This window comes from Ochlerotatus camptorhynchus, unplaced genomic scaffold (genome assembly GCF_037179485.1).
Source record: "Ochlerotatus camptorhynchus isolate MF236.1 unplaced genomic scaffold, CSIRO-AGI_Acam_v1.1 ptg000291l, whole genome shotgun sequence".
NCBI lineage: Eukaryota > Metazoa > Arthropoda > Insecta > Diptera > Culicidae > Ochlerotatus > Ochlerotatus camptorhynchus.
In genome coordinates this window covers 892,165-1,180,522 of record NW_027040780.1, presented here as the reverse complement: position 1 = coordinate 1,180,522, position 288,358 = coordinate 892,165, and the positions used below count along the sequence as shown (strand labels likewise).

The window sequence follows — 288,358 nt, the reverse complement described above, 5'->3', positions numbered from 1 at the left end:
TACTGAAGAATTGGTCAATTAAACTCACAAAACCACGAGGAATTACAATTTCCTGCTGGGGATTGTGAAATCTTTTCGGTTTCTGGTCCGGTTTTGCTGATGAAGCGCTTTTGACATTTTTTTTTTTAAATATGATAAGGGATTCAGCATCAAGCGTCGAAACACATGGCACTATAATCCATGACTGAAATTGTTTAATGCATACACGGTGTTTCGCGAAAACTCATTAATGGGTAAAAAATACCCATTTTTCAAACCATGTACACAACAAAAAACAGACTCTGCAGTTATAACATGTTATGGACGTACTGGACGTACTATAATATTTATGAATTTACGCGAAACCATAGAGAACAGACATGGAGGCTCGAACAAAATTTCTCTAAAAACTTGTGTAAAGATTCCTATTCGACTTAAGCGCCACTAACGGTGACTTCCCCACTTAAAAACCCTCTTTGACAACATGATGGCGCTGGCGTTGCACAAATTACACTAGACACTAAGGGGCGATTTCTTCACCTCCCCTTAAGCCTTAATCCAGGTTTAACTATATGGGTAAGCCTGGTTTAAGATTTATGCGGGAGTGAAGAAAACGGCCCTAAGTGCTAGTAGCGCCAAGTGGCAATTTTCAACAGAAAATTTATCGATACTAGCGCCAAATTGGTCGAAAGTGGAAAATTTATAGAGAAAATCAGGAGATGCTAACACCACGTAACGGCGACGTTCCCACTTATTTTACACAAGTTTCTGACCGAGCTTCAACGTCTGTTCTCTGTGATGACAGGTAGCAAAACGTCGTTATCATTTTCACATCATTTCCATCTGCTGGTCGACCGTAACGTAAATTCATCAATAATTGTATTGAAGAATCAGAGTGACGATTGATTCACAGATGGAAAGTGGGTGAAAATGGTTTTTTTTTATTTCTGTCAAATTGCATTTATTTTTAGTACACGCTATTTATAAACCACCCAAATTTGGGTAGAATCCATCCATATCTGTCAAAACTGAACCTACCCAAAAATGGGTAAACTATGTAGGGAGTGACAAGTTACCAAATTAACAATGTCGATCGCATTCATGTCGATGTTGTTCACTTGTCAACTTGTAACTCCCAGCAAAGTTTACCAATTTTTGGGTAGGTTCAGTTTTGACCGATCTGGGTGGATTATACCCAAATTTGGGTAGTTTTGAAATAGCGTACACTGTAACTGGTGAGTACTCATTAATGAGTGAAAAATTACCCATTTTGTGGTAGTGTATGGAGCTGTAAAAAAACTCGTAAATGAAAATTTCAAATAGTGGGTACTTTTTCACCCATTCCCGAAACCTGTTTTCCGGTTAAAAAATGGGCACATTTTTACCCATTATTGGGTGAAAAATATCTTTGTTGCACCGTAACGTTGCTGACATACTTGGTGTGCCTTGTCGAGTGCCTTTATTTCGTTTTAAAAAAGTACAAAAAGTGATAAATATGGATAGTTTAAAGAAAAAGTTAGATGGTGATAACTTCAAAAAGCTTCAAGTTATGAAATACTATATAATTTGAATGATTTCTTAGCTTGATGGTATATTTAACCTCGTGTTTAACCTTCGAAATCTATTTGTATACTGTCATATAATTAATCTTATAATTATAACATTACACTGTTACCGGTTCGTAACATTTGATTGAGGTGGTGTAAGAGTAGGGTCAGTTTTGCTAATTTAGATAGCTCCATAACGTCACTTTTAAAGGGACCGATAAGGTAGGGCACAGCGATGATGGAGGTGTTTTGCTGCATGGGCGAAGTGACCACTGTCCACTGAACCACCACCGACTTGTCACTCCTCTATGGGAGACGGAAACCAGCTACGAGATTAACGGGGGAAGCTGAGAGTCGAGGAGGAGGTGAGCGATCGTTCGGCCGAGAGAGAGGATAGGCAGTAAGTTGCAGGCGGTGATAAGAGAAAGGTCGGTTTTTTCTACGAGGTGCGAGTGAGTGTTGGAGTTTTTTTGTACTTGGGGTGATTGCTCGTCGATCACGGTGCAAGAGCGTTGGCCACGTGTTTCGGGATCGCTACCTGGCTATCGCAATTTGGCCATCGCCATCCGGCCCCTGCCATACAGACACTGCCATCTGGTTATTGCCATCCGGCCATCGCCATCCAGCCATCGCTATCCGGCCGTTGCCATCCGGCCATCGCCATCCGGCCGTCGCCATCCAGCCATTGCCATCTTCCCATCGCCTTTTGACCACCGCTTTCGGCCACCGCCTTCGGCCCAGCCATACGGCCCAGCCATACAGCCACCACCATCCGGCCCCTGCTATCTGGCCACCACCCTTTGGCCACCGCTATCCGGCCACCGTCAGCTGGCCACTGTCATTCGGCCACCGCCATCCGGCCACCGCCATCTGGCCGCCGCCACCCGGCCATTGCCATCCGGCCACTGCCAACCGGCCACTACCATCTGGTCACTACCATCCGGCTGTTCCATTCCGTCGTCGTGACAGTCAACGTCGCCTCGCACACCAGTCCCCATCGATCCGCCCAATAAAAATTGTGAAGGTAAATTCATATACTGTGTTAGTTAGGAAATCTCAGAACCGAAAATTCCCCCTCACCTACCAATCCTGAGACCCGGGAGCAAAAGAGGCCTTTGGTACCCACCCCAGTGGCTGCCGACAGGCTTAGACCAGCAGCCAGGGGTTTAGGCACGTCCCCTTCTGGGACGGCGCAGTATCTCCCGGGGACCAACAAAAAGAGTTTCATTGGCGCCCAACGAAAAAAATCCATACGTGGTTCTCAGGATAGAAAAAATATCTTCGGATATTTTTTCTGCATGAGTGTTGGGGGAGTTTTCAAAAAAAAAAAAAAAAAAGTAGTTTTTGAAAAGTAGTTTTCCTATCTGGTCGCACTATAGTGGGTTAATAACGAATTCTTTAGTGTTCGCGGTGGGAAAGCCACGTGGCAAAGGCCGACTTTGTAGTCTGGGATCTCGTGGGTCGTTGCCTAGGTGATCACCTTCAGTTGACCTTACTCTCTATAAACCGCTTTCAAATTCAATAGACTTAGGGGCGTTTGAAGCTTAGTAGTTCTTTCGTTTAGTAAAAGTTTGAGCAGTACCTTCCACATCGTGTTTATTCGTCCTCGATTTCGAGTTTGGCAACAAAATGCCTCCGCGCGTATCCGTTTCCGGCCCCGATTTCAGCACTCTATATCGCGGAATGCGGGTACATCATCTGAGTCCAGGCGAACTTGATTATGAGCTTCTCCTCCGTAACGTCGTCATTGCGGACGACGAATCGCGGTGCAAACGTCGTAGAAGATTAAAACACATCCTAAAAGAGGAACGAGAAGGTCAGGAATGTATTATTCACTACGGGATGGACCCAGAAATAGATCTGGACAGTTGTAAATATTTGCGTCGCGAAATTGAACGTATTCTTAGCACCGGGTCACGAGCAGAAGCAGTAATTTGCAAAGCTCGTTTGTTGCACTTAGGGCATCGGCTTGGGGTTATTAAAAACCACTCTCTTGGCGAGCTTCGAACTCAAGCTTTGGAAGAGTTTCGAGCGATACTGGGTGTCTTTTCTGAACATTTTTGGTCCGAGGACGCATTCTTTGCAGAGTCGGATCGTGAAGCCGACTTGGAGGAAAATTTGTTGGACGAAGCTGCAGGTGGGACAGACCACTCGTCGACCCCTGCACCTAGAAGAACGGGAGCCATTCCCCGATCTACTCCGCAACAAACTGAATTTGTTACAAAGGAAACCTTTAGCACAGCCCTCACCGAAATTGGTACTCTGATAAAAGCGCTAGCCACTCAGGTCAACGGATTGCGAGATGAGTTGAAGAACAACCCTCCAAGCACCAGGCAACTTGATGCAAATAACACTAATCCATTTCGGGATAATACAGCTCCAAGGGTGAACTGGGCGGATATTGAGAGGGAAACGGGGCCCCACCTAGGATCTCGAAATCCCACTAGAGAAAGGGTACCTCGCATAGAATCAACGGGGGTTGGCGAAGATAGGCTAAACAGCTCTTTTCATCAAAGAATAAATGACCTATCGTTTACATCGTCGGTGTCGGGTATCTCGACAAATCCTTTTCTCCCTGTCCTTCCCCCTGTTCCGGACAGGCAGTCGTTTCAACCAGCCCCGATATTTACCCCGCAGCGGAAGGTGATACCCGTATCACAGTGGAAGATAAAAAAATATTCAGGAACCGATCAAGGTTTGGAATTAAACAGTTTTCTATCGCATGTCCAACAGTTAGCTATCTCGGAACATGCCACCGAGGCGGACTTGTTCGATTCGGCTATTCATTTGTTCGACGGGGCTGTGTTGAGCTGGTATTCGGCCCGACGAAATCAAAATTCTTTATTTGGGTGGGATCACTTGATCCACGAACTCAAGAATGAGTTTCGACATCCCGACCTCGATTCAGTACTCCGTACTAAAATTTATCAGACTCGCCAGCAGAGAGGTGAGTCATTCCAGCATTATTATATGCAAATAGATAGGTTGTTCCAGGCTATGAACAATCCGATATCAGACGGAGAAAAAGTCGAGATTCTTAAAACGAATTTGCGCTACGATTGTCGGAAGGCTCTCATAGGCAGAAATGTACGAACTTTAAGGGATTTAACCCATATTGGGAAGGAGTTAGATGCAACCGATTTCTCAGCTTTTTCCAAAGTTTTCGAACCTAACAAGCGGGAAGCTTGTGCCATCAATGTGGGTACGAGGGGTTCAGGGGATTCGAGGGTACAATCGCGAAATCAATCGTGTCATCAATCCAATTCGGCCCAATGTTCGAAGTCTCAGAAACCCAACACCAACAATGCAAAGGGAAAACAATTTCCTCTAACTAACCAACCGAACCTTAAAGCTGATCAGAAAACATCCCGAAAGGGTGAACAAAACTACTCAACGCCTAAGGAACCACAGCCAAGTACGAGTAAGCCCAGTGCGTTGTTGAAGATGGTGGCTAATTATTCCCCTCCCCACAATGATGAATGCTACAATTGTGGAGAAGAACACCAACTGGCACAGTGCCCAATTCCTCGCAGGGTTTTCTGTGACGTGTGTGCCTTCAAAGGGTTCACGTCGGATAATTGTCCATATTGTTTAAAAAACTCGATGAGGAAGTCCTAAAGTCGCAGAAACTTCCCGCAGCGCAAGGTGAGTCAGATTTTTTCACCTGGCTCTCCGAAATCAGTAAATTCTATGACTCAAGATCTGAGGAGGGTGAGGAGAATACCTCTTCTTGCCATGTACATAAAATTACGCTAAATAACGTTTTTGATGATCGACCACATGTGTCAATCAAAATATTTGATGTAGAGGTATCCGCTCTTTTAGATTGTGGAAGCAACCTCACCTTTATCAATAAAACCATGTTCGACAAATTTCGGAGAATTCAAATAAAACCGCCATCTATCCCTATTGAACTCCAAACCGCTGATGGTTCACCACTAGCAGTCATCGGTGAAGTTCTCATACCGTACACGTTCAACGGAAAGACTCGCGTACTGTCAACTTTGGTCGCTCCAGCCCTAAATAAAGAGTGCATATGTGGGATGGACTTTTGGAAAAGTTTCGGGATCTATCCAGCAATTGCGTCAATCGCCACTCACCCGTCTTATTCCACTCCGGTTTTAGAACCTACGAAAGTAGTTCTCAATGAGAGACAAAATCAGATTCTGGATCAGACCAAACTTAAGTTCAAAATAGCTACATCCGAATCGCTGGACACCACCCACTTACATGAACATACAATCACTCTGAAAGAAGAGTTTAAGGACTCCAAACCCGTACGGCTGTATCCTTATCCAATAGCTCCGAAAATACAAGAAGGGTTGTTCGCCGAGCTGGACCGGTTGTTACACCGAGGAATTATTGAAGAGTCCAATTCGGACTGGTCACTCAACATAGTCCCGATCAAAAAACCATCTGGGGCAATTCGACTTTGTCTCGACGCTCGTAAACTAAACGAGAGAACCGTACGAGACGCCTACCCCCTTCCGCACCCTGGACGAATACTCGGTCGCCTTCCTCGAGCTCGATTCCTCTCTACGATCGATCTCTCAGAGGCGTTCTTACAAATACCGTTAGCACGGAGTTCTCGCAAGTATTGTTCGTTCAGTGTGCAAGGAAGGGGGATGTTCCAGTTCACCCGCCTTCCATTCGGGTTGATCAACAGCCCAGCGACGTTGGCAAGGTTGATGAACCGAGTGCTAGGACATGGTGTACTGGAACCGAATGTCTTTGTCTACTTAGACGATATCGTCATAGTGACAGAGACATTCGAGGAGCATGTACGGTTACTCGAGGAGGTTGCGCGCCGGTTACGCGAGGCAAATTTGTCCATTAAACTCGAAAAATCACACTTTTGCTTGGACGAAATTCCGTTTCTCGGCTATATTCTTTCTTCTCAAGGGTTACGAGCGAATCCCGAGAAAATTCAACCTATAGTCGAATACGAACGGCCTACCACCATCACTAAACTTCGACGATTTTTGGGGATGTCTAATTATTATCATAGAGGTAACTCTAAGACCACTGGGTCCCGAAGAAAATCATTATTATTTTTGGCTCACTCAGTACCAGAACAACGGTCCCAAGCAGTCCCAAGCTATTTCACTCACCCCTGCATGTTCTGCATGAATCCACACACCCCTGATGTTATCTGTCAAACTTTCATAGCGAATCAAAACAAACATAGTGTAGTAATAGAATTTCAACTAGAATAGGGTACGTTAATCGTTTGCTTGGGACCAATAGGCTACTAAAGTGGTGAGCCAATTTAAAATCGTTAGTTTCGTATTGATTGTTGTTATTATCGGCGATTTATGGCCGATTATAGTCAGATTACCTCAGCCCTTTCAGAACTTCTTAAAACGAAGTCTAAAATTTTGAAATGGACTCCGGACGCCGAGGAGGCATTCCAAGCAATAAAAGAGAAACTGATTACAACGCCCATTTTGACCAGTCCCGATTTTGACCATGAGTTTTTGGTTCACACGGATGCCAGCGATTATGCCATAGCGGGTGTTCTGACGCAAAAAGTAGGTGGTCAGGAACGGGTTGTGGAATACTATTCAAAAAAATTAACCACTCCCGAACGCTCCTACCATGCAACCGAGAAAGAAGGCCTTGCCGCCCTTCTTTCCATAGAACATTTCAGAGGCTATCTCGAAGGCAGTCACTTTGTTCTCGTGACCGACTCGTCAGCTTTGACGTTTATTATGCGGTCAAAGTGGAGAACGTCGTCCCGCTTCAGTCGGTGGAGCTTGACTTTTCAGACGTACGACATGACCATTGTCCATCGTCGTGGCAGGGACAATGTAGTGCCTGATGCTCTATCGAGAAGTGTAATGGCCATTCAGGTGAAATCCGATTGCTCTTGGTATAATTCTCTTAGACAACAAGTCGAACAATTGCCAGATGAGTACCCAGATTTCCGCCTATGTGATGGCCAACTCCTAAAATTCGTTTTCACTGATGATCTCGCAGACCATCGCTTCGATTGGAAGATCATTCCCAGTCCAGAGTCCAGGAAAGCGATAATTAAAGCCAATCATGATGATTTAATGCATGTCGGAGTAGATAAGACTGTGGGGAAAATCCGACAACAGTTCTTTTGGCCGAATATGTTTCGGGATGTACGGGAGTACGTGCGAAAATGCACTGTGTGTAAACAAATAAAACCACCGAATGTTGCTACTACTCCACCCATGGGAGACATGCGTACCGCCTCTAGGCCTTGGCAAATAATTGCCTTAGATTATATAGGCCCCCTTCCCCGGTCCACCACTGGTAAACAGTACATCTTAGTAACAATGGATCTGTTCAGTAAATGGGTTCAGTTACATGCGTTCCCCAAAATTTCAGCTAAAACCCTGTGTACTGAACTTGTAGATCATTGGTTTTTCCGCAACTCGGTGCCAGCGATATTGCTGACCGATAACGCGACAACATTTACTTCGCATGTATTTCGCGCCCTGTTGGATCGGTTCGGGATTCAACAGTGGTTAACATCACGTTACCATTCTCAGGCGAACCCTGTTGAGCGGGTGAACCGTGGAATCAATACGGCAATTCGTTCATACGCGCGGGAGAATCAGAGGACTTGGGATTCTCGGTTATCTGAAATAGAAGTAGTCATAAATTCGACCATACACTCGGCTACTGGATATAGTCCTTTCAGGATTGCCAAGGGGGAGGAGGTTATTCTCAGAGGAACAGATCATTCACGTTTTGAAAACGAAGAAGAATCGTCTCTAGAAGAACGAACCGCCCGAATCAAGACCCAAAACCCTGTTTTGTACGCTCTTGTTCAAAAACATTTGCTGAAAGCACACCAGGTTGCCAAAAAAAACCTATAACCTACGAACCCGAAATCCCGCTAAGCCGTTCAAAATAGGCGAGACAGTGTATAAGAAAAACACTAAGCTGTCGAACGCAAACGAGTTTTTTAATGCCAAACTTGGTGCTCAGTACCTACCATGTACGGTGATCGCAAAGCACGGGTCATCGTCCTATGAATTGCTCGATAGCAATGGCCGAAACGTCGGTGTATGGCCAGCCAACCTTTTGAAACCGGCCTAACAATAGCCATCGAACCTAGTGTTTGCTAGGTTCTCAGAGTGTCACCGTTCTCGGTATCTGACTGTGAGCGCTGAAACAAAAGATAGCAATAAATTAGTTGAAATACATTCACTACCTTCTTAGTTCCTCGTTAATTGTAATACTTACCCTCTGTCCTTTACCTCTGGGTCTCAGACAATCGCTTTCCGCGGGGCGAGTCATGACGACCGTTTCGGTTCTATAGGTGTCCTGTAAGTTACAATACGCGAAGAGCTACGGCCCGTCAAGCTGAGGAGACGTCCTCGAGTCACGGGAAATTAAAACAATACGCGCGCGGGCTCCGTCCTACACATGACGAGAGCCAATCGATAACTACTGTCCGGACAGACACCGATCGATCTCAAAGCAGGTCGATTGGGAACAGTTCACCACATCGGTAACTGTTATACGATCGTTAATTTTAGTAATGGTGTGAAGAACACCTACCAACGCGAATAGCCGCTTCGTGACCTTTGTCCAGTGTAATGAGCGCGAGTAATCCTACACTGTATGTGTCCTGTATTCGTGTCCTGTTAGTATTGGCGGATACACTTTGTTTAATCGCGTTTATCGTGGGTATACACTTGCCAGACCAAATAGTATCTATTCGTCCGTTATCCGAATAAATCCTGTCCCGTGAGACAGTCGGTAACCCGTCGGTTCATTGCGACCATTGCTGGTCGCCGGGACAGAAAATATGTTGTGGAAGAGAAATAACTAAATTCGTAGTATAACACCACTCCAGAACGTCCAGGGGGTTTGTGAGAGGGAAATAGCGGTTCTATTAGCTGAAGTTTTGATCCATCTAGCCCTGCGGACTCACCAGAGGTTCTGGAGCAAAGTGGATGCATTGCCTCGATTTAATTTAGTATATTTTGTTTTGCATGATTTTCCTTATCGTTATTATCCCACATAGTGTTTAGTGTATTTTTTGAATGCTTCCTTGTTATATTAAAAAAAAAAAAAAAAAATAGTAAATTCATTCCTTTTTTTTTTACCCGACCAGAAGGGGATATGTTACCGGTTCGTAACATTTGATTGAGGTGGTGTAAGAGTAGGGTCAGTTTTGCTAATTTAGATAGCTCCATAACGTCACTTTTAAAGGGACCGATAAGGTAGGGCACAGCGATGATGGAGGTGTTTTGCTGCATGGGCGAAGCGACCACTGTCCACTGAACCACCACCGACTTGTCACTCCTCTATGGGAGACGGAAACCAGCTACGAGATTAACGGGCGAAGCTGAGAGTCGAGGAGGAGGTGAGCGATCGTTCGGCCGAGAGAGAGGATAGGCAGTAAGTTGCAGGCGGTGATAAGAGAAAGGTCGGTTTTTTCTACGAGGTGCGAGTGAGTGTTGGAGTTTTTTTTGTACTTGGGGTGATTGCTCGTCGATCACGGTGCAAGAGCGTTGGCCACGTGTTTCGGGATCGCTACCTGGCTATCGCAATTTGGCCATCGCCATCCGGCCCCTGCCATACAGACACTGCCATCTGGTTATTGCCATCCGGCCATCGCCATCCAGCCATCGCTATCCGGCCGTTGCCATCCGGCCATCGCCATCCGGCCGTCGCCATCCAGCCATTGCCATCTTCCCATCGCCTTTTGACCACCGCTTTCGGCCACCGCCTTCGGCCCAGCCATACGGCCCAGCCATACAGCCACCACCATCCGGCCCCTGCTATCTGGCCACCACCCTTTGGCCACCGCTATCCGGCCACCGTCAGCTGGCCACTGTCATTCGGCCACCGCCATCCGGCCACCGCCATCTGGCCGCCGCCACCCGGCCATTGCCATCCGGCCACTGCCAACCGGCCACTACCATCTGGTCACTACCATCCGGCTGTTCCATTCCGTCGTCGTGACAGTCAACGTCGCCTCGCACACCAGTCCCCATCGATCCGCCCAATAAAAATTGTGAAGGTAAATTCATATACTGTGTTAGTTAGGAAAGCTCAGAACCGAAAATTCCCCCTCACCTACCAATCCTGAGACCCGGGAGCAAAAGAGGCCTTTGGTACCCACCCCAGTGGCTGCCGACAGGCTTAGACCAGCAGCCAGGGGTTTAGGCACGTCCCCTTCTGGGACGGCGCAGTATCTCCCGGGGACCAACAAAAAGAGTTTCAACACAGATAACGTACGAAGATGTCTACGCATTGTCGTTTCCCTCACCAGAAGGGGTGTACAAAAATCTTCCTTGGAGGAGCCTACAAACATCGAAGCAGAACTAGCGGCTCCGATAATTCGATGTATCACGGTAATATATCCATTACGCTAGATTTTGCTGTTGTTACTGTTCATTTTTTTTTTGCAGGATGCTGAAACAGCTCTGAACAATTAATGAAGTAGGGGAATTTACGTATTCTCGGCAACCTAAGCAGCGACCTTCTTTCTATAGCCTTTTTCTCTAAGGAACGCACACATATGCAGTATTGGTTTGTTTACAATCTTTTGCTGCCAGCTGCTCTAACAATTTCAGTCGAAAGAATTGTCAAAAACTGTTTTGAAACGCTTTTACAAAGCTCCAATCTTCTCTAGTGAGAGCGAGTATTGTCGGCAACCAGTTTTTCTTCGGCAACCGTTCCATTTGAACTGCATGTAAATCTGCTGTTCTATTATCGGCAACTCGAAATCAGCTACAATTTGTAGTGCGTGTGTTTCATTTCAAGAAAACCTTGCTAGATTGCTTTTTCTCAGTGGTAATAATATAGTCAAATTGAAGCTGAAAGCATAAAGAATCGTTTGCATGCATTCAGCGAAGTGTTTTCGTAAGAAAATCCAATGAAAATAGTGTTTCAATTTGGGTTGCCGAAAATAGTCTGGCATGCCGAAGCCGTCATTTCCCCTATGTTGCCTGGAATATCGATGCTAACGTTGATATGGCGCCCCATCTGATTTTCAACAGCAACAATTACTTCATTTACGTTGACGCTCAACTCATCCACGGTGGAATTGACTCCATCCACGCGTTGGACACTCTATTTAAAGTGTTCATTGTTTTCAACATTCATCCGCCAGCAGAAGTGCAGAAAATTATTGATTTCATAGAGATCATATGTTATGGAATCAAAACCGAGATCAAAATCGTTTGGTTTCATCGTTCAAGGAATCCATCCATGCTGCCGAAAAAGATGCTGATGAATAATGTATTACTATCATTGTTTTCATAAATTATTGCAATGATGTTCAATAAAAACCAAGTTCAGTAATCTATAATTTTCATTTTATTGATTGATTTTAAAATTATTGCAAATTCTCAAATTTCAGATTAGCTCCCGTCAAAACATTTAAAAAATGATTACTTTGTACCCAGTTACAGAAAACAATGCATTCTGCAAATGGGTCAAAAGTACCCCATGATTTGACGTATAAGCTCTTCACCCATTAGTGGGTAAAGTTTTTTTTCTTTAAACTTTGGGCCGTATGAATAAAAAGAGTTTACTTTACTTTCCGGTGTTTTTCTTACGGGAAAAGTAAAGTAAACGCTTTTATTCATACGACCTTTTATTTAAGACTTTGACTATATGTTTTAGTATTACTTCTACGTGAAGTCAACGATTTACATAGTTGAAGAAATTACCACTACAGTCTGTTATTTGAAATTAGCATCTTCAACTATTTATTTAAGAGATTTTTAGCCTTAGGCTAGTTCATCTCTAAATTAGGGGGTAAAGACGTTTTACCCATTTTATGAGTTTACCTACTTTACCGCAAAATGAGCACTTTTTCACCCATTAATAGGTACTTTCCAGTTACAGTGTATACATCATCATTTTTGTAATAGCGGATCTGAAATCTAGGTGTCGCATGACCAGTTTAGGCTTTGCTTTGATTCGCCAAAAGGGTTTATTTTTCTTACCGTGATCATGATTCCGCATCCCAATAAGTGTACTAAACTCATTTGTACTAAACTGTGCGACAATTTGTGTTGTGAATGTAATACGTAAACAAAAACGCACGTGCATAGCGAAGGTTCGGTTTTCATATGGAATTTATCCTACGTAGAACGTAATTTTAACCATGGAATTGTTCGCAGTAAATAGGTACTATTTTTACAGCAATGGCATTCGTGTAACATCTATCAAAACTTGTTTAATTTTCCAGATATGACGGAAATAAACTCAGTAAAGCGGACGAGCTTGAGCAGGAAGAGTTGATTCTGCAACGGCTTCAATCGCTTAAACACAAGGTCGAACGCCAAAAGAAACCAAACACTCCGGAAAAAGATATCTTGGACGAAGAACAGGAGAAAGAATCAGACACTGTTGAGGACACAGGCCTAAACCAAGGGGATGGACCGGAAAGCGACAAAGAAAGTCCCATTCTGGAAGAAAATTTAACTGATGTTGCTGATATAGATAATGATTCTGCTAAACAGGATAAACCAGCAGATTTTGTGGTGCTCGGTGACGATCACTTCAGGAAGCTTAAAAAAGTCGATGAAGTGCTTCCTCCATGGCTATCACATCCAAGCATAATTGATAGTGATCTTAGCAAAAAGGGGAAGTCCATCAAGAAACTGTCCTACCTTGAAGAACAGCTCAAGGCGAATTTAAAAGAAATGGGCTATAAGCGGCTTTTTCCAGTGCAAGACATGGTTATTCCCTGGATATTGGAAGCTCATCGGAAGCCGGCTCCTTTTTGGCCTCGAGACGTTTGTATATCTTCTCCGACAGGAAGTGGTAAAACGCTGGCATTTGCTATTCCGATTGTCCAACTACTGTTAAAGAGAATTTCTCCTGCTATTCGAGCGTTGGTAATTTTGCCAGTGAAGGAACTTGCGGAACAGGTCTTTGGGGTTTTCGACAAGCTTTGCAAAGGTACGAAGATTCGTCCGTTATTGCTGTCACGCAAACAGGTGTTTAGTGTGGAACAAGCAAAGTTGGTAGATCAATTCAACGGCGAATATATTCCAAAAGTGGACATCGTTGTCACAACAGCAGGTCGGTTGGTAGAACACTTGCATTCAACGAAAGGATTCACGCTAAAACATCTTCGTTTTTTGATTATTGATGAAGCCGATCGCGTAATGGATCAAATTCAGAATGATTGGTTGTATCACCTCAATAAGCATGTGAAGGAAGAATCGGATGAGTATTTGCTAGGAAGGGCAGCGGGGCAACTGTCACAGACGGAGCTCTTCGATAAACCTCGACAACCGCACAAGTTACTGTTTTCCGCCACTCTGAGTCAAGATCCGGAAAAGCTTCAAACGTTTAAATTGTTCCACCCGAAGCTATTTACTGCTGTGTCGAATCCAGCGAAACGCATGGCAGCATTAACGAAACTGCATGTCAATGCTGAGGAAAAACGTGGCAAATTCGTTGGACAATATACAACTCCTTTGGAGTTGCGCGAATTGATATGTATGACTCAGTACAAGATCAAACCCTTGACTTTGTTTGCTTTGGTAAAGGAAAACAATTACAAACGATTCCTGTGCTTTACCAATTCAATCGATGCATCGCATAGGCTCTCGTTTGTGCTGCAGAAAATGTTTGGGAACGAATTGATTATCGAGGAATGGTCATCTTCGTTAAACCCTACTGCTAGAAAAAGTGTGCTGAACCGATTTGCGTTGGGAAAAGTTAATGGGTAAGACCGATTGATAAATTTCCTTGCATTATAAAATTGCAAACGAACCTAATTTCAGCATCATTTGTACGGACGCACTTGCTCGAGGTATCGATATAGACGACATCGATGTGGTAATTTCTTACGACATGCCCAGGCACATTAACACTTACATTCACCGGATTGGTCGTACGGGTCGAGCTGGTAATCGTGGCACTTCGATTACGATGTTGATCGACGAAGAACGGAAAAAGTTCAATGTGAGTTTTGATCGACTAAATAACATGATAAATTGTTTAAAACTGTATCTTTTTTTTTAAAGTCGACCTTGACGGAAGCCGGAAAGGGCGGGCTTGAGATTGTGGAAATCAAATCTAATGCCGAGGAAGAGTATGCTATGCTGTATTCGAGTGCCTTGAATGATCTACGCGAAGCGCTCGATTTGGAGAAACAGACTATCAACAAAATACGCAACGGAATGTCGATCGCCAATTTGGTAAGTTTAAATCAACTGAGTCCACGTTGAACATTGATAGGATTGCAATACAAACGATCTTTTCTTATTCAGACCAAAGTAAATCTGCTGAGCAAGCTGAAAGATCGTATCGATATCGAAACCACCAATACAACCGAGACAATTAAATCATTGGTGCATCTACCGAAAGCCTGGACAAACGAAGCTATCGAAAAACGTGCCAACGAATCGAGCGAGAGGAAACGAAAGCAAAAACAACAGGTTGAAAATTCGGGAGGCAGTACCGAGAAAGGAGGAAATGATTCTGCTAACGGTGTTTTGGCTAAAAAACGGAAGTTTTTTGGGAAAAATAACATTACCGGAAAAGGCCGGAAAATACCGAAGAAGGTTGAACAAGCTAATAGCAAGTAAACATTAATAATTCAACTATAATTCATTGGAAGTCCTTGATCGATAATCTCACCATCCGTGTGAACAAGAAATCATAAATTTGGTTGGTTGATTGCCTGTATTAGCGAGACTTTCGCCTGACTGGTAGAGTTAGGTAAGTTAAGATGAGCATGATCGGAATCAACGAGCTCCCACATTATTTCCCGCTATGCTATTTCAGACCTCTATCCACCAGACTATAAATATATCGACTATATGGGGGAAGGGTCACTTTGGGAATTTAGGAAGCGTACTTGTGGTGGTAAGCTCCAACCTGTATTATCCTCGGATTAAATCCCGATCAAGAATGACAGGCTGCTTTAATGTCGACATCAGAGTTAATTAATACAACTCTAAGCAAACACTTTGCAGATCATCCAAACAGGGACGGTATTAAAAGTTAATCCGAGTTGGAGCTTACCACCATTAAGGCCCACGCACATTAGATCCGGATCGGACGCGTTGCGGCAAAGTGACAGCTAAATCTATTGTCTAACTGTCAAATTTATGTCAACGCAACGCAAACGGATCTAATGTGGGGCGTACTTTGGTTCGCGTGTAAAGGGCCTTAAAAAGTTTGTTTACAAAATCTTTTGCGCCGCTATTAAATGTTACGCTTGAAATGTATACAACTGTCAAACGCGACTCGCATCAAAATTTTCACTTTTGAAATTGAAAATTTGCCTTTGTTCTGCGAGGGGGGCGACACATCTAAATTTCAATTTTAGATGCTCAAAAAATTTCACACTAGCGAATCATTCTTCAAAAAATCTTCTTGCATTTCTCGCATCTACTTGCATCGCGCATCATCTTTTTGCAGGAAATCTTCAGAATCGTCATCAATCGTCTTTCTAATCCACTCAGCGTGTGCTAGCCACAGCAAAACACAATCTTTCCTGCAGCGTAGATAGAGTCGTCCCCCTCGTTTTTCTGTACGTTTTGGTGATCAAATTATTGGAAAAGTGGTCTTCTACAAAATAGTTTCAATAATATATGTGCTTGCAATCAGGAAAAAGTTGACGCAAGCTCCACCGTTTAACATTTTCATTGTTGTTGCAGGATCGTTGCATTATCCCGGGATGTAACGAGGACAAATTTCCACTTTTTCGGGTTCCGAACTCGGGGAGCAACAAATTAGCGTAGTGGAGAAAGACGAACAGAGCGAACATGCTCCCATCATTTTGTTGAAGTTGATTTTTTAGAATATTAGTCCCAAACAGGGTTGCTTCCACTCACTTGCTATAAAAAAAATGATTTTCTGATTTTTGAAATCATTAGATGTTATAATGATATTTTGTACTTGTTAGATACAAGAAGATGTTGAAAGGCAAGAATCTGACGCATAAAACTGGTCAATTTCACTTCCAGAGTGCAGGGTTGCTTCCACTCACTTGCTATAAAAAAATATTATTCGGAATTGTGCAATCATTAGATGCAATAATGCTATGTTGTACTTGTAAGTAACAAGAAGAGGTAGTAAAGTATGTGTTTGACTCATAAAACCTGTCAATTTCGCTTTGAGAGCGTCACAATTAGCGATCTTATGATTCGTGAGCGTTCACTCAGAGTGAGCGCTCACGAGTCGTAAAATCGCTGATTGTGACGCACTGAAAGCAATTTTGACAGATTTTATGTGTCAAACATATACTTCATGACCTCCTCTTGTAACTTACAAGTACTAATTAGCATTATACCATATCATGATTTCATAATTCCGAAAAACATGTTTTTATAGCAAGTGAGTGGAAGTAACCCTGCCAGAGTGTTACAATCAGCAATTTTATGATTCGTGAGCGTTCACTCAGAGTGAGCGCTCGCGAGTCGTAAAACCGCTGATTGTGACTATCTGAAAGCGAATTTGACAGGTTTTATGTGTCAAACACTTGCCTTTCAACCTCTTCTTGTATCTAACATGTACAAAATATCATTATAACATCTAATGGTTTCAAAATTCAGGAAATCATTTTTTTATAGCAAGCGAGTGGAAGCAAGCCTGCTGCTGATATACTGGTGTAGCATAGGCACACAATATGCTAGGTCTCTAAATCCGCTAGCACGGAGTCCCCAACATAATCCATTATATCCAGCAGACTGACTTGGACGTCGTTTTCAGGATGGGAATATAATGCAATCATACAAAACATAACCTAAAAAATATCGATGCATAAAAAAACGCATTTTCATTATCTTTCAATGACATTGCAATGAAAATTAACGTAACATTACATTATTCGACAAATTTCTTACATTTATCATCGCAAATAATGATCGTATCTTACTATTTTGAACTCGTTTTCAATAATTTATCATTCAAACTCTGGAATTTGAACCGGCTTTCATAAATTTATCACCATCGACTAGTACTATTTCCCGCCACTAGTGACGCATAAATTTCACTTAAGTTTAGGTTGGATTTCTCAATTGAGAAATCCAACTTAAACTCATGCGCGCCTGGTGGCAGGAATAAGTACTAACCGACGGTGATGAGTCTGTGACAGCCCTTGAAAATTTCATTGATTGTTTGCAAAATTATTTAATTTCAATGTAATTTCATGAAAATTTCTTGTCAGCATGGATGAATCTTGTACAAAATGCATAAAACTATTTTGTAATGCATTGTTCTTAAATAAAAAGCTACTTCAAAACTTATAAATTACTGAAAACATGTTAAGGTTTGAAATCATCTGCCGATTAAACAACAGACAAAGTTGGCCGACTAAATCAATCGACGAAAAACTATTAAATAGGCCGATTGCTCGGTGTAGCACCAGACGAAAAACGATTTAATCTGCTGATTAATACACCGACTGAAATTAATTTTTAAGTGACAATAGATTTAGTCGGTGGACGAATCGGGTGATTTGGATGATGTTTGTTTATTTGGAAGATATTTTCGAAACAAAGCACGATAAAATTCAGCATTATATACCATTATTACGAGTACTACTTTTTTGCTCGGATCATGTTTTGACTTCCACAGAAACTCGCTAGAATAAATAGAAAATAATAGTTTTTTGGTTGAAATTTCAAAAATGTATTCAGTTTGACACATTATTTCGGACTTATCACCGCTGCGATTGCAGCGTCACGGTGGTCGATTGAAACATGGATTTGTCAATTTAAGAATCCAAGTTAAACTCATGCGCGCCTGGTGGCAGGAATAAGTACTAGCCGACGGTGATGAGTCTGTGACAGCCCTTGAAAATTTCATTGATTGTTTGCAAAATTATTTAATTTCATTGTAATTTCATGAAAATTTCTTGTCAGCATGGATGAATCTTGTACAAAATGCATAAAACTATTTTGTAATGCATTGTTCTTAAATAAAAAGCTACTTCAAAACTTATAAATTACTGAAAACATGTTAAGGTTTGAAATCATCTGCCGATTAAACAACAGACAAAGTTGGCCGACTAAATCAATCGACGAAAAACTATTAAATAGGCCGATTGCTCGGTGTAGCACCAGACGAAAAACGATTTAATCTGCTGATTAATACACCGACTGAAATTAATTTTTAAGTTACAATAGATTTAGTCGGTGGACGAATCGGGTGATTTGGATGATGTTTGTTTATTTGGAAGATATTTTCGAAACAAAGCACGATAAAATTCAGCATTATATACCATTATTACGAGTACTACTTTTTTGCTCGGATCATGTTTTGACTTCCACAGAAACTCGCTAGAATAAATAGAAAATAATAGTTTTTTGGTTGAAATTTCAAAAATGTATTCAGTTTGACACATTATTTCGGACTTATCACCGCTGCGATTGCAGCGTCACGGTGGTCGATTGAAACATGGATTTGTCAATTTAAGAATCCAAGTTAAACTCATGCGCGCCTGGTGGCAGGAATAAGTACTAGCCGACGGTGATGAGTCTGTGACAGCCCTTGAAAATTTCATTGATTGTTTGCAAAATTATTTAATTTCATTGTAATTTCATGAAAATTTCTTGTCAGCATGGATGAATCTTGTACAAAATGCATAAAACTATTTTGTAATGCATTGTTCTTAAATAAAAAGCTACTTCAAAACTTATAAATTACTGAAAACATGTTAAGGTTTGAAATCATCTGCCGATTAAACAACAGACAAAGTTGGCCGACTAAATCAATCGACGAAAAACTATTAAATAGGCCGATTGCTCGGTGTAGCACCAGACGAAAAACGATTTAATCTGCTGATTAATACACCGACTGAAATTAATTTTTAAGTGACAATAGATTTAGTCGGTGGACGAATCGGGTGATTTGGATGATGTTTGTTTATTTGGAAGATATTTTCGAAACAAAGCACGATAAAATTCAGCATTATATACCATTATTACGAGTACTACTTTTTTGCTCGGATCATGTTTTGACTTCCACAGAAACTCGCTAGAATAAATAGAAAATAATAGTTTTTTGGTTGAAATTTCAAAAATGTATTCAGTTTGACACATTATTTCGGACTTATCACCGCTGCGATTGCAGCGTCACGGTGGTCGATTGAAACATGGATTTGTCAATTTAAGAATCCAAGTTAAACTCATGCGCGCCTGGTGGCAGGAATAAGTACTAGCCGACGGTGATGAGTCTGTGACAGCCCTTGAAAATTTCATTGATTGTTTGCAAAATTATTTAATTTCAATGTAATTTCATGAAAATTTCTTGTCAGCATGGATGAATCTTGTACAAAATGCATAAAACTATTTTGTAATGCATTGTTCTTAAATAAAAAGCTACTTCAAAACTTATAAATTACTGAAAACATGTTAAGGTTTGAAATCATCTGCCGATTAAACAACAGACAAAGTTGGCCGACTAAATCCATCGACGAAAAACTATTAAATAGGCCGATTGCTCGGTGTAGCACCAGACGAAAAACGATTTAATCTGCTGATTAATACACCGACTGAAATTAATTTTTAAGTGGCAATAGATTTTGTCGGTGGACGAATCGGGTGATCTGGATGATGTTTGTTTATTTGGAAGATATTTTCGAAACAAAGCACGATAAAATTCAGAATTATATACCATTATTACGAGTACTACTTTTTTGCTCGGATCATGTTTTGACTCCTACAGAAACTCGCTAGAATAAATACAAAATAATAGTTTTTTGGTTGAAATTTCAAAAATGTATTCAGTTTGACACATTATTTCGGACTGATCACCGCTGCGATTGCAGCGCCACGGTGGCCGATTGAAACTTGGATTTGTCAATTGATTTTGAGAATTTACAGCACTGCTCATTACCGCTGCGATTGCAGCGCCACGGTGGCCGATTCAAACTTGGATTTCAAGCTAAACATTGCATTAGGCCCGAAGTACCATTGATTGAATCTCTTCGTCGACTTTCTCTTTCGTTCCCTAATAAAAATTGTATGGTTAATTTGCTTAACGACGTGTTCTGAGTATTATCCAAACCATTTGTTGAATAGTTCGATGATTTGGGTTATCGTTCGTTTATGGTTATTTTTATTAGGGTTAATAACTTGAGCACATAACCGTTTCTTGTTGTGTTTCTCGTATTGCATGCTAGACAACAGCTTCTTTTTTCGATCTGTGTGCAGAAAATTCCTGGGAATGTCTTTACATGGCCGTGGGGATACAAAGAGAAAGTCGACGAAGAGAATCTGTCAATGTTATTTGAGACTTAATGCAATGTTCAGCTTGATTTGTTAATTTAAAAAATGGAAGAAATAAAAAATTTTCAGTGTACATATAAAATATTATTGCGATGTTTTTAGCAACACCTTGAAAGCGAGAAAAAAATTACAGCAACTGTCAAAAACCTTACGTTTTTTTATGTTCAATCCTCCTTCATCAGTCACTCGTGCGGCATCGCCAGTTTTCTTGAAAATTTTAATAAATTCCATTTTTTCCAATAAAAATGAGCTCCAAATCGGACACCAAGAACAAGGGAACATTCCAACCGGTAGGCATATTCTAACCCCTAAAATGAACCGGAAATGATAAGAGTTATTTCCTTTTTTGGCATCACAGGACTCAGATGTGCACATCACAATCGATGACCAGATGAAGATCAACAAATTTGCAAACTACAACGCCAAGGTGGAAGATCTCAAGGAGGAGCTGAAGATCAGGCAAAACGAGTTGAAGAATCTGGAGGAAGCGGGTGATGAAATCGAACTGCTGGACGACGATACCCAAATACCGTTTTTGATTGGCGAGGTATTCATGTCGCACGATTTACCGAGAACGCAGGTAGGTGTTGGTTTAGTAATTTTATTAAAACACAGTTTTGAACTCATTTAAATTTATCACAATCTAGGAACTGCTGGCTGAAGCAAAAGAGAAGAAAAAACAGGAGATCGAGAACATTGTTAAATTTTCCAAGGACATCCAGGACAAAATGGGAGAACTCAAAGCCCATTTGTATGGGAGATTTGGCAGCAACATCTATCTTGAGAACGATGAATAAAGATTGATGGCATTTCTTTTCTAAATTGTAAAAAACAACGTGTATTAGAGTTACCTTTTACGACGGTGGTAGTTGTTGTTCGAACTGGTTGACTTTATTACGGAATATGAAAATAATGTTATCTGAACACGCAGCCAACGAGAGTTCCTAAAACAGAATGAAAATCATTAGGTGTGTATGGAGATATATCATATGACTTACCTGTAGAACGTTTTTGTCAACTGGAGCACGGTAATGTTCCCAGCGCATCAGCTCTTGCATCTTGAGGGAATATTTCGGTTTTTTGGGTTTTGTCTTGGTAAATCTGATTTGAAATCTACTTCGTTCCGGTGAGGCTTGCACGTTGTCTTCCTGACTCGAGTTGCTCGTAGGTTCTGGTACATGGCCTATGCCCTGACAGTCACAATTTAGCATTTGGTGTGTAAGACAATCATCACCTTCTTCGACTAGTGAGAACAGATCCTTCAATTCTTCATTTGAGAATTTGAGATTGCTCAACTTTTGCTTCTGATCGACGACCGTTCCGCTCAGAGAAGTTTTCGAAATCTGCCGTTGATAGATTTTTTCCTCAATAGAGAAGGCCGTTATTAGTCGGTAGATGAATACTTTTTGCGTTTGTCCGTCGCGCCAGATACGGGACATGGCTTGTAGATCGCTTGCCGGGTTCCAGTCGTTATCGTACAGAACCAAACGGGAAGCGCCGATCAAATTTAAACCTATCCCTCCTGCTTTTGCGCTCAGCAGGAAGATGAATGTATCCGAAGATGGGTTGTTGAAGCTGGAAACAATCTTGCACCTGTCGTGGGATGGAGTTGATCCGTCCAGTCGGCAGAATTTGTAATTGTAATGTTCACAGAGGCCCATGATCATGTCTAATGTTTTGCTATAGTATGAAACAATTACAACCTTTTCCTGACGTTCTATTAGATTTTCGAGCAAAGAATCAAGAACACCAAGTTTACCCGAATCGGTTGGTCCCATGTTTTGCCACGGTGGTAGTTTGTCGTTAAGTAGTTTGGTCAGGGATTCGTTATCACTTTTTTCCGTAGTCGAGATAAGTGAAGGATGATTGCAGATTTTCTTCAAGATGGTAATCAACTGAAGCGGCGAGACGGCACTGGGGCCAGATTGATCGTAGAATAATAAAGCAGCATGGAGAAGATCCGTCTGCAGTTTAGAGGGGTGAGCAAAGACCACCACTTCCTGTTTATCTGGCAGATATTTGTTGATGACTTCCTGCGTACGACGAAGAATGAAAGACGATGTTATAGTGTTTAATTCCTCGAGCCGAGACATTCCGAGGTCCCGAAATTGTGGAAGCACGCCAGGTTGTTGAGATTGAATGATTGGATTCTCATATTTGGATTTGAATTCAGCGTATGTGCCTAGAAGACCTGGATTTACAAAGTTTATCAGCGAGTAGAACTCTTGTAGATCATTCTGGATTGGAGTTCCGGTGAGTATAATTTTTCGGGGACACTCGATCCCATCTAGAATTGATGAAACCTTGATATCACTGTTTTTCAAGCGATGTCCTTCATCACAGACAATGAGATCAAACTTGACCGAATCGAGTTCTTCAATTTGTTTGGATAGTAGTTCATATGAAATGATCAATATTGGAATGTGAGGTGACTGAACGTATTTCCTAAGCTTGTTGTTCGGGCCCACGATGAATGTAAAGATCCGCTCCGTTGTGAGCCATTTGCTGATTTCCTTGTCCCAATTTTCTACCAAACTGCTAGGAGTTACTATCAGAACCCTCTTCAGGATCGGTTGACCGTAAGGTCCTTGTTTCATCAGCGTGTAGATTAGTGAAATGCATTGCAAGGTCTTTCCAAGACCCATTTCGTCGGCCAGGATTGCCCCGAATCTTTCCGAGTCAGTTAACCGAAAGCCCAAAATGCACTCGTAAAGAAAACTGATACCCTCCCTTTGGTGTGACCTCAGATGTTTGGCCAAGGAGTACGGAACTGTTACATCTGATACGGGAGCCTGTTTCTGGTTGTATTTCCATTGGTGTTCATAGCTCGGTGGTTGCATCACTAACGGTACAAAATCCGATGGAATTTCTTCCGTAGCACCAACATGCTTGAACGATTTTCCCGAAAAAGAAGTCTCACCCGGGACTTCACGAGGCTTAGGTGGTTTGAAAGTGTTGAGTTTCGGCCTCTTGGCAGGAACAGTTTGTTCTGAATTCATCTTTTCCGTTCGATCATTGGACAAGATTTTTTCGATGACTTCTACTTCCTTACTTCCGACAATCAGACGAGATCCTTCCTCAACCGTGTCCACTTTGATGCCGGTCGAGTTAGCTATTACTTTTCCTTCTTCATCCCTCAAAGTGGCGGAGCGCCCACATAGTTCGAGAGTTCCATCCCTTTCCCAGGTTTTGTGTTTCTTGGTACTTATCTTTCCCCAGACAACGTTGAATCGTGTCTTCGAATTTGCTACGCTGCTGACGACGGTAGGTTCCGCGGATCCCACACTTGAGTCCGCTGTTTTAGGCTTTCGAACTGCCGCTAGATTCTTCAAAACGTGAGCATGATTTTCCGCACTGAGCAACAGATCAACAACAGTTTGGTCTGCGTTATCTATCGGTACCTGTAACGAACCGGGTTTTCGCGGTCCGACCGATTCCGGTTTGGAAAATCCTTTCATCGATGGAGCACTACTGCGACGCATTATGCAAACACGATTAGTTGAGCGAATTTTTTTTATTAAATTTTCAATGAAAACAACGGAAAGCACTTTGTGAACGTTCAAAACTGAATTGATGTGCGACGACATAAGAAAAACTGTTTATCTGGCCTTTTTAGCGCGCTATTCAAATGACCGAATAATCTTCGTAGCGTACTAGATTAACAACAAAATCCAAATAGCGAATGACACACGCAAAGCAAAATGTGAAAACAGCAGACGTCAACAAAACCAAAACATTTTCTTATCCGTAAGTTCGATTTCGTGGAAATTTTGGTAGTTTCATGAAAATTACTCGAGCTACGGGAGAAAATTGTGCGCTTCGTGATAGACATTCCTGTACACGGTGTTTCTAATAATTTCTGTGAAAATTAGAGTGCTTCAACCAGTTCTAAGGTTAAGGTAAACAATTTAATCTTATCTATTTTTAGCAATCTTCCGTCTCTGCCTGATACACTTTCGTATAACAAGCTGAACATCCCACCCTCATTTCAGTGACGTGTACCTTAACGAACGATTGAAAGGCTATAGCGGTACACCGCTGCGCGACAAACTCCGTCTGCGATTAGGACTTTCGCGAATGATCGCACTTGAATCACGCCGCAGGAAGTTCCGAAATACGAAACATCAGTGCCCGTTTCTCGCACAGCAACCGAAAGGATGAGTGTCCGGAAACGGCAGGAACGTTCCGACCGGGAGCAGCAGGAACAGCTGTTGGCATTGCAGCAACACCCCGACGATGACAAACACGAAGCCAGTGACCTTCGGGATGACTGGGGCAACATAGCTATCCTGTTCTTCCTGTACCTGTTGCAGGGCATACCGATAGGACTGGCCGCGGCAATTCCGATGCTGCTGCAGAATCGTGGCGCCAGCTATAAGCAGCAGGTGAGTGGAGTGGTTTTTTTTTTTCCTAATGAGGGTGCGTGGTAGTTACACGTTTTGAATCTAATCTGCGTCGTCATTCTAATGATGGTGGTCTGGGCACGACTGATAACTAGATTACTAGAGTGTTGGTGAGGAAATGATAGTTTCCTTGGTCATTATTTTGAAAACATTGTACCGGATTGATTGTTCCAAGAATGAGCATCAATTGGTGTACTTCTTCTGTGTGAGAGAATTTTCGCAGATTGACAATTCTATCAGGGAAAACGTGCGTAGAAACAAACAATAATTCAGGCGTAACATTTGAAAACGGCACAACAGCTTTTGTAACCAAAAATTGTAAAGCCCTTTCCACGCAAACTAATACCGCTATCGGAAAGAGAAGAATTTCCCCTACCCGGCTGTGGGTGCGTGGGGGTACTTCGGTCTTCATGTAAAGGGCCTTACAACTTTTGTTTACAAGAGCTTTTGTGCCGTTTTCAAATGTCACGCAAGATAGGTCTTATCTATAACGATGATAAAAAAAAAACAATTAAACATGCAGATGGTCAGAGTTGTTTGGAAATGCTAACATGAAGCTTTAGTGTGATGATTTAATGCAGATGGTTTCGAAATCTTTAACACTTTGTATTATATTTATAGAACGTTGAGCAAACGTAGTTAAAAATGTGCTTTCAGAATCTTTAATTCGGCTTTTGGTCTTATCTTACTATTTTGAGAACATGGATCTCATCATTCATGTCGTGTGTTTAAAATATCTGTGAACTACTGACATTATTTTCTTCGCCGCAGCAAACAATCTATTTAAGTTACCAGCTATGTATATCCACACAAATCATAGTATTTCGCCGCTAAGTAGCAACACGGTTGGATAAGATTCTTTGATTTGAATGAAACATCGCTCGTTAGTTAGTTACTACCCAAAGTTAAATTTTCTCTTTTTTCAAGATTATGCCTTTTTAAAGGTGCAGGTATTTCAACATTACATCTGAAAAGAAGTTGAACAGGTTCCAATTATCACGTTGCAGTAACTTTGGAGGGTTTGAAAAATCGCTCCTCAACCGCCAGTGAACAGCCACATAAAAATCAGACTAAAACATAACTGACCGGTACTAATACCTTCCATCTGCTTGCAGGCCGAGTTCAGCTTCGCTCATTGGCCGTTCAGCATGAAGCTGCTGTGGGCCCCGATCGTCGATTCCCTGTACTGGAACCGTTTTGGACGGCGCAAATCATGGCTCATTCCCACACAGTATCTGATCGGAGTGTTCATGCTGATCCTCTCGATGCACGTCAACCGATGGCTGGGCAGTGGCTCCGAAGATGGAATGGACCACGTTGCACCGAACGTTCCCATTCTGACCGGAATCTTTTTCGCGCTGAATTTCCTTGCTGCCACCCAGGATATTGCCGTCGATGGGTGGGCACTGACGATGCTGAAACGGTGCAATGTAGGTCATGCATCGACTTGCAATAGTGTCGGACAAACGGCGGGATACTTTCTCGGATATGTTGCCTTTATGGCATTGGAGTCGGCCGAGTTTTGCAACAGCTACCTGCGGTCAGAACCGTCCGATGATGGATTGGTGACGCTTCCTGGATTCCTGTGGTTCTGGGGATTGGTCTTCTTGGCTACCACTACTCTGGTGGCTGTATTCAAAAGGGAATATTTACCTAGCGTGGAACGTGGACATGATGAGCACTTGGAGCTGGACATCAAGCAGACCTACAGTTTGCTCTTCGATATCATCAAAATGAAGCCGATCTTAATTCTAACTGCCATTTTGCTAACGGTGAAAATTGGATTTGCTGCTTGTGATGCTGTCAGCTCTTTGAAGCTCATCGATGCAGGCGTCCCGAAGGACAAGCTCGCCTTGTTGGTCGTACCCCTGGTTCCTCTTCAGATATTTCTCCCACTGGTAATCAGTAAATATACGACAGGACCTCGGCCCATGGAAGTCTACTTGAAAGCCATTCCGTACCGGATAGTTCTGACTTTGGTGGCTGCTGCTGTGGTATGGTTTACTCCGGTTCTCATTCACAACCATCATGTTCCTTACTACTACTATATCATACTGTTGATCAACTACGGTCTGTATCAGATCGCTCTCTACAGTATGTTTGTGGCGGTAATGGCATTTTTTGCACGAGTCAGCGATCCTGCCGTTGGTGGCACGTACATGACACTGTTGAACACCCTCAGCAATCTCGGTGGAAATTGGCCCACAACGGTTGTACTATGGATGGTGGATGTGCTCACGTGGAAGCGGTGCTCAAATGTGTCTAACAATATATGCTCCGATGGCGTGGAACAAGATGTAAGATCGCTACTTGGTTTAAAAATTAATTTCCCATTGTTAACGAACATTTTTTCTCCATGATTTCTTCCAGGCATGTACCAATGGAGGCGGTAAATGTAACATTGTAATCGACGGATATTACATAGAGATAGCAGTATGTCTGGTATACGGAATTCTTTGGTACCAGTGGGGAAAGCACAAAATTCGTTATCTCCAAAATCTGCCCCAGAGTGCTTGGCGCGTGGTTCGGCGGCAGCGGGAACATACGAGTTAGCAATTAATGCAGCTGATTTAGCTTGTAGGTCTCTAGTAGTGGTGCTGGCTTATTGAGAAAACCACCGACACGGCGTGATTAGTGCGAAATCGTTTGTTGAACGCAAAAATTTCTGTTGAGTATTTTTCGTTGTTTAGTTTATTTTAAAATTCATACGAGATCAGAGGGTTGTGTTTTTATCACGGAGTTTGTGTGCACAAGTATCATTCACAGGGTAGCAATTGCTGCGTATTCCACGAGTTTACATTACCACATCAAGCCTATATGATGCATGTACAACATTGCGTAGCATATAGAAGATGAAGAAAGAATTCGTAACGAGGCTATTGCTTAAAAAAATACAATTGTTTAATTTATTTTTGATCTTCATATAGCATAGCTATAGCGTTTTGATAAAATGTGTGTAAGATATCGTGAATTCCATTAGTTTGAACAAAATAAACCAATTCAAAATAAGCGTTTTTTTAAATTTATATGCATAAGGACTGAATATGCAGTTCAGTATAGTACTTACCGTAAACCGAAATTCCTGAAAACAACACGCTTAATTTTTGCAAAGATTTGCACAGTCATACAGCACATCATTTTGCCGAGATCTTATTTTACAGGAACTGGGTTTTTGAATTGCTAAAATAGTCGGTAAAAATTCAAATGACCGTTATCCTTAAGGAATCAAGTAATTAGACAAATTTTAAATGGGGTTAACAGAACATATAGCGAATTTGTTTATTATTCAGTTCCAACCTGGATCGGGTATCAAGATCGACTCTGCTTGCTTCCTGACAAACGTCAGTTTGATCGTTTGTTTTTAAAACCTACCTCAGGTTAACGTTCGCACTGACAAAAAGTTCGGTTTCGCACTGGGTTGGAACTGGTTCCAACCCCGATAATAAACAAATTCGCTAATAGTCTGTACAAGTTCGGAATAAATTATTTCATTTTTGAGATTTCCAAAGATGTTCAAACTTTTACCGAACAGTTCCGCAATTCAAAAACCCAGTAAAACCTTACTGGCTGGATTAGTGTGAACGTTTGGTTGCTGAGGCTCGCAAAATGTTTTGCTGCATTTCAGCAAAAAACGCCATGTTTGTTGAGATCCCAGTAAAATTTAATGCCGAGCACTCGACGACTCGACTGTGCAAATCTCGACAAAAAATGCCCAGCAGGCGAAAACAAAAATAGGTGTGTGCGTTGTGTGGTTATTTGTGCTGCCGCTCATCGCAAGTCGGTCTCATTTGCGTTGTTGTCAAAATTGAGTTTATCGATGGAAATGGTACTCTAAATGTTATGGTTAATTTGCTAATTATGGTTAATTTGCTAATAGCTAACCACCCATAGTTTCATAATACTGGATAAACTCAACAACTTTGTTCTGGAAAAGTTTGGAAAAATAGCCAAACGGATTGTCCTATTGCATAAGAAGCAATAGAGATTGCTGACGTTTATCGTACGCACACTACGTCACGTATACGTATACGCAAAATGTTTTCATCGGGAAAAAATAACTTCATAGCAGAAAATTTTCCCGATGAAAACAAATCACTGACACAATCATACTTTAGCAATCTCTATTGTACGAAGCTAACTTAATTCGATTTTTTCTCGGCTTGCTGTCGGACGGACTTGTCATGAGCGGCAGTGCATTGAGCCAATTAGAAACGTAAATTTCACCTGAAAATTCAGGTAACTTGTCAAAAATAGCAATCCAATAAGAATCACCTAATGCATATGAAGTTCAATGATATGGTCACAGACAAACAGACGTAACTCTTCATTGTGTATCTTCGTTCATGCATTTAACGGTTGTTTTGAATATTATCAGTTGCGCGAACTACTCGCCGCAGCGCTGGCATCGGATCACTTTGACGTTTCTATACATTCTATAGAACTTTTATGCAATATTGTTTGCGAGCTAGCGAGCAAGCTTGTTTTCCGCGAGAAGCCTGAGAGATGTCGTTACTGAGGTCATATGTTTTGAGATGCTATGTTTTCAAGAAAAACATTTTCAAAGAGTTACGTCTGTTTGTCTGTGGAGGAAGTAAAGCCGTTGGTCCCGACCCATGTGTGTTGAATGGGTGCGATATCCTACGCAGGTGTGGAGGCTGCCTTCCTGCACATTCGGTTGCTGTCAATGGATTGTAATTGATGTCTGTCGGTGATTGGCACTAGATTGCGGAACAGAGACCGACGTTAAATAAAGGAAAAAAAAAAAACACGCGATAGCCTGTTTTCGAGACTCGCTATTATTTATATACCTAGTTGCTCTTTGTTCGTTGCTAGCAGTTCAGTGCCTTTTGTTGCTACGGTGCAAGATGTGTGAAGTAAAAAACACCATCAAGTTTTGCTTCAGCCATTGTGATGCTAAACCAAACAGCGGAGAGATTGTGAATTTCGCCAAAGCACTCGACGCGGATCCGGCTGAAATGGAAGCTGTTTATCGCATTGGTGAGGAAAGGGGAGTCTTCATGAAGTTTAAATCAGAGGAAGCGATGCTCCATGCTCTGACATACAATTCGGAGCATTTAATCTTCCATTATGCGCATGGAACGACGGCAAAGGTACGCATGTCGCATGCTGGTGAATTCATCCAGTATGTGGGTGTGTATGACTTGTCACCAGAGGTACCCGACAACGAGCTGGATAAAGTGCTGGGGAAATATGGAAAAATTAAACGCATCATCCGGGAGAAATTTCCTACTGATCTGTGATTTGAGGTATATACAGGGATACGCGGTATATTGGGGGAGAGGTAGCTCATCGATTCTTCCGGGTCGCCTCCTAGCATCGTGCTATAAGGTACCAGGCGATAACCAGGGTAGTTGATCGATAGCTCGATGACGTCATTTCGTTGGCGTCTGCAATGGGAAATTCTCATAGCAGGCGTTGACGATGGGACGTTGTCGAGTTGTTGAATAGCAACTATCGTGGTAACTCACCGATTACCTGTCGATCTGCCAAATTTGCAAAGACGTCTGCATTGAATTGTCTCATATAATAATATTCCGCCCACTATATCACAAGAAATTGCGAGTAGCTGAGTGGAATGGAGATAAGTTAAGCATTGGGTACAGGACCAAGTCTCCCCTGGGTGGTGCCAAAAGATGAGCGCAATAGAATCATCGAGTTGCCATAAGGCACGGAATGAGACTATTGCATGGCTGGGTAGTCAAAGTCTTCCATTCGTTAGTCATTTCAGGTGGATTAGAACAGGTTTAGGTTTAGGGTGGGCGTTGGCCAGATTTGGATTTTTCAGATGTAATCCTGGATAGGACCCTGTCATTGAACGTCGCGTGAAAGTGGAACTTAATGAAGGCCTAAGTACTTTTTCGTAGTTTTTAGTTTTCGGATTTGAAAGATCGTCGGTTACAGTGGCCTGCTTACTAAGCAGAAAAACGCGGTCCCAGGTCCTTACATATCAAAGAGATTTATGGTAAAATCGCTTGTGTATCGTGTATTTTGCGAAACTCGTTGTTGTCGTTGGTTCCGGGTTTGAATGGATACACAAATTTGAGCAACGGTATTATGTGATATGAGGGGCTCGGTGGCCTTAGAGCAACCGTTTTTTCTTACTGAGCAGAACATCATGAGTCTAATCTCAGGCCCATCCACATTCAAGATTCGTCAATCTTTTTATTTGTTAATATGACTACATGGTAATAACAGCAACTCGGTGATTAAAAAGGTGCTCGTCTGCTTAGTGGCAAACGTTTTTGCTTACTGAGCAGAAGACCGTGGGTTTAGTCCCAAGCTCCTTCGCGTTATATGATCGTTAGGACAATTCAGCTTATCGTTTACCAAAACGAACCCTGCTGCAAACCCAACCCTCTTATCCAACATCCCAGTGATTCCTCGTGGAAGTGGAGAGGTGTTCTCGGCTTCCATCAAAGCGAGTGTCATGTCAACACAATCCTTCCCATTCCTTTCTTGACCTGTGTTCGGGCGCGGCCGGCGCTGGTATTGCCTAATTTAAGATCACCAGTTTTTACACATTGAGGATGATTGCTAGTCCCAAGCATCGTCTATTGGTTCTCTGTGTAATTACAGCTGATCTGGCAGTAACAGAGTAGCAACTGTGGGCGGTCAATCAAGCTCAAGCTATACAGGGATACGCGGTATATATATGGATGTGAAGAAGGAAATCCCTACGTCATTAAATCAACCATTATATTTCTTCAATCGCAAAGGAAATATATTTTATGATGGCAACAAAGATAAATGTTTTCTGTGTAAGGCGGACGGACACCGGAAGCTTTCCTGCCCCAAGCGGAAGGCTCGGAAGGAACCGGAGAAGCAACTAAAGGAAAAAGGAAAGCAAAGTGAAAGAAAACAAAACAGCAGCAGTACGTATGCTGGGTGTAGTGGTGGAAGGTGCATCGTTTGTCATTAGCGACCAGGAAACGGACACGGGGTTGGAGATGTTGAGTGAAAATAACGAAATGGACGTGACGACCCCGACGACCGACGAGAGTAGCGGAGAGCATGCAACGGGAAACGACGTTCAGAAGCAGCAGCAGCGATCACGATTCGGGTTCAATGAAAATGAGGAACAAATTCGGGAAAGAAAGAAGTTGCGTGCACGGGAGAAGATCGCTTTGTCGCGCTTCGATCGCCACCCACGAAAATCCTATAATAATATGCATTTTTATATCTTTTGTTAATATTTTGAGTACCAAAATTGGTATTCCATGTTACTCGGCTCCGCTAAGTTTTTAACATTTGAGCCTGCCAAATAAACGAAATGAAAAAAGGTGTTTTTTTCTAAAATTTAAGGACATATGTACGCTCAATTTTGAGATACACTGTATATATAGATTGGCCACCGACAAACCGACATGAATGATCAAACAAATTACAAAGAAATTTCTGATCATAGCACAAAACTGACATCTACCGCCGTGTTCGCGGAAAATATTTATCCTAGTCACGAACACGCGTACAAAATTTATGAGTTGGTTCGTGTCTAATCTATTTTGGAAAAATAAAATTTATATAGATAAAACATTTTTATGGTTTTGAAAGATGGGATCGCTGCACATTTGAATCGGCCGTTATGGATTCTCGATCAAGCGTTAAGTTTAAGTTTCATGTAGGTTTGTCGGTGGTGTAAAAGTTTGTCGGTGGTAAAAGAATCCAGCTTTCCATGCTCGGTAATGGCGGCCTGTTGGTTTGAATAAATGTATCCTTCACTGTGCGTTTTGACGCTATCTGGATGTTCGGATTTTGACCCCTCCCTTTCCCTCTCCCAGGAACAGAAGAAAATGGAACAACATACGCCCTCCAGTTAGTGTCAAAAAGCACAGTGAAGGATACATTTATTCATACAAACAGACCGCCATTACCGAGCATGGAAAGCTGGATTGACGAATATCACCACAAAACTGAAATAGTTGTTCCAATCGAGCAAAACAGTGCATTTTGACGGTTTTATTGGAGCAACTTTTGACAGACGTCCATATTTTTACCTAGAGGACTTTATCGGTACAAATACCAATAAATTTGTATATCTAGCAACGCTCCTGCCGGCTGTCCACAAGTATTTTTCACTTCCTATTATTTTTATAAAGGATTACCGCGTTTCGAAGACCCTACAAATTTTAAATGCAAATAAAGTTACGGTGCATGCCCAACCCTTTAAACCATGGTTTGTTTGACACATGTGGGAGAATAGAATGCAGCCATCTTCCCAAATTACAATCACTCCACTTTTATTGCCAATTGGTGAGGACTTGCTCATTAAAGGCGGTTTGAGTCCGCCTTCTCGTTACCCGGAATAGATCAATGAGAAGGGACCCAAACCAAGATGATAGTGTAGGATCAATTAGATAAAGCACTTAGGGTAGATCGTATTCAAAACAGGAAATACGACGAGTGCTTCATCGGCCTCATTGAACGAATATCCTCCAGTGAGCTTAGGTTGTCCGTGTAAATGAAGTAATGGTCAGGGTGAAGGGAGGCATTTTTTTACTTTAAATTGTTTATTTTTTATTTATGTGTTTAACATATTTGAATTCTCAAGTGACACTACGTCTTTTTGTGTGTAGTTAATTTGAAATTTTTATAATTATTATTTTAGTTACTAGTCCTATCCCTCTTAGGTCCTATTGGGCCTGTTTAGAGCATTCACACCTAGGTGGGATTGGTTTGTTTGAAATTGAAAAAAAAGGCTACTTAAAACTGTTAAAACTACCATTTACAACTACAACTAACCGACAACTACTATATACACCTAACCTATACTATATACAAATTGCTTATCAAAGCCAGAGTCAATGTTATAATAAGAGTCCCGCCAAGTGTGAAGCCAGAAGTACCAATCGATCTGTCAAGCGGGGTACCAAACAAGCAAAGTATAACATCGACTCTGATCAAAGCATGTTCTGATGTGTTGCATTTCTGCACAAATCTAGTATTGATGTAATCAATTTTAAAATCTAATGTTGGAACGTTCGCCTCTAGGTGGAGATTGGAAATTATTGTGTCGAAAGGACGAGCAAGGACCATCCTCAACACTCTATTCTGAGCGACCTGGATTTCGTTTCTATTAGTCTGTGCAGATGATTCCCACACCGGAGCTGCGTAGAGGATCGCAGGTGCTATGATTTGTTAGTAGGCAGCCAGTTTATTCACCTAACGAATGAAAAGTAAAACAAAAAGCTTTCGGTTTAACTGGTTCATCGGTTGTAGGGTGAAGTGGAGGATTTCTTGTAATTGTAATTGTTCAGTGCATAGGCTGTGCCTTCCGCTAAGAAGGCTTATCTATGGACCAACCCCCTAGTCTATACACCTACTGTCCTTCCCGTTGCACTCGTCAGCTCGTGCGATACTCTAGACACACATGGGTGGTCGTATCCGGGTCCTCCTCTGGGTAGGCTCGTGTCCGTCCAGGTTCTGGTACATTAACTTATCTATATGCATGGTAATTATACTTTTAAAACTCACCTTTTGATTATAAATACTGAAACTAAATAAAGGTTAGCGATCCATATAAGGTGTGTGCTGCGACGGAGTAGTAATTGAAGGAAATGAGGTTCTGATGTGAAGTATAGGTAATTCTAAAATAGGTAAATCAATTAATCATTAGCTGCTAACAGTTACTAATAAATGGGTACGATAAATCACTCATCAATGAGTATTGCCACTCCCACTGAAAAATAGGCAAAACCTTAATCATAAATGGATATTCGATTCCTACCGTGTATTTAAAGTAAAGTTAGGATCTTATCAAGCAAGCACACACCTTTTACGATTCTTATCCTACTTACGGTTTCCTGCACATATGACTTTTCCTAGATACAAGCTTCGTCCAGTATACATTGGCTGTCTCCAACCGGCATGATCCTTTCTGTCTGCTTCCTCTTGCCGGTGCAAGTTTAATTCTTCTTTTCTTGTTCTAATTTTCTTTTTCTCCTATTGATCTTCTGGTCGTGTTCCCATTTGTCCTCAGGCAGTTAATATTAGTACATGATAGGAAGAAAGAACGAAAGAAAGAAATAGAACAAGTTAAGTGTGAGCCGCATGCATTGGTTACTTATTTGGGTCATGGTGTTGTCTTCCCTATTTATTTGCCTCTATTCGCTCTCATATCGCAACGTTTAACTCTGGATCAACAATAGAAAAGGGACCATCAGCACTCGTAAACAAACCGCTCCAAAGCCCCCCACTCACAAAGCGAAGGCCACCCACGCAAACCAACACCATCATCGGATAGGGGAAACTTCCACCTACACGAAGATGGTGTTGGCCCGCGTGAGCAGCCCCCGATCTGTGAGGAATGGGCTTTGGACGGTCTGCCCACAAATGCCGATGGGCCCCCCTCCATTGTTGATCCAGAACTCACCCCCTTCCCTCACACTATTATGGTCGGAAAAGAGAACCCATATTTAGTAATCTATCGCGAACTGCGATGCAGAAGATATTAATAGCAAACTAATCTGGAACTGGTCTAAGACATATGACCCAGTGAGTATTGACACCTCACACTGTTGTGAATGAGCACGGACGCGAGATTTACTAGAGTATTAAATGCTAAACGCAAATTCAAAATAAAACTTGACAAGTCATCGTCAATCCCCTTATTCTTGGGCAGGGTCTGACGTTGTGAATCTGATTTTGATCAGTGAACGGGCCCCATATGGTACTTTTCTCACTATGAACATGTAATTTCGAGCCTATCTGAACTATTTAATAAATGGAAACCATAACATGGGTTACGCTTCCCCTAAGCGGGCCCTCCGCATCCTATCTCTGTTTTATCTCAAATGCCAATGGTTTGAATGTATCAATATATACATTGGAAATGACGTTCAATCAAATAAACCCATACCCCACTCACTTGGCCAGGCTTCAGAATCGTCCAGTGGGCAGTGCGCTCTACACTCCAAGTTCCCTTTCTTTCAAATTCACCCCAAATTTGATATTTTATCCCTTTGAGTGTTGATTAATCACAATGAAACATTGTGACAGAGCACGGACTTGAGGTTACTAGAGTATTAAATAATCTAGGTCCTATTTAGGATTACATCTGAAAAATCCAAATTTGGCCAACGCCCACCAGGGTGAAGTGGAGGATTTCTTTCCCTAAAAAAATGAATACCATGCTTATTGTGTCTTATTTATTACGCGAATATGGTGATTCTTAGATGACCAGACAGAATGAAAAATAGATAAATGAAAAATCTCACTTTTGTATTTTAGTTTTTGCAGTTTGTACAGCTGAATGCTTAAAATAGAAAAAAAAAATAGTAGAAATATAACAGATCGAATTAGTTTTAAGCACTTTCTCATAAATCCCTTTTCTTTACGTGAAAGATAACATAATTACCAAAAACTGTGGCTAGAAACAATCAATGTTGCCACGTGCCAGAAGGGTGCTTCTACCACCGACGAACCGACGTGACAGCTTATACAAGCTACTTTCAAATTTGTACCTAAAACGCCATGTTTAAAATACATTAAACACTACCGACATCTATTCATCCGATCACGTCATACCATGAGCAAGGACACGAACCCACGTATAATTTGTAATGCCTTGGTTTGCGAATCGCTCGTTTGACAATTAGAATTGTGGACAAACGAAATGCTCCTGTGGCATGTCGGTTCGTCGGTGCTTCTACTACCTAATAGGGAAGTACAGTATAGTAAAAATAATTTATGGATTGTTCTACACTGCTGGCGGTTTTGATCATAATAGGCATATGAAAAGATTACTTCTGTGCCGGATATACTGAGTTGGGTAAAAACACGTTCATCGGTCAGTTTTAATACCGGTCACGGTCGTAGGTGGAGCCGTTGGTGGTGGTGCCGTTCTTTGTCGAGCGGAATCTTCCCTCGCGGCTGCGACTGCGGCTATGGCTGCGGCTGTGGCTACGGCTCCGGTACCGACGGGTGCTCGGTGATTTACTTTTGCCGTTGCGTTTCCTGTCGCCAGCGCTGCCTGCTTTTCCTGCATTGCTACGTGCCGGCGGTGGCGATCTGCTAGCCGAACGACTAACTCTGCGGGAGCTCTTTTTTGCACGATTGTCGCTACGGCTGCTAGTGTCGCTGCGACTGTCACGGGACGCGCTGCGCTTTACCGGACGGTACACGTCCCGCTTGGAGAATCGAGGCGACACCGAACGGGAACGGGATCGGGAACGAGAGCGAGAACGGGAACGGGAATATGAACCACGTCTGAAGGTGCCTCGCCGGTCGAAGGAACGGGATCGACGTTCCCGAGGATAGCGCGAGTTCATGTGGTTGCGTTTGCCTGTGGAATGAAACGAGACGAGTTGATTGGCGTTATGATCGTAGAATAAAAGATCGAACATACCTCTTCCCTTGACGCGCATGTTCGTCAAATCCATTAATTTGGGGTTGATGACCTGTTTTGCCTCCTTCAGCACGTCAATCAGTTCGCGAGCCCTTCCAGCGTTGTCCGGAGTAAAAAAAGTGTAAGCCGTTCCGGTGTTGTTCGATCTGCCAGTGCGCCCAATACGGTGAATGTAATCTTCAGACGTAGTGGGATAATCAAAGTTGATAACAAACTTTACGTCGTCCACATCTGCAAGTGATGCCATATATTAGAGCTTATTCTGGAACCAATGACTAACGGTTCGAAAACGAAGGGTTAATGTAATCTAGCTTTAATTCAATAAGAAAAGAAACAATAGTAAATCATATTTGCTTATCCTTCGTAGTTTATCTTGTCTAGCAGACTCGTGATGTTTCGACGGCTAACCTGTTCGCACCAGGAACCACCAAGGAGGATGGCTAGCGGTCTGGCAGCGATCGCGTGACGAGCAGTGGAAGCCGGTAGGCCACCGTCTCGATTGTTAGTGGCCGACAACACGTGCAAGTGGGATGAACGGATGGAGAAACGGGACCATCCGCGGATGAATCTCTGTCTCGACTCTTGTGTTAGCGCACCAGACGACACACCGCCAACCACCAGCGACCCGACAACGTGTGTTGAGGATGGATGGCACAGATCGAACTTAGGGAGACGAAACTCAGTCGGTCGGTCCATTGGTGGTCGGGCAGTGAAGATTACCGGAAGCCGATCCCGGAGTCCACCACAACGGCCAACCGGGGCAGGGCCGGCCACGCAGCGGTTGGGAAGGCAGGCCAGGGATGTTCGTGTAGCCGTGCGTGCGGTTGCGCAGTGTTTTAGCCGTTAAACACCATCACCACCACGCGCTCGCCTTGGCACCACACCCGGAAACGCACAGGAAGAGGCACACACGACTTTGTGACATTGCAGGTCTGTTCTGTTCTTCCGAGCAAAGCAGATTGCGTTACTATTTCGCAACTTCTTTGCTACACATTTCTGAACAAGGCAGACGTTTTACTGTGTGCCTCTGGAAGAATAGAATAGATGCCTAGTTTTATTCAGAGAAGGACATTTGGCGCTGAGCTGTTGTTATTGGAATCTTAGAACATGTTGTGGAATATATTTAGGTACAAGCTGACTTGGGATGGGATGTTGGTGGTACTTACTGAAGCTTGGAGCATTTTCAGCACTTAACCTTTTTTGGGTACTGCAACCGAAATTGATTTCAAATCGATACTGAAAATGCTCTAGAGGCTTGTTGACCATTTCCAGGAACGTTTTCATACCATTTTATGTATATTTTCGGGTGATTTTATGTATGAGTAACATTGATGGAACAACTGGACAAAGCACATCATAAAAGCACTATTTATACGTATTGTACGACCTTTCCGTTAGAATCGGTTTACAAAAAACAGTTCGGTAGATTCCAATATCAACCCAGACTGACTTTTTGTTGTTTTTAAATATGAACAAAACTGTCTCTTGAAAGCTCGATATTTAAGGAAAGGTCGCCCAATTAGCGATATCAACTAGGGACTGTTCATAAACTACGTAGACCATTTATGATAGGTTTTAGAACCCCCTCCCCCTGCGTAGAAAATCGTCCATACACATTTTTGGAAATTTGTATGGACCGCAGACAATTGCCAATACATGGTTGATGAACAGCCCCCTAGCTCGCTAGTCGATGATAATCAATCGATTTGAGTATTCCAAACAGTAAGCTATAATGCAAAGGCCTTAAACAAACTTACCCAATCCTCTGGCTGCAACATCGGTAGCAATCAGAATTGGAGTCTTTCCTGTACGGAATGCTGTAAATTTAAGATTAGTTCAGAAGAGATCCGGCCAATCCACACATTCCAACCACACTTACAATTCAGAGTAGATTCACGGTCCCTCTGTGACTTATCGCCGTGAATGCACATCGCTGGCCATCCGTCGCGGATCACTTTACGGGTAATGTCATCGACACGTTTCTTCGTCTCGATGAAGATTATCGTCTTGCACTCCTTCTCGGCCATAATCTCACGCAACAGAATGCTCAGCTTTGCTTCCTTCTCGAACTCCTGACAGACGTCAATGATCTGCAGAATGTTATGGTTGGCTGCTAGCTTAAGTGAACCTACATTGATCTGAATGTAGTCCTTGAGATAATCCTTCACCAAACGGGCAACGGCATCGGGCCATGTGGCAGACCACATCATGGTCTGATGGTCCGGCCTAATCTGTTCAATAATTGTTCGAATCTGCGGTTCGAAACCCATGTCCAGCATACGATCCGCCTAAAAGAAAAATAGCTCATGAATACAAAACGGCACTGGTCTCCCAAATTCCCCAGCGCACAATTACCTCATCCAATACCAAATACGAGCAACGTCGAAGATTGGTATGATTAGTAGACAGAAAATCAATCAACCTCCCTGGAGTGGCAATAACTATCTCGACACCGTATTCCAGATCGCCACTCTGTTGTCGCTTGCCACCACCACCAAACAGACAGGTATTCTTGATTTTCATAGCGCGCCCAAAATCATCCGTAACTTGTTTGATTTGCTGGGCCAGTTCCCGAGTCGGTGCCAAAATCAATGCAATCGGTCCATCTCCCCGACGAAGTCTCGTCTGCTTATCAATATGCATCAAAGCCGGCAGAAGATATGAAAGCGTTTTGCCGGAACCGGTCTTCGCTATGCCGACCATATCCCTGCCGGAAAGTGCGATCGGCCAGCCTTGCGCTTGAATCGGGGTGGGAGTAGTAAATCCCGCAAAACGCCATTCATCCGCAATTTCCGAAGGGAATCCTACCTCCTCAAATGTCAGCGCCGGATCCGGAGTTTCTCGTCCCTTAATAGTGATTTCCTTGGACTTTTTCCACTCGGAAATCTCTCGTTCGGAGCGTCTGTAATCGACTTTCGGACGGTAGCTCAATCGCGTCACAGGTTCCAACTTATAGTGGTTCCAGTTGACTGGCTTAAGCATCAGTTGGCCTTTGCTGATATCATACCGCTGCTTCTGTGAGCCCCCTCCGCGGCGGGGGCTTCGGCTGCGGCTGCGACGGTAGCTGAACGAAGAAAATTTTCCACAATGAAAGTCAATCCAATGCAAAGTAGAAGCCTCAAACTTACCCTCCCCTTTTCCTCATAACAAACACACTTTAGATGGCTTAATATAAGTTTAAAATGAGAACCGTCGATTGCCGATCACTTGAAAATACTTTTAATACTCCAATAATGCCTCAAATGAGACGAAAATGGATAAAATTATGAAGATTTTTACTCAAGCAAAATTCCAACTGCAGCAGCCAACCAATTTTCTACTTTTTGGTGACTTTTGACGTTTTCGAAATCTCCGCAAGGGGGTTCGGAATGTAGCTTTTCACGCTATTCCAAAACTACCCAAATTTGGGTAGAATCCACCCAGATCTGTCTCAACTGAACCTACTCAAAAATGGGTAAACTATGTGTTGGCAGTTGCAAGTTAAAAAAGGAACAACATCGACATGAATCCGATTGGCAAATCAAAGTTGGTACTCGTGGAGAATAGAAGAACTACACGCTATGTTGAGGCTACTCAGTGACTGGGTGGATCGCACTCATTTTGGCATGCTGTATGGAGCTGTCAAAAAATGAGTAAACTGGTTTTGCTCCGATGAGTTGGATCTACCCAGATTCTGGGTAAATGGGTCTGATATCATTTTTCTCTAAGTTCAAAATGGCGAACTTTGAAGTTGTGAACAGGCGGTTTTTGCGCAGTGAGTTTAAAATTAGTTTTCAGAAGTGAAGCAGCTACGTAATGACCTGGATGGCCAAAACTATCAGCAGCTATTTGGTAAGGTGTACAACTCTAACAGTTCGTTGGTATCAATAAATACAGAATTATCATTTTCATAATGTTTTTTTAATATTCTTCCTGGACGAAACAACTCATTTATGAAGCATTCCCTCATTCGTTTCTTCCGAAACGGGTAACGGTTACTCAGTTGACAAATGTCATAATCTGAGTAACCGTTACCCAGTTTCTTCCATAGGCACGTTTACTCAAATTTGAGTAAAAGCTTGATTACTCATTTTTGAGTAACTTCCCTTTTGGCTGGACTGAGTGATTTTCGACTCAAAAATGAGTAGCCTCAAAATAGCGTGTATAAAAGTGATGATGGTTTCAAAATTTTCCACGGGGAAGTATACGAGTGCAATCTTAAAATGCTTTTATTTTGCAAATGGAACATTTTATTTAAATCTGGTTGGTGCTATGTTAGTAGAAAACTTAAGGACTACTCAATAGACAAATAATATAGAAAAATTCATTTCTTTTCAGATTTTTAGGTGTACACATAGATTTGAGCTTTTCTACCACTGTAGCAGCAACCAGATATAAATAAAATGTTCCATTTGCAAAATAAAAGCATTTTAAGATTGCACTCGTATACTTCCCCGTGGAAAATTTTGAAACCATCATCACTTTTATAGTTCTTCTATTCTCCACGAGCGCCAACTTTGATTTGCCAATTGGCAAATCAAAGTTGGCACTCGTGGAGAATAGATGAACTATAAGTGTGATGATGGTTTCAAAATTTTACACGGTGAGGTATACGAGTTCAATCTTAAAATGCCTTTATTTTGCAAATGGAGCATTTTATTTAAATCTGGTTGATGCTACGTTAGTAGAAAACTTAAGGACTACTGAATAGATATATAATATAGAAAAAATAATTTCTTTTCAGATTTTAAGGTGTATTAATAGATTTCAGCTTTTCTACAACTGTAGCAACAACCAGATTTAAATAAAATGCTCCATTTTCAAAATAAAAGCATTTTAAGATTGCACTCGTATACCTCTCTGTGGAAAATTTTGAAACCATCATCACTTTCATAGTTCGTCTATTCTCCACGAGTGCCAACTTTGATTTGCCAATTGGCAAATCAAAGTTGGCTCTCGTGGAGAATAGAAGAACTATGAAAGTGATGATGGTTTCAAAATTTTCCACGGGGAAGTATACGAGTGCAATCTTAAAATGCTTTTATTTTGTGAATGGAGCATTTTATTCAAATCTGGTTAGTGCTACGTTAGTAGAAAACTTCAGGACTACTCAATAGACATATAATACAGAAAACATAATTTCTTTTCAGATTTTTAGGTGTAAACATAGACTTCCGCTTTTCTACCACTGTAGCAGTAACCAGATTTAAATAAAATGCTCCATTTTCAAAATAAAAGCATTTTAAGATTGCACTCGTATACTTCCCCGTGGAAAATTTTGAAACCATCATCACTTTCATAGTTCTTCTATTCTCCACGAGTGCCAACTTTGATTTGCCAATCGACGTTGTTAATTTGTCAACTTGTCACTCCCAACATAGTTTACCCATTTTTGGGTAGGTTCAGTTTTGACAGATCTGGGTGGATTGTACCCAAATTTGGGTAGTTTTGAAATAGCGTGTACGCTACTTAAAAGATCCCAATAATGAGTAAAATTTTATCCATTTTAAAGAAAAGTGGATTAAATCCTCCATGGGTACATTGTAAACACGGTGTGCCATGGAATGAGGAAGACACCGTGTTTACAATGTACCCATGGAAGATGACGAGTTTGCAGAGGAAAGAATTCGTATCTACAAAGCGGCTGAAGTGAATGGGTATGAAAAGGAGTTCGTGGACAAAATTCTCCAAAAACACAAACGAAAGAAGCACCTACAAAATATAACCACACTAGAACCAATGGGAGAGGAAATAAAAAGAATCAGCCTGCCGTTCTATCCCAAAATTACGAATCCAATCAAATCCACACTCAAGCGACAAAGACTACAGGTAGTACACAAGAGCGACAACACTTTGCATGACCTGTTGTGTAATTTGAAAAATAAAGTTCCACCGGATGAACAGTCTGGAATTTATCAAATTCCATGCAAGGATTGTCCTTCAGTCTATATTGGACAAACGCGCCGCAAAGTAAAGGTCCGCCTAAAGGAACATAAACATGCTGTAGACAACAGAAAATCAAATGAATCAGCTGTGGCAGTACACACAATTACGTTAAACCATAACATTGACTGGAAAGGTGCAAAACTCATTAAATCCGTCAGAAAAACTACACATCTAAACGCCTGGGAATCATCATTCATCACCAATGCTGCTGAACCATTAATGAATGAAGATGAACCCCCCATTATATCCTGCCTTTTCAACCTGACAAATCTGAGAATCCAGTAGCTTCTCTTCTCTTCTTTTTGGACGTGTACGGAACAACGTATGAACATCCAAGTAATCAGTCGGACATTGTCCCGTAGATGGGCAGCATCACGCCCGAAACCGGTCGACAGTAAGGTAAATTTTAATTTATTTTAAAGTTGTAAGAACGATAAGTGTTGTGTCTTGTCTCGCGTCGCGTCTTGTGAATGTCATGTAGTTCTTACGTTAGCACAAAACATAAAAAATAAGTGTCATGTAAAGACATTTCCAGGTATTTTCATCACACAGATCGATAAAAGAAGCTTTTATCTAGCATCTGATAGTACAAACACAACAAAAAACGCTTATGTGCTCAAGTTATTAAGGATAGAGAAAGTCGAGGAAGAGAATTGATCAATGTTACTTAGGACCTAATCGAAGACAACAAATCAAGAAGACTGGCAACTCTTCCATTTTCTCATACAAACGCTAAGGTACAACTGCTTCATCTTTTTTTTATTTTATTTTATTTATTTATTTAATACAAGTATTAAGCGTAGTACAAATAACCACATGTGTTCTCAAAGCTCGTACTACACTGAGAGATGATCAGTTCCGTCTCGAAAATAATTGTTTACATTGATTTTTAAAGTATACGTATGAGGCAGCTTGTTTGCAATTCATAGGCAGTTCATTCCATAATTTCGCAGCACGTTGATGAAAAGAGGATCTGTAGATCTCTGTACGACATCTAGCGAGTGATAAATTTCTTGAGCGAGATGACCTCAAAAATGAAAATAAATTATGCAAATAAACAGGACCTTCATTCAGAATTTTGTAAGTTTGGGTACATACTCTCAGCTTTACGTAATTTTCATAAGTGCAACCTAAAATCCCCTTGTGATTGATGCCAATATGTTCAAAGCGAGGAATTTTATAAACATATCTTGTAACAGCATTAAATGCAAGTTGTAATTTTCGACTATTATTGGAGGAAGTAGATGTATATAGAACATCAGCATAGTTAAATAGCGGAACTAGAAGACTTCGAGCTAATTTCAAACGAATATGTTTAGGAGTACAGTCTCTCAACAGCACTAATGAATGCAGACCAAAAAATACTTTTTTTGAAACACTGTTTACTTGTGCAGTCCAGTTCAGATGCGAGTCCATTATTATTCCCAAATTCTTAACAACATCTGAATATGCTATTGCGGTATCACCTATCATAATGCAAGAAGCATCTGAAATGTTTACTGATCTATTTTTAAATATGATTGCTTGAGTTTTGTTTGCATTTAATTGTAAGCCGTTTGTTACACTCCATTCACAAATTTTTGAAATATCCGAATTAACACAACGTACGATATTTTGTAAATTTTCGACTTTACCAGAGAGGTATAACTGAACATCATCAGCATAGAGATGGTAAGCACAATAATTTAAAATACTTGGAAGGTCATTGATGAACATGGAAAATAACAGTGGACCTAGAACAGATCCTTGTGGCACACCACTTGTTACATTCAAAAGTTCCGATTTTGTATTATTAAATTCAACATATTGCGTTCGTCCCGTAAGATATGAGGAAAGTAAGTTTACAGAAGTTGTATCGAGATAGAAAAAACTACGTAGCTTCCGACATAACAATTTATGATTGATAGAATCGAAAGCTTTACTAAAATCCAAAAGAACTAGAACTGTTAGATTACGTTTGTCAAGCGCAGTTTTTATATCGTTTTCTATTTTAATCAAAGCTGTTGTAGTACTGCAATGTTTACGATAACCAGATTGTAAAGGACATAGTAACGTATTATGAATCAGATAATCGTTTAATTGTTTAGTCAGAAGACTTTCAAAAATTTTGGAAATAGCAGGTAGGATGCTAATCGGTCTGTAGTCCTTGTTGTTCATTGGATTATCAATTTTGCCAATAGGTACAACACGTGCTATCTTCCAAAGCTGTGGAAATGTTGAAGTTGTTATAATGTGATTGTATAAGTTCGTTATGGTAGGAAGAATGACAACAAGAGTTTTTTTCAAAACGCTGAGTGGTAACTGGTCAAAGCCGATAGAATCACTGGACGCGGAATTGAATTCGGTCAGGACTTCTTCATTCGTTACATTCCTAAATGAAAAAGAAGATGACGAGGACCTACCAGCCACAGATTGTTCATCAAAAGTAATAGGAGCTTGATTTGACATGAAGAACTGATTCAATGATTCGGCAGTGATGTTACACACATCACCACCACCTGCTCTACTTTGAGTTTTTGAAAGTCCCAAACGTTTTATATTCTCCCAAAGTTTATTGGAAGAAAGAGAAGGGTTAAGGAGCCGAGAGAAGTAAGTGTACTTAGATTGTTTCACTACACGGTTTGACCTATTTCGCAACCTTGCAAAAGCATTCCATTTAGCTGCGCTGGGTTTATCTGTTTTCCATTTATCATAAGCTTCAGATCGTTTTTGGAAGAGATTTTTGATGTATGGATTAATCCATGGAGCACTAGGATCAACAGTAGTTTTCATTTTCAACGGGGCATGATCATCAATGACAGAATAAAGCATATCGTTTAGAATTTGTAATTTTCCATCAACTGAGTTGCAGTAATAAATAGCATCAAGATTGTACCTTTGCAAGTCAGCTATTAAACTATCGGTGTTTATCTTGAGATATTCTCTTGTCCAATACACAGCTGGAGGTTGATGAGGTACCTTAACTCTGTAATCGAAGCAGATCAAATCATGATCGCTAACACCTCCTATAGAAGATTGAAAAATGTTGCTAACGTTAAACGTACAATTTCCAAGTGCATAATCAATAAAAGATGAACTGCAGCCTGATTTATGACAAGTGGGGGAAAGAGGCAAAATTTTAACAGAAAGCGATTTAACCATATCGATTAACTTGTTTGTAACAGGTGAAGAAGTGTCACACAAATTTATATTGAAATCGCCCATCAATACGAAATGAGATTCAGTAGCACTGATTTCCAGCGCAAGTTCGAAAATACTGTTAAGTTTAGAAACCCTTACATCTGGAGGTCTGTAGACAATGCCACACACAAGCTTTGAATGAACTAATTTAACAAAAAGGTAATCAATTTCATCACCAGCATCAGACTTAGCAAGAACCTTATACTTTGCTTTACTGTTTAGATAGAAAGCAACTCCTCCGCCTCGCTTCTTATTGTCTAAAAGTCGATCAGAACGAACAATTTTGTAGCCATCTAACTCAACAAATTTGTTAGTTATTGAAGACTTCAACCAAGACTCAACAATCCCCAACACAGCTAGCTTTGAGTTCTGAAAGAAGGTTCTGTAATAATCAATATTTTTAACAATGCTGCGAACATTATGGAAGGCAATTTTAATGTAGTTCCTAGCGGGTTTCTCAATAAAGTGTTTCATGATCGTATCAGCAATGCAACGTGAATTAACCGATTCATAGACATCATCGGGCCTTACCTCGGAACTGATCATCATCTCATTTGTTAGGACTGCTGAAGGCTCACTGGTCGATTCGCGTTTTTTGATTCGAATTCACGGACCTGAACGCCTTCGGGCCAGTAGAAGGAATCACTGACAATACCAACCAGGTCATCAGATACCGTCACCTTGAAGGAGATGAATGTTAGCTCATCGATGTTTTTATTTCTCGGAACTAACTTGGCACAGCGAAGTGTAGAATTCTCAGCGTTCGAAATCTCTTTGATGTATTCCAGGATGTCGACTTCTGTTTGATCAATGGCGAATGGTGTTACATAGAAAGACCTCAGCACTTCTTCAGTCTGATCACGTTGACGTTGGTTCCTATTTGCAACTCTCAGACGACATTCCGTTTGTGGGTTTCGTTGTTCATCATCTCCCGGGTTAGTGGTGATCGTTGCAGCAGATGATGAGGAAGAGAGAGCGGTGGAGGTGGAAGCAGTAGCAGCAGTTGAAGTGGCAGCAGGAGTACTGGCAGCAGCAGTGGCAGTAGCAGTAGCAGTAGACGTGGCAGAGGTGGCAGCAGTAGTAGTGGAGGCAATGGTAGTTGGAGCAGGAGTAGTGACAGTAGCAGCAGCAGCAGCAGCAGCAGCAGCAGCGGTAGTAGCATAACAGTTGCAATAGTATTGGTAGATGCAGTCGAAACGGAACTTGCAGTATTTTGGGTGGCTGTGAGTTGGTTCACAGAATTGTTTTCCACGATAGGTGATAGAGCTGCCAGACCATCCTCACCAGCTGATGAGTTCTCCAACTGCGATTGTAAGGAACTGTCCAGGTTTATCCGATCAATACTCGAATGAAAATCCGCAAGCCCGCCACCAGAACAGCCGGAAAGTAATTGCTGGAGACGATTGGATGCACTGGATTCCCTTCTGTTAGATGGTACAGCCGATAACATGGTATTGAGAACTTTCAAATTTTCTCCATATTGTCCGATGCGCAGGTCCATGGAATCCACACGTACCAGAAGATCCCTTAAAGTTTTCAGCAGCACTGTCTCTCGGTCCATGACAACAGGATTGAAATTTACTCGGCAGATGTCACAAAACCACAGTAGTCCCACATTCGCCGTCCAGGCTTTGTGATTCGTCGCGTTTAATCCAACACAGCAGGGGTGAAAAAATTTTGCGCATGATCCACTGCACAGGACGGTCTTATCCGTGGGCTCAGTTGGATTGCCACAAATTCTACATGGATCCATGATCATCAAATTCACCCTACGTTTCTGCAGCACACTTTCAGAGAGAAGTCCCTACCAGGAGAAGTATGTAAATTCAGTTGGAAACAGGAAATAGCAAAACTCAGAAATCTACCCTGAAACTAGAACTGCACTGTACAATTGCAAGCTAGGTTTCCTATACAATGCGAAATAACCGTCTCGCTCAGAATCCACCAAAGCATCCGACCAGAACCAGAATCTAGCCGAGCTGATGTATACCAACTTTTGAGACCGCCGATATACACAACAACAGCGACTCTATTCACGCATCAGCACCGCACGCACTGTTTAACTTCTGACCAGGACTGGCTCAGGTTGAACAACACGACTTTTGAGACTGTCGTATATAAACACCTTCGCTATCCTATCTAATCGTAAACAGTGGAACGTGTGAATAACTGGAGCAAAACAGAAACAGCAAATTATAGTACTACCCAAAGAGCAACTAACACAGATACAGTATGAGCACAAAGCAGATAATGAGTAACACCACCGATCGTTCCCTAAAGAAAACACAAACACTCCTGGCAACGAAATATCACTGTCAATGGCGGCAGAATAGAAGCAGGGAGTGAATTTTCAAACCAGCTCACCACTTCGATTTGGGCAAAACTCGATGCGTACTTTATGTTGGATGGTACAGGAGCTAATTGTTTACCGATTCACTGAAGTTGCAGTCCAAATGGATTAAACGATACTATTAAAACCGATTCGAAAACAGAGCGCTTATCTATGCAGGTTTGACGATTTAGCCGTTACGTTACGATACGTTACGTTACGATACGATTACGATTACATCTGCCGCTCAAAAGTAAATGCTTCGAAAGAATTAGGTCGTATGAATAAAAGCGTTTACTTTACTTTTCCCGTAAGAAAAGCACGGGAAAGTAAAGTAAACTCTTTTTATTCATACGGCCTGGCCTATTGTATAGTAAAGATTACATCCTCAAGGGTTTGTGTATTTGCTCTTTTTTCTATGCGTTGCTTCCATCTTCACTCAAGTGCAGCGCTACTGTATCTGTCGCTTCGATTCTGGCAAAGTTGCCAGTCTTCTTGATTTGTTGTCTTCAACCTAATGCAAAGTTGAGCTTGATTCCGTTTTTTAATGAGTAATTGACGAATACGTCAGAAATGGGTATTTGTCATCCTTCGTGTTTTTTTTTCTATGCATGAGTAAAAACTACCTATTTTATTTTTAATTTGCATCGTGGATTTTCCTGCGATCAATGACATAACCAAGTTTTGAAAAAATATGTATCACGCAGAGAAAATTCAGTGGTTTAAAACAACATTACTTTTTATGGATCAACATGTCTTTGCTCGTTTAATTATAGTTTTCAACAAAAATATTGTTGATTTTAATAGCATAGCATAGCATAGCATAAACGATTACACAAATCGTGGGGGCTATATAATGGACTAGTGGGTTTTCCCACGCATTAAAATCTAAATGGGTAAAATTTTACTCATTTAATGGATAGTCCCAGTTTCCCTCGAAAATGCTTACTTTGTAGTCATTATTGGGTATATTGCGGTTACCGTGCAATGTAGTATGTCCGATGTACAAATTGACTAGCCAAAACGTCCTATGTGGTTTTTATTATATATTGTAGCGACATTGAAAACAAAATTGTGATTTTACCGTTTCAACTGAATTTTCAACGTTATTATTCACTGACTACATTAAAAATAGTACTGCAAAATGTATTGTTTCTAAACAGCTCAAATAATAATCTCAGTGCCAACATTTCAAAGGGGCGTAATTGCTTTTGTAAACAATGGCTATAGCCGTCGATTTCTCGCAAATAAAAGCTCACTTCTCCAAATTAACAATGCTAGCTGGTAGAGGAAACATTCCTCCATCTGCTGGTGTAATTAATTTTCATGAGTGAGCTTTTATTTGCGAGAAATCGACGGCTAAAGCCATTGTTTACAAATACAATAACGCCTCTTTGAAATGTTGGCACTGATCTGTCGAACTTCAACTTCGATTTTCTCAAAATCGTGGATATGTTACATTTTGAAAACTGTCGCTTTAATGGCCCTTCGCTCATTTTCAACTTCTATTCAATTTTCATACTGCCGTACTCTAACGGAACTATCCACCTACCCTCTTCTAAAGATCATTCTCTAGCTAATAAATCATCACACTAAAGCTTCATGTTAGCATTTCCAACCAACTCTGATGTTACATTGGTTTATTTGAAAAGTGACGCGAGAAATCACTATTGATTTTTCTCATATTCAAGAATTTTTTTTCTGGAAATGCCCGGTAAATTCAACTCACTCTTGCCGACAAAATTTGAGTTGGTTTAAACGCCCTAATAAATAAAAACCATTAACGAACGGTAACCCGGATGGTAGAACCATCCCACAAATGGTTTGGATGATACCCCGAACACGTCGTTAAGCTCTTTCTTATGGTTATTTTTATTAGGGCGAGCATATAAAAAATCGAGTCCAAAATAAAAGTGTTTCTTGTGCTGAATATTAATATCCTACTCCTTAACATACTGGTTCACTCAACCGCCACCAGGATCGCTGACGTTGATTGTCAAAACCGCTTTTTTTTTCTGCCGCAAAACGTCATCCATTTTCCTCGTTCTTCCCAAACGTCGCACGGACAGGCCAAAGATTGTCCACATGTCGTGCTGGTAAAAGTGATTTAATTTAAGGTGATTTCTTAAGAATTTCGAACCAGTTTGAAGTGCTACGATATCCCAGGATGGCCAAGTTTGATTTGACGGCAAAGAATTGCCAGTACCTCGACCGGCATCTGACCTTTCCACTGCTCGAGTTTCTGCTGCAAAAAAACGTAAGCGATTCTTCTTCTTATTATTGGCAGCAGCCGTCTTGCGCTTTATACCGCTGAGTTGTCAATCTGGATGAAAAAATGCGCGGCTCTAATGCCGGATTTTGATGATTTTCTCTTTTTAGATCTATGACCAAACGTCGTTGCTGAAGTTTATACTGCAAACGGTCAGCAAGACGAACATGGTTGATTATACCATGGATATCCGTGAGCGTCTGAGCATGGGTAATGAGTTGCCGGAGGAGTTGTCCAAGCGAAGGGCAAATGTCTTGGTAAAGTTGAAGGAACTGCAGACCGAAGTGGCACCACTGATGAAGTGCATGGAGGAACTCAAGAATCCAGACTCCATGAAAGACTCCAAATCGATCGTGCACGCATTGCAGCAAGAGTTTGATGTGAGTTTGGAATTATGATAATCTTATTTGTAGCATCACAGCAATAACATTAATTTTGCGTTGCAGTTCAAGTATGACATCATCAAGAGCGCTCAAAAGCTGGCCAAGTATCTGTACGAGTGCGGTAACTACAGGGATTCCATTTCGTACTTATACATTTGCTTGTTGGTAATGGAGCCTACCGATAAGAACTACTTGAATGTCCTGTGGGGTAAGCTAGCCGCCGAGATTCTCACTCTAAACTGGCCAACAGCGCTCGAAGATTTGACCCGTCTGCGTGATTTCATCGATAATCACAACTTTTCGCCGATCGAAGTGCTGCAACAGCGCACCTGGCTGATCCACTGGAGTGTCTTGGTATTCTTCAACCATGCCAAGGGACGCGATCTCATTATTGAGATGTTCCTGTACAAGCCACTGTATCTGAATGCTATTCAGACGATGTGTCCGCACATTTTGCGTTATCTGGCCACGGCCGTAATCATTAACCGTGGCAGACGAAACGCTTTGAAGGATTTGATCAAGATCATCCAGCAGGAGTCTTACACTTACCGTGATCCGATCACCGAATTCCTCGAGCATTTGTATGTCAACTTTGACTTTGAAGGCGCCCGTATGAAGCTGCACGAATGCCAGACGGTAATTGTCAACGATTTCTTTATCATCGGTTGCCTGCAGGAGTTTATCGAGAATGCTCGTCTGATGATCTTCGAGACCTTCTGTCGTATCCATCAGTGTATTACGATTGGTATGTTGGCGGACAAATTGAACATGGAACCGGACGAGGCTGAATGCTGGATCGTCAATTTGATTCGTAATGCTCGGTTGGATGCTAAGATTGACTCCAAGCTGGGTCATGTTGTAATGGGAACGCAACCTCTCTCTCCGTATCAGCAGTTGGTGGAAAAGATTGACTCACTTTCGGTTCGCTCCGAGGCGCTAACCGTTCTGGTTGAGCGTAAACAGAAAGCTAAAACACAAGAATCCGGTGAAGGAAACTGGAAGTATTACTGAGCGATAACCGGATTCTAAATTTGAAAGTGAACTTTTTTTGATCAATTGTAACCATCAACCCCGGAGGGAAGCACGGAGAGAAATAGAAGAGCGAAGCGTTCCATAAATAATTACAGAATAAAACTGTTGTCAGCCGCAGCATAGGTAGGATGACACAATTAAAAACTACAATTTATTATAATAGAGTACGGAGAAAATACACAAATAAATTGATGGAGGGAACACGAACTAAGTGTTTTTTTGTATGTTCCGAAACTCGATAATAAAGAGAAAAGCTCTGCCGAAAAAAAAACAATGTTGTATGCTAATTGTGTCGTCCAGCACTATTCCATATATCAATTTTTATAATTTCATTAAATTTTTATTAGTTCATTTTGTTTCGCGTTTTTTAAAACCGTGCTAGGGTAGGTGAACCAGTTTTGAAAATTGCTCCAATTATTTGGCCCTAGTGACAATTGCAGCTAATAATAAGTTTCAAACCCTATTTATATCATGAATACAAATTGAATATTAAAAGTAAACTTTTGATAAAATGCAAGAAGATTTAAAAAAATGTTCGTTTTGTAATCGAAATTAAACCGTTGAGGTAAAATGAGGACCCTGTCGGGGTGTTAATATGCTTATTTCTATTGTTTAGGGCCCGTCAAATAATTTCGTAAGACTGTTTCATGATTTTTCAAACCCTCTGATCTTTTTTTCTGACAAATCCGAGAAATAATAAAACAAATCCAAAAAATTAGAAAATCCTAGACTCCCCTCCCCCCATTAACCCTTACGTAATAAGTGAACGACCTCTTACATGAATCAGTTTGTGTTGAAACTGAACTTAACACATGCCCATGCGATTACATTCTCAGATAATCTTATAGCTAAACTTAGATCTGCGAGATTACAATACTCAGGGCTGGTAGCGAGTCTCTTTTTAGTGACTTGGTCACTTTTTTCAAGCCAGTCACTTAAAAAGTCTCTTTTTTAAGGTCAGGTCACTAAAGTCACTTTTTCTTGTGATAAGTCACTATTTTTACGTTTAATCGTTCTTCACTATCTGCAGGGTGTCCACTCATTTCGCTAAATAAAGTTCCCTGAGTTTTCCAGGTTTTTCCATAACTTTGGCGGATAATTTCCAGGTTTATAATAAGAATGCTGTTTATGAAATGTGTTAAAAATATGTTTTTAACGCAAACGTTCTTAAGACATGACAATCAGTTTTAAAGAAACAGCTTTACTATCAAATCCATTGAATGTTGAAGTTGAACACTTACTTCATTTTAGTAAGTCTAAGATCACAACACTTTTAATGTCTTGACGATTTGTACTAACAAAAATGTGGAAACATTAATGAAGTTCTATTGATCTCAGAAAAGCTAGATCTAGAGATCTTAAGGGGAAGTCCCCGAAACTTTAGCCCAGACTATTGAATTGGTTTAAAAATCTTTAAGCGTGAGTTTAGACAAATTCACGATAGTTCCATGAGGTGCTGAAATAAAATCGAGAACCCTCAAGATGTTCCGAAAGATTCAGTACAGAGACCTTCACAAAATTTATGAATACTTCATAAATATTTCAGGAACTTCACAGAAATCCAGAGAATTCCAGGGATGTTTAAAGGTGTTTACGAGAATTTCATTTATTTTAAAGCAGAACCGAGATCTTCAGTTTTAGGGAAGCTCCGAGAACATCAAGACAGATCAGAGAATTTCTAAAGGGCAGTTCTAAAAATTTCAAGGAAATTGCAGAAACCGGAATTTCCGGAAATTTCGGATTGCTCAGAGAAAATTTCTGGAACGCAATAAAAATTACAGGAACATCCGGAAAATGTGGGAGTATTTCAAGGGTGTTATATAATCGAAATTTCAAGATCTAAAAAAAAAATCGAAAATTTAGCTTAGTTGATTAGAGAACATCAACGAGGTTCCATTAATAAAATATATATTTTCAAGAAATTCCAGAGAACTTCTAAAAATTTTGTTTATTTTTAGCTTGATTCATTATATTCAGTGAAGTTCCGAGTACTTCGAGGAGGAACATCAGAAAAATCACATTAACTTAAGGAAATTTGTAGAATAAGATATGGGATATTGCGATAATTCTATGATTGATCCGAAAACTTTAGAAGCTTCAGGAAATTATAAATATATATCAGAAAATTTGTTCATTTTAGAGAAATTAAGGTAAGCATAGAAAACTTCTGGGATGTCCAGGCTTTCCAGGGGAAATTAGTGATTTAAGGCAAAGTTCCATGAGCGTTTACAAACTTTATAAAATTTAAGGAAAACTGTAGAACTTAAAGGCAATTAAATCAATTCCAGTAAAAATGGTGGGTTCCTTTAAAAAAATACTAAGATGTTCAGGGCAGTCTATAGAATTTTAAGGAAATTGAGAAATATTTTGGGCAGTTTTAAAACACCAGGAAACTCTAGACTATTGAAGAAGTTATGAATTAGTTTCGATAATTTGATATTCAGACAAATCTTGAGAACTTCAGTGACAATCATAGAATTATTTTGATTATTTACCTGCGGAAGCTTAGACAAGTTCCTGAAATTTCAGAATATCTTCGAAAACTTCATAGAAGTACAGAGATATTCAGAAATACTTCGAGAACTTCATAAAAGGAAAGATCCTAGAACTTCAGGAACTTTATGGACATTTCGGGAGCATCTAAAAAAAAGTTTAGTAGGGAACTTCAGGGGAGTTCAGTTCCATTAGTTTCACTAAATTAGCAGGAAATTTCAAGAAGTTCCCAGATTTTTCGAGAACTTAAGAGATGTTAAGAAAATTATTGAGGTTTTCACATAAGTCCAGAAGTTCACACAAGCTTAAACATTTTTAGAACAGTTCAATTAAATTCATGGTTGTACAACAAGCTTCATGAGAACTTCAAACACTTAAGAGAAGTTTTGAGAGCTTCGAGAAAGATATTGAGCTCTAAACAAAATAAAAACTTCAAGGAAGAACATATATCCTCAGTGCAGAGATATTCCAGGGCAGGGGAATTACATACATTTTAAAAAGGTTTCGAGAAATTCAGTGAATTTTTAACACTTTAGAGAAGATTCATGATCGTTAGGAAAATTGTCGAATCTTCACGAAGTCCGAAAAAGTTTAGAGAAGTTTTTAAAAAAAAATGCTGAAAAGTATTACGAGCATCAGGCTAGTTTCTCAAACTACAAAAGAACTTCAAGGCAATTTAATTAACATCAGGAATATTTTGGGAACTTTCAAGTAGTTCTGAAGACCTCAGAATAGTCCATTCCATATTCAACGGAGATTTATCATGAAAATTCGCTTGGAGTTTACTATCTTAGGCTTGGCTTCACATGAAGTCTAAAATTTCCCAGAACTAACATAAAGGTAGATTGCAGTTGATGTTTTTCTCATAGATTTTTTTCCCAGAACTCCCGTAAAATGAGGTCATAAGAAATTATAATAAAATTCCATGAGCCTTAAAACTGTGCAAGGAATTTGACTCCAGATTCTTGAAAATTTTTTGAAGTATTATAACTTTTCAGTTGAGAATTTATAAAATTTGTGGGAAATATTCATATTCTAGAACAAAAAAAAATCATTTTAAGCCTCTGAATTTTAAAATTGTATTTGTTACTGAAGATTAATCCATTCTGGATCTATAAAGTTCAATGTGAATGAAAATAACTAGGAATGTTAAATGTTTTTATTTTAAAATGCATTCTTAGTAAGACAATTATTAAAAATAAAATCAACAATCAATACGAAACAATCGATTTTAAATTGGCTCACTACTTGACTAGCCTATTGGTCCCAAGCAAATCGATTAACGTACCCCATTCTAGTACTACTAAATGTTTGTTTAAAATGAGGGGTTCGTAGATTTTCCTATGTTTCGAGGGGTGCATTGATTAGCTTGGGACCGAAGAGAGTACCAGAGCTGAGCCTAAAATTTGAGCACTTTTCTTCGGGACCTACTAGTCTCTACGATTAAATTCTCTGAGAATTCCCAGTTTTTCGACAAATTTTCTACACAGATAAAAATTCTGAATTTTAATTCACTACTTTTTCGAACTGTGTACCCTTAGGCGAAGACAACTATTCAAGAAGACTGGCAACTCTTCCATTTCCTCATACAAACACTATGAGACAGGTACAATCGCGTCATCTGCCACTTAAAGGTAAATGCTTCGAACGAATTTGATAGCAAAGATTTCATCCTCAGAAGAAGGGTTTGTGTATTTGCATTTTTCTATGCGTTGCTTCCACTTTCACTCAAGTGCAGCGCTACTGTCCCAACAAACAATCGTCTATTGAAGAAACGACTTCTTGGCAATTTTATTCAACTGCATGCTTAACAGTACTTGTACTATTTTTAATAATAACTTCTGTTCAGGCTTTGTTCACACAAATCTGGAGAATTTATTCAACCACAACATTGATCTACTTGGTGTTGTATAAGCTATATCGAGAAGCTTTTATTCGACTTATATGAGTTGTAACAGAGTTTATACGATAAAATTTTAGATTATTCAGCGTTTATTAGACATCACTGCTTCCTTAAAACAGTGCTGCTCTGTATACGGTTGATTATCATGTGAAGTAACGTTTAATTAGACTTTATTTTACATTTATATTAAACGATTATTAAACCGTGGGAAAATTAACCCAAAAATAAGAGGGACAACAGGGAAGGGAAGGGTGTGTTTCTTAAGTGTATTGTATTCATTATTTCTGACGTGGCTCGCACCACACAGACATTAGAAAATTTATTAATACTAAAATACATGTCGTTGTATGGGATTCGAACCATGTACCTTCCGATCACCAGCCGCTGGCCTTGTCATCTGAGCTATCGTAGAATTCATCATATGGGCAACTCAATAATCAATAAAAGCTTGCATGAAAGTAAATATCTATCAGCACTCTCGATCGCAACTCTAGCTCCTTCAAGGCCCTGTAGGAATGATTAATTCATTCATCGTTGTTTTAAATGAGACCAATGTTGCCTCTTCACATCTCCACGTCGAAAGAAAGGATGCTCGGTTATATTTTAAACTAGATCAATGCATTCATTATCGTGAGTCATGTGATCGATGATTACTATTTAAAGTAATTAGACGTAGAACACAAATAAAAAAAGGGTTGAGCTTGGGATTGAACTCACGACCTTCTAATTGGAAAGCGAAAACGGTAACCACTACTCTACTGATTTCACCTTGTTGTTAGACTGAATCAGTGTTGTCGAATAATGAATCTAATTCGTCGTTTAAAAAGCATTTACAAATCATGTGATTACAACATGGTCGCATAGTGGTATAAGAGCAATCATGCTGACTGTATTCACCTTTATTCAGCAATATTGTTAAGTAATGCAAAGAAATCTAATAATGGAGCTGGAGTACATTTATTAGACGTCTAATAAAGCATCTTATTAAATCAATTGAAAACGGTCGAATTAAAGTGTCAATGTATGTACAAATTACACTTATTCAGTTTGTTATTAGATCAAACTTCTGTCGTTGAATTACGAAGACATTTAACACTTTTACAGCTTTTAATAAGTAAATTAATCAGATCAGAGCAAACAGTGGAATAGATGTGTATCTATCGATCTCAATGAGCATTTTCAGCACATAATTCGAACAACTCTTGTTATTCAGCATTGTACACTGTTATACAGCATTTATTCAAAATATATGCTTATTTGTGACTCTGAATTGTTTGTTGGGTGGTATAAGAGCTATTTTGCTGAGTGTATTCACATTTATACAGCAATATTGTAAAGCAATGCAATGACATCTAATAATGGAGCTAGAAAACATTTATAAGACGTTTAATAAAGCATGTTATTCAATCAATTGAAAGCAGTCGAATTAAAGCGACAATGTATGTGCAAATTTCACTTATTCAGTTTGTTATTAGATCAAACTTCTGGTTCTGAATAAGGAAGACAGTCAACGTTTATAAAGCTTTTAATAAGGAAATTCATCATATCAGAGCAAACGGCGGAATAAAGGCGCATCTATCGAACTCAATAAGCTTTTTTCAGCACATAATTCGACATCCTGTTTTATTCAGCATTGTACACTGGTTTACAGCATTTATTCAATGTGTATGCTTATTTGTGACTTTGAATTGTTTGTTGGGGTATCTATCGCTTAGATTCTGGAAAAGTTGCCAGTGATTTGTTGTCTTCGCTTTAGGTCACTTTTTAACAACTATAAGTCACAATCAGGTTATTAATTTCTTCAACATGGTCACCTTCAACGTCTAGCATGCATTGCAATAACGGGTGCGGTGCGTAGCACCCCATCGAAAGCATTAGAAGCAATCCTCAATCTGCTGCCCTTGCATGAACTAGCAGCAGAAAGAAGTGCCCTAAGATCTAAAAAAGTCATGCCAGGCAGGCTTGCTTCCACTCACTTGCTATAAAAATTTAATCCTTTAAATTTGTCGAACCTCTTAACGGAATCCCTTTATGAAGAGCATTGAGTGGGTTGGTTTATTTCCTTTAAATTCCGTTATAATTGCTTATCTTTTGACAGATACGCGTATTTCGTCTACTAATTGCAGACTTCATCAGTGCCAAGTACTCAACACCACTGAAGAATCCATCTTTTATCTACGAGTTATATACTAATCAATAGGTACTAAAAATCAGCAGGTATCCACTGCCATGTCAAAATTTACCTAAACAGGTACCTAAATTCAGCCTCCAAGAGGTAGAGGCATGCTACGATGTGTTGTTTTAGGTAGCATGCTAAAGAGTCTCGAGTATCCGTTTCCTTGATCTCTATTAAGCAATGTTGATGGATTATGTTTAAATATTTCTAGACTTTCAGCTACGTCTAGTTTCCAATGTGAAGATACAGTCCGCAGGATATTAATGTTTTCCTTAGTCAAATTGTGCCCCTTTGTAACGATATGTTCTGCAACCTTGGATTTAAATTCATAATGAAGTCCTTTATCCATCTCTTTGTTAGCCTTTTTTACCTCTGCGATGTGTTCCTTAAACCTTGTTTCCAAAGTCCTTTTCGTCTGACCAATGTAGATTTTATTGCAATCTGGACAAGATATTTTGTAGACTCCGGCTTTCCCTAAGACATTAGTTTTGGCCTAGATTTAGTATTCAGCAGTAGGATAAATCAGCTGAAGTCACTGTTAGGATCAACTAAAGATTCAATAAATGTCTTAGGGAAAGCCGGAGTCTACAAAATCTTTTGTCCAGATTGCAGTGCGTCACAATCAGCGATTTTACGATTCGTGAGCGCTCACTCTGAGTAAACGCTCACGAGTCATAAATTCGCTGATTGTGACGCACTGAAATTTAAATTGACAGGTTTTATGTGTCAAATACATACCTTCCAACCTCTTCTTGTTTCTGACAAGCAGGGTTGCTTCCACTCACTTGCTATAAAAAAATATTTTTCGAAATTATGCAATCATTAGATGTTATAATGATATGTTGTACTAGTAAGTAACAAGAAAAGGATGTAAAGTATGTGTTTGACTCATAAAACTTGTCAATTTTGCTTTCAGAGCGACACAATCAGCGATCTTATGATTCGTGAGCGTTCACTCAGAGTGAGCGCTCACGAGTCGTAAAATCGCTGATTGTGACGCACTGAAAGCAATATTGACAGATTTTATGTGTCAAACATATACTTCATGACCTCTTCTTGTAACTTACATGTACTAATTAGCATTATACTATTTCATGGTTTCATTATTCCGAAAAACATTTTTTTATAGCAAGTGAGTGGAAGTAACCCTGCTGACAAGCACAAACTTTCATAATAGCATCCAATGATTCCATAATTCCGAAAAACATTTTTTTTATAGCGAAGTGAGTGGAAGTAACCCTGATGCCAGGTCCAGGCGAGTAAGAGAGGTGCCACAGTCGGAAGAAGTGTTAGTTTGTTTACTTAAATGAACCATGCCCATTTTGTTATGGCAAGTTTGCTATAAGAAATCCTCCTCGTGTTTATAAGCGAAATTCACACCAAAGACTGATTAATTGCGTAGGAAATCAGTTTGGCACGGCATTTGTGACCAGCATACACCTTTCGGTCGTATGAAACAGGTCAAAAACTGTCCAAATCCGCAGATAAAAAATTTTGTTTTGAATTTCTGTATAGCAAAATAGTGAACTTTTCGTGAACATTAACGGCAAAGAACTCACCAACACTGGGAGACCGTGAGTTCCTGCCCACCTGTCATCTTCCATCTCGATGCCAGGTGATCTTGTTGGTCATCTAAGCATCTTACAATACTTCCAAAGATGACCAGTGATGAGTATATGAATGGAGACTAGATGAAACCAGAGGACAACTTTGAAATTCCCTTCAACGTATGTGAAACGGCACGTTCGGATTGGGAAACTGGTCCTAACGTTCGTCAAGGCTCAATCACAGACAAACAGACATAACTCATTGAATATTTCACACTGTAAAACATCTTCGCTAAAACATTTCCACCATCTGTTGAGTACACTGCAGTGTGTTCATTCCATCTGCTGGGCAGATACCTGCTGCCAGTTTGGGATACGGGTAAAACCTGCATCAAGGCTTCCATTGTTTTCATTCCACTTCCTCATTCCATTTAAAATATTGGTAATTATAATGAAGTTGACATTTTACAGTCCATGAACCATGTTTCCGTTTCCGAAAACAAGGTTCACGGTATCAATCACAACGCATGAACATAAATCACGTTTGCCAGAACTAGATCATGATTATCCGAACAGAGTTCACGATTCTATGACTTTTGTTGCCTTTGCAGGCGTTACGTTTATTTTGTGGAACAATGTTCACGACTTCATGATTTTTATTCATGGTGTAACGAAAAATTTACTTGTTCCGAAAATCGTGAGTGGAGGTTGACGAATTTCGGAACGGATTTTTTCCCGTGCCTCCCTGTGATGTCTATAATAATCAAAAATGTTATCGAATAAGCTCTGTTACAACTCATATAAGTCGAATAACAGCTTCTCGACACACCTTATACAACACCAATAGTTCAATGTGTTGTGGTTGAATAAATTCTTCAGATTTGGGTGAACAAAGCCTGAACAGAAGTTATTATTAAAAATAATGCAAGTATTATTAAGCATGCAGTTGAATAAAAACGTCAAGAAGTCGTTTCTTCAATAGGCGATTGTTAGTTGGGTTATTAGTTTTTTTGAGATTCCGTTTGACCAAGGCCCAAAACCGTTCGATATGGCGGAGTTCGGGGCTGTTGGGAGTGTTGTGGTCTTTGGGTACCACAACCACGTTGTTCGCATCGTACCACTCGATTGCCTTTTTTCCCATAGTGGCAGCTCACCAAGTCCGACCAGAACAGCACAGGTCTATTATGTTGCTTTAGGAATGGTAGCAGCCGCTTTTCCAGGCACTTCTGGACGTAGATCTCTTGATTGATCGTTCCCGTAGTAATGAAAACGCCACTTTTCACACCACACGTGCATATGGCCTGCCAGACGAGATATTTTTTCGGATTAGTTTGAGGATTTTGAAAATTTCAGCCACCTTCCCTTTTGCTGATGCGGTATAAAACTCCTGTCCCGGAAGCTACTTGAAATCCACCTTCACATAAGTTTCGTCGTCCATGACGACACAGTCGGAACTTTGTGAGCAGATTCGTATACAGCTTTCGGGACCGCTGCTTTACCGACGTGTTTTGTTTGTAATCTCGGTTCGCCACCTTCACCTTCTTAAACGTCGACAACCCGGCTCGTTGCTGTAACCAGTTGGTTACAATCCGTGGATTTTCGTTTGTATTAGTTGTTGTTGTTTGGAAAATTCACGTATTTTAATTTAAAAGACAGAAGGCAACACACAGCAGCGAGAGGGTTAGTACCGCTGCAAAAACACTCGAACGATACTAAAGGGAGGACAATTAAGCTAAAAATGGAGAATGATCGGCAAAAGGCATGCGAGTGGCCATGTTGTAAAAGAAAAAATCTTCTAATTCGAGAAGTAATCAGGCGTCCGTGTAGACCGGTATCGTAAAGTGCAGTGCCATTTAGTGTTCCCCCCCCCCCTTGTGGGGTTTCTGGGATGTTGGACTGCCTCCGTTCAGGAACTCTTGTGCTTTTGTACAACATGTACACCTCGTACCGTAAGCAAAACGGTTTTACACGGCTCGGCTCGGAAGTCAAGATGGCTTCCGAGCCTAATAGTAAATGATCCTCGATCGTCCGTCAGGGACGATTCCCTCAGGCCGGTGACCTTAATTGCCAAGGAGGGTCCCGTCTCGGCTCGACCAAGGTGGCCATGCCACGGTCAGCCGATTTTGTCAACGACGGAAGACGCCTGCCAGCCAAACGAGCCAGCAACGCCTGCTGAGCCGTATGTGGCTGATGAACGCCACCAGATCCGCCATTCTCCCAAAGCGGCAACAACACTGTCTGCAGCCCGCGCCGCAAGTTTCCGGCCACACGGTAGTGCAGGAGCAGCCGTGTGGGCCAACGCCAGCGTCGCGACGCCGAAGAAGAATCTGCTGCAACAGTGAGTACCGTACCGTTAACTCTCGCATACACGCCACATTCATGTGAAAACCCACACCCACACGCCACAGAAAAGGGCAAATAAATATGTTAGAAAATGTGAAGATTCCAGTGTTTCATACTTTGTCCGCGTAGCCCCTCCGAATACCCAGTAACATGCCGGCCCTGCGACACAGTTCAGGGGTCTCATGCTACTGAGCTAGTTACCCGGGAGTGTCTGGTTATGCCATAGTCACATTGCTTGGCCCGCTGCACAGTAGTATGGGAGACATTGAGCTTGCCAGCGACGTCCCGGATGGAAAGTTTAGGATTCCGCTTATATTTCACCGCCACCTTCTTCGTCGTCGTTGCCACGTCCGGATTACGATTGCCGCCGCTTCCAGGCTTCCTGGCGGTGGACAGACGGTCCCCGAACACTTTTAAAACGTTTGTCACGGTCGATTCGGCCACATCCAGCAATTTTGACAACTTGGCGTGTGAGAACGTCGGATTTTCTTGCTGCGCGAACAAAATTTTGACACGCTGCTCCTCTTGCTTGGACATCATTTTGAAAAATGGAGAGCAAACGGTGAAAACTCATCAAAGCAACCATTGTACTCAACATCCAAATGCAGCATTTCAGGTTTTTTATGCATTTTTAACAGAAATACACCAATTTGAAGTTGACCAATTTTTCGCGTTCCAGACTTTACAACAAAAGTTCAAATAATGGACGCAGTGGTTTTACCAACAATCAATACGAAACTAACGATTTTAAATTGGCTCACTACTTGACTAGCCTATTGGTCCCAAGCAAATCGATTAACGCACTAAATTCTAGTATAAATTCCAGTACTACTATGTTTGTTTTGATTCGCTATGAAAGTATGTTTAGAGGGGTGCATCGATTAGCTTGGGACCGAAGATAGTACCAGAGCTGGCCAAAAAGTTGAGCTCGTTTCTTCGGGACCTTCTGGTCTTAGAGTTACCTCTATGGTTTTACTCCCCTCATAAAAAATGGTCTTTGTTTCAGTCTTCTTGGAACTCAACAATTCGATATTTTTGTGTAAAATTTGTTATTTGTTTTAATTGAAAAAATATTTATGTATTCAACAACAACAAAAATGATGATGCATTTTTTCAATGTTATCAAGCGCAATCAGCAAAGGGAGCGCCATTCTGTGACAGTGGTGACAGTAATCGAAAATAAAAGTGAGTGATCGTGGTGGAAGAAATGTTCGCTGAAATAATTGAAATTGTGGAGTTTCTCAACAAATTTACTGTCCGTGGCGGTCATTTGCTGTTTTTTCGGTTGCAATTGCTATATAAATAAATCATTCATTTATTTTCAGTGAAACTTTGCTGATTACGGAGTGTTGTGAAATGGAAGAGCTGACTCCGGTCCTCTTTTTGTTGGAGCGAATAAAATTTATCTTTGGATTGAATCTGGAGAAAAGTTCAGAGAAATAACATTTAATGGATCTTGTTTACTCATAAGAAATATTGGCTATTGTTTTCGATCATTAAATATTTTTTTAAATGTTGTTTTTTCTCGTTTCTAGGGCAACTTGTACCATCCCGCATAAACGCGAACCATAAATTGACCTTACCAAAAATGGTTAAAAATTGTTTATAATCCCTGCTTAACTTCAACTGAAATGGTTATGGAACTTTACAAGAACGTTTAATGATAAAGTTTTAACCTTATGTATTATGGTTTTTTGGAAGCGGACCTTACAAATAATGAGTTGTTAAGAACCATTACCATTCAAAATTCTTGTTTTCTCCATATATTTTCGGGAGGAGGACTATATTAGAACCCTTTAACTTATGGTTTGAGAACATTAATGGTTATGGTTATGGTAGTCAGTAAGGTCCATGAATAGTTTTGTAACATCGATCAACTTTATGTGGAATATATCGCGAATTGGTTGCCTGTAAATTACTGATTACCAATTCACGATATATTCCACGTAAAGTTGAGCGATAATACAAAACCATTAATGGACCTTACTGACTATCATAACCATAACCATTAATGTTCTCAAACCATAAGTAAAAACGTTCTAATATAGTTCTCTTTTCGAAAATGTATGGAGAAAACAAGAATTTTGAATGGTAATGGTTCTTAACAACCCATTATTTGTGAGGTCCGCTTTCAAAAAACAATAATACATAAGGTTAAAACTTTATCTCACAAACGTTCATGTAAAGTTCCATAATCATTTCAGTTAAAGTTTAGGAGGGATTATAAACAATTTATAATTATTATCGGTAAGGTCAAGTTATGGTTCGCGTCTATGCGGGATTGCAGTCAACTGCCACTACCCCGTGAGTATCGCAGAAAGCATAGTAGTTCGATGTTAGGTATTATAATGAGATTATTGTATTAAATACTAACATTAAATTGAATACATTGTAAAACATCATTGTTCTTTTAAAACAGAGGGAAAAACAATAGAAACAAAAAAAAAAGCAATATCATTGAGCCAACAAATTAATATTTTTGATGAAAACAATAAAAATTCTTGATTCAACAAATAAAAATTGTTATTTCAAAGATTGTTTCGCCATTTCAAAACCAATAATTTTTAAAAATAAAAATTATTTTCATTGCATTCAATAAAAAAATTGGTGTCTGCAATATTTATTGTTAGCCGGGAGACAACGATTTTTTTTATTGAATTCAATACAGAATATTGTTTAAATTATGAAAAAAAAACATTTAGTTGACGACCGGTGTAAAATCCTAGTATGAAAGTAATAAAGCCAAATAAAAAAGAAGAAGAAGAGATATTCGAGAAAGTATTATACGATCACAATAAACAATAAACAAGTCATCTTAAGTAGAAACAATATTTTTTTTTAATACAAATCATGTGATGCGCGGATTGAGCTAAGTATGACGGAAACTAATTCAAAACCGTATGCAGCTCGATTGGAGGTTGATTCTTATTCAAAACACCAAAGTATCAGTGCAAGTTGAGATCGACACATCCAAAATAAATACCCCAATGTGTTGAAATATTTTGTGGAAATTCGTAGATTCTATCTATTTTTTTTCAAAACACTGTGACATGGAAATAAATTTAAATTTCATCCAGGGGATGTCATCAGCTTTATGAAAACGACAAGATATCGTTAGTTCTTTATTGCCATAAATTTAGTTATTTTACATTAGTCTTATGCTTACGCTGTTCCGTTCAATAAGCGGGCCATATGTGGCAATATTTGAAGGAATCCTGGGTAAACTAGCACACTTTACCCCAGTTTACAATGCTTGGAATGTTGTAGGCGATATGAGTTAAACATAGTACAAATGTCACCTTGTTATTAGTTACGATAGTTGAGAGACATGACACCCGAGTGAGTTTTGTAACGAAATCAAAAGAAAAGTAATATACCACTCTTACCCAAGCTTCACACGTGGCCCGCTTATCGATGGTTGCCTTTTTTAATTGCTTATCGTTTCCTACAGCCTAGCTTAGTACCTTAAGAACCAATTTTCATTTTCGCTTCAATTTTACACCTCGAATCGTTTAGATCCGTTTTTATAGTTATTAGACTAGTATAACTTACATTGCTTATATCGCCTATCGGATTGTGCAGGGAAATTTTTTATCCTACTCGATCCTTCACAATCTCTGTGTATTGCCAATCGATTGAACCGCAAAACAAATGTACAATAATTTGATCAATCACATTTTTGTTGTCGATGTTGTAAAAAAAATCGCACGTTAAAACTTCGTTAAAATAAGTCGCTAAAATTTGTCCGGGCAGTAGTAGTTACGTTAATGTAAGCTTATTTAAAACGTTCAATTTCATCAATTTTTGTGGTAAGCCTTCTTACGAACTAGCAAATTGTGTTGGGTGATATTTACAAGTACTTGCACGCCATTTTGAATTCGAGTCAGTGGGTCGTTAGTATTTTGTTAACTTTTTGTTTTCGTTTGTTTTCTTTTGCCTAAATTGTTTGTGTTCGTTCACTGAGATCATTAGTAAGAAATCGTTGTTTCAGGGAAAGGCATTGCGAAAGTTCAGCGCAATGGACAGCAGTAAGATTACGATCAGACTGACGGCGGGAATCTGCCGGAGGCTACTGCTTCTGCCCGTCACGGTTTCCTGCGGTTGGCTGATGACTTCTCTGGCGAAGACGATCGTTTCCTCGACCTTGGCATTTTCACTGGGACTCGTTTCGGCCATCTTCGACACGTGGATGCTCTCGAACACGTTTCCGGCGCGGCTGTTTCGGGCCAGCTTTTGGTTCGCCAGTTTCAGCTGCCGGAACTTTTGGTCGATTTCCGAGGCAGTGTCTGTAGGTAAGATGATACGGGGTTGTAGGTATTGTTGTATGAAAACTTGATAATGAGAGGAGCTATGAAATATGCCATGCTATGAGCAATTGAGTTTTTTTTAAATGGTTTGTAAAGAGCGCTTACGCTTATACTACGATCAACTGTGAATATTTTTGTCTGTAAAACATCGTCCATAAAACCACAATCAATCGAACAACTTTTGACAAAGTTACTGACTTGTTTTTTTTTTTAATTTATTTCTAAGTTTTTTAAAATGATTTTTACAAATGTTTCAGTACAAAAAGGGGAAATGTCAGCTTCGGCAATACCTTTACCCATTATCGTCAGGGGGTAAACAAAGTCCTAGAGCACTCAATTTTGGACAATAGATGATCAGAAACACTATGTATCCACATGGCAAAATTGAGCTCTCAAGGACATTGTTTACCTCCTGACGGTAATATAATAAGGTATTTCCGAAGCCGTCATTTACCCTAATTTAGTTTATTTTGTTTACCAACAGTTGTTTTTCGTTGTGTTGTGAGCCTACTTTAATTGATGAAAGGGTGGTATTTGGAAAGGTCCTAGAATGCTTCGAATGATCCGGAACATCACAATTGAATGAAGCTTCTTATGAGAAGAGCATGTATGTGTTATTTAACTGTATCGACAATGAATGCTTCATTACTTTTCCATAGTAATGAAGTAAGGGAAATGGGGGTAAAATGCCCATGTCAAGCAAAATGCGTCCCTCTTCTATCGTAGCTGTTTGTCGATATGATATCGCTCATACGTTGAACTTTAAATGTACTTTATGAATGGAAACAATAAGCTGTTAGAAGAAATTCATTTGAAATTTAAAATATTAGAAAACAGTGAAGAATAGAAAAAAATCATGCAAAAATAGCTATCAATTTTTCTCTCATATCAATATAGAAAAGCGTACGAGGCAATGGACAAAGTCAGTCTCTAACCAAAAGAGTCCAAAGACCCGATTTGGAACCGTTTAAGCATTATGGAGCGAAAATGTCAAATTTTGCATCAGTCTAGTGTCTGTACTGCCACTTCACAGATTTTGTTTTCAGAACAATTTTTGTATTCTTTGCGCCACCATTCTTTCAACGCTCATTGATGACAGGCTCGAATACTTACTCTTATCGGAATTTTCATCGTAATTGACCTTGATGAACGTCGTCATCGTCACTTCGTACACTTTGTTTGGATCGGCCAAACTTTGGCTGATTTCCCGTCGCTTGCGTCCGTACGCGGATTGTCCGTTGCTGCAGATGACGCCCTTGCACCGGTCTACGCAAACATTGACGGTACCTCGGAACTGCACGAAGGTTGAGTCGGGAAACTTGAATGCGCGGAATTTCGCCGTCAGTAGGTCACCATCAACGGTGTTGAAGTTTTCAAACAGATAGGGATCGACCGAACAACTATGGAGAATCATTCAAATTAGACACCTGCAATCTAGGAGGACATTTGAAAGCATAATCCACATACCCGTTGTAGATGATAGTTTCTTCCTGGGAAAATGCGTCCGTAACCTGCATGTAGTTTACACCCAGCCCATAAATGGGAGCCGATTTATTATCGAGGTAAATTTCCATTTGAAGGTTCGTGCCTGGGCTGACGTTCAAGTCACCGGATACAAGTTTATTTCCCTGACGTACGACAATTTCTAGCGATGGCTCAGGGGCACTTTCCGTAATGCTAGATGTGATTTCCAGGTCCCTACGACGGTGTGGATGGACAAATTGTTAGTAAAAGTTATCAGTTTGATTATTCAAAAACATACTCTGGTTCCTTGAATCCAACTGGTAGAACATCTCGCTTGACGATTCCATGCGTAATGTTGTACAGAGGTCCATTGGTGATACATTTCACACTGATCACTTCCTTGCCAAATTCTTGGTCTCCTTCAATAATGACCCGGTGATAGAATACCTTCTTACCCTGAAACGTTAGCGAAGGAACAGATTATCAATTTCATACTGAGAACAGCTGATTCAAACTTACGGTTATTTTATTGACGATTCGAGTGACGCCACACTCGTAGATGTTCATCAGTGACAGTTGAAACTCAGCAAGCGTATCCTTGATGGTCGGTTTACACTTGGGTTCCGGATATCCTTTCATGCCTTCCAAGTAAACGGAGGTGGTGGAGTCGTTGGACGGGAGGACAACATTGACACGCATTTGGTCTTCTGAGCAGAACACTTTGTGAGATGCTGAAATGGAAAGATGTTGAAGAAAAGTGTTATATTTTAGATGAAATAATTAAAAATTGTGGGTTGCCCAAATTAGACCCTTATACGAAAAAGAAAACCAATCCATTTTAAAGGTCTCAGAAAATTTCCCTAGAATAGTTTCAACTTTATTTGGCATGAACGGCACAACTTTTTTCAAGTTTGCATGTATGTTGTATACAGGATTACCATACTGAGGCAAAAGAGCGTAAGAATAACATAAGAACCACTTATGAATTTTAGCCACAAGAAATTGATATGAATTGATTTGCCTTATGGAAAATAATGTTTACAAAAAAATAATAAAAGGGTGCAGACTGGAACCTAACCATGGACGTTGATATTACGGGCAGTGCTGAGATTTGTCATTGTCATTGACAGACTTTCGCGCAATATTGACAAAATTGTTCGTCATATAGTCACTGACAGACTTGATCCTGAAAAAAATCTTCGTCAAAAGGAAGTGCTTTGTTCGTTGAACCTTTAAAGCGCTCCTTTCAGCTTCTAATTGGATAAATTTATGCAAAGAAAGCAGATAAAGTAGAGCATCCAGTGACATACTCGGTGTGCTACTCATTGCACCAGTTATTGAGAGAGTAGCAAGTCTTTGTCGTGGTGTTACATTCGACCGTGTGCATTTTAGTGGCTTAAAAATGTATAATAATGAGTAACACCTCACGGAAAACGTATTTAATATTTTATATACCAACCACAACCGTTTAACATAGAAGATTTGCGAAATTTTCACTTTTATTAGGAAAAACAACAGATCGTATGTACATTTTTTACGCTTCTGTCAAATTTGTTACTAACGACGATTGACACCCCTTTAGTAGTTAGGTGTCGTATGTAAAATTGATCTATGTTTTGATCAGTTCGCAAATACAAAAAATAGATTTTGGTGAGAGAATTAAAACAAATTAGGTAGCCGGCCCAAATTTTTCCTTTAGGAAGAGTAAGCAAAGTAGTGTCTGGTAGCATTAAAATGTCAATTTGTTTCCGTTTGTTATAAACGAACTATTTAAAATGCACTCCAGAAATGCTGTCTTTAGTAAAGTTGCTTGAAATTATATAGGGGAAATGAATGTTATGTCGGCCTAAATGCTCCTAATTTGGGCCCATACATAAATTCAGCAATCGACTAAATTTTCAATAGCTACCAAAAATATCCATTAGTACCGTACCAATGACGCGTTCATCTAGATAAAATTGATAAATAGCAGATTTTTAGCGATGGGCCAAATCTTAGATCCATAGGCCAACATTGAAGCCATTTCCCCTACCTTCTTTAATTGCAAATAATAGTTTGGGTGGTCCCCATTTAAATTTAAATCCAAATCGTACTTGTTTATTCGAGGTTATAGGTGGTTGCATTTTTCAGAAAAATAGTTGAAAATATGCAAGCAACTTTACTCAATTTTGCATTTGTATAGCTCTTTGTTTGATCATGTTAGAGCAGTTCATCAGTTTTCAGTTAGGGTGTTGCATAAAATCAGTTTAATTATATTTATAATTTTTGCTGACGGAAGAATGTGGTTCTGATTTGGTTTTCAATTGAAAACAGTCAATCAACCAAAATTTGAATGTTAATTGCGCTGTATTTTCTCACCAAAATACTTCGAATGAATGTATTTGTCGATTCTTAGTCTTTCAGCTTCAATTTGATTACATTTTGATGACTGAGAAAACCTGTTATGCCCAAGGGGCAAGTCACGCAGCACATTGTGCCGAAATTAGATTCGGCATAGCTTAGGCACATCCATCGGCATACCTTCAGCATACCTTCGGCACAATATCGTAGGCATTGGATTGTTGTAAATAAAATGAGGGCTCTGCTTTTTTTCTCCTTTGGTTTGTTTTTTCCGTCGATCTTGTTTTCCGTGCTGAGCACCAATGCTACCGACGTGCCAGGAAGGCAGCTCCCAAACCTGGACCCTACCTATCGACCCATCAACTCATGAACCGGGGACCAACGGATTTACTTCCCATCCGAAGGAAGGCGTGATCAGAGATGTTATGCCTCAGAACATCCCGGCGGCGCCGACTGGTATTGAACCCAGGCCTGCTGGGGTGAGAGGTAATTACGCTTACCACTACACCACCGGCGCCGTTGAGGGCTCTGCTGGACAACTGTCATTGAAGTTGTTCACAACATTACGTGCTGTTGGACAGTATATTCAGGAACATCCTCTAATTGAATATACCAGAGGAACTCAGACTTATAGATCTAAATATGAAACGTAGGTTCTAGACTTGGCTCAAGAGAAAGAGGCAGTTAATCAGACCCCATTAGTACCCTTAATTCAAATAATGCTGCAACTCACACAAAACAAACTAAAGAAGTCTATTCATTACCCTCTATAGTCGGTCTCCAACAATGCTCCCCACCGATTCCAACTCTTTCCGGCCTCTGATAGACCGATGATTTTCACTTTACGGAAAGCTAGGTTTCTGGTCTGCCTTTGAGGGCATTATAAAACATTTAAACACAGGACTTTTATTACCCTATGGAACACAAAACATCAAACTTTCGCACACCCGCCTCTTCCCACGTCATCCTCAATCCGATTTATCCTTGCGATTTCAAACCAAAACATTCAAGGTGTCAGAAATACCGGGTTGCCGGGATGAGTATTTTACAAACAATCGCAGTTTGCTCCATGCCCGGCACAATTGGCACACTTGCGGCACACTGAAAAAAAAAGATGACCCAAGATTGGTGTGCGGAGTGACCTACCCCTTGGTTATGCCAGTTTTTTTTAATTTAAATTAAATAAATGCACTACAAAATGCGGTTGATTTCGAGTTGCCGATAATAGAAAGCTGGTTAACACGGGGTTCAACAGGTCGCCGAAAAAAAAGAGGTTGCCGACATTAGTCATATTTACCTGAGAAGTTTGAAGCGTTGTAAAATCGTTTTCAAACCGTTTTGGACAATTCTGTCGATTAGTCATTCTAATCGACCAGTAATAAATGTAAACAAACAAACATGTCATATGTATGCGTGACACTGAGAAATTGATAATAGTAGCGCGGATGCTGCTTGGATTGACGGAAATATGTCAATTCCCGTAAATGCAATTTTCGATTTATTTTTGGGGATTTTTAAAGTTAATTTATTCACTTTTGAAATTTGTTGTTCTTCAAGTTAATCTAAAATGTTGCTTTTTGTGTGGCCTTTAGATGCCATCTCATGAAAAATAAAAATCTGTACACCGCCTTAGTATATTAACATTTGAAGACTGCATGCTTTTTGGGTAAAAATTACCCATAGCTTTTCCATGTTCAGATAGGGTTCATCTTCTTTGGCTGTATTAATCTTCACTAGGATTTTACACCGGCTCTCAACTGAGTTCTTTGAGTACTTCCACAGATGTTAATTGAGAACTTTTTAGGTCTGTATCATTTTAGCATTAGTATACAGTCAAGATAGGAACCGGCATTAACAAATACACGTACACTGAAAAAAGTTTTCACATAGTTTCTACTAAGAACGCACATAATAGCGGCGCCAGTGGTGTAGTGGTAAGCGTGATTACCTCTCACCTCAGCAGGCCTGGGTTCAATCCCAACATCTCTGACTACACCTTCCTTCGGAAGGGAAGTAAAACCGTTGGTCCCCGGTTCATGAGTTGATGGGTCGATAGGTAGGGTCCTGGTGTGGGAGCTGCCTTCATGGTCGCGTCGGTAGCATTGGTGCTTAGCACGGAAAACCAGATCGACGAAAAACAAATCAAGGTAAAAAAACGCACATAATATTTTTCCAATAACAACATTAATGATTTTTATTTGAATATCACATAATGAACATATGAGTAATCATATAGCTTTCATTGGACACATAAGGTTTTTTGATTTAGTGGAGCATTTTCGAATTATGGGATCACATGAAAGTTATGTGAAATCGAGTGAAATTTACATGGATATTTTCCACTGGTTATGTGATCTATTTTATGAGTGTACCATATAGGATTAGAGTGAATTGGTGACAAACTCTTATTGAAGGGTAATTTGAAGTGTTGATTTCGGAAAAAAATACTAACAAGATAGTTGACCAAAGTCACAAGTCTGGTCCTCTGGAAAATTCAAAACATCCGTAAAAGTGGTCAATTCATGATACTGATCCTAAAGCTCTGTGTTTTTTTTTCGAAATCACTGATAGACGTCTTATCAGAATGAATTCGGAGTTTTGACTCGAATATGGATTCAGGGAATCACGGGATTGTCCACCGGAGGATCCGGAACATACGTAAAAGTGGTCAATTTTGAAACTGATCCTAGTGCGCCACTGATTTGTCAAAGCCACTCATAGACGTCTTATTTATCAGAATAAATTCGGAGTTGTGACCGAAATATGGACTCTAGAGACCACGGGGTGGTCCACTAAAAGATCCAGAACATCCGTAAAACTGCCATTTCGGACCATAGCGCACAAAAAAAAAAAAAAAAGTGTGCCAACCTCTAATTCGAAGCCTTCGGACAGTTATTAAACTTATCATTATCATAAACTTATGAAAAGGATTTCAAGCATAACGTAAGTCGCAAAAACAAACTAATCGATATTTTGCTTCTAACCGAATATAAAATACATGCTTTTTCTACGAGTTAATGAAAAACAAGGTTGGAAATTTAAATGAATTATAGAAAATATATTTAAGGCCCAAACGCAATGTGGACGGAAGCGGAACGGAAACGGAAAGTTTGACAGTTGTCACAAATGACATCAAGATGCCTAACCGAAGTCGATTTGATTCTAACTAGTTTTCAATCCGACAAGTAGGCTTACTCAGATCGGGCTTTTCCGCTGCCGCTGCCGTTCCGCTTCCGCTGTCATTGCGTTTGGGCCTTTAATGAACGCCCTATGTGATCTACTTTCAATGTTTTTTTAAATGGTGTTGATCACCCTTTTATTGTCAACATGACGTCAAATTTGATGATAGTCTAGTCTAGTCTAGTCTACACATACACAGCCAGTACTTGAAAGAATCCTGGAAATGATAGAAATACATCTATCATTTTCTTGTCATTATTAATGCCTGCTGCACATCAAGGATGTGAAACAAACAATAAAGCGGCCAGGCCTACTGTGTAGCGTTTAGTTAATTTGTGTGGAAGTGAATGTTTACCATGTCTACTTAATAAGTATAGACAGTGGTTAACATTTAATCCACAGGTAATCAAAGAGCGGGGACATACCGTACCAACCGCTCCGTATGCAGGATTTGAAAATAGGCTATATAAATCGTTGGGAGTGACAGAGCTAAGAAAGTTAATGTACACTCCTTGGTTGTCCGATCTCCTGGGATGGAACACAGGTATTTACCCCTTGTGTTCGAGCGTACAGTCCTCCCTCCGTACAAGCGAGGACGGCACCGCCCACCCACTGCCATCCCTCAATCGATCCAGCCGACCTCAGTCGAAGGACAACAGAGAGCGGACGTAACCTATACGGAGGGAATGCTGTATTCGCCTAGGTTATAGCGCCCTTGCTCGCTATTCGTTATTCGCTGTCTACAATGAGAAGAAACAATGCATGAACTTACAACACGCCCCGCATACACGTAGTACCGATATAAAATGTATATTGGTACTGCGTGTACACTTCCATCATCAAAGCAATTCCTGCTTTGTAGATGGCACGTATTTAGTAGGATGTCTCCTAAAAAAATAGGATGTCTAAAATCCATAGGATGAAAGTTAAGTCTCATTCGAATTAAATGATTCCAAATGCTACGGATTCATAGAAATTAAGTTTAAATAGATAAAAGTAAAAAAAAGGAACAATCTCACCAAATCAATCCAAGTGAATCCTTTGCAAGCAGCTCTGTCACGTTTGGTGTAGTGGTTCCGATCATAGACCCGCTTTACGGGGATCAATCCTCAGGTTTAATATAGTCAATTGCTCCTTGACGCAAACACGAAGTGACCGCTCATAAAATCATACAACGCATAAATAAACTGAACTTAAAAACTATCACTCGCGATGCCACAAATTTCTGGAGCGGGAGCATAAGCGAAATCTAATTACAACTTCACAAAAGTCGAGAAAAAACGGAGCAAAAATTGACGGCTGAAAATTTTCCATGTCTTTCTTCGAGCACAGCACACTACGATCGTCACATGACGTCAAATTTGATGATATCACAAAAACTGCAGATACGCTCACAGTGAAGCGTCGTATGTGAAAAAACAAAGCAACCCTTATCAATCAGTAGATACGTCAAGTTGTTTCTAGGTAGATGAAAAATGGATTTCAATGGGCTTCAGCTATTGCTAGGTATGATGTAGCAACCCAGAGATGATGCTGAGAAGGAAGAATTAAAACGACAACACGAACTATATCAGATGTCATCCAAAGTAGTGTACGACGAGAAGAAGAAAGACATAGTGCTTACCAAAGAAGATCCCACTGTTGGGACCGCAAGTTTATAGAGACGTATCTTCACTGCAAGCCGGCGCCGGTGGTGTAGTGGTAAGCGTGATTGCTTTCTAACACCCCGATGGGTCTGGGTTCAATCCCAGCCGAGGTCGGTGGGATTTTTCTGAGGCATAAAAATTTCTGGTCACGTCTTCCTTCGGAAGGGAAGTAAAGCCGTTGGTCCCGGCCCTTGTGTATGTGTGTTAAATGGGTGCGATATCCTACGCAGGTGTGGAAGATGCCTTCCTGCACATTCGATTGCCGTCAATGGATGGCAATCGATGTCCGTCGGTGATTGGCACTAGATTGCGGAACAGAGACCGACGTTAAATAAAGGAAAGGAAAGTATCTTCACTGCAAAACAAAATCCGGTGTATCTGATTTGTCGTATATGAAAACCGTTCTGCCAAATAGACGAATCATGCAGGGTGTATAATCAAGGTGTGATACCGACGAACTAATCAAGGTGCAGGTGAGTAGTACACAAGTAAAAGGTGTATTTTTTTGTTTTATAAAAAGTCTTGTCCGTGTTTGCGAAAACTCAACATTTTTCACAATTTCCTTAAACGCAATCCCTTTATTTAACTAATAGCAGAAACAGGTTTAAAAAATAGCATTAACTTTTAAATAGGATTTAATAATCTAATATCCAACATGCTATCCAATGTTTCTAATTTCTTATCCAATGTAACATACGTCGTTTTGAAAAGTTATACTTGATTTGATCAACAGACGTATAATACCGGCCATAATTTGAGCAATTTCCATCCTATTCACAATGGAACGCTATTGTGCAAAACAGAGCTTATGTATTTTCGGTCGCAAAGATAAAAAAACAAATCTGTTAAAAGTTTATAATTTATTTTATATGACAGACATGATGGCATGAACTCGCCAAAGATCTAGTAAGTACTACCAATGTCAAGTATGGACAGGCATGTATGGAAAAAAATAATGTAATGTAATTTCACAGGAAGAGGCGAACCAGCCCTAGGCTGAAAGCCTCTTTAACACTCCGAACACGATGTCTCCAGTGAAATGTGTAACGGAAAACTTGCAATGTTTGAAAAATCATAGCCCAGCCATTTATTTACGAATTTCAAATCTATTGACATCATAACTTTAAAGATTAGTTCGGTACCAATACACTCTTAGGGTACACTCTTAGGGTTCTTTTAGTTAATAACAATTAAAAAACAAAATCTTTCACAGATATAACAATAATTAAAGTGTGGAATTCAGTAACAGTACATAGCAAATAAATTATCATTGTTTCTACCAATTAGTAAAATTTCAGCAGGATTGGTTTATTGCACTGCGTCAAATTGCATTTAAAAAAGGCTACTCAAAAAGGCGTTTAAAATTACTCAAACTTCTTACATGACTCATGAGTCAATAAATTAAGCTAAAACACGGTAAATCTTAAATCAACCATCAATTGCAGTTTAAAAAAATGTTCATTTTTGTCATGTTTTGTTCTTTGAAATGATGAACTAACTTTCTCTTATCCATTGATTCAGAATACCTTCCGACCACAACACTACACTGCCTGATTACAACTTTCACTGTCTGGAACCAGCCATCTATACATCAACAACAATCAATCCCCGCAGATATGAACCAAACAAATCTTTAGATGTCTAACCGAAATGAGCACCCACTATGGCTAATCTCCAAACACGCTGCACTCAATCTCTAACCTGTCGGAAACCAATCACCACCCTGTCATCACTGTGCGGAACGTCCGTGCGTTCAAATTAAACTGCTCACTCATCCAAATTGACACCCCTCGGAGCTGTGTGGTCGACGCAAATTGCCCTCTCGTAGGCACTACTAGCATAGATTATACCACCGCGCTGAGAAATAAGAGTTGGGGTTTGGTTGGCTTCGGTCCAGATACGAGTAAAAAAGGAACCAACAATAAAACATATGTTTTGTTTACCCAAATCACATGTTGTACATGACTAAACATCAGCATAAATATGGTCGTTTTCCGTCGTCGTCGCCGCCGCCGCCGCCACGGTCGTCCTCTGATTGCTTTCGGAGATTTTCTTGTGCTTTTCTCCCTGTAGGGGAGAATGGTATACAACGCACCCCCTGGGCAGAACGCACCAGCTGACTTTCATTTGTGTTTTTCATGGCTTTTACGTAACTTTTTTGTTGTCTTATCAAGCAGCACTTCTAGCATAGCATCTGAACTCAAAATCCTGCATGATAAAGCCTAGAATTGTATTAAAAATTCCAAAAAAACTAAAAATAAAATGAAAAAGTGCGTCTTACCCCGGGGGTGCGTTATGTACTGTTCTCCCCTACTCTGGTGAAAAGCACCGACAACAACGAGATACTGCACAGTGGGACGATGTCTGCGAAATTGTACAGAATATAATGTACGAAATTGAATGATGTATAACAAATATGTACACTGAAAATTAAATTTATTATAGGTACAGTGCATCGCAAAATTGAGCGTACCCCATGAACATTTTTTGAAACATTCTTAATAGATATATATATATATATATAGGGGAAATGTATGTAATGTCGGCCTAAATGCCCCTAATTTGGGCCCATACATAAATTCAGCAATCGACTAAATTTTCAATAGCAACAAAAAATATCCATTAGTACCGTCCCAATGACGCGTTCATCTAGATACAATTGATAAATAGCAGATTCTTAGCGATGGGCCCAATCTTAGATCCATAGGCCAACATTAGAGCCATTTCCCATATATATTAGACCTGTTCATTTTAAACGAAATGTTCGGAATGTAACGGGTCAACCGTGATTACTGTTCGTCATGTTAATTTGAACTTTTGTGCAAATTTTCAGCAAAATCGGTGATGATTTAGAGGTGCTTCAAGTTAATTTTATGTTTTTAAGGTAATTTACGGCTTACAATATTTGTATCTCGAGACTGAAACAACGAAAGCTGCTGTAACAACTTTCATAGCAAAGTTTAATGTGTTATGTATCAACTTTGTAACCAAAGGTTGACTATTCGAAGTGATTTTATTGAAGTTTGACTTAGTTTCATTCTCGAAGATATCTTAAAAAGTGAAGAATTTTAAAGTATTTGTTCTACGAATTTTCCACCCATATGATATAAAAATGTGTAGTGTACGGCATAATGTTCCTCATATTGTTCTAGAAGTTTCGTTCCAACATAGTTTTCGTGTATATTTCATAGATTGAGAGATAAAAATCAGAAAAGAGGCCGTTTTAGCTAAAATTCACAAGACAACAGAACCAATAAAAGTCAATTAGATTGACAGAACATAGTTGCATTGCTTTTCAATGACGACCGATGACTGTTTCATTGATATATGATTTTTTCATAAATATGAATCCTCAGTAGACGTGTTTTTTTTATCAAAGGCAAGTGTCACTCGAACCATAACAGCAATTTATAAAATAACGAACATTTGAATGGCTCGAGTGACACTTGCCTTTGATAAAAAAAACACGTCTACTGAGGATTCATATTTATGAAAAAATCATATATCAATGAAACAGTCATCGGTCGTCATTGAAAAGCAATGCAACTATGTTCTGTCAATCTAATTGACTTTAATTGGTTCTGTTGTCTTGTGAATTTTAGCTAAAACGGCCTCTTTTCTGATTTTTATCTCTCAATCTATGAAATATACACGAAAACTATGTTGGAACGAAACTTCTAGAACAATATGAGGAACATTATGCCGTACACTACACATTTTTATATCATTTGGGTGGAAAATTCGTAGAACAAATACTTTAAAATTCTTCACTTTTTAAGATATCTTCGAGCATGAAACTAAGTCAAACTTCAATAAAATCACTTCGAATAGTCAACCTTTGGTTACAAAGTTGATACATAACACATTAAACTTTGCTATGAAAGTTGTTACAGCAGCTTTCGTTGTTTCAGTCTCGAGATACAAATATTGTAAGCCGTAAATTACCTTAAAAACATAAAATTAACTTGAAGCACCTCTGAATCATCCCCGATTTTGCTGAAAATTTGCACAGAAGTTCAAATTAACATGACGAACAGTAATCACGGTTGACCCGTTACATTCCGAACATTTCGTTTAAAATGAACAGGTCTAATATATATATATTTTTTTATCTAGGCTGGTGGTTAAACAGATGTTTATTGATTTATCGTTTTAGTTTTGGACTTTATTGGAATTACCTGTATGAAGATAGATTTATTTTAGTAAAACGCACGATTTTCAACCTTTTACCTAGTGGACGAATTGTACTAAGATTAGTGGAATATGAATTATATCAGGGTTACTTCTACTCACTTGCTATAAAAAAATGTTTTTCGGAATTATGAAATCATGAAATAGTATAATGCTAATTAGTACTTGTAAGTTACAAGGAGAGGTCATGAAGTATATGTTTGACACATAAAATCTGTCAATATTGCTTTCAGTGCGTCACAATCAGCGATTTTACGACTCGTGAGCGCTCACTCTGAGTGAACGCTCACGAATCATAAGATCGCTGATTGTGACGTTCTGAAAGCGAAATTGACAGGTTTTATGAGTCAAACACAAACTTTACACCCTCTTCTTGTTACTTACTAGTACAACATATCATTATAACATCTAATGATTGCATAATTCCGAAAAATATTTTATTATAGCAAGTGAGTGGAAGCAACCCTGATTATATATATCATGACTAAAAATGAGCAAAATTTCAAAAAGTTTAGTTCATTATATTTCAAGGTAGGGGAAATGGTTCGCTCAAAATCTGCTATTTATCAATTTTATCTAGAGAACGCGTCACTGGGAAAGTACTAATGGAAATTTTTGGTGGCTATTGAAAATTTAGTCGATTGCTGAATTATATGAGCCCACTAATCATTTAGGCCGACATTATATCCATTTTCCATATTAACGTTTTTCAAGGAAAAGGTGTTTTTTCTCAAATAGCTCTTACTTTTAATAAACGCAACCAAATAAGCCCAACACTGTTACAATAATTGATAAGTTTATGATGTTTCAGCAGCCAGAAATTCAGAAACGTATCTCTTTAAATTGTGCCTTTAAAGCTGTTTTTTTTATAAAATTTAAGGACACCTATACGCTCCATTTTAAGATACACTGTATATGATTAATTCATTCGTTTGATCTATCATATCTTTGTTTTCTGCAACAAAATAGATTCGTATACAAGCGGGTTTACTCTAAGAGCATTTTGTGAATTCGAAGGAAAAGCTTCTAGATCAGAGCTTCTGGGAGTGTTCACTCGGCTGTCGACAGAAGCAGACCACCCTCAATGTGTGTCACGCGATCGTCTGTTTACTCGGCAGCAACCATTGTGTGGTCCTCTTCATTGTTCTTCATCAGCAGTTCTTTCAGTCGATGCGTCGTCGACTTTGGAAAGCAACCGTTTCGTGATGAATGTGTGAGTACTAACCACGTTTTGCGTCCATTGCTGCGCTCTGACCCTCGTTGGCGAATCTGCCATAGAATGAAACCATTGGAAGCAGCTCCCGTTCAGGTGGAGGAGGCTTATTGGACAGCAGAAGATAAAATGTTTATTGTGTTGTACCTTTTGACTATAGTTTTAAGATGTATTGTATAGTGAACAAGAATCCTCGGCTCTGTAAAGTTCATTCGGTTGAGCCTTATCAAATAAATTAATAAAAAAAAAGAGCTTCTGGGATCAAGTGCTTTCAGGTCGTCCGGTGAATTATCAGCGGCATTAACTATAAGAGCTGATGACATATTACGAAATGCTGTAAGGAGATGACTTTTTTTTATATCTTTATTAAGGAGACTTGGAGGCGAACCAGCCCAAGGCTGAAAGCCTCCCTAATAAAGATAAATTAATTAATTAATTATTAAGGAGACTTTCAGCCCTGGGCTGGTTCGTCTCCCAGGAGAAGACTTTGTCGTTCACATCGCAGATGCTGGAGCTGATGGAGATGATTGAGCATAGTTTTAATCTGAATGCGTGTCTTCTTTTGGCCTACGGCATACTGTGATGGAGACCCAGAAAGCGGACTACAATTTCCCGAAATAAAAACACGACATTCTACTTGTTCTTGACTCAAAGGAAGGGAACTCAATGTAGTTCAAAGTATGAACGAATGGTTTCATAGCGTTCACAATTTTCACATGCTTACGAAATTCAGTTGTACCGTATAAATCATGCGTAAATTTGACATATGACCTGACGACATGCAATAAAACTGTTACGTATAGTTAACAAAAAAAGGCTTTATCTACGAATTCTTTATTCCAGAAATGAGCGCAGCAGAATAAACGAAAACATATTTTCAGTGTAATGATTATTGTGCAAGTAGGTACATACAGTTTTTTTTTAAATCATCTGTAAAGCACTTATGAAGAATAATTAGAAATTGAACTAAACATTTGTAATTTCACCAAATTTGATGAAGTCGTCTTTGTATACTAATTTTGAATAATTATTTCTATTCTGAATTTAAAATAAAAAATGATTATAAAATTCTTCAAAATATCCCATAGTGCTTTCATCGCACACTGCACTATACTGGATCGGTGAGCATCACAGTCTGAACAGACCCACGTGTAGGAAGGGTAGACCAGGCCAAAATGCACCCCGGGGCAAAACGCCCGATATGTTTTTTCATAGCTTTTCTATTACTAATTCTAGGATTTTTGTGCAGAAATGCTAGTTTGAGTACTAAACTAGCGCAATGCTGCTTATCAAAATCATGAATTTAAAACGCGAATGCTATAAAAAACCCTCATCGGGTGTTTTGATCTGGGGTGCATATTGGGCTGTCTTCCCCTACCTCTGATGCGTGTGTGGGGTCGCTACGCTACGTTTGCCTCCCCAATGAAGGGAAGTTCTCCGCCTCCTGTGTAATCTGTAATTAAATTTCTGGGTGGATGCACATTTAGTCGAATATTTCTCTACGTGAAAGCATGTATTACACCTCTAAATTAGGCAGCCTTTCAGCTGCTCTAGGCAGTCCAGATAAATACAGAGCGTGATTACTCAAACCATCCGAAAGGTGTCGATTCCCTTGGCCTAGCAGGTTAATTGATGGACGATGGCTTAATGAACGAAACTTGTGTTTTCGGAAGAATAGCGTCAAATAAGATGTTATTAACGCTTTCTATTGCTTTGGAGCGTTTCCTTTTTCGAGTTTGAATGATTGCTTTATCTTGTGGGGACCGATCGCCCGTTTTAGAATGATAGTGCATTAAAATTGTAGTGAACCTGTTGTATGTGGCGGTGAAAGTAGACAGTAGGTCAGTGGTGCGCATTCGTGTACCTAAGCAGGCCGAGTAAAAGTAGAACTTCGAAGGAAATTGATAAAAAATCCGGTCTGGCTCGCCACAACCGTTGCGTAATGGGAATTGGTTCTTATGCGCTTGGCTGGTTGTTCCAGTTGCCCTATGGTGACCGAAGTTGCCAAACTGGAATCACAGGATGAGACGTAATTAAGAAACAGACGGCGTCGGTGAAGACGAACAGATTTATGATCGTTGCATGCTTAGCTCATTTATCATTAATGGGCGGTACTATAATTGTAGGACGAGTGAAAAGCACAGGTTGCTTTCAGTTAAAAACTCGATCAACCATGTCGATGAGCGCATGAGTTGTACACAGAGATAACATTGGGTAATAAATGATCATTCTCATTCAGGCAATGGATAATGAAGTAAATAATTTCAAAAGCACTAGACTTCTTCTTTTTGACCTAAAATGCTCCTACTGAAACTTGTTCCTGTTGTTAACTTTGGCTGTGTTCTTTTTTGATAACTACTGAGCCTATTATTGCAAAACTTTTATCGCTTTCATATTGGGTAACGGGATGTAAAATTACGGCCTATACTCCTTATTAGAGAGGGTCTAGTATAAAGAGAAGCGAACTGGCGGGCTTTGAGCCAAACGAACTGTCACAGCCAGAGCCAATCGGGCAGTGCTTATCTTGATTGCACTGGCAATTTAGCTAGAAACTACCTAGACCTGGTTGCCAAGGCAGTTTGTTTTGAATCCACTCCTCTAGTATCGTCGACCTTCTTTACTACTGATCAGTGTCTATAGCTAAAGCTCAGGTTTAAAGCAAGTTGATATGATTTTTTTTCACAAATGAGAGGCGTAAAGTCGTTGGCATAAAAAAGTTAAACTAATTTACATCTTGTAGCCCGTGCGCTCCGGTTAAAGCAGAACAGAAAGTGTTTATGAGTTACAGTTGAAATGAGCTGCTACGCTTTAGTGTAGTCCCAGTCGGGTCATTTTCGAGAACCTTTCTATGCGGGTTGTTAACTGACAATCTTCCGATTTTTACGATGTGAACGATAGTAGGTACTTCGATCAGTTGGTGAAATCCGCGATGCATTCGCCTCCTTCACGTTCGGTCTTCAATTTGCACAGAGTTACATTTTCCTCGTGTGTGCAAAAATGTGCTGCCGAGACTCTCAACAAACCGTCTCCCGTCGCAACGAAAACAACATGTGACGAGCGAGAAAGAGACACGCGAGAATAAGATACGAGCGAGAAACAAATGCGACACCAAAAATCCTGGCGTGCGGCGAGGCTCGCGCTGATCTCATGTGCCTCATGTCATGTGCTACGATTAATGCTAGAACAGCAGAGCTCTAAGTTCTGGAAGGTGTAGGTAAACGAAATACAGGCTGTTGAAACTTGGTTGCTTTGACCGACATTTCATTTGCGTTTGCACAAACCATTCCTATTTTAGAGGAAAGGTAGCATATATTTGCAGTGCTTAAATTCTTGAAATCCTCTAATAGCAAAAGCCACTAATTTGCCGGTCAATTAGAATATTCTTTGTTAATTTTTTCGGTTCAACACTTAACTGCACTTGCATGACTATTTTATTTTCAAAATATAGAATGGACAAAAATTCTACAAAAAGTGTAACAGTATTGTTTAGTACGGGGATTTGACCGTTGCAAGACGTTCACACATTGTCAACGTAATTTAACCATTCATCGGCAACACAACTGGTATACATTGTTAGATGGGATGTTACGTATTTTGAATAGTTTATATCGGAATGCTACGAATGCAGTAATGTTATGATAATTCAATGGGTGGAAGAATTTTTGCAGAACATTTTTTTCTTGGCGTATTACCAATACGCTTTCACTTGTACTTTGTTACCATTACTTTAAAAAAGTTCAATTTTTTTTAATGTGCCTCATGTGATCGAGCATTCAGATTAATTCTATAACAGAAGTGGTGACCCACTGGGTGATGGCGCGATCTGTGCTAAATCTTTTATTTTTTTATTTTTTTTATATCTTTATTAAGGAGACTTTCAGCCCTGGGCTGGTTCGTCTCCGTGCTAAATCTCGATGAACATTTCAAATGATCCAATCTGCTTTGATCGATTCTCTTCATCGACTTTCTCTTTTGATAACCACGCTACGCAAATGCATTTGGTGTTAATTTTGCCACACAGTTTGATAGCAGCAGTTCATATCTGGTGCTTAGAACGTTGAACACAGCAGGGAATGCTTTTGAAGTTGAGTTATTAATGGAAGAGAAAGTCGATGAAGAGAATCGTTCAATGCAAATAGGACCTTTTGAAATGTTTATCTTGAAATGAGCGGGCATCGTTGGCTTTAACTCAGATGAGCGTGTAGACCAGTGTAGTGATATATTTACCATTCCAATTATTAAAATCACCAAGTCTACCGACCTTCTGTTCCGTTCCTTCAAATCGCTTACTGATTGGCACGGCACGATCTAGGTGGCTTCTGCTGACCATTGCTCTGCGGGTTTCGATGGCATCGTTTTCGCGTCGATGTCCGTAATCGCTAAGAAGAAATGACCTTTTCGGTTAGATAATGGGCGACCTTGCCTTTGTATACCAACAGTGTCAGAAGGAAGCGCCTGAGTATCGGCACCAATTCTACAAAGTGACCACCAAGCGCCACCATCTCGCTACAACAAACCAGAAAGTGGTACAGCCATTGCTACAACCTGCAACAGATCAACCAATCAAATCACCATGTTGCCACCATGTTGCTAGAGTTTATGGTTTAAATTTGGAAAATACCGTGTTGAAAGTTGATCCAAAGCTGCTGTAGAAAGGTTAATATGTACCATGAAATCAGCTGAAATGTTTAGTAAATTATTGTGTGCATTTGTGCATTTTTATTGAACATTTCAGCTGATTTCATGGTACTTATTAACCTTTCTACAGCAGCTTTTCCGATGATATATGGTACGATTACACTTCAAAATGGTGCAAAGCGGTGCATAGTAAGGAACATTTTCAAATGCTTAATGTACAGTTTTCTTTATTTTAGGGAGCGTACTTTAAATATTTACTGAGCATTTTAAGATTTTTAACGTATTTTGATCAATCATTTAAGGAGCAACCCGATCTATTTACGGAGATTTTTTTTACTTATTAAGGAACATCGTCATTAGCACCGGCAGAAAGGGTTTGCGGATCTGTCGAGATTCGATTCGTTGCAAGCACAAAAAAATATAGGAAATTGATTTAGATCTCCATTGTAATATTTGTTTAGTCCTTCGGCTCCACAGAGCTTTCAAAGATATTGAGCTTACTAAATAAACATTTTGGAAAACATGGTTTTCGATTCAGATACTGACCGTTGAGTGTGACAAATATGTTGGATTCATCCCACACACCATGTTTTTTGTCTAAATGTATTTGAACAGTTATCAAATTTAAGTACATGCTTGAATTAACTAGTTATGTTGGCTACAGCTTGAAAGGCTGAAAATGCTGATGGATGAAGTCACACGAATCAATTTCAACAACGAAGTTTTTTTAAAGGGCCCTCCGAACTATTGGTTCTCTGCCAGCTGCAAAATACCTATCAATTTGATCCACCAAGATCAATCGAATCCAAATCAAGCTGATCAATATCCCAAAATTTGAGCTAATTTGATGGCGAACTGATTCTGCACTGGTTCTTTGAAGTTTATATAGGAATTACTATAAGACAAGTGTATTTTTTGTCGTTCTAGCCCTACACCATAATGATTTATGGAAAAGTAGTCCATCAGAGCCCCCCCCCCCCTCTTACGTGAAAATTTTCCAGCTACAACTTTGTTGAAAACCACTTTTTAATTGAATGTTGTCAAGGAAATTTGTTATAAATTAATTTCCAAGTTGATAACTTGCTGGTAGGATTAATCGGCTGTTTTCAGGGCAACGCTGCATCTTGCCCTTATGACATAATAGCCTTGATTTTTTGTCCTATTATTCCAATGTTGTCTGCTGAGTAGTAGATGAACCATGTCAGAAGAACATCATCTTCCTAATCAATTAATAACGAATTATCCTAACGTTCAATTTTTCAATTCCCACATAAACTTCAAAGGGCCAAGTGCAGTATGAGTTCGCATCCTAATGAGAACAAATTTTGTGAAAATGATCAGGAGCTGATTTGAAATCGTTTGAACTTGGTGGAGCTAAATCAATATTTTGAACCATGAAAATTCTATGCGCATGGATCGGTAACAAATAACCCCACCGGTAATTGGTTCGTAATCGTTTAACTCATCTTCCGCTTGAAATACTTCTATAAAACCACAATCTCTTAACCCTCAAAAACTGAACCCCAACTGACTGAAATCAATCAGTTGTACCAGCAACACGAGAATGTGACAGGACTACTCGATCAACAGTTCTCTGTTGTTTTCTTTAGCACCAACCAGCCACTTTTAGCATGCACGCAGAACGTAGGTACGCTGCCGATCTCCTTGGAGCTCGCCGAGCTTAACTCATGAGACACAGCACATGTGACACGCATGAGGCACGTAGGAACAAAAAAGAAACGCGAAATAATACGTCTCGAAATGTACCAGGCACCTACGATCTTATAGAAAGCGTGTCTCTATCACGCGGGATGGATGCACGTGTACATTAACTCTGAATTTGCACTCCACCATAGATGGTAGGCAACACCTTCCGTTCGAAGACTCCAAGGATGCGTTGATCTTCCCCGAGCATAATCCAGATCTCAAAGCCCGGTATAATCAGTGTTTTATATGTAGTCTATTTCGTACGGCGGTGAACTTTATTCGATCATCGCTTCCCTGCCATAACATTATGAATTTATCTGCTAGTGTCATTATCGGTTGTCGTCAGTGAGCCCAAATACACAAACGTTTGAAATTGTGATGGGTGGCTAACATTCTCTTCTCTTGTGGATCTTCCTCTCATGTAATTTGTCGTCGATGCATGCAGCGGTAAATCCAATCCACTTGGTTTCAGCTTTCAGTCTGATGTACGTTTCAGCCATTTTTTCAAAGCTCCCTCCTTCCAAAGCGATGCTAAACAGAAGACATGAAAGCCCTTCACCTTGCTTTGGACTGGAGATTCCATCACCGTCTTGACAAATCACGTCAGTTATCAGGAAATTCGTATTCGTGCGTAATCTGCCACATGTGATCTCTATCAATTCTGCAGTATGTTGATTTGAAACCTATGAACAAATAATTTGGTGTCGGCATTTTTTGTACAAAAACAAAAAACTACTAACAAATAACAAAAAGCGTCTTCATTTAGAATTTATTAAAGGTTGAAAAATTGACCATTATGCAAAGATTCATTCAAATTAAATTAATTTCAATTATGCAAAGATTCATTCAAATTGAAGAGAATTGCATCTTAACGGTTCTTCATTTAGTCTGGAAATGCTCTATAGTGAAAAATAAATTTAAAATAATAATAACTGTGTACTGGACAAGGATCAAACATAGCAAGTATGACAAGCCAGCAACCCAAGCGCGTCCAAAAACTAGTGGGCCACTTAGCTAGGTTTCTGTTGTTTGACAATTAACTGGAATGAATCAGATAAATTGTTATACACATGTGATTTAAACATATATAAAAATACAAACATTATTTTTTGCTGAATAACCTTATTATTAGCAAAAAAAACTTTTATTCAGCACCAAATAAAGTTGTATTTATATGTTTTGAACTGGTTAAGTACCTGAAGTGCACTAAATTCCTTTGTTGAACACTTCTTGCAGGGCGTTAAGCCTTTCCCGCCCAGAGTGTTTTGGCATAATATATTTTAAAACCAGTATCTCTAGACTGTCTTGAGATGTTGGCATGGATTCCGAAAATAAAAGAAATAATTAACTGCCATTAATTAACTATAAACATATGTTTTTCAGAATTATGAAATCATTAGATGTTATGATTATATTTAGTTCCTACTTGGAAGAAAAAAAGGTTATAAAGTATGTGTTTGACACATGAATCGTGTCAATTTCGCTTTCAGAAAGTCACAATTAACGATTTTATGATCGGTGTATATTCACTCTTCATGAAGAGTGATTATTTACCGACAGGGTTGCTTGCACTCCCTTCGCTATAAACAACGTTTTTCGAAATTATGAAATCTATAATGCTATAATGATATTTTGCACTTTTCAGATACAACAAGCAGTTAAAAAGTATGTGTAAGACTCATAACAAGAACAACATGTGAAAAGAGCATACAAGCCTTTTGTAAACAAACCTTTGTAGGCCTATTCCTCTCCATCCAAGGGTCGCCCACGCAAACCAACAACATCATCGGGAAGGGGAAAGTTTGCCTTACCCGGTGATGTAGATGGTTTACCTGGGTATCATGTGGGTGGCGAGAAAAGGACAGGACTTTCCCCTTCCCGATGATGTTGTTGGTTTGCGTGGGCGACCCTTGGTTGGAGAGAAAAGAGCCTACAAAGGGTTCTTTACAAAAGCTTGTATGCCATTTTCACATGTGGCTCTTGATATAACCTGTTAATTTTGTTTTCAGAGAGTGACAATTAGCTATTTTATGATTCGTGAGCGCTGAAAAGTAAAAAATAGTAGTATCGCTAATATCTGACAAGTGACAAATATAATTAAAGTATCCAATGACTCCATAATTTCGATAAACATTTTTTATAGTAAAGCAGGTGGAAGAAGCCCTGTTTACCGATCATAAAATTGTGATTATTTCACGCCAGTGGTGCCAGTGGTGTAGTGGACTGTAGTGACTGCATCTCACTCTTAAGGGTCTGGGTTCAATCCCAGTCGGAACCGTCGGGATTGAATAAAGGGCCTGGGTTCAATTCCAGTCGGCGCCGTCGGGATTTTCTGAGGCATAAAATCTCTGATCACGCCTTTCTTCGGAAGGGAAGCAAAACCGATGGTCCCCGGTCCATGAGCTGATGGTTGGATTGGTAGGGTCCGGGTGTGGGAACTGACTCCCTGACGTCGGTAACATTGGTACTCAGTACGTAAAACAAGATCGAACTATTGAAGGAAATAAATACCTAATGTAGGTATGCTCTTATATGATTGTAGGATGGGAGTGCCCGACCACTTGTAGGCCCGGCTTTAACCCACTTAACCCCACCGATTTAGAAGATAATTGACACTAGAGCCCTGTAAGAGAGAGAAACGAAGAGTCGCATCTGCAGCCAATTGAACTGTCATAAAAGTGCAGCCAATCGAGTAGAAGACAATTATTATTTGATTGCAGTATTGTTTCCCCCCAAAAATAATACAACAATATAACAATAATGGGTAGGATTAGTACTAGGGTTAGATATAGTAAGGAGTTGAAGTGGATGACTGTAAATTACGAATCATATATTTAATATCGTTTGACTTTAAATCAAAATTGTCACCAGCAAGAACAAAACATGACGAAAGCGATAAGTCATGCAAGGTATGAACAACGTTAAGGGTTGCTAAAGCGTGTGAGAAAATATCTAGTTGCCAAGTTATTTTATTTGTATTCCCATTTCTCCCTCTCTCTTATAGGGCTCTAATTGACACCGTCTTGAACCAGAGACTGAGAACTAGACAACAGAAAACACACACAACACCAGTTAATATCCGATCAAAAATGCAAAATGATTAAAATTTTCTTTTGTTATGCAACTACTGAAAAATAAGAACCATTTGCAAATCAAATTGAAGTAAGAAACTGTAACGATTTAAATAAAATTGTTTATATCATTAAGAAATAAAGTAACAGCTTCGTGAATTTGACAATTTGTAGGCAATTTATAAAAATAAATCCATTTTCGAAAAATCCCAATAAAAAGTTATTTGTAAATTTTAACGATTAAAATAAGTGTCAAATGAAATCTTATTGTTCAGAAACATACACATAGGTAGGATAATTTTGATCATATCAATGAGCTGGCGAATTATAAAAAATTGATCTTTCGGAAAAAAATATTCTTGGAACTGGAGAATCGCGAAATACATGCGAAAAGTGCCAAATATTATCAGCATTTAAATTAAAAAAAATACATTCAAACCTCTACATCTCAAAACGGTGCAACTTAGAAATATTTTACACTAGTGCTTTTTTACTATAAATTTGATATTCTTTCATTTTATTAGGTCGAACGAAAAATTGAACCATGTTTTGAATATCTTTCCAAAAACTCTAGTTTTTAAAAAGTCATAACTTTTTTGTCCATTATTTTTCCATCATGACCAATAGTTCAATAGATGGCATTTTTTATCTCCTAAAACAGTACATATTTTTTCAAATAGTCCCAGCAACATTGCTCAAGGCACTAAACCTATCGGACAAACCATTTTTGAACAACAGTTTTCCAAAGATAAGTTTAATGTTTTCTATGAACCCATTTCACAATTGCAATTTAAAGTTGGAAAGTGGCATTTTTGGGCAAAAGGAACGTTTCTGCAAATAAAAAAACAAGAATCAATGGATTATCGAATTAGTATGGAATCGCTCAGTAGCGAAATTTTGTTTTGATGAATAGTTCCTAAGAGGGAATAAAACCGTCACTGCCTCACTACGTGATACAAACGGGAGCGGGACATTTCGCCGAAGGACGTTTCGCTGAAGGGCATTCCGCCGAATGGGTAATTTTGCCGAAAGTCATTTCGCCGAATGGGCCATTTCACCGAAGAGCAAGCCATTTTCTACGGTTTTAAACTTTTCTTAAAGCTCAGTAAATTTTGAAATCAGTCTCAAAAAAAGGTTAAGAAGGTTCGATGTTTTGTAACTATTTTTAAATAATCAATGTTTTACATTTGTAGAAATGATTCCATGTTTAAAAATGACCAGTTCCTTGAAGTTGTGCTGATTTAGGATATTTTTAAATAATCAATATTTTTGATTTATAGGAATGCTTCCTTCTTTTAAACGTGAGCAGTTCTTTCGAGTTGTACTGATTTCAAAAAATTTAAAATCATTCAATGTACTACATTTTTAGAAATGTTTCCTTCTTTGAAACATGACCAGTTCTTTCGAGTTGTACTGATTTCGTTATATTCTAAATAATAAATATTTTTGATTTATAGGAATGATTCCTTCTTTTTAAACATGACGAATAGGGTTACTTTACATGGCAATATCTTTTATTTGAATGCGTTCCTAATTCATTTTAATTGTATATTGTTTCATGATTAAAATTCGTTGAAATGACCCATTCGGGGAAATGAGCCATTCGGGGAAATGACCCATTCGGCGAAATGACCAATTCGGCGAAATAACCCATTTGGCGAAATGTCCTTCGGCGAAATGTTCTTCGGCGAAACGTTCTTCGGCGAAATGACAAACACTATGCCTAAATGTCGCTAATCGAGTTGGCTCCGATTACAACAATATATCAACATACTGGTTGCACTGGTAATGGTACAGCGATAGATTTCATACGAGTACTGATTTCAATGCAATTAGGATGTTGGTTTCTATTTTTTTTCGATATGCTCTCAACAAGTCGATTTCCATGTTTATTTTTTTTTTAATTTCTATAAAACTTAAGAGATTATGTGTAAATCCAATCTAGTGATGCCAGATACTTTTACAAAATTTCTGTACAGAAGATAATTTGTCTGTATAGTTATCTCAGAGCTAGAGCTAGGTTGCAAATGCGCATTTCACATATGAACATAGCTTTCATTACATTTACATTCAGTGAGAGAGAAACGAAAAACTTAAACCTGGGTGGGCCTATTGCTTTTATTCTAAGGGTTGTTACTAGATACTTGGAATGTTCCAAATCCACTTCAACTTTAATTCAAAGGTTTAAGGTTCAACTTACTTTGATACTTTTTCGAAAAATTCAAATGCAGTTATTTTTCGACGCATCAATTCAGATTGCAAAAAGCTCGCGTCATTTTGGGTATAATAGCAAAAAGTGTAGAATGACGCGACCTTTTTGCAATCTGAAATGATGCGTCGAAAAAAACTGCATTTGAATTTTTCGAAAATGCATCAAAGTAAATTGAACCTTAAAGTAAACTTTGTAATAATAAACTTTCAACGAGAAATATCACAAAGGGGTTAGGAAATTCTGTGAACCTCCCTGAGCGTATCTTAAACTTTTACAGAACTTTTTGATTTTTCACGGATCGTTCTACACTTCCAGGAGATTATTAAAATTATGTTTTTTTTAGTTCTCTAGTTCTCTAGACATATTTAAAGTACTGCATTTCCTTAAATGTCCTTTAATTTCCTTAGATCTTAAAAGCAATTTCCTAAAAAAATCAGGATTTCTATTTTTTAAAGTTTTTTACACATTTTTGACGAACCGTAATGATGGATGATTTAAACTTTCTGAAATTACTCTAAGCTTTCTTGAGGATCTTTTGAACGTCTTCGGATAGTCGTTCTGAGGTTCCTAAACTGTTTTAAGTTCTCATAAACTTCCCTGAAGTAAAATTCACTGAGTTTACTGAACTCTTCTGAAATTCATCTGAAAAACATCGTTTAGGTGTTTCCTGAGTCTTTCTGAGGTTTTCTAAACTGCAATGAAGTTTCTTAAGCTTCTACAAATTTCACTACCTTTCTCTGAACACCACAGGTCTGCGCTAGAACTGAATGTGCTAGACTTTCATGGAGTGCACCAAACTTCTATGAAGCTTTTTCAACTTATCTGGAGTTTGCTGAACTTCTAATATAAATTCTAAGATGATCAGGAAGATAACGGAAAGAAGGAGCAACTAAGCTTGAGGAACTCCTGAGAAGTTTGACGAATAAGCAACATTGACAGATAGAATCAGTGAACTTCAAAGAGGATCTGCCAATTTTAAAACTGTTGAAAACTTGTACTCAAATACGTATTGGGAACTCCTGAAACGTTCTGAAAACATAAAGGATCTTCAGAAAATTCCATCAAACACTGCTATTTTATGAAACCACAGCATTATTTCAATGATTATGTTGAAAACACTTATTTAATCGACAAAAGAAGTCTTCAAAATTACTCCTATTTGAAAATTAGCGCTTGAAATGATTGGAATCGAGTCTTCAAATAATTAATTCTGAAACTTATATGAATTCAGAATTAGTAGATCTAATTCGTTTGAAAGTCCGCGTGATGCCAGAACTAAAATCTGAAATTCAAATTCGAGTGAAATCCGTGGAATTGCTAAACACCTGTCTCCCGAGAACTACACCGGACGTTCGCTAACTGGAATGTATAGTATATCATGTGTTAACATTTGCCACTAGAATGCATTTAATACGCATCAACTGGAACATGCAAACTAAAAATGTATTACATTGAAGTTTAGTCGCATTTCCTATCATCCTCCGCAGCGAATGATCTAAGTTGACCTTGCAGACGATGCAATGATTTTTTTTTATCTTTAATATTTCGTGTTCTATCTCTCTATTACATCTATTATGACTATTCAAGCAAGCATTTTATTTATAACATTGTAGAACGACGCACAGACTTGCAACGATTCTCTCCATTTCCCGTTCATCTGGAAAAGCATACAAAATCGAGTTATCGTACTATGAGCGCTTCTTATTTACTTTTAGCCTATCCATATTACGAAGCAAGGAAAAAGCAGTGGAGAAAACACAGGTCTGATAATCGCAACGTTTGTGGTTTGAGTCCAGTCTTGGCAACCTTTCATCTATTTTTTTAGGACATAATTAATTTCACTCTCTAAAACACTCCAAATTTTTCGGTCTCCATTTTCTTGCATTGGACCACAGCTTGGTATATCTCATCCTCCGTTCATGCGGTCTCCTCTAACATCATGTGATGATGAATCCCTCATTATTTTAAGCAAATCTTACATCCCCCGGTCGTGTGAATGCATTTAGAATTCATCAATGTTCAATGTTCATCATCGTGTTCATATAATTCATGTTGCTGTGCGACTACAAACAGAGAGTAGCAATTTCAAATTTGTATGTTTTGTGGAAGCTGACATTTGTGCCTTTGAAGTTTCATGCTAAGGCTTTCTTAGAGTATCACCTTTGCACCAATTTGACAGATAAAAATATATGATTTGAGCAAGCCAATTATTTATTGAAACTTTGTTAGGATGCTAATGGATAATTATCAATGTATGTATAAATCAAAATATGTTTTACCAATGTCTGTATAATGTCTGTACTCTGTATGAAGTCTGTATGCATGATCAAATGATTTGGCATCCCTGAAATGACTTAGCATTTGAGGGGAGAAAGGGGGACGGGGGTTTTGAAAGTTGTGAGCAGCCATGTATTAGGAATACAATACGCTACAAAGGTGGAGGTGGGGGAGTCTAAAATTGGTCAAAAATATACTACGTCATTTATGGATGATCCTTAATAAGCTGAAAATTCACCCATTGGACATGATTAATCAAGTGTTTTAAATTTTGCAGAAATTCCGTTACCTACTAAACATTTGCAGTAGCTGGAATTTCTTTTCGATTGTTAAAAATGAAATCTGCAAACGTTATTGTGTTGAAATCCAGGCAAACCAACTAACAATATGTTCAATACACAGCGGTGTAGCCATAGAAGACATTAATCTTTTCCTGAACCACCACTCTTCTTTTCTGCTACTGATTAATGGTGTAATGGAAACGTGCTTTTGTTCGCGTTGCTACCGCTATGGTAAACCGAATGTAAGCCCATGACGACACGAACCAAAGCGATGCAAAAGTGACCACTTCATTGCACTGGCACACGCTTTTGCGGACCATGCATGCCGCGCTAGAAGGCGTATAATTCAATTACAGCGTGGCCTCTATTTGGGACATTTTTACGATTGCCGTACCTGGTGGCGGATGTCTACAGGATGGCTCCCAGTCTCCATCCCAAGAACGACATTATACCTAAACCCATGTTCGTTTACTTCGCGGCCTACTAGTAGAAAGTGGCCTTTTTATATGCCGTTGGATTTTGCGATTTTGCGGTAGCAAATAGTCGCACTTAAGTGATAATTAAATTTAGCACCTGCAAGCTATTCGGGAGAATCCGGGAACACCCCCTTTCATGACAGGTGAGCCAGGCGGTGGTGTTGGCCATATAACGGATGAAATGGATATAGCATAGAGGTATTTTAATTTTACTCGCTACGAACCAAACGGAGATTAATTGCTTATGGACAATGGCCATCGGGGTTTGCAAGGGGTATAAAATTCGTGTTGGATCCCGTCTAGATTTCAGCTAAAGATTTTCGTTCATTTTGCTGACGGCCGTTAACGTGGAGGACAGCCTGTAATTTTACATTCACTTTTTTTCATCACCATCGATAAAAATCTTTACTTGGCGAGGTATTTTTTGTCATAGAAAGAAGAAATCTGACCGCTGAATAGGCATTATCGCAAAATTAAATCACAATGTAAGAAATTCGTTTTCTTCTTGGGTTTTACGTATGATTTGAAAATTTCCAGCTGTTCCCAACATTGTGTGTAATTTTTGCACTTCTGCAGTTGCTAGTTGAGAGAATTTTGCAAAATTACAACATATTTTTAACTATGAACGATAATGTTCAGCGCTAATATCCTTTTGTTTGCTAAATAATAACTGATTAATTGGACTCTTTCCGATAGTATAGTAAATTTTAAACAAATCATCGTCATGACCAATGTTTTGAAAAAAATATTATAGAAAATAGGATGGATTTAAATCAACGTCATGCGATTGACACTCAGTTAACCAACTCTTAATCGCCTTTTGGGTGTGTAGGGCTGACGTACGGTCTAAACCTGGATGAAACATAACACCACCAGAGCCACGCTTAAAACCAGTTACAAATTGAAGATAAATGATAGCGTCTTCATTTCAACCAAATGCAATAAAATAGTACCAGTAAATATTGCAATCCAGGCAAATGAGCGACAAATTGCAATTTATACAAATGAAACAAATAACATTCCTAACAAGACCGCTCATAAGCAGAAGCAAATCTAACTGATTCTGCGCTTCGTACATTTACCCTAAGTACAATAAAATACTATAATTTATACCATTTAATGCGCTGCTGGACAAATGGCTTGATCATAATTTTAAGCACCATTTCCCTTAGCCTGAGTAGGTACATTTCTTTCCCGCCGGGTGTTGCATTGGCTGTTGTACACACGCGACACACACGCAACAACAGCACCACCTAGATTTTTCATACCTAGACGGTTAGGAAAAACAAAACCTCCAGCGGCTACCGCAAAAGTCAAGAGTGCGTGTCCGTCCTTAACAAGCTTAGACCTCCACGCCCGTTGAGGAACGCTTGCCTGCCAAGTCTATAAGTAGCGGTAAAGTTTAACGAATCCAACAAATTATTGACAATAAAATTAATCACAAGCGTGTGGATTCGCCGTCGCCTTTGCCGCCGCCAGACCTTGACTAGTGGCGATAAATTATCCCGCCATGTGTGTTGCAAAACGTTTGCAAGATTAGGTAGGTAGCCATCGCTCGTTGATAGCAGTTAGGGTACAAGATGATTACAACTATACAGACAATTAAAACATGGAATTCGAGTAGAATCGATCCTAACGGTTCCCATGTGTCCATATCAGACAAGATTGATCGAATTTTAAACTCGATGTACTCATTTACTGACCGTCTTCCACAATGCGATGGATCAAGTTCATCTCGAATCACACAAGTCCACGCTGCGAAAAGTTGAACGGTATGAAACTTTGCTGCGTTCCATAAATGTGCAACTGTATCAACATTGATTAGTCCAGACAGGGGTACATTATATCAGACTGGGGCAAATGCTTTCTGACAGTCTGTGACCACATCGCCAGCGTATGAAACTGAAGTTGAAGGGCACAGTTGTCTTTAATGCTATTGTGCAAAAATACAATCTTTTAAAACTGACCATGGCTCAGACAATGAGAAAATTCTACAATCCTAACGTGCTACCAAGCACAGTTGGTCGTAGAAATTAGACCTGTCAAGATTTTCCCACTGTGCCGCCTACCGTTTCAACTGTGAGCACATCAGCTAGTCTGCACCAGAACAAACACATCAATACGTGAACGGAACGCGTGCGGTTGTTATCGTCGTCAGTTTATCGAGAAGCTCTCTTCCGCGTTGTGTGGTTTTGTGGGATTTGTGCTGCCATGTTGACTTGCTTACCTCGCTTTAAGGTGATCATCCGAGTTTAATGATAATGGGCAAACTGTATGTACATACACACTATCTTGATGCCAGGTCGTGCAGATGCAATTTGTAGCAAGTAGCATTTGGGCAGTAGAAAAAACACCTCCACTGCGGAGAACGGTAAACAAAAGTCATATGGCTGATTTTTTTTCAATCTTTTCAATGGCAAGCTGAGTTACTGTAAACAGGATTGGGATGGAGGACTGGGTGTATACTGTATTAATTTTCGGTTTGGTATATTCGAAGATATTTTTTGGTCAGCCAGACTGGCTATAAAAATTCTTCGATTTTTTTGGAATAGTAATAACGACAACAGTTTTGGAAACTTCTTACAGACAATTTTGCAAAAAATCGTAATAAACAAAGAAATGTAGCTGATCATGGATACCTCACGACTGGGACCGAGTTTATTTATTTATTTGAATTTATTCAACTGATCATACAATAGATCTTATTGCAATTGCTTTGGTTTACAACAATGTTGGTAACAGACGGAATAAATTATAATAACCACTCCTCAAATTTGATTCAATACGCAATTGGTCGGCGTTAAGTCGGATGAGGCTAAGTTGCAAACTAAAACTAAGTGGCAAACGACAACTAATACCAGTCGGCCAGCTTGCCAGTTCATTGCCAGTTCCTTGAGTCCAACCTTGTATACGATATTAATGGCAACGTAGATACATCTCTCCATATTGATACGAGTTTATTCACCACTACGTCGCATATGCCAATGAAATCGTTGGCCGTTTTAATTACACTAGTTTACAAAACAACATAAAAAGTGTGAACTTTAGTGGTTGACCAACGTTTCTAATGCAAAATCCTACGCTGAATTCAATGCCGTGGTCAGAAAAAATTAAAGTAGAGCCATTTTTGAGATATACAAAAAATTTGATTTTTTGAATTTTGGACAAAAGTACGATTACTAAAATGTCAATATCTTTGGAACTAGTGCACCAATGTTAAATATTTTTTTTATGAAAGTTAAGCTAAATAAATTTGCTATCGTTCACTTGAATATTATGTCTTAATTAAAAATTTAATTTTGAAGGCATTTAAAAATTTACAGCATTTTTTTTTATTTTTCCTGCGAATTTTCCATAAAAATCTTGTTTTAATCAACATTTTTAATGGGATAAAAAGATTCAAAAAATCATTCCATAATTTATTCTTAAAGTCCATTAAAAACTGGAATAAATGAGCCTTTAATGGATGAAATCGGTTGGAAATTGCCGAAGTTATGAAATTTTTTGTAAAATCATGGAAATTGAATGTTCCAAGATTGGCCGTTGTCCCGCTCCTAGGTTCATGCACCACTTCCAGTAAGCCTTTCTGCGGACGTGTACGCATACGGTGCATTTCACTAACACTACCAGCTGTCACGCAAAATTAAATGGGATATTTTCAACAATATAATTTACTCTAGTGTTTGTGAGACCGCTCGGCGAGAACCTAACGCAACCAACTCAATTTGACAGCTTTCTTTCTTTAACATTGCTTAACGATGTATACGACAAAACGTGAATTCAAGTGTAAAAATGATCCTCAAAAGTTTTGTTACGCGTGTGGCAACTATATATTTACAAAATCGGTCAATTTCACTGCTTCGTTGCAAACTGCATACAGGCTTCATTTTAAAATTGATCCTGGAGACTTTGACGAACCGTGGATTCCAAAAGTATTATGTAGTTCGTGCAAAACGTGCTTGGCTAGGTGGATGTCAGGCGCAAGGTAAATTGATTTTTTGAATAACTTTCATATAAACAATGTATGTACAGCATGGTAGTGCTTTGTTCTTTCCTGATCGACATTATCTTACTTCATCTATTTTTGATAAGTGTTAATGTCTTACTTACTAACTCACTTATTTGTTATCTGTCAGTCGCTATTTGTCCTTTGACATGCCCACCATATGGCGTCGACCGTTTTGTCTTGCAACGGATTGTTATTTCTGCTTGACAAAAGTTAAGCAACAAGGACGTCACAAAACAGTTGAGTATCCACAAGTGGCTTCTATGACAAAACCTGTTCCACATTCAAGTTCGGTCCCGTATCCTGTTTATCCAAAGCGGAAACGAGCGCCCTCTGTTGAATCGACCGTTAGAAAAAGTGAGGAGGAATTCAAGGAGGAATGCGAGGAAGACTTTGAGGTGGAATTGGAAAGAAACCCAAAACTGTTTACACAATCCGAATTTAATGATTTGGTGCGAGATCTCGACTTATCGAAATCCGAATTGCTGGCATCACGCTTAAAAGAACACAACATGCTGAGCAAGGAGGTCAAAATTTCTTGTCACAGGAATCGTCACAAGAAATTTGACAAATATTATTCTACAAAGGACAAGGCATGTTTTTGCCATGACGTAAACGGCTTGTTTGAAGAGTTTGGTGAGCCATATGATCCAGCTGAATGGCGTTTATTCATCGATAGCAGCAAGTTGAGCTTGAAAGCCGTTTTACTGCATCAAGGGAATGAGAAACCTTCTATTCCATTAGCTCATGCCGTTAATATGAAGGAAACGTATGAATCAATGGCTCTATTGCTCAATTTGATAAATTACAATCAACACAATTGGAATATTTGTTCCGATCTTAAAGTGGTTGCCATGTTGACTGGATTGCAACAGGGATACACAAAATATATGTGTTTTTTGTGTAAATGGGACAGTCGAGCTCGTAATGAACACTACGTCCGAAAAGATTGGCCAAAACGGGATAATTTCACAATTGGTAAAGACAACGTTAAAAATGATCCTCTTGTGGTAAAAGAACGCATAAAACTTCCACCACTACATATAAAACTTGGGCTATTTAAAAATTTCGTCAAAGCGTTGCAAAAAGAAGGGCCGGCATTCCAGTACTTGAAATCAGTATTTCCAAATTTATCTGACGCAAAGATAAAGGAAGGTGTATTTGTTGGCCCACAGATCAAAAAACTGCTCAATGATTCCGCATTCAATACAGTTTTGACACCAGATGAGGAAGAAGCGTGGAAATCGTTCCAGCGTGTTGTCACAACCTTTTTAGGAAATTTCAGAAGCCCAGATTATGAGGAAGCCCTCGATGAATTGCTCAAAAATTATGAGAAAATAGGTATAAATCAAAAATATTGTGTTTGTTACATATAATTAATTTCAAATCCTTTTATTTCACTGAACACAGGTGTGAATATGTCTTTGAAGATACATTTCCTACATTCTCACATGGATTTTTTCCCGGAAAATCTTGGTGACGAGAGTGATGAGCACGGCGAACGTTTTCACCAACAAATGAAGATGATGGAACGTCGTTACCAAGGGTTTTGGGATGAAGCAATGATGGGTGACTATTGTTGGTTTCTGATTCGAGAAACAAGTTCAAAACATCGAAGACAAAGTCATTCGATTCTCAATCATTTTTAATAAAACCTAAATAAATTTCTTTTGTATCAACTCGGTTTTAAATCCTGATATGCCTTAATCAAATTGATATGTAGAGAAAAGAATCTCCCATGAAAACTTTACATGCGATTTGGATGCTTACAACGACACCTAGAAAAGGAACTCTAAAGCTGTTGTATTTCAGCAACATTTTTAAGTGTTTTACAAAAATGCTCATAACTTCGACAATTTCCAACCGATTTCATCCATTAAAGGCAAATTTTCTCCGGTTTTGAATGGACTTCAAAAATAAATTATGGAATGATTTTTTGAATCTTTTTATCCCATTAAAAATGTTGATTAAAACAAGATTTTTATGGAAAATTCACAGGAAAAATAAAAAAATGCTGTAAATTTTTAAATGACTTCAAAATTAATTTTTTAATTAAGACATAATATTCAAGTGAACGATAGAAAATTTATTAAGCTGCATTTTCATAAAAAAAGATTTAAAATTGGTGCACTAATTCCAAAGATATTGACATTTTAGTAATCGTCCTTTTGTCCAAAATTCAAAAAATCAAATTTTTTGTATATCTCAAAAATGGCTCTACTTTAATTTTTTCTGACCACGGCATTGAATTCAGCGTAGGATTTTGCATTGAAAATGATCATCACCTTACCGAGTTCAAAAATGCTGTAAACTAGTGTTATTTGCTGCTTATTCATTCTACTTTTTGTCCTCGTAAAAACATCCACAACTTATTTCGGGAAGTAGAAAGGTCAATGCCAGGATTATCATTTCTATCAAATTCGTGCGCAGATGAAATTCAGCAAATGAAGCGATTGTGTGCGAAAACAGGAAAGTTGCCAGTCTTCTTGCTATGTTTCCTTCGATATCCAGAGAGGTATCGTTATTTGTGATTCCCACTAATAACCTGCCTGATCTTTGGTTGTAAGAAAACTGACCGCAAATGGTATCTTTATTACGAGGTGTCAAGGAATCCAGAAAAAATAATACCGGCTAAAACTCCATCCACAAACAAAGATATATCTCTGCATTTCAGCGAGTGTTGAATATAATAATTCAGAGAATTTCTAAATGACGTTTATAGAATAGAAAGTTTATGGGATTTTGAAGATATTACGATGATATTCTGTATTTGTAAGTAACAAGGAGAAGTTATAAACTTTGTGTTTGACACATAAAACCTGCCAATTTGTCAGAATAAGCGATTTTATTAATTTTTCTCACCCATTCTACAACACATTCTTTACAACCTCTTATTGTAACTTACAAATACAAAATATAATCATAACATCCTAAAGGGTGTTTCAACCCCCCTCCCCCCTTTGTCACATTTTTTGTATGGATCTTAATTTTTTTTGTATGGCTCGTCACAGTTTCCAAAACCCCTCCTCCCCCCTAAAAATGTGACATAATTAATGGACGATCCCTTATGAAAATGATTTTTCTTTTTTAAGTTCAATTAGTATAAAATACAGAAAAAAATATTGAACTAAGCTTCCGGTTAACCAAATCCTAATTGTCGGGCCTTTCATTTAACTTCTGCCATCAGATTCTGCAGAACGCAAGTTTGCCTTAAACTGCTTCTCGCTTCCAACAGTTTTTTGGGGTCTTCTTCAGGTTCCGCTTGACGATGGCCCAATATTTTTCGATTGGATGGAGCTCTGGCGTGTTGCGAGGATTCTTGTTCTTGGGCACCACCTGCACGTTGTTGGTGGCATACCATTCCATGGCCTTCTTTCCGTAATGGCAGAATGCCAAATCTGGCCAAAACAGCACGGAACAATCTTGTTGCTTCAGGAAAGGCAGCAGACGTTTTTCCCGGTTGCAATGAAAATGTAACTTTTCAAGCCACAGGTACAGATGGCCTGCCAAACCAGATATCCCTTAGCGAACATAGCCAGTTTTATATGCTTGAAAATATCTGCCACCTTTCCCCTTTCGGTTGCCGTATAGAACTCTTGCCCAGAAAGCTATTTGAAGTCTGCCTTGACGTAGGTTTCGTGCGTGTGATGCGTTGCTCTTCTTACTTGGACGCCATTTTGATAACTGAAGAGCAACTGTCAACATCAAAATAGAGGCATCATTCTGCACGCACACACCTACAAAATGAGGGATGGCAAGCCCCGTATCGTGGGTAGATCACCTTTTCGTGGTACGTTGCGGGATGTAAGACCTACCACCGAATCCTAGTCATGACTACTCCAAACTAGGGGAACAGGATTTTTCAGTAATCAAAGGAACACACCGAGGATAATCTTGAAACAAGGAAAAAATGAGTTAGGGTTTTTGATCTAATTTCCGTCCTACTAAGCACAACCCGCGCTTTACCTCTCTTTTCTGAACGAGTTTAAACAAAAAAAAAAATGGAATATTTCTATCAAAAATGACTTGCAAATTTATTCACCTTTCCATACGTACCGTTGGATTTGATAAAGAGTCACAAATTGTTGAGATATTGTCCAAAATCTAACACTGCTTCTTGATTCTAAATTCGTTCTACGAGTTTCAATTCCGTCCTAACGCATTGAAACGCCATTAGATTTTCTTCGTCTCACGGATAAACGTAGAAAAAGGGGATTCGCTAGGAGCGCTTCTTTTGTTTTGAGAACAATGAGCTTAAATATTCATACAATGTGCTCTAACAGGATTTATGTTGTAGTTAATGAACTAACGCATCGGAACAAACCTATTATTGATTTGTGCACGGTGAAATCATTGATATTATTGATCTTTTCTGATCGATAGAACGGAAATGGGCGATTACGACGAAGTAGCGCTCTACCCTAGTTAGTCTTTATCTATGTGATTCCTAATCTTCTATTCGTTGTTCCATAGTTTGAAGTGGTTAAGACTATGGTTCTGATGCATGACTATTATCGGTGTCATTGTTTAATTTTGTTGCTAAGGAATCCAATTTTGACTGACACAGGGACGCGCCTTTGGAGGATGTTCCAATACTCCGAAGGGTATAAATAGCGAAATTTTTCAATTAGAATCGATTCCTTGCGATGAAGGCAAGAATGACAACTGTATCAAAACCGAATACTTCATCATTTCTCAATAGTGATGGAGTAATACGACATTCACTAAACTAAGGACACGGGATATACTACAATAGATCAAATTACTGGTCGCAGTGGTCGAAAAAAATGAGGGGTGTTCAGGTTTTTTAAATGCTCGATTATAAGAAATGCGTCATTTTTAAGTCGACCAAATTTTGATCATAACACCCTGCATGATTCCATAATACCATAAAACATATTTTGAAGCAAAAAAAAAGGAAGTAACCCTGCAAAGAATACCATGATGAGATTCGCAGAATAATGGAACCGGATTGAGAGGATACTGACAAGGGATTCAGGGAGCCTCAACATATGTTTAATAACACCTTAAAATAACATTATGAAAATGAGATTTGGAGAATTACAAAGCCTAAAATTCAGAGAATTTTAGATTATAACATAGGTAATACTGAAAAAAAAAACAAAAACATTCCCGGAATATAACTCCGTGAAAGCAGTGAACTCCGGAATATGATTCTAGGAATCTCAGAATATAAAACACAGATGATCCCTGATTAGAATAAAAAAAATCCGAAAAGAGATACAGAAAACAAATGTTATAGGTTTCAGAGATCTCTGACTTGGTGTTCAGAGAATCCTGGCCAGTGCTGGAAAATCTTATGGCCGTCATTTGAGAATGAGTCCTATCACGTAACGAAACTACCCATCATGAGCTTTCGTTTCATTTTTCGATGATCAAGCACTCGTGGGTAGTGCTGCAAAATATCTATATCAATAGCAGCTCACACAGTTTCAATAGCAATGCCACTAAGCTCACTGTCAGTGCGCAAATGACCTACTGATATTCAAAGTTCTGCGGAAAATATTTCTGATCTACGCCAGCTAAATGATCTCAATGCAATGGTTATACTATACAAAATAGTTCGCTTATTGGGATAAAAGTAATATTGTCAACTGTCAGCTCATATGGGTTCTTATGTCAAGCCGAACGGCCCAATTTTTTGTTTTCTACGATTAAATCAGTGAAATTCAGTTCTGAAGAAATATCTAATGCCAATTGATACTGTTGGCAGCACACAGTACTGTCGTGAGATAAATTCTCATATTCAGTAATGAGCCGCATCAGACTTTTATCTTTCAATAATTTCACATAACCGTAATCACAACTCTTTCTCATTCATCTTCAAGATGATGTTTAAGGTATATTTTGATGAAATTGAAAAAGCGCATGGGTTTCGAAGAACATTAGAAAAGATTTTCAAAAAGGAGGATGGCAAAATCATAACGTTAGGGTAGAGCACTACTTCGTCATAATCGTCCATTTCCGTTATATCGAGCAGAAAACATCAGTATAATCAATGATTTCATCTTGCAGTAATACGTTTGTACCGATGCGTTAGTTCACAAGCTACAACACAAAGCTTATTATAGCGTATTGTGTGAATATTTGCACTCATTGTTCTCAAATCAAAAGAAGCGCTCCTAGCGAACTCGCTTTTTCTATCTTCATCAGTAGGAATTGAAACTCGTAGGACGAATTTGGAATCAAGAAGCAGTGTTCAAGGAATCAAAAATATCTCCCAATGACAAAATGACAAGCGATCAACGAACCGAATGATAACGCTATTTCAGAAGTGGTAAGCAATAATGATATAATCTTCTTCCTTTTTTTCATGACAAGCAGCCCGCGCGACACAGCTCACTCGGGGCGGTAGAAGGAAACGAGCAAATTGTTGGCAAGCTGCTTAACGAAGTAAAGTCGAAGATGATACATGTGTGTTAATTTGATTTTTTTTGTTATGTCTTTTCTCGATTCCCATCAAGCTACGTCTTAATCCATTTATATTGCAACAAAGCATGTAAGCAATATATCATTATCCTTCTGCCATTCCGATCGAGCTATGTTACATAGCGAGTTTGTCACGGTAGTCATAGCAAACGTTTTGTCTGCATTGTGGTTGCTTTATGTGATTGGATTCGCTGGCAGTGTTAATTTTTTAACAATATCTCAACCTAGATCTCAACTATGTGTGGCTCTTTATCAAATTCAACGGTACTTGTGGAGAGGGGAATAAATTTAGAAGTCATTTATGATAGAAACATTTCATTCATTTTTAAAACCCGTTCAAGAGAGAGAGGTAAACCGTGGGAAATTAGATCAAAAACTCTACTAGCTGATTGAGATTTAGGCAAGTAACAGTATGTCATGGTCTGAGTGAGTATATGTTTTGGATTTCCGTCGCACAAGCAGGCATGGAAAACTATTTAAGTTCATTTCGTGCATTTATTTACATTAATTTTACTCTAGTTTTAGAAGGTTTTCATATTAGCTACAACAGTTTTCAATAACTCAAATCTGTATCTCTTATGTTTGACGAAATAGAGTGGGCAGAACAGTGAATGTAATTCACATTCACAGAAAAACAATGGAGGGTTCTGTTCAGTCTGGTTAATCATGAAATCGCTATTGAAAAAAAGTTAGAGGCAAATGAATGCAAATCAAAGCATGAAATTAATGCAAATGATTTTCCATGCCTGCACACGAGTAATAATAATATTGAGAATGTAGTTGCAATTTTCACAAAAGTGTCACGTTCTGTAATGACAAACAAATTGATGTAATTTTCAAGAATATTTCTACCATTTTCATCCGATGACAGTGACAGAAGTACCTGTGTAAAAATCATGTGCGATCTTCAAATGCAAATGACGTTTGCCAGCTCTGAACCTGGCATAGTATTTAGAAAACTTGTAACGGTAATCCCGGCGGATGTTTAGATTAATCTAGACTGGGATTCAGATATTTCTGAATTAAAATTAACATAATACTGGATTGGGATGTACTTTTAATGCGTTGTTATTTTCCATACCGGCTTAGATACTAACAGTGTAGGTAAAGTAACCTATGTTATGGGTGGAGCTCGAAAATAGGGATAGGAGCTCGTTTGGGGACGCCCGTAGCGGTGCTCTTATTGCATATGGGTCATTCTAGCTCAAGTGGGTACACCGTCTGTGGTCGATGTCACCGATTTGAGCCAAACTTGGCCAAAACGTTTGAACAAACGCCTTTTTTTATTTTTCTCTGATTTTCGAGATTTTTAAAAATTTCCAAACTACCACTCAATCATCTGGTCATATCTCAAAAACTATTTGTCCAAATCATTTGCCCTTGGAAACACATCTAGTAGAAGAGTTTTACAAAGGGTGGTTAAACTTTGAGCCCAAAATATTAAGAAATAAAAAATCCCACCCAAGGTGTAAACAGGCCATTTTTTGACAATTTGGATACCTGCTGTTTGCTATAGTTACTATAACAAAAACAAAATATGGTACATCTATGTGAATCTACATTAAAAAAAAACCTTTAAATTGACGTTCTAAGATCACGAATAGCTTATTTGATTGTGGAGTAATCTCTTCTGAAAGTTGGATTTTTTTAAATCTTGAAAATCCAGGGTTGTAGCCCAGAAGGATCTGGGCTTTTTAGAGTAATATCAAAAAAGGAGTTTGTTCAGAATGCCAAAATAAGCGTTTTGGCCAAATTTGGCTCAAATCGGTGACATCGACCACAACTTTTTTTTTAATTCTGTACCTACTTGAGCTGGAATAACAATATTTTGAGATTCTTTTCTTTTAAGAACTACGAGAAAAGTAGCCAAAAGTGGTGCGTTTCATAGTAAAATAGTAATTTTTTGGTCCAGTTTAGTTAAATCTCTGGTAGAAAGTCACGCTTTACCATCCATCCACCGATCGTCGAGATAGGGGAAAGATCGAAATATAGAGTAAGATTACCCTATTATACCATGTACAGACATACCGAGAAGTACCGTTGTACCTTTTTTTCTAGAACGTCAATTGCTGTGTGTATTATATTAAAGAAATACGGTATTACGGAGTATGTCTGTCGACGGCATTAGACCGTTAAGGGAGTGAAAAAAAAACATCGAAAAAAAGTGGCTACATTCGGAGGTTCGGAACATTGGTATGTGGAGAATTCACTGTAACTTATAATTTGATCAGTGGTTTACACATTTTGAGAGTGTAGTTTCCACGGTAATGTTGCTGGATACATTTAGAGAGTCTTTTGAATATAATTTCTAACGCTAATAGCGAAGCGCCTGCCCAAAAAAATAATTTGAGCTACAAAATAGCTTATACAGGTAACCATTATCTTATGCAGCCAAAACAAGGCTTATTTAACATTTAATCAGCGAAATTATATGATAGGTGACCCAGAACCACTGTAAGCATATAATAGTTCTCAGCGAGGTTATATCGAAATTGCGTGGACGTTTCTGAAAAAAAAAAATGTTTATGAAACTGTAGAAGACTTTATGACATTTTCCGTCGCTCTGGATTTATTGGGTCTGCTCGAAATAGAAAATTCTCAACTCATAAATTTTTTCTATCGTTTTAACAACTCAACTTGTTGCAAATAGTGCCTAGAAGGGAATGAGGGATATTCACTTGGCTATTGGTCGTATTAGATGGGTCTTCATTGAAACACAGGTATATGGAGGAGGACAAATCAAATTGTAGCAGTGCATCATGCCGTACATTGAATTACATCAGTTAAAAAAAAACAAATATTGAACTCATTTTGAGCCCCGTGGACCACATTGGGAACACTGAACGCTGCGGGGGAAGTGGCAGTAATGCAACAAAAATTTGCCTTGTGTCACATGAGCTTGCAGAAAGCAGCTCAATGGTAATCAATTCGGGTCTTTGTATACCCGGACTTGTTCTAAAAGGCCCCTTAGGAGTGATTTGACTATGGGACTTGTTTTATTTTGGTTATCATACACACGTAGATTTATTTGATGAATCTTGGTTATTTTGGCACCACCGTGCAGTTTGGAAATGAGTCTTATTCTTCTTCTTCCTCGCATTTCAAGCTTATTGCGTATGGCATATTAGCTTATTGCGTGCTCTCAACTTAGTGTTCTAGATGCACTTCCACAGTTATTAATTGAGAGCTTTCGATGCCTGTACCATTTTTGCATCGGTATAATTGTGTGGCAAGTCCAATCATACTTCTATGCCCAAGGAAGTCGAGAAATTTTCCAACCCGAAAAATTCCTAGACCGGACCGGGAATTGAACCCAGCCACCTCCAGCATGGTCTTGCTTTGTAGCTGCGCCTTTACCGACTGAGCTAAGGGAGGCCCCAAATGAGTCTTATATAGATCTAAACTAAAAGTGACGTTTGCTTGCTGAGAATTAGTGAATCATTTTCCGAGACTTAGTAACGCAATCGTAACCAGGCATGGAAAATCATTTGCATGCATTTCGTGCATTCATTTACATTCATTTACCCCTAACTTTTTTCATCAACAGAATTCCGCTTATGCTATTAGCTACAACTTTTGTTGAAAACCCAAATCCGTATCTCTTATACATAACGAACCAGAGCAAACAGAATCCACTACTGTTTTTCTGTGAATATAGTTTACATTCACAGAAAAACAGGAACGAGTTCTGCCCGCTCTAATTCATGATGCATAAGAGATACATATTTGAGTTATTAGCAAAAGTTGTAGCTCATAACAAAAAATACAAAAGCTCCATACATCATTTTGCGGAATTCAGTTGATGAAAAAAGTTAGGGGCAAATGAATGAATGCATGAAATGAATGTAAATGATTTTCCATACCTGATCGTAACTTTTGCTGATTTCTCAGTAGAAGTAATTGTCTAACAACGGTGATGCCAAAAGAGATCAAGGCTATTTGTCAAGATGGTGAGATCATGAACTTAGAAAAAAATCTGAGTTCTACAGTTTTTGAAACTATGGAAAATTTTCAAAATCTGCATACCTAGAAATTATTACCGACTTAGGTAATTTTTACCGAATTTTCAACAGCAGAACGTTCGGTAAAACTTTGACACTCATTCGCATTTGTAATGAATCCACTAAATTTTTATTTCAAAATACTGCCTGACTTGTTTAACTAATCGAGTCTTGCCATTGTGGTAAAGTTTTAAAACTAACATCTTTGAGAAAGTTGAAAAATTGATGAATAGTGAGAAAAATCATCACCTGTAGCGAGCCGACATAGGGTCCCACCACCGAACGTATACGCAAATCAAACTCTCGAAATCAATCGCTACAATAGACAGCAGAGTTTGTTGCACTTTGGCTTTCATTTGCTCGCGTTTCTATCTCACCGTAGCTCAGGAGTGGAGAGGTTGCATGATATATGCTGACTGCATGCACCGACCGGTCACTATCAACCGAACCCATTAGTCAAATTATATCTCCAATATCGATAGGTAAATTGAAGTATAATTGATTGAGTGAAACTTTTCTGCTCTGATGATCATCCGAGGTAGCGAGCAACTCCCTGCCTCAGTCAGTCGGTCGGTGCTCGATTTTCCAGCGTTTGCATATCGAGGCGAATATTGTCTTGTTTGTTCGCCATGTGTAACATGGTAGAGGAAAGTTCGATAAATCACCACCGGCGGCAGCCCAGCCACTGATGGTCTGGGATGAAAGTGACTTAATGGGAGTACACATTCCAACTTGCATTCGTATAGCTGAAACCGATTACTCACCTGCGATGAGCCCTCATCAACGTAATGCAATTGGGTGTATGATTCCCGATGATAGAGGTAGGAAAGATGGTATATTGGGGAGGTAAATAAATAAAGGAAAACCAATGATTGATCAACTTTGCAGTGATACGTGCCTTTCCATAAACTTGTAAAAACATGGTAAATATTCTCTTTTACTTATCATAGCTTCGGTTTAGCCATCGTAAAAAAAAGTGCACACACATACGCCTCCTGAATTCATTTTGCTGAGTCGATTTTTATGACACTTGACCCTCCGGGCATTAGAATGCAAATTTGCTTTTCAACTGATATCATTGCCTTTCGTTAGGAACATACATCTATGTTTTATGATAATGGCAAAAACACAACAGAGTGATTCAATGGGATTTAATTCCACGCTTGGATCAAAATATACGCGAGGCGGAAAGCTTCCACACGCCATAATCTGAGTAAATTGATTTCACTGCTGCTTCACTACCGCTGACATAATTTGACGCGATTTTATCAACCGAAACCGAAAACGAAAACCAAGACTCTGCCTTGTGATCATTGGATAATTTTGAAATTTGTATAATTTGATGATTTTATGATTACGGACGGAGAAAACATGTTATATGTGCGTGAAATTCTGCTGTTTGCTGCAATTCGTAAAGCAATGAAAGTGAGATGATTTCATGCGTCATCTAATTTGTTGCATATGCCGGTACTTTCCATCAATAGTAATTGTAAATTTAGTGTTTTTTTTTGTCTATTTGCGTCAGGAAGGTTTCCAATGAAATTTTAAGGGAAATTTGAAATTAAGTTGGAAATTTTCTAAATTTTTCCTAAATACGCTAAGCGTGGCCAGTGAATGCAAGCATGGTATAGGCTTATGACGATACTCTAAGGAAGCCTTAACGTGAAATTTCAAATGCACAGAGCTGTCAGAGCTCACGTTGAAATTTCATCACAATCCCTTGTTATTTGTCGCAAAATCACGTCCTTGTATGAATGTTCTGAGACCGAAAAACAAGTTAAATTAAGGAGCATGGAAAATTTGGGTTTGAACCTTATAAAATAAATAAAATAGTATTAACTATTGTTACCAACTCAATTGCCCTTACTAGCCTCCTTCCGGTTACACCCCTGTATCATACAATTTTTGATGAAGGGTTTAATATCCCACATAGGTACTCACTCACCGCCCTCCTGTATCTGAAGCGTCTGATTGTCCAACAAAGATCATCACCTCCCCCATCCGCTGTATTCTAAGATGTAATAGCAAAAATGACAATAGCCGGAAAACAGCTTCGTCAGCATGTTTGCTGTGCTACAATTGCAATTTCAATACAAAAACCGATCGTGGGATACTTTGTAGTACACCCTTGTTATTGCGCAATACCTCTATAGCATCAAGACGGTGCGCGCAACTTCGATAGACCACACAATCCACTGCGCGATACTTAGCTACACGTAAGCGACTTTATAAATCGTCAAGTCCACTTGAAATAGGCACATTCACTACCCTTCCCACACATACAATCCATAACGTCGCAGGGGGGTTGGGTCAGAAAAACATTAGATCACACCTCGTTGCAAGTACAGTAAACCCTCCACTTATGCAGCAGGTGGCACCGCCCACTCACCGTTATTTATCGGCTATCGTTCAACCATTTGTGCTGATTTTCCGTACATAACTAGTTTATGGTAGACACTAATCACATGCAAAAAATCAACGTAATTGGTTGAAGGACAGCCGAGAAACCGCGTTGGGTGTACGGTACCACCCACCGCATAAATACAGGGATTACTGTACACAGTTTTTCCTTTCAATTTTTCTGTTTTTGTTTTCACCGATCGTCGTCGCCACGCTTTGTTTTCTGCACTCACACGTGACTTTGGTTGTTTTTTTTTGCAATTGAAATCCATCCGAACCGCGAATGAAAAAACGCAAAGAAAAAGCTGTGAACCTCCTCACAATGATCGTAATTGACGCAAGCGTCGAGGACGCCATTATAGGTGTGAAAATTGAAATTTCTTTCACTTTTCAATCCAGCTTCAGTATGATCACATACAATGTGACGCCATCGGATTATAGCCATGCCATCATTATGGATAGATAGCATAATTGAGTCTGTGTGATCGAAGAAAATTGATTCCTCCGTGGGGTGCTGGTGCTATTGTTGCAAATCAACTGCTTCATCGACGATATGAGTGGTAACGATGAATCGTCTCGTGGCATCATCAATTTAAGATCACACTTCACCGGCATTGAACTTTCAAGAGAAGTCGCTTTAAAAATGGAAGTAAGGAAGGATAGTCAACAATGATATTTCAAGTCATCTCTATTACGATCATGAAGCCAGGGGTGGTCAACAGCTGACAAACCCTCAACATTCAGTTTGAATCCAATATGTCTTCGATTCAGACCTTCTGGTACCTACGTTTCGGTACTGAGCCACAATGGCAAAATTAACAGGTTGCTTCGATGTTCAGCAACATGAGGGTTTCAAAATGTAACTCAGTAATAGCCCCCTGCATGAAGCAAACTGATAAAGTACGTCATTTTCAATTGCTTCTTCGCTTCTACTGGAACTCATGTCTGCAGTAGCTTTTCTAATTCGGTAATTGAATAGTTTCTAAACCTGTAAAAAAAGTTTGCATTCGTATGTTGTGTGGTAAGCGTAATGATACATACCTCAAGAAAGTGGAGAAAATGTCCAGCTCACACCGGTCCCAAGCCTGACTCGAACCGGAATCGAAACCGCCACCTCCAATACAATGTGCGGCAGTGGTGTTATGAAAGAAATCTACTTGGAAATGCGTTGCCTGAATATTACGATGATAATTGCAAACAGCTTGGCATGGCATTACTGAATATTCATTAACCGTTTTGATAATGAAGTTCTTGAGAAGATAGGTACTTACTTTTTTTTTATTTATTTATTTGTTAGCATCAACAGACTCGATATGGTCCCAATGATAGTTTAACTTAAAATTAAAATTAAAGTCGTAAGTTAAAACTACAAAACATTAAAATATGATCATTGACTGTTTCCATTTCTGGAGAAGAATGAAGAGAAACGTATCCGACGTGTTAGTCGTGGCAGGTGAAAATCGAATATTGATTAAACTCGGTTAAATACTCGCTGCAGTTCGCCTATTGCACCGTTGATTGCATAGTTTGTCCTACGTAGTGTCTCAGCATAACATTGTGACGAAGCGTTCGGGGTTGGTTGTTAATGTTTACTTGCTCCAAGATTACCATGCAATCAATTCTGCCATGTAACGTGTCCGCGACAAGCAGGGCTTTTGAAGTATCTTCTGGTGCGAAGAGGCTCCAAGTCAATCAGCTGGCAGCGACTTTCATAGCTGGGCAAATGAAACGGGTCTCTCCAAGGTAACATTCTCAACACGTATCGCAGAAAACGGCGTTGAACGGGCTCGACTCTCTCAGTACCATTGTTGTAGCAACAATCAATACGAAACTAACGATTTTAAATTGGCTCACCACTTTAGTAGCCTATTGGTCCCAAGCAAACGATTAATATACCCTATTCTAGTTGAAATTCTATTACTACACTATGTTTGTTTTGATTCGCTATGAAAGTTTAACAGATAACATCAGGGGTGTGTGGATTCATGCAGAACATGCAGGGGTGAGTGAAATAGCTTGGGACTGCTTGGGACCGTTGTTCTGGTACTGAGTGAGCCAAAAATAATAATGATTTTCTTCGGGACCCAGTGGTCTTAGAGTTACCTCTATGGTTGTAGTTCGGACTCCAAACCACAGAACAATATTCTAGAATGGAACGTACCAGGGAACAATACAGTGACTTGAGGCAATGGATGTCGGAGAAATTCTTAGCTGTTCTGAAGATAAAGCCCAATGTCCTTGACGACTTGTCGACGACGTACGAGATATGTTGCTCCAGGATGACACCTAGATCTTTTACATGGCTCACACGTTCAATAATGGTGTCCCGATGATGACTGAACACTTCGCAGGATTTACTGTCATTCGATTCAAATGGCACCATCTGGCAAACGCTTCAAACTGACGTTGGAGGAAGGACAATCATCGATCGAGCAGATCCGTAAGTAGATTTTGAGATCGTCTGCATACGATAGTCGTGGACCTTCGATTACTAAATTCACGTTATTGAAGTAGAGTAAGAAAATCAACGGTCCCAGATGACTTCCTTGAGGTATTCCTGACGTAGCTGCGAAAATGTCGGACTGGCAGTCACCATGGGCTACCACCAACTGACGATCGGCGAGATATGAGCGAAACCATTTCAAGAGATTTCCGCTAATCCCAAGTCTATCCAATTTGGCGATCGCGATGGCGTGATTTATCTTATCGAAGGCAGCAGACAAGACAGTGTAGCGGTTTCGACGTTATCAGAATCGAGTATGTTTTCCCAATCAATGCTTGACAGCACATCGGCAATGCTACGATGATCGGCTTTCCGGAAATTGTAAGACACCGTAGTGGAGATGTCTTCGAGATCCCGAATGTGATTGTCTTGAACAGTAATAACCAAAGGAGGATGCTGAGGAACTTCCTTTACGAGTGGAGAAGGAGCCGACGAGATGAATGGAGCCGTATCCTGAGCGCTTACGAAACAGAGGTCTAAGCTACGATTGTTCTCGTTGACCACGGGATTGATTTGAGATAACGTAGCTGCGCTATAGCTGTCGAGAAGGCTAACTGATCCAGGATGGAAAGCAGAACCAGCGGGATCCGGAAAGAGAAAGCCACTGTGGGAGGGTTTCCACGAAACACCAGCAAGATTAAAGTCGCCCAGAACAATAATCTCATCGATAGGTGACGCACAATCTAATATGGTGGAAACGGATCGACAATGAGTTTCGATAAGTTCAATGTCGCGAACTCGGTCGGGTGCAATTTATATCACACATAAGTACAGTGTGTGATCACTCAGCTTGACAGCTACCCATGCCTGTTCAACACAGTTCCACATGTCGTGCTCTATGGCTCTAGCATTCAACTCGGACCGAACAGCAATCAGGACACCGCCACCAGTGGACTTTCGACTATTGTTCGGGTTTCGATCGCAACGAAATACCTCGTACCAGGTAGTGGAAAGAACTAGTTCGGCATAAGTGCCTTTTTTTTAGAAAATGATTTTCGTAATATTAAAACGATGAAATGCTCCTTAAACCTTGGAAAGTTTAAAAGTCCTCGAAGGCAATATTGCAGATATATGGAATATTGCGCTACGGGTGGACACTCTACACACTTATTTTGTAGCAACTTTTTTTTTCTCAGTGTGCCTCACGTGTGCCGCAGCAGTGCTGGCAGTACCGAGAGTGCCAAGAGTGCCGAGAGTGCCAGTCATCGGAATGACTTTGTTTGTTTGTGAAAAATGGGATGTTTGGCAACCTGGTTAATTTGACAGTTCAAATGTTTTGTTTTGAAGGAAGACAACAAGCAGTGGAATCCGCACCGAACCAAGACAATGATCCAGAAGTTAGCCGACGCCGGTGGTGTAGTAGTAAGCGTGACTGCTTTCTCCCCCCAATGGGTCTGGGTTCAATCCCAGCCGAGGTCGGTGGTATTTTACTGAGGCATAAAAATCTCTAGTCACGTCTTCCTTCGGAAAGGAAGTAAAGCCGTTGGCCCATGCCTGTTGAATGAGTGCGATATCATACGCAGGTTTGGAAGCTGCCTTCCTGCACATTCGATTGCCGTCAATGGATGCTAAGATGAAACCAAATATTATAAATTAACAATATGGTTCACTCTTCTATTAACCCCAAGACACGATTTTTCCCGATACTAGCGGCTCTAGTGACGCGAAAGGTGACTAGTACACTGTAAATTGAGCGTAACAAGGCTATCAAAAACAACTCACTGTTGAGTAAAATTTAACCACACGGTAAGAAAAAAATAGTCAAAATAAAGTTTATATCTCAAGCGCCGCCGGGATTTTCTGAGGTACAAAGTATCTGATCACGAAGGGTGGGTGTGGAAGCTGCTTCCCGGGCGTCGGTAGCATTGGTATTCAGTACGGAAAACAAATCAAGGAAAAAAAGTTTATTTCACCCAACTAGGTACTATGTGGGAAGCCAAAAGTAAGTAAAGTCCCATGTACTCAATTAATCATGTTTTGTTGTTCTTGACATCATCCACATCCAGAGGGCCAGTCACTTTCGAATATATGGGAATGGTAGGAAACCATTTGGAAATGAATGCATGAACATTTTCAGTTTTTATTCATTATCGTCTTTATGAGCAGTTTGGCAGTTTGGCAGTTGTCACAAATGACATCATGATGCCTAGCCAGAGTAAATTTAGTTCTGAATAGTTTTCAATCCGACAAGTAGGCTTACTTAGATTGGGATTTTCCGCTTTTCGCACTGCCGTTCCGCTTCCGCTGTAATTGCGTAATAAATAATAAAGCGGAATGAAACGATGCAAAATGGAAAGCAGAATCAAAACAAAACCGCAAATAAGGCTACCAGAAACTCTAATTTCTAATGGTCATAGGGTTACAAGAAGTTCAAAATAAAAACAAACCCCGTTAATATGCACGAAGTGTCATTCAGATTAGCGGGGGTCCACAGTATTGTAGGATATTTGGATACCACAAAAATCTCCCTTTTATACCTGTACCATTCTAAACATGCGATTATAACCATTTCCCCAGAATTTGGGTACATTTTACTTATCGCAATAAAACTGGTTTACTCAGATTCTGCCAACTCCTTACTGCACATAAGAATGGGTACCGTCTACCCAGTCTCAGAGTACATTATTATTATTATTTAGCTTTATTTAGGAGGCTTTCAGCCTTAGGCTGGTTCGCCTCCAACTCTCAGAGTACACAGAAAATGAAACTTACCCAAAACTTGAGTTTAAACAACTCAAATTTAAGTAAAACCGCAGTAAACTCAGCACGGAAAACACGATCGACGGAAAACAATCAAGAAAAAAAACTCTGTTAAATCTCTATAGTATTGCGTACTTACGACCACTATAAATTTCCGACGATTGCACATAAAAACTCTCCATAGTCCAGTCCACAACACTCAACTTTATCGTTTTTGTTTTGAGTTATGAAGGTTTTGACGAATTATAGAGAAAGCTAGTAAGTAGAGAAACATGTAAAAAAGCCTATTTACCAAATGTTAACAATGACTTTGAACGATTTCTCATGAGTATTGACTCAATCTGGCAAACTGACACCAAAATCTGACAGATAATTTACTCTATCAGATGATATAGTTAGTTTGAGTGGGTATGTTGCAATTCAGGAACAAACGACGTTTAAATGCATTGCATACATTTGGCTTGTACGCCTTTGCACATGTTGCTGCATGCACGGTAAGCAAAAAATACTCAAAATTAAGTTAAAAAACTCAACGTCGGGTTCTATCATTTGAGGTCCGCCGTTGAGTGAATCAGAAAAGCGGCGTTGGTTACAATTTACTCAACTATTGAGTAATAATAAATGAACTCAAATATAAGTTTATTTTCATTGAGGTTGCTCTTATGCGCCTTTAACCATTTCATTTTCACAAGTGTTGATAGACGAGTGGTCAACGGTAATCTCAACGTCCATGGTTCGGTTCCAGTCTGCTCCGTATTATTATTTTTTTTGTCAACTTGGTCAACGTGGATTCATGATCAGGATTACTCAAACTTGAGTTTTCTTCTTTAACTCAATTTTACCTAGCCCCACGGAAGCCACGTGATGAGTGAATGGAACTCAATTTTGGGTACTTTTTTTCTTACCGTGTGGAGAACGAGGTACCAAACACGCTAACTTGAAAGTACCCATTTATAAGTAAAAAAAAAGGTCAATTTTGAAGAAAAGTGACTAAACGAGTTTTAGTAGTTTTTTACCCATTAATGAGTAACTGTTATCCATTAATGGGTTACAGATACTCATTAATGGGTAAAAATTGCTAATTTAATGGTAAGTCACTTATTTTTAAAATTTATATTTTTCACCCAATAATGGGTACTTTAACGTTAGTTAAAGATTGAGTTCACTTTCACTCATCATGTGGCTTTCATGAGGCTAGCTAAAATTAAATTAATTATGAAAACTAAATTTTGCGAAATCCTCATCAATAATCCATTTAGTGAAAATTACGTAACCATCAATTGAATGCAATTGGCGTTCACAGCGACTCTGTAGCTCTTTACTCCTATGTTAAAATCCATAAGTAAACTTTTGACTGTGCGTGAAACATGGCGAACTTCGTGATAGTACGAATAGTACCGGTGGAAACTAACGATTTTAAATTGATTCACTGCTTGAATTGCCTATTGGTCCCAAGCAAATCGATTAACGTACCCTATTCTTGTCGAAATTCTAGTACTACACTATTTCTTCTTTCCTTTATTTAACGTCGGTCTCTGTTCCGCAATCTAGTGCCAATCACCGACGGACATCGATTGCCATCCATTGACGGCAATCGAATGTGCAGGAAGGCAGCTTCCACGTAGGATATCACACCCATTCAACACACATGGGCCGGGACCAACGGCTTTACTTCCCTTCCGAAGCAAGACGTGACCAGAGATTTTTATGCCTTGTTTGGATTACCTCTAAGCTTATTGTACATTCAAACTATAGCAGATATAACGTAATTTAGGCACTTTTGATATCATATTATATAACGTTATTACGTTATTAATATCAACTATAGTCTGAACGTAGTGCAATGTCATGACGTCAGGGTAGGCGTGTAACATGCATGAGAAAGCTAATACTGATTGCCATACCTTTTATTTGACAAAACGTAAGAATTGATTACACGCTTAAATAATAAGGCCACGAATGTTTTTAGTCACCTTTCTCACCGGGAGAGGGTATTACTTATGCGTCTTTTCAGAAATATATGGAAATTCTGGAAGTGAACCATATTGTTAATTTATAATATTTGATGAAACTTAAGAAGAATCCTAAGATGAAATGGTGGGAGAAATAACTTTTTCCGAGGTTCTTTTTGAAAATTCCAGTACTCCTCTGTCTATGTGTATGCTTTTTACGCTTTTGCGGCCCCCTCGGAAGAGTATGTAGATTGGGCCCTTAAAAAAATATATTCTATTGTCCAGTTCATACAGAAAATTACAGATGTTATGCTCAGGCATAACTGTATTGAGGTCTCTGAGGTCTCCAACGTCTGTGCCAATTTTTAACGAAGTTGGTTACGATATGCATATACGAGAGAATTTTAAATTTTGTATAGGCAAATGTATTGGAAACGGCACATAACTAATCAATAGCTAATCAAAAATCAAAACTTGCTTAATCTTGACCAAACTTGAAACTTAGATTGGGAAATCTATCCAGAACAACTTTGTTGAAAACCACAAATCGATTCAACGTCTGTGCAAAAAAAAAAGTATGAAAGTTTGGATGCATGCTCGTAGCACTTGGCCTTAAGTAAATGGTAAGTTACTTTTTGCACAGAAGTTGAATTGATTTGCATAGTCTTTGGAAAAAGTAAAAATATAAACGACACATAAAGAACAAAAACAGGTAACAATGCCTCATATATTGTTATATGACGTTGGGGCCCTCTAACGGAAACGAATAAATTTCATGCCCTAATTTGGACCCTTCGTTTATTTGACAGCTCCTGCCTTGCTTTACAATAAAATGTATTTTCTTTATGTTTTAAAAAGTATTTAACCAATGTTTCCGATGCAGTTGAGTTTTTAAAAGATGCCCTCCGATGGAATTTACAGGTAGGGAAAATTTGCTTGCTATATTTAGCGATACTGCAAACTGTAAGCAGGGTTGCTTCCACTCACTTGCTATAAAAATATGTTTTTTTGAATTACAAAATCATTAGACGTGATATGAAAGTTTTTACTAGTAAGTTTAAAAAGGTTTTAAAGCATGTGTTTGACACATGAAACCTGTCAATTTCGCTTTCAGAGTGTCACAATCACTGATTTTATGATTCGTGAGCGTTCACTCAGAGTGAGCGCTCGCGAGTCATAAAATCATTGATTGTGAGTATCTGAAAGTGAATTTGACTGGTTTTATGTGTCAAACACTTGCATTTAATCCTTTTCTTGTATCTAACAAGTAAAAAAAATATAATCTAACAAGTACAAAATATCATTATATCATCTAATGATTGAGTGGAAGAAAGCTTGATTGTAAGTCAGCAATCTTACAGTTTGCAGTGTGCTGCCAATCATCGCAAGTCGGCCCCATTTGCGTTTTTGTCAAAAATGAGTTTTTCAATGGAAATTGTAGCTAATCACCTATATGCTTGTAATAATGAATGAACTCAACAACTTTATTCTGGAAAAGTTTGAAAAGGTCACCAAACGGGTTATCCCTTTCAGTGCTGTTAAATCTCGACAATACACTGCGATATTAAAAATTCTACTTTGGTCACTCATTTGAGCTAACAGTCATCGTTTGCCATCAGGTTTGCCTTCCATGTAAATTGTCAGTGACAATGCTGTCAGTAACTAACATGAGCTGATTTTTATTAGTAAATTTGTTTAACTAAATTAAATGACTTGTGCCAAACAACTTCATGGAGCCGTGAAAGTGAACAAGCATCTACGTCTTGAACTGCTTGGATAAGAATAACGTGACACACAAGATACGAAATTACACTTTTTGTTACCAGGTGAAGGTATGTCATCGACGAAAAAAATAAATGAGATTTTGGCGAAGGTTTTTTGAGGATCAAGTCTATCAGTGACTATGTGAAAATCAATTTTGTTAATATCGCGCGAAAGTCTGTCAATGACAATGACACATCTCAGCACTGACCTATTACATTAGAAGCAATGGCACGTAGCAAACTTAAAACGCTTTTTTCTCCGGTTGCTGATTTGTGCTATGGGACGGACTTGCCATGAGCGGCAGTATGCCTGAGGTTAAAAATGACCTATTTACAATGAAAAGTGATGCTCTTACAATCCATTTTGCAACTATGTTTCGGAAAAAGCCTCCCAAACCCACTTTTGGAGATGACAACCGATTAGTCATCCGAAATCAGTGGCTCCCACTTTGTGTTAAGCATGGCGAAATGATTAATGAACCAACTGCTTTCCAAATTGTGCCGCCACACCGCCGTGCCAAAGATGCCAAAGAGCTAGTTAATCAAATTGAACCAGTTCCAGAACATTGCCATGGCGAATCGTAAAGTGACACGCGTGCTGGACAAATGATTTTTACGGCTGTGCGTATTTTTTTTAAACTGCAATAGTAACATTTCTCATTCTCGGATATTAGACGCTCGTACCGTATACATTGGCTGCTCTTGCGACTACTGCCGCCGATTGTGCGCTCGCGCGTAGCTTTGTCCATTTTAAGACTTGCTCTCGGCCGTAGCCTAGAGACACAGTGGCCTACATCTTATCACGATTCGTATTTGGAACCGTTTTAAATTTTCAATTAGTCGAATCTTTTCGGTATTGCGTGTTTGGTGTTTGCTGTGTCATGTTGACCATCAGCGCGGTGTTTTTTATTTCATTTTCTTACTTCCGATTTTTAAATGCTTACAGACGGGTCAGTATAGAGGCCGAAGCTATTGGAAGTAATGATTATTCCGAAAACGCACTATAATTTGAGAGTTACTTAATGGCGTTTTGCTAGATGGTGGTATGTTTTGTCTCTTGATTAATTCATGATCCCTGAAGCAGTTTATTATTTTCATATAGATCGCCGATTTTCAACCTGGGTTTTGTGAACCCCCAGTAACCGAAAAGCACACGAAAATAAGTGATGTTGAGCGAGCTTGACGCTTGACATACAAGATAAATAGCTGAAGAAATTCCTTTCCATAAAGTTTAAATCCGAAGAATCCATGCTCCATACAATGATGATGTTTTGATTGATGTAGAAAAATTAAAATAGTATAACTAACTGACATAGTTGAAGATGCTAATTTCATATAACAGACTAAAGTGGTAAGTTTTATACGATAGATGAGGAGATGAAAGTATAGAATTGATAGTTCCGTTTAGAGTACGGCAGTGTGAAAATTGCATATAGAGAGTAGAAAGCGAGCTAGGACAACTTTAGGAAGGTACAAATCGGTTTTATCATCTCTCTTTACCAAACTCCCCCTTTTGAGAGAGATGGTGAGGTGTGTCCTCGCCACCACTGGGGGTAAGATTTCAGCTGGTTCTATTGTTATGTACTGAATTAACCCTTCAGTGTATATAAGGGCACCGTTGAACTAATCTAATTAGTGTTTATATTTTGCTATTTGAAAGGTTAACCACAAAAAGCAAGAATGGAAATGTATGCTTTTTATTTGGCACTGAATCCCGTACGAAAAGGAAATGCAAGTATTGGATTTTACAGTCATAACCTCTAGCTCTAGCTCAAGTTCCACATATTTTATGTGGCCGCATCCTGGACATTACAAGCGTAAATGGCTAAAACATCTAGTCTAGTCTGTTTAATCTGAATATGACCTTATTTACATACATGAATAAGTTAAATGGTTTATGAATTTATTTACGGAAGGTCTAACTAACTAGTTGATTCGGAATAAACAGTCAATATGATTAAAGGCACATAAATAACAGTAACAGTAGTAACAGGTTGTACAAACTTCTCTACAACTTATTCCAGTCATGAACAAGTTGCTGCAACTTTTCGGGGTAGATGTGTGCTAGTCAGGAATAGAACTCTCAAATCTTATGTCGCATGAACGGTTTTGGGTCAGCTTCATCAATTTTTAACGCATGGGGAGGATCCCGCAATTGGGATACAAAATGGTGAGTTGACAACCTGGAAGGAGCGGAATACCTAGCTCTGGTCCTCACAAGTTCCTACTTCACGCCTCCCCGAGTCATATGATAACAAAAGACTACCAGCTGAAACATGGACACAGCTGAGTGACGTAGCCTGGGCAATGTTGCCAGTCCGGCAATAGCAAAGTGAAAAGGTACGACGCGAACACTGCACAGTGGTCTAAAAGTGCCAAAACGTGCGTTTTTTAGTTTATGCGAAAACGGTCCATTTAAGCCATATAGTACACTTAAAAAGTCCCTTCTTTTGATGATTAATCCACCTTTTTTGTTTGTTGAGATCGAGGTTGAGATAGCAAAATCTGCTGAAGACGTCAACTCTCTATCTCTTATGTTTACAGAGATATGTCATTTTTTTGGTAAGAGCCTTAAGAAAATCAATATTTTGCAAATAACTTTTCAGGAAGTAATTTTTTGACATTAGTATGTTCTACACAAATGTTTGTTTTTTAAAAATACGCCATTTTGTCTTGAGAAGCAAGTTCCTATCTTCAATATTTCTTGAGACATTCAAGGTTTTGATACCAACATTAGCACTATTTCCAAGGCCAATAGCACGAAGTTGAGCAAAATTGGGCGAACCAGGTTGATTACATTTGAAAGTATACTTAAAATGCAGCTCAATGCATACCAAATCATTAGTCTTCTTCAGTATTCTCTGCGGATCTGCTTATTACCAAACTATAGGGTCACGACTTCCCGTATAATGTTGTTAATTGTGTTACTGTTGTTTTGAGAAATTCAAAGATGCATTATGACAGGGAATCGTGCCTACTTTGGACTCCGGAGGACGCACCGGTCGAATAAAATTCACCGCCGCACGAAGTTGACTGTCTACAAGACGCTGATTAGGCCGGTGGTCCTCTACGGCCACGAGACCTGGACTATGCTCGTAGAGGACCAACGCGCCCTTGGTGTTTTCGAACGGAAGGTGTTGCGTACCATCTACGGTGGAGTGCAGATGGATGACGGAACGTGGAGGAGGCGAATGAACCACAAATTGCACCAGCTGCTGGGTGAACCATCTATCGTCTACAATGTTAAAATTGGGCGAGTACGGTGGGCTGGGTACGTCGTAAGAATGCTGCACGGTGACCCAGTGAAAATGGTTCTAGAAAGCAACCCAACAGGAACAAGAAGAAGAGGCGCGCAGCGGGCAAGGTGGATCGACCAAGCAGAAAGCGACCTGCGGACCCTTCGCAGACTACGAAGTTGGCAAAGAGTGGTCATGGATCGAGTAGAGTGGAGACGACTTCTTCGGACAGCAGAGGACAACAAGGTTTTAGCCTTGGTAAGGGTCCTGCCATGAACTGTCAAGCGGGGTATCTAACAAGCGTAGTAAATACTAATTTTTGTCCCTTAAGCCGATGGATTCCAAGTATTGCATTTATTACCGAACATATTTAATAACATTATTTTGCTTCAATTAGTGCATTTTTGAGAACCTAAGATAAACTACTACAACTTATAGTGCACAGGGTGTGATGATGTTCCATGAAGCTTCACGGGTGCGTATAATAAACCAACATATAGAACAAGACATCACTGAGACTGTAGGACATCAAGATCTATATCTAAACTTGAGAATAATTGTTTTCCCAAATAGTGCCATATGTAATCTTAATTCTATTTATACTAAAACCCACATCTATTTCCAAGATACTAACGGATACTAATGATATCCACATCGAATAAAGGTCACACAATAAACACTTTATCTTCCACTATCCAATAAGCCTCCTTCATCAGAACGGGAGCCGGTTCAGGAGGTTTCATTGTATGGCAGTATTGCCAACGGGGGGCAGAGCGCTTTTATTGCAGCAATGGACGCAAAACGTGCTCAACACTCACACACTCATCACGAAACGGTTGCTTTCCAAAGTCGACGACACATCGACCGAAAGAATTGCTAATGAAGAACAATGAGGAGGACCACATAATGGTTGCTTCCAAGTAAACAGACGATCGCGTCACACCCATCGAAACTGGCCTACTTCTGTCGACAGCCGAGTGAAAACTGGTTGCAGCTAACATAGTTATATCGTTTTGAAAAAAGAACTATATTTTGAGAACTAAAATGTAAAAAACTCTTACTTCCTGTATTCTCCCCAGGATGAAACCATTTTCAGTCGATTTCGCAAGTTATATGCCTACAGAAATGATATGAACCATATTTTTGATTCGGCGAGTTTTGGAAACGCTACAAAATAAAATGTATTTTTTTGTCAATTTTTCCCCATTGTGCACTATGCGGGACCCTGAAACAAAATTCAAACATCTTCTTCTTATTCTTCAACTTCACATATTAGCGTGCTCTCAACATAGTGTTCATGGTACACTTCCACAGTTATTAATTGAGAGCTGCCATTTTTGCAGTAGTATAATGATGTGACAAGTACAATCATACTCTATTATGCCCAGGAAAGTCGAGACATTTTCCAACCCGAAAAATTCCTAGACCGGGCCGGGAATCGAACCCAGCCGCCTTCAGCATGGTCTTGCTTTGTAGCTTCGTCTTTACCGACTGAGCTCAACATTATATAAAGATTAGTTATTAACAATAGGAGTTGAGTTAATGATGTTATAATTTAGTTATTCCTTTCTGGTCGGGAAGATATCTCGTTGAGCCTGTAAAAATTAATGATCAGAGCTCAAAGTACTTTAGAGAAGCTTAGATATTTTGGTAATTCAAAATATGTTCCATTATGTCGTATCATAAATCAGGACTAAGACTTTGTTGAGACTGTAAAACACAAGGATTTAAAATCCAGGATTATTTGGGGAACCCATATTACTATTTATACTATCACAATCACAATCACTATCACACAGTTCTAGGTGCAAACATTTAGGAGGGACATTCTACAATATCTCTTCAAGACCGTAGAACATCAAGATCTGAAGTCCATGGTGGTATGGACAATTTAATATATTCAGTCAAAGCAATCGTATGCCTCACATGATGTTATGAGATTCCACAATGCTCATTTAGCATGTAAAAATTTAGATTCTCCAGGAAGATTAGAAGAACTTATTATGCCTAAGAGCGGTGGTATGACTTTCAGGATGTCCGTCTTGCTTCTTGGTTTTACCGATGACATTTTGGCACGACACTTCTAGTCTATGGCGGAAACGTACATCCCCAGAAACATTGCAAGTTGTATCGAGGTTAAGAACATTCTACAAGCCTAAATCATGGTCTATAGAACATTCATAAAACCAAAAATAATATTTGAGATCAAATTAAAGACTGAAGCCAATCGGATTGGGCTTGTCATCAATACACCGAAGACAAAATAGACAGATCTTGCTTCATAGCTGCGTTTTTACCGACTGAGCCAAGGAATCCCAGAATTATGTGTTCTACGGTAATGGAAAGCATATTGGGTTCAACATTCTCCACTAGCGTGTCAAAATATAGTTCATATTTCAAACTACTCCAAAGAGTACTGAAAGGCATGAGCAACTTGTTCTATAGACCAATAAGCTCACCGTTACTCTTCTCACGGTTCATTGCAAGCACAAATCATATCCCTACTGCACCAAATGTAGCTATCCCTATGTAATGTACAAGCACCGCTGGCACACATTCACTGAAAGCGAAAACCACTTCTGGTGGTTTATTGTCTCACAAACCGAAACCATCAGTTTGCGCTAATCATGCATGAGCCAGAGTTCGTAAAACCAACACCCAAGCGCCAATTACAAAGAGACCGTTATAGAACTTCCGAAAGGTCATCATCAAGTGCACCTTTGTCGTCGTCGACTGAAAACAATCACGCTCACCCACTAACCGCGAGGCAGAAGCAGAATGAGGCAATAAAAGGTTAAGCTGGAGTCATTTCTTGCATTCTCCTTTCCGACAGCGGGTTCGTCGCTTATTACTCACGTAAGGGCATAGAAATAGGGCATTGAGGTTCTTTGTTCTAGCAGCGGAAGTGTGTTTACCTGCACAGTGCAGTTCATGTGAAATTAAGGTAAACTTTGCTAGTTCTTTTTTTATTAGTGCTGACGGCAGTTCAACCGTGATGATCGATACAGTAAGGGAAAAACTACCGTAAACAAACAAGCAAAGCTTCCTTCGTCACTCGGTAGGGTGAGAAAATTAATTTAAGTACCATTTAATGAACAATCCAGCTGATGAGCTGAAGACCCATCCAGTGGAACCGGTACGCTCGGTTTTGAGTTCTGATGAGCGGAGATGGATGGATGGATGGATGGTTGTCGGGAAGGATGATTTACAATAATTGCTCCGGTGTATGATGACCATGATGTACGCTATAATTTGGGTAATTTTTGTCATTTCACTTGAAGGTATCGTTTCGGTAATTTCATGGTCGGGAAATATGAACTAGGTGTGATTAACTCTCTTTTTATACATTAGGAATTTCAGTGTTTGTAGTTGTATTTCACCTCACTGTTCCTTGCCGTCACGCGTCTGATTATATGTTTTTATTGTCTTCTTAGTGATGCGTTTGTATGATAAGTTGCACATTGAACAGGTGCAGAGCCCGACGATTGTTTGCTGTAGGAATATCAACAGTTAAATTTTACGAAGCTTGACCACGGAAGAAAAACCTGCAACTGGATAGTTAGTGCCACATGAAAAGTATAATGCTATGGAGACGGTCATGGTATACATCCATACATCAAGTTAATGTCACGAGTTCCAATCTCATCCCGGACAAGTCACGAATGACCCAAAAGTGTTAAAGTGACTCTAATATAAAAAGATATAATGCTATTGAGTTTTTTTCAATGGATCCAACTGTTTCAGAGATACACAATTATTACATATATACAGGTTTTTTTTTAAATCTTTATTTGAGAGATTTTTAGCCGAAGGCTAGTTCATCTCTCATATATATAGGTGAAAGATTCCCAAAACTGTAAATTTTCCAAATTTGGAAAAATGTTAGAATCTTTGTTAAATAACATAATTTTAAATTCGATTCCTGGCCTTATAAATGATTGATTGATTCCCTTTAATTAAGAGATTTTCAGCCACAGGCTGGTTCATCTTCGAAACCCTATACACGATGGCTGGAATTATTAAAATATATCTAATTTAATTTTTTTTTGTTTTTGGCAAAATGGCTGAAATATCATATATTTGTTAATTAGTTAAAGAAATATCTGGCCTTAAAACTAATTCATAGCCTTTTAAAGTATTTCAGATAGTACTCGAATAAAATTTTTTAAACTTATTTCAAATAATAATGCTTAAAATTCATACCTTTAGCAAATTACATAAGATATAACTTACTACCTCCTCTTCTTTAAAAAAAATCAAACCTGTCGTTTTCTTCAGCACATTATAGATCATTAACAATGTAGAAGCTTTTTTTACTATTTCCTCTAGAATTGTGCATTATTCTAGAACTAAGATCCACTCAGCAAATAATTTGTTCATAACATTCTATCGCAGTGTAGAAAAAAATTAACTATACGTTGAGACGTGGAACGGAAAAGTCAATCAAATTATAGACTTCCATTCAAGTCCACTACGCTTCGGAATAGAGTCCAAGTGGAAATTGAAAAACGACGGTGTAATGGCAAAAGAAGCCAATAATCGTCAATAGACCTCCCACTGCAGATGGAAGTCCATACACTATACTATCTATTTGAGTGCCTCCAAACGTGTAGGTACGTGCTTAATCCAACAGCAGTAACCAGGTAGGTACGTCCGTGCTTTGGTCGAAATCGTGACGTTGAAAAACACCGGGGTGTCGCGAGGTTCCAATTCAATCGATGACATAATAGCAAACGGAAAACCGAATCGTTCTGGTGATTTAACACTTATACAGTTGGATTGCCCGTGGCATATATAAAACAGCCTGTCGATAGGGTTGTCAAATTCATCAGGAGAGTGGTTTCTACCAGAATTATTAGTAATTCATTACATTTTTAACTAATCGTTCATTTAAGTTTCAGAGAGAATTTTTACCTTGAAGTAACAAATTTCGAAATGATTCTACATATTTTGTTGTTTGATTTATGACACCTTCAGGAGTATGTTCTTCATTTTTTTTTATTGCAGCACACTTTTATGAGTGGTATGCAAATCAGGTACACCTACCATGAAATGAATCTTGAACACAGTGGGTGTTCCGTTGAATTAGAGGTAAGTCTGTTTTTAGAATGCATTCACAATTAGTCATAAGACTTGTCTTTTGCATATGTACAAGTCCATTATCATCAATGAAACATCACTTACAGAAGCATGGAAAAAAGCACACCCTTTGGATTGATGTTTGGTTGAATGTAGCAAGTCATTCATATGCAACCGGTTTCAAGACTTAATGGAGCATTACATTTATTTGAAACCCTCTCAAGAAAAAATAATGGGCTATTGTAAATGCGTCATTACTCACAATTTCTTCATGTTAGAATTATATTTTATGTTTTAATACGGAATACCTTTACTATATATTTTATTATTTTCAATGTGATACTTTTATCTGTTCTTAGTTAGTATGATTGCTATGTCTATTTTGGAATTGTTTATTATCTTAAAACATTCATACAAACCAAGATATGGCCATTTCTCTGGAACAATTACAAACTGAGATATGACCATTTCTCTGGAATCGGTTCTGATGGAGGGTTTTGAATATGGTCAGATCTTAAATGCTTTAAATGCATCATTAATCACATTGGTCGCTCCCTGAACTAAAGGGATGCCCCCAAGGGAACCTGTAGCAGGGTAAAATTGCGTGTTTAGACAAAAACACGCTGTGCGGCAGCTCTTCCTTAATGGTTTTTCATGATAAGACTTTCGATAGGCATTAAATGTATCATTGACCACATTGGCCGCTCTCAGAACCTCCGGAGGGAACCTGCACAAATGGGGACAGTTGCAGTTTTACACCAAAACAAGCCTAGGTACCTTTGAACTGGGTCAAAGTGATCAGCAGGACGTATTTTATCACTTATTTATTTATTAATTTATTTAATAAGGGTCAATCGAATTATCTTTACAGAGCCGAGGATTCTTTTTCACTATACAATACATCTTAAAACTATAGTCAAAAGGTACAACTCAATAAAAACGTTATCTTCTGCTATTCAATAATCCTTCTCCATCAGAACGTGAGCCGCTTCCAGTGGTTTCATTGAATGGCAGTATCGCCAACGGGGTCAGAGCGCTTCCATTGCAGCAATGTCCGCAAAACGTGGTCAGCACTCACACACTCATCACGAAACGCTTGCTTTCCAAAGTCGAAGATGAATTGACCGAAAGAACTGATGATAAAGAACAATAAGGAAGACCACACAATGGCTGCTGACGAGTAAACAGACGATTGGCAAATCAAAGTTGGCACTCGTGGAGAATAGAAGAACCATGAGAGTGATGATGGTTTCAAAATTTTACACGGTGAGGTATACGAGTGCAATCTTAAAATGTTTTTATTTTGCAAATGGAGCATTTTATTTAAATCTGGTTAATGCTGCGTTAGTAGAAAACGTAAGGACTACTCAATATACGTATAATATAGAAAACATAATTTCTTTTCAGATTTTTAGGTGTATACATTGATTTTAGCTTTTCTACCACTGTAGCAGCAACCAGATTTAAATAAAATGCTCCATTTGCAAAATAAAAGCATTTTAAGATTACAACGCTATACCTCCCCGTGGAAAATTTTGAAACCATCATCACTTTCATAGTTCTTCTATTCTTCACGAGTGCCAACTTTGATTTGCCAATCACGTGACACACATCGAGAGAGGCCTGTTTCTGTCGACTGCCAAGTGAACACTGATTTTATCATTATTTTTCTTCAAGTGCCATATTAATATTGTTTCAGGGCGTAAGAATGCATTGTTTTCCAACATCACTCGATATAAAAAAAATGTAAAATGTCGATACTCAGAAATACTTACTTATTTAGTACTATAATGTTATTTAACCATATTTTTCTTGGTTCATAGAAAATCAAAGTTGTACCTGGAAAAAAGAAGAAAATAAATTATGTTAATATCGTTTATCAATGTATGCCATAATAATCTGTAAAATCAACAAACGTTTAAAATATTGTTGATATCGAAATGTTCTTTAAATCTTAAAATGGCTTTAAAACGCAAAAAAGGGCTCAAATATGCAATTAGTCTGAAACCCGCAGACATATCCTTTGAATGTCGAAACAAAGAAAGAAAAAACAAGAAATATCTCCAAATCGCAAAACCGGCAACAGCCTTAAAAATAGTGAAATAGTTTGCAAATGCAAAAATTGTACTAGGGGAATTTACGTATTCTCGGCAACCTAAGCAGCAACCTTCTTTCTATAGCCTTTTTCTCTAAGGAACGCACACATATGCAGTATTGGATTGCTTACAATCTTTTGCTGACAGCTGCTCTAACAATTTCAGTCGAAAGAATTGTCAAAAACTGTTTTGAAACGCTTTTACAAAGCTCCAATCTTCTCTAGTGAGAGCGAGTATTGTCGGCAACCAGTTTTTCTTCGGCAACCGTTCCATTTGAACTGCATGTAAATCTGCTGTTCTATTATCGACAACTCGAAATCAGCTACAATTTGTAGTGCGTGTGTTTCATTTCAAGAAAACCTTGCTAGATTGCTTTTTCTCAGTGGTAAAAATATAGTCAAATTGAAGCTGAAAGCATAAATAATCGTTTGCATGCATTCAGCGAAGTGTTTTCGTAAGAATATCCAGTGAAAATAGTGTTTCAATTTGGGTTGCCGAAAATAGTCTGGCATGCCGAAGCCGTCATTTCCCCTATAAAATAAAATCTGCCAAAATTTTTATAAATTAAGGTGAAACGGTATGAACTTTTAAATATGATGTTTGACCTCCCTTAGCTCAGTCGGTAAAGGCGCAGCTACAAATGAAGACCATGCTGGAGGTGGCTGGTGATTCCCAGTCTGGTCTAGGAATTTTTCAGGTTGGAAAATCTCTTCACTTCCCTGGGCATAGAGTATGATTGTACTTGCCACATAATTATACTAATGGAAAAAGGTACAGGCATCGAAAGCTCTCAATTAATAACTGTGGAAGTGCATCTAGAAGTTAAGAGCACGTAATAAGCTAATATGCGATAAGCAAATAGCTTGAAATGCGAAAAAGATGAAAGAATTAGTTTATTTAATATCAATTTTGTCGTTAAAAACGAGAGTCGTGAAAAATTTTCTATGATATAATTGTTTGTTTTACCTTTTTTCAACACACCGCATAACGGAGGTGTTTGTACGAATCATTAATCATCGCATCCAGTGTTGCCGACTTAATTACAACAAATTGTGAAAAAACAATACTTTTATTGCTTTGAAAGGTACTTAAACTGTGTTCAATTTAGAAACTATCATTCATAAATGTAAAAAAAAAGTTTATTAAGAAAAAAAAGTGGAAGTAAATGAACCCATAGAACCTATAGAAAACAAATGTTTCGTTCTAGTTGCACTAAATGATGAGCAATGTATCAATTAAAACATCAAAATATACCTGAAGTTTGAGTGCTGCAAGGGCGTAGCCAGATTTAAAATAAGGGGGGGGGGGTCAATTTTTTTTATGGTGGATTAGGTTAGACGCCGATTAGCTGAACACCATTATACCGAACGCTATTATACCGTATGGATTACTAGGTTGATCGTCGTTTAACCGAAACTGAATTTTCAATCATACTGCGGCATATGTCATCGGTATTTCATGAATTTGTACAAAAATACAACATGTTATATTTGTTATTATAAATAATGTATCCAGTGTACCAGATCCTTTTAAAACTCTATTGATTGTCTTTAAGTTTCAAGTTTCATCTAGTCGTATTAAAATTAAGTTAAGTTTAAGTTTAAGTAAGACTTAAACAATCCCCTGATGTTCCTCTCCCGGATCTTTTTAATTTCCCTAGAAACCCCTAACAACATATTTTTTTAAATTTTCTCAAGAATTTTCTAAGTAACAAGTTTCAAGTTATCTCACTCAAATTACTGATAAAGATGACGGGAATCATGCTCAATCACATTAAGAAGAAATCCAAAAATGATAATTAACCAGGGTGGAAAAGCGATAAATTGGTTTTACAAATTGTTTAAGGAATCTAAACCTTGCAAAAAATTAAGATCCAAATAAAAGATTGTTTAAGGTTAAGAACTCGTATTTTGCTCGTTACTGAATTTTGTTTTGACCAGGCAGCGACAGATTTTTAAAATTCAGAGTCTAATATAATTTTATTTTTTTCCTGCTTCGGTAAACGTAGAGCATTTCGAACATATTTTTTAAAACCAAGACTTATAAAAGGATGATAACCTTGCAATAATAGTCCTTTTAATGTTGTCCATATAATCAACTCTAAACGATTAGCATTTAGAAAATTTTACAATATTTTGTGACTTCGACAATTAAGTAAAACAAAATGATAAAACATCTTTAGTATCCCTAATTTATTAAAATTTTCAATAAACGTTTAGTTATAAAGATGTTGTGTGTGTGTTTTTTTTTTTCATGAAAAGGATTTTAATATTCTACAGTTTGGTATACTTTTGTTATATTCATAACAATTCCTTTTGTTATTCATTCAGATTTACCTATAAGCTATAAGCTTTTTTCAGAAACCTTTTGAAATTCACCTCCGACCTGCTATTGAAGTTTGCTAATAATTTCTTGGAACTTTCTTCAGAAAACTCCTAAAAATTTCTACAGGACTTTATTAAAATTCTTCTTTGTTGTTATCCTTAAAATTCCCTAATATTTATTAAGAATCCATTGAAATTATCTCTCGAGATAAAAAAATTCTTTAGAAGTCTAGTCAACATTGTCAATTTTTGAAGTTCCTGACTGTTGAAAAACAAGCTAATTATAAGAGCTAAACGGGGTATCTTTGACAATGCGGGTAACTTTGATAGTATAATGTAAAGATTAAATTTACTCGCTATACTTTTTTCCAAATTAGAAACATTGGTTCCATATTGTAGCTTAGGGTATTTCCGTTGATATCGTATATAGTTTTTATGTAGAATGTGCTACACATTTTACAAACATATAAAAAAAAACAATTTTCATGTTTTCGCCTGTTTGAAAAAGCACTAAAATCATCACTTATGAAATGTATTTCTAATATAGCCATCACAAATTCAATGTTGTATTCTTATTGCTTATTATGTTTTTTGATTATATACTCATTCGAAGTTTCTTATTTAAAGAACTAAATTGTTTGAGTTTTACCCATTTTTTCTACATTCTTCGAGAATTATCAAAGTAACCCCAAATCAAAAAAACTGAAGTTCGGTCACAAAACTAAAAAAAATAGTGCAAATGCTTTAATTTCCGTTAAACATGTTACTAAAGAATTGACTCTTGGATCCCCAGTACTTGTTTTAAAAATATAAAATTTGAAAAACATTCAATGCTGAAAAAAATATTAACGAAGGTTGAAATCAACAGTAAGGTAGATAGAAAATTTTATGTTTTTTTAAATGATGCATCGACCTAATCAAAACAAACTCTAGCCTGGCTGCTTCCACTTACCTGCTATAAAAAAATATTTTCGGAACGTTGGAATCATTAGATGTTATAATGATATTTTGTACTTTTTAGATACCAGAAGAGGTTGAAATGCAAGTGCTTGATAGATATAACCTGTCTAACTCACTTTCAGATAGTCACAATCAGCGATTTTACGACTTGCGAGCGCTTACACATAAAATTGTGATGCGTAGTGCGTGATGTATCAATAGCAGTAACATCAATGATAATCAATTCACTAACACATAGAAAAGAGAGCAAAAAAGCAAAACAAAAAGGCTGACGTATCGTATCACCTTAAATAAAATGCCCTAAGCTGCCTTAAAAGTCAAACAGAGCAATTACATTTCACCCCATCGCGATTACCTGGGTTCTTCGTTGCCCATCAACTAACATAGCTCCCGACAAACACTGCTCCTGAATCTTCATTTTTATCTCCTTTTTTTTGCTTATCATCCGCCGTAGTCTGATCAATCTCCATCAGGTGCATAAGAAATTTTGATCGATCATCTATCATCGATCAAACATACACTACCGATCATAAGTTTAAGGACACCCCAAAAAAACCATGCAAATATGCTTTGTTCAATGATCTCTCATTTTACGTTCAATTTTCGATCTCCAAAGGTTATTTGAATTGCATGAATGGTATAGCATAAGTGTTCTACTACTAATTTTATTTCAAAATTTGGCCAACCCAATTCTGAGAAAATCAGTCACGGTTCTTGTAACTTTGGGTGAGCTTTTAGCACACAAAATTTGAAAATTATATTGAACAATTTGCTTACAAGGAAAGTTCCATTCAATACCTTTCAAATGATCTAAAGAGAACGAAAATTGGACGTAACATGACAGAGATATGAACATAACAAATTTGTCATGTTTTTTTGGGGTGTCCTTGAACTTATGATCGGGAGTGTACTTAAAATGGTTAAAATCATAAATTGAAAATCAGCAGCAAAATAAAAACGCGTCAACTTTCCACCACGGCATACTTCGATCCAACAATGCATAAAATCTAGATCCGCACAAAAAGCATGATACGGATGGCAGCAGCACTTGCAAGGCTGATTTCATAATATTACCAGCACGGACCAAGTCCAAAGAAGATGACTGTCTAGCTAAGATGCAGGGAAGATTTTAATTTGTACGCGTAGATAGAAAGAATTTTGAAGATTTCCTGCAAAAGGATGGAACACGATGAGAGTGGATGGATTTACTTGCAACAAATGCCAGAAGATTTTTCGTAGACTGATTCGCTAGCTTGAGATTTTTAGAGCATCAAATTTGCCGATGAAGCAACATCAGATACTCGTCATCGCAGAAGGGAATACTATAGCGTCAACAATTTGGTTAACATTCCCTACTATAAACTTTTTTTTCCTTGATTTGTTTTCCGTCGATCTTGTTTTCCGTGCTGAGCGCCAATGCTACCGACGCCAGGGAGGCAGCTCCCACACCTGGACCCTAACTATCGACCCATCAACTCATGAACCGGGGACCAACGACTTTACTTTTGATCAGAGATGTTTTGCCTCAGAACATCCCGGCGGCGCCGACTGGAATTGAACCCGGCGCCGCTGCTAAAAACTAAATGAAACATGTTATTCTTTGTAATGCACAATACCCACAGGTAGAAACTGGTCTAGAGGTTTAATCGATTTTTAAATAATTAAAACATTGTTCTATCAATTGATTGATTTTTTTCAGTTTCAACAACATGAACAACTTAAAATTAAGTCAGGTTCAACGAACACAAACTTAAAACGAATACGTTACTATTTCATCTTAGATTTCATTATCTAAAATGAATTTAAATTCAGATTATTGTCCATAAATTTTAGGAAAACGTTTAACCAAGTTTTTCGGACTCCCGTAATCCATCAAAGGACAGTCAACGAGATCAATCTAGTAATCATTGACACATTATTTAGCATTTTTGTGAAGACAACAAATCAAGAAGACTGGCAACTCTTCCATTTTCGTCTTCTTCTCCTTTTGGTGGCGGGACCATAGTTGGTCTTCCATTTTCTCATACGAACGCTATGAGACGGGTACAATCGCGTCATCTGCCGCTCAAAGGTAAATGCTTCGAACGAATTTGATAGCAAAGATAACATCCTCAGAAGAAGGGTTTATGTATTTACTAATTTTTCTATGCGTTGCTTCCACCTTCACTCAAGCGCAGCGTCATTGTATCTGTCGCTTGGATTCTGGCAAAGTTGCCAGTCTTCTTGATTTGTTGTCTTCGCCTTTTTGCTATATACAGCTGAGCAACACACTGTGGGCAAAATTCGGCAATTGTTACCCTCAGTTGATTTTCTCAAAACGCAAACGGTAACAACCAATAGAAGAGCACGTTTTTTATTTAAACATGTCCAGGGAATCCATCCGGAGAATTCACGTTTTACCCAAATTTCCTTATAATCTGTGAGTGTTTCCATTTTTCGTAACTAAACCACATATCATGATCATTTAAAAGTGGCCAAGGAATTGATTACCGTCAATAGTTTTCATATAACGTATGCATTAACAAAATTGACTGATTTTAGCGATTTTTCATGCGATTACCCTGCCAACTGGTGGTGAATTCTCGCTGTTGGGTAAAGAAACAAATTGACAGCGCTATCAGTTGATTTGCAGCAGCCAGGGCGAAAACAGTCAAGCAACTACGCTCGATGGTTTGTTCGTACTGCCAGCTCCACCCTGGAGCGAAGAAGTTGGACATCGTGAGGCACTTCGTGTCCGCCGGATATAGCCGTTCCGGCATTTACAACATCCTCTCCCTTCTGGGAAAAGGTGAGAGCGTCGAACGGAAGCTTGGTGCCGGACACCCGACGGTGCTGTGCAAGGTGGGTTCATCGTTCCACGCCTTGGTCCATTTTTTTAAATGCATACGTTATGGCACTGTTAAATCCAGCTTTGCCACAATTTCCGTATATTTAGCACTGCATTCTGTTAATTTGATCCATTTCATGACTTTGAAAAGGATATGATTGATGAACTTTAGCTCAATATTCCTTAAAATTTTCAAGGAATCGATTGCAGTACGCACAGTCGAGTACGGTAAATGTCCGTTTTACCCCAATTTCCCTATGAAATATAAGATTTGCTAAAAATTTCAACATTTTCTCAAAACTTATGCAAAAATGTCCACAAAATTGATTACATTAGGTATAACAGACGACAAAGCACGAAAAATGCCCGTTGTACTCAAATTTCCTTACAATAAGACTTGCAAAGAATTTTAACTTTTTTCTCAAATCGCAAACGATTGCAAACGATAAAAGAAATACTTTTCGCAAGCAAAAATGTCCAAGGAAACGATTAAAGTAGACATAACAGACGTCAGAGCATGGTAAGGGGTAAATGGGCACTTTCTGTGCTTTACCGTATGTTACACCTACTGTAATCGATTCTGTGGACATTTTTGTATACGAGAAGTCCTAATTTATCATTTGGGATCGTTTGCGTTTTTAGAAAATTTTGAAATTCTTAGCAAATTTTTATATTTTGTTTAGAAATTGGGATAAAACGGGCACTTACCGTGCTCTGCCGTCTTTTATACCTACTTTAATAGATTCTTTGGGTATTTTTACTGATAACAAAATTAGTCGAGGTTGATAACTAAATTAGTTATGCGATAACAACTGAAAACAAAACGAAATCTGGAATAACAAGACTTGCTTTCAAGATGATATCAGGTTATTATTTCCAGTGTTCACTCGGCTGTCGACAAAAGCAGGCCACTCTCGATGTGTGCTACGCGATCGTCTGTTTTCTCGGCAGCAACCATTGTGTGGTCCTCCTCATTGTTCTTCATCAGCAGTTCTTTCGGTCGATGCGTCGTCGACTTTGGAAAGCAACCGTTTCGTGATGAGTGTGTGAGTCCTGACCACGTTTTGCGTACAACAATTTGCCATACAATGAAATTATTGGAAGCGGCTCCAGTTCTGATTGAGGAGGCTTTTTGGATAGCGGAAGATAAAGTGTTTATTGTGTTGTACCTTTTGACTATAGCTTTAAGATGTATTGTATAGTGACCAAGAATCCTCGGCTCTGTTAAGTTAATTCGGTTGAGCCTTATCAAATAAATTAATAAACGAGAGGTTATTATTTTACTTTGCTCGGGATGACGGGCCCTTTATTTGGTTTATTGAATACTTTGGGTGATAGATAGAGAAACGCTGCTCTAAATTAATTCAAGCTAATAATTTAAAAACTGTGGAAGTGCTGAAAGAACAATAATTTGTAATTCGGTCTTTTAGTTCGATTTTACGACGTTACAGCCAGGAACAAGAACAAACATATGAGCTAAAATATCGCCTGTTTCTATTAGTTAGATTACCATCGAATTATTGTTATACTTACGCAGCATGGGTAGCAGTAGCGCGATAATCATCTTCTTTCCTTCTTACAAATGATCCACAAATTTATGTAATAACTTATATCCAATCACCCACCTAGGTAGCATGAAACGGTACAACATAATACAGTGCACAGTCAGACCTTCATTCTGACATGCCACCCATCAGAAAACGGCAATTATGTTCGTGTTTCCATCAATATTTACTGACTTTTTCAACAGCTACGTCCAAAGCTCTCTCCACACCTGTATGGCAAAAAGAAAATACATACACTTTATACAATTTGTTCTGTACTGAAACAGTACAAAATTGCTCTTCGCTAATACGGATACATTAACTAATGAAGATTGCTACAATATTCTGCACAGCTAGAACTAGTTCTTCACTCTTCTTGCAACGTCCACCACCAACAACGACAGAAGGTTCATATTCAGCATTCCAGGAAGGTTTGTACCACCGTGAACAGCTTCTGTGAATACGTGCGTATAAAATTTGATTGAACGAACCTCGACAGCAGCGGCGTCTCACGCCTCGTTTGAATCAAATCCAATAACAATTATAATTTATAGAAATGAGCAGAAAATAACTCTTGCTTCTGATCAGGCAACAATGATGGACGAAGTGAATGATACTGGACCGCAGCCATCGGCTTTAGCCCCAACACGTTGGTCATGGTCATATTGTGATAATTGGCTTAGTTTCCCTTTCAACTGTTTCTGAGCTCTCTCATTATAAACCTTCAATGCCATGGGCCCGAAATAATGCAAACTTCTGTCTGGGAAAAAAAAACTGGATCAATTCTTCAACGTCTGTAAATGGGGAGAAGACGCGAGAAGCGTGGATCCACCAAGAGGTTCTAGCTTTCAGTTGAAACGAGGAAGCTATAAATCTTAACTGTAATTGAAAGACGAGAGCGCAAGTGTTGATCAAGGTAGGGGCTCTGCCTCATGGCTAATAGGACCTTTAGTCTACGGGAGACGGGTGGATGGATTTACTATGACCGACCGGTGCGCCAGGAAGAAAAAAGATTGAATTGAATTTATTAGCACCGTAAATGGAGTTAAAACAAACTTTGTAAAATGATCGCTATAAATGGGGAAAAGTATACATTGCATGTATCTTTATGATGCGTCTTGAAATTATGTTTTCTATTAGACACTAGTCATTGTGCCCATAATGTGTGTGCTCGTAAACATCGACTGGGACGTTGTCGTCGTGCAACTTTGACGTAAAATGATGCAATAAGCGATGATCTGCCAAACAGAAAAGCAGAGTAAGGTGAATCTTTCCAATTGGAATAACACTCAATAGCGTTGTATGGCACCCTGTTACGAACAAAATAAAACAAACCATCAATCATTGTGGACCTATTGAACGAATTGAAATCGTTGATAAGCAGTGTATTCTCTTACAGTTGATGGCTCCAAAACGCCAAGAAATGTCCTTAGGAACGCCAAAATAGCCTAATCGCGTAAACAGCTCTAAAAGGCTAAAAAACGCCAACATTTCCAAGAATCACCAAAATTTAACAACGCCAAAAATTAACTTAGAAATGCAAAAATGACCTAGAATCACCAAAATGGATAATAAACATCAAACTAACTTAAGAAACAAAATTCTATAAAAACTACACCTTTGAATTGAATCCAGTAAATCAAAAATTAAACAATGGTAACACCTATTCTGAGACAGCGTGTAAATACATATAATTAAAAAAAAATGGAGTCTGCGAAAAACGCTGGCCAATATCATGGTTATTAGGGTGGTTCAAATATTGATTTGGCTCCACCCAGCTCTAAATATAAAATGTATTAATTTTGGATCATTCTCCCATAATTTGAGCGCATTTGGTTGCGATGTAATACCACCGACAAACCAACATGAAACTCAAACACTTAACTCTTGATCGACAATCCATAACGGCCTATTCAAATATGCAGCAATCCCGTTTGCCAAAACCATTGAATTCTTTTTATCTAGATAAAAAATAGTTTTTCCGGAATAGATTAGACACGAACCAACTCATAAATTTGGTAGCCGTGTTCATGGCTAGGATAAAGATTTTTCGCGTACACGGCGGCAGATTTCAGTTTTCTGCTTTGATCAGAAATGTCATGGTTATTTGTATGGTCATTCATGTCGGTTTGTCGGTGCTAATACTGCACCGGCCCTTTGAAGTTTATATGGGAATTACTATGGAAAGTTAACCTTTTTTTCTTCTTGTTCTAGCTTTTCGCCTTATTAATTCACGGGCAAACTTGCTATCTGTAGGGGAAACTGGAAATACGTGATCCCTAGGGACACTGTTTACTTGAAATCTAGCAAGGTTTTTTTTCGGGTAAGTTTCGTCAAGTCGCAAGGAAATGTTATGGAGATTGTGGAACACAAATATATATTTTAGAGAGCAGTTCTTATGTTTTCACTTTCTAAGACTTTTTTTTAGCCAGAAAATTCTCAATTACTTTTTGGATACTCAACCAAAGCGTATCATTTTTCACAAAGCTTTGAATAAGTAGAATAAATTATAATAATTGAATTTATCTTCTTCTACTTCTCATTTCAAACTTATTGCTTATCGCATATTAAAGGGTGATACGGTCAAAATTTGGTCAAGGGAAAACGCGTGTAAATCGGTGAAATCGTTTATTTAAAAAATCAAATTAAATTTCTTTTTCAAGTTCAATTAGTATAAAATTCAGGAAAAATATTCAGTTAGGCTTCCGCTTTTCCAAATCCGAATTGCCGGGCCTTACGCTTGACCCCTGCCTTAAGATTTTGTACAGCCACCTTGTCCACCTTCTTCGCCGCAGAAAGCCAGTTTGCCTTGAACTGCTGCTCGCCCTTAGCAGTTTTTTTGGTCTTCTTTAGGTTCCGCTTGACAATAGCCCAGTTTTTCTCAATTGGGCGGAGCTCTGGCGTGTTGGGAGGGTTCTTGTCCTTGGGAACCACCTGCACGTTGTTGGCGGCGTACCACTCCATGGCCTTTTTACCGTAATGGCAAGATGCCAAATCCGGCCAAAACAGTACGGAACAACCGTGTTTCTTCAGGAAAGGCAGCAGACGTTTATTCAAACACTCTTTCAAGTAAATTTCTTGGTTGACAGTCCCGGAAGCTATGAAAATGCTGCTTTTCAAGCCACAGGTACAGATGGCTTGCCAAACCAGATATTTCTTTGCGAACTTTGACAGTTTCATGTGCTTGAAAACATCTGCTACCTTTCCCCTTCCTTTTGCCGTATAAAACTCCTGTCCCGGAAGCTGCTTGTAGTCGGCTTTGACGTAGGTTTCGTCGTCCATTACCACGCAGTCAAACTTCGTCAGCATCGTCGTGTACAGCCTCCGGGATCGCGCTTTGGCCGTCGTATTTTGTTTATCATCGCGATTTGGAGTCACTACCTTCTTGTAAGTCGATAGTCCGGCTCGTTTTTTGGCTCGATGCACGGTTGTAGACGATACACCCAGCTTATTTGCGGCATCTCGGAGAGAGAGGTTAGGGTTTCGCTTGAAACTACCGGCAACTCTCTTTGTCGTCTCAGCGGCTTCCGGTTTTCGATTTCCCCCCGATCCAGACTTCCTGGCTGTCGACAAACGTTCCCCAAACACTTTAATTACATTTGTAACGGTTGATTTGGCAACTTTTAGCGATTTTGCCAACTTTGCGTGCGAGTAGCTCGGATTTTCGCGATGCGCGAGCAAAATTTTAATACGCTGCTCTTCTTGCTTGGACGGCATTTTGACAACTGAAGAGTGAATTCCAAAATCAAAATAGGAGCAACATTCTACACACACACCTTCAAAATGAGGGGTGTTCAGGTTTTTTAAATGCAAAATTGAAAGAAATACGTCAAGTTGATATTGACCAAATTTTGACCGTATCACCCTTTAGATTATGGCGTGCTCTAAACTTGGTGTTCTACTAGATGCACGTCCACAGCTATTTATTGAGAGCTTTCGATGCCTGTACCATTTTTGCATTAGTATAATTGTGTGGCAAGTACAGTCATATTCTATGTCCAGGGAAGTCGAGAAATTTTCCAATCAGAAAAATTCCTTGACCGGACTGGGAATCGAACCCAGCCACCTCCAGCATGGTCTTGCTTTGTAGCTGCGCTGCTACCAACTGAGATAAGGGAGGCCCTAATCATTGAATTGGTGCTGTTTAAAATAAAATAATTTGATTTGATGTTGAAAAGTCAGTTAGAGTACACTTAATCCTCCTAGGATTAGTCACATTCAATCCTGGATTATGAGTGTATACAAAAATAAAACTCTGTTTGGGGGGACCTGATTCCTCAAAATTTTCACACATTCGATCCCGGGATGTGTGTAAACATTAATATTTAAATGCATATCAAGCCCCTGATTTTTAAAACTGCCATTAGCCTAACTGCCTTGAAACTGAAAACTTCAGGAAAACGTACTTTTAAGAATGTACACAAATGTTGTGCTGTTAATTCTAAAGATGCATGGCAATTTTATAAGATTAACCATTCATCCATTTAATTTTCACTATGTCCCAGCTGGCACTTTCATCACCAATCACAGTCACACACTCCTATCAGCCAAAGGCCAATCTCAAAAACTCCATGAATGTGTGGCTCATCGCAATAAACGAATAAAAGATCGCACATGATCGAAACTATAACGGGCAACAAAGGAAAATGCAAGAGCACACCAAGAACCATTGCATCTCCAAAACGATCGAGATAAAAAAAAAACAAATCTCATTAAATCAGAAATTATGACACACAAGATATAAAACCAACAAAATCTGACCACCGATTCATAATAACACAACCAAAAAACCCCGATCGCTCCAGAACAAAGCGTATGTGAAAAACTAAAACTAAATTAGCCAAACCACCGTGCGCCACGCCCAGGACCAATACAACCGAACCTGTTTAAAGCTGTTTAAGCGCACACCACACTCGCGTGAAAAAGCCCGAGAAATCCCAGGAGAAATCACACCGCCACCACCGAACTGTACACCACAAGCGATCGAGGTCATACCGGAAATCAAAGGGGAATGTGGAGCACTATTGAATTCTTTATTACGAAAGTGCTAATGGTCCCATATTGAGGTACAGAACAGGAAATAATCATCCAGTGGTACAAATTACAAGAAAGTATAAAATGAATCGCTTTTACCCCTACAGACAAATACCAGACTCACCTCTAATCAAAAATTGGCATTCTCAAATTCGGTACCCGAAGAAAACCCAAAAGTTAAATAGCATAGAAATAAAGAAGTATTTTTTTTAAATTTAGAGTTTAGCTTTCATGACAAATTCCAGTGGAATTATATTCAAAAAATTAGGCTACTATGACTCTTATATTATTATGAATGATGAATTCCTTTGCATTGAACATATTTTAACAGACATGAATGACAGTATTTATTTTGTTGAGAGAGAACTGATAGTTAAAGAGATTAATGACAATATGTTAAAATATGAACTAACTTATGTATTAGTATAAGTATTAAAGACGAACAACCGACGACAGACGACTAAATCTAGTTTATATCAATTTATAAATTCAATTCACAGGTAGATTACATCAATAAATGTTGTTAAATATAACTTTCAAAATCATAATTGTCTTTGTGATGTTCATAAAGAAAACAGCAAGCATCCTGATTGACTAGTAAAAAAAATGTATATTTCAGTGATAAATGTTGTTCATTTTAACATAAATTTTCGGGATGTACCGGGTCAACCGTGATTAGTGTTCGTCATGTTAAATTGAACTTCTGTGCAAATTTTCAGCAAAATCGGTGATGATTTAGAGGTGCTTCAAGTTAATTTTGTGTTTTAAGGTAATTTACGGTTTATAATATATGAAACAACGAAAACTGCTGTAACAACTTTCATAGCAAAGCTTAATGTGTTATCTACCAACTTTGTGACCAACGGTTGGCTATTCAAAGTGATTTTATGGAAGTTTGACTTAGTTTCATGCTTGAAGATATCTTAAAAAGTTAAGAACTTTGAAGTATTTGTTCTATGAACTTTCGACCCATACATAATGTTTCTTTTACTGTTCTAGAAATTTCGCTCAAACAGTTTTCGTATAGATTCCATAGATTGAGAGATAAAAATCAGAAAAGAGGCCGTTATAGCTAAAATTCACAAGACAACAGAGCCAATAAAAGTTTCAATTAGATTGACAGAACATAGTTGCATTGCTTTACAATGACGACCGATGACTGTTTCATTGATAGATGATTTTTTTAGAAATATGAATCCTCAGTAGACGGGTTTTTATCAAAAGCAAGTATCACTCGAGCCATCCAAAACGTTTTTTTATAAATTGTTGTTATTCCTGAATTGCTGTAGTATAAATTTTTCGAATGAAAGTTGTTTAGTTTGCCGTTTTTGCCACTTTGATGACAAGATGACATGATTTTTTTTAAATAATAAAACAATAAATAACATTGACAGGTGTTATGATAGAAGGTGGCTCTCTTCGAGACAAATGTGTATTTTGTGGTTATGAGCAACTGCCTAGAACAAAACTTGTTGTTTAAATCTGCATTGTCATTCTAAACAAACTGATTGCACAGGGTCTTCCATAGAAAACGTTCTTAAACTCGTCATCCGCTCGATATACGGAACTTGTATCTTTGGCAAAGTTGTTTCAATTATCATTATTATTATTACATTGCAGAAAAAGAAGATGTTTTGTTTAATTATTATTATTATTATTATGGTTACTTGACTACTCTTGACTCTTTACTAAATACCCACCAAATCTTCTAAAGACACCACTCTTCTACAGGGTTGCTTCCACTCACTTGCTATAAAAAAATGTTTTTCGGAATTATGAAATCATTGGATGTTATAATGGTTATTAGTACTTGAAGGTTAAAAGAAGGGGTCGTGAAGTATGTATTTGACACATAAAACCTGTCAATATTGCTTTCAGTGCGTCACAATCAGCGGTTTTACGATTCGTGAGCGCTCACGAATCATAAGATCGCTGATTGTGACGCTCGGAAAGCGAAATTGACAGGTTTTATAAGTCAAACACACACTTTTCACCCTCTTCTTGATACTTGCAAGTACAACATATCTTTATTTCATCCAATGATTTCATTATTCCGAAAAACAATTTTTTAAAGCAAGTGAGTGGAAGCAACCCTGCTCTTCTACAACATTGTTTACATATCCAAAATAAAACAAATTAAACCTGAATTTATCCACCTATGATATGATCTGACTTATTACAATTCTGACTTAGGGGAAATGTTTTTCGGAATTATGAAATAAGGTATGTGTTTGTCACATAAAACCTGTCAATTTCGCTTTCGAAGCGTCACAATCAGCGATTTGATGATTCATGAGCGTTCACTCAGAGTGAGCGTGCACGAATCGCTGATTGTGACACTCTGAAAGCTATATCGAAAAGTTTTATGTGTGAAACCTCTTCTTGTGACTTACAAGTACAAAATATCATTATAACATCTAATGATTACATAATTCCGAAAAACATTTTTTATAGCAAGTGAGTGGAAGCAGCCCTGGTGTGGCCAATGTGGTCCTTGGCACTCGGTATCACCACACCAATGAAATTGATTTAGAAATCTCATGTGATTTGATGACATGCATTTTTGACAAAAGTTATAAACTCGTAATTCCGAAAAACAATTTTTTATAGCAAGTGAGTGGAAGCAGCCCTGCATCTAATAATTTCATTATTCCGAAAAACAATTTTTTATAGCAAATGAGTGGAAGCAAGCCTGCTTGTAAGTAACAAGAAGAGGCTGTAAAGTATCTGTTTGACTCATAAAACTGGTCAATTTCGCTTTCAGAGCGTCACAATCAGCGATCTTATGATTCGTGAGCGTTCACTCAGAGTGAACGAACACATACTTCACGACCTCTTCTTGTAACTTACCAGTACTAATTATCATTATAGCATCTAATGATTTCATAAGCAAGCCTGCTGTACACTAGATTTTTTTTTATTCTCATGTGATTTAAGGTGTTGTATAATAGGTTTTGACCAATATCAGATACACTCCACTTCTTCTGGGGCACCTGGAACATGCCCGGATATGGGGAATGTGTTCGTGAGCAGTCTATATGACTACAAATGAACTTGTTTTCGATTTCTCTTCTGATTTGAGATGTCGCATGACGCTAATGTGCTCCTGGGCTCTTAATATGACTACCATTGAACTTGCTATCGATTTCTCATCGGTCCAAATTTGTCGGTTCTAGACTAATAACTCATTTTTGACGGAAGATATTCCGGCTATATCTCCAAAACCAGTCGACCGATTTCAAAAATATTTAATAGCGTTGTAAGGGGCCATGGCATCTTTCATCTGGCACTTGTTGCGTCCGTGCTGTGGCACACAAACACATAAATACATACATACAGACATGGTCCGATCTCGTTGAGCTTAGTCTAATGGTACAGTGGGGGAAATTCGTTTAAACGCAATGTCATTTTTGCGTTTATTTTCAACACAAAAGATCGAGACAAAAAATCAAATATAGTTTGTCATAGCCCATCAGAAGTCTCGTATTTGAGAACACAATTTGAACGGAAGTTCATTGTGGTCTCTGAAAAAATCCAATAAAGGTGATTTTAGAGGGGAAATTCGTTTAAACGCACACTAACGTAAAGCCGCATTGAGCGTACCTATGCTCCTGTTATCTTGCGCATCTGTCATATTTACACTGTATAGCCCTCGTTCGCCATTAACACGAGTTTAAATTTGCGTTGCGCGGTAGTTGTTGCTTGTTTTCGGCAAAATGGGTAAAGGAAAGTATTTAAGCCAGTCGGAGCAAATACTGGTTCGAGAACTCAAAAGTCGCGGTGAGAGCAATCGCAAAATTGCACGTGTGATCCACAGATCGGAAGCAGCAATCAGGAACCTGCTGAAAAAAGGCAAGACGTATGGCGTAAAAAAGAAAACAAAGGGAAATTCGAAGATCACCAACCGTGTCCGAAACCAAATCATACAAATGGGAGACTCTGGAAACTTCTCTGCTGCGCAAATCAAGCAAGAAATGGGGCTTTCCATTTCTAAGAGGCGTGTACGGCAGATTCTACATGGAAGTGGCCACTTAAAGTACACCAAAAAAGCAAAAAAACCCAATCTTCAACCGGCCCACATTAGCGCCAGATTGAATTTCGCTAAAAAATACATGTCTTGGACTACGGAATGGGACAATGTTATTTTTTCTGACGAGAAGAAATTCAATTTGGACGGCCCAGACTGCACCGCATATTATTGGCACGATTTGAGGAAATCTCCGCAGGTTAAGTTGAGCAGGAACTTTGGAGGTGGTACTCTAATGTGTTGGGCCGCTTTTTCGATCCATGGAAAGACCCCTATTGCCACCATTTCAACCAGGATGAATTCGGGAAAGTACTTGGAGCTTCTGGAAGATGTTTTGATCCCGTTTACTGAAGACGTTATGCCGGAAAATTTCGTATTTCAACAGGATAATGCAGCAATTCATGTCAGCAAGCAATCTTTGAAATGGTTTTCTGAACGAGACATCAGTCTTTTGGATTGGCCAGCTCGTAGTCCGGATCTAAATCCTATCGAGAACTTGTGGGGCATCCTGGCACGACAGGTTTACAAAGGCGGAAGGCAGTTTAAAACAGTTCGTGAACTTGAGTCAGCCGTAAGAGAAGCCTGGAGCTTGATACCTGATACAACTCTGCAGAAGCTGGTGAAATCAATGCCGAACAAAATTTTCGAAACTATTCAGAAAAACGGAAAGCAAACGAAGTATTAACTATTGTTTATTGTTGATTTTTGAACTGTGAACTCGATTTGATTAATAAAACTAAAAGTGCGTTTAAACGAATTTCCCCCCCAAAATCACCTTTTTTGGGATTTTTTCAAAAGTCATTATGAACTTCCAATCAAATTGTGTTCTCAAATACGAGACTTCTGATGGGCTATGACAAACTATATTTGATTTTTTGTCTCGATCTTTTGTGTTGAAAATAAACGCAAAAATGACATTGCGTTTAAACGAATTTCCCCCACTGTATATGACACGTGGATCAAAAGGCGGTTTTCCAAGCGGTATGTGTACCCTTCTTTATAAATTGGGTAAAAAACACGTTTTTAGAGGTCTTGAAGCACTGTGAAACGGTGTGGAAAGGGGAATAAATTGAATGGTGCGGTGGAATCATACCAAGGCAGAATTTTCAACAGTTTTGCCCTCTGTTTGAGTCCGTACTTTCCTTCTATTTCAATCGTTACTTATAATTATAATAATTTCAATTATTACTCTGCGCTGATAGCTCACCAAATTATTTTTCATAAAGAGAAATTATGCAAAGTTTAAAGACAATCGGAGAAGGTCACTTACGATCGATTCTTCAGTTGACGCTGAAGTGCTCTAATGCATATGCCAAATTCAAAAGCTTTAAAGAGCCGATACATAACCCTTGGATCACCACACTGACAATGAAGTCGGCCTTTACTTTATTTATCTGTTTTCTAATATATTTTTAACCGTTATGTACTTTTGACGTAGAACTACGTCTTTGTCGACTATACTGGGGTACAAATCAAAAAACATGTGTGGTGAAGTAGTGTTAGGTTTTGAACGCTTATAACTTTGTCATTTATAGATGAAATTAAAATCCAAATACGCCAATCGATAAGGTATTACTTAACAAATCCGAAATTTTCAAAACAGTTGCTTAAAAGGAGACTTACATCCGATGATATTATGTTGGTAAATTACCAACAACTGACTGTAAAACATATCTGGTACCTCTATATATGCAATTAGATTAACATTCAAAGTCCATCCTTTTTCCATACTCTGCACATAAGATACGTTCTGCCCTGCCCCATTCATAATAATAAGTATAATAGCCAAAAATACATGACAAACATCAATTTTGCGTGGTTCTACGTCATACTGCGGTCGTGTCTAGTACACAACCCTTTAATTTTTTCATTAACCTGTCATCGGACCTGTTTTTGTCATCGCACAGTAAGAAACGAATTATTATTTTTTAACAAAATTTTCTAGTACTCTTCCAGTAAAATTCAACTGTAGAGTATTTGATAAGATATGTTATAAGCTCTTATGAACAATATGTTAGGATAAACCGATTAGTTTAAATCTGCTAAAACTGATTGTCTATCGATTCGACGAAAATTAATAAATCCAAAGATTAAATTTATAGTCGTACCCGCCACCAATGATCAATTGAACCCAAAGAATAAGTAACTAATATTCTTTCCAAAAATTAAAATTCCGGTTCAAAATTACCGAAGCTATTACAACAATTGTGAGAAATGTGATATTGGTTTGGTACTCGAAGAGTAGCTGAATCACATATGAACAGAATTTTAAAAACATTAATAAAAAAAAATAATAAAGCAATAAGCAATTTTATTATTTTCTCTCACCTATTTTTCATTCTTCATTCTTCGCGAACAGTGATCAGGGAATCGCTGATTGTGACTATTTGAAAGTAAAATTGCCAGGTTTTATGTGTACAACACATTCCTAACCAACTCTTATTCAAAATAACAAATACAAAATATCATATCCATAATACAATAAAACATTGTTTTTGCAATATGAATAGAAGTAACCCTACTTATGTATATTAAAGTTCTCATTTTCGACTGTCTTGCATATAAGTCATAGTATTTATCTTTTGGGGACGTTTGTGATCTTCGAATGATTGAAATATTTTATTGCTACACCGAGCCACTGAATTCTAGATAAGATGAATCAACATGGATCCATTCATTAGATTATTTATTACTGAAGGAATTTAAATTCTATATCACTCAACAGTATTGAATACCTCGCGAGCTGCACCACTGGGAGGTCGATGACATTCACCGGCCAAATATACATTTCAAATTACCAGGTTATAAAAGGAAGTGTGATCAAATTCATCTATCAATCGAATCAATCCATCCCATATCTCATTGCCTGGGGCCTTCTATTCCGAACAGAACGGACCAACATCATCATCATCTTTCTAAATAGGAAGCCATCGATCAGTATAGCCCATAAAGGTAACAGCCAGCTCCACACGTTAGCTAGTTGCTTTCATCGGATGGTTTTTGCTCTTCAATCAAGTCGACGTACCGCGTTCGTAGGTACGCGGCAGCCACCGCAGCAGCATAAGGGGACGAACGATAAACCAAAGACGTCTAGTTATGCAAATCTGATCGACCATATCCCGCGGGATCGGATGATCGGGCATTAAACGTATAATCCTGTTTATAAAAATTATACACGCGCGCGATGCGTTTTTGTGTGATCATCATTTTTCTGGCCCTGTTCGCGAGCTGCCGGACCCAATCAACAGCCACCGATCGTGATAGATTGTGAAAAACGTATGATGATCTCCTCCTAGGAAGGCAGATAGGCGAATCTATGGCTTCATTTGTGCTCCGGCACTTTTAAATGCTATGAGATCATCCAACCGGCAAGAACAGTTAGAAGCAATGATTTCTGCAACTTAATTCAAGCCATTTTTATATCGATTGGAAAAAGAAAAAAACCCATAGATATCAATTTACTTAATACATGTTATTGAACTGTGTGGTTTGCTTTCAGCTCACAGTTGGCTATTGCGGAGCATCACTGGATGGAAAAGTGCTGAAATATATGAAAAGTATAGAGCAGCTTTGCCATTCTCGGGAAACCTTGATTCTATTCAGATCGTGAAGGCTTCAAGCTAGTTTGATTTTTTTTTATAAATCTCATTTGCTTTAGATCTCGTGATGCCGTCTGTTCTGAGTTGTAACTTATTACACGTTCATCAGACCCACAACTGTTACATCATATACGAATGGGGTTTGAGGAAGGTCGGAAGAAGATCTCCGATAGAGAGGAAGCTGAGAACTGTATTCTCTGTTTGCTTTTCCCACAATCAATATCTAGAGATGGAGCTCATGGCTTTGAAATCGGTAACATTTCAATGACTACAATGAACCGATAGGCTCCGAGAAAAATTTCCGTAAGTATTTGTACCATGATCTGTCTAAGTGATAGTGATGCATGTTGACCCGTCGATAACCATTTATGGTGCAGGTTAGCGCATGGGGACTCTACTCTTGACGGCAGAAGATGGGGATTTTTAATCGTTCCATATTAGATACTTATTTATAAGATGTACTTAGAATAATTAATACATGAAAATTGCGGAATATAACAATGTTGCATACAAATTTGTAAAAAAAAATATCGTTGTTTATGTGAACTTTAGCTCAAAATTAAACGAGAAGAGATTTGATGCTATGGTGTAGGTTCAGATTTTTTTTCAGTGTTGAAGAGACGTTTTTAAGCAGCTTTGATTATCTTTCTAGAGGTACAACTTCGATGACTTCTAACATTGCACATTGATTACACAAGTTTTATAACACCATGGCAGTGTTTTACACCCTTTGATATTTGCAATGAATTATATAGATTTGGTCTCGCTGAATCCAAATATGTACTAAGATTTTATTTAGATTTAAAAATTTTCATGAAAATATGGTTTGCCTGTTCTGCCAAGTTGGGTTTCTTCTCCTCCTTTTTAAAGTCTAGGATTTTATAGAATGAACCTTGCTGAAAGGTATGTTTTTCTACCATGATCAATTGTTGAGAAAACTGGGTTTGAATTCACAAAAGTACGTATTTTTATGGAAATTACGTTTTACTGCTCTTTCAACTTGGATTTCTGCTCTACCTTTTGAAAGTTTGGCGTGAATTTTATAGAATGGACCTTGCTGAATCCTGAAGCTTTTTTTAGCAAACTGATTTTAAATTAAAATATGTACCTACGTATGTTTCAGGGAAATTTGATGTGCCTGCAAAGATGGATTTCTGCTCCACCCTTTTAGGCTTGGATTTTATAGCTGAATAGCTGAAATAGCTGAATTCGACCGTTTTTCTAAAATACTGCAAACATTTGATTACATCTTTGGACTCAGCGAGGCAAAATCTATAAACTTCATTGCATTTGGTCGAAGGGCACAATCAAGTTTTAATTTTGCTCACTAGTAAAATCAGCTATATAAATTCTAGCAAACGTTTTATGAGTTTCCCAATACCTTTCTCAAGTAACACGCAAGTTCTATAACAGTTAATACAACCTTAATATAACTTGATTTGGTTGTAAAGAATAATTCCAAAGATTTTTTTCTTAATATTGGTGTATTTAATATGTATTTACTTTTCAATAGTTGTAGAGTATGGTAAAACGCGACACAATGTCTGATTGAGACCTTTTTCTTGCTTGTGGGGACTACAATCAACCACACAGAGCATGGGATTGGCTTGATGATGGAATCTTAATCCTTGATCCTTCCATGCCAGCGCTGCTCTGGAGGATGGTACGAACTTCCTGAATTTCCGGCAACACAACTCTATTCGCAACCACCTGGGGCTCTCCTGAATTTGGTTTTGTGTGATCCCGATAGCAATATTGTAGTATTGTAGCGAAGCAGTTTGCCCGATTGATGGCTATTGATTTACATCCATTCTCCTTACCAGCTCAATCAGATTGCAATGTCCGTGTGGAATCTCTTAATGCTGGTCAACAAATGCTCGACTACTCAAAAATCGATCTCGTCATGCTCAACGCGTTCCTGTTAAACTGTGATTGGAACAGTATTCTGTTAACAAATGACATTTACGATATGGCAGCACAATATAACATAACTCATCCGTATTTCTTGGCTATTCGGAGTCTACTTCAATGCTCGAAGCTTGTGATCTCTTTTCCCGCCACTTCAGTTCTGTTTTTTCGGCATCAGTCGCCAATACAGATGAAGTAGAAAGAGCTGTTTGCAATGTTCCTGAGGGTCTCATCGATCTGCGTACATTCGTGGTTAGCTCTATGGATGATATCAAGGCTGTTAAGGAAGTTGATGAAATCGGTTTCACCAGGTCCTGATGGTGTACCTGCAATCATTTTTTGCCGCTGTGTTGCTGATCTGGCTTGCATCTTTACCGCTTCGTTGGACTAGTTTTTTTTTCCGAAATATGGAGACATTCCTTTATGCTCCCTGTTTATAAGAAGGGCGATAAACGTGACGTGACTAACTACCGTGGTATAACAAGTCTTTCTCATTGCAAATTCAGTGGAGTTCACCTCTCCGTGTCAAGCTGAAGTCGTGCACTTCGTCACCTTTTGTTGTAACCTCCGGTGTTCCCCAGGGCAGCAATTTAGGATCATTGCTGTTCGCAATCTTCTTGAACGATGTGACGCTCATCCTGCAGAGTGGTTGTGTGCTCATATACGCCGATGATCTATACGAAGATTGCCATCAGCTCCAAGAAATGTTGGACCAATTTGTTGACTGGTACATCAAAATGTGTAGTCATGACATTTCATCGCACAAGGACGACAACATTCATTCGTTGAGCATTGAGGCAACTTCCTTGGAGAGATCCACTAAACCTACCTCCGTATGCTGAGAGATATCGATTGCTAAGCATGGATACTTTAGAACGACGGCGACAAATTGAACAGGCAACATTTGTCGCGAAGCTATTAAGTAGTGAAATTGATTCCACCCATTTACTCTCTTGCCTGAACTTTCGCACGCCAAGTAGATTTCTACGCTCATCGCTCCTATTGCGTCAGGACTCACACCGCTCTTTTTTTGGACAACATGAACCTATTAGGTACGAGTATGATTCACACGTTCTCTACAGATGAAGAGTTGTTCGAGCTTGGGGAACCTGCGGATCGTTTCCGGAGACGTATTATCAATGCCAGATACATTTAGTATTTGTTATGCCTAGTTCATTAAGACTTACTGTCAGATGAGTATATTAACATAATAAATCCTTTTAAATCAACACAAAAACAAAACAACTTAACAAATTTAATATAAAACATATCGAACAATTATGCAAAGTTTTCATGGAATTCTGAGATTCGTTTATTTTTTTGCTAATTGGCGTAGGTTTTCTCTAATTCTAACTTACACCATCTCAAAAAACAATGTGTGTAGAATTTCATGCTAGTTCTAAGGGAATTCCCATGAGAATTCACTAGAATTCTGAGGAAATATAAAGGAATTTCAAGCAATTTCTGGGAGGGTTTCAAAGAGGAGAATTCGCAATGAAATTTGGAGCATATAACCAAATCATAATCTGAGTGGTGTTTCAGGGAATTGTAAAAAAATACCATGGAAATTCTAAATAGAGTTTTAATGGAATTTCAAAGAGAATATCAAGAAAATTCCAAAAAATTGTATCATGGACTATGGACTATAACAAATAATTTGAAGATAATTCCGATGAAAAAAAAATCCCATGCAATTCTGAGGGTAATGGTGAAATCCAAGGAAAGTTTGGGAGATAACATTCATAATTCTAAAGGGCATACTAAGAGATTTCAAAGGATTATTCCAGGGGAATTTTATTGAAAATTATGGGGAGCTTAGCTCTGCAAGAATTGTTAAACAATACGAAGATAAATGTGTAGTGAATTTCAAACGATTTTGGAAAGCAATCCCTAAGGTGTTCTGCACATAATTCTTAGACTGTTATGAAAAAAACGTCTTGGGAATACCGAGAGAATCATAAATTTATTGAAGGGAATTCTGAGAGTAAGATATTTTGGAATGATATCGAGACAAAGTCCCAATTAATTTCATTAATTTTATTCCAAAGACATAATTTAGCTAATACTGACATTAATTAACGATCAAGATCCCGAACACAGAAATTTAAGATCCAGGATTAAGACTTCTTTTTCAATATTCTGATACTTTGATTGAAATCAAATTTAAAGATCCTGGTCTACGAAAACTGTTCAAGGTATGAGGCTCGAAATTGCTGAAAAGTGTAGCAGTGAGTTGTGTGAGATCTGAAACTTGGGAATTTCTTCTAAATTATGTACTACGAAACAAATTCAGTGTATGAGGCTTAATCATTTTTTAGCATTCTCTCTGGAATCAGATTAGAAAATTATCACGTTCTTAAACTTGACTAATTTTTGAAATTATTGTATTCTTCTATTTGATATTCAAATTGCTCCTAATTGAAAAAAACGTAAATAGAAAATTTATGTCAAATGAAGGGTCCAAACTGCAAACATGATAAACTAAATATTATCACCGCGATTGTCACTGAACTTTATGTCACTTGCATGTGACGTTATCGGACACCGTAATTTACATAAGTTTTTCCTAGTGTGAAGCTTAATAGCACATTTCAATTATTTTAATGCATTTCCAACTATTAATTCAAATATCATACTGACCACTATATGATATAATGTTCTTTAATGCTTCTCTTAGCTCAGTCGGTAAAGGTGCAGCTACAAAGTAAGACTATGCTGGAGGGGCTGGGTTCGATTCCCGGTACGGTCCAGGAATTTTTGGGTTATTAAACTTCTCGACTTCCCTGAGCATAGAGTATGGTTGTACTTGAAATTCAATTATTCTAATGCAAAAATGGTACAGGCATCGAAAGCTCTCAATTAATAACTGTCTGTGCTAGAATACTAAGTTGAGAGCACGCAATAAGCTAATATGCGATATGCAATAAGCTACCCAAGCATCACCATTTGTTTCTCAGCGAGTAACAACAACCTTAGTAAGACTAATAGACGGTCTAAATTATGGACAACGCACCGCACATAAAACTTCATTGTACCTTAAAAAGTGCAGAAGGTGGAGTCTCTTTGCAACTTATGTTTGTGGCATAAGGTGTTGCAAATAAGGTGCATGTAACATGATATTTGAATGACACAAGTTGTAAATGAGGTTTCAACTGACTTAACTGCAATGTTTCACTGAAATATTTAAAATGATACTTACGATGTATGCCAATGTTGTCCAAAAATATTTTACAACATTAAAGTGACAAGACATATTTGAGCCATGGTAGATTCTATATGGTTACAACAAACCTTCACAGTGACAACTTGATTCAGTTGGTTGCAAAACGAAGTTTGAAAACTTATAGATTCATACGCTTAATTGGAACAAGATTGCAAATAGGTTCTTCAACACATCTTGGTTCGTCAACTTTTTAGTAACGTTTCGAAACAGTTGCTCAATAGGTACAAAAAACATATAGTTCACATTCTGTTGCACCAAAGTTTTAAGAAACATAATGTTTTATGGAACTCTCATTCAACAAACACAACACAAGTTAGATTTGTTGCTCAAGTGTTTCATACAATATCACGTAGCATATAACTTCATACCAATTTGAGTGTAACATGTTTGCTCCTCCCATTTGAGGCATGATTTGACAGGTCATTCAAGCAGTACATTGAAACAGTTGAGTTTCATTATTGTGACCTTAAGTAAATGAAGCAACAAAGTTGAAACTTTGTCGTATCAAAATGTATTTCCAGTACCATTTAAGGGATTTCTGGGCAACTTAAATAAAAAATAAAAGAATTGAGATGTTTTCTGTGTTGCTTGGGTAATATGCGATATGCAATAAGCTTGAAATTCGAAAAACAAAGAAGAAGAAGAAGAATACGACGTTAATGTACATGTTAAGACTATCTGACCAAGTTGCATCTCGTGGTCTTGCCATCTAGGAAGTAGCTATATTCGAGAATGTTTTGTATGTGATCCACACACTTAGAGATAACTAATTTTACACGCGACGGAATCCATCTTTAACATAAAAGATGCGACGTAAACAAACATGTCATGTAATATTAAATTATCCGAGACTGAAAAGTTCGTTGCTCGACCAAAAAAACGTTCGATTAAGCTATATTTCGCATTTGTTATGACTGAAATTTATGTCAAAATTGACACTCGTATATGTCACTCTCAGAGCACCTAAATTTACATGAATTTTTCTTAGAGTGCAAATGATGGGTAGAATAGTTCAAATCTTTCTCACTATGCAGTAGTATGTGAAATTTCTGATTTACTTTGAAAAATTCTTCAAACATCCCCGGGAAGTTTTTTTTTTAAAGTTTCTCCGGAAAATTCTTCCATTGAAATTTCTGTTTTCGGGAAAATTCATTATATGAAGAAAGCCTTCCGTAAAGTGAATAGGTAATTACAAGGTGATTATTTTCTTAACGAAGACGGACAGTGGGGCGAAGCTGGTCGTAAGTAAATTCTTTTTCATGAATTACATTTTTTTACTATTATTTCAGATACTAACCTAAAATGCAAAATTTCAGGATACTCCGACAATAATTGATTTTTTTTTAAATAGCGGTGATGGTGAATCTGAAAATTCGTTAAAAACTGTAAATTTTTGAAGATACATATTGCTAGCTTGTTAATTCCGCTTCATTGCCTGTTCCGAATGTCTCTCTCCAGTGGCATATATCCATCTTGCGCACATGTTTCCCGTCCACAAAAAAGGAAGGAAACGAGCTGTGGATAACTATAGAGGAATTACATCGTTAAGTGCCGTTTCGAAGCTATTCGAGCTAGTGATTATGGAACCGTTGCTGTCCCATTGCAAGCAGTATGAGTGCTGATCAACATGGGTTTACTGTCGGCCGCTCTACAACCACCAATCTGACTCAAATCGTATATAACCGAAAGCATGTCGGATCGGGTTCAAACGGACGTTATTTATTCAGACCTATCCGCAGCATTCGACAAGTTGAACCATGCTATTGCGATTGCTAAACTCGGCAGACTCGGTGTATGCGGTAATCTTCTGAGTTGGTTTCGATCATATCTTACCGGTAACCTACTAAAGGTTGCCATAGGAGATTGCAGATCAGCTAGCTTCTTCGCCACATCAGGTATACCTCAGGGAAGCCACATGGGACCGTTTATTTTTATACTGTACTTCAACGACGTGCATCTGGTCATCGAAGCTCCTTGGTTATCATATGCAGATGACCTTAAAATCTTCCTACGAATCTGCTCCATTGCTGACTGTCACTTTCTTCAACGTATTCGCTAGTTGGTGCAGTTTAAACAGAATGGTAGTGAACCCAGCCAAATGCTCCGCTATTACGTTCTCACGAAAACAACAACCGATAACATTTAGCTATAACCTGCTTGGCTCGACTATCGAACGCGTGAGTCAGGTGAAAGACTTGGGTGTGATCTTGGATTCGCAGCTTTCATTAAAGCAACATATTGCATATGTTGCCGATAAGGCGTCAAGAACTTTAGGGTTCATTTTTAGGATAGCTAAAAACTTCACTGATATCTACTGTCTAAAATCTCTCTATTGTTCGCTTGTTCGATCGACGCTTGAGTATTGTTCAGCGGTTTGGAACACAAACTACAACAACGGTGCCGAGAGAATTGAATCTGTTCAACGTCACTTTCTTCGTTTTGCGTTGCGTAGATTGTCTTGGAATGATCCGTTTCGATTACCCAGTTACGAAAGCCGTTGTCAACTTATCAACCTAGAACTTCTCCGGACTAGAAGAGACACAAGCAGAGCCCTAACCGTGGCCGATATCCTGCAAGGAAGGACAGATTGCGAGGCTATCCTGAGGCAAATTGACCTGAATGTTCAACTCCGACCGCTTCGTAATAACCTAATGCTAAGACTGCCTCTACGTCGCTGATGTAAAACAACAATAAACAATAAACCAAGGCATGACACATTGATCTTCCAGGAAATTTATTAAATATGCATAGTTAATTTCAATGGCATCATTATCTCTAGCACGATCAAAAATAGATCTGTATACAATGACATTTCTATAAATCCGTTAAAAGCTGTGTTTACCTAAGCTATTATATTATTAGGTGACAATTTTCAATGAACATATGTTTTAGACATCTTTGGAGCATTGTTGTTAATTAGAAGTCGTCATGTTGTATTCAAAAATGGTATCAGACATCAATTACCATAACTATAATTATTATCCCCATACCATAGATACTCACAAAACTCATGTAGTTTTTAGCTATGCTTGCTATACAAAGATTAAGATATCACTGCTAGCAGTGTATTTGTCCTTATTAGGTTGATTCAAATCATCGATTTCACTTCACACAGTTTTATCGAAAGTACATAATGTCCTGATCAATCTCGTAAAATGTATGCTCATTTGGTTGCAATCTCATACTGAAGTGCAATTAAAATGTGGTCGTCAGAAATGATATAGCTGAGAATATTTCTCATAAGTTAATATGCTAACGACCAATACGGTGAAAGGCTGGAGTAGGGTGTAAAGAAAGGTAAACTTTTCTCATAGTAATTCCCACACTATCATCGGTCAGTGGTCAGTGTAGTATGAGATCTAAACCAAATTAGTTCAAATTTTGATAGAATGGTCAGGAAATCGATTGAGCTGGGTGTAGCAGTATTTCACAGAGATCTATTGAAACAAACGTTGTAGTGCTGTATAAAATAAAGACCGTTATTAGCTTAAATAACTGAAAACAATTGATAAACTCCACGTACAATAAATGCGTAAACTAAAAATTATAAAACTGGACATAGTAAACATCATAAATCTTGAAAAAGGTCCGAAACCTACGCAACGTAAACAACCATCATTTCAACAACTGGACTGAGAAAGTAACCTTAAAAATAGACAGTCGTAAACGGTCGATCATTTAAAAAAAGTATAATTTATATGGTCGCATCCATACCGGATTATTGGTTCTCGGCCATTTATTTCTCTGCACAAGAAGTTAAATAAAATCTGAAACATTTCAAATTTTATCTAGATACATTTAATTTCGTTCCCGTTTGGAAAACTAACCAAATGCACAATACCGACAAGTAGTCCAGTGATTAATCATAATTAAAGGTTTCGATGATTTACAAAATTATCTAGCGCTTAGAAAACTTTTTTTCAGCACTATAATCAAGATCACGCATCGAAAAGGGGATCAAATCCCATATAATCAAAATATAAACAACATGTACACAAATATTCATTACATGGAGCCCAGTTTGTTAAACCAATTTGCGGCCTTTTTTCAATTAGGTTGATATGCATGAAACCACCATCGACCTTAGCGCGCATCGCGCCTTGCCACAAATCACACCTTGGCATCGTGTGCCACCTAAGAAGCGGAACGCTACCATCCTCAGTGGTTCTCCGGTCCTATATACCTGGTTATAGTGATGATAAAATGATAGCGCTTGGATAAATGATTACACTCATATAGGATGCTAATGATGAGATTTTTCTCTACGAAGGTCTGCGTACCATGCGGTCGTGAATATGAGCATAATTTACATAATAACTACCACTATAGACATAGGCATGTAGTGAATTGCGAACTACTGACATACAGATCTGAGCTGGGCTGGGAGTATTAAATTGTAATCTGGAGACCGGCCTCCGGTGCATAATTCCTCTCACCTTCCGAGATGAGCATACTGAATGGAAGCCGCTACTAAGCCGCATCGATACAAACGAAGAAAAGATTGAGCTAGAGCGATAATTAATTCCATTCAAAAATTAACTTCCCCACCCATCCCACTTGGTGAAGGCCTAGCATGAGGTTGAGCATAGATTCCATTGAATGTGTTAATGAAACACCACCACCCACCCGCTTCCTCGGGAAGTGCGGGAAACAATGAGATTGATTGGAGTTATTAATCCGATGAGAGTGCAAAAAGCAGCTTTGGGAAGTTGGTCACTGGCGCAATTGTCATGACCTTTTCCCAAATAAAATCGTAATATTTTAAAGCTAAAAGTGATCGGAAAGAGAAACCTACTGATACCAAAACATGTTATTTCGATTGTTCGGTTCGGTTCTCTTTTTAAGGTCAAGCCCTCGACTGCAAGAAAGGATTGAGAGTTTTTCTCAGTGCAGCTATATTTGTTTGAAGTACGCATTTCGCGAAGGAAGCTCGAATTGGCATGCAGATCGCGGCGGTGTGGTGGTCGGACAGTTGGATCGGGTCGTAATGGGAATCTTGTGCGAAAATAAGAAAAGAAGTCGGTGTGTGAGTGTGAACGTCATGATCCTCGGCGGTATGTGTTGTGATCGCGGCATGGGTGGAATAACGGTCAACCTCCAAAGAGTTATGGGATACTGTGCGGTCTGTGTCGATAAATAAATCAAGTGATGATGGAACGGGAATGATAATTCTCCTCTCAACTAGTTTGAGAATGTATATGAACTGACCAAACGACGACGTGATGCGGTGTCCTGGAGAGCTTAACACGCATCCGCTCGAAACGAGTTTTTGGGACGCAACGATGTAGTAAGAGCTCTAGGGAGTCATACCTTCAACCCGTATGTACCTACTTATCGTGCTGTTACAGAATGAGGTCAAAGAGCGGATGAAAATAGTTGCGGTGGATAGCTCGTCCTGACGGTGCAGAAATAGAAAGTTTTGCAGAAGTAAGGGAGGGAATTTAAATGGACAATAATAAAAAAAAGATCAAATTTTAAATCTTGGAGAGCCTTATTCATAAAAATTCTTATTTTCTTTCCGTAGCAGGGTTGCCAGCAGTTTTCCAAAAATAACTGACAGAAAACTGGATCCTCGTAAACATTTAACTTTCTTGCTAACATGCAAGTTTCTGAACATTCCATGATTTTTTTATTTTGTTTATTTGGCAAGAATCCACTTTGAAAAAAAAAAAACTTTACGGAGCCGAAATATCTTAAATCTATACATACATTTCAGTCATAACAGACGCGAAATATACAAACTAAGAAATACCTAATTTTACACGTGACGGAATCCATCTTTGACATAAAGGATGAGACATAAACACACATGTCATGTAAAATTAAGTGTTCCGAGACTGAAAAGTTCGAAAGTACGTTTGATTGAGCTGAATTTCGCGTCTATTTTGACTCAATTTTATGTCAAAATTGACGCTCGTATATGTCAGTCTCAGAGCACCTAAATTTACATGATTTTTTCTAAGTGTGTAGCTCTATCAAACGTACTTTTCCCGGAGCGCTTATTACATGGCATGTTTGTTCACGTCTCATCTTTTATGACAAAGATGGATTCCGTCCGTGTAAACTTTGTTATTTCTAAGTGTATAACATATGTCAATTTACGTAGACTAAATGATTGAGACATGCAAAATTTTGTCAAAATTCAAATGATTATAACTTTTTGAAAAATGGACCAAATTTCATGGATCTAATTTCATTCGACAGGAAATTTATCAAACCATTGGATAGCTTCCAGTAAACATTGGCCTCTAGAAATTTTCTAGTTTATTTGGGGGTATATCAAAAAAAGATTTTTTTAATCGCTTGGTATTTTTTGGTAGTGTTTTTTTTCTCAACATTTTTTCCCTGATACTAGAAAGAATATTGAATTCACTGGTGGCAAAATATCCAATATCAGTTAAGAAACAACCGAGATCTGACCATTTCCGTTAAATTCCGGTTCTGATAATGCGAACAGTAATGTTAATCTCTTGAATAACGTCAACACAGGTATCGATCTTCATTATTTTGCAGCTCGATATCTGCAGAAGCATTTTCAGAATCGTGAGTTGCGATGGTCACCTGGAGCATGTTCTGGGTCCCCGGGGAAGTGGCCAATTGGAGCCATGACCAGAACCATATCAATATGGGTGTCAAACTTCATGGTTTTTCTTGCCTATGACAATGGAAGTTCAAACAGATCCACGACTTGCTATGGTTATCTTGGAGGATCTGAGTAACATTTTCCGTTTTATGAAGTATTACAAGGCTACTATAAAACAACATTTATAAAACCCTGATCCAGACAATTTTGCCTTTACTACATCCACCATACCCTCATTAAGACTAGAATCTGTCTAGTTGGCCCGCCCTGGAGAAGGATTTTAAGGGCATATTTTCTAGGCACTTCAAGATTAATTTACTGCAAAAAGGTAATACGACGAAAGCATTGAGAACCATTTTAAATCCTTATTAAAAGTACAATACTTGTGCCATTTGTCTTTGACGCTTGCCAAGCACACTAAAAATAAAGTATCAATCAAGATAAAAAGGGATACATAAACATCATCCGATCGTGCCAGATTAATTATTCTAAAATGAATCTGTCACAAATCCTTATAACTTTCCCCATCATTAAAGTGAAAGAATTACCAAAATTTTCGAATCAGTTTTCACATTGTGGTCTATTTTTAGGTAAAAAATTAAATCTAATGTGAAAAGTGCTTCGGAAGATCGAAAAAAATAAGTCCGCCTTCGTAAAACGTTCACAGTTCGAAAAAGTAGTGTAAATTTCTGTTCAGTATGATGCACATAAATGGAACGTAAATGCAATGATGCAAAAGTCATAATTTTTATCTGTGTTGATTTTACTTTTTTTTTTAATTTAAGAAACAAAATACAGTTAATTTTTTTATTAATCATTGCGCCCAGCTGAGATAATTTGATTATTTTCGTAATCTATTTTACTGCTCATTGATGGATTGATGAAAATAAATTTATTTTCAAGGAAAAATATCTTGAAGACTGTTAATAGTATAAATAAAATGGAGTAATTACAATATGGCGGTAGCATAAACATTAATTTTCTATGAGCCATTTGAGAAAAAACTGTTTTGCTTTCATGAAATCGCTAACAAATGCAAATCTTTTAAATGTGGCTTTTATGACGATAATTTTTAGACTGAATTGTTTTTATCTGAAGCCATTTTGCTTGACTCTATTCTGTTTAGTTTTATGACGGCCTTAGTGGTGGCAAAGTTGCCTGGAAAAGTTAAACGTCAAAAAAATTTTTATCTTTCGTTTGCACACCAACGATCATTGCAATGAGGTTATACCAGGGGTGGGATGTGGCTGTCAAATACGAACAATCGTCGCCTACCTCGTATAACTGGTTCCAAACGTAAACAAGCCATAAGAAACCTACATGGTTTGTTTACGTTTGGAACCAATTTCATACAAGAATGATCAGTAGGCTGATTTGACAGCACGTCCCCCTCCAGGGTTCTACTTCAACGTTTGATCAACAAGTTGTGTGACATCCTCGAAAAGAGCGATTTTCTTCGATTGGAAACAGTTAATCAGGAAGTGTATCTACATAATTTGGAACAGGAGGAAGCACAATCGTTTCCGAAAAGTTTCTCTTCTCCCGGATGATGCGATGAAGTTTATATGCGCTTGCTTGGATTTTTTACAACAGTTGATCCTTTCGCCGAATGAAACCGCTGCTAGTTCAGAAGGCAACCAATTTACAGCTAACTGCTAGCTTCTGAAGCCCTTGACGGCAGTTTTTCGCAGTCCCAGTTTGGCACTTATGCAAACGCAAAATCTGGAAAAGGATGATTTGTTTTTATTCAGAACGTGACGCAAATAGTAATTTGTGTATTCCTATCAATTTTAAGCGTCAGTGCTTTGTGAACCGCATTCACTTCATTTTACTCAATAGGCAGCTCTGTTGTTGTCTGCTGGGCCTCTCAGGATGTTCTGGAATTGGATTTCTATTCCCTTCCGTCGTCAGTGGATCCATCTTTTTGGTTGAATTTGTAAACAGTGGAGAGTGTTGTGATACACTTTATTGACATTAGAAAAGCAACAATATGTGCTTTTTGATCCAGTCTGAACCCTAATGGTTTTATAATTGCTTTTATAATGATAAAACACCTTTATGGAGTATTTTGTCATGACATCCATAAAAATTTCGAGCATGTTTATGATCGATTAACTGAATAGTTTTATAAAGGGATAGAGTGCTGCAGTAAATTCATTTTTGAAACCAAATACTTTCTGACTTTATCGGCAGACTTTAAAAGGTTTTTAAAACAGCATAAAGCTGAACTACTTATAGAGAATGTTTTGCAATATTGAATGCTGTAATTAAACTGAAAAGATTGCTTATTGCCGTTATAAAACCAAAATAAATCAGAATGAAAGCCGAAAGGCTGTTAAACTGTTACTTGGGGAGGTTCTGGGTGCCCCGGAGTATGTGGTCAATGGGGGCCATGCCCGGAAGCATATCAATATGGGTGTCAAACTTCATGGTTTTGCTTGCCTATGTCAATGGAAGTTCGATGAGATCCACGACTTGCTCTGGTTATCTTGAAACAGGTTTTGAGTGCTCCGTGGGATGAAGTCAATAGAGGGCATGATTTTGAAAACCTTTGGCAATAGAATTTTGATCAGATCCATATCATACTCTGGATACCCTGGAGCAGGACTTAGTGCCCCAAGGAAGTAGAAAAATGAGGATAAGACTGGAACCATATGAATGGATCAATGAAAATGCGGAGGCTTAAACAGAACCGTGCTGTAAACTACCACAGTATATTACATTGAATCGTCCAGATGCAGTAGTGCCAATAGCAAACTGCGGTGGGTTCAAAACTTAGTCCTCTAAAATGGTCGATTCAACTCACTCTTACTAGGGACATTCACCCTAAGAACTAGTAGTTGTAGTAGTATTGAACGGCACTACTATGAACGATTAATGTTGTCTTTCTTTCTCTCTTACTGTGATGAGGGGAGAGAAAAAGTTGAAGCAACTAACAAAACAGTGATGAACTTTACATTTTCTTCTCTTTTTATTGATTCTTACACTCCCAGTACTATCACATTCTTTGTTTTGCTGTCTTTATCGCTCTAATGAGGCAACATAATGCTGATTCTTATTCAACACTGTAGTGTTCCATTGTTCTGAAACGTATTGTTTTGCTACAAGTACTCATCATCATTTATGATAACTTTGACATAAAATTATGTTAATTGTCATGATACAAAGCGCGCCTGTTCCGTAGCCGTGAAACGAGCTTGTTCACAGCGAAGCAACCCATTTTGCAGGTATGGTATCACGCCTGTTAATAAATATTGCATTTCCAGATTTCAATTTCAATATCAAAGATTAAAGTGTACACATTAATCATTTTGTACTGATAATCAAAACTGGAAGATTTCAAACTTTAACTGATTGACTGGCTGCGTCAAAAAAAAAAAAACTGGAATAATCCGGGGTATTGGCATCACTGCACAGTAGCGCGAATATCAGGGGATTCAAGAGCCTCCCAAAATGTGAACTGATTTGGCTAGATACTGACTGTGTCCAAACCAGCCTTCTAACTTCTTTCCATATTGCTCTAATTAATTCGATAACTCTTCTTGTAATAAATTTCTCAGCTACAATTTTGAAGAAGATTGTTTTTCAGCCAATTAAAAATGACACCCAGATTGACATTCAATAATTTAAGAGATTGGAAAGATAGAGACCAGTATTTCCACTTCTACGTTCCAAAGCTACCTGAATTAGAACATTATATTTCTTTGACCCTTAGTTTCTTTGGACAATCAGCAGCCTGGCAAACATGGGCAATACAGTCTTCTGTGTTGAAAGTTGATCAAACGCAACAAGTGATTTCACAATTTCGTAGTTTTGCATTACTTTATCATCATGTAAAGAAAAACTTTCTTCAAGCTCACGGTTTAGTACTCAGCTTAAGTTATTTTGCCTATATACTCACTCTGGAAATTACCTTAAGAAAAACAATTTTGATGTTTGAGAGCGTTAGATACCTGGAAAGACAAGAATTTATATAAAAATTATTTTTTTGATATAAATATTTTATACGGAAATCATATACCTCAATATGTCAAACATGAACAAATAATTCCAAGTGATGTTTCAACATCCTTTGATAATTTTTAAATATCTTCTGAAACTATTTTTTCTACAAATACATTTATCTTACACCTCAAACAAAAAAAAAACAGCTTGAACCAACTCGTGCAACATCTTCACCGCTATGGCCCCATCAATCATCACGTGCTGCCATGGTTGATATTCAACACAACTTGACCATCCCGTTTCCAAGACGAGATTAGATCCATTTATGGCTGCTCATTGATGCAATGAACACCATACGCAGCTCATTCATTGTGTTCAATCGCAACCAGTCAACATGAATGCGAAAGGTCAAACAGGTTAATTATATTTTTTCCATATTATAGCTTAAGTCTGCAATCAAACAAGGTGTCGATTGGCTTGGAGCTGCCTCAAAATTGCACTAATGATGCCCATTATTCATCGGAATCATTCATCAGCACCGATCTAGATTAATATGCTTGTATTAAATTTTGGACGCCGATCATTTAAAAAGCATTGCAATCACACAAAGTACCGCTCTCTGGGATACCGGAGATGGTCAATTTTACTCGCGCTGCTGCCAGAATTGGGTCACCAAGTCACTCAGTGCTATTGAAAACCACAGAAATTCACATGTGCGCTCGGTTTTTCTGCATCTCTTCCTCGATTTTTTCCCTTCTAGTGATACCGCTGGGAGGTAATGAAGGAAAATCAATAAATTTCCATTTAATAAATGATCGATCGTTGCGGCAAGGCGGAACAGGTGTACGATGATCTACGGATGGACACTTAAACTTCGTTGCCACATACCGCTTGCCAGCACACAATCAATTCTGCGAGTAAGTAGGCATTCTTTCGTTTTGTACATGCTGATGATGCACTCTCGTACATGTGTTATGCATGCACGAAATCAGACGCCGATGGGCATTTCTTATTGATGGCCGCCTTCCAGGCCTCGAGAAGGAACAAGCTGAAAATAATTTGCAATATTTTAGTGAAGGCTGGGGTAGAATGGATCTAGTTAGCTTTGATACTTTTAGAGGATTTAATTTAGTTACTGATATTTTGAGTAAAATGTTGTTCGGAATATCACTGTTTATGTAATGGCAAGAATGCTATGATGAGACAATGAAGCCCCACTTCCATGCGCCTCCCCTGATCCTATCCTATTTTGTTACAAAACAATGAATTATCGGCTCCGTAAAGCTAACGCGATTGAGCCTTTCAAATAAACGAACTAGATACAAAAATATCACTTTTACTTAATTCCTTATGCTGAAGGTTCAACAATTTCTAGGAAAGCATATATGGAATCGAACACTACGATGAATAGGGGATCAAAATTACGCAAATGCATTCCCCAGTTGATGTTGACGCTGATCAAAATGCCATGAGAGCGAAAACCACGTGAAATTGGAATAATGGAAAAAGAAAAAAACCATTTCCATATGATTCAAAGTTCCGCCACCTACCACAGCAATCAGCTGACAGCCATCAAGTCGATGTTCAACTAAACCACAGCAGGTGCTCTAGTTTTAAGTGTAATCGATTTGCAAGGTAATGAAAATCAATTACTCATGACGATGACGGGCCGATAGGCAATATGTGCGCCTCCCGGGGATTAGTTTTGCATATGTATATTACTGAACTGGCGGAGATTTAATGGCACCAATTCTCAGGCTAAAGATGTACTGCTGGAATGCGGTGCCGAAATGGGTCAGGGTGTGCGTAACTTTAAAATGTACTGACGGAATATTTATACTACAGTCATACGCATGAATGTCCCACGGTTCATAAGGATTGCTTAGAATATGGGACAGTTATGCGTAGAATGGCAGTAGAGGTGTAGTAGCTTGGGTGATAACAACTATGTTTTCTTTTGCAAATTTTACAACCAGTGTAAAGTGTAAATATTCCAGTGTCCATGAAACCAATGCACACTGGGCCAGGAATGCAATCTAACGGAGCAAAATTAATAACTCCGAAACGAAGCATTTCCGCGACTTAGTGTACTGTGAAAAGTTTCTCATCATAATAAGGACCATCTATTGACATAAACAAATAGTTCAAAACTCTTTCGCAAAGATGGCGCCACAATCTAACTTCTTTCTATAACGTTTTGGAGACATGATGTCTTGGGAAAAGTTGTTTATCTTGACAAAATAAACAACTCTTTTGAAGACGTAAAATTTCCACAGCCTACTGGTTCCGAGTTATATGGAGTTAAAGAAAAAATGTCGAAAATATGTTTCTTTCTGTTTCGGTTTTTTTGCATACAACAATATTATATTATATTTTTCTCTTATGCACATGCATTAAATAAATAACTTTTGTAAAGAAACATACTGGTTTAAGCTTCAAATTTTAAAAATATTGTTGAATAAACGAAAAAAAAAACAACAATTTGTGAACTTTAATATCTCCCAAAGCGCAAAAAATCGCAACCGACATTTTCAGCAAAAATGAAGCAATACTCGATAAACAAAATATCAAAATTTGAGAGAAGTATATTTTGGTGTTTTTTTAGATTTCTTCATTTAAGTGGAACATGTTGAACATGTTTTTTTTTTCAATGCATTGAAATGGCGTTTTGAACGAGTTATGCAAAGTTGTTTATCTTGATAAACTAACCAAATCTTTTGAAGAAGTCAAAACTCCAAAGCCTACTGTTTTCGAGTGATATGGAATTACAGAAAAAAAATGTGAAAATAAGTTTTTTAATTAGTATTTTTTGTCAAGATAAACAACTTTGCTGAAGACATCAAGTCTCCAGAACGTCAGAGAAAGAAGTTAGATTGTGGAGTCATCTTTGCGGAAGAGTTTTGAACTATTTGTTTATGTCAATAGATGGTCCTTATTATGATGAGAAACTTTTCCCAAGACACCAAGTCGCAGAAATGCTTCGGTTTGGAGTTATTAATTTTGCTCCGCTAGATTGCATTCCTGGCCCAGTGTGCAATGTGGAATGTTGCTGCTATTTAGGTTTTAGGCCGTTCGCAATGCTGTTGTATTTTATAAGGACTGTTTCAATTTGAAACTAGAACAAAAACGCACCTCTCGCAATGCTGAGTTGCAGTTTCATTATTCGAGCACTTTTTTGCACCAGATTTGTAACAGCTCGACTATTGTGTTTTATTTCTGAGCGAGTTTGAAACACGAATGGAACTGTGTTTCAAATTTCGGTATGTATTTAAAGATGTTTCGAAGAACTTCAAAAAAAAAAACTCTATGAACTTCATAGGGAACAGTAAAGTTTATGGAACTTGATTATTACAAACATGTTTTAGAACTGTGCGTTGCGCTGATCGTGTTGCAGTTTCATTTTTGACAGTTTCAAATTATAGAATTGTCGAGTCGTTTAAAACAATTTTGAAACTCAGCATTGCGAACGGCCTTACCATATGAAAGTTAAATGCGAGAAGGGCGGTTCAATCCACTTTGATGTTCTTCAATTGCCTTATAAGTGGAGCTTATATGTTATAATCATTTTATCGGTTGAATTACGCCAGACTGTTCATAAGCGAAGTGGTTTCTAATCTGCGAAAAACGGCTTTACGTGGTAGATATGATCGCTCTCTATGGGCCTGTGGTAAAGGGTTTAAGATAAAATTAATTTTAAGTGCTGCGGATTGAAAAATCTAAATGGCTAACGTCCCATATAAATTAAAATTTGTGTATCCATTCGGGAGCAAATTTTTCGAAAATTTATTCACAATGGCATGATTTCCAAGGGCGGTTCGATCGTTTATTCTAGGTGTATTTGCAATGTTTTTGCGATGAATTTTTATTTATCACAGACAAACATGAAGCCAAATTTTTCTCAGAATTTTGATTTTGCCACATCAGCCAAACCTTTGTTTATGGGCAGCATAGGTTAAGCTAAATATGTTGCATGGAGTGGATGGGTTCCGGGTCGTTTTTCGGGTGTACGAGTTTCGATCCCACCATCGTGATCGTTTTTGAACCTGTTAGAAAGTGTTTAATGTAGCTTAGAGACGGTACATTTTGATCAGCCTGGATAGAGTTAGAATTGATGGATCTAATATTATTCATTTATGGACCAAAGGAATGCATAATGTATGCATCTGCAAAATTGAACACCTTGTAACCTTCGACGAATGTTTCAACCTTATATACTATATTTTGGTGTCAGATTTGCCTTATGAAATAGCATTGTATTTAAATATAAATTTCATGCAAGAATTTATTGAATTATATAAATTAAAACCTAATAAATTTATTTCTATTTGATGAACTCCAATGCCGTAAAGTAGAAAACATTTTTTAATAAAATAGACCGGGGAAGTTGTGAACCGTTGTCATGCTTAATTTTGAAAAAAAAAAATCATTCCAAAAGACGAGCAGCACGATAAAAATACTGAATGTATCGTCAAATGAGACGACTCACAACCCTACGAGTCAGATAGGAGTTGTGCAGATAGGGTTTTTTGAAATTCTAGCTAGTGCAGGGAATCAGGTGGCTCCACTGCTCGAACATTGCAACAGCGAAGATTACCACCTACTGCTCGACTCGCACGAAGTGAGAAAAACCCGAAGGCGCGTAAATCACGTGATACGATCGTCATCGATGGGCTGATGATCGTATGATGATAATTGGCTACCTAAATTCAAACCCGGCACTTCTATATAAGGGTCCCCGATCCTTAATAGAGGTCTCTTGTATCCTGGGAAGCGAAGAAGATTGGTGCATTTTAGAAAAGTTCAGCAAGTGAGATTCAAACCCGTTATTCTACCGGTGTTAGAGAAGTTAAAGGACAGTCAGTAATAAGTACTCTTGCCGGTTGAGTCTCAATAAAAAAACGTTAAAGGAGCTTAGCTCCAAGTGAAACCTAACTCGCGAAGAACAATACACGGTAGTGCGCGCTTTAGTGGCCACGTGGTGGTAAACTGGACCTCCATATCACTGACGTTGAGGCCAGTTAATATTCCGAGAGGTCGTCTCCCGGCTTGTGTAATTTAAGTCGACACCCTGAAGAACTGTCCGTCAAGTTTAAAACCGGTGAGACAAGGGGTCGCGGTGTGAGTTAGGTTGAATTCCTCTCGAAGTGTGTGAAGATTGTGCACAGTGAACCGCTTCCCAGATGCGCTGAACCGGTCGTACGTCAACACACGACCTAGCACCACGTTTTGTATCGGAACGGTATCAGCATCGGCCCTGGTAAGGGTGAAGCGATCCAGCGACGAGGAAACACGTGGCATCCAACGGCAGCGGCGGCGGCGGTATCAGCGAGGCAAGCATCAGCAGACATCAGACAGTGAGTCAAACCCTTAGAACATTTTCCTTTTCCTAAAATAAAAAAAAAGTGCTCCAAAGTTTGATTTGATTGAATATATTTTTGGCTTGGTGTTCTTAACGTAACGCTTGTGTTCTAAATTCTGCATGCACCGAAAGAAAAGTTTCAGGTTGGGATTTTGTCGTTGGTTGGATTCAGGTGAGTTTCTTCTAGTGCGGTTTGCCGACCCTGAAAATTAGAGTTAAGCTAGCTCGGCTGGCTAGTGAAGACGTCCGCGCCAAATACGGTGGGAAGTCTTCATTAGTTACAACCTATCATGGATTGAGTTGGGGAGCTCGATCCAATTAAACATATTGCAATTCATTTATTTACATTGTTATTGATTCCCTTCTGCTACTTGGCGGTATAACCTCGATCATGTGTGATTATTGTTCGGTTAGTGCGGTTGGGTAGATGTGATGAGTTACAATTTAATTGATGTTTAAAATGTTATTGTGATCAAGTAAGCATGCTAAGTAAGGGAAACATGGAAGCAATCTATAAGAATTGAATGGGGAAAGGTAGAAATCAAAAATAAACTAAATTGCAAATTGAGCTAGTGTATTGAGTGAAATTGATTTGGAAAATAAACTGTGTTAGCGAGCAAAAGGTTGAGTTAGAGTAGTGTGTATTTCAAAACATCTGCATAAGTCAACATTTTGTACCACACGTTAGACGAAAACGAGAACATAACCATAAACTTGTAGTGTACGGTATAGGTCAGGAGGAATAAAGATATAAGTAAAAATAAGCTGTTAAAAAGGAAGATCCAAGAAGGAATCGGATATTTAAGGAAGGAGGAAACTATTTGATATTTAAGCTGCTAAGAATAGCTGCTGTAAAATAAATAGTGTACCCAGGGGCTTTAAAAGTTCTGTTCCCATCCTTCGTAAGGACCAAATCGGAACAATGAAAATCACGTTAAAGTAGAATTTTGTCAAGTCCTAAGTGATTTAACGTAGTTTCTTGCCTCCGCGTTTGGCTGATCGTCGGTCGCAGCTGCTTATTATAGCGTAAGAGGAACCATTTCAGGGTTTGAATGACTACACCATCAACTCGATAATATGTGTGTTTTTGCTTACTGCCCATGAATCCCAGGACCCTACATACTAAGGAGTCAGTCTCATTGCTTACTCATCGTGTGAAACTTGGTGTAATTGTCATCGGTGCCGGCTTTGAACAACAACTTGATCATAAGTGGTGTGAAGTGATACGAGGGGCTAGGGTTAGGTGGTCTTAGACCGACCGTTTTTTACTTACTGAGTAGAACATCATGGGTTTAATTTCAGGTCCCTACACATTCAATATTCGCTAGTTGCAAGAGTTTTAAATGACTATAAATTCCTGTTGCAAATTTCTTCAACTTCTTCAGGATTGTTTTTTCCATGGCAAGGAACTGTGTCTTTGGTCCACAACTTGAGCGACGCTGACGAGGTGACCCCATCTGGACCCTTCCTATTGAGTCCATCAACAATTCTTTCCAGAACTTCCTTGGAATGAGTACCTTAAAAATTGTCATAAAATCCATTCATCCAATTCCATGAGCCTTAAATATTTTGCATGGTCCATCTCGACGGTTTTTTTTTTCATATCTGTTATCTAGGATTTTAACAGTATGTTTACAAGTATTTAAAGGCCGAACTTAAAAAAAAAACGATCAAGTTTAAAATTTGTATAAAATATCCATGTTAACAAAACCTGAAAAACACAATAAGTCTCTAAATGTATAAAATTGCTTTACATCTACGTCTTTACCGACTGAGCTAAACGAAACCCCTATAAAATACTTTATTTTCTATAAAAATCTTGAATAAGACATTTAATGAATGTCATTGCTAATTTTCTGAGAGAAAATACAAAATTACCTGAGGATTCCCGGTTTTCCAGTTTTTTTTCAGGTAGTAGACACCATATGGTAGACCAATTACCTATTGTTGCACAATTACACTATTGGATTAGTAGACATCGCATACTTTCAAGAGTAACTCAATAATGTCTCAAACAATTTTTGATTTTTTAACGGTTTTGGAAAGAAAAAAGTTAGAACTTTTTAAATATTTACACATTATGGTGATTTAACTAGACGTCATTAAGGTGACTAATACATGATCCTCCCCCCGCCATAATACCACTTGTTCTCTATGTAATCCTGAGGCTTTGTTCAAAATTTGAGCCAAGTCGGTCAATATTTACCCATTTGAAGCTATTTTTCCGGGTTGAACTTTAAAATGTATAAAGAAACCCCTTGTAACAATTCAAGCTGCATAATAAAAACTGAAGCTGATTATTGGTTGATTTATGGTGTACAAAGCTGATTAATACCAGGCTGCATACTTAGTTGATTAGTAGTGCGTAAAGCGAATTGTATCCCCATAATTGAACCTTAATAAGACAGCTGATCTAAAGATTGAACAAGGCTTGTTTAAGCTTAATACAACAAAATCACACTTTTGTTAAATATCGTCAGTGTCACTCGTTCCATTTCCGGCATTTTAGTTTTTCTTAATGGCTTGGAGTTGTTTCCGGTGTCAGGTGGTTGGAATTTTGGCCTCTTAATTTTGTCTCGTTATTGAAGGAGTTATTTTCGGTCCGTTAGTTGCAACGTACTTTCTCGAGCGTGGTGAATGTGAAGCATCTTTTCGGATGAGTGTTACTGTTTTATACTTTTTATTATTCGGGGTTTGATACCGGTTACAGGTACTGCACTAAACTGTGTTCTCAACAGCTGATAATTAATAAATTCAAGGAGTGAATGAAATGTAGGTTCTAAGATTATCTTTTGGAATATTTTAATCAAATTAACTTGTCCTGCAATGATACGCTGTCGATGTGATTATCGACTCACGAAAATAGGGAGATGTGAGGTGGAATCGTCACAGTAATCTAAACAATACAATTTTACAGATAGTTTCACAGTCAACTATCAATAACTCGGCTTTCGTTATGTGATATTGAGTTATGGATCCAAGGTAAAAAACGACTTTCATAGTTTCTGTGTTCTATAGCTCAGTCAACACCAAGTTGTAAAGAGATGACTGTGGTAACCAGGCCTGTCATTGTGGTTATTAGTGATTACTCTAAGAGTAACCAGCTACGAAAACTGATAAATATGATTCTTTAATTAATATTAGTTGGGCGCAACAATAACAACCAACTTGGGAATTTTTGGATGCCCATCCAGATTAGTATGCGCTCATATGAGTAAAATTGCACTGCAAACATACAGCATGAGAAATGAATGAATGGAATGAAAATATCCAATCTCAGAAGCAAACGTTTGAAAAAGACTGATTACAACTGTGTCTTAAAATATGTGAGTGCATCGGATATTATTTACGCCGCCTTATGTGCATATGCGCTCAAATTTACGATTGCTCCAGGACAGTATGTCCATGAATATCTGGGGGAATGTGGGAAGTTCAGGAAATTTCTGAGAGCTTTAGGTAAATTTCAAGAAGTTTAGAACAGTTCTTTAATTTCCGGAAAATAGCGGAAACCTTCAATTAGTTCAAAAAATTTAAGGAAAGTCCAATGAACTTATAGAAAGTTTAGTAAACTTAACAAACATTTCGCAAACTTCCAAGAAATCCAAGAAATTCACGTAAGTCTAGAGAACTTCAGGAAAGTTTACAGATCTTTAGGGCAGTTCCATTAATTTCAGGGCAACTAAAGGAACATGATTAGGATAGTTGGAACTTGGGGGAAGTTCCCTGAATATCAGGAAATATTAGAGATCTCTAAGGTAGTCCCATTAACTTCACAACAAATATAGGAACTTTAAAGTAGTTCTGAAGAATGAAAGGAAATGACGGGAACAGAAGGGAAGTTCCGAACACTTTTGAAACATTCTGAAGTAAACAGACATAATATCCGAATTTTACACCAGTCATCCGGAGACAACAGAACGGTTTCTGGTTTTTGATTACTTGGAACGGCCGTTGGAAATGGCCAATTTCTTTTTGCGTTGTGTGCCCGAAATGAAACGTGGCCTTTGATAATCCTTGCCAGAAAAGAAGTGGTCGAAATCATCAAAAAGTCAACAATAAATAGGTTTAAATTCAACGCATGTATCTCAAACGATATTTTTAAACATTGTTCGAAACTGGTTCTGGGTATCCGGATGTGACCAGATCCACCTATTGGTCTAAGACATGCTGTATATTTACTTTTGTATGAAAAATCATAAATTTTGAGCCGTCGGACGGTACTAGTACATAAGGTTTTGGAAGTGTCCTTTTTGGGCCTTGCTGGAATCGGTTTCGGGTATCCATATGTGACCAGATCCACCTGTCGGTCCATGGCATAATGTATATTTACATGCATAATGTCTATTTACATAATGTTAAAAGATCATAAATTTCGAGCCGTCGGACGATGTCATTTTTATGCATATCTCCAGGTAGAAGTGGACTTCGACGACGTCATATTTGTATTCCTGTGTTTTGACTGTTCACCACTTTATATTACACTGAATTTTCAGACCGCACTCCAAAAATATAACTCACTAAAATAGCATTCAAATGACTATCGAAATAAATCGCACACTTGTGTCCACATTGCGTGAACTGCACTTGAAAATGAGAGAAATGTTTTACTGTCACCATTTGTTGTTTACAATTCGGCATTGCTGTATAATACTCGTCCGGTTGCTATTATTCAACATAAATTTGACGCGTTTCAAGTTTATGATTATACCTTTTGCTACACATATGCTTAAGTAGTCCAGTAGGTATGGTTGACGCCTGTTAATCAGCGACTGCCGGTTCGAGTCCCGAAATGCAAAGGCAATCTTTAGACTTACTAATAACAATATAAATATGAAAACCCAATTAGTCAGCAAAAAAGGTAAAGCAGTCAGTCTTCCATTATTTTATTTTTTGAATACAACTAGAAGGCTGAACAAGGGTTGGAAAATACTGTTGTTTGATGGCTTAAAAAGCTTATAATTTATGTTACTGTTAAGCTTACGGCTGATTAAAATCACCAGATTTAGGTGTTAAAAAGCTGAACAAAGGTTAACGTGGTATACGTACAACAATTATTCTAACTACGGCTGAATTAAAATCGTTCAAACAACACTTGTTTAGCATCAAATTGTTACCTGGGTAGTGATTATGTTACTACTACTAGGCTTCAAGAATGAAGCTCTGGGATTATGTGGGAAAATTATAAGTTGAGTGTTGGAAGCGTTATGTAAATAAGAAGAGAAAACTCCTAAACTTTTTTGTAATCTGCTGCAAATTACAGGAATATGTCTTCCTTTAGCGGAAATACCTGTTTCATTGGCGAACAAAGATTTGTGGCAACTCTGAGCCAAATAAGAGAGGTCCAAAGTAAAATTGTTTTACAATATCGGCTCAAGAATGCTACCCAGAGAATCTCCACCTCTAACAGGGTGTCGATCAGATTTTGAATTTTTAAATTTGGCAATCAAACATTAATGTCAATCACTGTCGAATGCTATTTCTAGAAGAGCAGCCTTCACATTTGTTTGAACGAATTAAATTGGTAACTCTTAAGAGTTGAATCAACCGGTGGAAACGAACGATTTTAAACTGGCTCACTACTTGACTAGCCTATTGGTCCCAAGTTTATCTATTAGCGTACCTTATTCTAATCGAAATTCTAGTACTACACTATGTTTGTTTTAATTCGCTATGAAAGCTTGACAGATAAAATGAGGGGCTCGTGGATTTTCCTATGTTTCGAGGAAGGCATCGATTAGCTTGGGACCGAAGATAGTTAAGCCAAACAGTTGAGTACGTTTCTTCGGGACCTTCTGGTCTTAGAGTGGTTGAAGGCCTTTGGCGAAATCCAAACTGCTCATCTGCAAAAATGGAGTTCGTATTGATGTGAATTCTTTTCAAATTTATCTTTTCAAAAAGTTTACTTCTTGAAGCAAGTAAATATATTGGACTAGACAAATTTTGCATTTTTCCATTCATCAGGAAAATATATCAAATGGAAACATCTGTTAAATAATTTTACCGAGAAAGAAAAGGTATTATGTGGGAGTTTTTTATGAGGACATAAACTTGTTTGTTAAAGTTCTTACTTCGTCAAAATCAGTTCCCCAGGAATCATCAAACATATTTTCCCGTGAGGAAATATTCAGATAATGCCGAGCAACCTGATTCTCAATAGGAGTAGTAAGACCCAAAATGAAATTTTGGGTGCTTTCGAACTGCTTGACAAATTTCTGAGATTTTTCGCATTTGAGAATACAATTTTATCACGGCTCTGAAAAATAATTACTTTTTGATTATTACAAAAAAAAAAAAAAAAATGGAAAAATATAGCAAACATAAGAAAATTTTCATACAAAAACATTTTTTGTAAGTCATCATGGCCAAAAGCATGGCTTGTTTTTGTAAATCCCGCCAGATAACTTTCAGGGTAGGATCACGTGTTCTTTGATATTGCCTCCTACGAACATTTTTCAGACAGTTCAAGACCTGAAGATCGTCGTTTATTAAAATTGAATCGAATTTCACCTCGCATTTTGTTACTGAGGCAGCTCTTGCTTCAACTATAGAAGTAGTCAGAGATTCAAGAGCATTATTAATATTACCTAAATCCATAAATGTTCGATATTTGTTCCCAATCAGCTATGCCAATTAAAAGAAGAATTGTTGGCGCTAGAAATTATTTCATGAGATATTTCAAAAGTTACTGGAAGGTGATCGGAACCGAAGTCAGCATGGGTAACCAATTGGCTACAAAGTTGACATGAATTGGATAAGACCAAATCAATAGTTGAGGGATTTATTTCTGAAGAAAAGCTTTTTGGGCTGTTTGGATATTGAACAGTGTAATAGCCTGCAGAACAATAGAGCATTTTATGAGACATTTCGGATTCAACTCATGAATGAACTTCGACAGTAAACGGTTACCTAAAAGATGTGCGAAGCAATATCAATTTCGTCAAATTCTGAAAGGCAAACCAGCTCTTGTAATTTCGTTGAATTGACTATTATCAAATAGTATATAATTATTGGAATCAGCGATGGAAAAGTTCGCAAAAAATCACTATGACTCGCTTACACTGATTGGAATTGATGTGGGCATTATTCAATGGCGGTGTTTTGCATTATAATCAGCATTAACGAAGCATTTAGACCTATTACGGGTAAGTTTGTAAAGGTCATTATTGAGAAATTCTTTTGCTGGTCTATGCATTGAAATGGTAAACAGGTAGTGAGTTGTCCAAATTTGCTTACGACAAAAATCCCCAAAGTTTCAAAAACCTTGGTTTCAAATGCAGAAATAATTTGATGTTTGATACGTCTATGAACAATGATGGCAACGCCACCATTGGATCCATCAGAGCAATCATTACGGTACACAAAATAATTAGGGCAATTTTTTACCTTATTACCAGGTTTGAGAAACGTTTAAGTTTTAAAAGCAATTTGTACGTTATGAAATCGTAAAACGTTAAAAACCTCGTTCTCATTATCTTCAATGGATCGAGCATTCCAATTCAAAATATTCAGCGTTTTAAAATCCATGGCATTCATGGCAATTTTATTAGCGAATTTAACTAGAGTTTGAATTGCTTCAATTATGGTTTTAGTTTTCAGCATATCAGTATTCATATCGATTTATGATGGCTGTAAAAAAATTATTTTAGGGTCGGTAAAATTTTGCTTAAACTTTAGATTTAGATTTCCACCAGCTGCAATAGCAGCAAAGGTAGCTGCACTACCACATCCAGCGGGTATGGATGAAGAATTTAAATCTTGAGCACTTTTGGTACCTTTGGAGCGTTTCCTTTTGGAGCTTTAGTACCAGATTGCAAGATCGCTTTTAGAGTTCTGCATTCCCAGAAACTGGATTTGGACATTTAAATTTCTTAGGATTTTGCCGTGAGAGGAATCACAATAATTTATGCATTTAGCTGGCATGTAGTCTTACTGAAGTGTTCCCACTTAACTCGGATATGGAACATAAGGCTAGCTTTTTACAAGACCTTAAGGTTGTGATGTTCATCACTCATAGGTGTTAAAAAAAATCTTATTTTGTTTTTCAAGATAAAAATTGGAAGTAAATGAACCTACAAATATTCTTTAGAAAACAAATGTATCGTTCTGTTTGCACTGGTCAACGACATAAGCTGATATGAAAAAGGCGGGAAAAGCATGATGCACAAACAAAAACATACCCGAGTTCTGGAATCATTTTTGGATACCATGTTTGATTAGGTCAAATAAGAAACATTTGATTTAAAAAAAATAGAAATTTGTGCAAATGATATTATTTAAGCAAATATCGTCTTCAAAAGTGAATTAATTTGAAAGTTCTAGTAGAAGAAGTACGTGTCGTAATTATTTTTAATGTGGTTCCGAGAAGTGAAAGCTAGTGAAAACAGGTATTGAAAGTTCATGCCCTGAGCAGAAGAAAACCGGTTGACTGCTCGTACTTTTTAATGCAAATATTGTGAATTCGTGAATGGTATTTTGGTGGAAAAGCGTTAAATATGTATCCAGATCATATTCACACAATTATGGCCTATTTTTAAGGTATGTGATTAGTAATTTACTATTTTGTAGGAATATATATTTCATACGCATACCCAAACACGTTTATTTAAAAATTGTGGAGACAGCCATTGTTGCATGACGTGTCGTATCACCTTAACGATAAATCGTCCAGCTAAAACCTTCGCAGGGGTAAGACAATCATCATCATTTACAAACAAAATTTGGCGATCATACATTCATTACACATCTGTAGGTTCAAGGCGTTCCTTTGCTCAGTCGGTAAAGGCACAGTTATAGAACAAGACCATACTGAAGGCAACTGGGTTCGATTTCCGGTTCGATCTAAGAATTTTATGGGTTGAACAATTTCTCGACTACCCTTGATATACAGTATGATTGTTCCTGCCACATAATAATACTAATGGAAAATTAGCAAAGGCTTAGAAGGCTCTCAATTAAAAACTGTGGAAGTACTCAAAGAACACTAAGTTGTGAGCCGGGGTAAAGTCCCAGTAGGTTAAAAGCTCTCATCAACTGATTCTGCAACTACAATGTTAACTACACTGAGTAATCTGATCCCTTGTCTCGTACGGTCAACAACCTTCCCCTTGGAGTCAACTGTGTGACAAACAGTAACCCGTTCTTGCTGTTACATTAAGATTAGAAAAAAAACCGTTCCTTTGGTTGATTTTCTTCTTGAGTCCCCATATGAATCCACATACTGACACGTCGTTGTTGATGGTAACAAGTGATGCTTCGTCGCTCCTTTCGCTCCTCCCCCTCAGTCAGGAAACTTCCGAATGTTGAACCCATATCTGCAGTGCGATCTATCTGTTTATAAATGTAAATTAAGATACCTGTTCATCGTACGGAAACAAATGGTCAGTGAAGACTTGCGCAACAGTTTTCAGTTTTTGTTCTGCTTCCCCCCATTCCTTACGGTTGCGGGCTGATGGAATACGGACCGTCTACGTCTATCTGGATGGTTCGTTTTTGCCTTTGCGCGCACTACGCGGTGGGCAGCCGCAAGTTGACTGGCATTACCTTTTTTCTTAGAATAGCTATGGCAAATGGACACAAATATGTGAGAAGTAAACAGCATAACGCTTAAGAACGCCCGGCATAAATCAGTACCGAGTCCCGAATGGTAAACAGTAAAATTACCCACATTGTTTATAGGTGCGTTTTGCGTTAGTGTCTGATGGAAAGTAGATAAGTTCAAGATTGGATCCACTTTCGCACTCGGGCTGTCTGCGTATATCATTGACCAGCGTTCACCTTGGGTGAGCACATTTCTTCGAAGTGGAGAAAAATCATTCATAACAGCACATTTACGCGCTTGTAATGATGGAATAGAACATCTTGACGCGTTTGCCACACGTTTTTCCACCTTACCATAGTGACGTTTCATAGAAAACTTCCGTGGCCATCCTACAGAAGGCATAAATGGTGATGACAATACGACTCGATGCAATGGTTTGTTCCCAGGATGGTGAACGAGTACATAGGAAAGGTGCATCAACCCGCATACTGGGCCGGTTGATTCTCTCAGTTATGGTAATTAAGCTATTAGCTACCAACAATGGTCGTGTCAATCCGCAAGGCCTTGAATCTCCAAGCCAGGTCATACATACGCGTCTTTTATCTGACGAATGTTTGCAAGTATGAAGTCATTAATCACTTCTGGAGCTGAGAGTCTATCTTCGTTCATCGTTGGATCATCACCGACATCGTCTAGCGAGCCAATGCACATACAATAGCTACTTCACTCTAATCTATTCGTTCCTGGCACAGGTATTCTTTTGGACCGCAGTCACAGCCTGTCATTGCTCATTTTCATCATTTGTCGTCTCGAAATGGCAAATTGCAACGCGTGCAGATAATGATTTAATTTCTGTTGGTGGAGACGATCTGCCTTTTGAAAGGTGAAAAAGGAGACAGAAAATGGAAAGTGTGTTTTCACTGTTCAGTCCATTAAGGCATAGAGAAGATGTATGGGTAGAAATCGTGACTTTCGACGGTTTCAGCGTTGATCACTGTGGGACCTCGAGTGCTATGAAGTAGTGCAAAACTAATAGAGTACTGTTCAAGGCAAAATTGTCGATAAATACTGCGCTAAATGACAGGTTCAGTGCGATGTGACACCTTGAAAACTACTGGAAATATTTCAACGCTGAAGCCATGTTTTACACAGCAGAGCTCTTGATTTGCTTAGACAATTTAGTATTTTATTCTTAGATCTATTAAAGTTTTCAAAAATCTACGGGGCTTGGATAATCGAGAACAGGGTTGTTAATTGATAACCGTCGATAACACCTGCGTTAACGAGTGCAATTTAAATTCACCATTGCAGACGTTCACGTTATTGTTGGTTATCGATAAACAACTCTGGTCAAAAACATGTGAATCGCTGGCCACAGCAACTACTGACCACAGCAAAGGTACAATTTGCCGGCCTACCAATGACCACCGACCACCCTGTTGCTGCCCTCACGGTCCCAAAATTCATCAACTTCAGGAAAAGTGAAACCATCAACCAATACCGAATAGAAAAGCAGGCACAACACAACAACAAGACTGAATCGTCACAAATAGAAAACACCGCTCTGTCAACACTTCTGCAATCAAATTTAACAGCTGGATGGTAACTCGACCCTATCGTAAGCTTGACGTAGCAATCAGCTCATGGAGATGAGCGTTTCCGTGGCGCTAAGGGACACAAAAATAATGTACATCGTTCGCCTTTATTTGGCATATATGTATGACAAGGGGCCGCCATCGTTTTGCCATGAAGGAATGACGAATAACAGGCATCAACATTAATTTAGCATCCGAAGGACTACCAGGTCTCAGCGGTGGAACTTCGCAAAATATTTTTTGAAGAATGTGGTGTACCAAAATAGGCAGCATTTAAAGGCTTAGAATCCTATTGGCGTAACAACCTGCTGCGTATAAGGGAAAGCGCCGACACATTTCACAACCCGAATTTTCGGAAGTAATGACACCTTTCGACGAGAAAGAGGTTACTAATAATAATAATGAAACTATTTTATCAACCGACGTACTTCCAACAATGTCTTCACATTAACAGAATGCGATTGAAATTTTGATTTACTGTCAACATTTCAATCGCATGAAAAGCCCAGTCAAAATGAAGGAAATCTATCGAAAAGTATTATGCTCATCCTTATCGGTAATTCTGGCAACTGAAACATGCTTGGATGAATGAGTAAAAAATGAAGAAATCTTTGGAAATGCCTTTAATGTATTCAGAGACAACAGAAATTGTCATGCGTCTCAGGCGGAGTTTTTAAAGCTCTTTCGGCCAATTTTAACTCAGAAATCATCTGTAGGTACATACAAATTTAAAGAATTTGAGCATGTTTGGGACAAATCACACATAGCCGGTGAATCGTACGTGTTCGCCTCAGTGTATTTTCCGCCAGACCAAGCTCATAAAAACATTTATGAAGCGTTCTTCCAAAGTGCTGAACTTTAGGTTAGGTTAGGTTACCTTTATTATCGAGACTTTCAGCCAGAGGCTGGTTCATCTCTTCAAATGGAGACTTTAATCAACGCCATGCTGACTTCATTCTTTACTTTAAAAATGAAAGTATCTTACTCTAAGTCGTTGGAGATAATGAAGCATTGCAGTTAATTTTTGGCAAAACTGATAATTTAGGACTGTAGTTTGGTTCACATTAAAACCAACAAAATTGCTATATGGACTTTTTACTGATGAATATTTATGACGATTTCTGTGTGTGGAAAATTAAGCATTTCACACAGCAATTGAATATTCTGTGAATACGAATAAGTTTTTGAACATAAATTAGCAGATTTCGAAAATATAAAAGTTTAATCAAACATTGTCAGTTGGCAATTATTTTTTGTAGGATGTAGTAAATGTCGGTATTTCTGTAGACGTATTCTACAAAATTTCAACAGAAATAAATTCGGAATAAATATCTTTGAAGAAAAAAATACGTCACAAAAACACAAACAATCCAGTCTGGTACAACAGACAAATAAAAAAAAAACTTGAAAAATTGAAAGTAAAAAGCATAGCAAATTTCAAAAAAAAAAAGTAGTGATAATTTATCAATCTATTTGGACACATGCGATCAACTGAATTAAAATCCTGCCCGAAGAACTTCTTTAACTACGTAAAAACCAAATTAAAGTCTATGCACAATTTAGCAAGGCATTTGAACACATTGATATATCAATGCGACTCTTTAAATTGCATAAAATTATAATTAAGCCAGGACCCCTTAAATCATACTTAACTAACCAACAACAAATAATTAAACTCAACGGAAAGAAATCGAGTCGAATTCAAGTCACTTCAGACAGAGTTTCTCATTTGGGATCTTTTCTTTTTATTCAATATGAAAACGACATTCCTTTCAATCTCAGAAAACTAAAATTGATAATTTATGCCGACGACATGACGCTCTTTTTTGGAAATAAGACATAAAGAAAAAATCAATATATTCCGGAATGAAATGCACATATTCTACCCTTATTGTTCCGAAGATATAGATAAAAAAGTAGTGCTTGCTTGAAAATCTCGAAAAATAGAAAACGCTACCCTGGACCGAGGGGTGTTTCGATCAGCACAAAAATTTGGATTCATAAAAGTTAGACCTAAATAAATATCTCCTCAAAATTTGGCCCAAATCGGACGAGGTCAATTTCACGTACCTCGGAAATTTGGAGTGAAATGACCCATATGCAATTAATTCGGCTACATGTTAATTTGTTTTAGCTAAGAATTTCTATATTTCCATGTCATCCCCTTCTTGACATGAGGCGGAATGATTAGTGGCCCATTGGGTCCAATATCGTTATTTATCGTTCTATTATTTGCTGGTTATTCTCTTCAGAGCAGCAAATATTCATCTGAAGTGTTAAGAGGTCAAGTCTACCTTTAAAAAAATTGGTGGGGTTGTGTACAAGACACGACCGCAGGGTTGACGTAGACTACGTTAAGCTGTGTAGTGACATTCTCGTGCATTTTTTCTAGATATTGATTTAAAATACAGTAGAAGTAACCTATGATTTCGGTCCTATGTACATATTTTGGATTCCCTACTTAGTAAAACTTGGTTAAATTCAGGACCTCATAAAAATGCGCATACATATTCTATTTCATTTGGTTCCTAAATTACAATCAGATATGAGTAAGGTTTTCTTCAAGTGATTCATTGAAGCGTCCAACAATGACCGTCATGATGGCTGATATTCCCTATACCTTCAAGATTTCTAGGACATAAATCTTGGACGGTTGTGACATCACTCATGAAATTGAAACTTATTTTGTGTACTGGACTGCAACAAACGTATAGTTCCAGTTTCTTTGTTATAAGTTTTGTGAGAGCTGATATCTGTACTCTTGAAATTTTTCTATGGTAATGAGATTGATCCTCAGCAATTCAACTTCAAAACGCTAAAAATAAATGCACAAACAAAAACGGAGTGCACAATTTTGCATCAATGTTATGCAGCATTTCATAGTTGATCGAGATGATATCAATTAGCCATGAATCCCTCGAATAAGTTCTCGGTACATCTTTTATCTACCGATTGAACAAATAATAAAAAATAAAGCTGTGTACCATTTTGAAAATTTTCACTTAGATTTGACACTTCGAAAATAAATTAATATGTTTGAAAATCCCTCTGTTGTAGATCGGTCGATTTTCGAGAAAGCGTCTGTCAAATTGATTCCTTTTCTGTCAGAAAGAAGTCTGCTGGAATAGCAGGTTTGTTTGAAAATTTTCCATCTGCCAAATTTAAGTAAAAAATCACCAAATGGAACACAGCCTTAATAACTTGAGCACATAATCGTTTCTTGTTGTCTGCTAGATGCTAGATAAAAACTTCTTTTATCGATATGTATGCTGAAAATACCTGGGCCAAGTGGATTCAAGGAGAAAGTCCACGAAGAGAATCTTGTCAGTGTTACTTAGGACCTAATGCAATGTTCAGCTTGAATTGTTTCGCTTAACTGTAAACAGAAAATCGATGAAAAGAATCGAATATTACAAATAGGCCCTTTTGAACGCTAACTTTCGAATTTCAGAACCTAGCACTGAACGGTACCTCTATTTATGCTAAGAGATAAGCATTGCAAGTCCCTTCTACTTGAAGGAATATCCATGAAATTTGGGGTTGTATAAACCGTTCTATAGCATAATTTTCCAAGGAGGGACTTTCATAGCTAATCTAAAAGCATAAATAGAGGTACCGTCTGATAATTTATCACATTTATCATTTTTATCACCACAGAAACACCCCGTTCCCGTTTTCTTATGCAAAATAATAAATGTGCGTTCACAAAACGCACGAAATCTTAAAAAAACATATAAGGATTTTTTTTTAATTCAATCAATAGATTGAAGATGTACCGAGAATTAAATGGAGGGAAATTTCGCATAAATGTCCAACTGAATTTATAAAGAGACGACATTTTATCCATTTGACAGGTATTCTGCTCGATTGGAATGACTTTTCTTATGACTTTGACAGACAATCGATTGTTCCAATTTTGACATGACAATTCAGGCTCTTTAGTCTAACCCATTTTTTGTGGTGTGTGCTGCTGTCTTCCAGTGTTGCCCAATGATTAGGGAACTTTCATAAATAACGTAGTAGTTGAGGGAGGAGAGAAGTTTCAGAAGTTGGGATCGGCCATGTATTAGGTTATTGCAAAACACGCTCCGAGGGGGAAGGGGGGTTAATTGGTCAAAAATATACGTAATTTATGGATGGTCCTAATTTTACTTCCAAGGCTGTGTCGCAATGGGTAAGTTGAATTTAACTCATGGTTAAAAGTGACAGATGAGTTATCGAATAACCTTGCTATACGAGCGTGGTTATTTCGGACCGACTAGAAGTTAAATTTTGGTAACCGTGACTGAGTTCTGTTTGAAAACTGATCAATTTCCGGCATTTTTGAACATTGAAAATAACTTACGAAATGTCACGATTAACCACAAGTTAAATTTAACTCGACAATTGGTACACAGCCCAAGAAGTATTTCTCGATTACTTTTTCGAAAGAACGTATCAGCTTTTGTAAACAATGCATTTGATCGTCGATTTGGCGTAACTGGTAGCTCGCCCACGCATGCTAGTACTACCATCAGATAGGGGAAAATTTCCCCAACCTGTTAGCGGTGTTAGTATGTGGGGCGAGCTATTAGTTACGCCAAATCGACGATCAAATGCGTTGTTTACAAAAGCTGATACGTTCTTTCGAAAAAGTAATCGAGAAATACTTCTTGGGCTGTGTACCAATTGTCGTCCTGCACCCCAGACTAAATGATCTACTAGATCATCCACGATTGGGAAAAGATCCAACATCTTTAGTATTTATCTTAGCCCCTGACTTTTATTCTCTAAGTTTAGGATTTTGATAATTTCGATGTAATATATCTCTAATGTCTCAGATTGTTTAATAAATTATCAAACTTCAGCAGGGAATCAAAATATCTCAAAATGACAAAATGAAAATCGAAAAACGAGCCAAATGATAACGCATGGTCAGTAACGGCAAGTGATATATGACCATATATGTCCATATCATCTTTTGTTTTCTTTTTTTTGTCATGAAAAACTCCGTCTGCAATAGGAACAACTTGATGGAACGGTGGAAGGAAAAAGATAAAAATTGTTTGCAAACTTCTTCACAACATGAGCTCCATCGTCGATGTCATCAGAAGCCGATATGAACTGAAATTTGAGAACGTAAGTGGGTCGGTCTAACACTACGAAGTGGCGTAAACGAAAGCTGCAAGCAAACTTTGGATTGGAATACGGCAGGACATCGCAGCAAAGGCAGACCAAGGGGGTCATGGTGCACGGCGAATGAGAAAGACCCAAATTTGAGTTTAGTTAACTTATAAATCACATAAATTGCAGGAACTCAGTGATGAGTAAATCTGCCTCATGTTTTCCCAGGTTTGTCCAGGTTTTTCCAGGAGAAAAGTAAAGATTTGATTTACTCAGTCTATTTGTAGTACTTCTAGACTGAATTTTTTTTTCGTCAATTTCCTTATTTTCCGGCAGATTTTTTAGGTTTTCTACAGGAAACCATGAGGCAAATTTACTCATCGCTGAGTTCCTGCACTTTTGGCGATTATGAGTGAATTAAACTCAAATTTGAGTAATTTACATCCACCGTGTGGTTGATCCTCAACAAGGAAATAAATCAAGCCGATATGAATATGACCTGCGCCCAGGTTAAAACTAAAGCAACCAGCCGCCCAGGATGGAGGTCTTTCACGATGACCTTTTGCACAACTGAAGGCGCCCAGTAACGAAGTAAGTCTTTGTTGCGCTCTATTAAAAAAGGAGCATTGACTGAAGTGCGTCGAGGGATAACTCTTCTGAATTCGGTAGACAAAATACTATCACACGTTCTGGTTAAGGTGATATGGATCAAAATCCGGAAATGGCCGTAATAATGTCAAATTTTCTCTGTCACTTCGATCTTTTCGTGGCTCAAATCTGTGAGTTTACAGCGACTTCATGTATGAAATTGATATTCTATGTATCAGCGATTTTACAGAGCTGGGTTTCCGGCAAAACTAATTAGTTGGTTCGTGTAACGGTACTGAAGATTTCCTGCAAAAAGATTATGCGCGATGCAAGTAGATGCGAGAAATGATAGAAGATTTTTTGAAGCCTGATTCGCTAGTGTGAGGTTTTTATGAGCATCTAGAATTGAGATTTAGAAGCTTTCCAAACTCAGTTTAATGGCGAGACCTTAAAATTGAAGCACCTAATATTAACATTTTCTACACACAAAGATTGAACACAGCAATCTATGGGTTTGATAGACACAATCTACATTTAGCATTCAGCCATGAAGTTCCTTAAAGTATATTTTTTCAAGCTTTCAACATGCTGTCGACAGCGGTGTCCAAAGTGTGTCAGTTTATGCTGGTACGAAGATTCCGCCACCAATCAAGTTATCCGAAGCCTCCTGCTCTATTTCTACGGCTTACTTTTGGGTGGCTTGTTTTGGAGATTTGTTCTGCTGAATATTGGACTGCCATTTGATTCAGTGTTTCTCGTAGGACTTGTGACATCTCTTTTTCTCGGTAAGTACAATTACTTACCCAAGTAACATTTTCGGTTTTATTATGGTTTTGAAGAGTCGTATAAGGCTTAGAATGGGCTTGAATCAAACAAATTGAACAATTTGATATTATCTTGTAGGCTACGGCTGCGCTTTATCCATTCAAATTCGTTGCTTCAGTTCCCTTTGTCTGGTGGGATTTCTCGGAAAAGCCGGAAGGAGCATGTTGAAAGCCATCGTGCTGAGTTGTATCCTGACCGGACCGATCAACAATCTCAGTTTGAATGCAAGGGAGGTTGTTCGGGTATTCACCTGTTCCACCGTTTTGACCTACAACATGAGCAAGGTTCGATTCGATCTCACGACAAAGCCATTCCAAAATGCACTGCTTGGCAGTAAAGAGAATCTAGAACAGGTAAAGGATGAATTCAGCACGATTGTGGATATTATGGAACCGATCGAACAGGAAGTGGAAGGTCCAGATGATGAATCTCTGTTCGACCGACAGGAACGTGAAATGGATCCCGCTTTTGAGCAGTATCGAAAAAAATACGTACACAAACTACGAAAACGCTGCGAAACACAGCTAGAAAGAGGTGTCGGTCGGTGTAAGCAGGCATTTCAAAGGGTTTACGACAAATGTCATGAGAAGTTGCCAATTTTGGTTAACTATTTGCTATGTTGGCCCTTGAAGATTGATTTTATGTGCAGTGCGAGTGAAATGTTTGGGGACCACGATGAAATTTGCTCTTCAGAGGATGTTGTTGATCCCGAGTTTGGTCAAGATTATGGTCAGTTGAAAAGCTCCAGAGAAGATCTGGTAGGGGATTTGAAGGATATAAGGATTGAATATGAATTCGTCGATATGGAACAACATGAAGGATATTTGTAAGTTTTATCTAACTTGTTTGGTACGTTTCAATGTGTCACAGTTTAATCCCTTTAAGGACGGCAAAGCAAACAAGTAAGCAAGTGGTGCAAGAATTTGAACGCAAAAAGGAATCGTTTGATTTGGTGGTATTTATTTTGAAAAAGATCTTTGCATTTATATTCGTAAAAGTTATTTTCGGTGCTATGTCCTACCATCAAAGTTATCTGAAGAAGCTCGATTTTGAGAACCATTACATTACTGACTACTTCCAACACGTGGATCAGCGAAGAAGGCAACAGGGCAAGATATGCATACTTCCTTTGAGATGGGTCGAGCAACCGTATTTAGTTGATCTAGACTCGGCAGCTTGTACTCGTTTCGAGCTGAGGAAAATTTTCGTTCATTTGATGACCTTGCTTCTGCAAGCGATTTCGGCAACGATTTTCATCTTAATTGATAGATTGTTTTTCGAAACACTGGATATTGTTTCCAGACATTCGAAGGTAGACTTCAAGCAGGAAGGATATCATGATGTTAACGTTACCGTAACTGGCACTGGGGTGATCGCAATGATGGTTCGACGATCGGTTGAAGGTTTCACCACTCACATCAGGGTGAATCTACAAACATCGAACGAAGAATGTTTACCACGACCATCGAGCCTGGAACCATGGAATTTGGTGCAAATCTACTTGCTCTTGCTGGGAGTTGCTGTCCTTGTATTGAACGAAGCTTACATTAATCGAATGAGGCGACTGATCTGCTGCTGGTTCTACCCGAAGCGTGAAAAGCAACGCATTCTGTACTTGTACAATCGCATGCTCAAACGAAGGAAAGGTCTGCAAAGATTGCTAGCCGAAAGACTGAGAGAATACATCCGGGCGATGAAGTACGGTTCAAGGTTAGGATTTTTGGATCGTCTAGCATTCTTCTTCCCGCTGTGCTGTGGTTGGATCAGGATAATCCATAGGAAATATTGCAGCGTTTGCGGCTGTAAGGAGGCAAAGGACTTGTACGAATGTGATAGCTATAAATGTTTCCTGGTGTACTGTGAAGAATGCTGGCAAGATCTGAAGCAAACGTGCATGGCATGCGCGGATGGAGCTCTCCTTGATCATAACTGCTATTTGGATCATTAGACGTGTTAGAATTTTTGTATTTAAATGTGTAATAATGTAAAAAATAGTGATAATATGTTCAACACAATAACACTTTAAAATGTTCGATGTTCGATGTTTATGTTGGAAGTTAAATTCTATGACGCATTTTAATTCTAAATGAAAAATAGTTTCCACCAAGTTGGGTACATTAGGGTACACTGCCTATAATCGCATATCAGTCCCATATGACAAAAGTAGGCATTGAGAAAATGGCAGTCGAATTTCCATGTGAATATTTAAAAAAACCATCGTAAACTGAGCTCTGCACGATTGAATTTTAAGGTGGAACTGATATGCGATTTGCTTTATGGGACAAACTGATGTTTTTTTTAAATTTGTTCAAAATAGTCCGTAGTTTTATCACATAATAAAGCTCGATTCAAAGTAAATTTGGACGCATTCAAGTGATCATAACTCAAGAATTAAACAACATACACGGTCGATCAAAACGTCAAACAAAAGGGTATTTATTCAGCTTTCAAACGATATACAACAAAGTTATTACATTTCAACGTTTCGAACGAACTGTCACAGTTTACTTGTGATCGATGCCATCATGATCTGCACAGTCGCTGGTGACACTGTACCGGCGAACTTATTCCACTTTAAACGCATTTGTTGTGCATTTGTAACTTCTTTACCGCATCCTCGAAGTTTTCGCTTGACAATTGCCCAATATTTTTCGATCGGTCTGAACTCAGGGCAATTCGGTGGATTAATTTATTTGGCGACGAAATTAACATTGTTTGCAGCATACCATTCTAGTACCTCCTTAGAGTAGTGGCAGCTGGCTAGATCCGGCCTAAGCATAACGTTGGTCTTGTGTTGCCGCATGAAAGGTAACATTTTCAGATACTCTTTAATGTAAACCTTCGACGTCATTGTGTGAGATGTGATGAAAACCTTGGTTTTAAGGCTACAACTGCAGATTCCTTGCCAAATCATTAGTTTCCGAGCAAACTTATCGGCAAAATCAAATTCATACCTGGAAGGGACATCCCCACGACCAGTTGCCAGGTAAAATTTTCGTCCGGGGATTTGTTTATAATCTATTTTGACATATGTTTCATCATCCATTAAAATACAGCCATCAAATTTCGTCAAAACTCGTTCGTATAGTGCTCGCTTTTTGGCCACTAAATTTTGTTTCAGAGAGCGATTCGGATGTTTACTGGCACAAAAAGACTTTTATCCTTCTATTGAAAGGATGTTACGCACGGTGGAAAAGTTGAAATCGTATTTCTTTGTCAAATCACGTATGGAGACACCTGGGTTGCTTTTCACGTACCTCAACGCCTTTCTCCTCAGCTCTTTGTCCCTAGTGCCACTTTTATGATAGATGCGCTGTGCTCTATCCACACTCAGAGTATCCTTGTAACGTTTGATTACAAGACTCACCGTTGTCTTTGGGAATTTTAACACTTTTGCTATTTTTGAGGCAGACCACGGAGGGTTCTCTAGATGTTTGTGCACAATTAACTTTCTTTTCTCAAGCTCAATGATCCGTAATTTCGGGATGCGTCGATCAATCGAATAAAAACTTTTCACCAATTTCTTCGTCAATGAAACATCAACAAATGTCTGTCAAACGTTTTTTGTTCCAACCATGTATTAAACCGTGCGTCCAGATTTACTTTGGGGCTTATTACGGATGTCACTTCACGGTGAAAACTTGTCACTTATCGTCACGGTGAAGTGATTACCATTTGATTTGTATGGCAATTACGGCTCTTATTCTGAGTATCACTTCATTATCACCGTGTAGTGACACCCGCAATAAGGCCCTTTGAATCGAGCTTTATGAAAGTTGATGCCAATTGATAGTGGATAGCGCTGTTATACCAAAATTGTCAAAAATCCATATTGGGCTGATATGCTATTATAGGCACTGCAGCCACCTTTAATTAAACGGATTCATAATTACAAAATATAAAAATGTGAAAATCCTGAGGCACTTCAGTGGAGGATTCATGTAATTAATAATGGGATGGAGAAATTCATATAAAATTTTCAAGATTTTGAGATAAATGAAATTAACCGCAATCTTCAACAAATGAAGGTCAAGAAATCGAGGAGTCGTGAAATTAGAATTAGAAAAAAAAAATGGTACTCTAAGTCCAGTTTAAATTTAAAATGCAGACGTGAAGACGTGAGAATTAAAAAAAAAATTCATACATGATGGATGAATTTTCAAATAGCCTTGTCTGCTTTTGTAAACAAAGATTCAATCGTCATTTTTTTTAAACTCTTAGCTTGCCCACGCAAACTATCACAACCATAATGTTGGGGAAACTTTACCCTACCTGATGGTGGCTTTAGTTTGCGTGGAAGATCTAAGAGTATTGAACAATTAACGTTTGAATCTATGTACACAAAAGCAGATACGTCCTTTTTAAAATTCATTGGACATAATTGCTCTCCCTTCGTTTTTTCTACATGACCATACAAAAACTGGTCGTTTGGAAAAATGTTGTTGAAAATCGTAACCAACATTGTTTTTAAGTATTAATGAACAGCCTCTAATCACAGCTGATCTGGCAGACAGAGTAGCATCCGTGGGCGGTCAATCATGCTCATGCTCATGCTCATTCCCAACGTCCTAGCCCTTCGTCATAATAATTTACGGAAAAGCTTACTATCGGTTCATATGTGAAATTTTATCAGCTACAACTTTGCTCACGATGTGTTTTTGATTAGACTTCAAGGTAATTAGTTAATAATTGATTTCGAAACCGATAACTTTGTGATATGATTAATGGACTGCTTTCAGGGCAACACTGCATCATGCAATACTTATGACATAGTGCCTGGATTCGTTTCCCTATTTTCGCACCAAGCACATCAATGCTGCCTGCTGAACAGTCTTCAGCAAAGTTGCAGCTGAGAAAATTTCACATTAGTACAGATAACAAACTTTTCCGCAGATCATTACAGGGAAGCGAAAGAACGATGTGAACAAAAAATTCACTTTTACCACAGTAATTCTCATATCAACATGTAGTGTGAGTTCGCTTCCAAACGAGCTCAAATTTTGGGAGAATTACCAGGACCTGATTTGAAATCGACTGAGCTTGGTGGAGCTAAATCTATATATTGAACCACTCTAGTGTATAGTCAGTCAAGACTCAGAGCTAAGCAAGGGCAACAATTTTATTAAGGTTTCTTTTCATATCGTGTAGCTCAATGCTAAATGTAGAATGTTGAATGTACTTTCTATCTAGAGAGTAAAGTAGATTACTTAAAACTTCATTCTATTTGGTTACATTGCTTCAAACGTGTAACCAATTTTTAGTGTACCATTTTCTGCAAATATGCAGTGAGAGACATTTATTATTCCTTGAGTATAACTAAGTAGATCATTAATTCAATTCAGAGCACATATAGGGTAGACGTACCTGTTATGACTGTACGTTCCTGTTAGGATGTGTTTCAACTATAACATATTCAATAGGCCTTTAGGATATTATTGAAACTATTTCTCCAGAATATTAATAAAATGTATCTACACAGTTTGTTTCTGTGCATTCTTTCGATCCATACGATAAAGGCTAGCATAAAAACTGTATCATAGCCGAATATTTCAACATTTCTCAATAGTGATGCGACATGCACTGACTAATGACATAGAATTACTGGCCTCAGTAGCTAAAATCTCTGGCATTTTATTGTTTCAAATCTAAGATCCTCAAAAACGCCTGAAAGCGAATCTCATGCAGGTCAACAAGAAGAGCTCAGGGTCAGAGCTCGATGTGGTAGATTTTACTCCGTAAATCACCACTTAGAGGTGATCTATCAGCGGTACGGGAGTTTCACAGCAGTTAATTGTGAGGTTACTGCACTCTTCTTTGCAACTGCGATCCAATCGGCTTAGCTCAAACGTTTCTACGCAGAAAAACCATCATTAAAGTGAAATCAAAAGTCAACAAACTAATCACGAATGACACAGGGTAATAAAGTGCTGTGACAAAAAGCGAAAACATTGCTATTTAGCCGAAGTCAAGTGGAATGTGCCTACATCGTAAACGCCAGCAACTTCCTCGGCCACAATACCAAATCTCAATGCTGAAAGGCACACAAACACGTGCGAACTTCGGGTGTGTCTTATCCCAATCCAATCAATTATATTAGTGCATGGAGAAAGCGTGCCCTTTCACACACGTAACTATAAAGTACTTCATTAACGAAGCTACACATATCTGCCGGTGTGATTTCGTCAATGTCACGCTAATTTGTACTACACAGTCCCTACCGCGGAGAAAACAGCCATCCCCACCCATCAGTTTTCCGTGGATAAATGGCCAACGATAATGCGGCATGGGTGTGGAAACCTCGGAATAAAAACAAATCCGCCGCCGGCAACTCGGTTCCAGCAAAAGGGCTCGATGAAAAAACGGAAATCTGCAGCGAGGGAGTGCCTCATAAATAAATTTACACTTCACGTATGCTCGACCATGCGCTTCGACTTCGGAGGGCACAATATGCGCCACTATTTCTCTCTTCTACGCGGCTTCTTCCATCACATACCGACCGGCTAGATTTTCTGGAGAGACCTTCAGCGTGATTGTGTAGGGTCATCATCCTAATAGGTTGTATGCGCGAGAGCCAGCAAACATGCCGACAACAAGAAGGAAAAGAGCCATGCCAAGTGACCGACCGTACCGCAAGGTTTCTGATAGGTGGTATGCTCCACTCGCGGTATGTGGCGACGGTACTGGGCGGCTGCTGGGACGCACCGTGAGCAACGGAACCCAGCAATGTAAGAGCCAAGGTGTGCATGATGAATCACTTCGAACATAATTATTCTAATAGTCTGACTAAAGTGGAGGCGCTAAGTGGAGTGTCGGCCGGATCACGGCGCTCAAAGCTGATTGAAGTTAAGGGTACCTACTTTTTGATTGAAAGTGGCTGAGAAATGTTATACAGATGGTCAAAATAAAGGGAAGAGGGTCTACTATCAGGAGTTCTTGGTTGTTAGTTAGTTTGGCATATTAAATCCTACTTACTGAATCACGGACGTCAAAAGAATGCATATTTTTTGGAGTTTCTTTAGCTAGGTACTTTAAAAAAAAACATTGGTGCGATAGATTGTTTTGACACTTGTTTGGAAAGTCTTTTAGAGCCAGACATTCCTTAAAAAAGTCTAAAAAATTGAAGATGTTTTCGGAAGTTACAGGCAACATCACTACTTGGCACTGATGAAGTCTGCAAGAAGTGGACGAAATACGCGTATCTGTCAAAAGATAAGCAATTATAACGGAATTTAAAGGAAATAAACCAACACACTCAAAGCTCTTCATAAAGGGATTCCGTTAAGAGGTTCGACAAATTTAAAGGATTGGTAAAAAGATAATTATTTTTTTAGTTTTTAAATCAAGAAAAACCGGAAAAGAGCCAGAAATTCTAAATCACCGGGAAAAGCCCGTGAATTAAAAAAAAATCGGGAGAAATAAGACTCTGGACCTTGAAAAAAAAAATCGAGACCCTTGGACTGGACAAGATGTTCACGAAAAATCACTTTGAAGAAGTTTTAAGAGAATTTTGAGAAGATTTCAGAATAAATTCATGACGTAGTTCAGAGATAATTTCCATGGGAGTTTTGGCAAGAACTCTAAGAGAATTTTAACTAGAACGCGAAGGCAATTATGTGAGTAGATTTTTTAAGAAGTTCAGTGCGAGATTCCATGGCGATAATGAAGAGAATTTCCAGATCCGCGAAAATTTTCTAGGGAACCGAATTTTGAGCAGACATTTCCCAAGGAGTTTTCAGAAGATTTTTCAGAGAATTTATCGCATAGTTGAGCAATTTTTGGGAGGAACTTCTACCAGAGATTATAATAAAATTAGGCAACTCATACCTGATATTTTAGGGAAAACATAAATAAGATCCTATTTTCTTGAGGTTCCAATATCTCCACATAATGTTGCAAAGCTAAGCTCGAGTAATTTTCAATTGCTCAAATGACGTGATCGCTTCCAAGGGCTTATCGAGAAGAATGTCTAGAGTATTCTAAGGAGAATTTCAAGTGAAGTTTCTGAAGAATTTGGAAAGAACTTCAATATAATTAGAAAACGGCGTTGGTTCAAATGTACTCATATATTGAGCAATACAAGATTAACTCAGATTTAAGTTAATTTTCTAATATTTTTTTACTATCGATTGATATAGTACATTCCGTATTCGTTTAAAAGTTACCTGTTCGTAAATTGTGTTGCATAAAATAACTAACGATAATCTTTGAAATATTTTTTTTTCATTTCATATAGGGGAAATGGCTCTAATGTTGGCCTATCGCCCATCGCTAAGCATCTGCTATTTATCAATTTTATCTAGATGAACGCGTCATTGGGACGGTACTCATGGATATTTTTGGTCGTTATTGAAAATTTAGTCGATTGCTGAATTTATGTATGGGCCCAAATGTGAGGCATTTAGGCTGACATTACATCAATTTTCCCTATATATAAATAAAACACATTGCGATGCAAAGTTAAAAAGAACTCAATTTTAAAAAGAACTCTTTAGATTCTTTTAACTTATTTTTGCATGAAAATCATAGCAACCTGCGCTGCCGTCGATGCTCTCATTTGTTGTGCTCTATCGCACAGTGGTCTAGAACTGTGAAAAGACGGTCAAAAGTCATTATCTCATGAATCTTGCATTTTAGACTAGTGATGTCCTCAGGAAAGGTTCTGGATGTTAAAAGGCCCCTCTTTTGACATTGATAAATCAATGATTTATCCTCCTAGAAGTGAGATTCAAAATTTATTTTTCCAAAATTTCCATATTCCGGTTCGGTGTCTTCGGCAAAGTTTTAGAAAATATCAAAACAAGAAAGTTTGCTCAAGACACTAGTTGGCTATTTCTTCATCTCATAAAATATGGAACGTTTTTGGTGGAAAACCGCCTAATAAAAGTTTCTATTTAATAATTAATTTCTTTAAACTTCTACTGGTTTGAAATGTTCTACAAAATTGTTTAAAACATTAATACACATTTTCATTGAAATGCGGTCCAATTCAATTTCCGAAGGGCATATAAATTTAACCAATTCCATTAAATGGATCGTTAGATTATTTTCACTCAATGGATTCTTGAGCAGGATTACTCAACATTGAGTTTTCTTCTTTAATTTAATTTTATCTAACCCCACGGAAGCCACCTTTAATAAATATAGAAGCTATGGAATCACTCAAATCCCTAGTTCCTTCTTTAGTGCACCTTGAAATCCCGTAATATATAATGAACTGTTGACATTTATTGTTCGTATAAAATAAAAAATAAAGCTGTGCACAAATATTTTCTCCAAAATATGAGAGAAAATGGAATGAAATGGCCTAAAACATATATTTCTAAGGCTCTGCGGCGTATGAACATATGCGTAATGGAATCCTTAGTATTTTTCGGAAAAAATCATTGTTCATGACAAGAATTCAGCGTCCTTTTAAAATATTGAAATTTAAGAAATTTGAATCCTTTGTTGCCACAGAAAGTGCTCAATTAATAACTATGGAATTGCACACTAAGTTCAGGACTGACAAAACTCTCGCTACAGAAGCATAACAAAGCTAGAAGATAAAGAAGGGGAGCTGGGTCAATATAATAGACTATAGTAGAAAAACATGTGAAAAGGGCATAAAACCTTTTTTAAACAAACCTTCGTATGCCCTTTCCCATATGACACCAACGCAAACCATCAACATCACTGGTTAGGGGAAAGTTCCCCCTTCCCGATGATTTTGTTGGTTTGCGTGATCGACCCTCGGTTGGCGAAAAAATGGCCTACAAAGGTTTGTTTACAAAAAGATTGTGTGCCCTTGTCACATGTGGCTCTTGAACTGACCTTTTAGATTACCCCAAGGTCCAAGACTGAAAAAAAACATACTATAAAATCGTTATTTAAATGTGTCTATTGTGGATTGGATGTGGGAGTCTCGGCAAAAGTCATCAGAGGTTGCAATGTTGCTTCATCTGCTTGATCCTTGAAATAGGCAGAGGAAGGAGTAATTTACTTCTGACAATTCACGATGAGCATAAACTGCCCTTCTCGAACAAATCATCACACACATCACATGTGCCCATGAGTTTCACGTAAGTGGCATCCAAACGAAAGAAGCATAAAACATTAAAAAAATATTAATAGTGAGAATTTGGTTCAGACGGAATAATTGTATTGAGCTTTAAAGCATTGATAATTCTCAGGAATCAAATGCCTTTAGTTTGCTTCACTTTATGTGCCAAGTGCTTTTGCTTGACTTCAAGCAAAGCAAAAGTACAAACGCAAACCATTAAAAAAGGCATAACTTTGTTTAATTGTTCAACTATACTAAATTCAACACTTCAACATTGTAACTGCCAGTTGATTATATTTTGCTTTGTAAATAGACTGTATTTTTAATGGATATCAGTAATGCTAAAAACCTATAAGGATAATAAATTATGTGTACTCGTACTAACAGTCTGATATTTAGACGCATAACCTTAAAGAATCCCAATGAAAGCGTAAACACATCCGGTCGTAAGTTTCACTCTTACCTGCAACGATAATAGAGAAGAAAAAGAAAATATGGAAGTTAGAATCATATAATAACAAGTTCAAGAACACTGATTAATGTACGCAGCAATTATCGTTTTTTCCTTCTACAGGTACGCCTTGCACAACCCTTAATTGATTGCAAAGATTTCTCTTGCAATTACGGCGTGCATTAAAAAAAATCCCTCAGTTCTCGGCGAGTACTTCACGCGCAACCATGCGTGGAATCTTCCTCGTGCACAAACTGTGAAGCACATCGCCGCCGTCAGGCAGCTACCAACTACTCCAGACGGGACAACGTAAGTACGGAAAATTCGATTCGATTTACACATCTTGGCAGAAGCTCCTGGTGAGGTTTTTGCTCGAGGCCAACCAACTCGTAGGTACGGATGGTCACCGTCGCCGTCTAGGAGGTTCTAATTACTAGATTTTATCGACTGTAAATAATGAAAACGAAAAGCATCCGAGTGCGAAAAACAAAAAAAAATACTTCAGCCTGGATGGAGTGGGTCGAGCCTCCTCTCTCTGCATGCCGCTACTATCTCAATTCAGTGCAAGACGACGACCATGAAGATGTTCCATTGCTACGATCAGAAGGGAACCTGAGAAGACTTCATCCTCCATTAAGCCGCGCGACGAGATTCAACTTGACGAATGATCCGGTCGTGTCAGTGAGGAATTGGGGTGTACCTCGGTAATTCTTTTAATCGTGAATGGAAGAAAAGATGCTCGGAAGCAGAAGCCATCAAAGAACACGTAAGGAATAAAAGTTCTTTATGTTCGATGAGGAAATGTATCCGGTCTTAGGATGGCTAAGTACCTACTAAATTAAGCTGAGCTTCTGTAGAAGAACTGTGGCTAGAACTAGAGATGAGTGGTTGTGGTGATCTAATTGAGATCTCGTGTTGGTTGTAAAAATCTTGTTTGAACTGCAGAAGCGGTTATTTACGGTCAGCAATTATTTGCAGTTGGAATATTATTAACCAACATATTTTAACTTGCTGTAAGGCTAGTAGTTTTATTTGTTTAACGTAGGTACAACAACAAATTAAGTAATAAAGCAAATGCAGCGCAAGGGAAATTGACTATCATGATAACAGTTGTCATACATTTAATTTGAAGTATTCTGTGAACTAATTTCTACCTCAGTGGTTTTTAATCTATATGCACCCATTTCCCAAAATTGCTCACCACCGTTCTCCTCTCCATAGAATGTAAAATGAATGTAAATTATTAGCACCATAATCTTTGATGCTGTGTGCTGACAAAGCACATCTACAGCTGATTTCATCTGGAACATTTTGGAAAATCCAGCTTCTCACAAATACGATTACATGAATGGTAGCAGCACTCGCCTGTCCAATTCTACAATATTGTGGAAAAGACAGCTCCGTTTAACCCAGAACGCAGTCTGCGATTTTCTTCAAACAAATATTTTGCGGAGAAATAATTTCGTAGCTAAAACAGTTCAGCCTGAATTTGATCGGAAATAATTCCAAGGGAAACGACTCTTCACATTTGAAAGAAAAACTAATTTGATACATGACGGAATTCATATTAGATGTAAAGAATGAAACGTAAACATACGTGTCCTGTGAAATTAACTGTTCCAAGACCGACAAATATTTAGGTAACTCAGGAAAAATTTGATTGATTGAACTGAACTTTACTTCTTATAAGCATGCATTTCATATCATAAGTGACGCTCGTATATGTCAGTCTCTGAGCACCGATATTTACATGATCTTTTTTAGTTGTGCAGCTAAGATGCAAGGAAGATTTTACTTTGATGCGTGTACGCTGAGGAGATAGAAAGGAGATTGATGAAGATTTCTTGCAAAAGGATGGAGCGTGATGCCGGTAGATGGATTTATATGCGAAAATGACATTTCAAAATGATTGATTCATTTGTATGATGATGACATCAATATCTACACTGGTGACTTCAATGCGGAGATGGGTTGGACTATGAGCGTGTCATGCTCATGAGACGCCATGGTCTCGGAGAAATGGGCGATAACGGCAGAATTTTTTAGTGATATAATGATCGGTGGTTCACTCTTCCCGCATTGACCAGTGCACAAAGCTACGTGGGTTTCCCGTGATAAAAATACCGAAAAAAAAATCGACCACAGCCGAAAATGAAGTCGGAGCTTTCTTTACCTCGGGCATACACATAGCACTGTCATGTCACCATCATCTTCGCCTACACATGGTGCAGATCCAGCGGTGGCTGGAGTTACCGGGCTGGTGATTCAACAAACGCCAACTGATCCACACTGCAAACGAATCTTACCCAGAGAGTGAGTCACTTGTATTCATTCGGATGGAGAAATTTCTAAAAGCGTAGGTTACTTATGTGCTGAGTGACCTACGGCTTTTCGAAATTTCCCATACGAATGAGTAAAAGGTAAAAGTGACTCACAACTGAGTAAGAGTGAGTCAATTCCTGAGTTTGTTTCGTTTTCAGTGCAGCAGTAAATAGTTCGACGTAAATAATGAAACTTAATCAAACATGTCATGTAAAATTAAGTGTTCCGAAACCGAAGCATACAAAACTCGACGGAAAGTGCGTTTGGTTGAATAGATTTACTTGATTTTTTTATCAACTAATTCTTATGTCATAAATGCCACAGTTGGTCTCAGTGCATCGACAATTACAAGACTTGTTCGTAGCGTAGAAGAGCAAGGGACGGTCATCAAGAATGCTTTTATCAATACGATGGAGAACATGCACTCAGAGAATGTCGCGCTAATCCACGGCTCTAATGTTCGGTAATTATTAAACTACGAAACTGTTCGGTAAAAGTTTAAAATCAGTGCAAAATTCAGAAATTAGTAAATTTTACCGACTTTTTCAGCTGTTCAAAAACCCGGTAAAATTCTACCGACTTCGGTAATCTGAATTCAGTGTGTAGAGAAGTAATAACCGCGATGGAGTGGGTGAGAACCATTCAGGCCAAGAACTGGAGGTCGGCAATTGTATTCGGCTCTAGAGACGGAAGTCAATCGCTCTAGAAAGTTGCAACAACTGGTCACACTTCTACGACATCTCACGACGCCTTAGTTTGCAAAATATGTTGTCATAATCGTTCATATCAAAATTGCTTTAGATCGCTAAGTGGTTCGGTATTGCCACTAGTGTTGTTTAAAGCTAGGGAGGTCACTTTCTCTCGAAGTATTCAAGAACTTTTCCCGGTAGTTCTTCCCAACTTTCCTGCGTAATTATCAGGATGAACTGATTTAGAAACCCAAGCAGCGAAGCATTCAAAAAATGTTTGAACAACAAAACCATTCTTGAGATATGCTAGAATATAACGAGCCAATGATATTTTGAAGTTAGGAAAGACTTTTGGTGACTGAGCTATGGAGTAGTCTTCTACAAATGTGTGTTGTAAAAAATAAAAACAAATGTTGTGATTGATAAGAGGTGTCCTTCGTATAACCCGGTTGCACCAAGCCACCCCAACAAATATTAGGAGAAGAATAAGAGCTTATTCTGGCAAAAATATACTTCTTCACCGGATAAAAAGCTTATTCAGCCTTTCATCAGCACCAATTGTTTGCTTTGACTATATGTTTTAGAATTACTTCTGCGTGAAGTCAACGATTTACATAGTTGCAATTTCCAAACCTACGACTGGATGCCTTCCTTCAAATAACAACTGAAGTGCGGTAAAAAAATCGGTAGAACTGTTTCAAACACATCGTTGGTACTTGAGCGGTCTCTTTTTGCCAGTGGTGGCGGGGGGGGGGGCACCCCTCACCATCCCTCTCCAAAGGGGGAGTTTGGTAAAGAGAGATGAAAAAACCGATTTGTACCTCCCTTAAAAGTTGTCCTAGCTCGCTATTCTACTATCTATATGCAATTTTCACCCTGCCGTACTCTAACGGAACTATCAACTCTATACTTTCATCTACTCCATCTATCGTATAAAAATTACCACTACAGTCTGTTATTTGAAATTAGCATCTTCAACAAATTGTTTGTTGGGACGCTACGCACTGATGTGAATATCTCCGTTATAAGCATGAATTGAGGTATAGTTTAGAACAATTTGCTTGGTATGAGGTCCTCTATCACCCTGGTTCAGGAGTATAACGAGCTATACAGTAAAAAAAAAAAGTAATATGCCTCAACGTAATTATGCTAACGTATCAAGAAACTAGATGTAATTGTGAGAAATATATGCAAATTAACATCAATTCGATGTAATATTATATCGTTCTTCGAATTACGCAGAAACAAAATGACGATTTTTCATTCCGTCACATGTGTATAATATTCACATATAAATAACATAATTATTACACAGCAACAGCTGCACATAGGTCATTCAACAAATAATTGTGTAATATTACACTAATATTATGCGATATGACAGCTAATTACTATGCCAGGTTTTTAGCACTGATGCGGATCGACATTCAGTGAATCATTTTCCAGTTTAAATTTGATTTTCCTGCCCAAAAGTTAATATTTGTAAAATCCAGTGTTGAAGAAAATCACTTAAAACAGCCAAAATGGCTTCCATGTTTGATCAGTATTCCTCGACCATAATAAGGGAAAACACCAGCGAGCTGAATCGTCCACAGTCGTCGGACTACTTAAGCGTTCGCATCAAGAAGGAACCTCCCATTTTCGTGATTTTTCTCATTTTCCAATCCGGGATCCTATTCCTGTCGGTGCGAAACGATTGGATTATAATTGTGATGACCTATCTAACGATTCTACGGATGAACATCAAACAGGACAAGTTCAACGAGGTCTCGATCGACAAGTACTTCGATGGGTTCAAATCGTGCAATCTTTTTCTGAACCCACTGGGGGCGCATTTGTTCATTACGTTGGCACCGAATCGGGCACCGAAGTCTCCGAGCTTCATGCCAGAGGCTCTCCATCTGCACCGAAATAGCTTCAAGCCGAAATTTATCTCCAATGTGAGTTGCCGTGTTGGTCAATTTTGATGAGTGAGAGAGAAATTTGCTTATCTGTTTTCAGCTGAAAGATCAGGAAATTACGGCCATTGGATTCAACTACTCCAATCACATGGACCTGATGACCGGTCCGATTTTATTGGATACGAGTAAAGGAACTATTTGGGAGGCTGACAGCGGAGATAAACTGGTGCAGCAGGTCGTTCGTCAGGTGTTCGATGTTGGAACCGGTAGTGATAGTCGTCCTATATCGGGTATTGAATCCACATGCGCCAGGATCGAAGGAATATTCACTGTATCATTCTGGTGCTAACGTTGGATAGAATCTATACATTCGATGAAACTATTCGCCAAACAGATTCAAAATGGCACCGGGACAGCTGCAGAAAGTATTTAAATCGTACTTGACCATCCCCGAGCAGTTGAACGATTTTCAGGATGTGATGAGTAACATTAACTACTCGAAGCTAGCATTTAACTACGAAGAAGATTTCCCAAAGAGTTTTGGTTGCTTGACTGAATTTATGGTGCAAAAGAAGTTGTTCAGCAAAATTCATACAAAATGGTGCCGAATGTGAACACACCCATATCGTTTGTTCTGACGGATTTCCATGTCATCCTGCTGTACGTGGATCACGTGACGGTCATTTTTCTTCTGATCTACCAGGCCGTCTATGAGGAATATTTTGTCGAACAGTATGGCAAATTGTACATTTTAGTGAAGGATGTTCGTTCCAATGTCACGTACATTTACAGCAACAAGATGATTTTCAGATACAAGGTAAGTTGGAAGGTTTAGTGGACGGATTTTAGAACTTTAGTTTCCACACATGACGAAAACTAACCACTTCCAGATCAACAACGAGCAACGCAATGATAGATTTTAATCATTATTTTTGATAACTTTTTTGTTTTTTTTTTCAGGCTGGCAAAAACGTGCCACTAACTAGCAAAGCGGCATTCAAGAAACATCAGCTGTTCAACCGGAAACTACTTTCACAGCGTAGTCCTATTCGGAGGTTCGCATACGATCCACTGGAATGCCCGTGCTGCTGCAGAAAGTAAGTTTCAATTCACACTGTGCTTTAACAGTTTCCAAATTCAGAAATTGAACTTTCCAGACTACATTACCCCTTTCCTGGATGGCCTGTCAACGATCGCCAACTTCACGGTAAAAACCAAATGAGTCTACCAGATTGATATTCATAATCCCCAGAAGCAGATTCCGGACGAAGGCAAACTACACTGACACAATGCCATTCAGGAGGAAGCCCTGCCGCATGTCATCACGGCGTTTGAGAAGAAGTTGGGTAATCAAAATTCAAGGATGGCAGCCGGGCTTCCACCAACAACGGAAATTTCACCCAGTTAAACTGCTGTTACTCATAGATCTGTAACAGCAATTTTACTAAAACTGAGTAAAATTTCTGTGAGAGGGAAAGAGATTGCTACAAAATTTTGCTCAGCCAGTGAGTAACATTGCCAGTCAAGGTTGCAAATACTTATTTCAGCTAAAACAATGTTTTTTTTAAATTATGAAATAATTAGATGCCATGATCATATTTTGAATTGGAGGTTGAAGAAGAGGTTGCAAAGAATGTGTTTGACATATTAAACCTGTTTATTTCACTTCATGAGAGTCACAATCAGCGATTTTTCACAAACTCACTCACTCACTCACTCAGCGATCAGAAAATCGCTGATTGTGACTCATAGAAAGAAAAATTGACAGTTTTTATGTTTCAAACGCATACTTTGTAACCTCTTCTTGTAAGTTACAAGTAAAACATGCCATCCATCTTTTGGTTTTATTATTCCGAAAAATATTATTTTAGCTGAAATGAGTATTTGCAACCTTGTTGCCAGTTTTTCCATTACATCGCTTCGTGTACGTTAAATTTATTACATCGGGAAAATTACATCGGTTTTTTGTATTGCATCAAAGGCCCTCGAGTACATCGCTCATCGTAATATTAAACAACCGACGGATTGACTTATGTGCAGCTGTTTCGATGTAATATTCAACAACTTTTTTTGCTGTGTACCATTCATTTTATACATTATGTCTAAAGCCAGCACTACACGAGCACAAATATTGTCAATACTCGCAAGCAGTCTTGTAACAAGTTGTAAGTGGTCACGGTAGTCGACACATTTTTTGTGATAATCGACTGCCTTTGCTTCCGACACTTTCAAAACAAGCTATCAAATTACAGTAACAAACTAAAATGTCATGTGACATGCTCTGTCATATGACACTGTCACCGAAGACCGTCACGAATGTTGCACGATGTCCTAGTAATAACATTTCTGATCAGAAATACTTTGATTTACACCAAATCGAGGAATTAACACGAAATCACACATGTCATATGATAGTTATTTCACAGACAAACAGACATAACACTCACAATCACATTCATCGCAAATAATGTTTTAGTTGAGAATGTGCTTGCATTTGTCATAGTGGCGCCACTGACGCATTGACGAAGCCACCACATTTCGAACTTATCAGTGATGCCAGTTCTTTTTCACGTCTAGTTAGTAGATGTCAGCTCTTGAAAATGATAAGTGGTCAAGGTATCCCACTTCAGACACATACCACATCTGACGAATACAGAAAAAAATAATTGTTGAATATTACATCAAAACTGCTGCATATTAGTCATTCCGTTCGTAATATTACGTTGTACGATGTACACATAATTCGAGAACAAATCATGTTGATGACTGTAATATTCTATCAACTTTTACCAGTTATTGATGTATAATACTTAACCATGAATATCATTGATGGATACATATTATTTTTTTCTTCTGTGTACACATTGAAGTGATGAGCGGTGGAAGAAAGGGCACTAATAAGTGATGCATTACCTTGTTTGAATACTTGTTTCCAGAAAAAGAAAAAGCACACTAAGCAAATAAAACAAATCCCTAAAAAAAGTCTTAGTTTCTGAAAATTTTTCCTACGGATCAGTTTTTCTGCAGAATTCAATCAATTCTATAGATCTTCGGAAAATTTCATAGAACCGACATCACTGACTTCCATCTGTTTTGTTTTTATTCAACACAGCTGACGCGTTGACAGAACAAGGGAAAAGCAATTAGTAAGAAAATTGCATGCACGAGGGATGCACCGGTTGCAAAACATTGCTTGGGAATGTGGATGATAGGTGGTGCTAGTGCTCATGCAAAATACGCTTGACGATATAAAAACGTCAACAGTTTCAACTCCTGCTCGCAAGTATTGACAATCATATTGATGAAAATATTGACGATAAAAATATTGATGTACCAATTGACGCAAAATCAAAAAAAGTTTGATTTCAAGCCTCAACATTTTCCCTCATTTTCCCCTTCTGTTTGACTATAGCAGCAAGTGAACTTCGGCAACTTTTGTCAAGGTGGTTGTCATTTGACTCAGATTATTCCATGAGAAACAACAATGTTGGTTACGAGCGACCCTGTATTGATGACCTCCCGAACGTATTGTTGAAGATATTGACATGAAAATATTGATGGAAATATTGACGAAACCTCTGTCATGTGAGGTGCACTTTAGGGCGTCTTTTAAGATTTGCCTGGATTCTAGTTTAATATTATTGAAAAAAAAACATGGATATCTCTAGTTACTACTGATGCCATTCGTCAGCCTATGACTTAAACAAACTGTCGTCAATTGACGATAGACGTAATTTGAAATATTTTTTTTTTCATTTACTGCGGATGAAAATCAATTCACAATCTCTTTTCTATGGTGTTGTTCTTGTTGAAAATCTGACTTTTTGATCATAATTATGATTAATGCATCGACTTAGGCCCGCCTCTATCTAGGTTATGCACTAGCGACAGCCTCATAAAACTCACGTTTCTTGTAAGGAATATTGCCCTACAATCATTTTAATACGTTCACCTCTAAACCATGCTTAACATTAAGCTAAAGGTCTCCCGATGTGAACTCAATATGCCATTCACTCGCAACTTGTGTAAACCACTGACCCGTAGGTATGTAGTGAAGTCAGGTCGAACCGTTTCATTTTGACCGAGGCCATGCGCTCAGTTTGCCTCCTGGTGCATAACACAACGACAGTACCGCACAGCAGTCACATTACCCACTTTTCGGCGCATAAATCTCTCCGCACCCTTCTGATAACCATCATGCCGCAATAGCCATGTACCGAAACATGATCTTTTCCATCAGATATGATCGCGCGAAAGTTGTTTCCAGAGAGTGAGTGAGTGGCTGAGACCTTCAAGCAAGCAAGGGCCCGTCATCTTGGTCGCTCAATTAAAATTCTGGGCCTATCAGCAACCGCATGACATGGCGGGTTCCGGATGGACCAAGCGGAGGCTGTGTTGATAGTTCACGTGAATTTGATAAGATATCTCACATCTCCTCCTTGTGCCGCTTCCACTTAGCGTGGGTCGTTAAAGCCTTGGGAAAAGCACCCATCATGTAGTGAATCCGAAGATGGAGATACTGATGCTGATGCTGCTGCTGCTGCAGTGGCTGTTTCGTGGCGGGGCATTATCTTACAACATTTTTTGCTCCGTCAGAGGTGGACCGACTAAAAAAGCTGTAATTAACGCAATTTGGAGTGTGACAAAAGGGAGGAAGAAGATGTTTACCGGTGGGTAATAAATTAATGAGATAATTGAAAGAGAAGTGGCTGTTTGAAGCGAAATTCAGTATATGCACGAGGGTCATTAGAGGCAAATGATTCATCAACATTAGGTACACATGCCGATACAAATGGGGGTGTGGATTAAGATTGTAAGAATATGGGTTGGAATAGAAATAAAATCCTAAGTGGCTTTGCATGACCACACGTGTGTTGTATCTCGGGGCTAAAGTTGCAGTTGGCATAAGTCATTCTCAGTTAGTTTAAATTCTGTTTACGTGTGCGCAAAATTATAATTCTGCTCGTGTGCCGTTATCGATGATGACATGACACAACCCATGCGACAGCAGGCAGGTATGCTAGAAGAGTCTTGAGCACATTCGACGTTTTACGATTTTGTCCTCACAGTACATAAATTCTGTCAGATTCTTGATATCCTCGAGTTACCAGTCACGAAATCGGTGACGACGCTCTCACGCTCCGCAATCCATTGGGAACCATTCACCGATCTTCCATGAACATAACGGACCACTCGGTTTTGAGTTTAGACCCCATTTTGCGCTGGTTCGCCTTCAACGGCTACACCTGATCTAATAGCAGTTTTGCCATATTGTGCACACGTTTGTTGTTGTTTATTTTTCTTCTTTTTCTCCATTCCGTAATGGTCAATCAAAACCAACTCACGTTACTCGGCAGCAGGTACAATTTGCTATGCCCCATTCTCTGTAACACTGTCGTTTCTCACATGTTTTACCCAGTTTTCGTTCACTTACCTATTCCCGAACGGAGCCCCATTCTCTCATCACATCACAATCGCGATGATCAACTGTGCCACAACGAGCGCGAGCATTCATCATTTGCTATCACAAATTATATAATCGAAGCAAATCAAGCTTACAGTTCTTTTTCTGAGACTCACGACTTAAAGTTTGATACGGTTGGGCAGCAGGTTCGGTCGTTTTACATTTTCATTCTCGATCGCGCGCCGCACTACTGACCGATGAATGCGTACACCTTGATGGGTATTAATTGACAATAATGATGCCCATTTCTAGCCAGAAAGAGAGAGAGCATTCAGTTCGAAGACAGGTGAAAGAGCAGCTCGTTAGTTTACATACAAGCCAACCAACTGCCCTTCAAGGAGATCTGTTTGTACCGCACCTGGAGGTATGATCGAATTTCACTACTACTGACCGACTTTTATGAAAGAGCGCGTAACTGACCTAAGAGGTGCTGAGAATTAGTCCAGTCAATTATTGTTTGCGGAAATGGTCGGATGAATTGGAAGTTGATTTGTGAACGAACCTAACTGTGATTTTCTTGCTATTAGTGTGAATTTTGAAACTGGAACACCTCTCTGATTGATGATGCAATTGTTTTTTGTTTGATGCGAAGCCCATTCAAAGTGCTTCTAAGGTACAAGAGCAGACACCGAAATGTGAAATATCATTTGATTTATGATCATAATGGTCTATCCATATCATATCATCATCATCATCAATCGTTTGCATATGTCTACCTCTATTCAAGTCGAAATTCTAGTACTACACTATGTTAGTTTTGATTCGCTATGAAAGCTTGACTTATAAAATGAGGGGCTCGTGGATTTTACTATGTTCCGAGGTGTGCATCAATTAGCTTGGAGCCGAAGAGAGTACCAGAGCAGAGCCAAAAAGTTGAGCACGTTTCTTCGGGACCTTCTGGTCCTTGAGTTACCTCTATGGTAATAGTGCCTATTCGACCTACTTTGTTATAAAAATAAATGTTAAAAAAATATTTAAAATTTACCATAATCAATATACCGTGCCGATTCAAATTTCGGACACTTAAACTCGAATTTCGGACACTTTTAAAAGTTGATTATCTCGGTCGAATATGATCCACATGTCTTGTAAATTTTAAATTTTTTTGACTAGTGCCCTCCACGATCATCTAACATTATTACTTTGTTTCTAACTGGATGTAATATTTAATTAAAAATGAAAGTGTCCGAAATTTGAATCGTCCGAAATTTGAATCGGAACGGTATCTTTCCTACTTATAGATGGATTAAAATGCACAAGTCCACATTAACATATGTTTTAAGAAATAAAAGTATTCTAAGATCATTTTTGTTTTCTAAAGTTAAGCTACAATTGATAAAATAACAAACTAGGAACTATTTCTTGGGATCCGGCTGACTTGATTTTGTTTTTGAGATCTCTAACATTCCCAAAGTATTCGTCAGAATCAGTGAATTTTGAGATTTTTATATTAAGGTTCAACAATCTTAAAGGACCAAAAGGATCTTCGCTTCATTCGCTTCAACGCTCTCGCGCTCCAAGACCAAAACGTCCAACAAAGTTTGTTCGAAACTGCTGAGACATAATTTGAATAACACAATTACATAATTCTAAGGCTTAACAATAATTTTAAAATTCGGGAGAAAGAAAACATGATTCATCATGTTTGCAAGCAACAGAAGATTTGACGCTATCTGCGTTCCTTGGTTCTGTCTCCCGGGCCAGAAATTTGTGGCATCCCGAGTGATAATTTTAATTTTAGTTTATGATACGGTGATGATGTTGGTTCAATCGCAACTATTTTTGAAAAAAATTAAGTGATTTCGAGCGAAAGTGTACCAAAAGTGCTTCTGAGCTAGGGTTACCATATCAAAAACTTGAAAAGGAGGACATTTCATTTGAGGTTTGGAGATAAAGGAAGACAATTATTCCTTTTCTTAACATTAAAGGAGGACAATGAGTTTTTATCAAACGATTTAATAATATGTGCGCTATCACAAAATTCATGATTTGCAAAGGTTCAATTGAGATTGTTTATAACTTGTAGTCGTTATTAATGAAATTCATCTTCTCGTTATACTTCTGAAAAATGCATCAAACTAGCCCTCATAATCCATTTTTGATACTTGGAAATGATCTAGTCTAGCTTATTTGCATGAAAACTACAGCTTTACAGCCTTAAAACCATCTGAAATATTATAATGTACAAAAATCAAGATACACGTCATCGCTGATTGAAACCGAAATGACTGTTTGTACGTCGATTTAAATATTTATGCTTTGAATACCTAAAATCTCATAGAACCAGAACCTCAAAATCGAACTTATGTTGGATTCAATATGTTGTTTTATTTATTTATTTTTTTTTATTTAATTTTTTTTTCTAATAAACGGAAGTCTGGCACTGGACCATTCCGTTGCCCACGCTGTCCGCGCTGTGCAAATGATCCATCTCTTCACGTCCTGCAACGGTACCTTGTGCGAGTACCGAGGACCAGATGGGCCTAACCTGGCTAGGTTGTTCGCCTCGATGTTCCCTGGGATTCCGCAGTTTCCGGGAATCCATGTGTCGATAGTGTTTGGTGATGCAACCTTCAGGATGCCCTGGATCCAGGGGTGGACCGGGACCTCCGACGAAAGGGCCTGAATAACACTGTGGGAGTCCGACAGGATCAGGATTGGGCGATTCGCAGGAACCGTGACGGCATGAAAGAATAGCCGCTGCTTCTGCCGAGAACACCCAACATTGTTTTGACAGACTTCTACTCGTTAAGGAAATGTCACCAGCGATTCCCATTCCGACTCCAGCTCTCGATCTTGACCAGTCCGTGTAACGATGCATGTAGTTTTGGTACAATCCGGTCAGCTCTGCTACCGATCTCCTAAGGGCTACGGAATTGTCCCCGGCTCTGAACTTCTCCTTTATCCGGCTGTCGATGTTTGGTGCGGGAGATTGCCAACTCTTATCTCCGTACCAGTGAATCTTGGTCACTGGGGGGAGCTCTGCGTTTGCGATTGTACGGAGAACTCTGTCCCCCTCGCTAAGGAGGCAGATTCTGTCGTTTTCGGCGGTATTTGCTGAAAATGCAGCGGCTTTGTTGGCAATGGCTGCATAGATGCGGTACCGGAAAGGGAGAATGCCGGCTTCGACACAGCTGGCATCAGCTAGCGTCGAGGATAGGAGACCGGAGATGATGCGCGTGTAGTTATTGTACACCGGAGCGAGTATTTGTATTGCCTTGTCGGTGGCGATGCAGGTCAGCTCGGGTCCATACATCAGCTTGCTATCTACGTTGGCCCGGGCAACACGGAAACGTACTTCTCTGTTGTTGGACCGGTGGGTACGGGAGATTGTGCGGATGAACATGATCCTGCTGCGACAGCTGGCTTTGACCCCTTGAAGGTGGTGGTCAAAACTGAGCGACCGATCAATGACAACCCCCAGCAGTTTCACAGTTTTCTTCAATGGGATAGCTTGATTACCGATCTTTATGGAAGGTCCGCAGATCCGATGTCGGTACTGGCAAACGTGGCACCTAGCGCTCTTTTCAGCAGACAGCTGAAAACCTTTCGAAGCGGCCTAATCCTCGTTCCTCCAGGAGTTTGACCTGTGGCTACGATTAGAACGTCGTCTGCATACACGAAAATGCAGATGTTCGCTGGTAATCGCTCGAAGACACTGTTCATGGCTACCAGGAACAAAGTGACAGCAATCATTGAATCTTGGAGAACGCCAGTTTCCTCGCAGAAAGTGCGGGATTTGGTATTACCTACCGAGGTTCGGAAGTATCAGCCAGTCAGGAAATTTTGGACGAAATAAATGATATGGCCGCTAAGGCCCCAGCTGACGAGTTGCTTCAGTAGCACCGTGGGCGTCCGTACGGTTGAAGCCTTTCACCCGTACATGGACGCCCGCGGTACTGAAGCAACTCAATCTGTGTAGTTGTGATCCATTTGGTGAATTTTAACTTAAATTTGACAGATAGAAAATTTTCAAATAAACATGCTATTGTACCAGACTTATTTTTGGCAGACCAGGAATTAATTTTGACAAACACCTTTTCGGAAATCACACAATCAACAACAGAGAGGTTTTCGAACATTGTAATTTATTTTCGAAATGTCCAATTTAAGTAAAAATTCAGAAAAAAATGGAATACAGTGTTACATTTGATGAATTTTCACTGATACTTCGAACATAAATTATAATGTTTGAAGATCCCTCTGTTGTTCATCGTCCAACTTTCGAGAAATCATTTGTCAAAATTGATTCCTGGTCTGTCTGAAATAAGCAAGTTTATTTGAAAATTTTCCGTCTGTCAAATTTAAGTGAAAGTTTTTCCAAATTGATCGCAGCCTAAATGTGCGGGGGATGACAGCTGTAGTATACTCCTAGTCTCACCATCGAATGGTATTTGCTAGATAAGATGAGGTTAAACAAATAAGCTCTGCAAACAACGCTCTTTGAAAACAATTTAGGAATATGTAACTGGAATAAATGCAAGGATTAAAAAGGAGGACATTTTCTGGCAAAAGGAGGATGTAGAAAAATTATTGAAAAAGGATGACATGTCCTCCTTCAGGATATCATATGGTAACCCTATTCTGAGCGTATTTCGCAGTTGAATTTGGTAAAATTCGTGCATTCCCGGTTGATTGTGGAAATACGTATCACAAAATTGCCCACCGATTCCTTTTTTTTTTGCCGTTCGACGACGACGGGTGTGTTTTCGCGAGAGTGACGTTTATTGGATCCGTTTCTTTGCACGGGTGTGTTTTTTTTGTAACTAGCGTAAGTGTGCCTGCGATTTGCATTGAGTGTCAGAGATTGTGAGTAAGCTGAAGGATGCCTCGCTGGATAAGCCCAAGACTAGACGGGCGGTAGCTGGTGGCTGTGAACGGTTCCTGGGGAAAGCACTAGATGCGACCCTCCTCCCAGATGACCATGGCAATGTAAGAAGTATTACAACAAACGTAATTGCTATTAGATATTTTTGCAAACAGTGACAGATAGCGGACATGAAGAACCAGTGGAGGTGCCGGGCAAAGGTATTATATCCTAGACAAATGGTAAGCTACAAATTCGCTGTTGTCGCTGTCGTAATCGCCGTCGTAGTCGCCGTAGGCAGTACCGTTAGTATATTTAAAATTAACCATCAATCTCTGAAAATATGAATTATCGCGTATTTTTGTTGTTCATTACATGCCAAGTGAAATTCGAGAAGGTAATTTCATTTGAATAGCTTGCTTAACCAGGTCTCAAACAATCGTCACGTCGGTCATAGCCTGAACCATGTGTAAAGAGAAAATCGAAACATTGAACGTCGCGTGAAAGTGGATCTTTATGAAGGCCTAAGTACTCTTTCGTAGCTTTTATTTTTAGGATTTCAAAGATCGTCAGTTGCAGTGGCTTGCTTACTGAGCAGAAAAACGCGGTCCCAGGTCCATTCATATTAAAAATGTATGGTAGGATCGCTTGTTTATCGTGTATTTTGTAAAACTTTTCGTTGTCGTCGGCAGGGCGTCACAATATCAGCTTCAATCGACCAAATCGATGCGACGAGAGACTGCTGGCTTTCTTTTTCTGTTAAAGTCGAACAGCTTCACAGCATTCTAGAACCTCAGTCGGCGTGCACAAACAAATGTTCAATCGCTTGTCTCTCTTTCCCGTCACTCCATTGGTCTTCCTTTCAAGCTTCGTCGAAACGGATGAGCAAAAGAGCGCTCGACTTTGATAGTTTTCTCTTTCATGAAACACATCAACAGAGGTTTCATGACGTATATGACGGAAAATGAAATAACACATTTAAAGCATTTCTCACGTCAAAACACTTGAAGATTACACGTCATATTTTTAATTTATCATCCATCCATATATTTATCTAAAAAAATGATCGAAAACGGGACATAACGCATTTTAAACAAATTGAAAGAGCGGTGATCGACGTTAGTTACATTGAAAGCGATGAGCAAAGCAACGACGAGAAGTTCCACAGCCAGCCTTTCTTTCTAAGCGTCCTGTTTTTTTATTTTCGTTTCTTGCTGAGCTGTGCTACACGGTAAGAAAAAAGTACCCAACGGAAAGTTCATTTTACCTACTTTTGACTAGTTTGTCTCCTTTTCTCCTTCTAATGTTGTCAAAAACGGAGGAGTAAACCGAGGGGGACGACTCTATCTACGATGCAGAAAAGATTGTGTTTTGCTGTGGCTAGCTGCGCACACGCTGAGTAGATAGAAAGAAGATTGATAACGATTCTGAAGATTTCCTGCAAAAAGATGATGAGCGATGCAAGTAGATGCGACAAATGAAAGAAGATTTTTCGAAGATTGATTCGCTAGTGTGAGATTTGTTGAGCATCCAAACTTGAGATTTAGATGTGTCGCCCCCCTTGGAGTAAACCCACCCAACAGGGGTAGTAAAGTGTGGGAACCCAACGTTGAGTATAACCATATTTACCTACTGTTGGGTACAACTAACTTACTTTTGGTTAAAAAGCCAGTGGAAAATTCCATACGAACTGCACCCAAGTAAATGGAAATTACTTTGACTAGCTTTACCTACTTTTGGGTTCCTGCACTATAGTGCCGAGATGAGTGAAAAGAACTTAATTTTGGGTACTTTTTTCTAACCGTGTAGCTAGACGTTATAGAAATGAAGCGTCGAACACGTATGTATGAGAGAAACAAAACACGAGTTCATTTTAGAGCTTCGAAATTGTCGGTGCCGGGTTTGAATAGTTTTAAAAACTTAAGTAACGCTATAATGTGATATGAGGGGCTCGGTGGCCTTTTATTTGTTAATATGACTACATGGTAATAACAGCAACTCTATGATTAAAAAGGAGCTCGTCTGCCTAGTGGCAAACGTTCAATCCCAAGCTCCTTCGCGTTATATGATTGTTAGGACATCAATTCAGCTTATCGTATACCAAAACGAACCCTGCTGCAAACCCAACCCTATTACCCAATATCGCAGTGATTCCTCGTGGACGTGCAGAGGTGTTCTTGGCTTCCATCAAAGCGAGTGTCACGTCAACACATTCCTACCCCTTCCTTTCTTGACCTGTGTTCGGGCGCGGCCGGCGCTGGTATTGCCTACACAGTTTGAAAAAGTAGTGTAAATTTCTGTTCAACATGATGCACATAAAGGGTGATACGGTCAAAATTTGGTCAATATCAACTTGACGTATTTCTTTCAATTTTGCATTTAAAAAACCTGAACACCCCTCATTTTGAAGGTGTGTGTGTGTAGAATGTTGCTCCTATTTTGATTTTGGAATTCACTCTTCAGTTGTCAAAATGCCGTCCAAGCAAGAAGAGCAGCGTATCAAAATTTTGCTCGCGCATCGCGAAAATCCGAGCTACTCGCACGCAAAGTTGGCAAAATCGCTAAAAGTTGCCAAATCAACCGTTACAAATGTAATTAAAGTGTTTGGGGAACGTTTGTCGACAGCCAGGAAGTCTGGATCGGGGGGAAATCGAAAACCGGAAGCCGTTGAGACGACAAAGAGAGTTGCCGGTAGTTTCAAGCGAAACCCTAACCTCTCTCTCCGAGATGCCGCAAATAAGCTGGGTGTATCGTCTACAACCGTGCATCGAGCCAAAAAACGAGCCGGACTATCGACTTACAAGAAGGTAGTAAATCGCGATGATAAACAAAATACGACGGCCAAAGCGCGATCCCGGAGGCTGTACACGACGATGCTGACGAAGTTTGACTGCGTGGTAATGGACGACGAAACCTACGTCAAAGTCGACTACAAACAGCTTCCGGGACAGGAGTTTTATACGGCAAAAGGAAGGGGAAAGGTAGCAGATGTTTTCAAGCACATGAAACTGTCAAAGTTCGCAAAGAAATATCTGGTTTGGCAAGCCATCTGTACCTGTGGCTTGAAAAGCAGCATTTTCATAGCTTCCGGGACTGTCAACCAAGAAATTTACGTGAAAGAGTGTTTGAATAAACATCTGCTGCCTTTCCTGAAGAAACACGGTTGTTTCGTACTGTTTTGGCCGGATTTGGCATCTTGCCATTACGGTAAAAAGGCCATGGAGTGGTACGCCGCCAACAACGTGCAGGTGGTTCCCAAGGACAAGAACCCTCCCAACACGCCAGAGCTCCGCCTAATTGAGAAATACTGGGCTATTGTCAAGCGGAACCTAAAGAAGACCAAAAAAACTGCTAAGGGCGAGCAGCAGTTCAAGGCAAACTGGCTTTCTGCGGCGAAGAAGGTGGACAAGGTGGCTGTACAAAATCTGATGGCAGGGGTCAAGCGTAAGGCCCGGCAATTCGGATTTGGAAAAGCGGAAGCCTAACTGAATATTTTTCCTGAATTTTATACTAATTGAACTTGAAAAAGAAATTTAATTTGATTTTTTAAATAAACGATTTCACCGATTTACACGCGTTTTCCCTTGACCAAATTTTGACCGTATCACCCTTTAGATGGAGCGTCACATATCATATACGTTTACATTATATATCATGTAAAGTTCTGACACATTTCATGCAATGTAGCAAATATTGTATACAAAAGCCAAACTTTGTAAACAACATTGTTTGCAAGTTGCTCGGTTGCGTGAAATGAAATACAAGTCTACGTGAATGAATGTTTATGTCACAATTAAAATTCAGAATTTTTATCTGTGTAGTTTGAGATCACCAGTTTTTACACATTTCTTTGCACATAGTGTTTGCTAGTCCCAAGTAACGTCTATTGGTTCTCTGTGTAATTGCAGCTGGTCTGGCAATAACAGAGGAGCAACCGTGGGCAGTCAATCATGCTCATGCTCATGCTAATGTTAAGAATAATTTTAAAATTCGAATCTAGGAAATAGGAGAAATGTATGTAATGTCGGCCTAAGTGTCCCTAATTTGGGCCCATACATAAATTCAGCAATTGACTAAATTTTCAATAGCAACCAAAATATCCATTAGTACCGTCCCAATGACGCATTCATCTAGATAAAATTGATCAATAGCAGATTTTTAGCGATGGGCCCAATGTTAGATCCATAGGCCAACATTAGAGTCATTTCCCCTATCTGATGAATTGTCAAGTTTCGGAGATTTGATAAAAATATGATCTCGGATTAACAAATTTCCATAATTTTTGGGCTTCAAAATTTGATGAAATCTATTGAACTGAAAAAAAATCTACAACTATGAAAAAGTTTCAAAGTCTTTCTTAGGCACACATTTTCATGATTCTGGGACTTCGAAAAAAAAAATCGAGGTCTCAGATATATAAAAGTAAATAAGTAAAAATATATAACAAAACGCCCAAAGAGAACATAACTGCCAAAATGTTACCCCGCTGTATATGTTACCTATAGTATTCTATTGCAATTGGATAAACCAAATTCCGTGGTTCCATTAATCGACACCTGCGAGCTTCAGCCCGGATTCCATGGTAATTGTTTTGACAACTTTTGCATAGTAATTTTAAAAATATATCTCATATTCGTTAGCGACTGGAATTGAAAATATTATTTAATTGCATGGCTTTCAGCTTAAGTCCTCTAAAGCAAAACAGAGTGCATCTACTCTCCGATGTTTTAACGCAATGTTTCCAAGTTAGGAAACATTGCACGAAATCACCAATAATGCTTTTAGCTTGTAAGTAATCTTCTTTACAAGTGGATCATTTGAGTGGAATAAAGCCCATATTTGAATGTGCTGTGTTAAAAAACTTGTTACTGTGTAATATACTAATAATAGTACAACAAGTTACAAAAATGTGCACCCATTCCTTACGATTTTGGATTGAAGAAAAGTGAATGCTTGTAAAACTAATAAATTCACATTTAATTATAAAGGAGTATCATGCCGCGTCTGCTGACAGCACCGACCACAGTGGGTTGCATTGTTTATTTATTATTATTGGTCACTGCAAGGTTAAAACTCGCAAAGCAGTGATACTGCTACCAGACTACAATGATCTCACAGACCCGTCGTCGGGAATGGTAAACGCAGAGTACTGTATTGCTCTTGAGACTCTTCGCCTCTTGTGCTTACCAGACACGCCAGCACAGTTGGCGTACCCTAAACTTAAAGCTGGTGAATGTTTGTTATGGTTTGTCTTGAAATTTTAATGGCTCCCAGTCGTGCTTTAATCGTAACTACCGGAATAAAATTAAAGTCACTGGGTAGAGTTTCATTGTTTGTTGTGTTTCGTGCTATATTTATGGCGTGTCTCCATTTGACCGTGGAAAGGCTAACATTTTGATCATGATTTAGAGCGTTTTTCAGGTCGATCACTTGATAAAATTATGTAACTATGCTGGTCTAATTTCGTGTGACGGCCCGATCAACTTCAACATTGCTCAATTAACCATTTGAATTGTGATCGAATAAAAAGGAAATTCTGAATAGAGCAATCTACATACATTACCGGCCGTATTTCTTCGGTCATGAATCATTTTGAATGACACATTCAACCCATATTCGCTAGCCTTCGTGCTCTCTGTAAAGGCCTTGACTTGACCACCAAGAGATCCCTGCAGAGTACCGTGCAATGCAAACAGAGCCATCTGATTTTCTGGAGCAATTGAATGCTAATGAATTCGTGATGTTGGATTTATGCGCACTTCGATTTTTCCTCAATCTGTCGTAGCCCTCCAGGAATCGGACCGTACTGGCTCAAGGCGGCCCTTATGCCTTAATTGGGCTTCATCGTTTCTTGCATCGTCCAGTGTGCAGCGGTGTCGTCCAACAATCCTCCGGCGTTGTTTTCATAGCACACATACGGGGCCTATAAAGGTAATCCTTTTATGTTGCTTCGTATCAATAGCTGAAGGCCATATGGACCAGCCGCCACTATATAGCCTGTGAGAAATGATAACAGCACGACCGCGCGCGGGTCCGAATTGCGAGCATAATTCAAATCCATTGCACATAGGGTTTGAGGTTCGAAAGTTCCTGCCGATTGGGGCCACGGTAATAAATATGTATGTTTGCACCCTTATGATTTATTTTATTGTTTTGCTCTCGAGTATGGCTATGAAACCAAAATAGGTAGCGTAATGGGTGGGATATTTTCATGAAATTATCCGGTCTACATTGGGGATTAGCCGCAGGTTCGATACAAAGGGTAATTGTTAATAGCAACTTCTTCAGTAGCAATTTGGATGCTGGTAGGTTATCACGATTCCGAGCTTGAACTCTGATCAAAGGAATGTCGTGAAGTGATCGGTTAATGGTTCAATAAACCTGTCCCAAATAATCCAAAGCACCACTTTTTTGCATCATATTAATGGTACCATTTTCTGATTTCTATCGTTCGCGATTAGTTATGTCAAATCGATGTAAAAGGGGACAATTTTGGGTTTGGACAATATCTAAAAATAAAAAATAAAACGCAGAAAACCTAGCAAACGTGATCCGCAAATTTATGGACGAAATGGACAAAATATGTTGTTGAAATCCGTCTCTGAAACTGCCGACGTTGCCATGAATATGTGCAGCGGTTGTAATTTTTCGCCACACAGAAAAAATTCTGAATTTTAACTATCGCGTAAAATCTTCTCTCGTTTAATTTGGCATAAATAACGAAATTTCTTGCCAGCTTGTATAGTATATTGCTACATTGTACATGAAATATCGTGTAAATTTTCGCCCTAATCTAGCGTAATAACGTGTGCGCTATATATCGCAGAAATTAACATGAATTGTTCATACGGTGTACATCAACACACTGATTGACGGGAAATTTCGATTATAAGGTTGTGAAACGAATTACTTAAACGATGTGGGCTGTTCATACAACAGTGACCCAGATAATCATTAATGGTTTATAGCATTTGTTTTAGTAGTAAAAAGAATGTGTTATGATTGTAGCGGGGAAATCCTGACAAACTTCTGACATCCCTTTCAACAAACGAATGGACTTAGCTCAAAAATAATTTGACATTACCTGTTGCTGAATTAAATAGTCAATTGCAAATTGCAAATTGCAATTGTAAGTTATCAATCTCAAAACAGTGGTCAATCCTAGGGGCATCCCATTCAACACTTTGTATTTCTCGCATTGTACATATAAAGTTCTTGTTGATATCTAAGATACCAAGAAATATTTGAAAATACTTAAGAAATATTTAGCGTTGGATTGTTACCACCGTTGCTAGACAGATTTAATTTGTTTGATAACCCGCAACACCAATTTATCTGTAGAATAGAGTTAAATAAAATTATTTCTTCTCAAAAGTGCTTCCCATACCTCGACCCTCGACCTTCACACTCAATACAATTTACCAATAAAATAATAACATAACTAAGACTTTAATAGCTGAGCGCTCAGCGGTCATTTCGGTTAAGCTCACTGTAATTTAACATTTTTATTATGCTATCATATGATTCCCATCAGATTGATATTCGATAAAAAAAATACTCAGTTGACTTTACAGTGCGTTGTGCAAAAGCTACTTGTCACAAAACTGCTTGAATGTGAAGAGATTTAATGAAGCAAAATAAAACAAATTGTGATAATTTGATATTATTTTATTTATTAAAATAAAACATAATGACAGACGGACACAAACCTATGAAACATATACATATGGGAATATATGAGATTTGCCAGATTCAAATCCGGCGAAGTCATTCCCAACCGTGAAATGTTCCGAAACAAATCTGGCAGCTTGATTGAATTCAATTCCTTCATCAATGAATCGTCTGTGACAACTTTCGATACCCTTAATTCGACATAATTAAACGTCAGTCTATTTCTAAAATAAGCCAATTCAAAGCACCGCAATACGGACACTTTGTATTTTTCCTCTATAGACCTTTTTGACGTTTAATCGTCATTCTCTATCTAGCACACAAAAATGAATGGACGGTTTGTTTTCCCACTAATCTGTTTCCCTCTTGCTCGCACTCGTTCAATTTAAATGGTGCGGTAGTGTGCGCCGATTAAACGTCAAAAAGCTCTATGGACTTCTTCGCAAAGTAGAAAAGATTCGGATTGGTTTTGCATCGATTTGCTTCCTCTTTTCCTCCTTCAGCATTACTCGGAAGCAAACCTTATAAATCAATCCTGAAAATAATCGACATGAAACACAGGTATTGCCAAAATCCATGTAACCAAAATGTCCAAAACCCTTTGTAGCTAGTGTCATAGGTTGCATCCTTCTGACTAATACCCAGAACAAGGTATGAAGCCAGAGTCTGCATGGAATTATGATGGTTACTTCACAGACAAACAGACATAACACATTAAACAATTATCACTGTCAAACATCGTCGCTAAAACATTACCGCCATCCGTTGAGTATACTATGGTGGGCAGTACGCTGAATAGATGGTGGTAGTGTGTAATCGTCAAACCAAACGCAAAGAAATTGACTATGCGCGCCACAGCTGGCTTTACTACCAACTAAGATACTTTTGAATTGACCGTTTATTGCTTGTGCGATGAACAACTTGCGAGCGTTATGTCGGCTTGTTTGTGGTTACCTTCTGGTTCGTGCACTGGTTCAAGCACGACTTACACATTTCTCTTTACAACAACAAACAAACTGCTCTAGCAGTGTTTTACTTAAAAAAAAATACTTAAGAATAGTTATTGCGCGTTTCACACCAAATAGGACTGATAAGCGCGTTTTCACTTATTAAAAAAAGTGATAAAACTGCAAGTTTACGTCGAATCGTCTTGGTGTCTTGGGTGCACTTATTCCTTATGATGCAAGCAATAAGTGCTCCGAAAATATCAAAACGATTTGACGGAAACGTGCACTTTTATCACACTTTTTGTATTTTTGGGACAGTCCAGTTTCAGATGCAATCAGCAATATGAGAGATTGGAAATTATTTAATATCTCTTAAAACTAATTTTAAAGTGTTATGCCCTTAGGGTCATAGACACGCTTAAAAAACCAACAGCAGATGAATCACCGACAAACCGACATAACACTTAATTCTGACTTATGCCCGAAAATCGTAAACGGCCTATTTAAATGTGCAGTGATCTGAACTGTCAAAACCATAGGATATTTTTATCTAGATTAAAATAATTTCTCCAGAATACATCCTACACGAACCAATTTTTAACTTTTGCAAGCGGGTTCATGGCTTAGCTAAATATTTCCCGCGAACACGGAGCCAGATGTCAGTAGTGTGCTTTGGTCTGAAATTTTATTGTTTTTGCTATGGTCATTCATGTCAGTTTTTCGGTGGATGAATTGCAACAACGATAAATTTAAGAAGGAACGGTTTCTACTGATTATGGATGCATCTTTCAGCAGTTTTTATAAACGGAATGAAGTTTATTCAGTTATTATTAAACACTTCCCGGGGCTTGGTGTAAAATTCTTAGATACGGGAGCTTATGGACAAACTGATCTAATTACAATTTTGATCTGAACTATGGGGAACTGATCAGCGAATGTCAATACGACGGCAAAATTGTTTTTTATGAATTCTTATTCGGATTTACTAACTACTCAGAAAAGATTTTAGATGCCTCCTAATAACTAATATTGGTAAGCACTATTTTGAATGCATCACAACTATAAGCGTTACAAATTTTAGAATCTAGAGCGATTTTTAAGTTGGAATTTATTGATTTTTGACGGTTATATGATGATGAGCGACTTTTAACTTTACCACATACTAGGAAAAATTAATTGTAACATGTAATCAATTAAAATTAAAATCTTTATGTGTTTGGCACGTGAAACCTGACAATTTTGCTTTCAGAAAGTCACAATCAGCGATTTTGTGATCGATGGCGAACCTGACAGGTTGTATGTGTCAAACCCATGTTTTGCAACTCCTTCTTGTGGCGTACAAGTAGGTACAGATTATCATCATAAGTTATGATTTTAATTAAATATTGAATTTAATCAATCCAGCAAATATGGTTATGACCAAGGTTGCTTCGAGTAATTTTGATATATTTCATTAGATGTTATGAATCATAACATCTAATGATTCCTTAATTCCGGAAAACTTTTTTTGTAGCGCAATGAGTCGAAGCAACCTTGGTAGTAACCATATTTGCTTGATTGATTAAAATTGATATGCAAAAGGATCCACACTACCAGGCATGGAAAATCATTTACATTCATTTCATGCATTCATTTACATTCATTTGCCTCTAACTTTTTTCATCAACAGCATTCCGCGACATATTGCTTAGAGCTTTAGTAGGTTTTGTTATTAGCTACAACTTTTGCCCATAACTCAAATCTGTATCTCTTATGCATCACGAATTAGAGCGGGCAGAACTTGTTACTGTTTGTGAAAAACAGTGGTGGCTTCTGTTCGCTCTGGTTCGTCATGCTTAAGAGATACGAATTTGAGTGGTTAACAAAAGTTGTAGGTAATAGCAAAACCTACAAAACTTTAATATATCATTATGAGGAATTCTGTTGATGACAAAAGTTAGTGGCAAATGAATGTAAATGAATGCACAAAATGAATGCAAATGATTTTCCATGCTTGCACATTATCCTAACCAAGGGAACGGTACAATGAACTTCTTGTTTATGAAAAGCGTAACTTTAAACAACCGTGTGCGTCGATAACTGTCACATATCCAGATAATATCTGGATTATGATTCCAACAATCAAACAATCTTAAACACACCGCTTCGTGATAAAATAATGAGCATATTAAAACTCAATGGAAATAAACAAAACGCATCAGATAATGGCACAAACAAACCTAATGCTGAGAATTTTTTTTTCGAATACAACCGCAAATGCGTGGAACCTACTCTCTTTCACACCTTTCTGCCGTGGCGTGTAATTTAAAGATTCAATTAAAGAGTGATTTCCATCGTAAGTGGACTGTAGACATTTACCCATGCACAAATTCACAGGTTTATGGTTGTTCCTTACTAATCATTGTACTGTTCTGGCGAAAATTACAAAAGTATAGGGTGAAAAGAAATTGGAAATGCTTTCGACTTGGAGAAAGAAACTGCATTTCATGGTGTATGTATTGTGCTAGACAAACAGCGCTCAAGAACTTATGGAGCGAGGTTCGTGAGGTACGAGGAATTAATTACATTATTCAAATCAGTGGTTGCTGTTTGCTATCAGTCAGATCTAATAATTCGCAGCTGAGCTTATTGTGGAAGGTATCATTTATCAATTCTTTTGTATGTCTCTTTTTGTGAAGCGTGTGAAAAAGTCAAAAAAAGAACATCACTGTGTTTAAAAGCAACGTGACCTGAATCTTTGAACAACATGCCACATTTTTGGATATGCATTCACTGAGGACATTATAAGGCATTTTTTTTTAGCAAAATATAACAGTGGAAATTATAAGGTCAATTCTGTTGAACGAGAGCGCGTCTATCATGTCCGCTGCCATTGTTTTCGTTGATATGTTTCCTACCTAAAATGTAAATCTGTGGTACTTTTTTAAAATAATATATTACTTTTTAGGGAAAATATACTGAGAAGTTGATACACATGATCAACAGGCCATGACAATGAGCATATGAAATAATCGAAATAAAAAAATACAGCAACCGGTGGGATTTGAACCGACGAATCTAATTTCTTCTAAAATTTATCATGCTCATGTTCATGTCCTGTTGATCATGTGCATCAGTTTCACAGTATATGTACCTAAATACTAAAAAAAAACACCTGACATACTCAGAGTCATTAAACTGAAGAAAAATGTATTAAATACTTTAAAATTTTGATAATTAAAAAAATCTTCCGTTAAAGCAATTAGACTGATGCAAAATTTTAACATTTTGCTCCACAGTGCTTCAACGATTTTAAATCGGGCCCCGATTAGCCTCCCAAAATTTGAACTCATTCAGTAAGAAAACGACTTGGCACAAACTATTTGAAGTATATATAAAATCTACTATGGGATAGCCAATTTGCTTGTTCATATCTATCTTACAGTTCACCATATCGCTCTTCTGCTGCAAATTTTCTCAGCTACAGCTTTGTTGTAAACCACTTTTCGATCAAATGTAAGGACCAAAAGGTATTAATGATACACAGCAAAAAAATAATTTTGATATCACGTCAAAGTGGATGCACTACAATCATATCGAAAATATGGTGTAATATTACTAGCTAAAAAGGACAAAATTATCATTAATACAATGCATGAACTGACATTACGCTGCTTTTACTGCATTTGTTTATTTATGTGGTCATAAAAATTACATGAAATTTTCGACATGATTGTAGTGCATCCACTTTGATGTGATATCAAAATAATTTTTTTGCTGTGTATAAGAAACTGGTGTCATATGGCTATGCTCAATCAAGTGTTTAGCAGGCAACATTGGTATTTCTAGCGAGTAGAATAGAGCACAAAAATCATGGCACATACTGAAAACGAATCTTACTCAGAGAGTGAGCCACTTTTAACAAATTTCAAAAAGCGCAGGCTACTCATGCGCTTAAAATGACGTCGCGAAACCTCACTTTTTACCTGTTTAACAACTTTGAAAACGTTATTTAGAGTCATGTTTACATTCAAATCAGTTTTAAAAAGACATAGGGTCTTCTAGTTTCACTGATTTGTATCCATTGGAACCACATTTGTTTTGTTTGTTTAAGTTTTGAGAGTTTTGAGTTTTGAGACTCACAAATGAGTAAAAGAGACTCACAACTGAGTAAAAGAGACTCACAACTGAGTAAAAGCTACTCACTCTCTGAGTAAGTTTTGTTATCAGTTCACTGGCATAATACAATGTTGCCCACAAAACAAATACTTGATCATGCCATAAGATTATCAATCTTTTGAACAATTAACAACTATTTAACGTGACGTTTGGCTGAAAAATGCTCTTCCGTAAAGTTGCACCATAAGAATAATTATATAATTTTCTAACAGTGAAATGTATTAAAAGACTCGTAGACAATGAACAACAAGTTTGGTTTTTCCATAGTAATTTCAACATAGACTTCAAATAGATTGTGCCAAGTAAGTTTCTTACTCATTTGGTAAGAAACTTACTTGGCACAATCCATTTGAAGTCTATGTTGAAATTACTATGGAAAAACCAAACATGTTGTTCATTGTCTACGAGTCAAATGTTGGGAGGCTAAACAGAATCCGATTTGAAACCGTTTGTTTTTCCCCCCTTTATTTAACGTCGGTCTCTGTCCTACAATCTCGTGCCAATCACCGACGGACATCGATTGCCATCCATTGACGGCAATCGAATGTGCAGGAAGTAAGGCCTCCACACCTTCGTAGGATATCGCACTCATTCAACATACATGAGCCGGGATCAACGGCTTTACTTTCCTTCCGAAGGAAGACGTGACCATAGATTTTTATGCCTCTGGAAAATCCCACCGATCGATCCGACACCGATTAGGCAAAATGATTTCTTCGGTAAAACTATCTTCGCTGAAATTACCGTCGGTAAAATGACACATCTTCACGTTTATCATACTTACCTTTGTTGAGTAGATATAGTAATTTATGATTGATCCAGTTACCTGAAAATATAGAAATACATGCATGAGTGTTTAAGTTTTAATTCAAAATAATATTAGCTATGCAAAAAAAAAATAAAACAAATTCACGCCAACTGACGAATCGATTCTATTTCACCGTCTCCGAATTCCATGAAACGCATAATTATTCGCTAAGGAAAATGAACCAAGTTTGTGCTGTATTTCGACCATTTTGACACACGCCTAATTTGTCAAAATGGCGTATTCGAAATTTTTCAATAAATCATAGCATGAAAACGGCTCATATAATCGAAATTATGTCTGCGGCATAATAATATATAATAATAAGAATGTTAAACTTATGTGTTTTTTTAAAGCTTATGAAAATCCTAACATTTCTTATTATTTGTTAAGAACGTAGTTGTTACTCCGTTACTGATCAGAACCAGTGAAATTGCACTGAGAACCACACATATATGAAGCTTGGGCTAAGATTTCCATCTTCCAATGTACAAAGTTCAATGATTCATTATATTTATAGATCAGTACCGACGTCGGACGTCCAGGCGGTCTTTGGGGAGTTGTTACTAGAGACCGAGTTTACCTCTAGCATCTGAAAGATAGTAGTGTTAGTGGTTTGGGTTATTTCTAGATCAGGATTCACTGTGTTAGAGTGATGCGATCAGTAAAAGCAGCAGACTGTATTTATTTACATATAGTGGGGATAGAGAATAAGGCATAATGAAAAAATACAAGGAAGGGGACGGGCCAGGGATTGAATTGCCAATCTTTTGCTCAGTAAGCAGAAGCGGTAACCACTAAGCTACCGAGCCTCGCCAATCAAAATACTAACTATTCTTATATTGAACATAATGGACATTTTAAAATTGACCAAAATTGTTTTTTTAACTAGTTCGTTTATTTGAAAGGCTCAATCGCGTTAGTTTTACGGAGCCGATAGTTCATTGTTCTTTGTTTGTAACAAAATTCACTTAATTCTATGTTTAGTAGGAGTTGGGCCTAATACTCGCGGCTTACCCGAGGCTAGAGGGGTACATTGTTGAAGGATAGGATCAGGGGAGGAGCTTGGGGCCGAGGTTTCGTTGTCTCATCAGAGCGCTGTCGCCAGTATGAACAGTAGTGCGGTTCTAGTTCCGTCTGGAGTGGTTGCTGATGAGACTCATCGAGACGAGGGGACAAGACAAACAAAAACTATTAAAGAGAGACAAAAGACAAAGGAATTAAATTCTTATACTAGACATTTGCAGAAACACATAAATCGACTGCATATAGCAGATATCGTAAGTTCCCAACACGTCTCTGATTGGGAAGGGTTGAAGAAGGGTTGTCTTCCTTGGGCCTCCAGGGCATTCAAAAGTCGCTCTCTGGCGGCGTCACTATCCGTACATTTCCAAACTGCGTGATCGATGTCGTCGTAATCGTTGCCACACCGACAGATGTTGCTGTCCACGAGGTTTATTCTAGGGAGATGCGTTCAAATTGTAGAACATAAATTTTTAGTGAAAATTTTGAATTTGTTTCTTCACAAATAATGTGTATTGTTGTTTATGCAGAAAACATTATTTTTTCTAGCAAACCGTTTCTTATGCACAAATTACATAACTATTGCGTTATTTTTCTTTAAATACCTAAGATGGAAGTCGAATAGATTTGCGGTCTCAAACGAAGTTGTTCTGTATAGTTTTTTTTAATCTTAGTAAAAATTTAGCGATATTTGAATTTCTGCCAAGAAATTCAACAGTTTCTGACCGTTTCCCATAAACTTTCCCATACAAATTATAAAGTTCTTCCGCAAATCCAGATCGCAATCAATTTTATTCAAATTTGGTACAGTTATTGGGGTCCTTAATACGAATCCAAAGATATGTTTGGTATGGGCGGTTTTAAGTTGATCCACCCTAGTGTACACAGCACATAGTAATCGTTTATGCACTTATACCAAAGAAGAAAGTGCGAAACCGAACTTTTTGTAACTGCGCACCTCAACCAGTGGTAGGTTTTAAAAACAAACGATCAAACTGACGTTTGTCATAAAATAAACAGACCCAATCTTGATACTCGATCCAGGTTGGAACTGAATAATAAACAAATTCGCTATAGACTTCTCTGACGTTTGTGAAGTGCACAAGTATTAGTGCAGAACTTTGGGTAAATTCAAAGGTTTTCTTGCGCTAATACTTATAATTTACCCCGAGTTCTGCACTAATACTTGTGCATTTAACAAACGTCAGAGAAGTCTATTAGTATCCTCTTCCCTTTCCCTTTCATGGAATGAATATACCCCTTGTATGCAAGGTGTGTTTATAAGGAATTATGAGAATCAGAGATGTCCCATTTATTAATCACTCGATTGATAACTAGCCGATTATTTTTTGTTCATTATGCTGTAATTTTTCCACCAATGAGAATGCAGAACATATTTGAAACGATGGATGATGATCCTCTGGAGAAACTAATGCTTACTTGGCATGATATAACCGATAAAACATTATTGATTTTCGGTTCGTTAATCGATTTATCGATTATTCGAAAAAAAAATGAACACCACTACATGTATGTGAAACGTCATTCTGTCATACATCGTCATTGTCAAATATAAATAATGAGTCAATTTGATAGAGACCGGGCTAATCATAAATGGCGTCCCCACGGTAACTGAAAAATAAAAACACAAGTGCTGACCGGTTGCTTATACTTGCAGCCACCCCTAATAAAAAATAACCATAAACGAACGATAACCCAAATAATTGAACTTTTCCACTAATGGTTTGGAAGATACCCAGAACACGTCGTTAAGCAAAATAACCATAACAATTTTATTAGGGACCACCTAGTTAACTGCACTTATACTTGGGCATTCAGAGAATTCTATTTAGAAAAATGGAAATTCCCAGGAGACCTTCAAGCAAATTCTTATGTGAATTTCAAAGGAATGCGGAGGATGATGCCAGAGCAAAATTGAATGAATACAAGATGGTTAATTCCAGGAGCATTTTTGGAAATTTCCCAATTTGAGCGCTCAAGGAGTTTGTTCACTGCATTGTGACCAGGGTTTGCGTCTGGTGTTTGACCGGCTGTCGATGGTGGGAGACGATGAAACTCACCGATACGAGGGGACAGGAGAAACACAAACTAATAAGAAAAGCTGCATAAATGACGTAGCATTTTAGGATGACCAGCCATGTAGACAAATATGCTACAAGGGGGAGGGGAGCCAAAGTTGGTTTTTCGTGTAACGTAAACAAAGTTTTATCATTTGTTTACGTTTAAGAAACACCAACTTTGGACCCCATCCCCCTTTTAGCACATTTTTCCTACATGGCTGGTTACCCTAAAAGGTTACGGCCTTTTTGCATCTTTGCTAAAAGAAACAAAAAACACAGAGGAATTAAATTCTTATGTATGAATACGATGGAAACGGTGTATCTTAAATTTGTGAGAACAGCTGTTCATACGTTTAAGAAAAACAGCTGTGCGAGCACAATTTAATTGATAGATGTCTGAACATTTGTCTGCTGAACAGTTTCAGACGAAATAGCGAAAAAAAAAGAATTTTTCATCCGTAATTGTCTGTTATGGGCCATTTTTTAACTTGTATTTTTTTTCAAAATGGCAGTTTTGACACTTGACAATATATTGTATCACGTTAACATCAATTCTGATCGAAATGACGTCTGAGACAAAGTTGTTGAGAAAATAAAAGTCTTTTTGTGTCAAATATATCCAGTTATTTCTTTATGTAAATTTTAAGAAAACATTCCAAATAAATGTTATTAATTAAAATATCTCGAAATGTCCCTGTTTAATTTTTCTTTTTTTTTCTTTTGAAAAAAGCTCATATAAAATGCAATTTTTTAGAATGCTTAAAATTATGGAAACTTTTGACAATTGACAAACATTTTTGAACTAAGAACAACAACTTTTGGTAAAATTTTTAAACTGTTTGTTAGGTACACACACACACACTTAGGTATTTTTTTTCACTGAAAACGATTTAAATTGCTCAAACATTGTTTCCGGTGTTAAAATTATTTAAAAAACGTACTCTCGAAAAGTTTAAAAGTCTTGCTCTTCGATTTTTGTCAATTTTCAAGCGTTCATAGTTTTGAACATGTCAACTATGAACATTTCATTTTGAGATATTTGAGTTTTCACTGAAAATTATGTATACAAAATAATTATGTATATTTTCCCAATTTTTTTTCTCTACAACTTTGTCTTACACGTCATTTATTTAAATTGACGTTTACGTGCTACAATATACTGAAAAATGTCAAAGACACCATCTTGAAAAAAAAAAATACACTATTCAAAATGGATGAATTTTACCAAAAATGTGAATGATTGCTGTTGAAGGCGTGACTGCTTTCTCACACCAATAGGTCTGGGTTCAACCCCAGGCGAGGTCGGTGGGATTTTTCTGAGGCATACAAATCGCTGGTCACGTCTTCCTTCGGAAGTTAAGTAAAGCCGTTGGTCCCGGCCCATGTGTGTAGAATGGGTGCGATATCCAATGCAGGTGTGGAAGCTGCCTTCCTGCACATTCGATTGCCGTCAATGGATGGCGATCGATGTCCGTTGGTTATTGGTTCTAGATTGCGGAACAGAGACCGACGTTGAATAAAGGAAAAGAACATTTAGCGTGAAACTGCTCTGCTGCCTCAAACATTTATCAATTATTGATATAGTATTGAGCATTTGTTTTCCTTTTGTTCGGGACATAAATCCACTGCGACCAGTTATTTGAACTATTGTGGTATACCACTATTGAGAAATCACTATTGAGAAATGGTGAAGTATTCGTTTTTTTTACAGTTGTCAGTCGTGCCTTTATCGCAAGGATCCGACTCTAATTGCAAGGTATCGCTCTTTGGAGTGTTGGAACCAGTCTTGTAAGTGGTCACCGTAGTCGACATATTTTCTGTGATAATCGACTGCCTTCGCTTTCGACACTTGCAAAACAACCTATCAAACTACAGTACCAAACTAAAATGTCATATGACAGGCTCTGTCATACGACACTGTTGCCGAAGACCGTCACGAATGTATGTATTTTAGTTTTTCTCATAATAAGAGGTGCTTATGTTGTGCTTGTGTGAATTCTGAAAATAGCAAGCAACGATGTCCTAGTAATAACATTTCTGATCAGAAATGGTTTAATTTACACCAATTTGAGGAAATAGCACGAAATCGCACATGTCATATGCAAGTTATTTGAAAATTTTCTTTTTGCTCGAATGTTGTTCTATCGTTTGTGTTGTGTAAGAGAGACGACGGTAGAGCATGAGAGTACGAATAAAAAAAGACAGTTGCGCATGACAACGAAGCGAGTGTCGTAAAAAACGTCAACAGTTTCAACCCCTGGTTGGAACACCCTCCAAAGGCGCACCCCTTCATTCAATCAAAAAACGAATTTCTTCACAACAACACAAGCAATAACACCGTTAATGACCATGCATCAGAATCCTAGTCTGAACTACTTAAAACTAGAGAACGGCGAATAAAAGATTAGAAATCGTAAAATGAATTACAACTACTAACTATTTTTTTTTCTTGTTTCAAGATCATCCTCGGTGGACAAAGCCGGGTCTTGTTACAATCAACAAGGCATAACAAGTAAAAAAGACTAAGATGTGTTCATTTGATTACAAAACAATCCTGTTCCCCTAGTTTGAAGTAGTTCGGACTATAGGCTTTGGTGGTAGATCTTAATGCCATTAACGCACTATGAAAAGGAAATCTACCAGGCGTTACTGGGTAGTATTGGGCTTATAGAGTTGAGTGTGTAAGATGTTAGAGCTTAAAAACACACATTTTCTTGAAATTCAATGAATCAAAGTTTTTTTAAATTTTGCTCATTTGTGGTCATAATAAAGATCTTTTATATGCCACTCATTTTAATTAATTAATTTAGCTTTATTTAGGAGGCTTTCAGCCTTAGGCTGGTTCGCCTCCGAGGGGGCGCCACTCACCACTCACCACTCATTTTACTAAAATCCGTCCACTACGAAAAAAGTTGAAATTGATTGATTTACTAAATTTGCTCAAACTTCATACCGGCCCAGCCAATAAAGTTTAAACTTATACTATCAGTAAATAGTTGTTCAAGATTAGCTAAAATTTCAAAAATCTGTCTATTCAAAGTCTATTCGTTCATGTCTACGCTCAATTTTGCGATGTACTTTAAATATATTTCATGATATTATTGTCATTTGAATCCAACAACTCTTAGCTATCCTGATTTTTTTTATGTATTGTGTCGATGTTAGATTGTTGCAAGAATTCTCGATTACTTTTTCAAAGTCTCTTCGAATAAGTAATCGAGAATTACTATCGAATTATTGAATAAATAGTTTTGGTGCTGATCCCACTTAATGAACTGGCTCAATTCTGCTACGATTCCATTGTAGATATTTGTGAATTTAAGTGTTGCACAGGTTGATCCCAATTTGTTTTAGTGTGTTATTGATCAGATAATGATGCTTACACTCACCCCTTGAAAACATTATATTTCTGCAATAAAAAAAGGGGGGAAAGCGAAAACTCGAATGCTCAGTTTTCCAACCTTCCTAAGTGGAATCATCGTCATACATAATGAAGACGTCAGACATTCTTATACTCATACTCCACAGGCACCTTAGCCAATTACCGCATGACCACATTACTCGCAATGTCCTAGATTTTAACTATTCCGATAGGTCTCGCGGCCAGCACATTCACAGAGTTTCTCACGGACCAGTCAACCCAGTCTGATTTTCCTGTTTCCAAATCCCGTACGACGACCAACAACGACGACGACAACCGAAGCGTAGATGCTAATGCGTTACCTTCACCCGTAACATGGCTGATGCTGACATAGTAAGTAGCAGAAGCAGCAGAGGATGTTGCACATCACAAATAAGACTACTCGTACTCCACCCGATCCGGAGGATCCAGTTGGAAGCTGGCTGCGCCAACTTTTATGTAATATATCCACCATATTAAGGTTAAATTATTTCTACTGCTAATGAGATTTTCTTTCTGATTATTAGGAGACTGGGAAAGGAACTGCTGGTCAGTGTGCAATTGTGCAAAAATCGTAAAAATGCAATCGATTCATCGAATCGAACCAAGGGATATTTGCATCATTAAGGAGATTTGGTCTACATTCGTTTACGGGGGATAATTACTCCTTACGGCGGATTTTGCTTTGATTGGTTACGCATTTTAAGAGTATGGCTAATGGGAAACCGTGGACCCCTCGTAGCGGTCTGGAAACCAGTTCCTGCATTTTTCTTCTGTGATGACGCAGATGGTAGCTCTGGTAACGTTTGGTGATATGCAGTGGAAGTATTTATGTTGTACATTTTATTGCAATGAAAGTCACATCAGACAGCCGGGCTGGGTATTGATGAGTGGTGCAAATGCAACGCTTCATACTCTTCAATAAGGCTAGGCTCATAACAAACCTGTTCGGTTAAGTGATTTGAGCAGTAAAATGAGATAACTAGTGGATATAGGTGGCAATTTCGTCTACAGCCGTTAAACTGGTACTGGCAGCCACCATACAATACTATTATAGAATTTTATGTTTTAATCAGTGTCAATCGTGGATACATTATCGATTCATCTACCTACCACACTGACCCGTTTGAGGTAGTAATTGTTGGTAGAGTTTTGTAATGGCCATTTTTCCACAATATTTATGGGAAAAGTTGACTATTCTCCATTCAGGTCCTACTTTGCTAGCGGTCGTAACAGTATTGCACCTTCACATGTCTTGGGAACTGCAGAGTCCGTTCCCCTCTAATTCCGCTTCAAAAGAAACTAACTCTGTACCCGAAGCATTGTATGCAAGATGAACCGGTCCTGATAAAACCCATAAATCTCGTAAAAAAAAGACTCCCTAATGCTACAAAAGAAAATAGAAAGTCATCACATTCAGAACACCAGTTAATTGTAATGGATTGCCATTTTAATTAGATGTTTATATAGCGAGCTTCTCTGCTTCCCAATCCAAACGTGTTGTTGCAAATTGCAGCAAAAAATAAAAACGAGATATGTTTTTCTTCGTTACTAAAGCCAGGCTGCTGGCAGGTCAACCGTAATGCCATCATGCAACGACGATGGTGGTGGTGGTGGTGGTGCAGGGCAGGGGGTCTCCGTCGTAGTGAGTGACGATGGAGCAAGAAGACGACGCGACGTACTGATTACGATCGATAATTTGAGTCTGACTGGCAAACATCTGCCGGCGATCATGGTGGGATTGGAAAAATTCTTGCCTCGCGTAGTCCTAACGAACGTTGCCATTTATCGAAGAGGGCAGTCTGGATGGGAAAATCCAGCCCGATTGGTGGATAGAATTTTGATTGGTTTGATCGGTTCGATGGAATGAAGCGACTCCGAGTTAATTAAATGTCTGTTGCTAAAGGATTTATGAACAATCCCGGGAAGGATGGCAGTCAATGCAATTCAAGATCTGTTTATGGTGTGTGGACATTCTATGCGGTAGAATTAATACATAAAGCACACGTAGTTTCATTTATGGTTATAATCGAACACATGCTATTCGAAACGGCGGGTTCTTGCCATTCGTTATAACTTATGAGCAATGGCCACGGACCCCACAACATGACTTTGGACATTGGAGTCCTTTGCAAATATTCAAAGAAAAATTGTCCTCAAGACATAGAAAAATTCCATACTAGTACTATCGGTTGAGATTGCCGTGTGATCTAATGTTAATTGGAAGTAAGAGCAGTAAATTTGGATAGCACTTGGACTAGAAAGAAATGTGAAAAAGCGGTTGTATGATTAATTGAATTGATTAGTTGCCTCTCAGTGCCAATGAATCACCTAAAATAAAAATTTCATATTTAACTTTATTAAAATAATTCAAAGCAGATTACAGCAGAAATCTTATAATACTGGTCAAAATCGTTGAAACTATCTCCAATGGTAGTGACGATACGTCGGTGAATTTCTCCAGTGATATTCAGTTTTATTTTTTGTTATTGTTCCAAATCAGTTTCGTAAGGTGACATGCAATTGAGTGATTGAGTGCTTAGTTTTATTTATTTATTTATTTGTTCATCATCTGCGACTACGTCGCACAGACTGATTACTTAAAAACTAATTTAATTTAAGCTTCTTATTCTAGCACTAAACACCTTTTTGGTTAAAAGAAAGTCAAATTCGATACAAACATCATTAAAGGAACGCAAACAAGAATTAAAACCATTATTGAATCTAAAGTTCGTTTTGTGAAATAAACTTTTCAGTAACGGGGAATTCCGGAATCGTGGAGGAGGAGGATTCCAATGGATCAGTTCCAGAAGTTCGGGACAGTCCACGTTGCCTATTATGAGGTCGTTTCATATTGAGACGCATGGCAGAGACGGATTCAAAATAAATCAGCATGCATCGGTCGGGATTACTAGGAAGATTGACTGAATCATTCCACGGGAGCTGACGCAATGCAAACCTTATAAAACTTTTCTGAAACCGTTCAATCGCAAGGATAAGCGTAACATGCAATGTATTTGAAGTGAACGTCATCACGAGGAATTGAAATTTATGACACTAATTTTAGTGATAAAAAAAGAGGCTAGGGGTTAGTTTTTAATTTGAACATCTAGTAACCCTATGAGCATTGGAAAAACGTGTTTCTGTTAGGCTTATTTGCAGTTTTGTTTTGATTCTGCGTTCCGTTTAGCAATGTGTAAAGCGAAACGTACGGCGTCGACAACAGATAATACCAGATGTAGCTTACCACTATTAGTCTGCGCAGCTGTTCTTCAAAAAGTAACAATTTTATTGGAAAATTGTATTGAAAATGCTATTATTAAGAAATCTCTGTCTAGATTTTCATGCGATTTTGAGTCACTTTACAAGTAACAATTTGGGTTTTATAAGGGGTTCAAAAGGCCATGATTTCGACTTGTAGAATACTTTAAAACCACGATAAAATTTGCAGTATTACTTGGGTTGATAAATATTTGACAAATACTTAACTTTTCGTCAAAGTTTAATTTGATCATCATTCAGATAATTTATATCCGTGCAGTTAAGGACTTACAGGATTGTGCACTATGACGTTCCATGGATTTGTTTTGTTCTAATAAGCTTATTTGGTAGACTCAATGTCTCTGAGAGCACATTGGATTAACACCATGTTATCATTATAAATGATTTCTTGGTTTTCTCCCCGTGTTCTCCTTCCTCCGTAAAATGATTCATATGTTGTTTGAAGTAGTTCAGAGGCTATTAGGTTTCGATTGCGGTCTCCGAGAACGCCACGTTCAGTTTTACCACCTCTTGTAACCTTGCTGTTGCTATTCAATACACTAGCGTAGGGGAAACTGGGACAATATGGCCAATGGAGCAATGTGGCCACTTGCTTAAAAACCAACTTATTGAAAATATGTTACAAACAATCTGTTGCAGACTTAATGCTTAATAAAGTCTAACAACATGCATTCAAAGTGTTTTTATGTTACTTCATACGAGAAGTTTGCAATTTTCAGAGTTGGTTGAAAATGCTATCTAACATGAAGCTTTATTGTGATAATTTATTAGCTAGAGAATGATCTTAGAAGAGGGTAGGTAGATAGTTCCGTTAGAGTACGGCAGTACGAAAATTGAATAGAAGTTGAAAAAGAGCGAAGGCCCATTAATGCGACAGTACAAAGTCAAACGCACACCTTTTGCCTAACCCGTACGATGTACGCGGAGATTTGAAGTATGTCTTCACTGAAAATGAATTTTCGTTATTGCTCTGAAGACTGTTTCGTAAAAATGAATATCGTACATAAAACACATCTTTCATAAATGGTACGAAACATTCGTTTTTCCTGTCATCTTGTGAAATGCTGATATTACGCCATATTCGTATTATATACCAATTCAACTTCATACAATCAAACCAACAAATCAAACCAACAACTGCACTTCTTGGCTCCTAAAGTGCTCATTGTGTGTTGGAGATGGGATACGTTTTTCTTCAAATATTGCCGGTTTGAGCAATACATGCAAGCTACCACAATAAATAAAATTACTGGTCGTGGTGGTTTTATGTCAGAGAAAAGAAATACATGCCAGCAGCAGAAAAAGCAAACGAAATTGAATTACTGTTCCATAAGTGCTTCTTATTTGCCTTTAGCCTTACTATTTCTCGTAGCACAGATAGCGCGATTGGTAAAGCACAGATCTAACTTTCGTAAGGTTCATAATTCGAGTCCGGTCTGAAGCCTATTTTTAATTTTTTTGTCATGTTTATTCTTTCCAATGATGAAGTTATTTTTACCCATCCTCACTAACACACTCCACATTTTCGGTTTCCACAACCAACACTTGTGGCCCGCTGGTTGGGTATAGCGATAGCGCGTGTGGCAGTTCTAACGAAACTAGCTTCATACAATGTACAAATCAATCTCGTTGCAGAAAACAACGAATAAATTCGTTGAACAAACGAGCGATTTCGTTGTATAAACGAAATTTTATTTTCAGTGTTAAAATCTACAGGCAAAAAGTGTGCGCCTGCCTTTGCTCATTACTGTCTGCGGCTGTGGAATAGTTCTAGCGACGTTTCATCACTACCCAAAGCCCCCCGAAAGCATTTCCAGTCGACGGTGTGTTATAATGCAATTCTTCTTTACCCAACTATTGTGTCGCTCCTCTAACAACATACTTTTCTCAAGAGCAAATATTCGAAAAATGTTAGACTAGCACCAAGAGAACATAATATTCATACCCGTTGTTTACAAGGGCGCTCGTACCACTCCGACAGAGTGCTCATTTTAACCCAACGGTTTAATTTCGGTTACAAAATGAATATTTTTCAAATCTTCTTGCATATGATTCAAAAGTTTACTAGCGGCGCCGGTGGTGTAGTGATAAGTGTGATTACCTCTCACCCCAACAGGCCTGGGTTCAATCCCAGTCGGCGCCGCCGGGATGTTCTGAGGCATAACATCTCTGATCACGCCTTCCTTCGGCGTCAAGCCGTTGGTTCCCGGTTCATGGTTGATGGGTCGATAGGTAGGGTCCAGGAGTGGAAGCTGCCTCCCTGGCGTCGGTAGCATTGGTGCTAAGCACGTAAACCAAGATCGACGGAAAACGAACCAAAGGAGAGAAAAAAAGTTTACTTTAAATATTCAATTTGCATTCATGATCCATTGAAACTATCCATTTGGTTAAACATCAGTCGAATTTTCCACTGTATTTTGTATGATTAGTGATGATTTTCCAAACTGCCCCACTAAGTACTGCTGTCCTGCTGGTCTTACTTCTTACTTATCATGTTTTGCTTTCTGGTACCATCATTCTGCTTTTCTGATAACTTCCTTCTCCCGTACTTCCACAGCACCAACGCTAGATCGCCATCGGAAACTTCAGGTGGTTAATCATACACTTGTACATATTGAATGTAATATGCATACCACCACTGCCTTTCCTCTCATACAATGGAAAATTGAATCTTCCGAGCTAAGCATCGATTCTTCTGACTTGAACTTTATGAAAAGTGCATTCTCCTCCGCAGTCCGGTTGGTTCCATCTTAAACAGGATCCGCATCCCGTTCACGTATTTGGTAACTTAACCCATGGTGGAACTGGCCCTAATGGTATTCTTTATTTCACACATGTTTGTTTCCAACGACAATTTTTGAAACACTATGAATAGATAGATTTTTGAAATCTTGGCTGACGCTTGAACAACTATTTATTATTTTATCGGTATAGTTTACGACTTTACTGGAAGAGCCGCTTTGATGTTTGAGTAATTTTAGTAAATCGCTAGAATTTCAACTTTTTTCGTAGCGGACGCATTTTTTGAGAGATATTTATTGTGACTATACAAATGGGCAACTTTACAAAAATATTTTTTGTTGTTGAGAAAAAGCGTTATTCTCAACTTGCTCTATATTCTTACATTCAATCAAATAAGTCCAAGACTATACAGATAACCGATTTTCGTTTTTTTTAAATTGTGCGTTTTCAGCTGTTTTGCCAAAATTTAAGGACAGCTGTGCGCTCAATAGTCAGATACACTGTAGCTGTTATCATATATATCGACTACCGGGCGATTCACATCGAAGGGCATAACTGCTGCTGCCGTCAAGAGCTGACAGCAAACTGACGGATCATGGGTTTTCGTTTTGTATTTTTTTTCGATCTGTTTCTAATCGTGGAATTTTGTTATACTGGAACCAATAAGGGAATAATAATTTCTAACCTTTAAAACGCTGCTCTCTGAACCTTTAAATTAAACATTTAAAATTTAAATTTTTTTTCTCTTTCCTTTATTTAACGTCGGTCTCTGTTCCGCAATCTAGTGTCAATCACCGACGGACATCGATTGCCATCCATTGACGGCAATCGAATGTGCAGGAAGGCAGCTTCCACACCTGCGTAGGATATCGCACCCATTCAACACACATGTGCCGGGACCAACGGCTTTACTTCTCTTCCGAAGGAAGACGTGACCAGAGATTTTTATGCCTCAGAAAAATCCCACCGACCTCGGCTGGGATTGAACCCAGACCCATTGGGGTGTTAGAAAGCAGTCACTACACCACCGGCAAAATTTTAAAAATTTCAAATTTAAATTTAAATTTAAATTTAAAAATGCTCAATTACTGCATAGCTACTCATATTTACTGCCCTGCTCCTACAAAAATAAGCATTAAAAAAAAACAAAGTGGCGGACAAGCTTTTAAACGAATCTTATGAATGAAGCTTATTATTAGCTGTTTAAAAAACGTCTAAAATAAACTTCTTAAGTCACGCTCCTTTAAGTAATAAAAAGAGGACAGTAGATCTGAGTACTTACGCAGTAATTGAACGTTTAGCAAAGGCTTATAGAGCAATTTAAAAAAAAAAACTAAAATCGATAAGGGGAAGTTTAACACTCCAAAAACAAAAACATAAGTTTTCGTCAGTATTTTTTATCTTTTTTTGAGTAAACTTTTTCATGACAAAAGTTGGACTCAATAACCACAAAAATCGAACTCTCAGTTTTGTTTATAGGTCAACTTTTTTTTCATGATACAATAGATATTTAGATAAGAGAAATATTTTTACTGGTCAATTTTCTTAGGAATCTGAGAGAAAATCGAATTTTTTTTTGGATTTTACACATCTTTTCCAATATTTTTATAATAATCAAAACGAAAAACATTTTTTTTTTGGCGCTAAGCTTGCCATTAATGCAGACTTTATCGATGGTTATCGACGGATTCCGATTAACAACCCTGCAACAATACATGCACATGAACTTCAATAACTGCATTGTCACTGATAAATATGATCGAGACGAAAGCTGTTTTCTCAACATTAAATATTATTGATATTGAATGAGATTTTTCAGCATTGGCTTAGGCACACGCAGTTTCCATTGGCGTTGTTGCCGAGTGATTCCGTTTACGTGAGTGAAGGGCACTAATGGAATTCACTCCACTCCACTGGGATTCAGCTTAATTCATTCCACCAGGGAAGGTTACTGTCTCAAGAAAAAAAAAATGTTTAGGCGGTCAGGCTTTTTTGGGGGACAAATTAAAGTTCAGAATGCACTCACTACGGATCCAAAGTGTGCTTGTTAACTGCTATCATTTGCTCAACATTGAAATACTCGCCATCTGTTGTTTTCGGCAAAGTAACTGTTGTTCAAGTTGCCAATGTCTTCCAAGGTAAATAAAACAATTCTGAATTCACTCACTATATATGTACGTGTGTAGCACATTTAAAATCCTATATATTTAGATCATATATTGAGATCCTGACAAGTTTTTTTTTTTTTTCCTCTGTTCGGGACATAACACCACTGCGACCAGTAATTTGATCTATTGTAGTATATCCCGTGTCCTTAGTTTAGTGCATGTCGTATTACTCCATCACTATTGAGAAATGATGAAGTATTCGGTTTTGATACAGTTGTCATTCTTGCCTTCATCGCAAGGAATCGATTCTAATTGAAAGGTTCCGCTATTTATACCCTTCGGAGTTGGAACACCCTCCAAAGGCGCGCCCCTTTGTCAGTCAAAATTGGATTCCTTAACAACAAAAACAAGCTATGACACCGATAATGACCATGCATCAGAACCCTAGTCTTAACCACTTCAAACTAGGGAACAACGATTAGAAGATTAGGAATCACATAGATGAAGACTAACTAACTCATTTTTCCCTTGTTTCAAGATCATCCTCGGTCCAGGCAACCCGAGGACTTATCACTATCAACAAGGCATAAAAAGTAACAAGGACTAAGATGTGTTCCTTCGATTACTGAAAAATCCTGTTCCCCTAGTTTGAAGAAGTTAGGACTAGGAATCGGTGGTAGATCTTACATCCCGTAACGTACCACGAAAAGGTGATCTACCCACGTTACGGGGCATCCTGACAAGTTATTCGGTATAATTGTTAAAAAGTACCGCTTTTTATGAAGCTCTTCAGTCAACAATTGTGGAAAGACTGAAGCTGAGCACTTCATGTGTCATAAGTGACTAATGTTACTTTAAATAAAATATTCTTTGAAAGGATTCCCGCAACCCAGTTAACCATCGGTTATGCAGCTATACAAACAGAAATCCTTAATTATAAGCAAATTTTCATGTAAATCATTCAATGCATTTGGAAATATTGTTGATAGGTTGACTTGAATATAGTTTTGATTCATTGTCTGATCAATTTCCATAATTTATCCGTTCAACAAATCATCTTAACAATGCATAATCAAGAACAGTTTCTGCAGTAAAATATCTAGACAATTAACCTACTTCTCAAAAAAGCGCAGTTACTGCCATCTAATTATGCAAATATTGTCGATAGCACGTTTAGCATTCCAGAACACGAAAATCAAACAAATGAGGTATTCACTGATTTTTTTCGCTTTCCTATAGCCTCTCTTACGTAATCCACCGATAGAATGCTAAACCTACGGTCCAAACCACAGTCCCGTGTCAATAGCCCGGGATAAATGTCTGAAACATGACCGTAAATAGAGGCTCGTAGCGCACGCCGCCAATCGTGAGCAGGCGAGCTCGTGAAATCGATTTCGATCGGCTTTGTTTAATGAGCGATTAGGCATATTGCTCCAACCAAACATTATTGGTCGGCCACGACCGATGGGGCAACACGGAGGAAACCCACCGCACCGCGCGTAAGACTCGGCTGGCTGAAATCAATTAGGTGCGCTTTCGCGTGTTCTGATCGTGCTTCTCCATCGGAGATCGCGATGAAGGAACGAAAGATGTTCTCCGATCCGGGTATTATGGGCAATTAGAAAGCGTTTCTTCGAATTGGCACCAGAGCATGATGATTGCGAGATTCTGGGAAGTCTCCCCTGCACAGTGGTTTATGGCTGGCCAAAACGTTAGAAATGAAAGCTGCTATTATTTCAAGCCAATATTTTTCATGCATTGTTACATATTTTGCGAACCTGAATTTTTATGAAGTTTCTTTTAACATTGATTTTTTTCTATAGACATTTTAGTAAATACTAAAATTCATATTTTCGAAAAAGCTTATGAACATTCCTTCCGCACGAGTCAACACGATTGAAGCACTCTTTTTTATCGTTGAAGCTCAATTTCAATGCTTTATGTAAAAGTGTCGTATCTCTCACCCAGGCTTGCTTCTACATTCTGACACCATTAAGCTGAATAAGTAACAAGGTCACATATTGTTGTTTATTTTTTTGTTTTGATTAGGCTCAATGGAATTAACTTTACAGAGCCGAGGATTATTGTTCACTATACACAACATCGTAAATCTATAGTCAAAAGATACAGCACAATAAAAACTGTATCTTCAGCTATCGAATAAGCCTCCTCCATCAGAACGGGATCCGCTTCCAGTGGTGTCATTGTATGGCAGTATCGTCAACGGGAGGCAGAGCGTTTATGTTGCAGCAATGGACGCAAAACGTGGTCATCTCTCACACACTCATCACAACACGGTTGCTTTCCAAAGTCGACGACACCTTGACCGAAAGAACTTCTGATAAAGAACAATGAGGAGGACCACACAATGGTTGCTGCCAAGTAAACAGACGATAGTGACACACAGCAAGAGTGGCCTACTTCTGTCGACAGTCGAGTTAACATTGAAGGTCGAATTTTGGATAGTGAAAGATTGTAGTAAGAAATTATGGTAGAAACTTTGAGCTTGGAAAAAAAAAACTTGGGACATGTCTTGAACTTGGATGGACTTAGAGGAAAAAAAAAATCAAATTAATTTTGATGAGAATTGGGATTATTCAAATGGCATTCAAAAGAAAACTCCAAGGGAATTCTGAAAAGTACTCTTAATGAATTCCGAGGGGACTCGAAAGTAAGCCTGAAATTAAATTCAAATGCTTTGTGAGGGAAGGTTCTGCTAAATTCTTTGGAAGAAGAATTCCATGGTAATTCTGAAAAGAATTTCATGGGGGGATTTCAAAGAATCTCTAAGCAAAACTCAAAGAAATAAAAAAAATATCAAAAACTCCACAACTAAATTATGACAAGCAATACTATCAAGAACTTATAAGTAATTATGACTCAAATTTACAGCGAATAGGAATCAGAATCTGAAGCTGATTCGATTCCAACGGAATTTGATATATTTGACAGCGTCAAGGGGAGATTATTTAGAAGTAGTTTTGAATTAAATTCCATGGAAGTTCAAACTCACAACATGATAGGATAGGGTCGTGTGAGTTTTTGAAGAACAGATTTAAACAAATATTTATTGAACAAGTCCTTTAGCTTGTGCATTTTGGACAACTGAAAACTTTTTCAATAAATTCGTGTGTGTGTTTATTAGTGCTGTGTTTGGTTATTTAAAAAAAATAGGATCGAAAGAATTTTTAAGATTACCGCGAGTGAAAAACCGAGTTTTTTCTTCCTTTGCCGCCGCCGTGAAACTTTGCGAAAAAAACAGATTTCCACTGAATTTTCTAATGTACGCTGTTGAATCGTGTCCATTTGGGTTTAGTTACAAATGCATAAAGATCCGGAAGCCGGAAGTTACAAAATAAGTCCAGGAGGTAACGGTGATATCCAGTGGAAGTAGGTTAAAATCGAACGTGCAAAGTGCAGTGCTGCCTGCAAGCCAAAATGGGCGCGTATCTATCGGAGGATTCAAGCGAGAAGGCAATTGATTTGCTTGCTTGCGGTTCCAGTTCGATGCAAGGCTGGCGGATCAGCCAGAAGTAGTAGTTTATAGTGAAAGAAATGATCTCCATCACATCACTAAACATAACCAAGAGCAATGACAAGGAACTGCATCCCAAACCCCATGATAAACAAGGAGCGGATGCATCCAATGAAACTTTTAAGCACAAAAGAATCATTACCAACATAGGAAAAATTCGGTAAGATCCTTCCATTGCATTATTTTATGATTTTTCAATATTGTACAAATATTTACACATTACACACAACTACACATAGTAACTCGGAGCGTTTGGTACGGTATGTCCACGCATCCTTCCACCCCTGTAGATTCAAGAAATGTTCCCATTCCTTTCCAAGAATCATCTTTGCGGCAAATACAACGCAGTAGGCCTGGCCGTATTGATGTTTATATCATATCTCAGATATGCTGTAAACATCAATTAGACAAGAAAAATGATTAGGCCTCATCTAGCCTAATCATTTTCCAGGATGCTTTCTCGTACTGGCTGCGTTTGTATTAGATGATACAGATTTAAAAAAAATATTTATAATTAGCAAAAGAGCAGTTCGTGACCAAAACTGTGTATGCCAAGCATGACGTTGAGACCGTAAGAATCCAACCGTTTCAACTATAGGACTGAGAACCCGAGCAAAGTCGGTTAACAAAATGCAAGCAAATTGATATTAAAGTTTGCAGTTCCTATCATAATGAAAACTAATTTGGATTTCAACTGTTGCGACAGAAGTCTGATATCATATTGTGCTTTCATTATGCAGCCAAGACTTTTTAAATGACAGCAACTTAACTTCAAATTCTGCTGTTAACGTCTTGTTGAAAGTTTAATATAAATTCATCTGTCGTTGAACTAACAATTATTGTCAATTCGTTTTGTTTAACACATTTTAGATAACGGCGCCGGTGGTGTAGTGGTAAGGGTGATTACCTCTCACCCCAGCAGGCCTGGGTTCAATCCCAGTCGGCGCCGCCGGGATGTTCTGAGGCATAACATCTCTGATCATGCCTTCCTTCGGATGGGAAGTAAAGCCGTTGGTCCCCGGTTCATGAGTTTGATGGGTCGATAGGTAGGGTCCAGGTGTGGGAGCTGCCTTCCTGGCACGTCGGTAGCATTGGTGCTCAGCACGGAAAACAAGATCGACGGAAAAAACAAACCAAAGGAAAAAAAAAAAAAAACACATTTTAGGACATTTGTGACTTGTCCGGGTGAAATTTTAACTCAAGTCTTTTAGTGTGAGAAGCATTGATGCTAACAATTTAAACCAGACCCGTATTCAGTTAAATATTATGAATGTAAAATCAGTAATCTAATTGATTTCATTGAAAGCAGGATCAGTTTTCCGTTTGATTCAACAATGTAAAATTTTGCTCTCATTTTTGATGTGTTAACCGTTAAGTCAACCAAAATGAGATCAACTTGATTATTTAAAATAAACTACATCATAACAGCACATTTTGATTTCAATTTGATCTCCAGCTTTGCTCGGGAAAGCCACCTCAAAAGCAGTTCTGATGATTATTTCAAGGAAATCTTAACAAAAAAGCCAAGGGCATCCTGAAAAGAGCTCCAATAGAATTCTGATCAGAAATCCATGGGAATCACAATCTGGTAATAGATTAAAAGGAATTCTAAGGCGAATGCCAATTTAGAGGATATTTTCTTCCAAATCACGAGGAAGATTCCAAGAGACTTCTACGGAGAATGTCCAAGAACTTCTGGAAACATTCCAAGGACAATTTTGATAAAAAAGCTCATTGAAATCATTGAAAAATAAAAAAAAATAAATTGAAGAATTCAATCGAATTTAGACAGAATACTCCAGAAATACTGATTTGAGTTCAGAGGCAATCAACAGGAAGTTCTGTGCACAGTTCACAGTTAATTTCGGACATAATGACTATTATGAAATTACAAAGCACATGAAGCATCTTCGAAATGTTTGGTCAGTCTGTTGGTATCCATTCCACATACTAAAGCATTCCACGGGCCATACAAAAACTTACTCGGCGGGCTGCATGTGGCCCGTAGAATGTTTGGTGAGCACCACTGATTTACAGAAGAAAAAGTAAAATTGTTTGCGTGTGTTTATCTCAAAATCGAATCTATTCAAATTTCATTTGTTTTGAACAAAATTTAAATATTGCTTGAAGCCTGTGTTTTTAGGTACCCAAAAACGGGGGGAAGTTGATCACTCTTTACCGATAAACCTGAATATTTTTACCATCAAAGTTGTACTACCAAATGCTTTTATGATGAATTAATTTCAGCGGCGCCGGTGGTGTAGTGATAAGCGTGATTGCATCTCACTCCAAAGGGCCTGGGTTCAATCTTCTGAGACATAACATCTCTGATCACGCCTTTCTTCAGTAGGGAAGTAAAGCCGTTGGTCCCCGGTCCATGAGTTGATGGGTCGGTAGGTAGAGTCTAGGTGTGGGAGCTGCCTCCCTGGCGTTGGTAGCATTGGTACTCAGTACGGAAAACAGATCGACGGAAAACAAATCAAGGAATAAAATACTTAGCTGAACCACTGTTGTTCAAAATTGTCTGCTGCTGGAATATCACTATGCAATTATTTTCATTTAGGTAAGGGGCTATTCATAAACTACGTAGATCCTTTAGGAAAGTAGGGGGGAGGTGTCAGGTTCAACAATTGTCTACGGTCCATACAACTTTCTTTAAAAAATCATGGACGATTGTCTACGCCGTTGGTATTTACAATTTAATTCGGCCTATTCTACCTCAAAACTCCATGAAAGTTCTAAAAATTCTGGAATTAGGCGATTTTTTCAGACATTGGCAGAAGGATCCCAAATCATGTGCCTGTTTATTTTTGATCTTTAAACTAGTGTAAACAACTTTCTGAATATGTTATCCGTCGTAAACATTGTTCATCAAAATTGAGTTAAAAATCCACCGTTACACATAGGGGAAATGGATGTAATGTCGGCCTAAATGCCCCTAATTTGGGCCCATACATAAATTCAGCAATGGACTAAATTTTCAATAGCGACCATAAATATCCATTAGTACCGTTCCAATGACGCGTTCATCTAGATAAAATTGATAAACAGCAGATTTTTAGCGATAGGCCCAATCTTAGATCCATAGGCCAACATTAGAGCCATTTACCCTATTTAATATATGAGGCTTCTATAAATTTTCCAATAGTTTTCCAAGGGTCACTTTTTGATGTGAAAACATAGTTGGAAACTTTTACTCAAATTTACTGATTAAATAGATGAGTTCGACGCCAAATGACGAATCGGAAAAATACTACATAACTTTGCGTAATTGTTTGTTATGGGCAATGATTCACATTTTTGCTAAAATTCGGCTTTTTAGGACATTTTGAGATATTTAAGTTTTTAATATTTTTAGTGAATTTTTACTTAAAAGTACTACAGAAAGACATTACCTTTCTATACAATTTTATCTCAGAGAACATTTCGATCAGAAGTGCCGGTTCCAAGCTACAATTCTATAAAATATTTCAAATGCGTTATTTTGAAAATTTTACAAGGCTGAATTTTGACAAAATTGTGACACATTGACCATAACAAACAATTACAAGCTTATTTTTTTTTGCTATTTCAAGAGCCACATGTGAAAAGGGCATACAAGCTTTTTGTAAACAAACCTTTGTAGATCCTTTTCTCGCCAACCGAGGGTCGCCCACACAAACCATTAACATCACCGTGTAGGGGAAACTTTCGCTTCCTGATGATGTTGATGGTTTGCGTAGGCGACCCTCGGTTGGCGAGAAAAGGGCCTACAAAGGTTTGTTTACAAAAAGCTTGTATGCCCTTTCACATGTGGCTCTTGATTTTACCTGGAACAATAGATTATTAAACACGTTTAAATAAAAATCTTCAATATACGGGAGCATGGGGCAAAATTAACGTCAAAACATCGTAGCGAGCACACGTGGGATCGATTTCTTGGGCTTATTCTATTGAGAAAACATTTATTTCACATAATATATTGTAACATATTTGGGATTCCAGCGGCAACCAATTTTAAGCCTTTTTGTTCCTAAAATCCACACTGTGCGATGGATGAAGGCGAAAATTTGCCAAAAGAGAATCGCTGTCAATTACCATTAAAGCTTGATGTATGCTGGCAAGAGGCAGTATGAGATATTGGCTATGATGTGTTTTTTTTTGGCAAGAGCTGGACTGGTATAATTTCGGGATAGGACCGTTAGGGTTAAGAACTTATAATATGATAAGTAGATTTTACTTTTATCTCAGGTATGTTGGAAAATGCTTATATAATTTTTAAATTTACATGAACCGTTTGCTGATTTTCACCTTCTTTACGTTTAATAAGTTTGATTCCTAGACTTGTATTGTTAACCGAGAATGCAACGGACAGGTTCTGTGTGATTTTTTCATGAATCCGATGTTTAATCGACTGATAAATGTTCAAAAACCAGCGTGACGAAAAAATTATACAATTTAACTTAAATCGTAGACCACGTGGTTTCATAAACTGAGGTTTCACGTGAATCGGTGTGGTTTACCACGGTTTATTGAGACATGGTTCGTGTTAATAGTTCTAATTTCTTCGCCAAGCTACACACTTTATTCAGATCACCGAAGTCAGTAGAGTTTTACCAGGTTTTTGAACAGCAGATCAAGTCGGTAAAATTTTCAAATGACCGTTAAACTTGATAAATCAAAAAAATTGACATTTTTTTTATAGCTAAATGGGATAAACTAAACAAAGTTTGTACAAGTTCGGAATAGGGGAAATGCAGGTAATGTCGACCTATGTGTCCCTAATTTGGGCCCATACATAAATTCAGAAATCGACTAAATTTTCAATAGTGCTATTGAAAATTTAGTCGATTTCTGAATTTATGTATTTATGTATGCTCAACCAAAAACATCCATTAGTATCGTCCCAATAACGCGTTCATCTAGATAAAATTGATAAATAGCAGATTTTTAGCGATGGGCCCAATCTTAGATCCATAGGCCAACATTAGAGACATTTCCCCTACATTTACTAATTATTGGATTTTTAAAGATTTTCAAACTTTTACCGAACAGTTCTGTAGTTCAAAATTTACCGATCGGCAGAGGCCTGGATTGGTGAATAGTTCTTCAGCATTTATCAGTTGAACAACAGATTCATGAATAAAATATTAATTTCAGTGAACCGTGACGTAATTTATCGTGCGAAGTCCTCGCTTTACTACCCAAGCCTGGTTTCAGGTAGATGACTCGTGTTTAAGATAAATTAATGATTAGTTTAGGCCTTAATTATACTGCCCTGTGCAGCATGAAAATATGTTATACATTGGAATCGATTGTCAAGTACCATCACTTTACAATGTACATGAAAAGTCTCCTACTTTATACAGAAAATGTAGTGAAAAATACAAAAACTATGTTGTCCCATCCATACTAGCATATAGAGAAAAAAAACTTCAACAGCATTTTTCTCAGTTTGCTGTTCTAACGAATTGGACAACTATGCTGGAAAGGGCAGTATATAAGTTTTTTTTTTGATTTTTTTTCTGCGATCTTGTTTTTCGTGCTGAGCACCAATGCTACTGACGCCAGGGAGGCAGCTTCAACACCTAGACCCTACCTATCGACCCATCAACTCATGAACCGGGGACCAACGGCTTTACTTCCCTTGCGAAGGAAGGCATGATCAGAGATGTTATGCCTCAGAACATCACGGCGGCGCCGACTGGGATTGAATCCAGGCCTGATGGGGTGAAAGGTAATCACGCTTACCACCATCGGCGCCGCTTATATAAGTGTTATAAAAGTTAACTATTTTGTTTAACTCATACTAACCTTTAGCAATATGTTACGGGTCTTTCCTATCCTCCGATACAAATATGTACCTTGCCGTGATTTAATTTTGAAGAAAATACAGGAATTCTAAGCCAAAAGATGTTTGCTGTTTGATTGCTAATATTTTTATGAGGGTAACTGATGATGGTTGGACCTATTTAGGCCGGTTTCACACGACGTCAACATTCATGTCGTATTTTTTTTTATGAATTCAACGTATAATTATGAAAAATGCGTGCTTAGGGGAAAGATCTACCTTTCTTGTTTCTAATAATAACATAAAAAGTTAAATATTATGAACAACTGATTTTATAAAACGTTTTTATTCAGCAAAGAATTAAAGATGTTAGTTGGACCTATACTGTTCTTGGTTGGATCTAAAATATGATGATGGTTGGACCTATTTTTGCAAATGCTAATTTAGCCCATATATGTTCAAAAACTTTGTTTAGGGCTTATTGGTATCATGAAAAAAAAAAACCCTTTTCATACAGTTTTTTAAGAATTTGCTATTTAAAAAAATTCAATAAATTTGAGTTTAACTTCGTTTTTAAAATAGTTCACTTTCCACGCATTAGCTATTCATCATGGCTCATTTTCTCGGAAATCATTGACCCGATTTGGAAATTTTTTAACGTCAAACTATAGGTATTGTGGTCCCATTGAAAGCTATTAAATATTTTTGGAATCGTTCAACTGGTTCCGGAGATATGGCCGGAACAAGTTCCAGGGTATATGGAACATGAACCTAATTTTGACATGGAAGGAATAAAAACTATCATGCGACACGTCACATTACTTCCAAATTCGATAACAAGATCAATAACAAAATTGAGTGCTTTGGATGACATTGGCCACTTCCGGGCATGTTCTGGGTGCCCCCGGGGAATTTAGGGGCTTAAAATGACAGAATATCAGAACTTAATTCCGGTTTTATATTTTTTTTTCTCCTAGGGGTTTTTTTTTCGGAAATAAGTTTCAGTTAGCAATTTTTAGTTTGTTAACATTTTATTTCAAGTTAATTCACACACAGAAGGTGTATGAGAAGTGCTTAATGTAAATTCATAGTAACAGATTCTTCCGGCGCTTTCGTACTAGTTCGGAAATCGGTGGTTACCCTTTCAGCCAACCTGACGATGGAATTCCTCCTTTAAATTTACGCCCAACTAGTGACGCAAGGTCTTTAGCAGCTTCCAAGATCTTTTTGGTCGTCTTGGGACTGCCAGAAGTAGCGCACATACAAACCCAATCCTCTAGCTGGTTCTCCAAATCAACACTCAACACTATTTCCCTTCCACATTTTTTGCCGTGGCTTCCCTTAATTATTACGTGAAGTGTCGTTTTCGGAATATTGTACCTTTTCTGTGCCTGATACGCTGTAAGTGATTTATTTCTTACTAATAGAACAGCCTTTTAAAGATTTCCGATAGTATAACTCTTTTCTTTAGCCATTTTTTCAATCGAAGAAACTGATCACTCGGCCAAAACGAAATCGAGTTTCAAATCAACTGCGCATGAAGGATGTAAACAAACCGAAGCGCACCTAGCGGCCGTCTTAGGAAACATATAGGTCCAACCATCATCATGCGTAGGTCCAACCATGATCATATTTAGCTATTCGAATTTCGTCAATTATTCTTACATTTTAGTGAAACCAATGGATAAATGGCGTACTAACGTGTTGTTTACACCTTAAAGCAGTATTTTACTGCATAAAAATAAAAATAAATGTTAAAAATATTTCTTTTTTGTATGTTTGAAAGTAAGGCATGATGACGAGCTAATGCGTGGAAAGTGAACTGTTTTGATAACACATGGAAACTCGATTGTTTTGAAGTTTTTTCAATAAAACACCCATGCAAATTGAAGAAAAACAGTTTTTTTATGATAGTAAAGTGATCTTTGAAAATAAAAAATTAGCGAGGATTGACTAAACTAGCGATTGAAAAAATAGGTCCAACCATCATCAGTTTTTGGATAGGTCCAACCAGAATCAATTACCCTAATTTGTATTTGATATACGTGTTTGGATAGGGTTGAGTCATTCCCTTTTAATTCCTTTGCTATTGCTTAGCTCTTGAAAGATACGCAAGTAATGCTGGAAATCGTGTCTACAGCTCTTGAACCCATTCGACTCGTCAGGATAATTAACGATGAAAAACCGAGCGACAACGATGTTATTATAATCGACAAAGTAGATAATTAAACAAAAAACGTCATCAAAACTCCGAAACGAGAAGAAAGAAGATCCGCACCATATATTTTGCGCGCTTCAGCTTCGAGTTCGTCGCTTGCATCTACAGCAGTCTAGGGAGGGTTTTCATTGAAACTGGTCCTTCGTTAATGGCAAAAAAATTGAGCAATGTAATCAGTATGTTTGCCACAACGTAAATATCAGCCCAACAATATCTATGCACTCTTGTTTGATTTAATTAGGTACTAGTTGAATAATTTATATATATTTTTTCTGCGGTCATCAATAATCCCGTGTATGCCGGACACGGTTGCGGCGGATTATCCCACTCTCTTCCTTCGGATGCAATTTATATGCCAGATGTAATTTTTCTTACTGCTTACATTCTTGCTGATCCATTCCGTAGAGTGGGATTATGTCGTCGTCGCGAGAAGGATAGAATGCGGCTTTAGCAAATGGTAGGCACTGGTTGCTTCTTGCATTATCCCCCCCCCCCCCCGAGTATTGAGTATGGAATAGAATGAAGGAACTCTGAAACATCCCATCATGTCACCAAGCCACCCAATCCCCATGGACCGACCGACGGAAACAGTAAAAAGAAGCAAAACAGTCGAAGGTAGGTGGGAAGAAGCGACAGCAAAGCTATCTTTATCGCCCTAGACGTGCATAAATATATTTGTACCCGCAATTCAGAACAAATATAAATAAAAATAAAATCCTACGACATTACGACCGAGAGCGGATAACGTCTGCCGGAGGCCCAAGAACGTGTGGAGGAGGACTCGACAAATATGTATATTGCTATGGTATTTGCAAATCGATGCGTTTATCTTGTGGTATGCATTATGCAAACGAGGACCTTGATGTGAGTTGTTTATTTTGTCACCATCAAAATAAACGGTTTATAATTGTTGAACACATACATTACCATACACACATTAACCGTTCAATCCATTGGAATTGTATTGGCGAATGTTTTTTTCTAATGGTCATTATAGTAGCTTCACTCACATTTTGTGAAAAATTCTAATCCATTGTACAAGTTCTAACTAGTACTATTTTTGGATTAATTCACCATTATGTTTATCTGAATGGACTTGTTTTATTATAGGCAAACAATAAACAAAGTTTTCATGATTACTGAAATAGTATTGCATTGGGATGGCTCGATTTTATTCTACAAAGGGCAGTCGACTGCCAATCGAGTCCTGATCATATTGTACAGTTTTTTACACCAGGAATTTAATCATGGCCGAATAATCAACTTTTGAAACAACCAGTGTCTAATTTTGTTGATATTTAATAAAAAGCAGAGATACAGCTGATCAGGCCAAATAGAATAATTGTAACCGTTCTGGTTCCTGTATCCTATTGATTCACTTCGAGCGAGAAAAATCAGGAGATAGAGAGAACGAGGAATAGGGTATATGTGTATTCATAATGAATTATATCAATGCTCATGGGAGCTAAGCTTTGTATGTCAGTTTCTTGTATACAATATTGTATTGTTTTTTAATGTAAATATATAAGGAAAACCCACTCCCACATCAACGGCCAAATTAAATAATTGTAACCCAGTCACACCAACAACACATAAGGTGGGCGTTGTGCCATACTGCGACAACCATCGCGCACCGTCCTCCTCCGGGAACATACTATTCATCCACCGCTGAGAAACCCCACCCGCTGCAGAATCCCGTCATCGTTGCACAGTACTACACACACACTACATACACCGAAACCGTAAGTAATAAAAGAGTTGAAAATAACGAATAGGTGTTATGTACTTTGGATCAGTGTCGACAAGCCAGGAGCCGACCTTGAAGCTCTAGGGTTTCAAGCTTGAGCTAGCCAACAAAAGTAGCCATTTGGCGGCCACATAACAATTGGCCGACATATTGAATTTTTTAATCGAAAAAAATAGTTTTTCATAAGCTTCTTAGGTTGGCGAGATGGACCGTCACACTGTCTGATGACAAAAAGAAGCAGACAAATAAAAAGCTCCATAAGTGTCTTTCCAATGGAATGGAGATGAACGCTATAAAATGCAAGGTTATACCTAGGGACAGTGGAAATTAGGAAGCCGTAAATTGGCATTGGCAGCGGAATTTCCTAAATTCCGCAAAAAGCCGCGAAATTGGTAAAAATGACGCAAGTCAATCAAGAGCTCTTTTCTTTTGTAGCAATATGCTTGGCAATGCTTTTTTTTCGATGATGATGAAGTATATTGAGTCTGCACCAAAGCTGGCTCTCACTATCACGAGACGAAACGATATGTTATTAAGATTTTCTCAGTACAAGTAACTTTAATAGCAAAAATGAGCTAGATATTACGAAGATCACAACACAGTCACGTTCTGTCATGGCAAAAAATTCGATGAGATTTTGAAAAAAATCTCTATCATCGTTTTCTCATCCGACGATAGTGACAGAAGTAACTCTGTAAATATCACAAGAGATTTTTCATTGAAAATTACATTTGCCAGATCTGGTCTGTTGTTCTATCATCAATCTGACATTATATTAATATTGTTCGATGTCTAATAGTTTTTACCAAAAAGAGTTGCCCTCCTCGCATAACCGCTGGATCCCCAATCAAGTGGTAGTTACCAAAAAAATCTTCATTATACCCCCAACATCCAATCGTCCGATGCAGCCACATCAAGAAAAAACGAGCAAAGGAGGTCTCCATTTGTGACATTCCATAGCAGTTTTTCAGACCCTCGTTAAAGTTGACCACTTTTGGTGCGACTATTCCATTTTAATCTGTAAATTAGAAATTTGGCTAACATAACATTGGAGGCAGTTGGTGAGATCCTTCCATTACACTTTATCATATAAACCATTCATTCCATCACATATTTTTGTTACATTCATTTTTACATAACTCGGAACGTTTGGTACGGTATGTCCACCTATCTATCCACCCCTGTAGATTAACGAAATGCATCACTGATTTATTTGGGGCTCGAATCACTTTGGGGCAAATGCAACGCAGTAGGCCTGGCCGTTTTGATGCTTGTGTCATATACAAGATATGCTGCAAACATCAATGTAGACAAGAAAAATTATTAGGCGTTATCTAACCTAATCATTTTCCAGGATGCTTTCTCGTACTGGCTACGTTTGTATTTGATAGATAGGTAGATAGATAGATAGATAGGTAGATAGGTAGATAGATGAGTAGATAGATAGATGGCTCGATTATCCGCAGGATTCGATTATCCACAGCAGTGCTGATAAAAATCATTTACTCTACACTCAACTTAGCTGAAAATGAACACAACCCAGCAGTTCCATTTCAAATGACGATTTTTTTTTATTTTTTTGATCTACCTTCTACGATTATGTTGAAACTTTGCCCAGTTGTTTGTTATTGTCCAACATGCCATTTTACATATTTGGTTCCCTAGTTTTGTACACGACTAACACTTGAAAAGGACTTATGCAAAAATGATACGCATCAATAGAAAAAATATATCTTGCGAACGATTTGTTTGATTGAGATGGTGTCTTCGAAGAAGTTGCGGACAAGTATTGTGCCTTTCAAGAAAAAATATACACCGTAAAAAATTATAATGCTTATGATTAAAAAGCTGTGAACAGCAAAGTTTAAGGAAATTAATTAGGCGTTTTGTTAAAAATATTTTCAACATCTCAAAAGAGCGAAAATTGATCAAATTATGCGATAAGTGAACTTTAACCTACGAGTATCTCAAAGGTAAAAACTTTGGGCAATTTAAGCATTATGAGCTTTTTTGTTGTAAATTTAATGTGTTTTAATATTAACACTATTTCAAAGATATTCGATAACTATCGGTAGTATTTTGGATAATACTTATTTTTCAATAATTCATAACTTTTTTAATTATGATTTGCCCAGCAAATACACAGTGTCAATAGGTATTTCTTTACTTAAGCTACAAAATAAATATTAAAAAAAAAATATTTTAAAAAGTTATGCAATTTGAGTAAACATCTCAAAAGGGCGAAAATTTCTTAAAATATGCGATAAGTGAATTTTAACCTACGAGTATCTCGAAAATAACAACTTTGGGCAATTTAAGCATTATGAGCTTTTTTGTTGTAAATTTAATGTGTTTTAATATTAACACTATTTTAAAGATATTCGATAACTGTAGGTGGTATTTTGGAAAATACTTTTTTTTTTAATAATTCAAAACTTTTTTGCTAACGATTTGCCCAGCAAATGCACAGTGTCAGTAGGTATTACTTTATTTAAACTACAAAATAAACATAAAAAAAAATTAAAAAAAAAATGCAATTTGAAATTTTTTTTTGATAATTTTGATTTTTTTTTGTAAAAAAAAAATAATTTTTTTACAGTTTATATTTTTCTTGGAAGGCACAATACTTGTCCACAGCTTCTTTCAAGACACCATCTCGATAAAACAAATTGTTCACGAGATAAATATTTATCTATTGATGCGTATCATTTTTGCATAAGCCCTTTTCAAGTGTTAGTCGTGTGCAAAACTAGGGAACCATATATGTAAAATGGCATGTTGGACAATAACAAACAAAGTTTCATCATAATCGTAATAGATCGATCCGAAACGATTTGCGAATCTGTGTGGAACTGCTGAACCTTAACAGCTAGACCAACTACCTGCATGAATTTGAATTTTGACATATCAACATTCTTTTGATCAAGGCAACCTCTGAGTATCGAAGTCAACATTTTTTGTGTTTGCCCATTCGTAGCTAAAGCCCTCTAGTTAAAGTATGGACAACTGTCACCATAAAACTGAAAAAAAGCTGTTCCAATCGAGCAAAGCGGTGCATTTTGACGGTTCGATTGGAACAACTTTTGACAGACGTCCATACTTTTACTGTAGGGCTTTATTCGTGGCTGTATCTTCATTATTGACGAGTGCACGGATGGATTTGAGTTCACTCACTCGACAAAAAGTGACACAACAGCGGGGCCCTGTTTACTAAAAATGAACACATGAATAATGCTCGCGTAACATTTGAAAAGGGCCTATCAACTTTTGTAAATAATTTGCTAGGTCCTTTTCACGAGAACCGAAGTACGCCCACGCAAACCAAGAGCACTATCGCAAAGGGGAGATTTTCCTCTGCCCGATGGTGTTGTTAGTTTGCGTGAGCGTATTAGGTTCGCGCGAAAAAGGCTTAACAAGTTTTGTGTACATAAGTCTATAGACCCGTTTCAAATGTTACGTGAGTATTATTCGTGTGTTCATTTTTAGTAAACAGGGCCCCGCTGTTGTGTCACTTTTTGTCGAGTAAGTGAACTCAAATCCATCCGTGCACTCGTCAATCAATGACATTTATATAAGGTCTGGGCCAAAAGGCAGCTTGCTGGTGTTAGAAGCTAAAATGTTGTAAACATTGCTGAACATCTGCGAACAGATAGAAATACGTCACTGCCAACATACTGAGAACAGATAGAAATACGTCACTGCCAACTGCTGTTTCGTGTAAAAAGATAAACATTGCAATAAAATACGAACACCACTAAAGATTTGCATATTTCACTAACACCAATAAGCCCTTTGGCCCAGACCTTATATAAATGTCATTGCTCGTCAATCGCCTGTGTTGTTGTCAATATTGATATTCGTCTTCATCTTGGTGGTGATGATTTTGAGGATCAATTGCTAAATGATTATTTTCATTTTACAAAAATATAGCGCTGTAGAACGTATTGTGTTGGTTTTTACACACACATCGATGGAAAATTATTGCCTCACACTGAATTGATGATAAAATCGAGGTTTTAGACTCTGGGGTTTGAATACTAAATAATTATATTGCCCAAAATGAAATTTACTTTTCGGTTCTGATTTTGACAATTTTGGGATGGATAATCAAGCACTGGTGAATATCAACAAACGCGTATTCACTGATTGATAATGAACTCATTTGTTCATTTCGCTCGTACGTGACAGCGAAGATTTTCAAAACAAACGCAATCCATCTACAACGGATTGCAACATTACTCCTTGCGTGCGTAGATAAATGATAAAAACAGACACTGATCCGCAGTGAAAAAAAATAAGACTGCAGTTAATCGATTCCGACTTGTAGATGGATTTAGATGCAAGAGATGATAAAAGATTTTTCGTAGATTGATTCGCTAACGTGAGTTTTTCCAACCAACTAAATTGAGATTTAGATGTGTCGCACCCCCAGAGTGTAATCAATTTTCGCTAGTGGATTGTTCCAGTTTTCAGCTGTAACGACAATACAGTATCGTACCAAAAGTGTTACTGATTTGTTCACAGTGAAAAATCATAGTTATTTTTTTATGTTTTTTACTCGATCTTAGCTCGAAAAAATTTCTGACATGATTTTTATAACCCTATTATATTATTACAAATTCTGCAAATCTTTTATACAAATCTGCAATTGCGTTTTACCATTTTCCAGTTGAGTGATATCTACAACTGATTCGTTTGCTTTATTTAAATGACTTTTTGTTGGCAATTTTGAGTATGGTACATGTACGCACGCTGTTCTACTCTTTGCAAATTAAATTCGCTCTGAAACTTAATAGAAAAAAACTGCACAATTTATTTCCATTCGCAGAAAAGAATCAACACGCAACGGTGTGTTACTATCTTAATTTCATATTCCAACAACGACAAACACGCCATATTCTGCTGTCGCTTCTACACCCTAGCAATTGGGTGGGTGGAAAAAAAGGTGAACCATTTCGTACTGCCAAGGTTTCCTGCAGTTGGCATTAAAACAACAACAACAACAACAAAAAGCAGAAAGGTTATCTTCGACACTATATTCGGAAACCATTCGCAGAACCGGTTTCCCCTTGAGCGTGTATAAATATCTGACTCAATTGTCATGCAGTCAGGGGCGAAAATCTCCGTCACCACCCATACTTCACTGACTTTGGATGCCGGCGACCGCGACAGCAGTAGGAGTATGACTACGAAGAAGGAAGCTCTCGCGTTCACACAATAACGTCATATTTATATTTAGTTTCCCGCGGGGCAGTGGTTGTCGGGTTCGTCGCTTTCTGCCCGGTTGAATCTCTCTCTCTCACTCTTGCTCGACTGGAAACCCCACTGACTGTTCGAAGTAGAACTGAAATTCGGACTACCGCTGTGCACTGCGCGCTGTTCTCGCCCAGAAGATGTGAACGTGCGAGGTCAAGAACTTTTTTCGAATTAAGATTTGTGTGCTACTTGCTGCTGCTGCTGCTGCCTGCCACCACCGGATGGAACTGCGCCGCGCCAAGATGAATAGATATCATTAGCTAATACCCTTGAATAGTCCGCCCCGATGCTCGAGTGAATTGAGAGGTTTAGAGATTATATGGTTCTTTGGGTGGTACCGTACCGCGCGAGCTTCCTACATGCAATTAGGAAATGGCAATAACTTGAACGAGAACAATACTTGGGAATGAAGTTTTGGACTTTTGAGTTCCCATTCGATCCGAACCGATACCGTTGGGGGATGGGCATTATTCTAGGATATCGGTACGTTGGAAATTATAATGTATGGATCTGAATCCTGTTATGAAAAGATGTTGAGCAAAATATTACATTTATAAAATTTGAACTCAACTTAAGTCATGTTTCATAGTGGGTACGATTACACGTGGTCTCCAACACTCATCGTTCAATTTCCGCCAGACCCTCATTTCAGTTCAATCACCTTCAACCTTGTAAGTAACAGTTTGTTGCACTCAATCACCCCCGAAAGCATGATTGTAATAGCAACATAAAAATGTTACCCAGTCCTTCAACGAGTGATTGGTTGCGGCGTGTCTGGTAATAATTGCCATCAAATACCATTTCGTTGCACCAATTTCAGCACCACAACATTGCCCCATCGCCGTTGCAGTTGTTGTTTTTGTTGTTGTTGATGTTATTAACAGCATCGCATCATCATCATCACCATCACCAACATCGTGATCTTGATCATTTAGGGTGCCCCGAGCGCCATGAAACGAAATCGGGACCACTTGGGAAACGAGGAGTAAAACGAATGGTTTCCACCTCGCAGCCACCCGCTCTACGCTGAATCTCCGATCGGTTTGGGTGGTATTGAGAGTGAAGAGTCCATCGTTTCTCGTGCTCTTTCACGTCTCATTTACGCTCTAGGTTAAATTCGGTGTGTACCCGTACCTCAATCGCGAAAAATGTGTTGAATTACAGAAATTAACTGGAGTGTGGTTAGACCTATAGAGCATCAGTCCTGTAGGCGGCTGCGGCTATTAAACTGTGCCGCGTTACGGCTAGCATCGTTTCGTCATCCACGAGGGAACAGGGCGAAGAGGCAACGGGGCATCGATGGCAGCCGACAGCAAAGGTGTGTACTTAGTTGATGGCCAAGACGGGTAACAGCAACAAAGACATGTACGTCGGAGTCGCCACCGCCGCCGACGGATGCCACACTGAGCCATCCATTTGGCAGACATCGTCGCAGAAGTAGAAGTGTGGTCATTTCGCCTGACGTGTCGAGCTTAGAATGGAATTCCAAGAAATAACTGAACATAAAAGGAAAGTTGTACATTACGGCTATGACCAAAGACCCACGCAAGCAAAAATGGCACCGTACAGCTCCTGGCGGCCTGGCACACATGAGGGAGGAAATTGTCTTGAGCCATTGCGCCGAAGAGACAACCAACAGCCTACGGTGACAATTTTGTACCCGCGGTGTGTCATCTCCTGATTCAGGGATTAGCCATTTATACAAAGGTTGATTGTATCGCCTGAAGAATCAAACAGTTGAAATGTTTTCGAACCGGGTTTGACTGAATGGACCAGTCTACGGGGCAAGCTGCTGCAAATGGACTTTGACAGGCGAGAAAAAGATTAGTGTCACCTGCGAAGGAAATCAGCTGTCACTATTGTTTGTTCTAGTCGTTGGCAGCTGGAGATAACGCGGAAGCGTTTTTTTTTTTAGAGATATGCGAAACACGTTCCAATGGCCTTTGGCTCTAGGACACTGGTAAGGTAGAAACGATTGCGTGGCGTGGATGATGATTAGAGCTGGTAAGTAGGATGCGCCATGATGAGTTATGTTTACAGGGTGAAGGATTTATAGTTCATGGTTTTGAAGTTACATGCAGTATTATTTGTCAGCTGAGTTCATTGTGTTATAGAGAAAATTGGGGAAAAGCAGTGTAAGAGGACGAAGTCAAACACAAATTTATCTACAACTCGCCCATACACTACACTTTTATAAGAAATCATTTTATCCTACAACAACTTTTTCACGACTGCATTGAAAGAAACCTAAGTATGAATTTCAACTAAACGCTGCTTAATTTATTCCTTATAACTCTCCTTCTTTTCTTTTTCCTTTTAACGTCGGTCTCTGTTCCGCAATCTAGTGCCAATCACCGACGGACGTCGATTGCCATCCATTGACGACAATCGAATGTGCAGGAAGGCAGCTTCCACACCTGCGTAGGATATCGCACCCATTCAACACACATGGACCGGGACCAACGGCTTTACTTCCCTTCCGAAGGAAGACGTGACCAGAGATTTTTATGCCTCAGAAAAATCCCACCGACCTCGGCTGGGATTGAACCCAGACCCATTGGGGTGTTAGAAAGCAGTCACGTTTACCACTACACCACCGGCGCTGGCCAATCATTCTGAAATCTTATTTGAGAGAGTGAACAGGAACACTCTCTCAAATAAGATTTCAGAATGATTGGTGCCAAAATTTTGTCTAGTTACGCATGTAAATTTAAGTGCACTATGATTCTTTTTAGTTGCATACATGGTCTTGCATAACTCAAGAATGGATCGTCCGATATGAGCAATATTTTTTTGTTGTGTTCGTCTCCGCCCAAGGAACATCTTTACATTGAAAAAACAAACCAACAAAAATAGCCGAAATGAGCATTTCAAAGGACATTTCTTATAAATGGCACTTTAGAGTGTAATTCCATATTTCATTACTGTTAGCTTTGGTTTGTTCGAGATCTGAAATCGTGCTGGCAGTTGCCTCTTCAGGGATTACAGCTACATTGTTGGAAGGAGGCCGAATAGCTCATTCTGCGTTGAAGCTGCCTTTGAATCTACAATTGACTGATGAACCAACATGCAACATTTCAAACAATTCTGTAATGGCAAAGGTGCTGCAAAACTGCAAGATTATCATATGGGACGAATGCACAATGGCACACAAATGAGCATTGGAGGCACTCGATCGGACTATGAAAGATCTTTGAAGCAACAAGAGACATTTTGGAGGCGCAATGATTCTACTGGCAGGAGATTTACGACACACGCACGATCATCATTCCACGATCATCGGCAGTCGATGAAATCAACGCTTGCCTTAAGGTACAAACAACCGTCATTAAAAAGTTTCAAGAATTTTTCCGTTCACAACCAAAATTACGTTCATGAAAATGTGTTTCTTGTGTTCTTCTAACTAACTTACAGAACACAATAATATGTTTCCATTGACAATATTTTGTTTAGAAATGAAAAAATTGCTTCTGTATTTTAAATACATTAATGACATCCTTTTCCCTCTTAAGCTTTCGTATTTGTGGCGTTATGTGAAGAAGCTGCGATTGACGACGAATAACCGAGTTGTGTTGCAAAACGATCCGTCTGACAAGGATTTTTCCAATCAATTTTTGGCTATTGGCAATGGAGAAGTACCAGTTGACGTTTCCACCGGATTGATATCGTTCCCGCCGAATTTCTGCCATTTCACAACAACGAAAGAGGAACTCATTACGAATTAATTATGGAAATCATGATTGGTTGAGTGCACGAGCGATTTTGGCAGCGAAAATCAAGTATGTCGATGATTTGAATTTCGAAATTCAAAATGCAATTGTTGGACAATTAATTTCGTTCAAATCATTCGATACTGTGACTGATCCGGACGAAGTAACCAATTATCCAACGGATTTCCTGAATTCATTGGATTTGCCTGGATTAGCACCACATAATTTACGACTAAAGGTTGGATCTGTTATCATCATGCTGCGGAACCTCAATCAACTGAAATTGTGCAATGGAACAAGATTGGCCGTGAAACAACTCAAGAATAATGTGATCCAAGCATCGATACTCAAAGGTAAATTTAAGGGCGAGGAAGTGCTTATACCGAGAATTCCACTGATTTCAACAAATTTACCTTTCGATTTCAAACGCAGTCAATTTCCGGTTCGCCTTGCATTCGCCATTACAATCAATAAATCACAAGGCCAATCTTTGGAAGTGTGTGGAATCAACCTCGAATACCCTTGCTTTTCACATGGCCAATTATATGTGGCATGTTCACGTGTTGGAAAGCCTTCATCTTTGTTTATTTATGCGCCGGATAAAAAAAGGAAGAATGTAGTCTACCATAAAGCATTTAATTGACCTGATAAATGATTCTATAAGCCGCTTTACATTCCATATGCAATCTCATTTGAAAAGTGTTCCATTCAATTAATATTTGAAGTAAGTGTAGTATCATCTAAATAAATCGCGAATATTCCATTCAAAGAGATTAATTTAGGATGGAACGTGAATGCTCGAAATTGTTTAAAACAAAAATCAAATTTTGGGCGGGACGACGGGTCGGTTAGTAGTTTTATAAAAAAATAACTTCCCTTTCCTTATTGCAGAATCTGTTCATATCGCAAAACATTGAATGTTCTGCATACTTTTCATGCATATCAGTAACCACAGAGCAGAAGTGGATGTGTGAAAGAATCAGTTTGGTTATACAAATTCTTCATATCTTTTTATAAAATTGTGTTGTTTGTTAAATTGATTTATTCTTTTATGTGCAAAATGACGCAACGGCAAAAATTCCTTCCCCTTCATTAATTAACAAAATAAAAGTTTCCTTGCTCAAAACTTAAGGTATTTTTTATAGTTCGAGATTTCAAAGTCTCATATTTTTTAAATTAATTTTAATTGTTACTTCAAACAAATTTTCAAGTATATGTAGGCTGGGACACGGATATATGAAAAAAAAAATAATTCTCGTTACAGTATGATTTCCGGGGGCCTTCTCGGTCCAAGAATAACTGTGTGAAATTTCAGGTCGGTCGGTGGAACTATATTTTAGCGCCAGCGGTTTTAATTTTACATAGGATTTTCTATGGGAAAACTTACTTTTTCAAATAAAAATCTGGTGAGGGCCCAACTTTTCCCTAGGAAAATTTACAAGGAAACTTTTCTTTGAAGACCGCAAAACGATCCGATGCTTGTGGAGGAAAGTCGATATCATGCGCAAAGAATCTTCGATTTTGATGAAACTTTACACAGGTTTCCGGGATAGTACAACAATTATGTTTCACGGGGGTCATTTGGAAACAAGCGTGATTTTTCACAAGGGTGTATTTGCTTTGGCGCACAATTTATTCAAACAATCCTACTTGGAAAAACTTCGAGTATAGAGCAAAGCCGTCTAGGAAAAAAATGTAGGCTGAACATTAGGCTTAACGAAAAAGATATGATCAGTAAACAGTGCTCATTTCGTTTGACGAACAGTTAAAATGAACTGAAAATGTCTAGGTTGTTCTGTTATCATGTAAAATTTCAGCTATTTTCAAATGCAACTCATGATCCAAGTTCACTTTTTTTCTTTTTCCACTGTAATTCAATCTCCTTTAATTTCTATCCACTATTTTTGGCTTTCCGTATAATTGACTACTCCATGTATATCTGGATAATCCGGAAGGTTACTCAGTGGTTACTCCAGTGTTAATTTTCCGGTCACAAGTCCGAATTCATTGTGAAAGAAGTGCTTTCGAAAAAAAAAACACAGAGCTCTAAGACCAATTTCATAAATTGACCACTTTTACGGTTGTTCCGGGTTTCCTGGAGGACCAGCTGGTGCCCTAGTGCAAGGGTGAAGGTATATTTCACCAGAGCATGCTCGGTCATCTATTTGCTCAATAATTTTCCCAAAGACACCAGTGCTTTAAAATTATTGAAAGTGACGGCGGTTCTTTTCTACTTAACAGCGCAGCAGCGAGCTTAAGCTCTTGGGGTTGTGATTGATGTCGAGGAAAGGGCCGTAAAGCTTGTTTCCGACCTTAACAACTCGGTAACCAAGAATCCCGAACAGGAAGTTGTGGAGTACCACCGAAAAATGAAGCCGATGAAATATTGAAGTCTGAGCAGCAGCACATCGACTGATAAGGTTTGAATAAATTGTGCGCCAAAGCAAATACCCCCTTGTGAAAAATCACGCTTGTTTTCAAACGACCCCCGTGAAACATAATTGTTGTAATATACCGGAAACCTGTGTAAAGTTTCATCAAAATCGAAGATTCTTTGCGCATGATATCGGCTTTCCTCCATGCTGAGTGAACCCCCACACAACGTGACTGCCTCGCGCAGACAGCAGCAGGCGGCAGCTGGCAGTGCTGCTAGAAAAAAAAAGAATAATGAGCAGTTCGTTTGGTAAGCAATCAGTAATGGCTAAATAACTCATTCCACAAGCGTCGGATCGTTTTGCGGTCTTCGAAGAAAAGTTTTCTTGTAAAATTTAAAAGTTTTCTTGTAAAAGTTGGGTTGATTTATTTTTAGAGGACAATGGGTGACCTCACCAGATTTTTATTTGAAAAAGTAAGTTTTCCCATAGAAAATCCTATGTAAAATTAAAATCACTGGCGCTAAAATATAGTTCCACCGGAAATCATACAGGAACAGGAATTTGAATTTTGTCCCACCCTAATATGTATGCTGGAGGTTATTGGGTTGAATTCCGATAACTGAACGATTGATCTAAGCAATTGCGTAAGCAAATTTCAAACGTAAAGTATTTTTATTTATTTATTCTGCAAATGAGAGATATATTTACAATGTGAGACTTTGAAAAATGTTAAAATCTTAGATTTTTTAAATTAAGATTCTGGTTAAAATTGTCGTGGCACAAAGAAGAATATTTAAGATGAAAATTTCACTGAAAATTTGGGAAGAATATAAAATAATTCTGACTAGACTTTAAAGGAAATTCTGATGAAAATTCAAGACAATTTTTAAAGAAAATTTGAATTTAATTTTGAGGAGAAACTAAACGAAAATAATTCTAAAGATAATTCAAACAAAATATAGAAGAGAGTTCATACTAAATTAATCATATTGTCAAGTAGTTTAGGGACGACCTTCTTCCAGCGATTTTACGAAAATGACGCAATAAATTCCAGATTTGTCCAGCTTAGCATGAATTAGACCATATTTTCTCGAAGAACTTAAGATTGTACTCGAAAAAAATGCAACACTTTCTTTTGTGTGTAACTTTTTATCGCATGGGTCTCGTCATAATCTGTCAAGTGGTTATCGAGATGGCTTCCAAGCAAGAAGTGCTTCGCCAAAAAAAAATATATGAGAGCGGTCGTGGAAAATCCAGGCCAGTCCCACAGGTGGATCGCGAAACAGTTTGGAATCGACAATTCGACCGTGTCCCGTGTGGTAAAATCGTTCAAGGACACTCAGACGATCCAGCGGCGAGCTGGCAGCGGAAGAAAAGCGACGACGAGCGACCCCGTGAACGCAAGGAAGGTGAGGGATTACTTCAAGTGCAATACGAACCTTTCGATTCGGGACGTGGCCTAGAAGGTCAACTCTTCCGACTGGTTCGTCCAGCAGGCAACGAAGCGGGCCGGACTTCATGTCTTTAAGGTAAGGTAGACGCCTAACCGAACCGATGAACAGAATACGGTGGCCAAATCCCGCACCAGAAAGCTATACCGCGAGTGGTTGGTGCAGCCGAAATGTATCGTAATGAACGACGAGACGCACATTAAATCGGACGCCAAGCAGATCCCCGGCCTGGAGTTTTTCGTCAACAAGTCCCACCTGGATGAAGTTCCGGAAGAAGAAGGTCGACATATTTACCAAGAAGTACTTAGTATGGTCAGCGATCTGTGGGTGCGGCAAATTCAGCAAGCCGTACATAACGACCGGTACGGCCAAATATAGAAAGAAGAATGCCTCCAGAAGCGCATGCTGTCCTTCCTCCGGTCCCACGAAGGTGATACCCTGTTTTGACCGGATCTGGCATCATGCCATTACGCGAAACCGGTGATGGAGTGGTACGAAGCCAACGATGTTGTTTTTGTGCCGAAGGAGGCGAATCCGCCAAACTCACCAGAACTTCGCCCACCATAAAAAAAATTTGGGCGATTATGAAAGGCAAGCTCCGGAAAACAGGTAAGGTCTTCAAAAACGACACGGATTTGAAAAAAGAGTGAATGAAAGTTTGTAAGAAAGATGGCGGAAGTATTGCACAGGACTTGATGGGTAGCATTGAGTAAAAAAAGGCGGAGGAGGTTGAATAAACCAACTTTGCAAAAACATAGCTAATATTTATTCCCCGAAAGTTTCAAAAATATCCGACTTGAAATGAATGTTTGGTTATCATTTTTGTCAGTCGCATTTTTTTTTTCGAGTACAGTCTTTCCACTAGATAGATTAGACAGATTGTAAAAGTTACAAAAAATCTCGGAATTTATTCAATCTTACAAAGTTTATATCAAACTGGTATCAGCACAAATAGGCTTTAAATTTGCAGGCTGTTGATGCGCGGTTTGAAAGCGATTCTAGCGTTAGCGTTGTTATGGTATACTTCGTAGATTGGATACTAGCGACACTCACGTCTCTTCTGAAATCCTCAGTTAGACTACTTTCAGGAATAATGTTGGGGAGTAAACATTGGTTCTAATCTAAACAAGAGTAACAGAAGCATGACTGTCGCTATTCCCGGCCACGCCCATCTTTACCATAACTAGGGATAGGGAAGGAAATGTTGATATAGTACTTACTTAACGAGAGGCCACCGACTTAGCGACACCCTCATAAGTGCTATGGAGTTGGAGGGTGTCGGATGTATTGTTTATTTGTTGTTTATTTAATCTCTCGATAGCCGGCTATCGAAAGAACATATTCATTTTGTTTAGTGATCATGGATTTTAAGAGTCATGACGGAGAGCTTGGGATTAAACCCATGATTTTCTGCTCAGTAAGCAAAAACGATCCCTCCAGGGTCATCGAGCATCTCAGAACTATAACGCTTCGCGACAATACAGGACTGCGTTTTCGCTTAATATGCAAATAGTTTCCGAGGTTAATGTTCAATATCAAATATACAAATGATGGTGGCGACTTATTGTGCTGTGTAAGAGCTTGGGGTTAAATCCATGATTTTCTGCTCAGTAAGCAAAATCGATCCCTCCAGGGTCATCGGGCATCTCATAATCCACAGCGCTTCGCGTCAAGGTACGAATATATGGATGAACTATCTATTATTGAATAACTATTATTTACCATAATTACATGAAAGAAATAGAATATAAACTACAAACAAAACGTGACTACTAAATCTCAAAACGATATTCTCACAAATGTATTTCACGCAACCAGGAATCTCAAAACCATTAGACGCTATAATGATACTCTGCACATGTTAGACACAAGAAGAGGCCAAAAAGCAAGCGTCCGATACACAAAACCCGCCAAATCCACTTGCAGTCACAATCAACGATTCTACGAATCGCGAGCGCTCACGAATCATAAAACCGCTGACTGCGACACTCTGAAAGCGAAATTGATAAGCTCTATGCGTCAAACACCCGCCCTTCAATCCCCTCCCGCATCCATTAACACAAATCTCCATTACAACATCTAACGAATTCAAAACTCTGAAAATCACTCATCTATAGCAAGTGAGTGGAAGCAACCATTCTTCACTTTTTCTGCCTATCTTTCTATTAGGCCTGTGGACATGCGTTAGCTTCGAAACTTCTAACGAAACTGGGAAAATTTTCAGATCACAAAAAAAAAACTTGAAAAAAACTTTCAAGGTAATTACAAGTAAAATAAATATTGATTATTTTACGCAAAAACGAGCAAGTAATATTAAACCTCTAGTATCGTATGCTAATGCTAATTGACTGTAACAAAAATAATATGCTTAAAAAATAAAATATTATTAACATTATGTGCAAAATTTACTAGAAGATCATTATTTTATTGGTGATAAGTTTCTAATAAGCCCTCCCAGTTCCTCTGTATATAGAACAAATCTGATACTATAATCAGAATTGCTCAGTCTGCATGAAGCAGCCGATTTCATCAAGGAAGTTCTATTAACAACCAAGAATTAATCGTTTGAGGCATACTGAAGCATTAAGAAGGTGATATGTGTCACTATAGGAAATCATGATCGTTGCAAATATAAAGAAATTAAACATAACCCTTTGCTTCAGTACCGTCAACCTCCATGTCCATGGGGAGGGTTGATGCGCGGTTTGAAAGCGATTCTTCTCAAAAACTCCAAAACTCAGTCTATGTATTTCTATTGCAATAGTGCATCCTTTGAAAAAATACCCCTTAAATCATAGGTTATAGCTTCAAATTTATTACAATGAAAGCAATGCGCAATCCTCCGTACAATGTGTATCCAAATTATCAATACGGTATCCGCGTAGGTACCATCGACCTCTAATGGCTCTCAGCCAGAGAGAAGATTATATCCCACTCATAAATGAACACAATTTGTTGCATCATATGAATCAACAAACAACAACAGAGCACGTCAAGAGTTACAACGAACTCGAAGGCTTTCCGACTTCCATGGGCAAAGTTCCCAGTTGCAGCCAACGCAGGAACCGTTCGTTCTCTTCCGCCGATTTGCCCACAGGCACACACTGGCGAGCATTCCCAATTTATCAATTATGATCATCAAAGCAATTGTTTTGAAATTCAAATCAGCTCTTCCAGAACATTATTTTCGTCTGGCCATTGAACGCCTCTTGCATGCGGTTGTTGTTGGTTGCTGATGTGTTCCTTTGTAGCATATGATGTCTTGTACGCACCTTGCCTTTGCAGTTTTCGGTTTCTCCAGCCATTCAGACACATAAACTCTATCCAACAGCCCGTGATTAACCGCCAGAAGTTGTTTCCCTTCCTTCAGTATTTGTATGGAGAGTTTGCTGAAATTATACGTGCTGGAAAGATACGTAGGCCCAGGTATAACCGCGGCGCAACGAATTATTCTTCCAATCTGTTCGGCTGTTCTTCTGCTGCATCTACTACAACAATGACGGTATCACCTGTGGGTGTGTAGGTATGTGTGGTTTTTAATAGGTATACAAACAACTTCTAATGGCAAACGGAAGGAAGACTAATGTGGAAACGGTTGAGCTGTAGGTATCTGTCTGAGCTGGGCCTTGGAAGAGGTTTTTTATTCTCGTTTGCATAATATCGTTTGTTGGATGGGCCGAAACTGCATGATTCACGACAGGGTGTGACTCATGATGATTGATCGAAGGCTTTTGTCAAATAAGGAAATTCACGAAGATTGTTTGTATGATGTCATGTCCAGTCTTGTAAGCGGTCACGGTAGTCGACACATTTTCTGTGATAATTGACAGCTTTTGCCTCCGACACTTGGAAAACAAGCTATCATAGTACAGTACCAAACTCAAATGTCATACGACAGGCTCTGTCATATGACATTGTCGCCGAAGACCGTCACGAATGTATGTATTTTAGTTTTTCTCATAATAAGAGCTGCTGATGTTGTGCTTGTGTGAATTCTGAAAATAGCAAGCAATGATGTCCTAAGAATAAAATTTCTGATCAGAAATGGTTTAATTTACACCAAATTGAGGAATTAGAACGAAATTACTCATGTCATATGATAGTTATTTGATAATTTTCTTTTCGCTCGAATGTTATTCTACCGGTTGTGTTGTGTGAGAGAGACGACGGTAGAGCATGAGAGTAGGAATAAAAACAGACTGTCGCGCACGACAACGAAGCGAGTGTAGTAAAAAACGTCAACTGTTTCAACCCCTGCATGAGTCATGTCATGTCGAACAGTTTTTAACTGTTAACTAAAAGGAGGTGCTGTCATGAAATTTGAAATATGTACGGTGATTTGACGCATAAACTACAACTCATAAAAAGTATTTGTCAAACAGAGCCATGAAACAATGGTAACTGTAGAAAACTAGGATCAAGGAAATTATTATATGATTTCAATTATCTACAAATATATTTAATTTGATGATCAATATGAGATAAAATTACAGATACAAAAAATAAGCTTTGAAAATAAACAAAAATCCCAATTTAATTAAATAGAATCCAATAAATCAAGTCAAATCTAGGTTCATAATTGTTTCAACTGTTGCTACTTTTAGAAATTGTGAAATACATGAGATATTATAATAATAATTTTTATATGTAAGACGCAAGAAGAGGAGGTAAAGTTTGTGTATGACACAAAAATCTGTCTATTTCGCTTTCAAAGTGTCACAATTAGCGATTAGCTATAACGAATAGTATTTACTCACTCATCACGATTAATCATTACAGCTGAAATAGCTCTGAAAGCAAAATTTAGTGGTTATATGTGTCATACTTAAACTTTACCTCCTCTTCTTGCAAATTGCATATATTAATTATTATTATTATATCTCATTGTTTCATAATTTTTAAAAGTAGCATTTTAGCTGTAATGAGAATTTCCAAGCCTGCTCGGCATACTTAGGCTCTGAACCATTTGGTTGATTATTTTAACTTTTGCTTAAAATTTGACAGATGGAAAGTTATCGATTAACCCTGCTATCCGAGCGTGGTTACTTCTGACAGACAAGAAGTTAAATTTTGACAACTGTGGCTGAGTTCTTCTCGAAAACCGATCGATCGACAGCACAGGGATTTTCGAACATACAAAATAACTTTCGAAATGTCACTTTTAACCACGAGTTAAATTTAACTCGGCAAATGGTCCACAGCCTTAGTTTTGTTTACGCCAGCTCGGCAATTTTGTGTCGATATTTGCACAGCCGAGTACTCGCCATTACATTTTACTAAGATCTCAGCAAACATGAAGCAATCTCAGCCAAACTTTTTCCGAAACTCAGCCATCAAACGTCACTTTTGCTGAGATCTCAGCAAAATACGTTTGCCGGGAGCTCGGCTGTGCAAATCTCGGCAAAAATTGCCGAGACTCCGCAAACAAAATGTGCGTTGTTCTCTAATATTATTTTATTTTTACCAGAAACTGGTACATTTCTTGATGTATAAAAATGTATCATCTTTAAATTCCTAAAATACAGATAAGACTTCAACCCTATTCTCATGCATGCACTTGTGCACCAAGCGTGACAAATGCCATTAAGTACAATGTTCTGCACCAAAGTCGTCATTAGAAGATTTCCTTTTTCAAAGAACGATGTGACAGATTGCAATTTACCAGAACACCAGAGCTACCACACGCAAGCAGTCTGGCGAAACGAGAAGAAGCAAAAGCAAACATATTTACTCAGTTTCATAAGGGCTCATCCAGTTGGCAACCTATCTTCTGCACACACACACACGCTGGCAAAAAGACGATGACATTGCTGCAGAATGCAGCCGACTGTGATAAGATAAAACCTATAGCCTACCTCAGCCAAGAGGTGGATAATTAATGTTTTGCAACCGACAAACAGCCAACCGCGGCTGCGATGTGTGTCTTTTCTGGCTCTTTTTTCTTATAAATAAAACTTCCTAGAATGCACCTCGCTGGGAACTCTTTGAAGGCCATCCTCTCCGCATCGAACCAGACCGGAGGTACACCTGGAAAAATGCAATTATCTCATAAAGATGGTATGACAAGAATCTGCTTTGTTTCCTTCCGTCCAGATAAGACCCCCTCGCCGGCTGATGATGACGGCCTTTAAAATTAGTTGAATGCTTGCAGATTTCTCGGTAGCAGCGATCGGACATGGTGATCTGATCATATTGAGCTCATACAGTGAGCTCTATACCGATACGGATGGGTGTATCATCAGGGAAAAGATGATCTGATGTTTGCACCATTTGCTCCATGCACACGATGGGTAGATACTGGGAATGGAGTCAGATGTTGGATGAATTTTTAGGTTGGTATTCAGTGCTCTGTTTCACGACTATTAACGTGCTGGTGTTCAAAGGAATTAGCAGTGTCCAGCTGCAACATTTAGATGCTTAGCGTAGCATACTTATTATATGGAGACATGCACCCTTAATCACGTTTTCCAATGAAGCGAACTTTATTTTGAAAATAAAATAAACAAAACCGTATTAGTCCGAAAACGAGAATGAGGTCGAATATTGAATATTGCGATGAACATGGCATAAGATGCGGTAAACTAGCTTCGCACCAGCTGATAATGGTTTTGTTCTGTTGGTTCATATTTGAAAGTGTGCATTCTTTATTGGTACAGTTTTCTGGTTAATTTTATAAACTTGACTACCCATAATCGCAAACAGTCCCATTTGAATAGGAAATCAAGGAAAGATGTGACGGTTATGGGTAGTGGACCGCTTTCATAATTTTAAGCAACATTGTTGTAACGTGTAAATTATCAATATCGTCCACATTCGACACAGATTTGTTTGAATTAAAATCCTATGGAATAATTATGGACGACTGTCACCATGTTCTACTGTCGAAATTAGTTCCAGTCGAATAAAGCAATGTATTAAAAAGTTCGATTGGAATGGATTGCAACAGAAGTTAAAACTTTTACTGATGCAATTCTCTGTCAAATGAGCAAACGACTTGGCACAGTTCTTCTCCTTCTTCTTCGCATTTCAAGCTTAATGCTTATCGCATTTTAGCTTATTGCGTGCTCTCAACTTTATAACACTAAGATGCACTTCCACAGTTATTAATTGAGAGCTTTCGATGCCTGTACCATTTTTGCATCAGTATAATTGTGTGGCAAGTACAATCATACTCTATGCCCAGGGAAGTCGAGAAATTTTCCAACCCGAAAAATTCCTAGACCGGACCGGGAATCGAATCCAGCCACCTCCAGCATGGTCTTGTTTTGTAGCTGCGCCTTTACTGTTTGAGCTAAGGGAGGCCCCTACGACTTGACACAGGCCCTTCCGATTTTGATGAAACTTTCAACACGTCTTCAGCATTGGAGATAATGATTTTTCCACCGATCACCGATGATTAACTGAATACGGGCCTGGCGTAAATCGTTAGCATCCATACTTCTCACGCTGAAAGACTTGAGCTCAAATCTCACCCCGGGCAAGAAACAAATGACCTAAAATGTGTTAAACAAATCAAATAAACAGTAATCATTAGTTCAACGACAGATGAGCTTAAATTAAATTTTAAACAAGACGTTAACAGCAGAACTTCAAGTAAAGTTGCTTTAATTTAAAAAGTCTTAACTGCATAATGAAAGCACAACATGATATCTGACTAATGTCGTGACAATTGAAATCAACATGAGTATTCATTATGATAGAAACTGCAAACTTTAATATCGATTTGTTTTCATTTTGTTAGCCGACTTTGCTCGGGTAGTGAGTACGAATGATTTTCGTATTGTATTTCAAAGCAGTTTTCACGTCCGCACGAAATTAAGTTGTTGTATTGTACGAATAATTTTGGAAATTTACCTACGAATGTTTTGCATATTAGACGAAAAATTTGTTAAATCTACAAAATTCATGTATACAAAATGAGCTTACGAGAATCATTGGAAAAAAAAATTCAGTGTATAAAGCATGACCATGCTAGGGGTGGCTGTTTTCGATTCCCGGTCCAGTCTAGGAAATTTTCGGGTTGAACCATTTCTCAACTGACCTGGGCATAGAGTGTGATTATACCTGCATAGAGTATGAATCACAGAACAGAAGTGGAAGTGTGAACGAATCAGTGAATCAATAAGTGGGAGAACATTTTTGTTCACTAAGCGATGTGGATGAGTTTCACACGGATTTTCTATGTGCACTCACACCATAAAAGCATGCTAGGGTAAACGCTCCTATACTTGCGGTACGTTAGAAGCGTTAGGTTCCTATTGTTGTGTATTGAGTCTCCATGCACAACTATAGGAACCTAACGCTTCTAACGTACCGCAACTATAGGATCGTTTCCCCTACCTATATCAACTGCAGGCAAAGCTTGCCTTCTACCGCAATGTCTAGAGTCGCTGATACCCCCGTAGTAGTGCATGATGATAGTAGAATATCGGCTGATGAAGTGATAGCAGCTGTTAGAAGCACTAAAAACATGAAGGCCGCGGGTATGGATGGTGTAGTCAACCTCGAGTTGAAAAACTTGAGCATTGACTTCTTCAACCATCTTACCGTTATCTTCAACAAATGTTTGGAGCTTGGCTACTTCCTGAATGCTGGAAGTTAGCCAAAGTGATTCGAATACGCAAGCCTGGCAAAGATCCTACCACTAGTGCCAAAAGCTATCGCCCCATCAGCCTCTTGTCCTCCGTCTCGAAGCTATTCGAAAAGTTGATACTCAGCCGTCTGCTGGTGTTTTCAAATGATAATAACATCTTTCTCAAAGAGCAATTCGGGTTTAGGAAAGGCCACTCTACCATCCACCAACTCGCATGGGTTGGCATTGTTGGACGTCGAGAAGGCTTGTCAGGCAGATCATTCCAGGTCTACTTGAACAATGTCCCCTCTGATACGTTCAACGTAGATGCAGGGGTCCCTCAGGGTAGCCTGCTTGGGCCTATCCCTATCCTATTCAACATTTTCACGTCAGCCATACCTCCCCTGCCGGGTGGTGGTATCCTGTCAATGTTCGCAGATGACACCTCCATCATCTATAAGGGTCGAGTGATGCGTGTTCTAGCGAGTAAATTAAAATCAGGCCTGGATGTTCTGTCCGACTATTTCAAGAGCTAGAAGATTTGTATCAATGCAGCTAAAACACAAACCATTCTGTTTCCACACTCGAATTCACATCGGCTTGTTCCGCCTGCTAACGTAAAGATCCGCCTCCTAACGTAAAGATCCATCTTGATAGCACTTCCATTGAATGGTCGAGTGAAGTAGTCTAGCTTGGTCTCATCCTCGATAGCAAATTGCTATTCCGATCCCATGTGGACAAGACATCCACCAAGTGTAACATCTTGATCAGGTCGCTCTACCCTCTGATAAACAGGAAGTCCACCCTTAGTCCCTCAAAAACAAGCTTGCTGTCCACAAGCAGGTCATTCTGCCGGCTATTGAGTATTGTATACAAATCTGGGAGAGTTTTGCTAAGTGCCAACACCAAAAGCTTCAGAGGATCCAAAACAAGATCGTCAGAATGATCCTTAACAGTCCACCGCGAACTCGTAATTCTTTTTCACCACCTTTTTTTTTCTTTGTTCGGGATCTAACACCACTGCGACCAGTTATTTGATCTATTGTAGTATATCCCGTGTCCTTATTTTAGTGCATGTCGTATTACTCCATCACTATTGAGAAATGATGAAGTATTCGATTTTTTTACAGTTGTCATTCTTGCATTTATCGGAAGCATCCGACTCTAATTGAAAGGTTCCGCTATTTATACCCTTCGGAGTGTTGAAACACCCTCCAACGGCGCGCCCTTTTGTCAGTCAAAGTTGGATTCCTTAGCAACAAAATTAAGAAATAACACCGATAATGACCATGCATCAGAACCCTAGTCTTGAGCTCTTCAAACTAGCTCTTCAAACAACGAATAGAAGATTAGGAATTACATAGATGAAGGCTAACTAACTCATTTTTTCCTTGTTTCAAGATCATCCTCGGTGGCCAAAGCCAAGTTTTGTCACAATCAACAAGGCATAAAAAGTAACAAGGACTAAGATGTGTTCCTTGGATTACTGAAAAATCGTGTTCTCCTAGTTTGAAGTAGTCAGGACTAGGAATCGGTGGTAGATTTTAAATCCCGTAACGTACCACGAAAAGGTGATCTACCTACGTTACGGGGCAACGGGATTCACCACCTAGGTCTTCAAACACTCGAGGAACGAAAGACTTCCACGCTGGAAAGGTCTGCGATCAAACCACCAGATCATTCGTGATTTGGCAACCTAGTTCAAATAGTTAGGTAAGTTCCTGTGCTAAAGTAGGTAGGTTATCAAATTTTTAAATTCAAACGAAAACAAGCCCTGTAAATTGGGGCTAAACGCAATCATCACATTAGAATAACTCATTAACTATAACAAAGATGAAGAGCCAAAGGCTAACCAATTGAAATGTAAAACCAAATGTTGAAATTTAAAAAACCAGCAAATAGCAGGCTTGCTGAAACTTCTCAAACTCACTGGAGGTTTTAAAACACTCATGTCCTGCGAGTTTAGCCAGCCCTCACCTCGAGTGAGTGGCGGCAGGAATATGGAAGAAGTAAACAAAAACTCCTCGAGAGAGAGGGAGAGTGAACTTCAGCGAGAGGATGATTTGACGTGAGGGGCGCTTTTCGAGACTCCGGATGACTTTTTTGTTCGACGCAAGAAGCTCAGAGTTCACCCAGAGTGAGAGTAAGAGCGTGTGATAGAAAACATGAACATGAATGGCTGCAAACCTCACTCTCATTTTATCCCCCTTCGCTTACAAGCTCTGAAGCTCAGTGGAAGGATTTGGCAGTAGGCATTCTACTCCTCAGAAAAATGCTATGCTCGGCTCATTTCAAACTCGCGAGTGACGCTCCATCAAGCCTGCCAAATAGACGTAAATTTTACTACTACTTGCCTTCTACCGCTAGGTGCGCTAGTGTTCACAAACATAATATGGAGCCACTTTTGGGTCCTGTTCTGTGGTATGAATGATACTGGCTCAGAAAGCTCTCAATTAACAATTGTACATATGGAAGTGCTCACAGAACTCTTAGTTGAGGCCCAGTGTTGAGATGTAATTTATCTGTTCATCATCATTGGCACAATAGCGACACAGCAAAAAAAAAAAAAAAATTATATCACATCAAAGTGGATGCACTTCAATCGTGTCAAAAACATGGTGTAATCACAGACAAACAGGCATAACACATTGTATATTTCTAACTGTAAAACATCGTCGCTAAAACATTACCGCCATCTGTTGAGTACACTGTGGTGGGTAGTACGCTGAACAGATGGCGGTAGTGTTCAAACGTTAAACGCAAGGGCATTGACTATGCGCGCCACAGGTGGCGGTACTACCAACTATGATACCTTTAAATTGACCGTTAAATGCTTGTTCGATGAACAACTTGCGATTGTTATGTCTGTTTGTCTGTGGTGTAATATTACCTGCCAAAAAGGTCAAATACAGTGCAAGAACTGACATTACGCTGCTTTTACTGCATTTGTTTATTTTTGTGGCCATAAAAATTATATGAGATTTTCGACATGATTGAAGTGCATCCTCTTGGATGTAATATTAAAATTAATTTTTTGCTGTACACACAGCCTGTTTAGAAATACATAATTCTATTCTTAAAATCAAGTACCTTATTCACGTAATTAAATCAAAATCTATCCAGAGGATTGATATATCCGTATGCTATGCCGTGCCGCAAAATAGGAAAATGTTGTGGAGTTGGCGGATGGGAGCGTGGATATTGATGTTCTGAAGCACACTACGGCCATCAATATCCCAAGTAATAATTTTGGTTTTATGAGGGTTCTGTAGACCATGATTTAGACTTGTAGAATGCTATAAAACCGCGATAAAACCTGCAATATTACTTGGGTATGGTTACTCAGCACATCATAAACGGATATCCTCTGCAGGAAACTACGCCGGCTCGACAAATATTGAAGTCCATTCATCGCGTATCTTATCGTATTGTATTTTCGGGATTGGTACACGGAAGCCGCCATAATGCAGCTTTACCCAAACATGAGAAAATAGCTTATTAATACCAATTTCAGGTATGAAAATAGCATAACTGGCAGCCTAAATATGGTATTGACGAGCCTGACATAACCCGAGCAGGAACCGATAGCTAATCTATAACAAATGAATATCTTAATGTGGTATGATACCAGATTTTGGTATGATTGAGGTTATGATATTATTCAGTTATTGAAATATGTTGTAAAATATCAAATGAATACCAAAATAACAAAATGTGAAAGATCACAGTTTTTAGACAATAACACCTGAAAGAGTTATTGAATTGGTATTAGAAGACCATTAAAATAATAAACTATGGTATTCTGGCATCTAAAAAAGCATCTGTTATCAATTTGTTATTGTAATAACTATATTATTTATTAGTTTGGTATTCGTAGAACATTTTTGAGGTATTATTTTTGGTGTTTTACCTCTTATGTCAGCCTCACTAATACCATATTTAGGTTGCCAGTTATGGTATTTTCATACCTGAATATAAGTTATTTTTTCCTGCTTGAGAAGAGACCAGAAATAATACATAAAAAATGTTCTACGAATAACGAACTAATTCTAATAATTTGATTTATAAAAGATCTTCTAATTCCAATTTTTCAACTCTTTAAAGTGTTGTTGTCTAAAAACTGACAGAAAATGTTTTGTTATTTTGGTATTTATTTTATATTTTACAAAACATTTCAATACCTAAATAATACCACAAGCATATATAAGTATATAGGTTAGATATCGGTTCTTTCTCGGGTACCCGAATAAATAATACCAAATTATGATAATGCAATACCAAAACAATACCACACAGTTATTCTTTTGGTATTCAAATATCAATTGTTGTTATTACAAAGTATTTTGCATGCAATTTTTTGGTATAATTTTTTGGTATTTTACCTCTTATGTCAGTCTGATCAACACCAAATTTTGGTATCAGGTCAGAATTAGGTATTCATTATTTATTTTCTCCTGCTCGGGTAACGAAGCGTTTTTGTATTCTCTCGATGCGTGATACATGCACAGCATGATACGGAGTCCAAATTTGCACTCCATATTCAAACACGCTACGAACCAGAGAACAGTAAGGGAGAACAGCCTATAATGCACCCCTGGGGCAAAATGCCCACTTATAGACAAAACAACGATAATCTTTCCTCAGATGCATTTTCCGAGTAACGGATTGTGTTTCTTTTCAACTGGAGGTATCACAAATAATTTCTGAAAATGAAATCTTATATTGACCAACTAATTTCTTAAAAAAAATTGCACAGTTGATAAAATCATCGACTACAAATTAAGCTTGTATCAGTATATATCGCAAAAGAATGGAACGAATTCACTTTTCGTATATTTTTTAGATGTTTTACTTTATGAATAACAGTTTAACACTCTATTGAGACCTTATTTCTGATGTAACATAAAGCAATAACTATTTGAAATACCTCATGCCGTTGAATTCTCTACTTGCAGGTTATGGTGTGTCGCTATCAGGCGGTGCATTTTACCCCAATGTTTTGGTGCGTTTTGGCCATTGTTGTCGTGCGTCTTGCCCCAATGTTGTAGTGCATATTGCATCATGATTCAGGCGTTTTGCCCCGCTATCTAGTTTGGAACCGATTGAAAAAATGTTTTGTATTTCGAAATCACTCAATCATCGTAGAAAACATTGTAATTAACCATACTCAATTACTTTTTCCTTGATTTTAGCTTCCATAAGCTAGCAGCTGACGATTTATCTTTAACCGTGCATTTTGCAACATCCTACCCTACAACGATTTTATGGCGTGCACATCATCGAATTGTGCTGGATTGCGTCCAAGTATAAAATTTGCCTTTGCAATTGTCATGACTCTAAGATAAACCAAAGAACTTTATCAAGCAACGAATAATAGTAATAAAGCCAAAGAAGAAGATATGGACTAAAATCAAAAGTATTGGTAGAACAAACATTGTTCGGTACAAAAAGAAACGCTATCTATTGTAAGAAGAAAGTATGAATTCCAGCGACAATAGTATTGCCATTGTTTTTCAGTGAATGTATTATCAACAATCAAATGCCTCGAAGAATATAACCACTAAACTAATCATAAAGAATTCCCATATAAAGTCACAAGCAAGATTTCCGTTGACAACACACTCAGCCATTGCAGGACCCTCACAACGCCCCTTCAACGCATATATTCATTCAAGGAGCTTGTACTAAAATAGAAACTCATTGAATTTAAAACCAGTCACCAAGATACTCAGCGGCAAAAACACATTGTGTCGCTTTCGAAACAAGTTTGACAGAAAGATAAAAAGCCAAGTTGCAACAGCTAACAACAGCCTGTCCGTGGTTGGTCCGTTCACGGCCGAGAACCACAATCCCTAAATGGACAGTCAGTCGGCGACAGGCTCTCCCAGCTCCAACTCTGACACTGACCAACTCGCGCAACGTACCTACGTACGCTCGTCCGGTCGGTACGAGGTGCCGGTATTGAACAAATATTTGCTTGATCGACCGCGCGGCCTCATTCATTTCTTTGTTAAGCCAATACATTAACGGGTTCTGCTGTTGTTACTTTTTGTTGTTCGAAAATATTATGTACGAACAAAATGTTTTCGGCCCGGATATACCGATGAAATGAATCAGTGTTGGAGAACAACTACAAATATGCCCATCGAATACGACAAAACCGAGTCAGTGCGTGGGTGATCCAGTCCAGGTGAGGTAAATATTACGACCTTCAGATCCTCTTACCTTTTGCATAGCAGACGGAGGCGCTACAAAGTCCGACCAATATGGTCAGGCTGACGTGAACGAGCTTCATCTCGAGTGCAGTTCTCCTTCAGTAGCGGTCTGGGGTTTTTTTCCTCGCTTCTACCTTTCGATGAGGTGAGCTCTCCAGTTATAGCCACTTCTCGCCAGATGCTCTCCAATCCGTATTTTTGCTGGATAAGATAAACAACGAAAACTGTAAACAACCACCAATTGATGTAATTTCTTCACGTTTTAGGTTATGTAACTGACTATGAATAGATCTCTTCGTGATCCAATTCGAGTAGTACTTATCGTTGCACTAAAACTCTTTTCCGACTCTATCCCGTTCGAGTTTAATTCGAACAGCCACTAATTTCCCATAACTTTTTACTGCTTCATCATGAATCTCTCACTGGCACTGGCACCATAAATCAAGGTAATACCCGATACAATTTGCAATCACACTGGTCATATGACGCTGTTGAAGTGACGGCGACCTACAGAACGTGACAAGACAATTTTGTCAATCTGGCTAATAACGATACACGCACCCTTGAACACACTTTATGATTTATGGTAGCGCAAATGATTTTTTTTTCCGGCAATCAAAGATAAAAAATAGTACAGGAGCAACAATCACACCGAACTAAGTTGAACGCGCGAAAAAGTGAAAAACAAGTCAATGGAAAATGAGAGAAAAAATAGTTTTCGAATTAAACTTTCTAATTACGTGCAACTGGGAAGAAAGAGCAATCTTAAAAAAAAAAAGAACAGATAATAGGAGAACCCACAAACAGATATTGTACGCCTTGGCGATGACGGCTTCTCGGGCGTCGAGTGAGGTCGAGGTTGATATGGCTCTACGAGCTCTTCGAGAGAGTGGTGGGGGATTTCGCGCACGGCACGACGAGGTTCTCAGCGCTTAAACGCGAAGGCCGAGACTTAAGATTGAGACGAACGTGGTAGAGACGCACAATCGATCCCGGGTGCACCTTTCTACGGCTACGACTCAGCACAGACTGGTGATAGGTGAGCTCTCGATTGAGCCTGAGACCTGCACACGGTCAGCGGAATCGAGCGCGCGCGAGTGCCTATTCGCCACCGCGTCGCCGCGCCGGTTGACGGAGAGCGCTGAGAAGCGTTTTTTTTTTTGCTGTAATCGGCAAAGTTGTTTTACGTTTTCGCTATCTGTGGATGTCTTAAAGGTAACGACTGACTGGTATCAGAGCTCCCCGAAGGTGAGTATTGAGCTGTAGTTGGTGGAGCAGCAGACAGCCGGTGGGGTTGATGCATGAGAAGAAAATAATGAGCGGCAAATACTGTGTAGGGGATGCAGAGTGCATACATTAAGCTTAAATATGTTCGAGTGGTGACCGGTTTCATCTCAATTAAACACACAAAAAAAACTTACTAACTAGAGAATGACGGAATACAATTAAAATTTTGGTTCGTCGCTGAAGTTTTCTAGTAGGCGCATTGAAATCTCTTGAATAATCCGAATTAATTTGAGATACAAACACCTGTTGTTTGAGCAACAGGACAAACAATTTTATCAATTTTCCTTCTGTGTTGTGTAATGAATAGGGGACGACGGGGGAATACAACCATCCATTGGATTATGGAAACAATCGACTCTTTAAAAGATCAATTATTTGTTTTTTTTTATTCATCGTTTATTGGAATTTTTTTTTTTTTTTTTTTAATTACTTTATTTGTACAGGCTCATTCGAATAAACTTTACAGAGCCAAGTTATCATTTTCTTTATACATTATAAATGTCTTAAATCTAAAATTAAAGGATTGGAACCGATTACTCGCGGTCTTCTCGAGGTTAGTGGATGACAATTGTTTGGATCGGGAGAGGGAAAAGGAGATTTGGAATATGATTTATTATTCAAAAATTTCACTATTTCTAAAACAAATACTTAATCCTATCGACGTTATATCAACTCTGTAATTATACAATTATTACAGAAACAAATCTACAAAAAAAAAATACACACACACATACAAAACACAAACTAAACACAAGGTTAATCAAACTTACAATCTATGGTTAATATTCTTCAAGAAAACATATATGAGTTGCATAAACTCCAGATCGCGTCTAGCCAAAATATCCCGAACTGGAACATTAGGTTGTCTACCTCGAGCCCGAAGGGAATCGCACAGCTCAGATCTGACTCCACGATGCTCAGCACAAGACCAAAGGATGTGATCGGCGTCTTGGTAACCTTGTCCACATTCACAGAGATTGCTGTCTCCCAGCCCAACACGATACAAGTGAGCGTTTAACGAATAGTGATTGGACATGAGGCGAGACATCATACGAATGAAGTCTCGACCCACATCCAACCCCTTGAACC

At 38.5% G+C, this 288,358-nt stretch overlaps 9 protein-coding genes and 1 pseudogene across 13 annotated transcripts in view; 6 read left to right on the top strand and 4 right to left on the bottom strand.

The window, feature by feature from the left end:
- The window catches only part of armi (armitage), a 15,196-nt gene extending 15,100 nt beyond the window's left edge, over positions 1-96 (bottom strand). For all 3 annotated transcript variants that reach the window (XM_065228439.1, XM_065228438.1, XM_065228440.1), the window contains exon 1: positions 1-96. This exon is cut by the window's left edge and continues 100 nt beyond it. The gene's annotated coding sequence lies outside the window, so the exon portion shown is untranslated.
- Positions 97-12,568: 12,472 nt separating this feature from the next.
- On the top strand, positions 12,569-15,088 carry Dbp73D (putative ATP-dependent RNA helicase Dbp73D). Its single transcript, XM_065228507.1, has 5 exons — positions 12,569-12,656; positions 12,718-14,208; positions 14,267-14,447; positions 14,510-14,683; positions 14,756-15,088. Exons 1-5 carry the CDS (start codon positions 12,634-12,636, stop codon positions 15,071-15,073), a joined length of 2,187 nt encoding a protein of 728 aa, XP_065084579.1. The 5' UTR covers positions 12,569-12,633; the 3' UTR covers positions 15,074-15,088.
- Positions 15,089-20,884: 5,796 nt separating this feature from the next.
- Positions 20,885-21,547, top strand: Pfdn4 (prefoldin subunit 4). The gene is made up of 3 exons (XM_065228506.1): positions 20,885-21,015; positions 21,084-21,305; positions 21,373-21,547. Exons 1-3 carry the CDS (start codon positions 20,971-20,973, stop codon positions 21,520-21,522), a joined length of 417 nt encoding a protein of 138 aa, XP_065084578.1. The 5' UTR covers positions 20,885-20,970; the 3' UTR covers positions 21,523-21,547.
- LOC135706832 (DNA repair and recombination protein RAD54B-like) lies at positions 21,497-24,298 on the bottom strand. Its single transcript, XM_065228504.1, has 2 exons — positions 21,724-24,298; positions 21,497-21,669 (listed from the first exon to the last, which is right to left on the bottom strand). Exons 1-2 carry the CDS (start codon positions 24,205-24,207, stop codon positions 21,580-21,582), a joined length of 2,574 nt encoding a protein of 857 aa, XP_065084576.1. The 5' UTR covers positions 24,208-24,298; the 3' UTR covers positions 21,497-21,579.
- A 217-nt stretch (positions 24,299-24,515) lies between these two features.
- LOC135706831 (acetyl-coenzyme A transporter 1) lies at positions 24,516-28,114 on the top strand. The gene is made up of 4 exons (XM_065228503.1): positions 24,516-24,624; positions 24,718-25,110; positions 26,244-27,425; positions 27,499-28,114. The coding sequence occupies exons 2-4, from the start codon at positions 24,883-24,885 to the stop codon at positions 27,679-27,681; spliced, it is 1,593 nt and encodes a 530-aa protein (XP_065084575.1). The 5' UTR covers positions 24,516-24,624; positions 24,718-24,882; the 3' UTR covers positions 27,682-28,114.
- Positions 28,115-36,739: 8,625 nt separating this feature from the next.
- Positions 36,740-40,791, bottom strand: LOC135706779 (uncharacterized). The gene is made up of 6 exons (XM_065228433.1): positions 40,621-40,791; positions 39,848-40,556; positions 39,372-39,780; positions 39,250-39,309; positions 37,493-37,723; positions 36,740-37,429 (listed from the first exon to the last, which is right to left on the bottom strand). Exons 1-6 carry the CDS (start codon positions 40,635-40,637, stop codon positions 36,942-36,944), a joined length of 1,914 nt encoding a protein of 637 aa, XP_065084505.1. The 5' UTR covers positions 40,638-40,791; the 3' UTR covers positions 36,740-36,941.
- Positions 40,792-50,963: 10,172 nt separating this feature from the next.
- eIF3e (eukaryotic translation initiation factor 3 subunit e) lies at positions 50,964-52,817 on the top strand. The gene is made up of 3 exons (XM_065228432.1): positions 50,964-51,183; positions 51,306-51,575; positions 51,642-52,817. Exons 1-3 carry the CDS (start codon positions 51,094-51,096, stop codon positions 52,587-52,589), a joined length of 1,308 nt encoding a protein of 435 aa, XP_065084504.1. The 5' UTR covers positions 50,964-51,093; the 3' UTR covers positions 52,590-52,817.
- Positions 52,818-66,181: 13,364 nt separating this feature from the next.
- Positions 66,182-287,024, bottom strand: qsm (Zona pelucida superfamily protein qsm). Of its 3 annotated transcripts, none has more exons than XM_065228454.1 (7): positions 286,784-287,024; positions 285,993-286,638; positions 69,363-69,574; positions 69,142-69,299; positions 68,847-69,077; positions 68,493-68,779; positions 66,182-67,358 (listed from the first exon to the last, which is right to left on the bottom strand). In XM_065228454.1, the coding sequence occupies exons 2-7, from the start codon at positions 286,060-286,062 to the stop codon at positions 67,060-67,062; spliced, it is 1,257 nt and encodes a 418-aa protein (XP_065084526.1). In that variant the 5' UTR covers positions 286,063-286,638; positions 286,784-287,024; the 3' UTR covers positions 66,182-67,059. The 3 variants fall into 3 exon arrangements, with proteins under 3 accessions (XP_065084526.1, XP_065084527.1, XP_065084529.1); XM_065228455.1 differs by having other exon boundaries at positions 285,993-286,489; XM_065228457.1 differs by having other exon boundaries at positions 285,993-286,183.
- On the top strand, positions 190,966-193,191 carry snky (sneaky). The gene is made up of 3 exons (XM_065228502.1): positions 190,966-191,203; positions 191,322-192,069; positions 192,129-193,191. The coding sequence occupies exons 1-3, from the start codon at positions 190,966-190,968 to the stop codon at positions 193,189-193,191; spliced, it is 2,049 nt and encodes a 682-aa protein (XP_065084574.1).
- LOC135706776 (vacuolar protein sorting-associated protein 18 homolog) lies at positions 206,268-207,568 on the top strand (annotated as a pseudogene).
- Positions 287,025-288,358: the final 1,334 nt, after the last annotated feature.

Excerpts from the sequence above, each read along its gene's own strand:
- LOC135706832 (XM_065228504.1), bottom strand. The coding sequence starts at position 24,207 with ATGCGTCGCAGTAGTGCTCCATCGATGAAAGGATTTTCCAAACCGGAA. Across the intron at positions 21,670-21,723 it reads TTGACAAAAACGTTCTACAG|GAACTCTCGTTGGCTGCGTG; the intron begins GTAAGTCATATG and ends ATTCTGTTTTAG.
- snky (XM_065228502.1), top strand. The coding sequence starts at position 190,966 with ATGAAGTTCCTTAAAGTATATTTTTTCAAGCTTTCAACATGCTGTCGA. Across the intron at positions 191,204-191,321 it reads TGTGACATCTCTTTTTCTCG|GCTACGGCTGCGCTTTATCC; the intron begins GTAAGTACAATT and ends ATTATCTTGTAG. Across the intron at positions 192,070-192,128 it reads GAACAACATGAAGGATATTT|GACGGCAAAGCAAACAAGTA; the intron begins GTAAGTTTTATC and ends AATCCCTTTAAG.
- eIF3e (XM_065228432.1), top strand. The coding sequence starts at position 51,094 with ATGGCCAAGTTTGATTTGACGGCAAAGAATTGCCAGTACCTCGACCGG. Across the intron at positions 51,184-51,305 it reads AGTTTCTGCTGCAAAAAAAC|ATCTATGACCAAACGTCGTT; the intron begins GTAAGCGATTCT and ends TTCTCTTTTTAG. Across the intron at positions 51,576-51,641 it reads CATTGCAGCAAGAGTTTGAT|TTCAAGTATGACATCATCAA; the intron begins GTGAGTTTGGAA and ends TTTGCGTTGCAG.
- LOC135706831 (XM_065228503.1), top strand. The coding sequence starts at position 24,883 with ATGAGTGTCCGGAAACGGCAGGAACGTTCCGACCGGGAGCAGCAGGAA. Across the intron at positions 25,111-26,243 it reads GCGCCAGCTATAAGCAGCAG|GCCGAGTTCAGCTTCGCTCA; the intron begins GTGAGTGGAGTG and ends ATCTGCTTGCAG. Across the intron at positions 27,426-27,498 it reads CCGATGGCGTGGAACAAGAT|GCATGTACCAATGGAGGCGG; the intron begins GTAAGATCGCTA and ends GATTTCTTCCAG.
- qsm (XM_065228454.1), bottom strand. The coding sequence starts at position 286,062 with ATGAAGCTCGTTCACGTCAGCCTGACCATATTGGTCGGACTTTGTAGC. Across the intron at positions 69,300-69,362 it reads GAATCGTCAATAAAATAACC|GGTAAGAAGGTATTCTATCA; the intron begins GTAAGTTTGAAT and ends CTAACGTTTCAG. Across the intron at positions 67,359-68,492 it reads CGATGAAAATTCCGATAAGA|ACACTGCCTCGGAAATCGAC; the intron begins GTAAGTATTCGA and ends TCTTACCTACAG.
- Pfdn4 (XM_065228506.1), top strand. The coding sequence starts at position 20,971 with ATGAGCTCCAAATCGGACACCAAGAACAAGGGAACATTCCAACCG. Across the intron at positions 21,016-21,083 it reads ACAAGGGAACATTCCAACCG|GACTCAGATGTGCACATCAC; the intron begins GTAGGCATATTC and ends TTGGCATCACAG. Across the intron at positions 21,306-21,372 it reads ACGATTTACCGAGAACGCAG|GAACTGCTGGCTGAAGCAAA; the intron begins GTAGGTGTTGGT and ends ATCACAATCTAG.
- LOC135706779 (XM_065228433.1), bottom strand. Across the intron at positions 39,781-39,847 it reads CGTATTTGGTATTGGATGAG|GCGGATCGTATGCTGGACAT; the intron begins GTAATTGTGCGC and ends TTTTTCTTTTAG. Across the intron at positions 37,430-37,492 it reads CATGCGCGTCAAGGGAAGAG|GCAAACGCAACCACATGAAC; the intron begins GTATGTTCGATC and ends TTCATTCCACAG.
- Dbp73D (XM_065228507.1), top strand. The coding sequence starts at position 12,634 with ATGGAATTGTTCGCAGTAAATAG. Across the intron at positions 12,657-12,717 it reads GAATTGTTCGCAGTAAATAG|ATATGACGGAAATAAACTCA; the intron begins GTACTATTTTTA and ends TTAATTTTCCAG. Across the intron at positions 14,448-14,509 it reads AAGAACGGAAAAAGTTCAAT|TCGACCTTGACGGAAGCCGG; the intron begins GTGAGTTTTGAT and ends TTTTTTTTAAAG.